This window comes from Schistocerca cancellata, chromosome 12 (assembly GCF_023864275.1).
Source record: "Schistocerca cancellata isolate TAMUIC-IGC-003103 chromosome 12, iqSchCanc2.1, whole genome shotgun sequence".
Classification (NCBI taxonomy): domain Eukaryota; kingdom Metazoa; phylum Arthropoda; class Insecta; order Orthoptera; family Acrididae; genus Schistocerca; species Schistocerca cancellata.
The window spans coordinates 165,838,598-166,117,391 of record NC_064637.1 but is presented as its reverse complement, the minus strand read 5'-3'; the positions used below and the strand labels follow the sequence as shown (position 1 = coordinate 166,117,391).

The following is a 278,794-nucleotide window of genomic DNA, read 5'->3' as shown; positions in this document are numbered from 1 at the left end:
GGTAATACGCAAGACAGAGATTACTGACTAAACATAGTGCATGGGTTAATAAGAGCTGAAAGCTAAGTGCACTGTATGTGATAGAGATTTTTGGAGGGGGGCGGGGATCATAAACAGGTCAGAAAATAAAAGATATAGAAAGCTAAAAGGTTGTGAAAAAAGGAATAGTGACAGATAAGCAATGCTGGCAACAAAGAAATTAAGGGGGGTAGGATGTCAAACGGACCAACTTGGAGCAGGAGAGACATTACAAGACATTTTAATATCCACTGTACTATACTTCTACAAATAAATTCATAAAACTTTGTCAGCATGACCAGGAAGGATTCAGGATTAACACGTGTAGCAGTGGAAGTTCAAAAACATACAAAGTAATTTTTTTTACATGTGAAATTTCATCTTTTTTTCCACTTACTACTGGCTGCATTTGTTGCTATAGTACAGTTTTCTTCATAAGCAAAAAAGACTCTTCAGTGAATTTTGCACAGCATACAAACCATACTTGCAGGTGTATGAAACTCTAGAATTTTTGTAAATTATGAAAAAATGAATGACCTGTTACATTTTAAAATTCTTGTTTAGAAAAAACTCAAATTTTTTATAGTTAACTGTCTCAATTTTTACCACAGTCTTTAATAGATTTAGAAAATTCCCAAGTTTCGTACACCTCTAAGTATGGTTTGTATGCTGTGCATAATTCAGCGCAGAACCTCTCTTACTTATGAAGAAAAGTGTACCTATAGCAACAAATGCAGCCAATAGTAAGTGAAAAAATGATGAAATTTCACATGTAAAAAAAATTATTTTTTTATATTTTTGAACTTCCACTGCTATGAGGGTGAATCCTGAATCCTTCATGGTCATGCTGACAAAGTTTTATGAATTTATTTGTAGAAGTATAGACAGTGGAAATTAAAATGTCCTGTGGTGCCTCTCCTGCTCAAAGTCAGCCTGTTTGACACCCTACCCCTCCTTAAGGTCAGGTGAGTGGCGAGAACAGAGGACGCGTGCTCCATTTGTGTTCTGAGAAACCGATGCCTGCGTGAAGAATCCAGATGGCATGAGTGGTGAAATGGGCACCGAGGTCATGACTGTAATGTTGTAGACTATGCTCTGTGCAGTAGCCACCAGAAAGATCGCGGTAGGCGCACATTGGCACGGCGCGTCACGGCTGGTAGTTGCCGCAAGTAGTGTCCCGTCCACCAGAGGGCACGCTTGAATTCGGATGCGACCTCTGCCGGCATAACAACAACTCCGGCAGCACGGGCCGTGCCCAGTCAGTTAACATCGGGCATGCCTAGGACAAGTCCCGGTCTACACTAAGTGAAGTGTGACGTAAACATGAACAGTGTTGCTACACTCTGCAACAGAATATTGTGTCCAGAATGAGATTTTCACTCTGCAGCGGAGTGTGCACTGATATGAAACTTCCTGGCAGATTAAAACTGTGTGGCCGGAACGAGACTCGAACTCGGGACCTTTGCCTTTCGTGGGCAAGTGCTCTACCAACTGAGCTACCCAAGCACGACTCACACCCCATCCTCACAGCTTTACTTCTGCCAGTACCTCGCCACCTACCTTCCAAACTTTACAGAAGCTCTCCTGCAAACCTTGCAGAACTAGCACTCCTGAAAGAAAGGATATTGCAGAGACATGGTTTAGCCACAGCCTAGGGGATGTTTTCAGAATGAGATTTTCACTCTGCAGCGAAGTGTGCACTGATATGAAACTTTCTGGCAGATTAAAACTGTGTGCCGGACCGAGACTCAAACTCAGGACCTTTGCCTTTCGTGGGCAAGTGCTCTACCAACTGAGCTACCCAAGCATGACTCACGCCCCATCCTCACAGCTTTAATTCTGCCAGTACCTTGCCTCTCGGTTCGGACCTTGATCAAGCGTGACTTCCTTTTAACTGTACGGTATATGTTACATTACATTTAGGAACTTTCGGGTAATTGAACATGTATCAATAATTACAGATTTCTGTAGTTGTATATATACATTTAGCTGTAGCTGTATTGCGTTGATGTACTGGTGGATATTGTGTGGTATGACTCCTGTAGTTGATAGTATAATTGGTATGATGTCAGCTTTATCCTGATGCCACATGCCTTTGACTTCCTCAGCCAGTTGGATGAGTTGGATGTATTTTTCAATTTTTTCTCCTGTTTTCTTCTGTATATTTGTTATATTGGGTATGGATATTTCGATTAGTTGTGTTAATTTCTTCTTTTTATTGGTGAGTATGATGTCAGGTTTGTTATGTGGTGTTCTTTTATCTGTTATAATGGTTCTGTTCCAGTATAATTTGTGTTCACCATTCTCCAGTACATTTTGTGGTGCATACTTGTATGTGGGAACGTTTTGTTTTATTAGTTTATGTTGTATGGCAAGTTGTTGATGTATTATTTTTGCTACATTGTCATGTCACGTACTACGAATGTAGTGCGGGACAATACGTTGAGAATGTGGGTTTTGCGGGAGGCGTGCCAGAGATAAATCCCTGCAGTCATTATTATTATTATTATTATTATTATTATTATTATTGTCATTGTCTTTCATATTTACAAACAAGTTCTGAGAAATATATCCAACTGGAAAGGGGAAGGCAGGTGTGAGATACCAGTTTAAAGATATTTATCTCTTACGGAATGTTCAGACAGGAGATTAAATTCTGTTCTACTAGAAGGTGTGAAGAACTCGGATGTTTCTCCAGTAACCTGTAGAACAGATGGCTCTAGAAAGCACAGCTCTCTGTCCAGCCTGTCGTGACAGATTTCGGAATGGAGTTCACACCTAGTGCTTTGATGCTTTGTAAGGAACCCGGAGGCTGTGGTCACGCATTCTCCATTGTGCAGCTGAGTGACCGCCATCTGTGTGCATGTGCCGGCTTTCGCTGTTTAATTTTGTGGACATGATGGGACATTGAGCTAATTTTCAGTTTTTGTCAAAAATTATTACAGGTGTAATTACAATGAAATCAACACCCTTAGCTGCTTACAGGCACTGACATACGTCAACGGGGACAGATATACTCAGATGGTATCTGTTCTTTCGGACATGTCCGAAAGTATATACACTCCTGGAAATGGAAAAAAGAACACATTGACACCGGTGTGTCAGACCCACCATACTTGCTCCGGACACTGCGAGAGGGCTGTACAAGCAATGATCACACGCACGGCACAGCGGACACACCAGGAACCGCGGTGTTGGCCGTCGAATGGCGCTAGCTGCGCAGCATTTGTGCACCACCGCTGTCAGTGTCAGCCAGTTTGCCGTGGCATACGGAGCTCCATCGCAGTCTTTAACACTGGTAGCATGCCGCGACAGCGTGGACGTGAACCGTATGTGCAGTTGACGGACTTTGAGCGAGGGCGTATAGTGGGCATACGGGAGGCCGGGTGGATGTACCGCCGAATTGCTCAACACGTGGGGCGTGAGGTCTCCACAGTACATCGATGTTGTCGCCAGTGGTCGGCGGAAGGTGCACGTGCCCGTCGACCAGGGACCTGGGGTATCGGCGAGGACCATTCGCAACCGTCTCCATGAAGCTGGGCTACGGTCCCGCACACCGTTAGGCCGTCTTCCGCTCACGCCCCAACATCGTGCAGCCCGCCTCCAGTGGTGTCGCGACAGGCGTGAATGGAGGGACGAATGGAGACATGTTGTCTTCAGCGATGAGAGTCGCTTCTGCCTTGGTGCCAATGATGGTCGTATGCGTGTTTGGCACCGTGCAGGTGAGCGCCACAATCAGGACTGCATACGACCGAGGCACAGAGGGCCAACACCCGGCATCATGTTGTGGGGAGCGATCTCCTACACTGGCCGTACACCACTGGTGATCGTCGAGGGGACACTGAATAGTGCACGGTACATCCAAACCGTCATCGAACCCATCGTTCTACCATTCCTAGACCGGCAAGGGAACTTGCTGTTCCAACAGGACAATGCACGTCTGCATGTATCCCGTGCCACCAAACGTGCTCTAGAAGGTGTAAGTCAACTACGCTGGCCAGCAAGATCTCCGGATCTGTCCCCCATTGAGCATGTTTGGGACTGGATGAAGCGTCGTCTCACGCGGTCTGCACGTCCAGCACGAACGCTGGTCCAACTGAGGCGCCAGGTGGAAATGGCATGGCAAGCCGTTCCACAGGACTACATCCAGCATCTCTACGATCGTCTCCATGGGAGAATAGCAGCCTGCATTGCTGCGAAAGGTGGATATACACTGTACTAGTGCCGACATTGTGCATGCTCTGTTGCCTGTGTCTATGTGCCTGTGGTTCTGTCAGTGTGATCATGTGATGTATCTGACCCCAGGAATGTGTCAATAAAATTTCCCCTTCCTGGGACAATGAATTCACGGTGTTCTTATTTCAATTTCCAGGAGTGTATATAGTTAATTATATATGTAGTTAAGGCTCACCGGCCACTTGACCATCTTCTTCTTCTGTGCGAATGCACAAACAGTACCCAAACTCTTATGGGAATCGGCAACGCGCTGCGAGTAATGAGTATAATGGGCGGGGGCACTACGAATGTAGTGCAGGACAATACGTTGAGAATGTGGGTTTCGCGGGAGGCGTGCCAGAGATAAATTCCTACAGTCGCGCTATCCTCTGTCTGCTCGGTGGCTCAGATGGATAAAGCGTCTGCCATGTAAGCAGGAGATCCCGGGCTCGAGTCCCGGTCGGGGCGCACATTTTCATCTGTCCCTGTTGACGTATGTCAACGCCTGTAAGCAGCCAAGGGTATTCATTTCATTGTAATTTCATTCTAACGAGCTGTATGGTCACCGATGGTATCTATTCTTTCGGTCATGTCTGAAAGAACAGATACCATCTTAGTATATATTACAAGTGTAATAATTCTGCGCATATGGGCCAGTCGTTGGACAATTGCTTCTGAAGAAACCAAAATAGATAAGACTTGATGAAAGCAATTTTTTTGACCCCCCCCCCCTCCCCCTACTCACCCTGTCATTTCCAGGTGTGAAGAGGACAGTGAATTTGTTGTCCTAGATATCCTAGTTAACTATCTTTACTACCTCAAAATTTCCACTTTCTCTCTCTCTCTCTCTCTCTCTCTCTCTCTCTCTCTCTCTCTCTCTCTCTCTCTCTCTCCTTTCTCTCTCCCCCTCCCCCTCTGTTCCTTTTCCCCTAGAATGAAGTGAACAGGGATATGGAAGGAAAGTGTTTCCTGTGGATTATAGAGAGGAAACATAATTTGACAAACATTATATGTAGGCACATATTCCATATTGTGCAAGCCACCGTACAGTGCCTGATGTACCATCACTAATCATTCCCTTTCCAATTCTACTTGCACATGGACTAAGGTAAAGATAATTTAAAATTATTGCCTACTGGTTATGCTTCCAACATCTCAGTTCCACATTTTTTTACAGTACGACAACTTTTGATCACAAAAAGAAACAAATCCTTGTAAATGTGAGCATCTAGTCATAATCACAAATTAATTTGCAATGTAATGTAGAATGACTCATTCCAAATTATTATGATTTATCATGCATAATGATCCATTGAACACAATATTAACTAACACAATTGGCTTCAGATCTACAAATTGCCACTAGCAACCTGTCGTGTCGCGTAGAAACTGTGTCGGAATGTTGGGTGATGGTGTTCTGATCTGCATTGTCTGCACTAAACAACATTTTGCTTACTTGAGTTTTTAAGTCTGAAGATGATCACTTTCAACCAAAGCTAATCATATTATAAATACAGGTGTGACAAATCGAAAAATAAACAGTACACAAAAACTTTTAAATATTGACACAGTTACTGAGTTCTTCAATGACAGATATGTTGACTGTAGCAAAAAGAATTGATTGTGTGTCTCACTGTGGACCTAGTCTCTCCTACTTCTTCACAGTGAGCTTTATACAACATCAGTACGTTTGTTCACACACGGTGTTCCATAAACTCTGTTGTGAAAAAGAGCTTACAGGGATGTGGAACTAATGCAGTTCTGCATTAACAGGCCAAAGCAACCTCTGCAAGCAACTTCTTTAAAGTGTACAGACAACAAATTAGGACTAGCGCCGATCTGTTCAACCCGATAATTACGGTGATCACTTTATTTCTGTATCTTAGGGGGAAAACAACTGCCGTAGAAAAGCTCATTGCTTCTCCTCCTGCTGTTTCGTAAGCAGTTCAGTGGATCTACAGTCTGTTGAAAATACTGGTTCTCTAAACCTTCTCAAAATAGCAGTTTGTGGGAAGATCATCAGCTTCCCTCAAAGGGTTCCCGTCTGAGCTCATAGAGTATTTCCGTAACGTGTTGATGGAACTGACCAGTAATATACTTAGTAGCACATTTGCGAATTGCTACTGTGCCTTCCATTAATCTGAGGTGATGCCAATCCTGAGCGCAGTAGCAGTACTGGGGAATAGGTCACACGAGTGTTCTGTAAATGCTTATAACTGATATGTGCTCATTTCTTGCCTCCTCATTTTTTGACATTATGTTGACATATGTAATCGACATGTCACAGTTGAGCAGTATACTGTCAATAATGTATTCGACCGTTCTACAGGAACGTTTCTCCTTTACGTCCTCATTAACCCTGTGAGACACTTGTCCACTGTGGTTGGCAACTGTTAATGGTCACTTTAGCTGGTCCTGAGGCTACAAAAATGCAGCCAGCCATTCCAGTGGACCACTCCCTACTGGTGCTGTGCTCTGCATGCATTTTCAGCCTCAAGACTGACTGAAAACGCCAGAGGAGGACCATTAACAGCTCTCCAGCAGTGTACACATGCACCAGAGATGAACTCGCATTTATCTACGTGTAAAGCACACTGCCGTTCATTACACCGAACAGAAGCTCTGTCTGAGTCACCTCGAATCCCCCCCGACAATCTACCACTGTCCCGTACGTGACTGTGTCATCGCCAGCCGGCCTCTGACCCTAGTCGACAGTCGGTCTACATTCGCTGTGGATCGGAGCGGCCATATCTGGCACTCCTGACGTCGCCTTTGTCTCTGATTGACACTCCAAATCCAGGACAATTCTCAGTTCTGCAATTTATTTGCTTTGGCACTTTCTTTGGCTTGTGGCTTAGATTTTTACCTGTAACTTTGTTACATGTCACAGTAGTGAAAATATGCTGCTAAGCCAAAACGTTACAATGCCCGCCAAAAGGTGACATTGTGGGCATGTGATGTGTTATAGAAAGTATGTAAGTGCAGCAGAGGTGGATGGGGGATGACCCTAGCAAAAATATGAGCTGGAAATGAGGAAATCCATTGAGATAAGCTACTTTGTCAAAGGACATTATTATTACAGAAAGCTCGTGAACGAGTATCTACTAAAAGAGGTATGGCAGTGAAACTACCACTAGGCACTTTTCGGTTGGACATGCTCAACTCTAAACAGAATGTGGGGTTCGGAAGCTTGTCAGCTCTGTAAAGTAGGATAGATGGTGATCTATGGCATCTCAGTAGGAAGAGCATCTCTGTGGAAAGAGGACTGTGCTGGTCCACACTCTTTATTGCACACTTTCGAATATGGAGCTCTGGCGGCCACCACCCCTGTTTTCACTTGTCGACTCGACGACATTGTCTGTTAAGCTCGCAATGGTCACAGGACCGTACCGATTCGACCGTTGATAAGTGGAAAAATATTGGCTCTTTGGACGAATCACATATTTGCTACACTAGGTTGACGGTCATCTCCACAAAGGTCGACGGTCCTCTCCACAAATGCCCTCGTAGAGTCGAACAGCAGCTCAAAACGTGCAGCACATTGTGGACGCGAGCTAGCTGTAGCAGTATTATGATACGGGAGACATTCTCCTGCACTTGCACGGACCTGTGGTAATGATCAAAGGCGTGGTGACAGCTACAAACCGACGGCACCCCTTTGTGCTCGATTGGTGTCTTCCCAGATGGCAGTCTCAACTTTCGGCAGTATAGTTGTCCACATCTTGGAGCCAGAACTGTGCTGCAGTGGTTGGAGGTGCATTTTAGTGAATATAGTTGATGTCTCGGCGACCAAATTCCCCTGATTTAAATTTTATGGAAACCGTTTGGGTCGCTATCGGGCTTCTTCACCGCATACGCAAATCGGCGGCCCATTATTTATGCAAATTACGTGATCTGTGTGTAGACATCCAATGCTACGTACCTCCACAAACTTACCAACAAAGTTTCAGATGTGTGATACACAAAATCAGTGATGTTTTTCATTCCAAAGACGGACAAGCTAACTATTTAGCAGCTGGTCATAATGTTTTGGTTCATCAGTGTATTGTCTTCATGCTTTGGAACATCCTCACATGACCCAGACTCTGACATAAATGTGACTCCCTTCACAGTGTGTAATAGAAGCTCCTAGTACCAGGATTGTACCAAAAGTAAGGTTCCCACATTTTTTACAAATAAAAACATTGCTTACACTTTTGTTTATTTTTCAATATAGCCTCCATTTTTTTCGACACACTTTTGAAGACTGTGCTCCAGCTTTAAAATTCCTAAGTCGCAGAAGTCTCCTGCGAACCCATTGAGGAAGCGTGTGACCTCTACTCGGACTTCGTCGTTACTCTTGACGCGTTTGTCACCTAAGTGTTCCTTTAGCTCGGGAAAGAGGTGGTGATCGCTAAGGGCTAAGTCCGGGCTGTACGGGGGATGGGGCGTAACAGTCCACCCAGATTTCTCCAAACGCTTCCGTATTTGCCGAGTGATGTGGGGTTGATCATTGTCGTGAAGAAGCACTACTCCCTCCTCGAGTCGTCCTCTTTGGCTATTCTGGATTGCTCACTGGAGTTTGGTCAATGTTTCACAATGTCTGTCTGAGTTTGTCATACCAGGTTGCACGAAATCGATGAGGAGTACCTCCTTCCGATCCCTAAAGACAATCGTCATAACCTTTCCTGCCAACTGTGTTTGTTTGAATGTCTTTGGTGGCGGTGAACCGGAGTGCCACCACTGACGAGATTGTTGTTTTGTTTTGGGGGTGTAATGAAACACCCACGTTTCATCTCCTGTGACGATAGAGTCAAACTACTTCTCCTTTTTGCCTACCCCCTCATGTCGTCGAAGAAACTTGCCAGCACAGTCGAGGCGTTGCTCCTCGTGTCCGTCAGTCAGCATCCGGGGGACCCAGAGCGCGCACACCTTGCGATAACCCGACGTTTCTGTTAAAGTTCTTTCATTTGTGCTGAGGGAAGCTTGAGGAATGCATTCGACAAGTTCACAGACAGTGTTCCTCCGATCTTTGAGCAGCTCACTGTTGATATTCTGGACAATTGCATCCAAAACCGGCAGTCTTCCACTTTGTTCTTCATCGTGAACTTCCGTGCGACCCTCGACAAAAGCCCTGCACCATTTGCGGACGTACTGAACCCTCGTAGAAGAACTAGTAACTAGCACCGTGTTGCCAACTGGAAAAGAATTGTACTTACTGGGTGCTACATCTGCACCCACCCCAACTTGGCCAATTTCATCCAAATAAGGCTACAAATAGAGTCAGAAGTTGGCACTCGTCTCGTGAAAGATTTTTACGGCCAGCTTCCTCACTGCGGACACCTGGACTTGACACAAAATGGGCTGTTGTTATCGTGTCGGAAGAACATTGGCCGAAATGGTTAGACCTCGAACACTGGCAAATGTTACCACTGGCAAGCCTGTGGGGTGCTGCCCGACTAGGACCGAGGCGCTAGAGATGTCACTGTTCCTCACCGACTGTTCCAAAGAATCGACGTGGCATCCGTACGGATCGTCACGCTGGACCGAATTTTGGGATAAATATACTGTACCCTACTACGGACCACCGTTACCGGTGTGCCGCATACGGACTTCCCGAGAATTACCTGTGTTGTGCTGTCAAATTGAAACTGTGGAAATGCTATCTACAGCTCACAACATTGTAATTTTTGTTGCTGTGTAAAAATTACACTGTGTTATTACATGTAGATGCAGGGCAGGATCACAATATATTAGTCCCACATTTCATTTTCATAGCCAGTGCAGACATGACATTTTGAAAGTATTTGCAACCATAGTATTCACCATTTTGAGTCCGGAGCACTTGAATGAGCAACAGGTGGTGAGAAGTTTTGTTCTTATTTGGCTACACAGACTCCTCTTCACCTTTTATCTTCATTACACTGAGGTGTCATAAGTTATGGGATAGTAATATGCATATATACAGATGGTGGTAGTGTCACATATGCAGTGGGATGAAAGGCAGTGCTTTGGCGGAGCTGTCATTTGTACTCAGGTGATTTATGGGAAGAGTTTCTGGTGTGATTATGGCTGAATGACGAATTGAGACTTTGAATGCAGAATGGTAGTTGGAGATAGGTGCGTAGGAAAATCCATTTCTGAAATCATTAGAGAATTCAATATTCCGAGATCTGCAATGTCAAGTGTGTGCCAAGAATACCAAATTTCGGGCATTATTTGTCACCGCAGACAACACAGTGGCCAACGGCCTTCACTTAACGACCGAGGTCAGTGGTGTTTACGTAGAGTCGTCAGCGCTAACAGACGAGTGACACGGGGTGAAATAACTGCAGAAATTGGTGTGGGATGGACAACAGACGCATCCGTTTGGATAGTGTGGTGAAATTTGCCATTAATGGGCAAAGGCAGTAGATGACAGGTGCGGGTGCCTTTGCCGACGAAATGAAATCACCGTCAGCACCTCTCCCGGGCTTGTGACCGTGTCAGTCGAATCCTAGATGACTTTGAAAACTGCGGTCTGGTGAGACGAGTTCGGATTTCGGTGACGGTGTGGTTCAAATGTGGCGCAGCCCTAGCTCGATAATGGCACGAGCTGTGTTTACACGGAAGCCGTTGGGTTCTGTGGTCCAACTGAACCTGTCATTGACTGGAATGGTGATGTTCGGCTACTCGGTAACCGTTTGCAGCTATTTGTGGACTTCGTGTTCCCAGACGACAGTGGTATTTTTACGGATGACAATGAGCCGTGTCACTGGGCCACAATTGTTTGCAATTGGTTTGATGAACATTCTGGACAATTTGAGTGAATGATTTGGCCACCAACTGAACATTTATGGGACATAACGCTTTTGCAATTATGGACGGCTCGACTTGTCGAGTCCGTGCCACACCGAGTTGCTGCACTACGCCAGGCGAAAGGAGGTCTGTCACGATGTCGGGAGGTATCTCACGACTTACTCTCGATATATTTTTTTTTAATTTTTTTTACGAGTATTCAAACACCCTGTAATTATTCTCAGATTTAGTGTCCGGGAAGGGAGGGATGTGCCACATTTACTATTTTCATTTGAGTTATCTTATTAACTTCTATCAATGTAATTCTGTATGTAATTAAAAGAAACTTGTAACAGACGTATGTGCCCTGCCGACAGGCGCTCGCAGGTGGACGTACACGGCACGGACGACCCGGACGGCGCACCCTGCTCTTGCTCGTGAGGCCCGCAAGTGTCGGCAGCCCTGCCTGTACATTTTGTCACATGTCAGTCTGCGTTAATTTATCCTTGTGAAAGTTTCTTTGTGAGTGCCAATAAATTATCTCTGTCTCAAGTTTCTGTTTATTCGAGGCACATAGAAATGTTCATTTTGTGATAGACCAAAGTATTGCCCAAAAGGTCCAGCACTAAAAGTTTATTCTGAAGCAAACTGATTTTTTTTTAACTGAATAATGAAATTATAATTCTTGACAGCCACGTGGGAAGATACATCATTGCACCAACACTGTCTTCTGCTGGCAAGTAGATGAGTAATTATTCTCAGTTTGGCTCGCTCAGCATACACGGCATCGATTTCACCTGCAAATCAGTTGTGATGTACATCCTGCAGAACATCAGGTTACGTGATGTCACATGTTTAGTTCATTTTCTGTGAAATCAACTGAAGGCTGTGTTACACCTCTTTTCTATTGTTGTTGTTGATGGACATAAAAGATAACAGTAAACACAGCAGATGTGATCACTATACTGCATTTGATATCTTATGACAAGTTGGTTACTTCTCAGGTGCCTAGGACTGCACGATATATAAGCAGCTGTTGCACTCCCATCCCAGAAAACTTGCAATTTTTAGTTACTATACAGATGTTTTATTACCACACATTGTGTTTCAGTATTTGCTTCCACTCGAGGTTGGCTCGTTAATTTCTGACCATTTTCGTGACTCACGATAGTGTCAGTTTGGCACTGACAGATGATATTTGCGACATAAGTTCCAGTGCACATTTACGCCTCTGCTCACAACTGATTTGTGCGGTCTCTGTGCAGATTGTGCACGTCAGATCGTCGGCTGATTTTTCATTTCTGGCTTGGGTTGAGAAAGCTTGAAATTTGTTTGTGTGTAGGAAATTAGGTTATGTTTGGATCATTGTGCTGATTTATGTTGGAGGTATTCTGGGGCACCAGACAGCTGCTCGCAACATCAGGGCAGGCAGGGGCTCAGTTTGCAGAACAGTGTGGCATGCTGTGGAGCTCAATCTGTGGTGAAGTTCCACGGTTGTGGGACTTGGTAAAAAGAGAGACCCGTTTACAACACAGAAGTATAATGAGAGTCTGTCCTCGTTACAGGTTGTAAGAAGTTATTGTAGATCAGAAGTTAAACCAATTTGTAATTGGAATAATAAACCCTTATTTGTGAGTCTACCAGTGCCTGCTACTACATAATAGTAGTCATTTCACAGGAAAAGTCTGGTAGAAGGCGAGGTCCCTCTGAAACGAGTAATAATATTACATCGAGGAGGAGAGAACCTTCACACTAGTTATAGGAAGAAAGAACGTATGCAGTTCCTGAAACACAATGTCATTTTGGAATATGCGAACTGTATGGGAACAGTTACAGAGCTGACCAGTACTGTGGTTGCTACGGTTTTACAAGGCGATCGTACAAGTGATGGAAAAAAATTATTCTTCTGGCTGATTGAAGCTTCTGTCTTGAACAGATGTATTCTTTACTCAGTGGACAAAAATGTGTGTGTAGAAAAACTGCTGCAGATTCACCTTTCGGACAGAAGAAATCTAATCAAACAGCTAGTTGGCAAGGTGAGAAATACAAATACAGAGAAAAGAGAAAGAGTATTATTGTCTGACACTGAGGAGAGGCTAAATGGGAAGATGCAGTTTAAAATGCAGAATGGAGAAAAAAAGGACTGCGTGGTTTGCTGCAAACCCAATGAGGAAGAAGAAATTTTCTACTGTGAAACGTGCAAAAGGGAGCCTGGACCTCACCCAAGAGACTGGTTCAAGAAGTACCGTACAGAAACGAGTTGTAAACAACCATAAATGGACACCAATGTCGGTTCAAAAACTAGTGTCAAAGATAATAAAGCTGTTCAAGTGACCTAATATTGCATTTTTTTTTTTTTTTTAACAGTAGCATAACAATCTGTAATGCCTTACACCTATACATGCATCAAATAAATAAGATGTGAGGAGAACAGTGAATAGAAAATTTGGATTGGAAAGGTTAAGAACGGGAAGAGGCACAAAAAGTCTGGGGAGTCAAAAGAGTAACAAATGACAGGATAGGAAAATTTTATCTGCCTACACAACTTCTCTGATATAAACACCTAAGTCTTTAGCAGAGGGTTCACGGAACATACCACACTCGAATAGCATGTGAGGAAAGTGAATATCCAAATATTTGTGCGAGCTCTAATTTCTCTTTGTTTATTAGGATGGTAGTTTCTCTTTGTGTAGATGGGAGTCGACAGAATATTTTTGCATTCAAAAAGGTGTGCCTTAGGAAATGAATTAAAGTGTGAGAACTTGTGTACATAGCTGTAAGCTAATTTCCATAGATCACAACCGTACCACACCTGTCGGCAGGCGAGGACGACATCACAGATGTAGGCTTCATGGTCGGAGAAAGCCAGGGACCAAAGTTCGGCATGTCGAGTGTCGCCAGCAAGGGAAGTGACTGTTGGTCTAGAAATCCTGGGACCCGTGCTTTGATCACCAACTGGACTGCCTTTTCAAAAGCACTGTCATCAAAGTTAATGACTCTCAAACAGAAAACGCCTTTCAGTTCACAGAGAGGGAATTTCTAACTGGAATCCAATGTGCTTTCTTTGTTAAAATCTCACGTTATCTCCTGGGTGATGACAACATCCAAAGACGGTATAATCTGGGTGAAAGAACTTGTTGTCTTTGAAATAAGAACAGTACAGGTTGACTGAGTGTGTATGTAATGGATGTTAAACATATGAAAGATCTTTCAGATGAAGACCGAGAATTCACATATGAGTGAAATGAAAACCTTAAAAACATAATAGACATTTGATTTTCTTCAGCGTTGTTGACAGTATAATTAAAAGTCCACAGCTTGTTGTCTAGTGGCTAGCGTTGCTGCCTCTGTTTCACGGGGTCCTGGATTCGATTACCAGCTGGGTTGGGGATTTTCTCTGCTCGGGGACAGGGTGTTCATGTTGTCCTCATCGTTTCATCATCACGGGGCAAGCCTTGCACACTGCATGTACGTGCCTTCCTCAAGCTGCGACACAGGACAATGGGGACAATATTGTCTCAGCAATGCTGTACCAATTCTTATGCCACGTGTTTGTTGCTCATTTCTCTTGACAATGTTATTAAAACAGCGCTGGTCACTTTTCCCATTTTCTATAACAACACAATATTTCAAATATGTTCATATTTCAAGAATAAAAATTATTCCTTTTGTTTAAAAATGAAAGGTTTTAGCACTGCTGCTATGGCTAGTTACTATTTCAGTTTTCTTACTCGATTATTATTAAAAAATGAAGTATAATGGTTATAACTGAGACCAAACTACTGGTCATTCAGAGCTAAAATACCAGTATCAGTTTCAACTGGTTGGTTTTTCCCATCCCTAATCCGGACCCAGCCATCTACAGAGAAGGCCATGCTGATTCTCATTTGATATGAATGAAACATTATGTTGGAAGACTACACACTTAGGGAAACATGTTCACCAATGTCTTATGCTAATTTGTTGAAAAAATCACCTTTGGGCTGCAGTCAGATCAAATTGATTTGGCTGTCTGACGACAGGCGTCATTTTGCAACATAGTAGCACCTGACCACCGTGCAGTTGTTGCATTTGGCACTGATCTACACTTTGATATTCTTCTAAATCTTCCATACCTGCCATTTCTCATGCAAAGTGATCACGACACGTTTCGACTACTCAGAGAGGCGACAGGAGGAAAGAAATTTTGTTTTGACGCAGAGGTGCACAGGTAGCTGCTTGTGCAAGCACGAGAATTTGTTTCCGGCAGAATTTGTGCTCTTCCTGTTTGTTCCAGAAAGACAGTGTTGAAAAATGGCGTGCATGTACCACTCTTGTTCAGTACATGACATGTGAAAAAGGTATTTAATGTTTTTGTTTGACTCACCCTCATACATAATATGCGGCAAAATATTAGTCAATGACTTGTCTTATTGTGTAATACAGACCAATCTGTTGCCACAACATGTATTTGATGTCCACATTCATTGGATTAACCAACTTGCAAGCAGATTTTCATCTTCCAGCCTAATGTAGACCTCAGATACAACAAGAAATCGGTCTGTCACAGTAACTGAGATTTCGAAGGTGGTCACTGCAGCACTCAGACCAGATACTACAACGCAAGTGAGTCAACTTAATATTTTGTGTTGTATCTCGTAGAGAAATTTTTGAGCTATTCGATATATAATATGACCATGGATCGCGTGTATGCCTAATGGATTTTTTCTAATTGTATAAGGCTATCATTCCCGAAGAAGTGATACCGATAAGTAGGAGGAAAATGTTCAACTGACCCTTCTGATGAAAAGTCTACTAAAAATAAAAGTAATTAAACCGAATGGGGCTATAATTTGGAAAATGAAAGTTATTTTGTGCATTCACTCACGAACAACATTGGACAGAAAGGGATACCACTGACCATGAATCCAAAAGTTACACTAATGAATGAAAACGAAGTAATTAACGGTCAGCAGCCCACTAGGGCAATTTACATCGTGTTTCTTTTTTTTTTTTTTTTTTCCCCACACTAATTTTAAGTGAGTGTGTAATGATAAAGAAAACTGAGAAATCAATCTTACGTTATGTTTGGCATTAAATTTTGAAAAAAGGCAATCGAGTAATGATTTGAAAATACGCAATTAAACTGTATGTTAGTACTGAACTTCGTTACGTTAACAATGACTTTCAGTGACCTCAGCATAACGTCATCAAAGAATTTTAGAAAAAAAGCAAGCACTTTTTACTTTGCCGTTACTTATTTTGCAAATTGGGTTTCATATTATTGTCTGAACAACTGAGCCTTTTTTACTGAATTGAACAGAATTAAATACTAGAATACGTACCAAACCAAACAGCCATGTGCTCCAAGCTATATGTAAAATAAATGAAACTTCCGCATTCTTAATTTGTGCATTACTTTAGATTTGGATTTTTTCCAGTGATTGATTCTCAAACTTGAAAAATGAAATTGCTTTATTTTAGTCATATATTGAAGCTTCTGTTGTATAACAGCTGATTGGAAGTAGACTGAGGCTAAAGTTCTTAAAAGAGAAATTATTCATTAATAAACTGGCTGTAACTATTCAATTTGTTTCTTATGACACTCAGTGAACACATTAGGAAAAAAAAGGAACAAGGATCCTGCTTGGTAACAATGTCTGGGGACAATGAGGACACAATCGCCCTGAGTTTAACTGATTATTATTTAAATAAATCTTATCAATCAAATCACATTCAGTTGTGCTGCTGGGTTAGCCATTAATACTTTCTACCGATGAACAGTCTTACTTCAGTGCTGTGCATACAATGTAACTCGGAGCCGATGATGAAACTGTGTTGCTGGGATTGCTGCTGTTGTTGAAGATGGTAGCATACTGTGGAGTCACGGCTAATTATAGGAACGGGCAATCGTAATTAGTACAGCCTCTTCCACCTGTCCATTGTCCATACTCCTGCTCGAGACATCTGGCCAGCATGCGTACATGATGCCGGCGAAAATGGTACTCTCTGCTGTGAGAGCTTTAACACCACACTTCCGCACACTACAAGCGCAGGAACCCATCTCCCGCTTTCTCCGCACGCTCTGCACAGCAACTCCCTACCCCAAGATTTTACAAAGCACAAGCACTGCAAATAACAATTCCTTTGGCTTTTTCCCAGAGCTTACAAGTTTCACCAGTGATCCTATACTCTATAGTGATCACTGAGTTTCACAGTAAGAAGCAGATAAATACAATGAAACGTTGACAGATTTCTACCTAAATGTACACATACAGTGAAGCAATGCCCTTACTTATTAAAAGAAAGCATTTAAATTACAAATATTTACATACAGTTAAAAAAAAAAAATTATATACCAGTAGCAGGTGCCATGCGTCCTGCATTTTCGGTGTTACAGATTGACATATTATAAAACATTTGGGTTTTTCCAAGTTTCTTCCCTTCAAGAAATAAAGCAAAGGATATATTCTTCTTCCATTTATTTTACTGTTTAATAATAATTACATATTTAGATAGTTTATAAAAATGTTAACAGTAAATAATAAAAGTACAGGTGCAAGTTGAGTATGTTGTACAAACTTACTACTGCGTAAATCTTGTCGCCATCGTCCACTTGCCAAAAGCAGATGGTGTAATGCAGCTTTTGTTGTTCTAGTAGCGCTCCTTGAATGGGTATTCTGGATGTCTCAATCTCCTGGAACACAGATAATGGTCATTCAAAAATAATGTGCTGATGAATCTGACAGTCTACTCAGTGTGAAGGAAAACACTTACTCCGGACCAATGCTATCACCAAACATCCGTCCCTTTGGTCCCATATCGAGAGTGTCCAATTTCTCCATATCCTCTGGTGTCAGTTCAAAATCAAACACCTGAAAGTTTTGTGTGATTTTAAATATGAATGACAAGCACAACTGTAAAGATGAAAGAAGCCAATTATTGTGTAATGTGAAGAAAAGTATTAGGAATGACAGTTACATCAGAAAGAAAGTGGTCAAGGCACCAGACTCATGCAGAGAACCACAGAGTTCAGATTTACATAAATTATTCTAGTTGAATTCTGGGCTGGTTTTCTCAGAAGTTCTGCAATCAGCCCGAGTAAGTGTGCTGTCTGTAATGACCTCGAGAGTACTTTCACTTCCTTTCTGTCACTCACTTGAGAACAGGAGAGAGAACTAAAAAATGTTGATACGGAAAAAAACGAGACTCAAAACTGAGAAGAAAAGGACTGAAACTGAATGTAGATCATGGTCTTATCTTGCTCACTCGTTTGCCAGAGTGGGAGTAACAGTTGAATGTGTGTTCTCGAAGTCATTAACCGGTCTGATTGAGATGGGGTTTGAACGCATAAAAAACCACAATCACAATCAACTTCACTGTATCAGCGGTTGGTTTGAGGTATATTTTTTTTTTTTTTACTCTGGCAGATATCATGTGCTATGTAACATTTGGTAATGAAAGAGACAACCTCAAAATTGGAAACTGTAACAAATAAAAAGTACCAACAGTGGAGGAGAAGGATTATTCAGTGTCTTCCTGAATTTTTCCAGCCACAGATCTTCACAGACATTGTTAATATGAATAAAAAATTGCAAATGATTTCACTTTGAACCAAAAAATGTCAATAACGCAACCAATTTGATCAACTTTGACATTGAAAAGATGAGTGAAATTAGTATTAGTGTCAGTGGTGTTGAGAAACAGATGAAATCATTAAAATTGTACAGAGCTCCAGGCCCCGGTGGAATCCCTATTGGATTCTATACTGAATTTGTGGCTTTGTTTGCACCTCTTCTAACTACGGTCAATTGTAGGTCATTCAAACAATAGTTCAAAGAAAGCACAGATCTCACCCATCTACGGGAAGGGTAGTAAAAGTGAGCCACAAAACTACTAGTATTCTTGACATTGATTTGTTGTTGAGTCTTAGATCATATTCTGAGCTGAAACGTAATGAGGTACCTTTAACTGAATGACCTCGCAATGCCAACCAGCAAGGAATCTCGAAACAACTATAATGCAAAAACCTAACTCACACTTTTCTTATATGACATGAAAGCTTTGGATCAAGGCTGTCAGGTAAATGCAGTATTCTTTGATGTGTTAGAAGCATTTGACTCAGTACCACATCTGCACTTATTGTCAAAAGTACAATCATATCAAACTTGTGACCGGATTGAGGATTTTTTTGGTAGGGAGAACAAATCTCGAATGGAGAGTCATGGTAAGATGTAGAAGTAATTTCAGATGTGCCCCGGGAAGTGTGATTGCACTCCTGCTGTTAATGTTGTATATTAATGACCTGTCAGACAATATTAATAGTAAACACAGGCTTTTTGCAGATCATGCAGTTATACATAATGAAGTACTGACTGAAAGAAGCTGCATAATAGTCTGTCACATTTTGATAAGATTTCAAAGTGGTGCAAAGATTGGCAACTTGCTTTAAATGTTCAGAAATGTAAAATTTTGCACTTTACAAAATGAAAACAAAAAGCATAAAATCCTTTGACTCTAGTATCAATGAGTTGGAATCGACCAGCTCTTACAAATACCTTGGTGTAACAATTTGTAGAAAAAGACTGATCATATAGGCTCAGTTGTGGGTAAAGCATGGGGTTGACTTTGGTTTGTTGGCAGAATACTGGGGACGTGTGATCTGTCTACAAAGGAGAGTGTTTACAAATCATTAGTGCAACCCATTCTACAATATTGCTCGAGTGTGTGGGACCCGTACCAAATAGGACTGACGGGGGATATTGAATGTATAGAGAGGAGGGCAGCACAAATGGTCACAGGGTTGTTTGATCGGTGGGAGAGTGTCACAGACTTACTGGAAGACAGATGTAAAATATCCAGAGAAAGTCTATTGACAAATTTTCAAGAACTGGCTTTAAATGGTTACTCCAGGAATATATTACAACCCCCTACATACTGCCCACTTAGGGATTGTGAAGATAAGATTAGAATAATTACTGCACACACAGTGCATTCAAAAATCATTCTTTCGACGCATTGTACGTGAATGGAACAGAAAGAAACCCTAACGATTGGTAAAGAGAGATGTACCCTCTGCTGTGCACATTATAGTGGTTTGTAGAGTATAGGTATACAAATTTTTTCGGATATTTTGGGCACGAGACGTGTGTCAGCGAAGTTTGTTCCAAAAGTTTTCAATTTTGATCAGAAGAACTGTCGGGCGAGCATCGCTCATCTCTCGAATGGTGTCAGTGATGATCCTGACTTGCTCAAAGGGTCATAACTGGTGACAGAACACGGGTTTACGATTATGACGTTGAAACCGAAGCCCAGTAATCTTAATGGAAGCATCCCGGAGAGACGCCGCCGAAAAAGCACGCCAAGTTCGATCGAATCACTGTACCGTAACACATCACGAATTTTTGCCTCGAGGTTGTACGGTCAATAAGGAGTATTACCTCTATACGTCGTTTGTGAGAAGCAGTACACAAAAAATATCCAGAACAGTTCGTGGTTTTCGAATCACGATGACGCACCTGCTCATTTGTCATTGCTCGTGAGAGATTTTTTGGCCAGAAACAACACGACAATCGTGCCTTGGCACCACAGTCACCAGATTTGGCCACCTGTGACTTTTTTCTGTTCCCAAAACTGAAGAGACATATGAAAGGATGAAGGTTTCAACGATTGAGGAAATGAAAACTGCATCACTTAAAGTACTCTAGGCTGTTCCAAAAAGTGCTTATGAGAAGTGTTTCGAGGATCAGAACAAGTATTGGCACAAGTGTATTGTGTCCGAATGGGATTACTTTCAAGGGGACAACGTGAATATTTTTTCATAATAATATAAAGTCACCTTACTTTTTGAACACACCTCATACATGTAGAATTATTTTTCAGATCTGCTCAAAGATAATTCGGACATACAAATATTTGGGGAAAAAACAACACATGTAATGACATTACTTTTGCCAAAGAACAGTATTATAAGTACAACTGTTAGATTTGTTGTTGCTGTCTTCAGTACAAAGACTGATTTTGTGCAGCTCTCCGTGCGAGTCCATCGTGTGCAGGTTGTCACCCCTGCTACTGCAGCCTACATCCACCTGAACCTGTAAACTGTAGTCGAGACGTGTTCCCCCTCTGCAGTTCTGACACTCCCGTATACCACTCCATCACCAAACTGATACTTACTCGATGCCTTCGGATGTGTTCTATCGATCTAAATCTTCCTTTAGTGAAGTTTTACAATAAATTTCTTTTCTCCCCAGTTGTATTCAGCACCTCTTGAATTAGTTATGTGACCTACCCACAATTTTTTCTCTTTTTTAGAGACTCTTTTCTTGCTATTACCAATCTGCGTTTTATATCCTCGCTACTTTAGCCATTATAATTATTTCTCTCCTTAAATACCTGAATCATTTAAACTACACTCCATTACCATTGTTTTAGTTTTGTTGGTGTTCAGCTTATAACCCCTTTTATAGACACTATCCATTTCGTTCGCTGGTCTTCCGAGTCCTTTACCACCTGTGAGAGAATTGTGTTGTCAGTGGCAAACCTAAAAGTCTTTTTCCTTCTCCGTCTTTTTCTTCTCTTCTTTTTCCAAATTTATTATCAGTTTTCTTTACTACTTGCTCAACATGCAAATTAAATTACATTGGGGATAGGCTAGAATCCTGCCTCTCACCCTTTTCAATTACAGCCTTCCTTCGATGTTCATTTTGTTGTGTGGAATGTGTTACAGTTAAAATTATCAATAGCTTTCTCCAAATATATAAAAACTATAAATATAGGTTTGTCTTTCTTCAACCTATCTTGTAGTTCTAAAATAAGTCGTAGGATCAGTATTGCCTCACGTGCTCCTAAACTTCTCTGGAACCCAAACTGATCTTGTCAGAGGTCAGCTGCTACTAGTGTTCCATTCTTCTGTAAATAATTTGTGTCAGTAGTTTGCAGTCACAAATTATTAAACTGACAATTTGGTAATATTCACACTTGTCATCACCCATCTTCTTTTACAACTGGGATTATTGCTTTCCTCTCAAAAGTGGGACAGTATTTCTCTAGTCGTATATATTACACGGAATATGCCTATTGTCTTCTTTGTTTATCAGCCTCTTTTTTTTCTGCGATCACAGTTATACTAGATTTATTACTGTCTCAAAAGATGGTATCTATTCTTTATCAGGTGGAATAGTTTTTTCAGGGGTGACTCTCGCAAGGATCTCAGTGATTCTGAGAATATGTCATTATACTCCATGTGCCTTGTTTTAACTTGTCTTTCAGTGCACTGACAAATTCTTCTCGTATACTGTAACTACCACCTCATCTTCATCTGCTTCCTCTTCCCTTTCTGTAACACTGCTTTCAAGTTCATTTCTCGTGCATAGCCTGTCCATATGTCTGTTTCTCCTCTCAGCTTTCTCTTCATTGCTTACCTATTTGAGCTCTTGGTACTCACGCAGCTGTTTCTCTTTCCTCCAGAGGTCTCTTTAATTTTCCTGTAAGCAGAATCTCTCGCATAATCTTGTATCTAATTTTTTAAACACGTGTAGTCTATTTTGTCTGCTTCATTGTTTATATTTTGTCCCTTTGATTATGAAATTCAGTATCTTGTGTGTTTCTAACAGATTTCTTTTGGGACTTGTCAATTTGTTTATTTTGTTCTTTGCTGCCTTCACTGTTTGATCTCAGTTATACCCACTTGTAGTCTATTGTATTCCTTGCCACTGTTTAGTCAATCATTGCCTAATGCCCCCTTTGAAACAATCAACAGTCTCTAGTGCTTTCAATTTATCCGTGTCCTGTCTCCATAATTTCAAATCTTTTTGCAATTTCTTGAGTTTTGATCTGCATCTAATAATCAATAAATAATGATAGGAGCCAACAAGGGGCCATGAAAATGTTTAGCATATTAAAATCTGGTTTTGAAATCTGTCTTACAATTATGTAATCCATTGGAAACATCCCTTTGCCTCCAGGTGTTTTTCACATGTCCAGCTTTCTTTCATGATGCTCAAACAGGTTGTTGACAATGATTACATTGTGTTCTGTGAAAAATTGTACCAGGCGGCTTCCCCCTTTCATTCCTCTGTCCGGACCTGTTTTCCTGTTATTTTTCCTTCTCTTTCTTTTCCTACCATCAAATTCCAGTGCCACATCACAATTAAACTTTTGTCTCCCCTAACTATGTGAATAATTCTCTTCAATCTCTTCATCATCTGCAGAGCTAGTAGGCATATAAATTTGTACTATCATGGTTGGTGACGGTTTTGCATCTTTCTTGGATATAATGAAGCATTCACTATGCTATTCATAGTATCTTGTCCATGTCTCTATGTTTTTATTCACTATTAGACATACATCTGTGTCACCCCTGTTTGATTTTGTGTACTTTCCTGACCAGAAATCTTGTTTCTGCTGCCTTTTGCAATTCAGTAATTTCCACTATATCTCACTTAAACCTACGCATTTTTGTTTTATCTCATTTATCCCCGATTAAGGGATGAACATTCCACACTCTGAGCTGTAGAGTGGCAGTGCTGTCTTTCCCAGTAATACCATTCTGAATAGTCCCTGCCTGGAAATCCATATATGGGAGTAGTTTACCTCCAGAGTATGTTACCCAATAGGATTTCACGGTCATTAAGCCATACATTATTGTCGAGTCTGCCCTTTGTGACAAAACCCTTTGTTCTTTGATTAAGTTAACTGTTTATTAAGTCAAAAGTAACTGTTGGTACATACATCCAGCTGTGAGACTAGATAATCAGTGCCTCCATGGAAAAATATTTGTGTTTGTCTACAGAACCACGATTGTGCCCAGGTGCACAGCTGTGGGTAGGCCTACATGTTGTCGAGGTTGTTTCGACTGCGGTGCAGAAGCTTTGCTGCGAAGCCCTTATATGTGCTCCGTACAGTCTCGCACTTTCCCCACGCGATTTCCATATTTTTGGAGTCACCGAGAAAGACATTTTTGACCGTCGATTTGCTTTGGAAAAAGAGGTGGAATCGTGGTTCCGTAGGCAACCGCAAACATTTTCCGTGAAGGCATTGACTGTCACATCTCCCACAGAGACAAATGTATTGACAGTTATGGCGACTGCTGTTGAAATAATAAAGTTTATTTGCTTTGTTTCTATCTGTCTTGTTTTCATTTGACTGCACTTCACATATTTCACAAAAAGAAATTAAATTTAAAAAAAAATAAAGGCAGTAATTGCCAATATCGTGGAAAATCAATGAGTACTGCTCAGTTTTTCAGACACTGAAGTTGTTACTTGTATCACTAATGAAACATATATCTTCCAGCCACTATGTATCGAGATACAAAGGAATTGGACATTAGCTGCCAGTGAGACTGATTTATATGAATGGGGTTGTTGAAAATTTGTGCCAGACTGGAATTCGATCCCAGGTCTCTTGCTTCCTAGGCAGATGTGCTGACCACTACGCCATCTGGACACAGTGGTTACCAGAACTGCACGAACTATCCTAGCGCGCACACAACCGATGTAGTGCCCCTGCTCATTAGCCTCATTACTCGCAGCATCTCGCCGATTCCTGTACGAATTTGAGTTTGGTGCGCATCTGCACTGAAGGGGCCATTGGCCGTCTTTGCTGTAATTATATATATGTGGTGTCTCTTCTTTTGTACGTGTCTGAATGAGGCTAATGAGCAGGGGCCCTACATGAGTAGTGTGTGGTGTAAGTTGAGTATTGGGTCTGACGGTAGGTGCGCTAGTGTAGCCTGTGCGGTTGAGGTGAGAATTGTGTTCAGATAGCGTAGTGGTCAGTGCATATGTCTAGTAATCAGAAGACCCGGGTTCAGATCCTAGTCCGGCACAAATTTTCAACTTTCCCCACTGACATACAGGGTAGTCCATCTGAAGTTTTGGATGAGATTATCTCGAAAACTATAGATCGAGTAAAAATAGTGGGTAAGACAAGTTCGTAAGTTCAAAGTGGGACATCAAATGGCACTACACGTGACCTCCAGCAACTTTTAAATCTTGATGGAAACAGCCATATTTTATTGCAGATTCAGATTATCCATAAAAAAGTAATCAAGTTTTGTCTGAAACATTTTTTTAAACCATTGACAGATGGCACTGAAATCGAGAAAAAAGTAAAGTTGGGGAAGAACTCGGATTTATTTAGAATTATCCATGAAAGATGGATCAAATCAACAAAAAAGGTGCACCAAATCTTTCGTTATGCCAAATTAAGCTGTTTTTGTACAAAATGTACTGTATCCTACTTCTACCGTTACCCAGGAACGACGACATGGACTAGTAGAATGATGTTCCCATGGGATGCTTCATTAGTGAGAGTCCCCTAGCCTCTCACATGTTGGGGTGCTTTATTAGTGTCAGTCCCCTTGCCTGTCGCAATTTGGGGTGCTTAATTAAGAAGGAAATTAGCCATGAAGAAATTGTTCTAAATTATCCCCATTTGCTTCAATGCACGAAGTCAATCGTCTGCGAAAGTTGTCCACAGTTTTGAACAGTACATCCCGTGGTATGGCTGCACGTGCTCTTCGAATGTGTTCCTCCATATTGTTTCGGGTTGTGGGCTGTCTGTCATAAACAATATTTTTTAAATAACCCCACATGAAAATATCACGAGGTGTTAGGTCTGGTGAACGTGGAAGCCACTGAATTGGTCCGCTGCGTCCTATCTGCTGACCAGGATACTGTAAATTTAAAATGTTCCGCACATTTTTAGCATAATGGGAAGCTGCTCTGTCCTATTGGAACCACATTCATTGCCTAATTACTAAATCAACATCTTCCATTAGCTCCAACAAATCATCATGGAGAAGTTGTAAATAATATTCCCCATTAACATTTCGGTAAAAAAAATGCCAGTGTGGATTGACAGGTGACCAATAATGACAATCATGACGATTTAATTTGCCATTGTTTTAGAATGTGGCTTCATCGGTGAACATAACATAACGTATCTAAAAAAATCATTGTCACCTCTTATCATTTCCAAGGTCCATTGGCAGAAATGCACACGTATTTGCATATCTTTCGGCGTTAATGCCTGTGTCAGTGTGATATGATACGCATGATATTTATGTTCCTTAAAAATCCTCAAAACAGTTGATTTTGGTATTCCAGTTTTTCTCTGAATCTCACGACTACTCATTTCAGGTTCCAGTTGAACACAGGCAAGAATGGTAAGGGTGCAAGCATCATTTTCATTGTACTCGTGATGACGAGGTGGACGGTGCATGTATCCATTTCGAGCTCATTGAGTGCAATTTTGAACAATGTTTTTGCTTGGATGTCATCTGTTTGGGAAATGATCCACATACAACTGCATAGCTGCAGCATAATTGTTATGGCATTCACCTAAAATTAGGTGCACCATGTTTCACTAAAGAATAATTTACTTTCATCAGTTGATGTTTACGTTTCACAATCTGAAAGTGAAGTGACGTCGGATCGCATTGCACTGACCTTTATACTGACCCATAGTTTGCTGTATGGCCACAGTAGCGCCACGGTCGGGTGAGTAATGCAATTGTGAAGATTTCCCTAACAAGATTTTAATACAATTCCGCCTCCCTCCATCAAAAACTGTGGCAGGTACGATGCTTTTTGTAAAAAAAAAAAAAAAAAAAAAAAAAAAAAGCTTAATTTGGCGTAATGAAAGAATTGGTGCACATTTTGCATCGATTTTATGCGTCCTTCTCGAATCATTCTAAATAAATTGGAGTTCTTCCCCAATTTTAATTTTTCTCAATTTCAGTGCCCTGTGTCAGTGGTTTAAAAAATGTTTCAGACAAAACTTGATTGCTTTTTTATGGAGAATCCGAATGAGCAATAAAAAATGGGGGTTTCCATTTAAGAGTTGCCCCCCTTGCTCCACCCTAGGTGGCAGGGACTGGGGGTCGCGTGTAGTATCATTTGATGTCCCCCTTCGAGCTTACGAACTTGTCTTACCCACTATTTTTACCCAATATATAGTTTTCGAGATAATCTCATCTGAAACTCCAGATGTAGATCAGTAGATCAGTACCCACTGGCACCTAAAATATCTTTAATTCCATTGAGTCTCAACTAATAAATGGTGTTGTGAACCGTGCCCCTGCACACATACTTACGTCAAAATTCTGCTGGATACGCTCCGGCTTGACACTCTTCGGGATGACGACTATCCTGTGCTGCATGAGGTGGCGCAGCAGCACCTGAGCGGGAGTCTTACCGTGCCGCTGCGCGATGTCCACCACGACGGGGTCCGACATGGGGCTCAGCTGCACGATTCTGCGAGCAGATGAAAGGGAAGACGCTAGAGGAAAGAGTTGCCACACATTCTTCTTTGTACAGCATTTCTGCTGCGAGAATTTGTAGTAACAATCTGACAACATTTTGTCTACATACAAGTTATGAGGCACAAGATCAAAAATGGACAGGAATTACAAAGGGAAAAAAATGACAGTGTGTTAATTCAGCAAACATTGTTGGTCACAGCCAGGTGTTAACATTTTTAGATGGTACAGGGGGTGGACAAGAGTATGGAAACACCACAAACACACACTTTACCGTACCTAATACAGTGCAGGAAAATAGTTGGCATTCAAAACAGCTTCCAGTCATCTTGGGATAGATAAATATGGATCTTGTTGGTTTTCAATGGAATCTTACACCTTTCTTTCTGGAAAATATTGACGATTTGAGGCAGTGATATTGGAAGGGATAGTGGTCATGCATCCTTCTCTCCAAAGTGACCAGCAAAGGCTCAATAATACTGATATCCGGTGACTGCTGTAGCCAGCAGAGATGTGAGAATTCATCCTCGTGCTCACAAAACCAGTGCTTGATGATGTGGACTATGAGGACAGGGACCCTGTCGCCTTCAAACACAGCTTCACCATTTTGGGGGAGGGGGAGGGTGTGACCTTAGTAATCACAGGGCCCACGGAACCACAGAATACCACAATATGGCTGCCCAAATGATCAATAACTCCAGTCGTGTTTCACTCTCGGAATGTAAACTTGGACAGAAGTTGGAAACAGTATGAAATGAGACCCCATCTGACCAAATTACTTTCCTCCATTGGTCCATAGTCAGAGTTTTATGGCCTCAGCACCACGTTTTCCTGTTGACGGGTGTCCAAATCATTGACGAGTTGTTTTTGAATTCCAGCCTGCTTTGTAATCCCTGCTTCTGGAGCTCCGTTTGTGTTGTCAGGTGCTGACAGGGTTCAGGAGGGCGATGTTCAGTTCTGCAGTGTCTTTTACAAGCATTGTCCTCTTATTTTTCAAACTTCCTGGCAGATTAAAACTGTGTGCCGGACCGAGAATCAAACTCGGGAACTTTGCCTTCCGCGAGCAACTGCTGTGCTGTGTGAGATACCCGAGCGCGACTCGTGACCTATCCTCACAGCTTTACTTCCACCAGTACCTCGTCTCCTACCTTCCAGACTTCACAGAAGCTCTCCTGTGCACCTTGCGAGACTAGCACTTCTGGAAGAAAGGATATAGCGATGATACGGCTTACCCACAGCTGTGGGTCATGTCCACGGACACTATTAATTTATTCTATCAACAGTTTGAAAATTTAAGCTATTCCTCAGTACATTTCTCTTGCATCAATTTTATTTTATCACAATTGTTAAATTTACTTAAATTGTTACACAGGCTATTACACTGTTTCAGTATACGAACATATATGCCCGCGTCTGGCCGTCACAGTTTAGGTTTTCCATGATTTCCCTAAATTGCTCCAGGAAAATGCCAGGATGGTTCCTTTGAAAGGGCACGGCCAACTTCCTTCCCCGTCCTTCCCTAATCCGACGAGACCGATGACCTCGCTGTTTGGCCCTTCCCCCAAACAACCCGACCCTACCCGACCCGACCCGTACAGGACTTGAAGGTAAAGTGTTAAAGAAGACCCCTTTAAAGCTCAAAAGATTTTGGAGCACTGTTAAACGCAAAATATTTCCACGATTTTGCAAGGCTCACTGGTAGATAACTGCATAGCGTATGTGCTCGTAATTTGAAAGTCACCAATTCGATTATCTCTGGTAGCAAACTTCTTTTTTCTTTTACGTAAATTATCTATGTATTGTCAACTTTGAATGATAATTAACAAATAGTGCATCATAAGTTTTAGTACAAACAACATCATTTTATTATTAATTACTGATAACATGAAGATAAATTAAAATTTGATAGACATGCAAAATGCCATATTTTTAAATGAAAAAATTGTATACATCAGTAATACCATTCAGTCTCTAGAAATAAAAAATATTATTTTTTTCAGTTTGACGTTTTGTACCGTGAAATTGAATTTTGGGACTCCATTCATTCCTTCCTGTAAAGCCAGCTGTGGTAGTGCCGCTCTGGCACTCGTCGTCTGGTGATAGGCTGCAGTTTGCGCGTCTGAGCAGCACAAGAGATGCTCTGAGCTTAGCTGGGGTGGCACGAGATGGAAGAAGCGATATAGCTGTACCGAGTGACAACAATAACGACACCGTCTAGAGGCCAGTGCCGGACGAGCCCGCGGCGCGTTGTCGGGGCTCGGGATTGACGCGGCAGCTGAGACCGTCCGTATCTTTGGGCCGAGTCTGGACGTGTCTGGCGGGACGGGGAGAAGCGGCTGTGACAACTTCGGCCACTGCCGGAAGTCACGGCATCTGGTGACGTACATTTTGCCGGGCTGTGTCGGCCCCCGTAGGTGGTTCTGTCTGGACTAGTTTTGGGTGCAGTGTGGTGAGCCAGTGTTGTCACTGCGACACACATTTGCAGGCGATAGGAATTGGACGGTGGCCATCAATTTGGCCGGAAGTTAATACGGAATGCCGCGTGTCGACGAGCCCGGCAGACTGTGCAGTCGACAGTTGAGGTGCGGCGTGGCCGAGCTTCCACCTGGACGGTGGACACTTATTTATACAGTGGCCGGAGAAGGTGGCGACCGCAAAGAGGTTTGCGGAGGGCGGTTCTGTTGTCGCTATTGTATAGTAAGGTTCTCAGATTGAGATTATTGTATTGCAGGTACTGTGCACAGTGGAGACACCAGTGAATTTTGTACGTATTTTTTGTACGAAGTGTTCGTTATGAGTTTTCGTAATATATGGCGTGCCTTTGGGGGGCGAGAGTGTGGCTTTTGTAATGTTCCGTATCTTGTTGTTGATTGCATGTTCTACTGTTGTCCACAGTTCTGCCTGTTTGGTGCTTTGTTTAACAATGTGCCACTATTAAAACATTCAGTTGTTCACACACATTTGAATTTGGTTTTGTGTTAAAATTTTGGCCAAGATGTGTGGTGAGAAACACACAGAATTTGAAGAGTGTTACCTGGCCAGTTAATTCTACTGATTTTTAAGACAGTGAAATGAAGTGACTGTCTACAGTTTCTCACCAGTGAGAAAAACCCTGAAACAAAGCTGGCATACCTGAACAAAATAAAAAGTCTTTGTTTGTACTTTAGACAAATACAGATTTGAGAAGGGGGCAGATACTGGGACCCTCGATGTGTCGAAGTCGTCCCGGTCCGTTTACGTGCCACTTTCATTCGTAACTAGTTTGCACCGAGGAGACCGAATAAAAGAACGTGGTAGTTGTGCTTATAATTGAAATATCTGCTTCCGTTGTTGTATGAGCACTGCAGAACCGTATGTTTGTCATCCAAATGCACCAAACAGTTTTTGAGCTTCCCTCTCCCTTCAGAATATCAGGTGACATGCAATCATTCTTCCCTAGCCTGCAGGCTTAAGGCAAACAAAAAATATATTAAAAAAGCTAATTAAACATTTTGATTGAAGACGATCCTCCTTCACATGCCACCAATCACTGACACGTGTGCACATTCAGAAACAAACACGCAGCTACATATTCTAGGACTTTTGAGTATGAATGTTAAGTAGGAACTAAGTGTTTCATTTTCCAGAGAGAGAGAAACATTATGTACTCATCAACTTACTTTAATGTAGCTTTCCAAGGATTTCAGTGTTAGACGGATATTTGAAGAGGTATTAAGTAAGAGTGTGGTTTTCTGCTGCTCTTTTTAATGTTCACGAAGACGAACTTCCCGGTGAAAGCGTAAGAAAAAGATAAGCATAATACTAGGAGGAGAAAGCATAAAGGCAATTAAGTAGGTGGATGATCAAAGAATGTTCACTGAATCAGAGGACGAAATAGAATTTACGGTGGAGAGGATTGTAGAAGTGGGAGAAAAGTATGGAGTGAGGATAAATATAGGAATGAGAATTGGTAAAAAAGAAGGTTCTGTCAAAATATCTATGGCGGGAAATATATCACAACTAGTAAAACCTTTTACATGCTTAGGTAGCAAAAAACGGAAGCCTTCTGAATGAATAAGAAGTAAAATATTTATAGGTAAAAATCAAACAATGGAAAATCCAGGATGGAATGTAACAATATTGTGAAAAGGAAAGTTGCTACTCACCATATAGCAGAGATGGCGAGTCACAGATAGGCACAACAAAAAGACTGTCACAAATATAGCTTTTGGCCAGTGATGCCTCCTTCAAAATTAGCTGACGCACACGTACACACTCGTGCAAATGCAACTTGCACACACGACTGCAGTCTCACACAACTGTGGTCCCAGTTGATTTTTTTATCTAGTTTATTGAATATATATATATCTGCTTGTTTTAGTTGTTCTCAGTTCTGTGATAATCACTGTTGCCACAATTGAATCACGGTCACTGATACCAGTTTCGATGTGGACATCCTCGAAGAAGTCAGGTCTACTTGTCGCCATTAGATCCAGCATCTTTCCATCACAGATGGGGTTCTGAACTATCCCTTTTAGGTAGTTTTCGGAGAAGGCATTTAGCACTTTTTCACAGGACATCTTACCGTGCCCATCACTAACAGTTTTCCCAATTAATTGTCGGACGATTAAAGTCTCCACCAGTGATTGCAGTACAATCGAGGAGCTTACGTGCAAGTGAACTGCGGTTTTCTCTAAAGTTTTCTGTTACATCAGGAGATGATTCTGGTGGGTGACAGAAGGATGCAGTTATCATTTTATGCCCACCCTTGATACTGAGTGTTGCCCAAACAATCTCTGCGTCAGAGAATTTGAGTGAGTTGTCTAGTGTGACAAATACACCACCTCCATTTCCCATTTGCCTATCCTTTTGATATACATTTAAATTTTCTCCAAAAATCTCATTGCTATCAATTTTAGATTTCAGCCAGCTTTCTGTGAGCTTCACTGCTTTTCACGAGTTCTTCAAACACTGCCATTTTGTTGTGAGTGGTTCAGCAGTTTACTGTTAAGATTTTAATACTCTCACCTGTGGGATGCATTTCTTTCGATCTAACACTGATACTTATGGGTTTCCTACAGCTATCATTATCTGGATCGGATGGGGGGTTGCCTAATCTAGAAACCCCTTGTGAACCTCCCACACACTGTCCTGAGTAGCAGCCTCTAATGTGTAGTGCACACCTGACCCGGTTATGGGGACCATGCAGTTGTTAACCCTGTGGTGGAAATCCAGAAAGTAGCACCCTAGCTCATCACAGAACTTTCGAAGTCTCCAGTTCGGACATTCCACTCGACTCAGAACTGTAGGGCCACAAACAGTTCTGGGGACAGTGCTGCAAATTGTGAGTTCCGTTGAAACTCCGTGCTCGAGGCTGGTCTTCTCGACCTTAACCGGTACCGGCTATTAATAGTAAGTTGGTACCTTCCACAGGCTGATGTGATCAGTATTCATATCGATGAGAAGTTTTCCGTCCTGGTCTCTCGGAAAAACAGAGCCGTCCACATCTAGGTGACCTACAGGATGGTGAATGAGGTACAGGTCGACATATTCCAGCTGCAGTGCCTCGAGGGATTTCTTGAGGTACTTCTCCACAGACTCTGCTCTGTTTCCATTGAATGGAAGCTGAAAATAGATACAAATGTGGCTCATTAAAATTGTACTAAATTGTATTTAGCCTACTGAATAATCTGAAGAATAATAAAGGATTGAGAAGTGATTAAAGACAGATCATCCAAAGCTTATGGATAACAATAGTCAGAATTAGTGAAATGACACCATACATTTTTAATCTTGCAAATTTCTGATTGTGAGTGGCTACAAAACTACTACATCAGCAGCTGGACATTGACATTGGTTGTTGCATCACAAATAAACTGTAGAGTAGATTTTCTAAAGAAGAGCAATGCTCCAGAAATTTTGTATTTTGACAGACTTAGAAAGGGAGACTGCTGAGTCTCTGATGCTCAAAGAGGTTTCCTTCTTTTTAGTGAATTTGGCTGCCCTGCATTCGAAGTGTCAGCTGTAGAATCCACTTTCGTTTGTCTCGGTCAGCTGAAAATTCTTGTTGTAGTGTTATGCTGAAATGAGTGTGACTGTTCTGAGTCCTGACAGCTGTGAGTTGAGAAAAATAATCCAGTTTCTTCTTGCAAAGAGAAACTTGCAATTTCAGATTTTTGTAATGCTGTCACAACTGTTTATGGGAGTGGTATGAGGAGTTGCACTAATGTGTACAAGTGATACCGTGCCTTTAAAGATGGCAGAAGGAATGTCAACAGTGAACAGAGAAGTGGGCATTTGTGACTGACGAGAAGGTGAACGGGAGCGAAGAAATGATTTGTGACCACTATTGATTGATTCTGGGCCAGATCGATGCAATGTTTGCAGAAATATCCAGCTCTCATTCACACAAAGTCATTAATGAAACACTTGGTACTTGAAGATTCTGTATGAAGTTGTTAATAGAACAAATTACATATCAACACAAAGTCAGCAGACTCCCTCATGGGTATTTCTCAAGCACTTGACTCTGTTGTGACTGGTGATGAGTGGCCTGTTACACCCCCAAAAGGATGGTGTTGTGGTGACAGCCATCCACACCGTCACCTAAATTCAAAATCTTTGTTTCGACTTGAAAAATCGTGTCTTCTGTCATTTGGACTATAATGAGATTCTCCTTATTGAAGTTTTGCCCCAGGGGGAAAGAAGTAATGCCGCACAGTGCTGTGAAACCCTAAAAATACTGCAGAGGGTGGTACAGAACAAAAGGAGGGGATTTTAACGAAAGCAGTGTGCTTGTCGGATAACATTGCACGTTCCCACACAGCAACATAGCAACTCTCAGATTCCTTCAGTTGGGACTTCATCAAACAGCCCACTCAGAGTGCCGATCTAGCACCTTCAGATTTTCACCTTTACACCTCTCCGAAGTTGTTTACGAGTGGAAAGAGGTTTTCTGTTGATGACGAGGTCCAGAGTACCGTCAAACGGTGGGCCGTACAGGTGGCAGGAGACTTTTTGTCCGAGATATCAAAAAGCTCATTCCTCACTCCACAAAGTGCACCGAGAATGCAGATGACTGCGTTGCACAATGGTGTTTGGTGTTCATTTTTCATAAATATATATGTGGTGTCTGCTCCTAGAGGCATTTTCAAAAGAACAGATACAATTTTAATCCTGCAGCCACTATAAATCGAGACACAAAGGAATTAACTACAATAGCTGCCAATGGACAAGGATTTATGTTGACGGAACAGTTTCAAAATTCGTGCCAGACCGGGATTCGACCCTGGGTCTCCCGCTTACCGGCCAGATGCGGTGACCACAATGCAGTCCGGACACGGAGATCACAACGACCGCACAGGTACCGTAGCTCGCCTCTCGTCTGACCCAGACTCTCAACTTATACCGCACACTACTGATTTAGTGACCCTGCCCATTAACCTCATTACTCTTGCAGGAACTGGTGAGATGCCACGAGTAATGAGGCTAATGAGGAGGTGCATCAGTAGTGTGTGGAACAAGTTGAGAATTTGGGTCTGACAGGAGGTACACTAGGGTAGTCCGTGCGGTTGTGGTTGTGGTGACCACTGTATCCAGACGGCATAGTGGTCACCGCATCTGGCTGCTAAGTGGGAGACTCAGGTTCGAATCCTGGTCTGCCGTGAATTTTCAGCTTTCCTCATTGATACAAATCAGTGCCCACTGGCAGCTAATGTCTTTAATTCCTTTGTGCCTTTTCATAAATATATTGCCTTTTACATTTTTAAACAACTGAGTACTATTAATTTCTGCACATGCCTTGTGTATGAAGCCATTACTACTACTACTACTACTACTAGTAGTAGTAGTAGTAGTAGTAGTAGTAGAAGATCTCTTTTAACAGGATGTTGGATATGCTCTGATTCTAATTTGAGTGTTTAAGGAGACCAAACAGTGAAGGTCATTAGTCTCCTATTCATCCACCACTACCAGAACATAAGCAATGTATCCAATCTGTCTATGTGTAGAGTAAATTCTGTGCACAACTCTGGGAATGTGTTCAGAATGTTTACGTTGTTTGTATCTCAGGTGGAATGTGAAACCAGCCCAGTATTCACTTAGTGGGATGAGGGGAAACCACCTAGAAACCACATCCGAGCTGACTGGTACACCAGCCCACCACCGTTAATCTGCCGGGCACATTCGATCTTGGGCCAGTGTACCTCCCTGTACCAGAAGCATTCGCATTAATGCGTGTAGTATATTGAACGTGTATTGGTATTTAAGAACAATAAAAATAAATTAATTCACATATACTGAAATTTACATACATACAGGTCTAGTATGACAAGGATGGCACAAGTAGTCAGCTGTGGCCTTATAATAGAAACCATCCCATCATTTGCCTGAAATAATTTAGGAAAACCACAGAAAACCTACATCGGGATAGTCGGACGAATATTGGAACTTCGAAACACCCGAATGTAAGGCCACTCTTTATAAAACAGTGCTGCCTCATTCAGTTTATCCCTAGTGAACAATACTATTGCATAAATAAATTATTTAATAATGATAAAAGACTAATGCTACAATGTTCCTTCTTTCTCACTCCTAGTCACTGCACACACTACACACATTGTTTCATAACACTACACACACTGTTTCATAACACTACACACACCAGCAGCTGACTTCTGGACCATTTTGTGTACTGCAATTTCCAATCTGCTAGCCTAAAAACTGATTCAGGATTCCTCTGTAATTTGTGATATGTTGAGCTCGTGAAGAGGGTGTAGTGGTAGTATGGCATATTCTATAGCTTTGTGAATAGGTTTTCCAGAAAAGGAAAAAAAGGAGGAAAAAATTTAGTGTGAAAATGTTAGGTAGACTGCTAGATCTTTTATAGTACATATATTATTTATCTGTGTTAAACTTTTTATCAAATTCCTTTTTAAATAAGTTTGTTTGAGCAATTTCTTTATCCCCTTTGGCAATATATTGTACAGTTTTATTCCCTGGTAGAGAAGTGCTGTTTTAAGTTTTGTGTTTATTTTTTCTTGGTAAATGTAACTTCAGTATAGATTTTGTTTCATGCTTGTAGCCAGAGGTGTTCTTGCAGTAATTACCAGTATTATTTTTGATGTGCTCACCTGACTGGTAAATGTATTCACACAATGCAGTTGAAAACTGCAGGGTTTTGAAGAGATTTTTACAATAAGCTCGACTACTATTTTTGTTTATTATTCTAGTGGCCCTTTTCTACAGTTTGAAAATTGTTTGTATCGTGTGTATTTGATCCCCAGAAAAGAATGTCATAGCTAAGAATGGAGCGTACATACGAATGTTGTGTAATTAGAAGACACCAACCATTAGACACAGGACTCTAAGGATGCTGATGGCATTCTGTTTGCAAGTACGTTTGTGTGTTCACTTCACTTCAACTGAGAATGAGCATTTGTTCCTAGCGTACCAATGAATTTGAGTCATACTTTTGCTTTGGCCATGACTGAGGATACATGGTAGTTTCAGTTAATGTTTCCACACACTGTTACTCCTTGATATTTCTATGGTGGAATTGATTCTAATTGTCACGCATTAATCTTGTGCTCAAAGGCTATTGTGTTTCACTCTTCTGTGAAGTGCATAACTTCACAGGTGTCTGTAGAAAGAACTATTTTCCATCCTTTGTATCAAGTTTGTATTTTGAAACATCTGACTGGATAATGTAATATGTTTCATTGCTTAACACTTACCCATAGATAATTGCATCGCAATAAAAATTAAAACTATTACTATCGTGTGAGGGCATGATACATATTTAAAAAAAAAGAACAGTGATGTTCCTGTGACAGTTCACTGAGGTTTTATTGCAGTACTGGTGGAAACGTAGTCTAATGAAACATTCCAGTAATTTATAGTTTTACTCTGTTCCCGTCGTCCACTTAGCTCAGTGACATTGTTAACGTTACAAACAACCCTTTTCTGACAATGTGAATGGTGTGATTCACTTACCTTGGTCACAATGAAAACATCCTCCCTCTTCAGTCTCCCAGAATCAAACCACTTCTTCAGGGTCTGACCTATCTCTGCCTCATTCCCGTAGGCGTAGGCGGTGTCTATGTGGCGGTAGCCGGCCTCCAGTGCTGCGTCCACAGCCTGACCCACCTCGCCATTCGGTGACTGCAGGAGGAGGGAAAGAAAAAAAAAAACAGCTGACACTGTAGTTATGTACAAAGGCAACACAGAGACATTCTCTGTTGGGATATGTTGTGTCTGGAAGAAGTACAGAAATATGTGAAGGTTGTTGTAGAAAGAGACTGAGCTTCTTACACAGTGCAAGGACCCCTGTAGTGAGTCAGTCAAGGGCAACAGCAGACACTTAGGCCCACATCAGTGAGAGTACTTGCTGCCCACGGTTTGACTTCCTGTACAGAAGCTATTTGTGCCTCTTAGCACCATATCCTATGACTAGTTATGGTTAGTAAGAAGGTTCAGAATGGCCGTGTCAGCCTGAAACCGGTAGCCACTGCAGCAGAAATTGTGTATTAATGCAACTGAGATGGAAAAATTAAAATGAATTTCAATCTGTACGAACCAGGTGCTCCTTCACACTGAGAGTAACAGACGATGAAAGGATTAAATAAGTTTAAAAGAGCTATACAGAAATTTCAGCCTGGATCCTAGCCTAGGAGAAATATCACAGCATTGATCAACTTTAAATTAGCAGTGTCATCTACTCTTACCTGCCACGTTCCCAGGCCAACAATTGGCATCTTGTGGCCATTAAAGAATGTGACGTGTTCCAGTTTGTGTGTCATTTTCTTAGCTTCAGTGATGCAGCAGAATAAAGTAATAAAATAGCACCTAGCAGCTACAAGCTCCCTCTCTGACTGTATAAATAAGCACAGCTCATAGGTAGATAAGAAGACACTTCGTGCTATCTTTATCACACAACTCCACGACTGATAGAGTAGTAACAGAATTACCCTGTGATAAGCTCAGAATCACTAATTTGGAGATAAGCACAATACTGCATAATACAGTTCAGTATTTTTTCTTCATTTCTTTTACACGTTACATTTTGGTGTACCACACTAGAGAGATGGTCATCAGACAGCCTCTGTTTGCAATCATTAAGATTGTGGAAGAAGTATTTATACTGTTTTTCAGCCAAAATTTGGTACATCATAACAAGGGGAAAATGTTCAGAAAAAATATCTCCAAAAATTATTTGTTCTGAGTTCTCGAATAAAGTTTTATTCAATGCATATCAGAATGAAATCCAAAAACTCAAGTCTATGAGTACTAATTCTTTACGGAGGGTATTTGACCGGTATTTTGTGTGCGCACAATATAGATGTGTACAGGACCTTCCTCTGACCAGAGAAGTCTGTACTCTGAAATCCACAATCACAGTACTACAAGTGCTGCTGCAGAACTGAGTTTCATACTCTGGTGCAATAATCTATATAGGTTTCTGGTAAACTGGCAGAAAATTGGAAACCCCAGATATTCGAAATCAAAGTGCAAGAATTCCTCATTAACCACTCCTTCCACAATTTGTCAGAATATCTGGACTTGGGGATGTAAATTCTGCATAACTCTAATGTTTCTAATGTTTGATATTAGCAGATCTCAACTTTTCCAGTATATTTCCATACTTTCATTCAGTTCTGCCCTGTAGCATAATCTTCTGGACTGCAACTAAGGTGAAAAAAAAATTTCAATGTGCAGAATGGTGCAATAAGAATATTGTGTAAATGTGATGACCTAACATCTTGCAGAAGCGTCTTCAGGAATTCATACATGTGCATGCCAATACATACAGCGTATCCCAGGAGGAACGATCATTCGAAGCGAAATAGTCTAGTAAATGTGGGCTCTAAAATGCGTATCTTAGAAGCGATGAGCACTTCTTCATCTCCCATACTGCGAAACAAATCTCTTCTACTGAAAGCTCTTGGCCTCCCATATTTAGAGAGATGGTAGTATGGACCAAAACAAAAAAGGGAAAAAAGTCAAGTAAACATAGGTTCTAAAGTGAATGCCTTAGAGATAGGAGTGCTCATCATCTTCAGTACTGCGAAACAGATCTCTTCTATTTCAAACTCTTTACTTCCCATATTTTGGGAGGTGATAGTATGAAACGAAACAAGAAAAAAATGCCGAGTAACGTAGGCTCTAAAGTGCATACCTTAAGATATGAACTCTTTTTCATCTTCAGTACTGTGAAACATCTCGTCTACTGAACAAGTGCTCATATCTTGAGGTGTAGCAGATTGCTTTGGCTTAAAGTGACTTCTTATACCTTGATTTTTCAATCTTAGAAATGATGTCCATATTTTTGAAAGGGATTTTTTTTAAGTTTAGTAGAAGTTTGACTTCTGTACAGAGAATTTTTGTTTTCTTTGTTGACATAACAGGTGCTAGGGTGAACACAGCATATCTGTGGAACAGGATGGTGGACAGTGCGCTGCAACAAGAAGTTAGTCTGTGCCGGTTACATCTGTCTAGGAAATACACTCTGGTCCGTTGAAAACCCCAGGATTTGGAGACATTGCTATTGACGTCTCTATGAAGAAGTGTCAGCCATTGTTTGACAGACGTGTTGTACAAGAGATGTTGTAAAATGCTAATGCTGTACAACTGGGAGCTGTAAGCAAGTGTAAAATGCAGTGCACACAGTGGTGTCGCCTGCAGATCGAGATCTCGTGCAAAAGTTGGTACCTCACAATGGCTTCACAGTTAAATGCATTCACTGTGAGATGCGTGAATGATTTGGCGATGTCAGTTTAGACATGCCTCGGGGTGTTTTCTTATGCTGCCACAGCCAGATAAGTTATTTATGTCTGAGTGCAGTTCCACTCACACCAGTCTCTCTGTATTCGTCCAGTCTCCATGTAATCGGCAACCAGTTTTAATCATTGCTAATTATGACAGTATCACCATACTGCAGACCCAGCTACATGCTAGTAGGTTGGTTACTCTGTACTTTATCCAGGTAACGGCAGTTGTACTCTGATGTGAAACTATCAGTCTGCAGTGAACAAAGTGCTAATATTATGTCAGTGACAGCATCAAATACACGTCAACTCTGGGGACAACAACTGCTTAGAAAGTTAAGAATTTATCATGTTCAAGTTTTAATAAATGGCTAATATGGTAATCTTTTCATATTTTTGGCTCAAACTAATGTAATAATCCAGAATGAGATTTTCACTCTGCAGCGGAGTGTGTGCTGATATGAAACTTCCTGGCAGATTAAAACTGTGTGCCCGACCGAGACTCAAACTCGGGACCTTTGCCTTTCGCGGGCAAGTGCTCTACCATCTGAGCTACCGAAGCACGACTCACGCCCGGTGCTCACAGCTTGGAAGGTAGGAGACGAGGTACTGGCAGAAGTAAAGCTGTGAGTACCAGGCGTGAGTTTCCATTGTTTTATGACTGATGTTTCTGGCATTTGACTGTACAACTTCTTTATTTTATATTACTATCACTGTATTACTATCACAATTTTGGCCTTAAGCCATTATCAAGAACAACAATGTCATATATAATCAGACTTTATTAAGTGAAGTCATCCTTGAGATTTATTGAAGTGGGAGTCCCAGCACATAGATAAGTACAAAATCAATAAAATGTGTCGTAGACAGGTAGCATACATGTTTTCTGGCCATAAAGCAATTGAGCCCCAGAACATCCGTACTTCCATAGTATATTTTCAGACCGTGTTCACTGTACATGCTGCTCGGTGTCGGTGTCCGTTCCGTTTTATGGCTGGAGTCATATTTCTTACCTGTCTATCATACATTTCATTGACTTTGTGCTTATCTACATGCAATGGAGGAAACAGAGTCTGAAGCTGAGATATCTGGGCCACGGTACTTCTGCAACTGGTTTCAGCTACAAAAAGATGGAATTTATAATCTATGGTGACAAAAAAAAAAACACAAATCCAGACATAGTTATATTGCTTTGTGGTGCCCACACAGATGGATGACTGGATGTGTGTGTCAGCAAGTAATAACATTCGATTGAGAAGATGAGAAGTAGTCAAAATTAAAAGGCAATTATTGCCTTCTGAAAAAAAATTCTCCGGAGTATGCACTTTGTGTCCACAGCAACCGGTAAACAACTCTGAATAACCAGTGCCCGGGGTATTTCTAGCATTGTAGTTGAAATGGTTGAAGAGTAGAGGTTAATTCCCACAACAATACCTGAGAATCATAAGAGAATATTAAGTCTACAATTGAAAAGATCAGTGCTAGTGTGTCAGAGTATGACAGGTGGTTATGGTTGGTTGGTTGTTTCGGGGAAGGAGACCAGACAGCGAGGTCATCGGTCTCATCGGATTAGGGAAGGACGGGAAAGGAAGTCGGCCGTGCCCTTTGAAAGAACCATCCCGGCATTTGCCTGGAGCGATTTAGGGAAATCACGGAAAACCTAAATCAGGATGGCGGGACGCGGGATTGAACCGTAGTCCTCCCGAATGCGAATCCAGTGTCTAACCACTGCGCCATCTCGCTCGGTATACAGGTGGTTATGGTCTGGTTAAATGTTCACTAAGAGACAGCAGGGCTCGCAACGGCAGCATAGGAGGTCACCACTATGTTACACTGGTGTCTCATTATCGGCGCTAGGTTGTGAGATGGACACGAGATGCGTTTGACTTGGACTGAATTTTGTACTAAATGCAGTGTTGTGGCATACAGGTGAGGTAATCCAGCGTGCAGTTGTCTGCTAAAATTTGTTAGTCTTGTGCGGAGTAAGGTCAGTGCTGAAACAGTGGACATTTAGCAGTCGATTTGTTATTGTTTGGTATATGACTGAAGTACCCAAAGTAAGTCACAACGTGTAGAAGGGATATTAAGCATGTTTATGGAGAACATGATTGCAAAATTCAATAAGGCAATCAAATGCTTAAATACAAACATAGGAAATCTTTGAACAGAATTGTCTGCAATGAGTAAAAAAATCTTATAAAGGAATCTAGAGAAGAGAAAAAAGAAGTGCATACTTCTATTTCTAAGCTATAAAATTAGCAGAATTGACTGAACAATACAATCTTGTGGGAAAATAAGTTAACAAAAAATTTTGAACAGTTGATAGAAGTTAATGAATGGGAATTTAAAACAATTTATGAACAAGTCTTAGGCATGCGTGGGAAACTGGATATGTTAGAACAAAATAAGGGTTCAGAGGTGATGGCTATTGAAAAATCTGTTTTTGCTAACTTGGAGGAGAGACTAAATGAAATAATTGGCCAAAGAATACAAGAGAAAGTAGATTTGACTATCAGTACACCATCTCCTGCAGAAAATTTAGGGGTGCTCAAAGAGGATTTTCGGAAAAATTTGAAGGAACTCGAAAAGATGAAAATTGAATAAACGGAAAGAAAGGTAGCAGTTTAATGGTTGGTCAGCAGAATTACGTGGGGAATTACAGAAAGGAAATGAGATAAATTTATTCATACGATTCATGAACTTTAAACCAGATAGGGGTGTGCAGCCCACTTGCTTTCTAACCCTTAAGTACTATGTGCTATCTCTGAGACTGCAAAAGTTCTTTGTCTCGTGATAGTTCACACGCCCCTGCGAAGCGAAATTGTCTCTTCTGTGTACCTTCATATTGGATGGCAAGGTACACGTGCCAGAACTCTTTTATTGTTGCTGCTCTTTGGTTCTTATTCGTGGGCCTCGAGAGGTCTCTCAGAAATACCATAGTGTTTGCGTCATCCCGGTGAATGCTACCGTTTCTCTGTGGCAGCAAAAAGCTGGACCTCACGTGCAATGTATCTTGCATAAGGCAGATGTGGCTGTTCAAAAACATCTCATTGAATCCTCAGATGAAGACTTTGACGGTAGCAATAACGACCCTGATTTCAAGACATTTAATGATCCTGACACTAATGCATTGCAGGAAACTAAAAGTGACGATGATGTGATGGCCAATGATGACAGAGCAATTTACTTCTGTGGTAAGAACAGATGTTTTTGATGGAGAAAATGGCAGCCACCAGCTAATGTAAGAACGAGCCGACACAGCTCCAGTACTGTGACAGACACTGAAATGTTTGTGAGAAAACCTTGCCGTTTTGGAGGTACGGAAACTGTTTTTTGTACAAGATATTCTAGACGAAATCAGTTTTTGGACAAATCTGAAAATATCTAAGCTCAGAGCAAAGTATGCAAATGGTAGCTTATCCTACCTACAATATGTTGATGTCAGTGCACTGAAGGCTCAGCTCAAAGCAAGACTCGTCACTGAAGACAATTCTACTCCAGCTAATGAGATTACAGGCCGAAGACATTTCTGGAGACAACCTGGACAGCACTGAGATAACAGCCTGGCCGTTGCCCACCCGACAACCAGATAACCGGAGTGATGGTGGGTGGGGGGGGGTGGGGGGTGGGGGGGGTGCAATTTCATTTCCCAGCAGGACTCCTTTGGTTGTCGTCTGTGGCACCCTCACAGCACCATGATATATAGATGATATTCCAAGTCAATCTTCATGGCAAACCATCCTGGGCTTACGTTTCAGCAAGGTAATGATCACCCACACACTACAAGAGTTTGTACTGCTCGTCTTCACGCTTTCCGGGCCCTACCTCGGCCGGTAAGGTTGATGGACCTCTCCTCAATTGAGAACGTTTTGAACATTAAGGGAAGTGCCCTCCAATAAGCTTGGGGTTTTGATGATCTGATGTGCCAGTTGGACAGGATTTGGCACTATATCCTTCAGGATGACATCCAATAATTCTGCCAATCAATGCCGAGCCAAATAACTGCTTGCAAAAGGACCGAATGTGGACCGATGCATTGTTGGCTTGCTCAGTTGGTAAAGCTCTTTCTCTCGAATAAATCATTCAATTTTTCTGAATATTTAATCATTTTTTGTTTGTACGTGTACATCACGTATACCAATTTTCTTTACCTTAAGTCTGTGGCCAAAAATGTTTTGCCATCAGAGTACTGGTTTTGGTCTATACTATAATGACCATTGTCAGATCTGTTTTATAAAAACATGTCCTAATATAGTGGAGCCATAGTGGCATCATCAAATTTTAAACACCAAATCAGCAAGAGTCGTGACTCTTATATTAGATCTTTATTAGATTTTATAAAACAGATCTGAAGATGATCATTATAAACCAAAACTGGTAGTCTGATGACAAAAAATTTGTGACCACAGACGTAAAGTGAAGGAAATTTATTCTATATTTGGGTCAATGTTTCATTCGCGACCGTGTTTCAGATTATGAATATACCAATTTTATCACATTTTTTTAACTTTATTTTACTGTACTTTGGCAAGTAAGAGATAAGCCAGCTTCTAGGTATGCACTGTCTAAGAGTAATGCATAAATCTTTAATAATGTGACCTCAGGGTAGAGGAAAGCACGTGAGCCACAGTAGGTGGGTAAGCTAGGCAGCCCAGAAGCAAGTTCTAGCTGTAAAAGCGATTAAGCTACTTTGAAAATAGAAAAATGGTCAAAGAGTAGAAAAATACTTCAGGATGTGCTCAAAAATGCACATCGATATGAATCGGTTATGTGGACCCCGAGGGGACCCTATTCTTTTATGGGGGTAAAAGGAGATAGGGGACTATATTGCTCTAACAATTTACAGTAGTGTCAGAAGTATTTTTCTGCATTAAGTGGTGTTCGACAGTCTCACAATGGCAGGAATTGCTTGTTATTTGAAGGCTTATTCCGAGATAGTAAGGCTGAAAAGTTTACACAGATATTGCAGATCCAAATTTGCGTATTTGGCTAAATGAACGAATGAGGATGTGTGTGCCTGAGCGTCATTGTCTACGTAAGGTGCAGGGAACATATCAGGCGAGGAGCAACAAAGAGTTGCGTGTTGCTGTTGACCGGTAACTCATCAACAGAATGATTCACGGTAATGTAAGTAGTGTCATGCACTTAAGTTATGGTCACTTACAGCATTAGTATAACTGTGAGTAGTTAGTAGATCCTATAAAGTGTCAAAGGCACAAATTTACGAATATACTTCGACATGGTGAAATGCGTGTATCTTGGCTCATTAGGTAACCGTAAGTCAGATTAAGTTCTAGTAATTGGGGATTTTATACAGTTTTGACAAAAGTATTGAATTATATGGTTATATTTGTAAATGGTTGTAGGGGAGGGGCTTTACTTCAATGTAATTATTCCTTTTCACATTTACTATGGGCAGCCTGGATACCTGGATTAATTTTCTATGCTGAAGAATCAGTTTCATGAGTGATCTTGGTGAGCAGTTTGCAGACAGAACCTGGAATGTACTAAATTGATAGTCTTATTTGTATACAGCACACACATTCACAATAATAAACTTAAAAGAGAATCGTATTATCTGAAGAACATTGGAGTGTTAATAGAAGTTTTCCTACCCAGATTACAAGTTAAATTAAAGGACTGATGTAAGCCCATGTACAAATGAGAGTTTGAAACCATGCTAAGATGGCTGAGGATTGTTTAAAACTTAAAGACTAATTTTATTTAAAGTAAGGTGTTGTAGTGTATAACCATATGCTAGCAATGGAACACGAAGAAGAAGAACTGTGGCTTACTGAAGATGTGGATTTAAAAGCAGTTAGCACTGATTTAGTTTATTTGTATAATAAGACTGGCAAACTTGTTCTGTCTAAGTGGGGGACTATGAGGTGTAGCAGATCACTTTGGCTTAAAGCACTGATCTTTCAACTGGACAAATAATGACTGAAGTTTCTAACAGGATTTTTTTTTTTTTTTTTTTTTAGTAGATTTTTGTGCCTTCTGTACATGGAATTTTTGTTTTCTTAGTACATGCCTTTATGCACTGTCAAGTGTACTTTTGCAAAATATAAAGAAATTATTGTTGTGTGTAAATGCTGTGTGTAACCCCAAAGTTAGTGTCCAGTCACTTGCAAATGAGGCGGGAACTGAAACTGAGAGCAGTAACCAAAAAGCATTTGACTCAGTACCACACATATGCTTGTTGTCAAAAGTGCAATCGTATGGGTCACAAAGTTAAATTTGTGACTGGACTGAGGACTTTTCGGTAGGGAGGACGCAGCATGTTATCTCGGATGGAGAGTGACGGACAGATGTGGGAGTAACTTTGGGTGTGCCCGAGGGAAGTCTTTTGAGACACTTGCTGTTCATGTTGTATTTTAGTAACCTTGCGTACAATAATAATAGTAACCTCAGACTTTTTGCAGACGGTGCAATTATCTATACTGAAGTACTGTCTGAAAGAAGCTGCATAAATATTCAGTCAGATCTTGATAAGATTTCAAAGTGGTAAAGAAATTGGCAGTTGTTGTAAATGTTCAGAAATATAAAATTGTGCACTACGCAAAATGGAAAAAAAAGTAAGAACCTGTGCCTATAATATCAACGAGTTACTACTGGACCTAGCCAATTCCTACAAATGCCTGGGTGTAACACTTTGCAGGGGTATGAAATGAAATTGAATGATCACATAGGCTCTGTTGTAGCTAAAGCAACTGGTAGATTTCAGTTTATTGGTAGAATATTGGGGAATTCAGTGAGTCTACAAAGGACATTGCTTACAAATCACTCGTGCAGCTCATTACAGAATATTGCTCAAGTGTGTGGGACCCATATTAGATAGGACTAACTCAGCATATTAACATATACAAAGAACTGCACAAATGGTCACAGGTTTGTTTGATCGTGGGAGTGTGTCAGAGAGATGCTGAAGAAACTGAACTTAGCAGACTATTGAAGATAAACATAAACTGTTCTGAGAATGTACACTGACAAAGTTTCAAGAACGGGCTTTTAATGTTGACACCAGGAATATATAATGGCTCTCTACGTATCGCTCACATTGGGGTTGTGAGGACGAGATTAGATTAATCGTAGAGCAGACAGAGGCATTTAAAAAATCATTCTTCCTGCATCCCGTACAAGAATGGAATAGGAAAAACCCTAATAACTAGTACAATGCGACGTACCCTCTGCTGTGCACTTCACAATAGTTTGCAGAGTGTACATGTAGCTTAAGATGTAGACTTGTTCTGTGCTATGGGGTGAATACAGTGTATCTGTGAAACAGAGGGGCAGATAGAGATATTATAGAGTGTGGTGGCACTTGCTGCAGAGAGCAATTACTCGGTGCCATTACGTCCCACTTAGGAAATACGTGCAGAGCCATTGAATCTCCAGGAGGTGGAGACATTGCTATGGGCATATCTATGAATAAAAATCAAGTTATCGGTTGACAGCCACAATATATCAGAGACATTGTAAAATGCTAACTTGACGTTGCAAGCAATCGTAAAATGCAATTTATATATTACTAACATGTTGAATACGTGTATTGCAAGGAAAAAGAGTTAGAGATCATTTAGCAGTCTTTTAAGCAACTTTTCAGGCTGACACAGCCATCGAAAAGGAAGAAAAGGAGCCTGAAGTCAAGATATCTGGGTCACAGTGCTTCTGCAACTGGTTTCAAGTGCAAGGTGGTAAAATTTATAATCTACAGTGACCATAAAATACACATTCCAATGGACCATTACAGATGTAGTTACAGTGCAATCTCTTAAGGTAAGTGCTCTCTGCAATTTGCAATGACAATACTAGATATGGAAATAATCTCCACATAGAATATGCAACTCTCCTTTATGTTCAGAATGGAGTCTATAACAGCTAGTTAGTTAGTTAGTGAGGTAGTCTATGTGTTCCATGGATAATAAGAGTAACCTCTTGATATGGTACAGAACAAGAGAGTTTCATAATTATAGCACATCATCTCAATGGAAAATATGGATAGCAACCTGCAGAACATTTACATGATTTTTTAAGTTTTTTCATGCAGGCAGTGATTCTTTTCACTAAGACATAAATTCAGTTTCTGTTTGAAATTAATTGTATTATCTGTCAAAGGCTGTATAGCACTGTGTAGGTGATCAAAGATTTTTAACAAACTGCACAAGGTAGTGAAAGTGATGCAAGGCTGCTGTCAGTATTACCAAATGTTTAAAAGAGCAGTCTGCTAGAGGTTCGAGGGTGGACACTACATATTATCCTTATTGCAGGGTTTTGTGTAACACACGCATTTTTCCTCTTATGTCCTTATTTGTTCATGTAAATCTCTTTTCAGTACATATATCATACCCATGATATTGGACAGAAAATCTTTCTGCTTGTTGGCTTTACAACTTTCAAATTTGATTTGATTTGATTTCTTTATCAATCCATGAAACAATTTACATTGTATGGATTTTGTCATTTAATAATAGACAATTTAACAGTTTAAATTTGTTTCTTACACAATAGTTGACAGTGAAATTTTCTTATGATATAATTTACATTTTTCAGTCTTATGTAATTATTATTTCTCCATATTTTAGGTAACCTTTTCTAATTCAAGTACTCCATTACTGTATAGAAACGTGTATTTTGTAAAAATTTGTTTAGTTTTTCTTTGAAGGGGGAGATTGTCTCTATGTCTTTTATGTTTTCGGGTGATTTATTATATAATTTGATGGGATTGTACAGTAGAATCTGTTGCATTTTAACTTTATTTTTTCTATCCAGATGCAAATTATTGCAGTTCCCAGTTTCGTAACCATATACAGAACCTTCGTATTGCTAGTTTACAATGTGTAATCAGCAGTCTAAGAGTAGAAATAGACAGCCTGAAGTCCGAAAATATGGAACCGAAGTCGAAGCAAAACATGAATCCATTGCTTCAAGACAGACAGAGGGACAAAATCTTTCGCCAGAACATGGATACATTGCCGCAAAATGATGCTGATAAATCATCAGAATGGAAGGTAGTACACAACAAGTGTCAAACATTCGGCACTAAAACTTCGTATACAACAAATGTTTCAAGGTTCGAGAATGTAAACAATTTTAATGTACTTTGTTCTACTAATAGTCTCACAGAAAGTGAAAACAATCATAAGAAGAGTGTACCAGTAAACTATTGGAAAAGGGTTAGGTTTGATGTTCCAAAGCCACAACGTTCAGTTAACAGCAATGAAAGTGGCAGTGAGGTGATCCAGTCGCTGTGAGTGAAACATTAACAAATCGTCTTCACATTTTCACAGATAGTCATGGTAGAGGCATGGCTGATATAGTGAAAAGCAGTTTTAATGCTGCCGATGTTTGTGGAATCGTGAAGTCAGGTGCTAAACTTAAAGAAGTTGTAGCGGGGTGTGATCCTGAAAAGGTAAAAAACGAGTGTGTGATCTGCAATGAAGGGAATGATGTCATACAGTCGCTCAGGAAGAAAATATCTGCGCTTCATCAGTCTAAGGTATTTGTTGTGAACGTTCCAAAGAGACATGACTTAAACCCACAATCCTGTTTAAATGAGGCTATCTCACAAATGAACTCTAAGTTAGCAAAGTTGTGTAAGCATTTTAACAATACTTGTGTTGTAGATATAAGCAGTTTTGGACGAGAATTATTTACAAGACACGGTATGCACCTGAACAGATGAGGAAAAAAAGCATTAGGTACCCTCTTAAAAACAAAAAATATTGGAAGAAGTCCACGAATGTACCCCAAAGTTGGAACCAATCACACTTAAATGGCTCCAGCCATCAAGTCAGACTCGGTTCCAAACTCAAATGTTTCAGGAAATTGTTAGAAATGAACGTACTGTGTCTGTAGGTACAGATAATTTTTAGGCAAAAGTTTACATCTGTCTCTAATTCCAAAGAAATGACGATTTTTCACCAAAATGTGGGAGGACTTGGTAATAAAGTAAATGACATTACTGTTCTGTTAGAGGAACCACAAGGAATACAAGATACTGATGTATTATGTTTTAGTAAACATCATGTGAAAGATATTGAAAGGTTACAGCTAAGTGGTTACTGTCAGGCAGCACATTACTCTAGAACCATCATGGAAAAAGGTGGAGTGGTAATTTATGTAAAAAATAACATATCTTACAATGCATTAGATTTAAAGAGCCATTGTATAGAGCAACAAATTGAAGTATGTGGTGTTGAGATTACTGTAAATGACTTCACGGCTGTAGTGTTAGCACTGTATAGATCTCCCTCTGGGAATTTGAATGTATTTCTTAAGCACTTATATTCTTTATTATCCATACTGTACTCAATTTATGTTAATAAGGATGTAGAAGCTAAAAAAATTTCCTTTCTTGAACACCACACCAAAGAAGGATCAATTGAAATGACAGGTATTGTACTCCACAGTAATGATCTTAAGTTACCAAAGCAGAAAGTGATTGGAGTGTATAGGCCACCAAATGCTGATGTAATGCTGTTTATGGATAAACTTAGTAGTGTTGTTGGTCAGACTGATTCTAATGACCTTACTATATTAGTTGACTTTAATATAGATGCAAACTCAAATAGTGTAGTAAACTTGAAACTCAGTGATGTACTGACCTCATACAACCTTGTAAATATAGTGAACTCTGACACCAGAGTGACGGACACATGTTCCACTAGAATAGATTATGCTATAATCAACAAAGATGTTATAGATAAGGTAAATTACAGTAACTTAGATTTTCTTTATTCTGACCACTTCTGTCAGGTGATACAATACAAAAATTCAGTTGTGCCTAAAATAACAAAAATTGTGGTACAGAAACGAATGCTGAATACCTCAAATATTAATGCTCTTAAAGACAAACTAGCGAATGAGAAATGGGATTCTGTGTACCAGGTAAAAGGGTCGAATGAGAAATGGAATGAATTCTACTCAACCCTATTGCACCATTATGAATATAGTTGTCCAGTCAGAGAAATCCAGAAGGTAGTTAAACACTGTCAAAATGGAAGGAATCCTAGACTAAAATTCCCAACAAATCTAATTAGGCTCAGGCAGCAAGTACATGATCTAAGCCAGCTTTATAAAGCTACTACTATGCAGGTTTTCAAGGAAAAATACAATAGGGCCAAGCAAACTTTTAAAACTGAAATTGTCAATCTAAGGAAGCAGATTAACAGCAAAACAATAGAACAGTCTGACAACATAAGCAAAGTGTCTTGGAAGCTGATTGACAAATGCTGAAAAGGTCCCAACAGGATGAACATGGAACCACTCAGCATAAGACATGATGGTAACACTATAAAAAACCCAGATACTATATGTAATATTTTTAATAACTACTACAGTTCTGGTGAACAATCAATGCATATTACAGATTCACAGATAGAGATTCGGTGCCATCACACCCAGTGTACAGAATTTGAATTTGTGGAAGTGAATGAGCAGGTGGTTTACATGCTAAAGAAAAAAATTTCATCTGGATGGGATGGCATATCCAGTGCTATTACTAAAGCATGCTTAAAAGAAATTTCTAAACCTCTTACTCACCTGATTAATTGCAGCATTAGAGAAAACATGTATCCAACGGTTCTAAAAATGAGTGTAGTGAAACCAGTGTATAAAAAGGGAAGTAAGGAAGAAGTCTCCAACTATAGACCAATATAATTAATTCCCACTTTTAGTAAGATATTTGAAAGCATTATCCTTTCTCAGCTAAGTGCCTTTTTCACAAAACATAAACTGCTTGTAGATTCGCATCATGGCTTCAAAAAAGAGCTAAGTACAACCACAGCAGTTACACAGTTCACCCATGAAGTTTACTGTCTGTTGGACCAGAAGATGCAGACTGCAGGTATATTTTTGGACCTGACAAGAGCATTTGATACGGTAAACCATAGGTTACTTCTTAAAAAGCTAACATGTTATAGTATTGGGGATCAAGCCATGAATCTTCTAACCACATACCTGTTGAATCAATAGCAAAGCACTAAATTGTCATACAAACTAGATAATAAAATCATGAACTCCCAGTCCATCAGTGTACTTGTATTACAAGGTGTACCACAGGGCTCAATCCTTGGACCCTTTCTCTTCCTTGTATATATTAACGCCATTGCACAACCCATTAACTCCCATATTGTAAGCTATGCAGATGGCACGTCAATCTTATTCTATGGGAGTGAATCTAATGAGCTAGAATCTCTTGCTACTAGTGGTGTAACAGAAGTAACAAAATACTTCGATGATCAGGGACTCAAGGTGAATGTCACCAAACCTCAACTACTGACATTTAAAGCAGGCAGTTCTCATCACAACAATATAAATAGTGTTGTAATATCTCTGCAACAGAAAATGGTAACTGTAAATTCTTGGGTGTATATGTTGATGAAAATTTGCGGAGGACATACCACATTAATTTCATATGCGGAAAAGTCAGTAGTGCCATATATCTCCTCAGCCAGCTCACGAAGATAGTTCCTAGCCAAGAACTGAAATTAGTATATTATGGAACACTTTACCTCTTTCTCAATTACGAACTGAACTATGGGGCTGTGCAGCTAATGTACATTTAAAAAGACTACTACTACTACAGAAAAGAGCAATAAGACTTATACATGGGATGGGACATAGAGATTCATGTCGTGAAGTGTTTGTGCAGCACAAATATCTGACAATATATTCTCTGTACATCTGCAAAATAGTTGTATTTTTTATAAGTCAACCAACAGAAGCTATCTAGGACAGTGATGTACACGATCACAACACTGAAACAAAGTGTAACTATTTCCGTAACAGAACAATGTTAAAAATGACTGATAGAAATCCATATATCAGTGGTTTGATTTGGTATGGCTTTCATGGCGACAGGAATAAGAAGTGCACGACAAAATTGAGGCCGAGATGTGGATTTCAAAGAAATATGGGCAAATAAATTTGTAGCGCACCCTTTACCTTCCGAAAACAAGTGCAAAAATTCTTCACATAGTGCTTCCAATTGAGAATATGGTACTTGATTGGACACAAAGTGAACTGTGTTAGTGATAGAAAATCCAACTGCCTGAAATGTGTCTGTTCCAAATAAGTTCTCAATACCGGCATCACCAAACACCAAAAATGTAATGGAACGAGCCATTGACTTGTAAGAAGCAGATGCCACAAATTGTTCCGACAGCATAGTGTTCCGTATGTTATAACTGACTAGCTTCTGGGTGACCAGTGTCAATGGCAGCGGAAATTCGTTAACATCACTGCAGTACCGGTGTCGACCTATAGTCGGAGCACTAGGCTAAGAACACTTAAAAAATTAAATTACAGGCCGGTGGTTTGTGGCCCGAGAGCTGATGTCCCAGCTGTTTCCCATTGGGTTCAGATCAGGTGAATTTGGTGGTCGAGATGTCAGTTTCAGTTCACTATCACGTTTTGCAAACCACTAGCACAATTATGGCCTCTTGACGCGGACAGCTATCCCGCTGGAAAATGTAATTGCCTCCGGGGAAGACTAAGAGTGGTGTGCAATAGCGTTTGTGCAGCCCACAGCTGTTGTCCTCCCTTCACTTACTATCACAGGTTACGAGGAAACCCAGGTGAATGTCTCTCACAGCATAACACTGGCCCCACTGGTGGGCATCTGAGGAACGGTTCACATTTTGAGCAGTCATCTGCCCCGACGACAGCATACCTGTACACGAATGTCGACCGGGCGTTACAAGAAATGCGATCTGTCCGACTGGGCATGTGTGTTTGAATTTATCCACAGTCCAATTTTAGTGATCCCGTACACACTGCAATCGTAACTGCCTCGATCACTGGGTCAACACTGGAACACACGGGGGTCATCGGCGTCATACTCTGCAGTCAGATCTGTCACAGATTGCTGTCTGTTCTGCTTTACAAAGCAGGTAGGCCTCTGATTCCACATTCTGTAATGAGGTGTGGACATCCAATGCCTGTACACACTCTCGTGGTTTCACCATCCTTCAACCACTTTCCATAGATGCTGACTACAGTAGCACATGAACAGCTGACCAACTAGGCACTGTGCCACAACACTCTTACCTTTGCCTAAGTCTTTTACTTCTGTGCATTTTCCCCAGTTCCTGCCTGCCTTGTTGCTAGAATAATTTCCCATTCATTTGTGCTCCCCATTTATACATTTTCCTTACCACATCATGTGCCCACAATGCCACAGTCGTTGTGATCGTAATGTTTTGTCTTAACAGTGTATATGTATGTATGTGTTCGTGTGTTTCATATTCAATTATCTGTCCCTTTTTTTACAGCTGAAAAGTGGTAGAAGATATAATAAGCACACTGCAGTATAGACAAATTCTGTTTTTATGTCCATATCCATTGGCTCCCAGCTGATGAAACAATTTTATGCTTGCTGTCTTCTCTACTTAGCAAATATAAATATGACAGAAGACCTGTCTGTAGGAACTTGGTGTTACTTTACAGAGAGATTAACAGATGGTGGAAGGATTAAATAAGTTTAAAAGATCTATATGGGAATTTCAGTCTGGACCCTGGACTAGGAGAAACATTGCAGTATTGATCAGTATTAACCTAGCACTGCCATCCGATCTTACCTGCCACGTTCCCAGGCCGACAATCGGCATCTTCTGGCCATTAAAGAATGTGATGTATTCCAGTTTGTGAGTCATTTTCTTACTCTCTGTGATGTAGCAGAATAAAGCAATAAAATAGCATCTGGCAGCTACGAGCTCCTTTTTTGACTGTAGAAATAAGCACAGCTCACAGCTAGATAAGAAGACACTTCATGCTATCTTTATTACAGTAGTCAAGTGCAGATAGAGTAGCGACATAATTACATTGTGATAAGCTCAGAATCACTAATTTGGAGATACACGCAACATTGTGTAATGCAGTTCTTCTTTTGTTTCTTTTACAAATTACATCTTGATGTACCGTACTAGAGAGATGGTCATCAGACAGCCTTTGTTTGCAAATATGAAGACTGTGACAGAAGTATTTTTACAGAATGAGATTTTCACTCTGCAGCAGTGTGTGCATTGATATGAAACTTCCTGGCATATTAAAACTGTGTGCCGGACCGAGACTCGAACTCGGGACCTTTGCCTAGGCAAAGTTTTTCAGGGAAAATTTGGTACATCATAGCAAGTGAAAAATATTCAGAAAAAATATCTCCAAAAATCCTTTGTTCTTAAATAAAGTCTATATATAATGCATTTCAGAACAAACTCCAAAAACTGAAGCTTTTGAGAAATAATACTTTATAGAGGGTACTCCACCCACATTTCATGTACTCGTAATATTCGTGGCGTGCGGTTTGTTCCACCAACCGTAAAAGTCTGGACTAAATGGCTATGCATTCCTTTTCATAGTTCAGAACTAAGTTTTATACAGTGATGCAAAAGTCTATACAGGTTACTGGTAGAGATCAGGCAGGAAACTGAAAATCCCAGATATTCAAAAGAAAAGTAAAAGATATCCTTATTAGCTGCTCCTTCCTCAATTTGTCAGAATATTTGGAGTCAGGGATGTGAATTCTGCATAAATCTAGTGTTTGAATATAAACAGATCTTAACATTTCCAATATATTTCCATACTTTTACTTAGTTCTGTCCTATGGTATATTCTTGTGGGGCACTGCAGCTATGGTGAAAACTAGTGTTTATTTTGCAGAAGTACAGAATAAGAATATTGTGTAAAGTTGATGAGCAGACATCTTGCAGAAGGCTTTTCAGGGATCTCGTGGTTCTTTCACTTACGTGCCAATACGTCCAAGGAGGAACTGTCTGTACTCGGTGATATCACAACAGGAACAATCATCTGAAGCAAAGAAAGTCTAGTAAACGCGGGCTCTAAAATGCCTAGCTTAAGAGGTATGAACACATCCTCATCTTCTATGATGTGAAGCAAATCTCTTCTAGTGAATGTTCTTTGCTTTCCATGTTTTGAAAGGTGGTAGTATGGACAGAAATAAGAAAAAAATGCAAAGTAACATAGGCTCTAAAGTGCACACCTTAAAAGATATGAGCTCTTGTGCATCTTCAATACTGTGAAACATCTCATCTACTGAACAAGTTATCATACCCTGAGGTGTAACAAATTGCTTTCACTCAAAGTGATGCATTACATCACAATCTTCAAATCCGACGAATAGTGTCTACAATTTTTAAAAGGAATTTTCTTTTCGGTGTAGTAGATATTCACTTTCTGTGCACAGAATTTTTGTTATCTTTTTACACGTGACGCGTGCCAGGGTGAAAGTAGCGTATCTACGAAATGGGACGGCAGACGGTACATTGCGACAGTTGCCGCAGTGAGCGATTACTCGGTGCCGGTAACATCCCGCCTAGGTGACACACTCCGGTCCACAGAACCCCCGGGCTTCGGAGACATTGCCGTTGACGTCTCTGTGAAGAAAAGTCTGTTGTCGGCTGACAGCTCTGATACACGAGAGACATTATAAAAAGTTAATGCTGTGTAACTAGGATTTGTAAGCAACCATAAAGATGCAATGTACACTGAGGTGTTGTCAGCAGAATGAGGTCTCGTGCAAAAGTCGGCATCCCGAGAAAAGACAGTCACTGCCAGTCACATCAACGAGGCACAGACACAGACAGTTGTATTGTGACATGAAACTATCATCCTGCAGTGAACAAAGGTCTAATGTTATAAATGCACCACATACACTTTGTAATGGGATTTGAATACACTTAATGCAAAGAAGAAGAGTTTGAGATCATTGATCAGTGATTGGTCTATTAATTTACTTTTCAAGCTGACTTTGGCATTGCAATATAGGAAACAGAGCCTGAAGCCATGGTACCTGGGCCAAGGCTGTTCTGCAACTGGTTTAAGTACAATAATGTGAAATTTATAACTATAGTGACCATAACATATACAGGCGAATGGACCATTACAGATGTCGCTAGATTGCACTTCGGGTCATTGCACAATCGGATGGGTCTTTATTAGCAAGTAACAACATTTGATTGAGGAGATGAGAAGAAGTCAAACTAAAGGAAATTATTGCCTTGTGAAGAAAATTATCTCCAGAATTTGCAGCTGACTGTTCACAGCAACAAGTCAACAGCTCTGGTTATTTGGTGCTCGAGTTATTACTATCAGCAGCTGAAAAAGAGAATTCGTGAGAAGGCAAACAGTTGAAGAGTAAATATTAATTCCTGCAACAATACCTGAGAATCAGAAGAAAATATTAAGTCTGCAGCTGGAAAGATCGACACTTGCGTGTCAGCGGTCCCGTGTCGATGTGCAGCAGCTGGCTGCGGTCTGGTCGGCTGTTTACTGAGAGGCAGCATCGGCATAACAGTTCACCCACCGTGTCATAGTAGCTTCTTATCAGTCGCCCTATGTGGTGAGATTCTCATGAGCCTTTACTGAGCTTTGTTTGACATTAAAAAAAAAAAGGTCTCATTGCAGTGTTGTGATGTATGGGTGAGATAATCAGGAGTGCAAATAGGCCAATGAAGTTTGTTAGTTTGGTGTGTAGTAAGATCGGATGTGAGACTCTGGGCCATGCAGAATACTTAGCAGTAGATATGTTAATGTTTGGTGTATGACCGGAGTCACCTGAAGTATGTTACCACCTGTAGAAGAGGCATTAAGAGTGTTTGTGGATAGGATGACTGCAAATTTGATAAGGCAATCAAAGGAACAGAATTTTCCACAGAAAATACAAATTTAGAAACATGTATAAAGAAATCTAGAGATGAGAAAAAGGAAATGTGTACTCCCATTCCTAACTTACAAACAACAATAACTGAGTTAGCTGAGGAGCAGTCAGAAATATCTAAACAATGCGATCTCGGGGGAAGCGAAGTTAACGAACAATTACAAGATGTTGATAATGATGTAAAGCACCTGACAGAGGGTAACAAATGGGAATTCAAAACACTCGATCAAAAAATCTTAGACATGCACAAGAAACTGTTTGTGCTGGAACAAAAGAAGGGTTCAGACGTGACAGCTATTGTAGGATCCGTTTTTGTTAACTTGGAGGAGAGAGTAAGTGAGTGAGATAACTGACCAGAAAGTACAGAGAAAGTAGATTTGAGTGTCAGTAGACCCTGTACTGCAGAAGATTTTAGTAAGCACAAAGAGAAATTTCAAAAAAATCTGGGAGGAATTCGAAAAAGTGAAAGAGGAATTAGACAGAAAGAGAGCTAGTGCTGGTAATGGATTGTCATCAGAACTGCATGGGGGTATTACAGAAAGGAAATGGGGTAAATTTATCTGTACGATTCCCAAAGTTTAAACCAAACGGTGATATGCCCGCACTTACTTTTTTAAGTGTATTCCCTAAGTTGCTCCCGAAGTAGGAGGAGGATTAAAAAATGACAGATTTCACACTCACTTATTTAAAAGGTGCATAGCTGAGTGTGCAACAGCACACTTTGAGGCATTTACTTCTCGAGATAATTTCCAGGGGAAATTTGAAAGAATGTATTGGTCTTCAAGAACTCAGGAGAAGCTAACACTTGAACTTCTCAGTCCCAAGTATTACAGCAGTGTGTGTGGGAGTTACAAGAAATACATAAACAGACATCTTACAAGATTCAAATATACTGAAAGTCTGTTTGAGAAAGGGCATCCATTTAAGGATACAAATTGGTTAGGAGGACCCCATTATCAGAAGACCTGTAGCACAACAGGAGTAAGAGGAGATAGGGGGATAATATTGTCGTTACAATTGAGGATTTTGTTGGAAGTATTTTTCTGCATTAAATGGTGTATTCGACAACAGGATGCTGTCGTTATTTGAAGGCTTACACAAAGATAGTAAGGCAGAAGAATTTACCTGGATAGTGCAGCTCCTTGAATTTACATATTTGGCCAAATATATGAACAAGAATGCACATGTGAGAGCTTCATGGTCTATGTAAGGAGCAGGGAACATGAGTATCAGGTAAGGAGCAACAAACAGTTGCATGTCTGGTATGGCCTGTAATTCCTCAATAGAATGATTCGCGGTTTTGTAAGTATTGTCTTACATGTAAGACTTATAAGCTTTCTGCTTAAGTGATGCATGTATCCTGGCTTAGAAGCAGGGATGGACCTGTGTGTGTGTGGGGAGGGGGGGGGGGAGGGGGGCAGCTGTCCCCAGGTAGCAGAATTTGGGGAGGCTGCAAATTTTGGGAGGGTTTTTTTTTTCTCTCTCTTAGGAAGATTCTTAATGTTGCATTAATATTATTATGGCTATCTAGCAAACAGTTCTTTGGAATACATACAGTACTAGTGCCTTTTTGAGTTCTATTACAAATCTACATTATTAGAATGCCAATTTATTGAAAAATCATCCCATAATCCAATCCTGGCTGCACCTATGAAGTGCAATAGTTATTCGAGAAACCACTGTTGTCACACTGCAGCCTTATTGCACTAGATGTCATGCAGTTGGCAGCAATAATTAGAATACTGACTCAAACAGTGTATTAAGCTATCTGTTCTAAAGGTCTGCCCAAAATATTAATACCATTATTAACTTATTGGAACTTCTTACTTGAATGTAAATATTTTAATAACAATGTGCATAAAGTAAGTTAAATTAAACTATTTAATTGTATTTGCAGCAATACAAGAAAACTGCCAGAATTTCGGCTGTCGACTAACGAAAACATTTTCTGGCTTTGTATTCCTTAAATTGGCGATCATCAGCCAAAAAGTGGCTAAGATGTCAACACCAGCTGACAGGGAATAGTTTCACACTAAAGCTCTCAGACATGATGCGCGCGCGGCCTACCCTCTCCTGTCGCCATTTATTGTGTTGCATGACGTATCATTGTTTTCTTTTACACTGTTCTCTGTTGTTCTTCTTTTGTGTATTTAAATTTGTTTATTAACTTATATAGTAATGGATGGTCGAAAATGGGAGTAGTGGGGTGACATATAGAAAAATAACAGAAGAGAAGAAGAAAAAAAAAGTGAGATGTTATCTCAGACACGAAAATTGGATTCCTTTTTCACAAAGCCTGCTGTCAGTAAAGAAAACAAAACATCAGGTAAGATTATATAATATAAATTGAATTTAGGGTATTTTGCGTAATGGACAATGTTGTCAAGGAGACTTTTCTAAAAACAAGCATACCAATTGCAAAATTGTAACTTAATCCCAAACAGAGATCTTCAAATTATTGCTAACGTCTCCAAATCGAAGAATATACAAATATTGTGATTGTGCCAAGTACTGTACCTGTTCCTCTCACACGAGCATCTCGGAACTGGCTACGTGGATCTTGTATAATAAGGGGTATTGCGTGCAAATAAAACTGCCAAAACCTATTATCCCCAAACGGCAACTGTCAGGTGGCTACCACATTTGAACATTTAACACTGGAAATAAAAGCTTCCTGTTGTTGAGGCATGGCCCTCCATTAGTTTTAAAACCTTAGAATTAAGGTGGTGGTCATCAGTCTTGCCTCCATTGTGTAGTCTGGTGCTACAGTTCTTCAGAGTAATGCGTTATTATCTCGGGTTAATGGCATGAAACAATGAACTGTAACCTGAACCTGGTGTGTTAATAGTCAAAAACGTGGGTTCAGTAATAAGGTTGTTTACTGTCAGCTGGTATTGTAATATGTAACTGAGATTAAATACTATATGGGATCAATTATGGTAAATATTCAAAATGCAAACATACCAAAGGGTGGTGTCAACTGCAGATGAAATTAGTGCTTTGATAAAACTGCCTAAGCCAGCTATAAAGAGGATAGAAACTGCTTTATTAACATTTCGTGTTTCATTAAATCTATTAATTTTTTATGAGCTCCTGTACGAAGCGAATTGTTAGATGTAAAAGCAGAGCTGTTTGCTAAAGACTCGAGTTCTCGTTGAACTGTCCCCCTCCCTTGGCCTCTTCCAGCTTTTGCCCCCGAACCCCGACCGATATGCTCCTTCAACGGAGTGCTACAGCCCTGCCGTCCGTAGTACGCGAGGCCCGGCCACTGTACCTGCCGCCACCACCCCGTCACTGCACTCGGCACCATTGTGACACCACCACACCACCGACCTGCCTTGCCAGCTTTGTGGCTATTATTGTAAAGTTGGAGCCCCACTGTATGAAATTATTGTATGCTCTAAAACAAAAAATGACACATACGAATTATCCAAATGGGACAGAAATCAGTAGATGTCTCGTATGTGTACATACAAACAAATGATGATAATTTCAGAAAAATTGGACGATTTATTCGAGAGAAGGAGCTCGACAAGTTGGGTGCATCACTAATGCACCGGTCCATCTCTGGCCCTTACGCGAGCCGTTATTCTGCTCGGCATCGACCGATAGAGTAGTCGGACGTCCTCCTGAGGGATATTGTGCCAAATTATGTCTAACTGGCGCGTCAGATCGTCAGAACCTCGAGACGGTAGGAGGACCCTGCCCGTCATACTCCAAACATTCGCGAGTGGGAAGAGGTCTGACAACCTCGCTGGCCGAGGTAGGGTTCGGCGAGCACGAAGACGAGCAGTAGAAACTCTTGCCGTGTGCAGGCAGACATTATCAAATGGTTCAAATGGCTCTGAGCACTATGGGACTCAACATCTTAGGTCATAAGTCCCCTAGAACTTAGAACTACTTAAACCTAACTAACCTAAGGACATCACACACACCCACGCCCGAGGCAGGATTCGAACCTGCGACCGTAGCAGTCCGGACATTATCTTACGGCTCGCTATCACGAGGTGTAGAATATTGTCGACGTACCTCTGTGCTGTAAGGGTGTCGTGTACAAAGACCGACAGAATGCTTCTACAAAAAGAAATCGTAGCCTGGACTGTCGATCCCGGTTGTAGGGCCGTACGGTGGGTGACAGTCGGGTTGTCGTCTCACCACTGTCCGGGGTGTCGGCAGACACACCTTCGGCAGTCATCGAGACTCACTTCGAAGTAGGACTCGACACTGGAGACATTTCTACTCCTGTCAATGAGATTCCGAGTCTGAAATGTGCCTGGAGATGCCCCAGACAATGGTGGGGCAACACCCACTATATGGTCTGACAATCAGAAGTGATGGCCTGTGGTGCCATTTCTTTTCATATAAGAACCCCTTCAGTTGTCATCCGTGGGAGCCTTACAAGTGCAGCAGTGTGTCAACGATATTCTGTGCCCCGTTTTGTTGCCCTTCATAGCCAACTGTCATGGGCTTACATTTTAGCAAGACGATGCCCACCCCACACAGCTCTGCGAGAGCTGCTATCGCTCGTCTTCGTGCTTGCCAAACTCTACCTCGGCCAGCGAGGTCACCGAATCTCTCCCCAGTTAAGAATGTTTCGAGCATTACGTGCAGGACCCCCCGACCAGCTCAGGATTTTGACAATCGAACACACCGATTGGAACGGTATCCCTCAGAACACCCAACTGCTCTATCAATCGATACCGAGGCAAGTAACTGCTTGCGTAAAGGCCAAAGGTGGACCGACGTATTATTGACTTGCTCAGTTTGTGAATCCTTTTCTCTTGAATAAATCATCCAATTTTTCTGGATTTGCAATCAATGTACATCACACTTACTGATTTTCATCCATTCAGATAATTCCTTTGTGGTGCATCTTTTTATTATTACGGCCCGCCTCCGTAGCGTAGCAGTAGCATTACCGCCTACCATGCAAGGGGCCCGGGTTTGATTCCCAGCAGGGGACTGGGCGTTGTATGTCGTTCATTATCATTTTCATAGTCACTGACTCGCAAGTCGCCGAAGTGGCGTCAGCTAAAAAGGAATTGCAATACGGTGGCCGAACTCCACTGAACTCCCCTGAATGGGACCTCCCGGCCAACAATGCCATACGATCATTTTAATTTATTATTATTATTATTATTATTATTATTATTATTATTATTATTATTAAGTGTATATTCCACATTTCATTGCAACATATATTATACTGTACCGCAACCCAGTTTTGTTTACTAAAATGAACTCAAACTGAACATAATTCACCAAGAGCTGTACCGAGGTGATCCTGTGCCCTTGGCAAAGCTACTAAGGCTGTCTTACCTGTCGCCCCCCCCCCCCCTCACTCCCCTCCAGAAAAACAATCTTTTTGCAATTTGCAGTGTTTCGATGTTTTATGGATATATTTAAGAAATTTTGTAATTTGTAGAACGGGTTTAATATAAATGAACTGTCATTGAAAAGATATTTCTTAAATGAGCTATATGAATGAAGTGATAATACCCATACTGTAAGTGTAGCCACAACAATGGATTGTTGGCCACACTAACCTTCTGTTCCTTAAGAGGGGAATGACTGACTGATCTGGCTTCCTGACATCAACCAACATAGCCTTGCTGTGCTGGTACTGCAAAGGTTGAAAGCAAGGGGGAAACTACAGCCAGGACTTTTTTCTGCTAAGGGTATTCTATTGTACTAAATGGTTAAATGAAGACGGCATCACCTCGGGTAAAATAACGCACGGGGACTAGTTAGGAGGAAGGTGTTACCAGAAAAAACAAAACTGGTATCTACGGGTTGGAGTGTGTTAGATACCTCAACAGTCTGGAGGCAAGCTAGAGAATTTAAAACGGGGAATGGGTAGACTGAAGTTAGATATAGTGGGAGTTAGTAAAGTGCATAAGTAGGAAGAACATGACTTGTGGTCAGGTCAGTACAGGGTTATCAACACAAAATTAGATAGAGATAATGCAGGAGCAGTTCAAATAATGAATTAGGCAACAGCATAACAAATGCATTATTATAGCTGAGATATATATATAAATTTGACAGACAACACATTAGTGCAAGTTTATATACCTACTATCCCTGCAGGTGATGAAGTGATTGACAGGATGTACAATGAGATAAGGAAAATTGTTCAGATAGCTGTGATGGGTGACTGGAATTCAGTAGTATGAAAAAGAAGAGGTGGAAAAATATTAAGAGAACATGGTATGGGGGGAAGGAATGAAAGAGGAAGGTGCTTGATAGAATCCTTTTACAGGCATAATTGAATCATCACCACTACTTGATTTAATAATCGTGTAAGAAAACTATATATGTGGAATCAAGCAATGGAAAATCCAGGATGGAATGTAACAATACCAGAGAAGGAAAGTTGCTACTCACCATATAGCGGAGATGCTGAGTCACGAGAGAGAGAGAGAGAGAGAGAGAGAGAGAGAGAGAGAGAGAGAGCTGAAACCACACCATGATCAGAAAGGCCATTCTCAAAAGGACAAGAATTTATGTTTTTAAACTTATCTTGGTATATAAAAATGTTATCTATCAATGTGGTGCTGTCCTTTACTACCCGAGTAGGAAAATTAATGACAGAAGTTAAATTGAAAGAACCGAGCAAGACTTCCAGGTCATTCTTCCTATTACACTCTTTCAGTGAATCAACATTGAAGCCCCCATAAATAATAATTTGCTTTCCCTTATCTGACAGATAGCACAACAAGGCATCCAAGTTTTCCAGGAATAAATGAAAGTTTCCTGAAGGGGGCCTATATAATGTTCCAATTATAAAAGAGCCCTCCTTCAGTTTAAGTTGACAGGCACATGCTTCTAAATGTTGCTCTAGACAAAACTTTTTTGTATCTAAGCTTTTTACACAGTGATTACTTTTGACATTTATGGTAACTCCTCCTCTCACCTTATTCTCTCTACTCATATGTGCAGCTAGTTTATAACCCCTGATACTTACCTTTTCCATATCAGACAGAATGTGATGCTCAGACAGGCATAGTATATCTATTACATTATCAGATTCAATGTCATCTAAACAAAGCAGGAGCTCATCTACTTTATTCTTCAATCCCGAAATATTTTGGTGAAAAATGGTAACATTAATTTTTTTCTTTACTTTTGTGAGAATCTACTTCTTTCTTTAATCCACAAATATTTTGGTTAAATATGGTAACATTATTATCTACTTTACTGTTGTGAGAATCTTGTGAGTTTTGGACCTCTTCAGCACCTACCTGCCTGAACTTCTCATTGGACACTGACATTAGTCTAAAAAAGAGGTACATCCATGAGTACTAGTGTCCCCCCTTATGGATTTCGTTAACAGCCCTGCCAGTTTACCCTTCCTTTTTCTACTGAGGTGTAGGCCATACCTTGTGAAATACCCCCTATCAATAGCCTCGACAGGAACCAATCCAATGTCTGACAGAGTGGCCACCCTACACAACTGATCCAACTCCATATATACCCTCCTGACAGAGCGGTTCAACTGGGGCTGATCATGCCGCACGAAAGCAGGCACCAGCCCAACATTGGTATGGGTCGTTGCATAGGCTATTTTCACCAGGTCACACTCAATACTGTAGCCCTGATCCCTATCAATACTGTTTCCCACTCCAACCACTATAATCACACGATCCTGCTTTGAGAAACACTTGCACAAGGAATCTATATCCTCTACCACCTGGCTTAGACATGCACTTGGCTTGAAAAAGTTTGTGAGCTGGTATCTGTCACCTAATTTTTCCTGCAAAATCTGGCCCACACCTCCTCCATGGCTGCTACCTAGCAACAGAACTTTCCTCTTACTTTCTACTTTTTTTGAAACAGTTGGTTTCCTAGTGAGATTCTGTTGCATCTTAACTACATCTACTTCTACTGGAGCCTCTTCCTTACTTAACTGTGGTAGCAAGGCAAATCTACTGGTTGTGCCAATTACCTTGTATAGACACCTTTTATTAACCTGACACGTTCCACATCATTACGAAGTTTCATATTCATGATCTATTGAACAAGTACTAACGCAATCTAATCTAGAGCTTAGGGGCTGCTAATGTTTGGGGCATCTAACATGGCGGCGCCGGCTTCAAAACAGTCTGCAGCGCGTAACTCGTAATGCCGTCTCCTCTTAGTTTTACCTACATGCTAAATAGCACAGACTAATGTCTGTGCTAAATACTGTCATGCAAGATGCAAAAATAAATTAATTAAATAAAAGTAACTGTTCGGCTTCAGCTTTGGCCAGAGTAGAAATACTCCTGCGTTTACGAGAGACTTCCACAGGAGTTCCACTTTTTACAAAGAAGTTGACAGTTTGCGGCGGCGGGGTAAACAACTTAGGGAAATGGAGGGGGAAGTATTTCTTCGAAATTGTGACGTATATGATAGGAGACAATCATTTTCCAGCACAGTGAAAAATTGTGCATTGTGGCGAAAAGTATTTGTAGATAGTTGGTAGTTATATCGTGGCATAAGAAAACAGCCGCCAGTGTACAATGATTGAGTTTAACGTAATTGTTGGAGAAGGACGTAAACTAAGTTGACAGTAGTGCTTCACTAGCCCTATGTTGGTGTCTCTAATTTAAAAACCAACACGTCGTACCATAGCCTGAAAATTACAACGCCTGAAAGGTTCGTTGCGAATCCGCAATTAGTTTAAGAATTTTCTAAACCTTCCATATAATTAGCAATTATTGTGTAAATGATCCACAGATCAGGGAATTAAATAAGGGTAACAGGGTTTTCTGTGTTGGGCAGTGTAAACCTAAGTTTTGGATAATCGTATTATATGTTTAAAAAAAAATTCTGTGAAAATTTGGAGATGTCTAACCTTACATTATACTCTTGGGTGACTGTCACCTTGTTTCATGTTTGTGTAGCTAACTTTTGTTTCTCGACTACAGTTTGTAAGAAATAAATTTTTACGACAGTAGCGTGTTTGGATGACAGTAGTCAACACTTTTAAAAAAGGTGACATATAAGCTGCTTAAACTCAGGATCAGAAACGAAAACCGCCTTTAACTTCTAAGTCGTAGAACAGAAATGTATCAAAGAAACGCAGAACTGAGACTTGACAATGAATTGCAAATTTCAATGATCTTCCGACAGCAAAATTAAGCCCAACAAAACAGAAAACTCATTGCCAACCAACATTACGCAAATGCGATTATCCCAAATCTGCACAGGCAAGAAAATTTTATACAGGCCGAACGCGCTCGACACTACAGATTATTGAGCATTATGTTGAAGAGCTCTCTGAATGCAGTGCCACAGCATTCAGGAAATTCACAAGCATGTAGTACTGATAGTTTACGGGCCAGCAGCTACTGACAGCATTAATAAGGTTATGCAATTGTAACTGGAGCATCTTTGCCTGTCTGTGAAGTCAACCTGTAGTGATTCAGACATAGAATCAATAGTTGATGGTTAATATGACCATGAAGTGAAAATGTAAACTGTAAAATACATTTAATAGGGTTGGGTATAGATTATAAAATGAGAGTGTTATAATCCAGAATTCTTAACAGCCAGTGCAATCACAGTGAGAGAAATTGAGAGGAATACAAACGAGAAATTTCTTATGTAGACAGTTTAGGTGGAAAAGGTTGAAGCATTTATGAGCTATGGTGCACTTTGAATTCCCTGCTTTAAACGGATCTGTACAGGGAGCTCAATTGCTGCTTTCAGTTGTTATTATTATAATGGCACTTTCCTGTAGTTTGAAGGCTGTGTCACTGTATATGGGAATCAAAAAATGACTCCATAGCTAAAAATTGAGTGCATATAATATGAAACTGTAAGTGTTGTCTGTTACACACTGACAACAGGATACTAAGGGCATACCATGATGATTACATTTGCATTGATGGTGTATTTGTGTATTCATTCCATTTAAGGGGACAGTCAATATTAATTCCTAAAAGTTTTGTATTTGTTGTACAATCTATGACTTTTCAGTCACATATAATTTTGTAGATTTATTTGACACGTTTAAGCAAAGTAGGGCCTATATGCTAATTTTCTTCTGTATATTGAGTGTAGGTTTATTGCAAGATAACCGATTATAAACTTACTCTATGGTTTCATTTGCTATCTGTGATAGGAGTTTTAGTGTTTTGTGATTTCAGTGTTGCTGTGGTCAGCAAAATGAATTATTTCTCCATCTCTAACATCGTCTGGATAGTCATTGATGTAGGCCTACATAAAAAACAATATTGCTCCTAAGGTGCTACCCAAAGGATCTCATATGTTAATATATCATAAAAATTTTGCTTTATTTGAAGTCTGTGTTGCCTCTGTCCTTTGGACCCTGTTATGCAGATATGAATGGAAAGAATAATTGGCAACTCCTCTTATCCCTAATGATTATAGTTTTTTAAGTGGAATGTTATCAGAGGCCTTTGATAGATTGAAAATTACACCAGTGACACATCCATCGATGTGTAGTGCATGAAGTACCACTTCTGCAAACTGCTGTGGCCAGTTCTGCACTTCTAGATTCAAACTATGCTTCATAGAGGAGGTCATTTATTAGTCTGTCCTTTGTAATGGATTGTATTATTTTTGAGAAGTGGGCTTGTAATTTTCTGTGTCTTCTGCATCACCTTTCTTTAGTAGAGGCACAATACTTGTCTGTTTCAAGTTCTGTGGAAAGTTACGTGAGTTGAAAACACGTACTATGTCAGTTAATGGGGCTTGTATATTACCTATGCATTCTTTAAGTGCATAGAATGGAATCTCATTATGGTTACTGACTTCTTATTTTTAATTTTTGTACTGTTTTCCTAAATTCATTATTGTACTTGCTGTGTAATTTTTTTATTGGAGTAATGTGATTTTAGAAATTTTTGTTGTTGTCTCTCTGCTATTCCTGAAAATATTCATTCACAAAATTTGCTAGCTTGTGTGTTCCAACTGTCAACCTAACTCAGTCTCTTACCTGTAATTTATTGTGATTCTGTGTCTTGTTTTTTCCCAGAATTTAGTTTTTTTGTCATTTGCTGGCTGTTTATGGCAAGCAAGACCTTATTAAATGTTTTAAATCATTTTGAATCTTTAATAACTGTTTTGGAACTCTGGCTCACTATATGATATTGAGATACTCCTTGCTCTGGGGAGTACTTACTCATCCTGCTGTTACTGTATTGACTTGTTTTTTCATCGCTGTCAATGTGGAAATAAGAATAGTCTAAATATTGTATAGAACTTGGAGAATTTGTGTGTGTGTGTGTGTGTGTGTGTGTGTGTGTGTGTGTGTGTGTGTGTGTGTGTGTAAGAACTCTTTTGCAGATTAGCACCGCTGGTGGTGGGAGCTTATCCAAGGCATTGCAGGTTTTACCTTTATTAACTGGCAAAAATGATAAAAGAGCATCAAGGATGGTTTACATGTACAACTCAGTGATCCCTTTCTATGCTTGTAACAACATGATCAATTACTGATACTTTTTGTCACACTTTTTCTGCTGTTGACAAATTTTTCACTGGAAAAAGCCAAAACTATGGAGAATGTTTGAGACTGTTACTGCCTTTGTCCATAAGATTTTATAGGATATGGGTCCTGCCGTTTTGCAAACACACTGTTTTTTCTCTTTACCCAAAATGTTTCAGCACCTCTGTGTCATCATCAATGGGTTTTTGTTTATTGGAAACTACAATCAGTGAAAATATTTTAGGTTATAACTGATTAATAAAGTGAGACCTAAAGGAAGTTTTTGTTTGTTTTGCTTCTTACCATGATTTTACATTACGTGCCTTTGCAGGACCAACTGTATGGTGTCCTGCACTGATAGCTTGGCATCTGCAAACCAAATGATGTAAATGTAAATTTCATCAGCGAGTTAACACATCACTTGGCTTTTAAAACTCACATTTTGTTGTGACAGAACCTTCTTCTTGTAAGTTCCAAGGACACTGCACACAAATATTAGTGTACTTTGTGTAGTTTCTTTCATTATAAACCTCCTTTTACTTCACAAAATGCGGTGATCACTGTGTTGTTTCTTAACGCTATTGACATTCATTTGTTCCCAAGAGAATTGGGTGCTGAATTTGAAGTTTGTTTACTTTTCTCTGCCTTCTGTATGTGGAAGTCATCTTCTGTTGTCAGTTTGCGATATAGGCCGTGGCTGGATTTTAATATTTTCAAATCTGTTGCTACTGTGGCTGGGTGGTGGTTATGGGCTATTAGGTGGTCGGCAAATGTATTAGGGCTGCTGTTACTTTTTAGTGCTCTGAGGTGTTCCTGCATGTTTGTCCTATGTATATTGATTGGCAGGTGTTCACATATTCCTGATATCTTGAATGCACCTGTGTTATGAATTTTTTTCTCTCTTGTATTGTCTGCCATGTATCCTATTTGAAGTTCTTGTTTCTTCAATATGTTGAATATTCTGTGGACAATTTTGGGGGTTACAGAAGCAGCTTATTCCACCCATCTGCTTTGACGCATGACATCATCAATATAATGGAAACAGCTACTTCCAGTGTATACAAAGTGATAACACTGATGGCACTACGTACATGTGCCAACAAACGTGAACAGAAATAAAAAATGCCAACAAATGTGAACAGAAATAAATATGACACAGTAATGTCACACTCCAAAAATGAAATTAAGCTAATGGTACAATCACAGAAAATTGAGGCTTCAGTGTGGGGACAAGCTAAATATGCAACAATAAAAAAACACTGTATCATTCCAAAACAAATAATACCCCGAAATAATTAAATTACAGAATTCCGCTACACCAACAAAACTACAGGAATCGGACATTTCCCTTGACCTATATAGCTCAACTGCAGATAATGCGTGGTATTGTTTGTATGTTGTGTTGATCTGTGTTGTGTAAGTTTTTGTGTGTGTTGTGCTTTTGTTCCTTTTCTGGGGATAATGGAAGCGTCAGATTCCACCCCTCTGCTTTGACCTGTGACGTCACCAATATGGCAGAAACAGCCATTCACAACAACTCCCATACTGCTCCTATGACGTCATCACGTAAACATCACAACAAACACGAAAATAGGTCGAAAAACCACCAAACAGATATTCCTCCAAAAATATAATAAAACTAACGGGACAAGTGGGGGAAATTGGGGGTTTTGGGGTGGGGACAAATTAAATATAAATACACGCCACTACACCAAATGAAAAAAAAAAAAAAAAAAACGCTAAAATAACAAGACCCCCTCAACCTTCCCAAATTCCACTACACAAAAAAAAAAAATCCTCTGGAATTGATCACTTCCCTTGACCTATATAGGTCAACAGCAACTACCGATACCATGCTATAGATCTGAAAACTATCACCACACTTAATACTCCAAAACCCTAAATACACATTCTGAACCCCCCCACCCACCCCCACCCTCGATACCACAGCCCCCCCAACATTCATAAACCAACCAAAGACTTACCCCTCCCAAACTTTCTCTTCCCAAACTGCGACTTACCTATCTCCACAACAACACCAGGCTCACCCAACCTACCCGTGTACTTAATGTAATAATAATAATAATAATAATAATAATAATAATAATAATAAAGATTTTTATTGTCTTTAGGCCATTACAGCAGTTGACAACGTCAAATGAAGTTACAATTTATAATACAGTGTGATAAGGTATTGACTACTGAAATATTTTAGCTTATATTACAATAAATGTACAGTGGGTCATCTGTTGGATTACTGCATTTTACAGTTGAAGAATTCATTGATATCATAGAATGGGTGGGCAATAAACCATTCATGCAGTCTTTCTTTGAATGTATGTTCAGGAAGATCCTGTATGGCATGTGGCAGGTTATTAAATAGTTTGTGCCCTGTGACTTCATAGCTATTTATTGATTTTGATAGTCTGTGGTAAGGCGTGTATATGTGTTTGATGATTCTTGTGTTGTAACAATGTACATTTTCTCTACGTTTCACATCTTGTAGGTTCTTCTTCGTAAAGATTAAGACATTGTATACATAGAGGTTTATTACAGTCATAATTTTTTGTTTGGTAAATAAGGGTTTGCAGTGAGCCTTATGTGAAGAATTTGTAATTATCCTAATGGCTTTCTTCTGCAATAATAGGCTGTCTTGTGTATGACTACAGTTACCCCACAAGATAATGCCATAGGATATTATACTTTGGAAAAATGCAAAATAAGATGATCTGATGTATGTTTCAGGTACACAATTTCTGAGTTGTCTTAATAAATAAATTACTCTAGATAGCTTACTACTAATATAGTTTACATGTTGGCCCCAGGATAACTTTTCGTCTAAATAAACTCCCAGGAATTTAACAGAACTAGGGTCATCAGATAGTGGCTTGTCTCTTAGAGTGAAGATTATCTGCTGAGTTTTATTTTAATTTAGCAGGAAACCATTTGCTCTGAACCAATATGCTGCATTAGTGAGTGTATTTTCAGCACAGGTTTTAAGATCATTAAAATTGTTACTGCTATGAAGAAAAGTCGTATCATCTGCATACAATACAGTGGATCTAATAAACGAGGGGAGGTCATTGATCATTATCAGAAACAGGAAGGGCCCCAGTACAGATCCCTGAGGCACACCTACTTTAACATGTTCTATGTTTGACATTTCCTTACCAACACAAACTACCGTTTACGGTTGTTGAGGTAAGCTTTTAATAGTCTCAGACTGTTTCCTTTGATGCCATAGAATTCTAGTTTCTCTAGTAGTGGCGTGTGCTCAACACAGTCGAAGGCCTTGCTTAGGTCACAGAATGAGACCTGAGCAAAGCCTTTGTTCTCAAAAACTTTGAGGATGTAACTGACTACCGTGTTGATTGCATCAATGGTTGACAGTTTCTTCCTAAACCCATATTGTGTAGCATTAATTATTCCTAGATTCTCAAAGTGAGATGATAATTGTTGGTACATGATGCATTCTATTACCTTGGAGAATGCGGGTACTATTGAAATAGGCCTGTAACTAGATGGAGAGTCTATATCTCCCTTTTTGTATACTGGGACGACCCTAGACAGTTTTAACTCATCAGGAAAATATCCCTCAAGTAAGCACTTGTTTATGCAATGGGTTAAAGGGTACAGAATGCAATCGCACACTTTTTTTAGCAGGTTGCATGATATGCTATATATATCTGAGCTATCAGATGATTTCAGTTGTTTTATGACCCCTTGTACATATCTAGGCGTTACTTCGGAGAAGGTTAGCATGCTTGTATTTAGTGACTGTCTACCCCAATTTTGGGAGAGTAACTCAGATGGACTAATGTCTGGTTTGATAATTGCGTCTCCTATTTCTTTCACTGAATTAATAAAAAACTCATTGAGTGTTTGTGGTGGGATATTAATTTTGTCTTTTTTAGTATCTGTGGCAGCACTGTTAATTACTTTCCAAGCGGTTTTGCATTTATTGGTGGAATTATGTATGCTGTTGGCATTGTAGGTTTTTTTGGCCTGCAGGATGGCTTTTTTGTGTTTATTCCTGCATTCCACATAGGCTGATTTGGCACAGTCAGACTTCATACTATTGTATATGTTGTACAGTAACAAAACTTCTTTCTTTAGATCTGTCAGCTGTTTAGTGTACCATATATTTTGTCTGTTTTGAGATCTGGATTTGTGGCTGCTGTCCATCATTTTGATTTTCTTTATGGGAATACTATAGTTAAATAGGGTCAAGAATGCATTAAAAAATCTATCAAATATTATTTTGGCTGGCAGGTCATTACTTGAAGTGTAATGTCGATCGACACTACAATGGCCAAACCAGTCTCTGTCAGCAAGGGAATTGCGAAATGTGTTAATTTTATCCTCAGTTACGGGTCTGGTAATCACAACTGTTGGGACAGGTCTGTTTGCATTGCTCCTATTGATGGGAATTTTAATTGCATAATTTAGAGATACGGAGTCATGGTCAGAGAATGGGAACACTACAACTTCGCATGTGTTTTCAGTGGTCTTGAAGTTTACAAAGATGTTATCTAAACATGCTTTGTTTCTTGTGGGCCTGTTATTAACATGATGTAAATTGTATTGTCTTAGTAAGTTTTCCAGATCTGCAACACTACCCTTACATTTAGTAACATCAAAATCAGCATTCAAATCACCTCCTATTGCAATATCATAGTGTAGCCATTTAATATTACTTAATTCACTCGCATCTCCATTTTTTCTAAAAATATATTAATGCTTCCCTTTGGAGATCTGTACATGGATACTACTATTAGCTTATGTATTCAGCACACACCTCATGACAATAAGAATGCCAATCAAGCACTGTTCCCACACTCACACCTGCCTCATGCGCACAGATACTGTTAGAGGATTTATAACAAAAATGATATGTCATTAACACAATTTCTCACATGCCCAACATAGATTTCTTGAACCAGGAACCTCACCTAACAGAGCGCCATAAGTTATCCTTAAGACATCTCCACATATAGCCGTCCCTGGTCCAAGACGCCGGAACTTTAGTAAGCCTCATTTCTTCACAACACGCTGAACACTTCACGACTTCAGCCAACAGGTCGAATAGCTGAATAAATTTTATTAGAGACTACGCACTGTCCCCCATCATCATGGACAACCGAAAACTATTGACTTGTCAGTCTTATCTATACCTACCAAAGACATAAACAAAGAAATTTACCAAAATTCACACATGATGAACAGAGAAAAACTACAATAACATCGACATATAAAACCAAAATCATTAACTCACTGAAAAATATTCCGCTGAAAGCACAGTCACCACTGATACCATACACGTGCAATGCTACCATCAAATGAACCCCATACGTCACATACCACGCTACCCATGAACACACCACCAGAGAGCACCACCTATCACATCAAAATGACACCTACAAACACACCACTCTCACAAACTAAACTCCGTGCCGTTGTGATGTCACACACCACAACAGCCTTACGTCACGGGTCAAAGCCAACGGGTGGAATCGGACGCTTCCGTTGACTCCTTTTCTGTTTACAAATTTGTTGGTTTAATTTCTCTGCCATGTGGGACTTGTAACCATTTTTCTTTGCTCTCTGTTTCATTGTGTTTAGCTCCTGTGTATAATTTTGTTTGCTTACAGATGTTTGTTCAGTCTGTGGAGCAGGAATCTTAAGCTTGTTTGTGTGCCACCATTGACAGATTATGAATGGTGGTGCTCATGGATGTCAGTTACCTGAATATTCCGAAATCGTAGGTGGCATTTGTTTTTCATATGGCGAGGTCCAGGAAATTTAGTGTTTTGTCTATTTCTGTTTCTAATGTCAAGTGAATTTTTGGGTGTAAGTTGTTTATTTCCTTGTGTAGCTGTTCTGTACGTGTGTGTGGTTCATCAATTAGGCATATTATGTCATCAGTGTATTGGTACCAGTGTATGACTCTGTATTTTTTTGGTCTTATGTGTGTGAAGATCCTATTCTTTTGTGCCATTATGGTCTTGAATATGGTTGCTACTTCATTAATGTGCGAGACTGCTGTGTTTCTTTGTTGTTTTAGTCTTTTTGATTGTTTTAATCTTATCGATTGTTTCATTTATTGGAACAGAAGTGTACACTGATGCAACATCAAATGATATGAGGCTTGCTGTATCTGGTATGTCTATGTTCTTGATGCTCTCTACTACCTGGATTGAGTTCTCTAGTTTTCTGTTGTTTTTAAAAGTGTTCGTTTTTTAGTAATGTTTGTGTATGTTGGGCTGGGTGGTATTATGGAGTATTTCTGAAGTCTATAACTGGCCTTAAAGGGTATGTTTTTTGTGCACCTTTGGTAGGGATTGGTTTTTTGTGTCTTTCATTTTATCCGGCCTATTGAGAATGTATTCCTAATATTTTCTGGATATTTTTCTGATATCTTGCTGTTGGGTCATTGGTCAGTTTAGTGATGTGGTTTCCTTTGGTGTTTTTTCATTAGAGATTATGTTGGATTTCTGTGTTATTATTATCTGTGTTATCTCTGCAGCAACTAATTCCCTTGTAAAGTTTGCATTAAAATTTGGTCTACCCAGTCTTTCTTTTTCTTTTATAATGTGTTCAGATTCTGTTATGATGTCTTGTATTGTTTTATGTGATGTGTGTGTTAATGTTGTGTTACGGGCTTTTATCCAGCAGGCCTTTTTCTTGTTCTGTAAGATTAATGTCGAGCAAGTTGATGATTCTGTCATGGAATAGCTGTTTTTGGTTGTGGTGACTGTTTCTAGCGGCTGTGCCTCAGCTGTTTAGTTTTTTGTTTTGTTTATTTCGTTCTTCTTGCATTATCTGCTGTATGTGTGCCTTTTCTCTCTCTGTTATTTCGTCAAACTGAGCTGATATTGCAAATTTATTGGCCAATTCTAATGTATTTTGTGAAGTTCATTTTCAAGTAACTGTTTTTTAGTGTGTAGTTCCCTAATTTCATGTTCTAGCCATATAATCTCGGCCTTCCTTTCCGCTTTACTTGGTACAGATGACACGCTATTTACAGAGATTTTTTTTTTTTTTTTAATATAGTCTGAAATTACATTATGGGTTATACAATTTTTATTAAACTTTATGCTGAAGGCTGTTTTCTGCAGTTTCATTAAGGTGCTTATATATTTATTGTAGAGCCTGCTGGGGAATGCCTGGCTGGACCATGAAATATTTATCTTTTGAATCTGCAGCTCTTGTCCCTTCTTTCCGCATTTGCAGTTAAATTGTAGCACATGGGTTCCACCTTTTTTCCAAACACACTGTTTTTTCTTTTGACCAAACATGTTTCAGCACCTCTGTGCCACAACAGTGGGTTTTTGTTTATTAGTAACTGTAAACAGCAAAAATATTTTAGGTTATAACTGATTTAACAAAGTGAGGCCTAAAGAAAGTTTTTGTTTGTTTTGCTTCTTACAGTGATTTTACATTATATGGTTTTGCAGGACCAACTGTATGGTATCCTGCACTGATAGCGTGTCATCTGCAAACCAACTTATGTAAATGTAAGTTTCATCAGCAACTGAACACATCTCTTGACTTTTAAAAAATGTGATTTTGACGTGCCAAAATGCTTTGCCTGTATAATTGTTAATACTCATATTATGATTACTGTTATTATTAATATTATAATCATCATCACTATTAGTGGTGGTAGTAGCAGTAATACAAGTACAGCCAAGATTAACTTTATTAGTTCATAGTCAGTATTATTTACTCATGTTGCCACTATGGGCACTCTAATCATTTTAATACAATTCATCATGTTAAATGCGACATTTTTTTTCTGCAAGCAGATTGGTATTATTCAGGATCCCAATACCCCATATTACCCTCCACTCTTTCGGTTTCAAAACCCTATTATTCAACATAATCTCCAATTGCGATGGCATTACACCATCTTACTGAGAGGGTCTGTATGCCTGCATGGTACTCTACTGGTCGACATTGGAGCCAACGTCTTGATGCATCAATAACCTCCCCATCATGAATGTACCGCTTCCCGCAGAGTCCATCCTTCATTGGGTCAAACGGATGGAAGTTAGGAGATGTGAGATCTAGGCTGTAGGTGAAGAACACTGTGAGCACATACCTGTGTAGTTGCTTTCTTTATAAATGCCTGTTTACTTCGCAAATCTCATTGAACACTTCGTTGTGTTTCCTAACTCCTTCACGCTCATTTGTCCCGAGAGAATATGGTGCTGAATTTGAATGTGTGTGTGTGTGTGTGTGTGTGTGTGTGTGTGTGTGTGTGTGTGTGTGTGTGTGTGTGTTAAGAGTTCCTTTAGCTTTTTGCGTTGTCTTTTCTGTAAAGTTCCTTTTAAGTGTTAAATAATGTGTCTTTACAGAGTGTTTAAATTCATTTAGAACTTTATTCCCTTCTGCTATTTCCTTCTGTATGTGGAAGCCCTCTTCAGTTGTCAGTTTGCGGTATAGGTTGTGGCTGGATTTCAGTATTTTGTATCTGTTTCTATTGTGGCTGGGGTGTGGTAATGGGCTATTAGGTGGTCAGCAAATGTACTGTGGGTGCTGTTACTTTTCAGTGCTCTGAGTTGTTCTGAGTATCTTGTTTTAAAGTTCGTACATATCCGTACTACGTATACTGATTGACAGGTGTTTCATGTGAGTTCATATATATCTGACCTGTTGAATTTATCTGTAGGTATCTTCTGTGTTGTGAGGTTTTCATGTGTTGTATTGCCTGTCCTGTATCCTATTTGAAGTCCCTGTTGTTGAATATCATGTGGACAATTTTGTTATTGTGAGTGATTATGTGCCATTTCGTTTAATGTGTGTGTTTTACATGTGGTCATTGTTTGTATGTTGTGTCGATCTGCATTGTGTATGGTTTTTTGTGTGTGTTGTGTTCTGTTTACAAATTTGTTGGTTTAATTTCTCTATCATGTGGTACTTGTAATCATTTTCCTCTGCTATCTGCTTCATTGTGTTCAGGTCCTGCGTGTAATTCTGTTTGCTTATGAGTGTTCTGTTCAATTTGTGGAGCATGAATCTGAAGCTTGCTATTCAAAAACAACAATTCCATGACAAAATCATCAACCTAACCGACATTAATATCGCCGAATGAGAAAAAAGCCTACTGGAAAAAGAACCACAGTGCAACATTGACACACATGTCTCACATAAAACAATAGAAGATCTCATAGTAGAATATGTTCCTGAACGTATTTTAAAAGAAAAAGAAAGACTGGGTACACCAAATTTTAATGAAAACTTCACAATGGAATTAGTTGCTGCAGAAATAACAAATAATCAAAACAAACAAATCAACCATAATCTGTAATGAAGAAACACCAGAGGAAAACACAGCCAAAAAACTAAAACAAAAATTAAAACAAAACAATCCCATGCTAACAAGGGCAGACAAAGGGAATATCACTGTGATTATGAATGAAAAGGAATTGATAGATAAAACATTAGTGTTTTGAAGTACAACAACATCACCAAACTGACCAGTGACCCAACAGCAAGATATCAGAGAAACAACCAATAAACACTAAAAAACATTAAATATATGTCCTCAATAGCCCAGATAAAATGAAAGACACAATTTCCAAAGGCGCCCACTCAAAAATCCCTACCAAAAGTGCACAAAGAACAGTCATTGACTTCAGAAACACTCCATCATACCACCTACCCCAGAATACACACACGCATTACTAAAGAACATATACATTTTTGAAAACAACAGAAACCTAGAGAACTCAATCCAACTAGTAGAGAGAACCGAGAACATAGAAATACCAGATACAGCAAGCATCATATCATTTGATATCGCACCAGTGTACACTTCCGTTCCAATAACTGAAACAATCGAGGTCACCATAAAGAGACTAAAACAACGAAGAAACACAGCAGTCTCACACATTAAAGAAGTAGCAAACCTATTCAAGACCATAACGGCACAAAAGAATAGGATCTTCACACACATAAGACCAAAAAAATTAGAAAGTCATCTACTGGTACCATTACACTGATGACATAATATGCCTAATTGATGAACCACAAACACATACAGAACAGCTACACAAGGAAATAAACAACTTACACCCAAAAACTCACTTGACATTAGAAACAGAAACAGACAAAACACTAAATTTCCTGGACCTCACCATACGAAAAACAAACACCACCCACGATTTCGGAATATTCGGGAAACCGACATCCGTGCGCACCACTGTTCACAATGTGTCAATGGTGGCACGCAAGCAAGCTTGAGATTCCTGCTCCACAGACCGAACAAACATCCGTAAGCAAACAGAATTACACACAGAATCTAAACACAGCAAAACAGATAGCAGAGGAAAATGATTACAAGTCCCACATGGCAGAGAAAGTAAACCAACAAATTTGTAAACAGAAAAGAAACAAAAGCATAACACACACAAAATCTTACACAACACAGATCAACACAACATACAAACAATGACTGCATGCAAGACACAACATTACAACAACAAAAACACAAACACAAAACAAATTGGTACATGCTCACCTATGATAACAAAATAGTTCACAGAAAATTCAACATATTGAAGAAACAGGGACTTCAAATACAATACAGGAAAACAATACAATACAGAAAAAACTCGGAACACAGGAGACACCCATAGCTAAATTCAACAGATAAGTAATATTTGAACTCACATGAAACACCAGTAGGACAAACATACATGAACTTTAAAGTAAGATACTCAGAACACCTCAGAGCACTAAAAAGTAACAGCACCCATAGTACATTTGCTGACCACCTAATAGCCCATAACCACCACCCAGCCACAGTAGCAACAGATTTGGAAATACTGAAATCCAGCCACAGCCTATACCAAAAACTGACAACAGAAGAGGACTTCCACATACAGAAGGCAATAGGAGAAGGGAATCAAGTTCTAAACAAATTGAAACACTCTGTAAAGGTACATTATTTAACACATTGACCTTTGCAGAAAAGACAACACAAACAGCTAAAGAAACTTAAACACACACACACACACACACACACACACACACACACACACACACACACACACAGAAATGGAGAGAAAAGTAAACAAACTTCAAATTCGGCACCCAATTCTCTTGGGAACAAATGAATGTCAATAGCGTTAAGAAACAACACCACAGTGATCACCGCATTTTGCGAAGAAAAAAGACATTTATAAAGAAAGAAACTACACAAAGTACACTAATATTTATGTGCAGTGTCCTTAGAACTTAAAAGAAGAAGGTTCTGTCACAACAAAATATGAGTTTTAAAAGCCAAGTGGTGTGTTAACTCGCCGATGAAATTTACATTTGCGTTTGGTTTGCAGATGGCAAGCTACCAGTGCAGGACACCATACAGTTGGTCATGCAAATCCAAATAATGTAAAGCCACGGTAAGAAGCAAAACAAACAAAAACTTCCTTTAGGTCTCACTTTATTAATCAGTTATAACCTAAAATATTTTCACTGTTTGCAGTTTCCAATAAACAAAAACCCACTGATGATGGCACAGAGGTGCTGAAACATTTTGGGTAAAAAGAAAAAACAGAGCGTTTGCAAAAAGGCAGAACCCATAGCCAATAATTTAACTGCAAAAGTGGAAAATAAATGACAAGGGCAGCTGATTCAAAAGATGAACATAAGATTTTCATTTATGATTATGTCTTCACATTCTCTGGTATTGAAACTTTGTCCAGATTCTCAGTTAATGTATTTCAAAAGGAGTCTGTGTTTCCACTAGGTGATCGATACACACAAATACTTATATTTAATGCCAATATCTCTTCGTTCTATATCTGATATTTCAGAATATCTTCATCACTGAGTGCCATAACATTGTGTCCGAGTTTAAACTATCTATCTATCTCCTCTTTGACATGATCATCCCCCCCCCCCCCCCCCCAAAGAAAGGAACTTCAAAAGTGCTGTATTTTAATTTTCATTGACTGAATGTTTTGATGAAGGAATGTTAGCTCTGTATTAATTCCAATGATACTTGCCCTTGTGGCTTCTTTCTGATTCTGAATCCCAATAAGCTAGCTGTTTGCTGTGATGGAATTTGTCTTTTGTAAGCTGTTTAGAGAAGTTTATTTCTACACTAATGAGGACTTTTTTAAGCTAGGGCACCTGTTGTCTGTGTTTATTTAAAAAAAGGCCTAGTCCTCCTATGAATGACAACACGTGTAAGCCGCCACACGGGGTAGCCGTGAGGTCTGAGGTGCCTTGCCACAGTTCGCTCAGTTCCCCCTTTTGGAGATTAGAGTCCTCCCTCAGGCACGGGTGTGTGTGTGTGTGTGTGTGTGTGTGTGTGTGTGTGTGTGTGTGTGTGTGTGTGTGTGTGTGTGTGTGTGTGTGTGTGTTGTCCTTAGCGTAAGTTAGTTTAAGTAGTATGTAAGCCTGGAACCGATGCAGTTTGATCCCACAGGACCTTACCACAAATTTCCAATTTAAAATTTCAATGTGTGACCTGATACCCATCCGCTATGCTTTCCCTCAATTAGTTCAGCTGACCTTCCGTTTGCAGCCCTGTTTGGATGTAAGCTCTGCCTTTTGAAGACCCGCCTGTCAGTAGTTCCAGCTGATGCCAGTGCAACATGTCTGAAGTCAGTGATCATAAGCATAGTCTGCAGCCTTGCACTAATACACTTTATGGCCCTATTAAGGCACAGTCGCCTGTAGTACCAGAGCATTTTGACAAAGTGCACATTGATGCCACTATTTCCATTTTCGTACTTCCGTGTCATCTGCCAGCCTTTCTCTATTACTTCTCATTCTTCCTCTGACATCTGATTCCTTCAGTGCTGTTGGCATTCAGTTATTGACATTTTACGAGAACATACTCGGGCAGTGCTTAACACAATTTTTGTAGGCCTAAGACCAAAATTTATAGAAATCCATATGTTTGTTACTATTACTATTGTTATAAGTATTATGTACTAGTCTTGTACTAGTTATATAGTATTGCTAACACATGTAATGCTGCGGATGTCTGGTTAGATATTAGTGAGGGTCTGAGAGCACCAGACTTGCCAGTTGTTCTAAACACATAAGTAAATGAATGGATAAATAAAGGCAAAAGTGCTTCTGTATTTTGCGTATTTTTTTCTAATTGCTATCTTATGGCATTAGCTTATGGGACAGTGCGTGTAAAGTAAATATTATATTTATCCAGCATATGTGAACAGTAAGAACATTATGTAAAGTGGATAATCTCACAACTTACACAAGACTTTATAAGGATGCTGGAATTCTTGCACTCACTCTCAGTACATTTACTCTTTAATGTGTTTTTCTAACATTGAAAATAATAACTCTGATTTTCACAACTGGAATACTACACAAAAATAATTTTACTGTGGATTTTGTCTCCTGGTATAGGGTCCAGAGTGGAGTCATGTATGCTGGTAGTAAGATATTCAACATGCTCCCATCCAACATAAAGCAATAAATAGGGAATAGCAAACAATTAAAAACAAACTCAAATAAATACCTTGGTAGCCACACTTCCTGCAAATAATCTGAATATCGGTAATAGAAAAGTTCTTTTAGAAACATGAAAGATAACAGGGTTCATTGTAAAGTTGCGTAACAAGGATTTCAGTGTTGTAAACATGACTCGGTATTTTTAAATTTAGAGAACTATATTAAAAACTGGTGTAATCACCTAACTATTAAGCTACCAACGCTGGACAAACAGCATCTGTTTAGTCTAATTGAGAGCTGCTCTTGGGGTAGAGCTTTTTTTCTGATTACCTTAACCAAATTTAGCTACCATAATCATGCCTAGCATTAAAAGGGATAGTGACAGTTTGGTGACAATACAATACAAAGCTTAAGTTTCTGATGTTTCTGTGTCTCTAGTTATTGTATGCCTTTACTTGTTTCACATCCATGAATGTTTTTCTTCTTGATGAGATCTACAGAGCAGAATGAAAGAATGAACCGAACACCTGGGTTTGTACCTTCACCGTGACTATAACTGTTAAGCTTTTGTATTTGGAAAATAAGAGCCTGGAAGAGGGATTATGCACTAGCTGAAATGTGAATGTGATTTATTCTTCTAGTAACATACAATTTTCAAATCTTTTGATTTGATGTATTGGAGACATATCAAGATTTACAATAAGGATCATTATTTTAAGAGAAATACAAACATTTACACAATTTTATACATTTCTGAGATACTCTAATGCAAATATATACTACACTATTCAGTATACAAAAACAAAATCCATATTTGCATTGTACAGACTGAAACTGCCCACAATGAATTCTTTAATAGAATAATAGCAATTTTTGAGCAGAAGAGTAAAGAGAAAGATTTCTGGTGAAACAAGCTCTATATTAAATGTGTTATCGCAGTTTATTGTAGTGTAAATTTTTAAACCAATACAGGGTGTACATAAAGTGTGGGAACACTTTCAATTATTTATTGCACAATAACTAAACATTATACAGATGTCATACACATTGCATTTTGAAGAGAAACTTTGACAGCTTTTTTACAAACATTTGGTACGCGAATCACGAGTGACGTGGTAGACAACAATACGGTAATCGAATTCTTGCCATACCCGTCCCAGCATTGTGTCGTCGACTGTAGCAGTCACTTCCTGTACTCTCTCCCAGAGCTCTGCTACATCACGTGGTAGGGGCAGTACATACACCAGATCTTTAATGTGTCCCCACAGAAAAAAGTCACACGGAGTGAGATCTGGTGATCGGGGAGGCCATTTCATGAAACAGCTGTCCCCTTCCGTAGCACGGCTTCGACGTTTGCGACTAGCACTGACTATCGGCAAATTACCAAACTACTCTGTGGCGTTATAGATGAAAAACAACTTTCAGGGTTTCTCTTCAAAATGACATGTATGATATCTGTACAGTGTTTGGCTCTTGTGCAGTAAATAATTATAAGTGCTCCCAGACTTTATGTACACCCTGTATAATCTGGTGTTTGTGTCGGGAGTATAAATTGTCTCTGTGGCGAGTTCTGTAGTTGTGGTCAAAATGGAAAGAGTTTAGTGCAAACTGATTAGTATCGTGTAAACGAGGTATAAAAGGGCAGTGCATCAGTGGAGCTCTCATTTTTACTGGGGCAATACACGTGAAAAGATGTGTGATGTCACACGATGAGATTTAGTAGACTTTGAAGGTGGAATGGTAGTTGGAGCTATACGCATTCCATTTTGGAAATCATCAGGGAAATTCAGTATTCCGCTAACCACAGCGTCGAGAGTGTGCCACGAATACCACATTTCAGCGTTACCTCATACCGCAGACAACGCAGTGAGCAACGGCCTTTACTTAACGACCGAGAGTAACGGTGTTTGCGTCGAGTTGTCAGTGCGGACAGAGAAGTAACACTGTGTGAAATAACTGCAGAAACCAAATTGGGGACATACGACAAATGTATCCATTGGGACGGTTTAGCGGAATTTGGGATTAATGGGCTACGTCAGCATACGACCGACGTGAATGCCTTTGTTAACACCACGGCATCGCCTGCAGTGCCTCAGCTGTGTTTTGACCGTGTCTGTAGGACCCTAGATGACTGGAAAATTGTGGCCTCGTCAAATGAGTCCCGATTTCAATTCGTAAGTGGTGACGGTAGGGTTAGTGTGTGTTGCAGACCCCACAGAGCTGTGGACCCGACTTGTCAACGAGGTGCTGTGGAAGCTGATGGTGGCTCCGTAATGGTGTCGGTTGTTTTTAAATGGATCATTGGCTGGAAATGGCTACGTTTGGCTACTCGGAGACCGTTTGCAGCCGTTCGTGGACTTCACATTCCCAAACCACGATGGAATTTTTGTGGATGAGAATGTGCCGTGTCACTGGGCCCCAATTTTGTTCGCAACCGGTTTGAAGAACTTTCTGGACAATTTGAGTGAATGGTTCGAACACCCAGACCGCGCAACGTGAATGCCATTGGACACTTATGGGACATAACTGACAGGTCTGTTTGCGCACAAAATCCTGCACCGTCAACACTTCCACAATTATGGATGGCTATAGAGCCTGCACGGTTCAGTGTTTCTGCAGGGGACTTTCAATGACTTGTTGACGCCATACCACATCCAGTTGTTGCACTGTGCTGGGCAAAAGCAGGTCCGTGGCACTTCTAGTTCCATAGGACCAAAGTGAGGAGCAAATCTCCAAGGTCATGGAATGTGATAGTACATAAAGTTACAACATAAAAGTCGTAATAGATAAAATAAAATGTTTATGAACTAAAGAAAAAAAAGACAATCCGTAAGTTTATGTAAATGCAATCAACAATATAACACAGGAATCGGCTTAATTTTTCAAGGAACTCCTCAACAGAAAAGAAGTAGTGATCCGAGAGAAAACACTTTAGTTTTGATTTGAAAGTGTGGATTACTGCTAAGGTTTTTGAATCCTTGTGGTAACTTATTGGAAATGGATGTAACAGTATACTGCACACCTTTATGCACAAGAGTCGAGAAAGTGCAATCCAAATGCAGATTGGATTTATGCGTAGTATTAACTGAGTGAAAGTTGCTAATTCTTGGTAATAAGCTGATATAGTTAACAAGAAATGCCAGTAAAGAATATACGAGGGTTGGAACTTAAATAGTGGCAACTATTTATTCACAACCGATACAAAAGAGTTACATGTTTGCACATGTTATTGTGCTTCAAAGTAGTCACCAGCATTGTGTAGAACCCATTGCCAGTGATGTGAAAGGCATAGTGTACCGTTAGCAGAGCCTGTTCTGTTGATGGTGCAAATGCAGCAATCTAAAGTTACGGTGATTCTCGTGTACGACTGTGACGGTGTTGTCCTAATGCATTACGTTCCTCCACGGCAGACAGTCAATGCACAGTATTACTGTTCGTTTTTGGAGCACCACTTGTGACCCAAGATCCTGAACGTCAGCATTTTACTATCTATCTGAACACCTAGAAATTAGAACTGTTCAGTTTCACAAATTGTATACCCATTCTGTGAAATTAAAATGTCAGGTTTTATTGAATTATGTGTCAGAAACTGAGTCTTATTGTGATTTAGCACTAGTTTATTTTCTACAAGCCATGAACGTAAGTCATAAACTGCAGTATTTGAAACAATGCCAATGTTGAACACAACTGTGCCTCAGTCAGACCCCACATCATAGCTATTCTCAACATTGTGTATGATAATGACTGTTTGCTGTCTGTTGTTAAAGTAAGATGTGAACCAATTGTGAGCTACTCCCCGTATTCCATAATTTCTTCGTTTGAATTTGGTATTACATTTTAATGCTACTGTTTGGCCTAAATGATTTGAGAGGTGACAATTTATTACGTCTGTTGAGATGATGTGGTCATATTTTGTGGTAACATGATCAATTGAACTACTATGTGTGTTACCTACTATGGTGGGTACTCATCCAGAAGATCTTAAGCCCCATGAGACAGAATACAATCTGTAAAACATTTGTTTTCCTGACCATCATGTAAAGTGTCGATGTTCAGATCTCCCAGTGTGACAGGATTTACACTTCTACGGCCTGACATTAATTTACTTAAAACTCCATCAAGTGATTTCAGAAAAGCATCAAGTTTTCCACAAGGGGATCTATATACACCTATAACATAGAGAGGAGCAGTACAAAATGTGATTTTAAGAATTGCAATTTCGAAATCTTTGTCAACAAAGAAATTGTTCCCCCATAGCACTTTTCCGTGGTGGTGGTGGTGGTGGTGGTGGTGGTGGTTATGACATGTTCCACATCCACAAGGATCTCCTCAGCACGGTTCTATGGAATGAAAAACTAATCTAATCTAATATAATCATTTAATCTAACTTGCCTTTTCTTCAGTAGATGCCAACAGCACCACCTTTATTGTGTGTTCTGCAGTAGAACGTAGCTAGGTTTTAGCCTTCTAATTCGCAATATTGAATGTTGTTCACTGTTTTCTGGCATTGTATAACTATTACTACACGTGGAGATAGTCCTGTGATAAATGATTCAAAAGCATCTAGTTTGTTTCCTAAATCCTGTACATTATAATGCAAAAATGATAAATTATTCTTGTGTGGACTGATGTCTGCTTGAGGCACATATGAAACACATACACTTGCATCTGGTGTTGCGCTGGTGGAAGGTTTTATTATCTTAAAGAAACATCAGCCTTGTCCTGCTGATGTATTGTTTTACTGACCTGGCATTTCATGGTTGATTCTCTCAAGTATTCATTATTTTTGTCCTTGAGAGGGATTGCCTGTGTAGCACAAAACTGCACATTCAATTTGCTGGTCACTAGTTCTTGGATCCATTTTATAACGTAAGTCCTTCCGTAGTCTGATGAAATGTAAGCAATGGGATGTGTGGAATCTTCTTCCTACACAGCTTATGTCCACAAATGTAACATTTTTGAATTCGTGCCTATATTTAGGATCTGTTAATTTTCGCTTCACTTCTTTATTAACACACGACCAGATTGGCAAGTCATGTCGATGTGGAACAACTCGGCTCACGTAGCCTTCTTTTAAGTGAGATCACTAGGTCTTTCATTTCCTTTTTTACTATGTCATTTGTTCCTGCTAAGAACACAAAAAAGTCGTTATTTGTAGTTGCTGTTTTGATGTCATGGTTCATGGAAGTCATTGCCTGAAAAGCCGGCCGGTGTGGCTGAGTGGTTCTAGGTGCTTCAGTCTAGAACCGCGCGACCGCTACGGTCACAGTTTCGAATCCTACCTAGTGCATGAACGTGTGTGATACCCTTAGGTTAGTTAGGTTTAAGTAGATCTAAGTTCTAGGGGACTGATGACCTCAGATGTTAAGTTCTATATGCTCAGAGCCATTTAAACCATTGCCTGAAATTTTGCACCTGGTTTCACTGTGCTAGTTATTTTGTGACTGCCTCTGGACTGAAATTCGGCTGCTATGTTTCGTCCTTGGCTATCTGCAAACAGGTCTATTTTACACTTTCTTGCTGGTGAATGATAAGTTTTTAGGCGTACTGGTACTTGGATGTTGTGTGGTGGCACTATTTGTTTTGTCTTTTTTGTCCATATTAGTCAGTAACCCAACTTGAGGAACACTTGATTTTGATTCACTATCGGCGACTACTCACAGTGGAACTGTTTTTTTCCCTGTGGTTGAAAGTGACTCTGTCATTCTTTGTTTCTGATGTCCTTTTTCTTTCCATGTGGTTCGAAATAGCTCGTTGAGATATCACAGTCTACAGTTGAAAGCACTTCAAAAGGGTTCTCGTGCACAAATATTGTTTCACTGGTACTTTTACCATTCACACGATTTTGCAGTTCTTGTGTGCTGTTTTTGTAAGTGACTTTAATCCACTTTTCACTAGCAGGCGTGATGCTTTGTGGAACTTGTCGAATATTTGGCTCACTTTTTCCAAGCCGAAAATTCGAGATATTCACTTTCAGAGCACTGATTATAAATTGTAAGCTGGACACACATTTGTTTAACTTCGTAATTTCATCAGTACAATTTGCACACACCTTCATTTTAACGGCAAAATCAACTCTCTTCTCCGCAGAAACATGTTGAACTTTCACGTTGGCCACCATGTTGGACATATTGAACCTACTAACAAACAGCAGTACTTACATTTTGACAGTTACCATTCTTTCCATGTCAAATATTCCGTCCCATATAGCCTTGGCATTTGAGGCAAACGTGTCAGTTCAGATGCAAACTCTTTACATCAGTACACCTCCATTCTCACCTCTGCCTTCACTTGACGTAATTACTCCACCGGCCTAGTTCAAAAGCAGATTTCCCAGACCATCACAGCCATTCCTGATTTTGCAGATCCCTGCAAAAAACAACTTAAGAAGACACCATTTGTGACTCAGTATTATCCCGGTCTTGAATGTATTAACCAGCTTCTTCGACAAGGCTGTGAATTCCTAAAATTGTGCCCTGAAATGAGATCCATTCTGTCCCAATCTATGCAATATCCTTGTCAGACCCTATGCTCCTTTTGCACCCACTTCCTTACCATGTGGCTCCTACCCCTGTTATCGTCCCTTGGAAGACTTGCCCTATGTATCCTCCTACTACCACTATTCTAGCCAAGTAACTGGCATAACGTACATTACCAAAGGAAGAGCCACATATGAAATGACACGTCATATACCAGTTGTCACGTAAGAACTGTTCGGCCTTTTACAATGGCATGACCACCACTCAGTTATCAGTCAGGATTAATGGACATAGGCAGAGGGTGCATACCGGCAACACACAATATCCTGTTGGAGAGCATGCCCTACAATGTGACAGCCTGTTTCCCTACACGCGCTATCTGGTTTCTTCCCCCAGACACCAGTTTCTCAGAAATCTGTAGGTGGGAACTAGCACTACAACATGTCCTCAGTTCTCGCCATCCACCTGGTCTTAATTTACACTAGTTCCATCTGTCTCTGCATTTCTTCATTGTAACTACTCCTTTTTCCACTCCATTTTTAGTTTTCTACTACTTTTGTTTCCTGACCTGTCTAATTGTCACTGCCCCCCCCCCTCCCCCTCTTACCTCTGTTACATACAATGCACTTAGCTTTTGACTCCTTTTTTAACTCGTGCATGATGTTTTAGTAGTGCTCACTGTTTTGCGTATTACCTTGTCTTCCATCTTTAAGCTCTCAGGTTTTCAAATCTTTCCCGTTGCAGTCCCCAACAATCAGTCTTTCCTTCTCATCCCGTCTGGTAAATCTCCCCTGACTTGGGGTTCTGGGTGACTGTTCCATCTGCCAGAAGAAAGGGCCACTGGCTCCAAAAGCTTGCATACACAATACTTTTTATATATGTGTTCTGCTGCTGCTGCTGCTTGGTGAGTAGATTTTTTTATCTATCTAATTGCATCATTTATAGTAAGATGTTTTTGAATTTGTTTTTCTGCAGTATTTTCCAACACTTTAGAGAAGACTGTACAAGAGAGATGGACAGTAATATCCCATATCCTCGGTCATTCCCTTTTTGAATAATGGATCTCAGTACATTTGAAAAATATCATTTCATTTTGAAATTTGCTTTCATCACCTGGTAACTTTATTAGACAGTAAATGACAGCATCATCTGCAAACAATATAAGAGGGCTAGTCAGATTGTCTTCTAAATAATTTTATGTTAGTTGGGAACAGCAGAGGGTCTATAACATTCCCTTGGGGAATGCCAGATATTACTTCTGTTTTACTCAATGACTTACCATCAGTTACTAAGAACTGTGATCTTTCTGACAGGAAATCACAAATCCATTTGCACAATTGAGATGGTACTCCATAGGCATGCAATTTGATTAGAGGTCGCTTGTGAGGAACTGTGCCAAAAGTCTTCCGAAAATCTAAAAATATGGTGTAATTTTGACAGTCCTTGCTAATAGTACTAACTACTTAATGAGATTACTCCTATTTCCTTTCTCGAGTATTTGTGTGACTTGTGCAACTTCCCAGTCTTTAGGCACAGAATTTACAATGGGTGAGCGGTTGTATACGATTGCTAAATGTGAAGTTATTGTATCGGCATACTCTACTTTAGTGGTACTGTCATCAGTATTATCCCAGTTGTTATCATGGAGTGAAGGTATTGATTGTGTCTTTCTGCTGGTACACTTTACATATGACCAGAATCTCTCTGGATTTTCTGCTAGATTTGGAGACTGTGGAAACCGTTAACCGGTAGTGCTGTTTGTTTGTCTTGAACGGTTTAAACAGCACCGCATTTGGAGTTACAGTGCAAGCTTTTATGTTTCAAAAGTGGAGTTATACTACATTCTTGTGAAATTTGTTTTGGTTGTTACAGGTTACAACCATGAGCTCTTCTAGTCTGTCTTCGAGAGCATCAGAGAATGCCAATACGACTTCTGACAGCAGTGTCTCTCCTACGTCTGCTGCAGACAGGGACAATGTATCAGATGTGCCGCTGCTTTCGAACCTCCAACCGAATAACACGAGCCGTTCGGAACGAGACAGTCCGCTACGAGCGGGCAGTAGCACTTCGAAACTGGACAAAAGGGGCACCACTATTGATGACCTCCCAGATGAACTTGTGGTAGAAATCTTCTCATACATGAGCTTCAGTGAAAACATCGAAGTTTTACAGAAGGTGTGCACTCGCTGGAAAATTCTGGCCCAGGATGCTCACTTGTGGCTTAACAAGAAGTACGTTGTCAGGTAAGAACCTACAATTCGGTGTTACTTGCTGAGCAGTAATGAGGATTCGAGAATGAATCTTCCATTCTGCAGCACTGTCTGTGCTATGACATTGAAATTTCCTGGTGGCATTTTTGTATAAAATTTTCTCAGTGTTCTGACCACATAAAATCAGAATAAAAACTAGAATTTTCAAAGATTAACATTGTCATCTTCATCAGGAGATGCCTGTCTGGCAGGAGTGATATCCAAATGGTGTACAAGCTGAGCTCATTGCTGTTCAGGAGACATTGCCCAGAATTCTAACATCTGTTGGCAGTGACATCATCTGGAGTACAGGATTCACATGTGCAAGTGTGGGTGATCAGCAGTAATGTGGTAGTCGGCACCCCCCCCCCCCCCCCTCTCCCTCCCACTCCCTGGGCTGGTATTGAGGTGTGGACAAAGAAGACAGTGTCAGTCTTCAAAAGCTGGAGTTCTAATTCCAATTTGATACTGTCCGAACACTGAGAAGATTTTGGAAGATTAAAAATTTGTGCCGTAGCAGGACCGGGATCCGGAACGTCGCTTTCTGTGAGCGACATTCTTGTCGAATGAACTTCGCTAGCCGCACAAGTCGGGATTTCTCCCCACAACTTTGCTTCTTTCCCAGCTTACGAGTTCACAAAAGTGCCCCGAGTGCTTTGCAGGGACAGCTCTCCCGAAAGAGAAATGGCTTAGCCACAGGCCGGAGAATTGTATCCGGTCTAAAAAGTGAAACAAGAGAGATTCTGTGAAATTTGAAAGTTTTCGGAGATGAGGCACTGGCAGGAGTAAAGCTGTGAGGGTGGGTTGCGAGGCACGCCCGGACAGTCAGAGGCGACAGTAAGGATTCGAACCCCAGTACGGCAGACAGCTTTAATCTAATCTGGCACCGAGTTTCAAAAAACGAAGTTTGTCGTGTTTCTGTCAACTGAATCGATATTTCATCACACTCTATTTGTTGTGACTTAATATTGGTCTTTGAAGCTTAATTGATCGAGTACTTAATGGACTTCACCGGTATAGGCTGCAGGACATTTCAAAACTGTGAACTAATTCGTTACCGAAATAAATTGTTCCGGGTTCTTCCTTTTCTCGAACATCTGAGTTACTCGATTTAGAAGAGAAGAGGCCTTCTGGAAAGATCAATTTCTTCTAATGTAGTCTCTTCGGGTACTCGATATGAAAAAACTTCGTATCACTCACCTTGTGCAAACTTCAGTTAGATTCATTTCGCAATACCAGTTTTACAAAATAAAGTAAGTTCTTCGGGAAGTAGCCCCACTCGGTTCTTTTTCTTTAATAGATCTTACTGAATCGGAGTTAGTTAGTTTCGGTACAGACAAGTGCTTTCACCCCACTTCGTACAATCGAGTGACAGATCTGTACATTTCGATCGACAGACGAATACTGCTTTACCGTGACAGCACACGATAGAGTTTATTTGCCGTAAATATTCATTCGGTGAAGCTTCGGAACTACGGCCGGATAATGTCCACTTCTTGCCACGGTATTTCAGGTGAGGGTTTTGCTCCGAAGATTACTAGTTCACATTGCCACCTTTATGCCAAAAATTGGTGCGGAGATGCACGTGCGAAAGCAGCTGCTGCACAGTCTTCGAATACTGTTCCATTGAGGGTGTGCAGGCGTATGCCAAATGTGAGACTACGTGCTTCGCTCTCTGTCAGAACGTGCACCGATGGAGTTAAAATTGGGATATTAAAATTAATAAAGTGTTATTAATTTTGGTATCCGAATTTTAACTTGTCAAGTGCACAGTCTGGTAGAGAATGTGCAGGTAGTGTCACATTAGGGATGCACGTGCACCTTATACACACAGCAATATTTGGAAAGCACACTAAAATTGACACAGGTCGTTCGTGTAGCAGCTGCCGTCGTGCGTGCGTCATTGTGACAACTTTCGGTATAAAGTTAGGGACGTGAAATAGCAATCTCCGGGGTGAAACACTCGACCGGAGACGGCTTGACGATCGTCAGCTGAAGTATCGCGGCTGGAAGTCGACGTTACCTGGCTGCGATCTTGAAACTTTGTGGAATACATTTTACACTAGGAAAGTTTCGAGGATCACAATAAATATTTATTTTTTATTTGAATTTTGCAATAAAGAATGTAAGATATCTCGATAAAGTGGCTGCCGTCTTCCCGCAGTCACTCACTGTCGTAGAAGGTGGCTGTACCTGACACTGTGAAGATCTGAGTGAAATGAAAAAAAAAAAAAAATGATACCCCGCTGTTGCAATCCCCATCAGGGTATAACTAAAAATTGACACAGAAAGAAAAGTGTGGCCTTTCCTGAGATAAATGAGTTAAAATATCCACAAACAGGTGTATCAGCTCACTGTCAGTCTGATGAAAGCCAGAAAGTATAATGCATGTTGACTAGTACTGATAAGTGTGCCCAGATGCATTTATTGTAGAACTTCAAAACTCCTTTGCCATTCACTGCTATTCTCCCTGCAACTCAAAATGCCACGTGCTCTGGTTTCTAAAAGTTTCCAGTAGCGTCTTATCTTTGTACGCAGTATTTTTATCTTGTGTTTCCAGCCGATGTCAGAAACTGAAAAAATTTTGTGCATACAGAACATATCTGCAGATATCTGAACGTTATCCCTCATGTAGTTGTGGTCTTCGGTCCTGAGACTGGTTTGATGCAGCTCTCCATGCTACTCTATCCTGTGCAAGCTTCTTCATCTCCCAGTACCTACTGCAGCCTACATCATTCTGAATCTGCTTAGTGTATTCATCTCTTGGTCTCCCTCTACGATTTTTACCCTCCACGCTGCCCTCCAATACTAAATTGGTGATCCCTTGATGCCTCAACACGTCCTACCAACCGATCCCTCCTTCTAGTCAAGTTGTGCCACAAGCTCCTCTTCTCCCCAATTCTATTCAGTACCTCCTCATTAGTTATGTGATCTACCCATCTAATCTTCAGCATTCTTCTGTAGCTTCACATTTTGAAAGCTTCTATTCTCTTCTTGTCCAAACTATTTATCGTCCATGTTTCACTTCCATACATGACTACACTCCATACAAATACTTTCATTCAGAAACGACTTTCTGACACTTAAATCAATACTCGATGTTAACAAATTTTTCTTCTTCAGAAACGCTTTCCTTGCCATTGCCAGTCTACATTTAATATCCTCTCTACTTCGACCATCATCAGTTATTTTGCTCCCCAAATAGCAAAACTCCTTTACTACTTTAAGTGTCTCATTTCCTAATGTAATTCCCTCTGCGTCACCCGACTTACTTCGACTACATTCCGTTATTCTCATTTTGCTTTTGTTGATGTTCATCTTATACCCTCCTTTCAAGACACTGTCCATTCCATTCAACTGCTCTTCCAAGTCCTTTGCTGTCTCTGACAGAATTACAATGTCATCGGCGAACCTCGAAGTTTTTGTTTCTTCTCCATGGATTTTAATACCTACTCTGAACTTTTCCTTTGTTTCCTTTATTGCTTGCTCAATATACAGTTTGAATAACATCGGGGATAGGCTACAACCCTGTCTCACTCCCTTCCCCACCACTGCTTCCCTTTCATAGCCCTCGACTCGTATGACTGCCATCTGCTTTCTGTACAAATTGTAAATAGTCTTTCGCTCCCTGTATTTTACCCCTGCCACCTTCAGAAATTGAAAGAGAGTATCCCAATCAACATTGTCAAAAGCTTTCTCTAAGTCTACAAATGCTAGAAACGTAGGTTTGCCTTTCCTAAATCTAGCTTCTAAGATAAGTCGTAGGGTCAGTATTGCCTCATGTGTTCCAACATTTCTACGGAATCCAAACTGATCTTCCCTGAGGTCGGCTTCTACAAGTTTTTCCATTCGTCTGTAAAGAATTCGCGTTAGTATTTTGCAGCTGTGACTTATTAAACTGATAGTTCAGTAATTTTCATATCTGTCAACACCTGCTTTCTTTGGGATTGGAATTATTATATTCTTGAAATCTGAGGGTATTTCGCCTGTCTCATACATCTTGCTCACCAGATGGTAGAATTTTGTCAGGACTGGCTCTCCCAAGGCTCTCAGTAGTTGTAATGGAATGTTATCTACTCCCGGGGCCTTGTTTTGACTCAGGTCATTCAGTGCTCTGTCAAACTCTTCACGCAGTATCATATCTCCCATTTCATCTTTATCTACATCCTCTTCCATTTCCATAATATTGTCCTCAAGTACATCGCCCTTGTATAGACCCTCTATATACTCCTTCCACCTTTCTGCTTTCCCTTTTTTGCTTAGAACTGGGTTTCCATCAAAGCTCTTGATATTCATGCAAGTGGTTCTCCTTTCTCCAAAGGTCTCTTTAATTTTCCTGTAGGCAGTATCTATCTTACCCCTAGTGAGATAAGCCTCTACATCCTTACATTTGTCCTCTAGCCATGCCTACTTAGCCATTTTGCACCTCCTGTTGATCTCATTTTTGAGACGTTAGTATTCCTTTCTGCCTGCTTCATTTACTGCATTTTTAAAATTTTCTCCTTTCATTAATTAAATTCAATATTTCTTCTGTTACCCAAGGGTTTCTACTAGCCCTCGTCTTTTTACCTATTTGATCCTCTGCTGCCTTCACTACTTCATCCCTCAGAGCTACCCATTCTTCCTCTACTGTATTTCTTTCCCCCATTCCTGTCAATTGTTCCCTTATGCTCTCCCTAAAACTCTGTACAATCTCTGGTTCTTTCAGTTTATCCAGGTCCCATCTCCTTAAATTCCCACCTTTTTGCAGTTTCTTCAGTTTTAATCTACAGGTCATAACCAATAGATTGTGGTCAGAGTCCACATCTGCCCCTGGAAATGTCTTACAATTTAAAACCTGGTTCCTAAATCTCTGTCTTACCATTATATAATCTATCTGATACCTTTTAGTATCTCCAGGGTTCTTCCATGTATACAACCTTCTTTCATGATTCTTGAACTAAGTTTTAGCTATGATTAAGTTATGCTGTGCGCAAAATTCTACCAGGCGGCTTCCTCTTTCATTTCTTAGCCCCAATCCATATTCACCTACTATGTTTCCTTCTCTCCCTTTTCCTACTCTCGAATTCCAGTCACCCATGACTATTAAATTTTCGCCTCCCTTCACTACCTGAATAATTTCTTTTATCTCATCATACATTTCATCAATTTCTTCGTCATCTGTAGAGCTAGTTGGCATATAAACTTGTACTACTGTAGTAGGCATGGGCTTCGTGTCTATCTTGGCCACAATAATGAGTTCACTATGCTGTTTGTAGTAGCTTACCCGTACTCCTATTTTTTTATTCATTATTAAACCTACTGCTGCAATACCCCTATTTGATTTTGTATTTATAATCCTGTATTCACCTGATCAAAAGTCTTGTTCCTCCTGCCATCGAACTTCACTAATTCCCACCATATCTAACTTTAACCTATCCATTTCCCTTTTTAAATTTTCTAACCTACCTGCCCAATTAAGGGATCTGACATTCCACACTCCGATCCGTAGAACGCCAGTTTTCTTTCTCCTGATAATTACGTCCTCTTGAGTAGCCCCCGCCCGGAGATCCGAATGGGGGACTATTTTACCTCAGGAATATTTTACCCAAGAGGACGCCATCATCATTGTTTAATCATACAGTAAAGCTGCATGCCCTCGGGAAAAATTATGGCTGTAGTTTCCCCTTGCTTTCAGTTGTTCACAGTACCAGAACAGCAAGGCCATTTTGGTTAGTGTTGCAAGGCCAGATCAGTCAATCATCTAGACTGTTGCCTCTGCAACTACTGAAAAGGCTGCTGCCCCTCTTCAGGAACCACACGTTTGTCTTGCCTCTCAACTGATACCCCTCCGTTGTGGTTGTACCTACGGTACGGCTATCTGTATCGTTGAGGCGCGCAAGCCTCCCCACCAAATGATCTTTAATGATGGTGCGGAGTCATCGTGAACTTCATCCAATTCTATATTGATTTGTATGGCAATCCGACCCTTAAAATGAATATGTTTAATAACAGCCCGAAACTCCATTTTCAATAACAGTCAAGACACTGACTAATTCAGACGGCTGTCAACAATCAACTGTATGATGTAAATTGCTGAAATTCTTTATACGATCCTTAGAATAATCGAGCTTACTGACCACAAAGCCACAACAGAAATGTCCCATTTATTCGTGGAAACTTACCAGACTTGACAAACCGTCCTTGTATTTATAATGTAGAATATTAAATAGAACAGTGATGTAGAGCTTCCAGCAACCCACCAGTTGAGGAGCATGTTATTTGTAGAATGAGATGTTCCACATCCTCAATGTCCACTGACAGACTAAACATTCACAGGTTAAGGTACTTAACAGGTAGGAAACACTCCACTTTCGGTAGGTGTTTGACAGTTTGTGCAGATTGTTGTTGTTGTTGTGGTCTTCAGTCCTGAGACTGGTTTGATGCAGCTCTCCATGCTACTCTATCCTGTGCAAGCTTCTTCATCTCCCAGTACCTACTGCAACCTACGTCCTTCTGAATTTGCTTAGTGTATTCATCTCTTGGTCTCTCTCTACGATTTTTACCCTCCACACTGCCCTCCAATACTAAATTGGTGATCCCTTGATGCCTCAACACATGTCTACCAACCGATCCCTTCTTCTATTCAAGTTGTGCCACAAACTTCTCTTCTCCCCAATCCTATTCAATACTTCCTCATTAGTTATGTGATCTACCCATCTAATCTTCAGCATTCTTCTGTAGCACCACATTTCAAAAGCTTCTATTCTCTTCTTGTCCAAACTATTTACCGTCCATGTTTCACTTCCATACATGGCTACACTCCATACAAATACTTTCAGAAATGACTTCCTGACACTTAAATCTATACTCGATGTTAACAAATTTCTCTTCTTCAGAAACGCTTTCCTTGCCATTGCCAGTCTACATTTTATATCCTCTCTACTTCGACCATCATCAGTTATTTTGCTCCCCAAATAACAAAATTCCTTTACTACTTTAAGTGACTCATTTCCTAATCTAATTCCCTCGGCATCACCCGACTTAATTCGACTACATTCCATTATCCTCATTTTGCTTTTGTTGATGTTCATCTTATACCCTCCTTTCAAGACACTATCCATTCCATTCAACTGCTCTTCCAAGTCCTTTGCTGTGTCTGACAGAATTACAATGTCATTGGCGAATCTCAAAGTTTTAATTTCTTCTCCATGGATTTTAATACCTACTCCGAATTTTTCTTTTGTTTCCTTCACTGCTTGCTCAATATACAGATTGAATAACATCTGGGAGAGACTACAACCCTGTCTCACTCCCTTCCCAACCACAGCTTCCCTTTCATGTCCCTCAACTCTTATAACTGCCATCTGGTTTCTGTACAAATTGTAAATAGTCTTTCGCTCCCTGTATTTTACCCCTGCCACCTTCAGAATTTGAAAGAGCGTATTCCAGTCAACATTGTCAAAAGCTTTCTCCAAGTCTACAAACGCTAGAAACGTAGGTTTGCCTTTTCTTAATCTAGCTTCTAAGATAAGTCGTAGGGTCAGTATTGCCTTAAGTGTTCCAACATTTCTACGGAATCCAAACTGATCTTCCACGAGGTCGGCTTCTACTAGTTTTTCCATTCGTCTGTAAAGAATCCGCATTAGTATTTTGCAGCTGTAACTTATTAAACTGATAGTTTGGTAATTTTCACATTTGTCAACACCTGCTTTCTTTGGGTTTGGAATTATTGTATTCTTCTTGAAGTCTGGGGGTATTTCGCCTGTTTCATACATCTTGCTCACCAGATGGTAGAGTTTCGTCAGGAGTGGCTCTCCCAAGGCTGTCAGTAGTTCTAATGGAATGTTGTCTACTCCCTGGGCCTTGTTTCGACTCAGGTCTTTCAGTGCTCTGTCAAACTCTTCACACAGTATTATATCTCCCATTTCATCTTCATCTACATCCTCCTCCATTTCCATAATATTGTGCAGATTGAAGTTGTACTAATTCTGTGCTGCTGGCAATGAGGACCTGAGACTGAAGCTGGGTGGAGTTGTTTGCCCCGTGGGGCTGCGGGTGGAGGATGTGGAGTGCACACGACCTCCATGTCAACAAAAGTCATTGCCGAAAATACGATTGAGATTCAGATAGTTGTTCACAGTCTCTTGGGAGACACATTTGTGCAAACATCTAGCTGGAATTTTACGCCTGTGTAGTCAGTCAGTTAGAAGAAGTTAGGATTGTATGTTAGAGAAAATATATTGAGTTCAACTTCTCTGGGTGTGTTATCCTGCTAGATAGAGGGTGTGTTATCCTGCTAGATAGAAGAAAGTCTCTTTCAGCATCATCGACACTGCAGATTGAAGATCAGGGGTGAGAAGCTGGTTCGTGGTTCGAAGACACGCGTAGCAGGATCCTTGCAGCATCGATATTGAACAGCGACTGGCAGAAAACGTAAGAGATGCAGATGGACTATTGGACTGTTTCAGTGGCACGTGCCTATCACTCCCAGTGGGAGAATAAGTCACGTAACATTCTGAGGTCTCCTGCTGTTGAACGTCCAGTCCTCTGAAGCAGGTTAGTATCTCAGAAGATACAAGATTTACCACTCCCACTGACCTGCGAATACTCGCTGAAGGCATTCTTTTGTGATGGAGCTACACTTCGTACTTCGACACCGCATCAATGGGTCAGGTTAGTCAGACTGGCCGACGAGCCCCACTGATAGACACTGGAAGCCATTCTTCTGTCGACGCAATGTAACCTATTAGGTGTGGTCCGAGTGGAATGGAGGAAGTTACGACCGGCATTTAATACACGAGCGTCACAGATGTCGGTAAGGCTGTGACTGTGTACATTCACGTATTTGTGCATCTTCCGGTGTAAAACTTAACGCCATCCGATGCTCAGTTCGAGTTCGTGGCAGGTTTACAAGATTTCAGTCCCGTTTCCAACTTTTGTCTTGCTTTCCTGTGGGCTTCAAGAGGACAGTTCTCAAGAATCCTGGATGGTGATGTGGGGAGGGCGTTTAGCTGTCAGCTGTGAGGAGGCTGACGGTTCCTCAGTGAGGTGAGTGCAGTGGAGAGCGGAGTATCGGACACCGTTCTCGCCTTGCGGTGCAGTTGGTCGTCAGCCAGCAGAGCTGGGGAACCACAAGGCAGAGCCGTGTTCAGCTGATAAATCTGCATGTACATCCCATTGTGCCAATTATTAGGGTTTCTTCCTGTCCCATTCATGTATGGAGAGCAGGAAGAATGATTGTTTGATTGCCTCTGTGCATGCTGTGATGAATCTAATGTTGAAAATTTCTCGGGTATTCGGCCAGGTAGCATCTACCAAAAGGCACTGGCAAGTCGACTTCTTGCCATCTTCAGGCATTCTGAAGATCGCAAGAAATCGGCTTGCTGAAATATCGCGCCTTTTGGACGATGCTACCTGGCTGAATACCCGATAAATTTTCAATACTTCTGTATGCCGGGAAAACCTCAGATTCTCGTGGTCCCTGTGTGAGCAATACATTGAGGATTGTAGTATATTCCTAGAATTGTCATTTATAACTGATTCTTAAAACTTTGTTAATAGACTTTCTTGGGATAGTTAACACCTATCTTAAAGAGTCTGCCAGTTCAGTTTCTCCCTTGGGTCAAACAGATCTGTGACCATTCATGCTGCCTTTCTCTGTTTATATTCAATATCCTCCATTAGCCCTATTTGGTATGGGTACCACATACTTAACACAGTATTCTAGAATGTGTTGCGTCAGTGATTTGTATGCAATACCATTTGTAGATTGAGTGCATATCCACAGTATTCTACCAATAAACCAAAGTCTACCACCTGCTTCACCCACGTCTGAGCATATGTGATCATTCCGTGCCATACCTCTACAACGTGTTCCACCCAGGTATTTGTACGAGTTGGAAGATTCCAGCCATGACTCATTGATATTGTAGTCATAGGATATTAGGTATTTTTCATTTTGAGAAGTGCACAATTTTACATATCTGATCATTTAAAGCAAGTTGCCAATCTTTGCACCACTTTGAAATCTTATCAAGAACTGACTGAATATTTATGCAGATTCTTTCAGATAGTACTTTGTTACAGATAACTACAAGGGTAATCCCAAAAGTAAGGTCTCCTATTTTTTTTTTTTATAAGTACATAGACCTGTTTATTTCTACGATGGTTTACATTGGTTTACAGCTTGAACATTTAGCTATTTTTTGACATAATCACCATTTCTGTTGATGCATTTTTGTAGACTCTGTGGCAGTTCTTGTATGCCCATGTCATACCAGCTCACTGCCATGCTGTTCAGAAAGTTATGAACCTCGTTGTCAGAGCTGAATCGTTGGGAAAACAATTAATGCTGACAGGTACTGTGAGAGTCTGAAAAAACTCAAACGGGCAATTCAGAACCAGAGAAGAGTAATGTTGAGCAAGGGCGTACACATTCTCCATGACAACGCTCACCCGTGCATTGCTCTGCAAACCGTTGCTCTCCTGCAACAGTTTCAGTGAAACATGATCAGCGACCCACCCGATAGTCCTGACTTGGTGCCCAGTGACTATCACCTGTTCCCTAGGTTAAAAGAACATTAAAAAAGTGATTCAGCTTTGGTGACGAGATGAAAGAAGAGGTTCATAACTCTCTGAACAGCATGGCGGCGAGCTGGTATGACATGGGCATACAAAAACTGCCACAGCGTCTACAAAAATGCATCAACAGAAATGGTGAGTATGTTGAAAAACAGCTAAATGTTCAAACTGTAAACTGATGTAAATAGAAATAAACAGTCCTAAGTACTTATAAAAAGATAGGAAACCTTACTTTTGGGATTACCTTCGTACATCATCTGCAAAAAATCTCAGGTTACTATTAATATTGTCTGTGAGGTCATTAAAATACGACATGAACAGCAAGGGTCCCAACACACTTCCCTGGGGCACACGTGAAGCTACTTCTACATCTGACGGTGACACACTGTCAGAGATAATGTACTGCATCCTTCACCAGTCACTACTATTACTTGAGACCCCATATGATCGTACTATTGACAATGAGCATCCACTAGAACCTGGTGATGGTAGCCAGGCCTAGGTCTCCCTCCACAACTTTTGTCATCCACAATCCCTTTCATTAGCAAATTGATGATTCTTTGATGTCTCAGTATGTGACTCTGAACTGATCTTTCTTTTAGTGAAGATGTGCTATACATTTCTTTTCTCCCCAATTTGAATGAGTATCTCCTCAATAGTTATTCGATCTATCCATCTGATAACCTTTGTTCTGTAACAGCGCTTTTAAAAAGTGTCTATTATCCTCTTCTCTCTTCTGAATCTCACCCATCCTCCACTTCGATACCAGGCTGCTCCCACAACAAATAAGTGGCTACCTGAGACTTAACATATTTGCTGGCACGTAAGAGACACCGGCGTAAATGACACTCCCCACTTTCTAAGACCTTTGAAAAATTTCTCACCTAATACATCTGCTGTGAAGCAATAATATAACACATGTGCATGTACATCAAATATCTAGGCAATACAGGGTGTTTCAGAAGTGATGCTTAATAATTCACACATGGAAAGCACAGGCCAAAGAGTAACTAAATAGCTACAATAAACATGTGTCTGTAAATCAACCATTTCCGAGGTATTGCATTAATTCGAGTTGGGAACCAACTGTAAACGCCTCTGGATGCCACGGTATTGACGTTAGTCGATTACCTGTTTTTTTTTACGCGAGTGCAAATACTTCTCTTTCCCCCTCCGTGCACTGTGCTGTGCCAGCCTCACAGTCAGTTACGAACATGAAGGCACCGTGGGTAGAGGTTACACCAATCGAGAATATGCTGACATGCACTTCACGTATGGCAAAGTTAATGGCAGTGCCCTTCAGGCTGCAGGAGCTTTTCCTCTCCGGAAGCAGTCAGACAGGTGGTTACATCAGTGCCTTAGAGAAACTGTAAGTTTCACACATCATTTACAAGAAGGTCGACCCGGATCCGTAACACCCGATGTTGGGGAAAGGGTGTTATGCATTGTACATAAACACTCGAGTACTTCGACAAGGAGGATTGCTACCCAAGAGTGTGTCCTGAGTTGTAGGAGTGTGGTGGTGGATTTTACATCGCAGGTACTCTATCCACATCATCTCCAGTGAGCGTAGGTTCTCAACAGTGCAGACTTCCCTCCTTGAAAAATTTCTACCAATGGGTGCAACAACAGTGTACCCTGAATCCCTTGTTTGTAAGCAGTATTTCATTCACGGGTGAGGCTGTATTGACCCGTGATGGTATTTTGAACTAACATAACTGTCACATTTGGGATGATGTCAGTCCTAATGCAACACACACATCACGACATCAGCAGCATTATTTGTTGAACATCTGGACAGGACTTCTCAGAGACTGCATAATTGGACCACATCTTCCTACCACAGAGACTAATCGGGCAGCAGTAGATGCCGTTTCTGAGGACTCGTGGTGATGTCCCACTGAACCAATGCCTGAACGTTGGGTTCATGCATGGCGGTGCTCCAGCACATTTTCATTTATGAGTACGCCAGCTTCTAACTCGGACATATGGTCAACATTGGTTAGGTAGAGGAGGACCTGTGCTGTGGCCTCCAAGGTCTTCAGATTTAAATCCCATGGATTTCTGTATGTGAGATCATGTCAAAAGCCTGGTCTACACTACTGAGGTCAACTCTCTTGAGGAATTACTCTTGCAGATTGAAGCAGCCTTCCGGCATTTGCAGAATTCCCCAGGACTGCCTGAGAGGATTCGCAACTCATTTCAGAGAAGAGTTCAGTGTTGCATTCAGACACATCAATGTTGCATTCAGACACATGGACAACATTTTGAACACCTTCTTTAACGTTTAGATATGCCATGTGTTCCTGACACTGATGAAGTGCAAAGGAAAATGTGTTGTATCTTGACAATGGTTGATTTGTGGACTCGTGTTTATCAGAGCTTTTTAGCTACTTTTGGCCTGTACTTTGCATGCGTGAATGATTGACCATCACTTCTGAAATACCCCGTATAAGTAGTAAAAAGCGTTTGCGTTTTAATTTTTGTTCTCAAATCCGCAAATTTCATCCTCTGAGCTGAAGGAAAAAATACTTCTAGCCACCGTGTCAGAATCTGAATCCTCATACAATAAATTATCCTCTGTACCATCCAGTGCATTACTCATTCGACACTTCTTGAATGATATAATCAATTTTTCAGTTTTTACAGAAAACTGTGAAGTGTTGACCCACTCACAAACTTGAGAAATTCTATGTCTTGTCCTCCTCCAAATCTGTAGGTTGGATCCATCTGCTCCACTCTTCCTCCATAAATTGAAATTTTTCTTCCTACATTGCCTATTTTGGTGAAGGGCCTAATTTGGTGAAGGGTGTTGATAGGTACAACAGTGTATTAGTCAGTCTGTGCAAATTTTGTAGATTAATTCTTCAAAGTACTTGCAATATATTGATCAGTTGCTGTATTTTGTGTGTTGCTAATGTTTAATGTGGAGCAGCTCACCTCAGTCGACTTCTTGCCTTTTGTATCAAAAGGCACTGAAAGAGATTTCTGGCGTTCGATGTATCCGCTGGAATAACACTTCCAGATAGTTTGAACTTGATGTATTGCCTATAATATACAATTCTAGGTGATGACAGATCAACTATATCTGCATGTATTCCAGTTAGATAAGAGAATGTATTCTGACTGTTCATCAAGACAGTAACATTTGGTACAAATAAATGTCATCATATTTGTTCTTTGGCAAGCATTTCTTTGATATTATAGGGGTCACATTCTCTCCACGTCATTCACTTACCGCGCCACAGAGCAGACGACTCTACCTGGCAAGTAGAAGTGCCCTCTGTGGCCCGCATCGCCGGTAGCATGGGATCAGTACAGTTCCGATCGACCCAGACTGTAAAACATCTTCTACGAGTGGTGCGATTTCTACTTACTAACTACCTTAACTCGTGAACATCTTTTGTTGGCCAGTGGGAAATCTTATTCCCAGAGTGAAATGTCACACTTCAGAATCCCTTAAATGGTCTGTTTATACATACATCTAATGGTTGAAGTAAAGTAGTTAGCCATGATGGAATTACAGCTAACTGAGTCTTCTGTTCATTCAGTCTATTTTTAATGTATTGTGTTCTGTGAGAACAAAACTGATCACACACTATTGGGCAGGCGCATTCAGGTCATTCTCTTGTCTGATTGGTATATGTGCAGATGTAGTTGATCTGTCATCATCTAGAACTATATATGTCACTAGACAAAATTTTTTCTATCCAATACCTCATTTCTCCTCCATTTGTCCAGTCTTTATCGTGTACATGGACAAATACTCCTTTTGGCAATTTTGGTCTTTAGGAAGCAGCTTTCTTTTAAAAATCAAAAGTGGTGGCAATTTTGTCCCATTAGTGCAGCAGGATAAAATGATTGTAATGAGTTTTAACAACACTACTTTTTGTGCTGTTGCAATACAGAGTTCTGGTAGAAGGCATATCAAAGTTTACTAGAGTCTTTTCCTTGTTTCCAACTTCTGAAATTCAAACTTTTCTGTTTTTCTCATCTTAATGACATACAGATGAAATTCAACAATTTATACTTTGTACTCAGTTGGCATCTTTTGTGATTAGATTAGATTTAGTTTTTGTTCCATAGACACAAAAATTGAGATGATTCTCGTGGGTATGGAACTTGTCAGAAAGGACAACATGAAAAACATAAAACATTTGAATATAATACTTACTACCCTGATCATATGTCAAGAGATTGCCGAAATAGGTGAATTTCATACAGTAAACTGAAATAGCTAACAACTACTGAATTAATATGCTGTCAGAGTGAAACAATGTTATGCACTTTTAATAAATTTATCATACACAAAATAGCAAATCTTTACTGTTGTGACCAACTCCTGTCAAAACTGAAATCTAACAGCCTTTTTTACTTAAGTTGGCCTAACAGCCTCTGTTAAAATATTCATCTATAGAGTAGAAGGCATTGCCTATCAGTCTTTCAAACTCTTTGAACTGTGCTTTATCTGAAACCCAAGTATTCAATGGCTGCTGGAAATTTTTGAAAATGTATGTTTCTGAATGTTAGACCCCTTTCTGGAGCAAGATAAGTGATTTTAGGTCTTTATGTAGTTCTTATTCCTATAATTGATACTATGTATTGAGCTGTTGGTTGGAAATAGAGGTATATTACTTGCAACAAATTTCATTAAGGATTAAGAAACAGTGGTTAGAATACAAAGATTCTTGAACAGGTTTCTGCATAACATTCTTGATTTACACCACAAGTAAGTCTTATCAAACACTTCTGCACGGTAAAAGCTTTCGCTCGGTTTGAAGAGTTCCCCAGAATATGATCCCGTATGACATAATAGAATGAAAGTAAGCGAAGTATTCAAGTTTTTTTATATTTATATCTCCTACATCTTACGTCATTCTTGCTGCAAATGCAGACTTGTTTAGGCACTTAAGCAGTTCTGTGGTATGCCCTTCCCAACTGAATTTATTATCAAGTTGTAATCCCAGAAATGTAACATTGTCAACCTCTTTAATCTGCATGTCTTTGTATGTTATACACATACTAGAGGGAAATCTCTTACAGATTCTGAACTGCATATAGTGGGTCTTTTCAGAGTTTAATGACAGTAAATTAGCTTTAAACCATTTATTAATGTCAGCGGAAATTTGATTTGCAGCCATTTCTAAATCTCTACTCGACTTGCCGCTTATTGCAATGTTTGTATCATCTGCAAACAAAACAAACTTAGCATCTGACAGTGTAATAGATGAGAGGTCATTAATGTACATAAGAAAAAGCAATGGACCCAAGATGGAACATGTAATTAATTCCCAGTCAGATGAAGACTGATTTTGTACTGCACAGATATTTCGCAATGACACCCTTTGTTTCCTGTTAGATAAGACTCAAACCATTTCACAGCACTGCCAGTGACACCATAATATTCTAATTTACTTAAGAGAATGCTGTGGTTCACACAAGGCTTTTGACGGATCACAGAAAATACCAGTAGCCTCTAATTTATTATACAGTGAATTAATTACATTCTCACTGTTACCATAAACAGCTTTCTCTTTACCAGAATGCGTAAAAAATCCAAACTGTGACTTGGACAATATATTATTTGCAGTCAGATGCTTAAGTAGATGCTTGAACACAACCTTTTCAAATATTTTTGAGAGAGTCAGCAAGAATGAAATTGGTTGATAGTTTGATGATGTATCTCTATCTCCCTTCTTGTAAAGAGGCTTAACTTCAGCATATTTTAGGCAGTTTGGAAATGTTCCGCTTATAAGGGATTGATTACACAAGTAACTTAAGATAGGACTCAACTCGCATGAGCACTCTTTGATTAACTTCGTTGATATGTTATCGCACCCACTAGAATACTTACATTTTAAGGATTTTATGATGGATGCTACTTCTTTGGGAAATGTGAGTGCCATTTCCATTTTGCTGAAGTTATTTTTAAAGAACGGTCTCAGATACTCCATTGCACTGTTCGCTGAACCTGATAACCAGAAATGAAGTGCTTGCTGGAGAGGTTTGCAACACTACATGCACTTGTTACCAAAGTCTCATTTATTTTTAGAGCTATCTGTTCCTCTTCCTTTTTGGCCCCACCTGTCTCTGTCTTAAATATATCCCAGACAGTCTTTATTTTGTTTCCCAATGTACTTTTTCTCATAATAAAGCTGCTTCAATTTCTGGATTACTTGCTTCATATTTTGCAGTATTCTTTGTAATGCATGACAATGATAATATCAGAGCTGTTCATAGATAGTAGATGCAGTCTCCTTTTTGTCCCACATGGCATATTTATTCCTTGTGTAATCCATGGTTTATTTTTTTACTTCTGTGTGATTTGAGTTACATTTAGGGGAAAACAATTTTCAAAAGTGGAGGCAACTTTATTAATGAATGCTTTGTAATTTCCATTTGAGTCAAAAGTATTGTAAACATCCATCCAGTTCATGTCTTTGAGCTGTTTCTTGAATTTCTCAATTTTTGACTTATTTATTACCCTCCTGTACTCAGATTTAATAGATTTTTAATCCTGACAAGTTTCAACATTTCACACAAGATGCTGCAAGTCGTGATCAGATAGCCCATTTACTATTTTTTTTGTGATATGACTGTTTTCCCTAGACTTGTTTATGAAGATATTATCAATAGCGGTCTCAGAGCATGTACATATCCTAGTTGCAAAGTTCACAGTAGGAACTAAATTGAATGATAGGTTACTGACTGCAATAATTGTTCACTGACAGAGCTTTTTAATAAATTCACATTAAAATCACCAGCAACCACTATCTTTTTGTTTTTTTACTGTGAGCTGGGACAACAGAGCTTTCGGATTTTTTATGAGGAGGTTAAAATTTCCTGAAGGTGATCTGTATACATGTACTATAATAAAGGACTTATCATGAAATACTACTTCTGTTGCACAAGCTTCTAAGTGCTGCTCTGAGCAAAATTTATTAATATCAGTATTCTTGAAATCAAAACAATTTCTGACAAATGTGGCAACTCCTCCTTTCTCCATATTTTCTCCACAGAAGTAAGAAGCTAACTTGAATCCCGTAACATTTAACATATCTATACTAGTGGTCACATGATGTTCAGAGAGGCAGATTATATCAACTGGTTTGCTCAACTCTAATTTTTCAACGCAAATAAGCAACTCGTTAAGCTTACCCCTTAGTCCTCTGATATTCTGATGCATTAAGGATATCTGGATGAACCTAATTTTCCTGTCAATTTTTGAGTATCTTTAGTTTCAATCAGAGGCTGTATGCATGAATTGTGTACATTAAAATTTGCTTTCTGGCTGCCTGTTTTATCAATGTGAATGTCATTTTCAGCCTCTCTCTGAACATCTTTTGTATCTACCCTCCCTACTCGAAAAGAACTGCTGTTCTGTCACTTGTAACTCAGTCCTCATACAAAGCCGATACCTAATGATAAATACTGAACACCATAATGTCGATCCAGTAAAGTTGCCAATCCCTCTGTTAGTGTATATCGCTTTCACTTTATCAGTGATAATTTCTCCGCATGCGTATTCTTTAAAATACAAGTATTGAGTTCTGCTTCAAGTTTTGGCCATTTAGCAGTCCCACTTCTTAGGTTATGTTGACTGTGTAGTGCTTTCTTTAAAACATCAACTTGATTATGCCATGTTCCTATTGCTTTTTTGGTTGGAGGTTGCCCGAAATACTTTTCTGCAGCCTTATTTCCATGCGCATTGGCATATGTAATCACTTGAAGCTTAAATGCAATAGTATAGCAATACTGCTTTTCAGCCATAGTTTGCAAATAAAACCACAATATAGGTGCAACACAAGTGGATCTCCACACTAAACACAATAATAACTGAAACTACAACAAACAATATGAAAACTGTTAACAGTGGCACATGTTCATCCGCTGAAGTCTGTACCACTGGAATGCTCAAAGTTCGGAAGCAAGCTAACAGTGAATTGCTTGAAACTGAAACATTGAAATTTTGAAGAATTGGAGTTTATAGGAACCTACCTCAACTTGATACTGACATATAAGATGCATCCAGTTTTTGGGTCTGTCTTTTTAGTTTGGCCATCATTTATCATCTTGCTGCCAAAATACAAAAGCTCATTACTGCTGTAAGTGTCATTTCCTAATCCAACTCCCTCAGCAATGCATACTTTGCCTAAACTACATTTCTTTACCCATGTTTTGCTTTTGTCCATATTTAGATCCCGATGTTCATCTGTATCCTGTAAGCCACTTGACAGTGTGTGACAGTGGGTACTTTGTGCACCATCATCACTTCCTTCCTTCTTCCAGTTGTGAATAACTCACAGGAAGAATGATTTTCAGTAGCCTCTGTATCAGCTCAAATCTTCTTTTTTCCCTTTTGCATCCATTGCATACTTTTCGTGAATTTTCACACGTATTTGGGTGTATTTTTGTGAAATTTTTTGGAGGTAATTCTACGTTATTTGCATAATTTTTCAAATTTTTTCCACCACCGTGGATCCTTGCTCCTTCCATCTGCGTCAGTACAGAAAAGTTTCCTTATCCCTAGCCAGATCCCAGTCCCACATACTGTTCCAGTGTTGTTGCTTGGCTCATGGAATCCCCCCAAATGGCCTTACCATCAAATTACCCATCTCTGGCTGCCACCCGACCTTCCACAGTGACGTCCACCTGTTCAGATTCTGCCAATCCTTAGTCCTCACCTACATAGTCCTGCAAAACCGTATCAGCCTAGCCCAAACCTTCTTGCAGTCCTTCTCTCCATCCACAAAATTCTCCAGCTATGCAATCCCAAATTCCTGTAACAAATAACACACACTGAAACTCTTGCCTTGCAGGAACTTTAGCAGCATGCACAATGCCACCTCAAAAAACTCTCCATCCTGCTCACTTCCTACTCCCACCTCGGAGTACCACCGTCCACCATCTCTACAACCATCTCTGAACCTCCCCCATGTTCCATCGTAGCTGACAAACCCTGTCTTGCTGACCTACTTCACTTACCCCACCCTCAAAAACTCCCCCTTCCCCCACCACCACCACCACACAGAATCCAGAACACAGGCTCGCAACACAGTCGTGAACATTTCTGTGAACCTTTCCCCACAGAAATATCAGTCCTTTCCAAAGGCCTCACTTTTTGCCCCACTCCCAAATTCAGTCATGCAGCACTTGTTAAAGACCTTTCTCCTTCTCCCAGTCCCTACAGTGAAAACAGTTTTTCGCCACCAACCCTACCATTCAGACTCAACCAAAGACCAATATTGAACCCTGCCTAACTCACTTCTCTCTTCCATCCAACTGTGATCCAACCCCACTGCCCCCAGATCACCCTCTGTTAACTTTCCAGAAATTCTTAACCCCAAACCTTGCCTCACCATCATTTTACAAATCCCTCAATGTGCAAACTAACCTTACATACGCAGAAAGAACTGCAGTCCACCATCTAAAAACTGATCCTGACCTTATAATCCTGCATGCGGACGACGACTCCACCACTGTTGTTTTGAACTGCAAGGATTACCTGGCAGAAGGACACCGCCAGCAGTCAGATACTTCCACCGGCAAACCTTGCCACAGTGACCCTATTCCAGAAATCCAGCAGGATCTCCAGTCACTACTCAAATCCGTAGGCTCATCCCAGAACCTCTCCTCGGAGTCCATCTCTCTACTCAACCCCACAACTCCCCCCCCCCACCCCCCACCCCCCGCACTCCTACCTTCTACATTCTTCCTAAAGTCCATAAACCTAACTACCCAGGATGCCCCATTGTGCCTGGTTACTGTGCCCCCACTTAGAGAATCTCTGCCCTTGTAGACCAACATCTTCAGCCTAATACCCAGAACCTACCCTCCCGAATAAAAGATACGATTTCCTGCACCGACTCTCCACAGTTCCTGTCCCTTTACCACACAGAGCCCTGATCGTCACTATTGTTGCCACTTCCTTTTACACTAACATTCCTAATGCCAATGGCCTTACTGCTGTCGAAACCACCTTTCCCAACTTCCGACGGATTCCAAATCGACAACCTTGTTCCTAGTAACTTTGACCAACTATATCCTCATCCACAGTTACTTCTCCTTTGAAGGCATTACCTACTAACAAATCCAGGGCACGGCTACGGGCACCCGCATGGCACCATCCTGTGCCAACTTATTCATTGGCAGTCTAGAGGAAGCCTTCCTAAAAACCCAGAATCCTAAACTCCTCACCTGGTTCAGATTCATTGACAACATATTTATGATCTCGGTTGAGGCTAAGGACATCATATCCACACTCCTCCAGAACCTCAACAACTTCTCCCCCATTTGCTTCACGTGGTTCTACTCAACCCGAGCCACCTTCATAGGTGTTGACCTCCACCTCAAAGATGGCTACATCACTAAGTCTGTCCATATCAAACCTACTAACCACCAGCAATACCTCCACTTCGACAGCTGCCACCCGTTCCGTACCGAGAGGTCCCTTCCGTACACCCTAACCACCCGTGGTCGTCCCTCTCAAAATATACTGAGGGTCTCACTGAAGCCCCTTCACAGACTGTAATTATCCTGCCAACCTTGTACAAAAGCAAAGCTCCTGTGCCTTATCTTTCCAGTCTCCCGCCAAGTCCCACCGTCTGGCCACAGAGGAGCATTCCCTTCTTAACTCAGTACACCCAGGGCTGGAGCAACTGAATTACATTCTCCGTCAGAGCTTCGACTATCTCTTGTCGTGAACTGAAAAGAGAAAAGTCCTGCACATTGTCCTTTGCACCATTCCACAGTGGTATTCCGCCATCCACCAAACCTATACAATATACTTGTCCATCCTTATGCAACCCCTGCTACTAACCCCTTACCTCGTGGCTCATAGCCTTTTAATAGACCTAGATGCAAGATGTGTCCCGTACACCCTCCCACCACCACTTACTCCGGTCCGGTTATGAACGTCACCTATCCCATCAAATGCAGGGCTACCTGTGAAGCCAGTCGTGTGATTTACAAGTAAGCTGCAACCACCGTGCTGCATGCTGTGTAAGTACGACGACCAAATAGCTGTCTGTCCGCACGAATGGCCAGCGACAAACTGTGGCCGAGAAACAAGTGGACCGCCCTATTACTGAACGTGCTGTCGAACCTGACATCCTTCATTTCAGTGACTGCTTCAGTCTGTGCCAGATGGATCCTTCCCACCAACACCAGCTTTTCTGAATTGCGCATGTGGGAACTTTCCCTGCAATACGTCCTACGTTCCCGTAATCCTCCTTGTCATTCCACCATCACACCCAGTCTTTTTACTTCTCTCCTTTTCCACTGCGTCTCCCCCCGCTCCCCCTTTTGCACCTCTCTCCTGCCCACCGTCTAACCTGCAGCACTTCACTGTCTGCTGCCGCCACCATACTATTCCTCCCCCTCCCCGCCCCAGCCTTCTCCTTACCCCCAACCAGTCGCCACTCCCATCATCAACTGGTGCTGCTGCTCGCAGTGTGGTTTCAGTTGCCTGAGACTGCAGCTGTGTTTATGATTTGCACTTTTGTGTGTGTGTGTGTGTGTGTGTGTGTGTGTGTGTGTGTGTGTGTGTGTGTGCGTGCGTGCGCGTGCGTGTGTGTGTGTCGTCTATTGTTGATGAAGGCTTTAATGGCCAAAAGCTTTATTTGTGACACTTTTTTTTGTTGTGCCTATCTGTGACTCAGCACCTCCATTGTATGGTGAGTAGCAACTTTCCTCTTCATAATATTGTTACATTCCATCCTGGATTGCTCATTGTTTGCTCCCTAGAAATAAAGTGGTGATGGCTAATAATTCGTAGTTCGTGTATTTCTGTGCATCACGGACCCAGTGTCCGCAGTAATCCTGACAAATACCAAGGGAGGCCCTCAGCCAAAGATACAAACCTCATAAACGCCTTATATTATCATAAAGAACACTAAAAGGACGTATTGTGTAATGCTATTGGTGAATCTCATCCTGTTGCCTTACAGGATCTTCCCATTCTTCTGTAAATTAATCGTGTTGGTATTTTGCAGTCATGACTTGTTAATCTCATGATTTGGTAATATTCATAACTGTAAATACTTTCTTTGGAATTTGAATCATGTCATTCTTCCTTAAGTCTGAGGGTATTTTGTGTGTCTCAAATACACTCATGCTCATAAATTAAAGATAATTGCAGAATGTTGTGCCACACAATGTGGCACTACACAGAACTGGCACTAATAGCATAGACACATAGGGAACACACACGACACAGATCTGTAAGTGTATGGTATTGGTGATAAGTTGAGAAAACCATCCCGAAACATATGTGCTCCAAAATGCCACTGTTTCCTGCACGTGTACCCCGACATCAGTACGGGATACGATCACCGTGCTCATGTACACAGGCCGCACAATGGGTTGGCATTCTCTGGATCAGGTGGTCGAGCAGCTGCTGGGGTATAGCCTCCCATTCTTGCACCAGTGCCGTAGGGGTTTGAAGATGTGCAGTGATACGTCGACCGAGAGCATCCCAGACGTGCTCGATGGGGTTTAGGTCCGGAGAACAGGCAGGCCACTCCATTCACCTGATATCTTCTGTTTCAAGGTACACCTTCTCGATGGCAGCTCGGTGGGGCCGTGCATTATCACGCTTGGTGCGACCCACTGCACCCCTGAAAAGGCGGACATACTGGTGCAAAATGACGTCCCGCTACACCTGACCTGTTACAGTTCCTCTGTCAAAGACATGCAGGGGTGTAAGTGCACCAGTCATAATCCCACCCCACACCATCAAACCACGAACTCCATACGGGTCCCTTTTGAGGCCATTAAGGGGTTGTTATCTGGTTCCTGGTTCACGCCAGATGAAAACCCGGCGAGAGTCACTGTTCGGACTACACCTGGACTCGTCCGTGAATATAACCTGGGACCACTGTTCCAATTACCGTGTACTGTGTTCTTGACACCAAGCTTTACGGGCTCTCCTGTGACCAGGGGTCAGTGGAATGCACCTTGCAGGTTTCCGGGCGAATAAACTGTGTCTGTTCAGTCGTCTGTAGACTGTGTGTCTGGAGCAAACTGTTCCAGCGGCTGCGGTAAGGTCCCGAGCGAGGCTACCTGCAGTACTCCATGGGCGTCTGCGGGCACTGTTGGTGAGATATCGGTCTTCTCGTGGTGTCGTACACTGTGGATGTCCCATACTGTAGTGCCTGGACATGTTTGCTGTCTGCTGGAATCGTTCCCACGATTGTGAGATCACACTTTGTGGCACACTGAGGGCCCGTGCTACGACCTGCTGTGTTTGACCGTCCTCCGGTCACTCTAGTATTCTACCCGTCATAACGTCATCAATATGTGTTCTTTGAGCCATTTTCGACACACAGTCACCATTAGCACGTCTGAAAACGTCTGCACACTTACTCGCTGCACCGTCCTCTGACACGCACTGACACACCTCTGTGTACGTGGACCGTGCTGCCAGCGCCACCTTGCGATGACCGCAGGTCAACTGCATCACACGGTCGTACCCTGAGGTTATTTAAACCCGAAAACTGCCCATCCGAGTGTTGTTTCACCATGTATCAGCATTATCCTTTATGTATGAGCATGAGTGTATATTACACATCAGGTGGAACAGTTTTCTCTCGGGTTGTCTATACCAGGGCACCGTTTCGATTTAGGTCTTTCCATCCCCTTTGAAACTGTTGTCTCAATTTCATATTTCCTATTTAATCTTCATCTTCTCTTACGATATGGTCTATCAGCCGTTTCACTTATCTCTGAAGGTTTCTTTAGTTTTTCATTGTGTGTGGTTTGTATTTTTACTACAGTCATACATCCTTCCACAATGTTATATTTATCCTGTACCCATCCCTATTTATTATTTTGCACTTCCTGCCCAACTCATATTTTAGGCATTCTTTTCATTGTCTCTGGGTGTCTTCCATGATGCTAGTGCCATCATTACAAGATATACTAGTGCTGCCTGTGGGCGTGTGCAAGGTTGTAGTGGGGACAGTACAGGGCTGCTAGATACAGCACCGCGAGTGCGTTTGTGTGCAGGGGCTAGTGTAGATCGAGACCAGTGCATTTACGGGAATGGAGGATATATTGTTGGGAGAGTTCACATCTGTGAAATTCAGAAAAGTTGTTGTTCGTGGGAAGAATCCGGATGGCACAGGCTGTGAAGCTGCCATTAAAGTGAAGCACGTGCTGTTGGGCTGCATGTTCAGCAACTGAAAGGTTCAGCTCTCTTTCTGGCACAGTCGGTCAGTGGCCATTCGAGTGGACAGACAGCTTGTTAGTTGTTGTTCCCACATAGAACAGGGTACTGTGGTCACAGCTAAGTTTGCAAGTCACATGACTGCTATCACAGGTGGCCCTGCCTTTGATGGTGTAGGAGATGCCAGTGATAAGATGGAGTAAGTGGTAGTGGTAGGATGTATGGTGCCCAACTTACATCTGGGTCTATTACAGGGATATGGGCCATGAGTCACACAATTGGGAGCAGGGGAGGAGTAAGCACAGAGATGGGTATTGCATAGGTTGGTTGGATGGGCTTACTACTACAGTGTGAGGAGTGGGGACGATATTGGCCAAACTGTGGTCAAGAGAAAGCTGAACCACCCAGTTGCCAGACATGCCACCCGACACAGTAAGATTCACTTTAATGACCGCTTCACAGCCTGTGCCACACGGATTCTTCCCAACACCAGCTTTTCTGATTTGTGCTGATGGGATCTCTCCTTACAACATATCCTTAATTCTCGTAACATCAGTGGTGTCGACCTTCACTAGTCCCTGTCATCTGGGGGGGGGGGGGAGGGGGATGGAGAGAGGGAGTGGGTAGGGGAGGGGAAAGAAATGAAATTATCTACAAATCGATTTTTTAGTAGTATGTTAAGAAAATACACAAGCAAAATGTTGTAGAAATAAGGTTTTCTCTTATGCATTTTATCAAATTAAATAACGGCAACATATTGGGAATAAAATAAAATACACTAACATGAATCACATAATGTCCAATATTAAAAACAAGTGAATTGTAGTGGATAAATTGGAAGGAGCTGTAATACAATAAATTATTGCAAACCGTCCACTGTTCATGTTGACGAATGTCAAGCCATATTTCATGTGATATATGAGGGGCGTGATTATAAATCTAAAAATGATTTATAGAAACCACAAGTCTATAATTTGTATGTCAATATTAATAGCATTGTCAGTTATTTGAAGAAAAAATTAGATTGAATGTTGCATCTCAAATGTACTATCATGAAGAGTCGATCCATACCAAGTGGTCGAGCACTGGTTACTTGACCATCTCAAAAAAATTTATATTTGGTGGGTGAATTCCCTCATATTTGGCAGACTCAAAAATTTTTTACTGGTTATCAATTAGTAGCTATTTTTGTTTCACATATTCTTTTGCATTTACAAATATCTGTGGTTTTATAAATTAATCAGTAATGGGTTGCCCCAGACCTTTCAGATAAGAAGCATTTAGTTCTGCACAAAGTGGACTATTAATTAAAAACCATGATCACCTAGTTGAATGTATTCCTTAATATATTTTTAATGGCTCAAAGTTATTGGTTGCAAATTAAAAAAAAAAAAAAGCGCAATTTTTGAACAGTGTTCTTTCAAAGGAGGAGTAATATCTCAGCCTTAATATTTTTTGTGCGACTACACTACACAGTGTAGTTGCTTTCTGTAGAGCATCAATGATGAGAAGCTTGTACTTTAAAAAAATACACTGGTTTAAAAAAAAAGGATTTTTTGAATTTTTTCATTCTTTGGCTTGCAATATACTTGTTAGGGGACCTGATAAAAATATGAAAATTACACACTTAGTAGACTTTTATGATGTCAAACTTCAGTATAAATTTCAACTTTGAGATTCAATGGGAAGTTTATAAAAAAAATTATCAACATGAGTCAAAAATACGTTTATTAATATTTGTGATACCTGCACTAATGGATAAAGTGTACCAGTTACATAATTTATACATATCTGTGATCGCTTTTTTTAATTAGTCAACTAATTACATTATCATGTTCTCACCTTATTTGTTTTTACTTCATTGTTCATTGAGCAACAGAAATTTCTTCACTCAATTTGGGTGTTAGGTCAAAAGTTCAATAAGTTGCAGTTGTAAGTTCCAGAGGGGAGAGCTTCTTCAGTACATTTTTAACAGGCATCCAGACCTGATCCTTTTCAACTTTTTTAAACAAGTTCCTAGGTGCTAGTGGCTGGTAATATGGAACACGCACATCTTTCCTCCAATCACCAATATTACAATCTTCGGCAATCCACCACTGTTCGCCCTTAACACAAGGCACAGTATCCTTATTTTGAAGTATCAGTGGTACAAGTTTTCTGTATTGATGAAGTTCACTATCCGGGCACATTGATGTGAATTCAAACTTGAGCAAGTTGGATAATAATGAAAATATACAAAATAATGACAATATCATGTGCCTTTAATCTTCTAACAAGACATGAGTCTTTCCTCCAAGTCATTGGTGTAGAGTTCATGTATTTCCTCACATTTTACAAAACTATAGGTCATCCCTTTTATTTGTTCTTTACAGAATTTAAACATTTCCTGAGGTCCCAAGATCCAGTTCTCATTGGTCCATTGCAGACTAGCTTTTGTGACAGCTCGCTTTGTTTGTACCCCCAACAGCACACAAGCATTCTTCCCATGGCATGATGCAAAACAGTGCCATTCTGCATCAAGTTCACGGCCTTCTTTGTAAATGAGATGTTAATAATGTTTTCTTTTTTTTTTGTTTTTATATTGGCTTACAACATCATTAGACAAGTATATTAGTTCATTTGTGGAAGGATGGTACTGTTTTATGTAGTTCATTAATTGCGGTTGAAAAGCACGCACAGCTTTAATGTTGTGTTCAAGGCAGTCACTTATGACACAAAAACTGTGACTCTTTCGTTTATCTTGATTATTATAATAGATCACAAACGAATGAACGGTGGCCTGTTTGTTTATCCAGTGATGCCCTTGTACTTCATCTTGAACAACAAACGAATAGTTTTCCGAAAAGTCGCAAGAACTAAACATTCATCAACCTGCCAATGTTTCATTTTTGTGTCTCAGAAATTTACTTACTTTGAGTTTGGTAATAAAATGATGTATTTTCAGAATTTCAGGGTTAGTTATCAACACTTAAAAACACTCATCACAGTTTTGTAATTGTCACCATTTCCATTGTGTCTTGTGTCGCCAATTGTTTGTATCCTGCATTGTCAGGCATATGTAAAAGCAAGCTTGTTTGCCTGGATGGTCTTGATATTTTCCCATGATCATACAATTCTATCTGTCAATGATGTAAACCAGAATTTCCAAAATGTCTTTATAGTCAACTCTGAGATTGGCCCCGTGTATTATCAGCTTTATATTCCGGTGATACAAACAAATGCAAACATTATGGGTGCCAGCTGCCCCTGCAACAATAGACCATTTGGGTCTCAATTTGCAAAATTTCGACCTCCCAACTTTAAAGTCAGGATTTTCTATTTTGAATTTAGTGAGCGGTTCATTTAAATTACACAATGTTAACCTTTTTTTGTCTCTGAGGCTTAGTATCATTTTCTTTATAGAAACCCATTCTTTTTTGTCAGACATCAAACAGCTGTTATTGTCATCTTGATAAAACTTAATAATCTTTTCGACTGTGTTTTCATCTCTGAAATTAGATGTGTTTTTATTTTGTAATGCAGGTAAAAAAAATTGCTGTCTTTTTTACTAACTGCCTTGTTAATTTAACCAAACATTCTGACACATTAAATTCATCACTACCTTTTGCTCAACTCCAGGAATTTGGTAGGAAACTGATAATATTAGCTTTATCCTTTTTGTTTGAAATATGGCATTTAGGGTTTGGCTTTTCTATCAAATCATAATTTTTACAGAGTATTTTTAGAACTCTCATTTGGTTTAGTGCAATCGTCCTTTTGAAATGAAACTTTCAAATTCTTTTTGACAGGAGTTGCTACATTCTCAATTTTTGCATTCATTGCAAAAAGTCTTTTTGCTTTGCTTAGTTTTCTAATTTTATTAGCAGCTATCAACACACCTGGGACTTCACAAGCTAAATCCATTTTTTTTTATTTTATTTTTTTTTTATTTAATTTTATTTTTTTTCAGTTTCTGATGAGTCAGAAAATTCTTTATCTCAACTATTACGATCCCTTTGTTTGTTAATGACAAATATCTTAGAATAACATGTGGGAAATGATGACTTTTCTGGAATTATATTGGCAAAAGGGCTTTTATTTTTAAAATAATGGTCAAATGTTATATCTCTCAGATCTTTTGTTATAGGCTTCTAATGTTTCTTGAAAGGGGCCACAGAAGACTGGCGACAAAGGTGATGAAATTTCTTTAAATAGTAAATTTCATGGTACTTGTAACTTGTGTTAACCTGTGAGTCAATTTGTAAGTAAAAACAACACTTTTTCTCATATGGTGAGCTTCATTAATAAAGATTACAGTGTTAAGCTGCACACTTCAAGAGCACATTGTTAATTTAGTGTGAGTGAACAGACGCTGGTGAAAGTCGGAAGACAACACACAGACTTGTACGGGCTTGTCTGTGAACCTGTGCAGACTTCCGAATACTTTCTGCTAGCCTGCTGAAACCTTCTGCGGAGGATTGTTTCGACAAATAATCATTCATTATTTAATCTCCTGTGTTTTTTGTGTTTAAATTATGCAACTGATATATTTTATTCCTTTGGTCCAGATGTTGCATATATTAAGAAAAGTATTTTTTACTCATATCGGCAATTTTTTTTCCATAACTTCCCTTTGAAATTTATACTGAAGTTTGATACCATAAAAGTCTATTAAGTGTGTAATTTTCAGATTTTTATCTGGTCCCCTAACAAATATATTGCAGGCCAAGGAATGAAACAAATTTCTTGAGGCCACTCACTACACATGAGGGAATTCACCCAGCAAATATCAAATTTTTCTGAGATGGTTGAGCAACCAATTATTTTTTTCCTGGACCAGTTGAAATGGAATGACCCAGAAATATGGTCTGGTGATTGCCAATTTGAACAGTGAGCTGTTCATAATTATTGTGGTGTACCAGCTCTGTCAGGTTCTTGATTTTTTTTTTTTTTTTTTTTTTTTTTACTGAGTACACTACTGTTATTTTTAGATAGTAGCATGTTAGAAAGGCCCCATTTTTACTACATTTTGAAGGTGTTTCTTTTTAGATACCATATGGAAACAGACTGATAGGTCTGAAACAAATTGTGATACACAAAAAGACATGTAGATGAGGCTGAATTTTACACAATGCTTTTGTGTCAGCAGCTGCAGTTATACCAAGTCAACTTAGTGTGAAACTGCTTTCTGAATTAGATTGTGATTCAAACAAATTTGTTGACGGAAATATGCTCGTACTGTGATCGGGTCACCTGAGCCGTACACTGTTTGTAAAGTGAAGAGATCTTAATTCCTCTCTCATACTGTAGTAAACAGACAATGGACACAATTGCACCAATAGTGCTGTATTTGCAGTAACAGGGCTATTTCTGAAAATGCTCTGCTCACGCATTCGATCTTGTGCTCTCCACTCAGGTGGGAAACGAGTGAAGAGGAGGCCATCGCGACATTTGACGCCGTGCCACAGCTACGGACTGTGATAATGGAGAAGGATGTTTCACACAGGGTGTTCGAGGCTCTGTCCAGGAGCTGCCCGCACCTCACCACTCTGCAGACGAGTCCGTGGCAGATGCTGACGTTCGCGGTAAGTGTCCTGTATTTATGCTGTAACACAAATTCGATTCTGTCTGGCTGCCGTGCTCTGAGCACAGATGCCTGCTATGGAGCAAACATCACACCGTACAATGTGTCCAGAAAGTAATGACTAATGAAATTATCTTCTATCTGGTGCTTCTGTAGATCCCAGCTTAAGGTGCCTCCCACATACCTTGACTGATGTGAACTGATCAGTTATATTGTGGGGAAGGGGAGGGGGTCTCCTGGCTTTCCAGTACTTACTAGCTGGGTTATCTTCAAATTTGGGAAGCATCAAGACTGATGTTTCTATTAGCCTCCTTATAGAGTATGGGGGCCAGGTGATGGTGTTGATGTTCACCGTTGAGTTCCGTCCCAAACTCAAAGTAAAGTCCTCTTTTTGATTTCAGCTGGTGAACTTGCAACAGCGTAACAGATTTGACTCTTGTGAGTCATTGTCAGAACTACAAAATGCAGAAAAAACTGAAGTCAAAGTTACTGTTGAATATTACAAAATGAACTCATGCACTGTCCATCTCAGTCTCTTATCATCTGCTTTGCCTGCTTGTGTGTCGTATCTATAAAGTGGAACAGTTGGACACACAGAGGGTACACGACTGTGCTTGGCTTACTTGGGCAGAAAGAACAATTTAAAAATATGTTTGTCTAAAAAAAGCATTAACGAGACCATTGTTTCTCACTTGTTTATTGAACAAGTGGTCTGCAATGTTGCAGTAAGCATTTATCTTAGTTTCGTAAACTACTCAAAATTGTGGCCGGTAGAAATAAAAAATAAAAATGATGATTAGTTATACTTTTTTAAACTTATTTTTTATTGTTCTTTTCAGACTTGTGATCCAAGCAAAATGAGCACCGTCTACAAACACAACTGTTCCACTTTACAAGTGCGGTGCATGAGTAGGTCCAACAGATGATGTCAAGTGAGGGAGACAGGCATTATGTGACTACTTTTGTAAAGAGACACTGGCTATATTATTATTTTTTTCCCTGTCTTCCAGTTTGTATTTGTTTTATATATGACAGTAACATTTGCATTTTATTATTTCTGTATTTTTTAGCTCTGATGACTCATAACAGTAAAAAATCCTGTGTGGTGAGGACAATTGTTAGTAAAATTTTGAATAAGAAAATATTTTCTGAAATAGATCAAGTGTTCCAATTTGCCAGTGTCAAATTATATTGAAATTAAAGTCTTGCAGCGACATAAAAAATGATTTGGCAAGCTTACGAGGACTCGGCCTTGTCAAATTCTCAAGTTACAAGATGGTCAGAGTCATTAAGGAGTGCTAGTAAGATGTGGATGGCGAACCATTCTCTGGAGTCTCCCACCGGCAAAAGTAATGAAAAGTGTCACGATGCTTGTGACTTTTCAAATGTAGACTGTCAGTATTCAGAAAATCACTATACGTGACACACAGTAACACACTCGATGTGCAGGAAGTGTGTGCGTATTTGAGCCTCAGATTGTCGACTGCTGGCTGTGGGAACAACCGTACGGTGTTGGAGGAAAAATTTTGAAATATACATTTTTTTGTCACTTCATTATCAGCAACAAAATGTCGGTGCTAGAGTATGACACCAAGATGAGGAGCTACAGTTTCAAATGTCACATCTCGGTGACTCCTCGCGCCAACACGGTCGGGACGAGTGCGTCAAAAGTGAAAACTGTACGAGTTGCCCTTTTTGACATTATCGGTGAGCTCGACAGGGCACCGATAACCTGAGGACAGAAAGCTAATGCTGCCTACCACGTCGATGCACTAGCGAGGTTAAGGAAAAAGGCCATTTTAACGTGAGGGGACAGCTCCAATACTTGTCAGTAGCACGGCAGCGAGGCTCGGGGCACACCTCTCCCAGTTGTAGCCGAGTGGTGTCGACAATACTGCCCCGTCAGCCCTACTGACGTGCCGTGGCAGACAGATTCCATTTTCCTGTTCCCAAGAATTATGGTCTTACAGGAGCCCCTGCTAAAATTATAGAATTCACTATTTTATTTATTTTAGTAGTTTGAAAATACAATGTTTTTCTTTGCACTGTTTTGAAACCAGTGTTTTTTCAGAAGTAATGAATTACCCTTTTATCATCTGTTTAGCACAGACTATATAGTATACACGAACACTTCTCAAACTTCAGTACTACAAGTGTGTGAACTTGTAGTTTAGTTGCGTTTTGGCATTCTGATGTTCACCCTGTGACGTCACTGCCGAGCATAAAGCATTTAAATCGACCCTTCCGTATTTAAATACTTACTTTTCAAATGTTACAAATTGGTTTCAGATGAAGATTTTTGCTGTCAATTTTTTTAAAAGTTCCAAGGAAGGGCCCCCAGACCCCATCACCAGTTGTCTTGTCCCGATTACTGGTAGCTTCTTTACAAACTTGGCACGTCTGGTAATTGTTCGCAGAAAAATGTAGCGGAGTCAGAAGTGTTTACACAAACCTCACTACGGCTGTGAAGTGGACGAAAGAGAACTATTGCAAGTGAATGTGCTTCTTCTCATTTGCTTACCACAAGGGACAAAAAATTTGGAAGACATCCAAAACTTTTAACTCGGAAACTGATGCTGGATACATACCTTTTTCAGAATGCTGATACACTGGTTTGAATATATTGGTTAAAAGCAGTTTGTCCGAGAACTGTGATACCGATACGAAAAACTGTATACCACTCTGGTGATCATCCTTCAGTTGTCAGATGGTGATGATTCGTACAGATTTCTCAGATGGTGACGATTTGTGCATATAGCACAGGCTGCGAAGCAGTGATTGAAATGAAGGCTGTCATGTTGGGCAATGTGCTCAGCAACAGGGTGATCCAGTTGTTTCTCGGTCACAGCTTGTCGGAGGCCATTTGTGTGGACAGACAGCTTGTTGGTTGTCACACCCATGTAGAGTACGAGGGTGGTTTGAAAAGTTCTCAGAACGGGATAGGAAAAAAGTACTTACATCACTGAAACTTTTTTTATTCTTCAATATAGTTTCCTCGTAGATTAATGTTTCCTTGTAGATTAATACACTTGGTCCAACGATGTTCCAGTGCCTTGATCCCATCTCGAAAATGAGTTTCCTCCAGGCCTACAAAATAGTTGTCAACGCTGGCTATCAGTTCTTCGTTTTAAGTAGATCTTCGTCCCCCAAGAAAAGTTTTCAGCCTTGGGAAGACACGGAAGTCTGATGAAGCCATATCAGGTGAATAAGGTGGGTGTGGCAACAATTCATACCTTAGTGTGTGTAATTTTGCCATAGCGATAGCACGTGTGTGCAGGCATGCGTCGAGAGTCACGGCACCTATCTTGCAGATAATTTTTTCATTTCTAATTCTACAGTTAAAATGTGATATACCCTTTCCGATGACATCTGGCAAACGTTCACAATTTTACACACTTTCAATTGCAATCATCCGTGACCATTTTGTGCACTTTTGCAATGATTTCTGGAGTAGTGACACATCTCAGCTGACCAATGCGGGGATCATCTAAGCTCTCCTGACCAAATTTAAATTCATTTGTCCACTTGGCAGCAGTTGAATATGAAGGAGTGGAGTCCCCCAGTGTATTCTGGAAATCGGCATGAATGGCTTTTGCTTTCATACTTTTCTTTATGAAGTACTGTGACATTCGCCTGCTTTATTTTGCCGTCGATGGTCCTCGGTATCGACGTACTGCATTGGGATACTGGCTGAAAAACGGGGGGTGGAAGTTCAACACTGACTACTATAAAGTATGTAGCCGACAGTTGCACAGTTGCTTTTCATAGTTCTTTACTTTCACTGTTCACAACCCCCGACCAATAATACAGAGTTATACGGCGAGTTCACTATTGTTTACCTTTCGATAAGCCTCATTAATAGTTTGCAGTCAAACATCAGTTACTGCTACAATAGTTTACTGTTGAACATCTACGAGCAGTAAAAACCTAACCACATGTTTCAGTCTTTGTTTTAACACACGGACTATTGGTGTAACAGTGATTTCATGGTTAAGTTGATGCATTGTTGTGACCTAACCAGCTCGGATTTTTCATCTGAAAATTGGTCACTGACTGACTTGAGTCGAGCCCAAAAATCTGGCCTTTATATATTATAACAATAATAGGTACTGAAACTAGATATTGTCCAATGTTAAAGTTACAGAAATTACAATTAAAACATATTCCATTCAGTTAACTTGAATACATGGAAAAATTCTTTCTTTTTAACAGTTGCTTCTGCTACAGGGGTTAAGCCGAATTATTTGTTTAAATGATGAAATTAACAGATATAGTTATACAAACAATACTTTCAACAAACCTGGTAATTACTTAAGGACTAATTAAGGGCTGTCTTTGCTAACATGTTTCGAATAGAGCCAAATAATTGTTTTAAGAATACTATTAGTTGTTCCTCCAAATGTTTGTAATTAGTATGGACTTTATATATTTGTTTATACATCAACAATGGAATTTAAATTACGAAACAATTACTGATTTCACCCTATAATAAAAGTTATTAACTAGGGATAGTCGAAATAAATCAGGAAATTCAATTACATATTTAAAACTAAGCACAAAATTAGATCTGGTGGTATATTCTTTAAGGCTGAGGGCCAACCTTTCTCTTTTATGAAAATACAGATTACACGCACATATGTTAATGGTACTTAGTTAAATTGAAAAAATGAATTTAAGGAGGGAGATGGTAACCAAGAGGGGGAAGTAAAAATATCCCAGCTTGTTTCGTCACAGAACTTAATCACTGTTCGAATCTGGATTCCCTCCCAATATCTTCGCAAATCACTACGCAGAAACAACAACAGAGCCATGTCACCGCCACAGCTCTCTTCCGAGAGCACTGATATGGCACATGTTTACAGGCAACAGTTCAATGAATATCTCGTGAACAACTCATTGCGCTAGCGCTAACCTCTCGTGGTGATTTCGGGAACTTTTCAAATCACCCTCGTAGAATGCAGCACAGTGGTTGATGCTTATCCAGGAGTGTACCTAGGTTGGCAGGAGTTTCCCCCGCCAGGGGCGCAAGAGCGAGGGTGGCGCAAATTCCAAAGGCTGCCGACGATGACGTGACGGAGCGCCGTGCCGCCCTCTGAAAAAATAACGCTTGGAAAAATTTGCTACAGAGCGGAGAAGAGATAGTAAAGGAAGACGCTCTGATGACGAGAATCCTCTTCGTTTTACTGGGAGTCACTTTCCTCATGTCACTTCAAGTGACCAGTCCAAGAAACGCAGGCTATGGTGTAGATGTGCAGTCCGCTCAAAACAGAATGTGCGCTGTGGCCGGTATTATCTTTATAAACTTTTGAAAAATACTACTACTAATACTAATATTTTATTCTTGATTTTTTGGCAGTGCTCAGCTAATATATATTATCCAAGCTGAACCTCCTTACTCCATGAACTTTTTTATCAGAGCATGAGAGCACATAACCTTGCAAACCAGTTTTGACATCTTCATCTTCCTGCAGATGCATAAGGTGCAATTGCAGTCAGATCAAGTTGACGTATTTCTTGTTTAATTGGGCAAGTAAACTTATAATCTATATTCATGGTAAGTAAATATTATTTACTTGTTATATTAGCTTATGGCAACAGTTGCAAAATATTACCTTAACAAAGTACCCAGAAAGTCATATTAGACCTATTTAATAACAATTATCACATACACCTATAAACAAGATTCGTTGTTAATATTATTGGTCTCATTAATTTTGCTATGGTAATTGCCATATCAAATCTTTTTACCTTTTTCTTTTATCTCCGCTGAGTTGACAATTTATTAGCAGACTTGAGGTTTTCAAGGAACATAGATCCTTTTGGCTTAATTGTACTCTCACCAGGTCAGGGCAATTACGACTTGCCCAAACGTTTGCGGGTGAGGATTTTGAAGCCCGAGGCCTTACGAGAGCGACGTAGAACAAGTCGTGCTGAACGCACCGTGTACACTTTCGGCATTACCTGGTTATCGTACTGAGAAATAATTTAGCACTTAAAAGTTCATTGGCAGTGATGACTCGCCTACCTCCCCATCCTGGTCGGTTTTCCAGCAGGTTTCAAAATCAGCATCCACCTTCGTAGTGGTAGATGTTTGTGTTAGCTGGCGAGCGGAAGTAACCCAGACCGGTTATGCACCCCCGTGTTGTCTGTTGCCAATTTGCAGAAGGACTTCGGTACCGACACTAATCCTGTCAACCGTGAGGCTGACTGCCCCCCTCAAAGGCTCGCCGGAGCTGCATTCGCAGTGATACAGCCCTGCAAAACTCAACAGCTACCAGTTCATCTATGGCAGTGTAGCAAGAGGAAGCGCTCGGTCGTACATCAAGGAATATGAGTCGTGTTCTGTAATAGCAATATGTTTCCTGTGCTCGTGCTCATGGTTCATAAGCAGCTATCATTCATTCATGTTTGAATGAAACTCTTATTTTGTTTTATCAGGGTTAAACATTTTCCCCATTTTTCTCGCAGTAGATTCGCACTATTTATGATTTGATGCTTCTTACATAAATCTGCTTAATTTATGGACTGGTTGCTGGTCCCCCCCCTCCTGCAGTAAATTTTTTTTATTTGAAATTTGTAGCAGTAGGTAAAACTACATTATAACACTTTATACATATCAAAATCTGTGGAAAGTCATGCATGTGTCACTATAAGTTTCAATCGACATAGATGTTGCCAAAAGTATCCGTAGGGAAGATACTAAAATTATCAGTCTTGTTGTTAACGAGTACATAAAAAACCAAAGTTTAACTTTTGATTATTCAAAATAATATGAACTCATTCATCTACAATGCCAGTCATCCAATTTTTCTTTCTCACAACTACATTTCATTTACTAAAATTAATAAATATGGACATACTCGTGTTTGATAATTGTAGCACCTTTATTGTTTATTTCAGTAACATGTTTATAACAGATGTACCAGTTGAAATTACACATAAGATTTAATAGTATTGAAGATGAAATCAGTTGTTTTATCCTAAATGTCATCACATTCGATAAATATCAAAGTGACGCTAATTTCATTATAATCTCAGATGAATGTTTTTGATAAAAGCAAGCAGTGTTAAAGAAGCAACTTTGATGTACATGCCAAGTAGAAGAGAGATATTGATAGTATCTCTGAATTTTTTCCACTGTACTACTATCTGCTGTTTTGCCACATGAGGCACGAAGTGTCCCATCATGCATTTCACTGAGACTCTCTGGGTTAATGAAATCAAGCAGAACTTTCTTGCATTGCTCAAAGCGTTTGTATGGAATACAGAACACAGAACGACAACAATAACTTTCTTTAAAATGGAAATAAGGCCTGACATGTGAAATGTTAGATGTTTTTCTCTCTCTTACAGTTTTCCCCCCCTCCAGACTTTGATGATCCCTTCACAATTTTTTCTGTACGTAAAGCTGGTATTATCAGGCGTGAACCAAAGTTTCTGGTCCGTTCACGCAGGTAACAATGAACCATCCAGATTAATAACGGGCATTATTGTGTAAAAAAAAGTGTCAATAGAAGACGTTGAATGCAAAGTCGCCTTTGTATTTTTCACCTTTCATTGAAAGTGAAAGTGTCCTTCTAACACTTATTCCTTTTTTAATATCAGATCTACGTGCATTGTGCATTCAGGGATCACTAAAACTGGCGATACCGCACTAGTCAATTTGCATGTAAAACAAGCTCTGAGCACTTCAGTTTCAGTCATAACTGGTTGCAATATGTTTCTCGATACACATTGTATCTCTCTATGGGAATTTTTTTTTTAAACAAATAGGCCAACTCTAAATTCTCTAGCTCTTACATCGTTAGTACTGTCTACTCTAAACAACATCATGTGCGCAATGTGGTTTCCCTGACAATAAAATTTGTTTGAATTCAAAGAAATATTGAAAAGTCATGCATTTATCGTCACAGCTATTTCTGATATACTTCTACATTGTTTTGCTGCTTTGGTTTTTTACCTTGATATTTGATGACATTCAGACCAAATCAAAGAGTCGATTGATAAGCTTTCTCTATAGCTTACTCCTGTTCTCTTCAGAATTTCAAACATCTTGCACTATTTTACATTGTCGAATGCTGTTTCTAGGTTGACAAATCCTGTGTTTGATTTTTCTTCAGTCTTGCATCCATTATCAGTCGCAGTGTCATGACTGCCTCTCTGGTGCCTTTACCTTCCTTAAAACCAAACTGGTCGTCACCTAACAGATCCTCAATTTTCTTTTCCATTCTTGTATATATTATTCTCATCAGTATCTTTGATGCATGAGATGTTAATCTGATTGTCCGGTAGTTCTCACATCTATCTGCCTTTGCAATCTTCGGAATTGTGTGCATGATGTTTTTCCAAAAGTCTGATGGTACATCGCCAGTCTCATAGACTCTACTCACCTAGTTGAACAGTCGTTTGGTTGCTACTTCTCCCAATGACTTCAGAAATTCCGATGGAATATTACCTATCCCCTCAGCCTTATTTAATTTCAAGTCCTCCAAAGCCCTCTTAAATTCTGCCTCTAATACTGGATCACCTATGTTTTCCGTGTCAACACTCGTCTCTTCTTCTAGCACTCCATCTGACAAGTCTTCCCCCTAATATAGTCCTTCAATGTATTCTTCCCATCTATCTGCCCTCTCCTTTGCACTCAGCAGTGGAATTCCCACTGCATTCTTAGTGTTACCACCGTTGCTTTTAACCTGGCAGTGCACACGCCTGGAAACGGGACACACAAATCTCAGACACGTAGCTGTTCTTTCAGTCCCTTACAGATTACATCGATTTTTAATTACCATCAGATGACTCTTATTGTTATCTTTTATATGTGCCGAGAAGATAGCTTCTTTTAACCAATTTTCAGACATTGTATTAATGTGAAGATTTCTCCGTGGTCTGACAGACCAGCTGAGTTTACTCCCGGGTTAATTTCTCTGAATCTCGTTTTCACTTTTCTATATGCTGAATCAGTCTTACCAACGATCATTACATTTTCAAATTCTTCACATTTTTCCTGCAGCCATTTTGCCTTAGCTTCCCTCCATTTCCTATTTATTTCATTCATAAGTGACTTGTATTTCTGTATTCCTGAATTTCCCTGAATATTTTTATACTTCCTTCTTTCATCGATCAGATGAAGTATTTCCTCTGTTAGCCATGGCTTCTTCGTATTTACCTTTCTTGTTCCTATGTTTATCATCCCAACATCTGTGATTGCTGTTTTTAGAGATGTCCACTCTTCTTGACTTTAACTTCCTAATCTGGTATTCACGATCGCAGTATCCACAGCCTTCACAATCTTCAAACGCGTCTCATCATTCCTCAGAACTTTGGTATCCCACTTAATTCCCAACTGGTTCTTTCGGATGGTTCTCTTAAACTTAAGCGTGCTTTCTCGGCACATATAAAAGATAACAATAAGAGTCATCTGATGGTAATTAAAAATCGATGTAATCTGTAAGGGACTGAAAGAACAGCTACTTGTCTGAAATTTGTGTGTCCTGTTTCCAGGCGCGTGCACTGCCAGGTTAAAAGCAACGGTGGTAACACTAAGAATGCAGTGGGAATTCCACTGTTGAGTGCAAAGGAGAGGGCAGATAGATGGGAAGAATACATTGAAGGACTAAATTGTGATCTGAGTCTATATCAGCTCCTGGGTGCACTCTACAATCTAACATCTGATTTGCGGCAATCTTTTGCATGCACACACATTTGCAGATATCTGTGCAGACAAATCGTAACGTGTGGACCGGCCTTTCCTTGTAAGTGCTAACACACTAAATAAATGCTTTCATGATTTCTTTTAGGTAACTTCCACTGTGTCTCAGCAGCTGAAATTTCGCATGTGGGTTTAAGTGATGCCAACTATAAGTGGCAGAAATCGAGGCAAGTTTCGACATGACAAGTCTGATTATGTCGTCTAGATTCAGCCTGACCTAGGGAAAGTACTTGAGACAGTTGGTGGTACTTGAGCCCAGAGGGTTCTTTTGTGTGTGGCCCATTATAAATTATTCCTATGTTATTGTTATTGTTATGTGTATAGGTTCATTTTATTTTTGTTTATATTTCGTTCCAGGTTAAAACATTTCCTTTCATACAACAAAGAGATGGGACCTAAAAAAACTATCTGGAAGTGCATTTAAAAAACTAAGAAAAGAAAAGGAAAGAACTGCAATTCTCCTTTCAGGAGACTTGAAAAATTGGCTAAAACCCAACAAGGAGGTGGACACACGTAACACTGCAACGGATCAAGATGAGAGTAATGCCGATTTTGAATCTGATGATACGGAAACACATCCACATACAAATGATGACAACCAACCACAACCATCAACTTCCCATCATATAGCTCCACCCGTTTCAGAAAACAACTATGAAGCATACGAATCTTCCACACATAGTTCTTTAGATGAGGAAGGATCAGCAGTTGGTTGTCATGATTTACCTCCACTAGAAGAAGACTGTTCACCAGAAATAGGTGAAATAGTTTTTAATGTTCCAAAAAAATGGCCTAGCTATCCATTGATTACTGATAGTATTTGAATTGTGCTGGTTGAACATGGCCCTCAAATAGTTGACGTATCAACCTTCAAGTTTCCCGTGTCGGATGGAGGTAGACGTTTCGATGGCAAATGGTTTTACAAAAAGCTCACAAATGGCGAACATGTGCGAAGACAATGGTTACTTTATAGCCAGTCGGAAGATTCTCTATTTTGTTTTCCCTGTCTCCTCTTTGGGAAGGATCATCGTGGAAAGTCATCTTCATTTTCAAATTTTAATAAAGGCTTCAACGACTGGAAACACTTAAACCCTCTCATTTACAATCATGAAAACTTGTCCAGCCACAGGTTGTGTTGCATGCAGTGAAAAGATTTGCAAAAGTGACTAAAACAAAAGAAAAGTGTAGATGATGAAATTCAAGAAAGTATTCAGAAGGAGGTAGAGTAGTGGAGGAACATACCGAAAGTAGTCATAGATGTAATTATATTTTGTGCTAAGAATAATCTACCACTTCAAGGAACAGCAAAGTAAGAAATCATTGGCGAGTCAAGTAGTGGAGTTTTTTTAAGCACATGTGAACTAATAAGTCACTATCATCCTAAACTAGCAGAACATATGGCATACATTAAATCAAATAAAATAGCACTCAGTTACTTTTCCCCTAAAGTCCAAAATGAGCTCATAACTTTAATTGGAAGTAACATGAGGCAGAAAATTTTGAATCAAATAAAAAATGGAAAATACTTTTCAGTCATCTTTGACTGCACAGCAGACAGTGCTCACATTGAGCAAATGAGCCAAGTTATTAGATTTGTTGATTTGTCAGTGAGAACTGTCAAGTTAAAGAAAGTTTCATTGACTTTATCAACACTAATGAAAAAAACAGGTGAAAGCATTTCAGTGGACATTCTTAAAAAAGGAGATGGGCTAAGTATTGATAATTGCAGAGGTCAGGCTTATGATAATGGCAGCAATATGGCTGGAAAATATATCGATGTGCAAGCTCAGATCCTCAAACAAAATGATAGTGCGTGATTTGTACCATGTGCTGCGCATAATTTAAACCTTATCAGATCGCATGCTGCTGCTGTTTCATCTCTAATGATTACTTTTTTTGGAACAGTTCAAAAGATTTCTTCAGGGGCTCTACAGGAAGATGTTGAGTAACTTCATCATTACGTTGAAGGGTCATTGTGGCACTAGGTGGACAACCAAACGAAGAGCAGTCACCGCTTTAAAAAGAACACTGAACGAACTGTATGCAAGTGTGGAGGAAATGGCTGATATTAACCAAGACAAATGAAACCTGGATACATCAGTGGGGCTCAAGGACTCATCAAGCAAATCGACTTCAAATTCCTATGTCTTTTGCATCTGTGGGAAAGGATTCTAGTTTCGATTGATAAAATCAATAAGTCATTTCAGCAAGAGACTGTTGCAGTCAACAAGGCTAGCAAAATTATAAAGGGATTGTCAAATACGATTTAGGAAATCCAACATGAAGGTATTGGTCGAGCAATCGATTATGCAACAAAGCAAGCATCGATGATAATTTTAGCGAGAAAAGATGGAAGATCCTAAGCTAACATCTTTCAGGTTCAAACAAACAAATAAATGCATGATGACTGTCACAACTCAAAACAGGAGTTTCAGAGGGAAATAAATTTGGTTTATGATCAAATCCTGACAGAATTCAATAAGAGGTATGAGGCAATGGCTTCAATATCTTCAGAATTTTATTTTCCAATGGGAGAAGCTCTAAAAAAAGAGCCAATTGATGTTTTTCTTAAACATGAATTGGAAATTTTTCGAATGCAAGCTTAAGAACTCATTAACGATGTTGAAAAAGCAACACCACTTGACGTTCTTAAAAAAATTCAAGAGCTTTCTGTAGGAGATATATATCTGAATATCCAAATAGCTCTTAGAGAATTTACTTAACACTTCCTGTGATGGAGGCCTCTTGTGAGCGAAGCTTCAGTGAAATAAAACTCATCAAGAATTATTTAAGATCATCCATGTGACAGGAACATTTGTCAAATTTAGCCATTTTATCGATTGAACATGAATAGGTAGCGAAACTTAACTTAGAGGAATTAATTGATAATTTTGCGAAAATCAAAGGCAGGAAAGTAGCATTTAAGTAGATTAACTGAGCTTAATAACAGCGTTAAGTTAAATTTGATATAGGTGTTCCTAGCAACTCAACATATTTTGAAATAGACTTTGTAAAATATAACAAGTTTTTGTATTTAAATGTGTTTTTCTGTTTCTTAATCCTTCATAACACCTTTGATTCTGGGCTGTAAATTAGTTTTGTTCTGTCTTAAATTTCTGTCAATTAACAATATATTTGCCAAGAAACACCTTCACATTTTCTTGGGACAAGGGAAAATATCAGTCTCTCTGTATTGATAAGGGGGTGCATTCTTTGCTTCCTGGGAGGTTCTTTAGAAGGCGCCATTTTAAATTCTTGCCTGGGATGTCACATACGTAACGTACACCACTGTGCTTAGATTGTAGATAACATGACTGTTTTCACAGGTAGCCGTGCCGGACTGTAGTAGGTGGTGGTGGTGGTGGTGGTGGTGGTGGTGGTGGTGGTGGTGGAAGGATGTATGGGACAGGTCTTGTACCTACGTGTATTCCGGGGTACGAGCCATGAGGTAAGGCGTCGGGTGCAGGGGTTGTGTAGGGATGGACGAGTATATTGTGTAGGTTTGGTGGATAGCGGAATACCACTGTGGGAGGGGTGGGAAGGATAGTGGGTAGGACATTTCTCATTTCAGGGCACGACAAGAGGTAGTCGAAAGCCTGGCGGAGAATGTAATTCAGTTGCTCCAGTCCTGGGTGGTACTGAGTTATGAGGGGAATGCTCCTCTGTGGCCGGACTGTGAGACTTTGGGAGGTGGTGGGAGACTGGAAAGATAAGGCAAGAGAGATTTGCTTTTGTATGAGGTTGGGAGGATAATTATGGTCTCTGAAGGCTTCAGTGAGACCCTCTGTATATTTTGAGAGGAACTGCTCGTCACTGCAGATGCGATGACCACAGGTGGCTAGGCTGTACGGAAGGGACTTCCCGGTATGGAACAGGTGGCAGCTGTCGAAATGGAGGTATTGCTGGTGGCTGGTAGGTTTGGTATGGACAGAGGTACTGATGTAGCCATCTTTGAGGCAGAGGTCTGTATAGAGGAAGGCAGCCTGACGGGTCGAGTAGGACCAGGTAAAGCAAATGGGGGAGCAGGTGTCGAGGTTCCAGAGGAATGTGTATAGGGTGTACTCGTCCTCGATCCAGATAGTGAAGATGTCATCACTGAATCTGAACCAGGTATAGGGTTTGGAATTCTGGGTGTATGGAAAGGATTCCTATAGATGACCCACGAGTAGGTTGGCATAGGTTGGTGCCATGCAGGTGCACAGAGCTGTACCTCGGATTTGTTTGTAGGTAATGCCTTCAAAGGAGAAGTAGTTGTGGGTTGGTCATGGCAAGTAGGAAGGAGGTGGTCGGTTTGGAATCCGATGCGTGTTGGGGAAGGTAGTGTTCAACAGCTGTACTCGGGCATTAGGGATGTTAGTGTAATGTGAGGTGGCATCAATAGTGACGAGCAGGGCTGTGGTAAAGGGACAGGAACTGCGGAGAGTCGGTGCAGGAAATGGTCGGTATCTTTTATGTAGGAGGGTAGGTTCCAGGTAATAGGCTGAAGATGTAAGTCTATGGGAACAGAGATTCTCTCAGTGGGGGCACAGTAAACTTGTCCTGGATGATTGGCTTCATGGACCTTACGAAGCATGTAGAAGGAGTGAGTTCAGGAAATGTTAGGGGTGAGGGGAGAGATGTACTGTGGGAAGAGATCCTGGGATGGGCCTACGGATTTGAGTAGAGACTGGAAATCCTACTGGATCCTGATACATTCTTCCCAACAACAGCAGCTTTTCTGAATTGCGCAGGTCGGACTCTCCCTGCTATATATTCTTCATTCGCATCACCCTACCTTTGTTAGTCATTGTTCTTACCCACCTAGCTGCTTCCCTTTTCCCATTTCAGTACTGTACACCCCTCATTCCACCAATGCACCCAGTTTTTTTTTTTCTTCTCTCCTTTTCCCCTACCCCCACTTCTCCTCTGCCCACTGTCTATCCTCCCGACTGCACTTAACTGCCCCACTGTCCACCTCATCCCTGCACACTCCCTGCAGCACTTTATCGTCCCCCACTCCTACCCTGATATCCCTCCCCCTCCCCGCCCCAGCCTTCTCCACCCAGTTGCGTCTTCCATAACGCCTTGCTGCTCGCAGTCTGACTCCAGCTGCTAGAGACTGTGTGTGTGTGTGTGTGTGTGTGTGTGTGTGTGTGTGTGTGTGTGTGTGTGTGTGTGTGTATATCTCAGCTTCTCTGTTATATGGTGAGTAGCAACAATCCTTTTCATTGTACTGTTACTTTTTAGCAACACGTACACACTGCCCAAAATTAAATTAGTGCACTTTTTTAGAGGTTTCCAATTCACTCAAGATTTATTGTTGCAACGGTGTTCATGGAGTACATTAAGTGATTACTTTCCATATTAAAGGGTAAACACAGACATTTGTGAATTGTGGTTTATTAGTCTCATACCGTACATAATCTAAATCATTTGATTCAGGTACAGGAGACACGTCAAAATTTTTGTAGAGTTTTATCGTATACATACAACACCTGATTTTAACAAATGGTACCATAACAATAATACAATATAAAAATACACATACTATAAAAAACTAACAATTAATTACAACAACTGATTTTAACAAATGGTATCATAATAATAATACAATTTTGTTACACATACCATAAAAGAATAACAATTAATTACCCCTTGCTCAAATTATCATCTCATCCTCTATGAATTCTTCTACTGAATAATAGCATTTCTCCCACAGAATCTGCTGTAGCCTTACTTTTAGACTCTCTGGCTTCATATTAAATATATTTTTGCCCATTAGCTTGTTATATATTGTCATCCCCATATACTGTAGAGTTCGTGCATGTAATTTCAAATGGTGTGTGGGTAACATAAAATTATTTTTATTTCTTGTGTTGTATGTGTGGTTAAAATGATTTTCATCAAATAATTTTTGTCTGGTGTGTATAAAGATTATAATTTCATAAATGTATATGGAGGGAACTGTTAGGATTTGCAGGTTCCGAAATAATGGGCGGCAAGATTCTGTTTGTTGTGCACTACCCATGTATCTTATAATTTTCTTTTGCAGTTTCAGTATTCAAGATACACTACTTGAATTTCCCCAGAAAAAGATACCATACCTAATGACAGATTCGAAGTAACTATGATATGCTATTTTTTGTGTACTCATGTCAGTAGAGTTTGCTAGTATTTGCATTGCAAATGCAAAGCTGCTTAGTTTATTTGATGGGAACTCAATATGTGTACTCCAGTTTAAGTTGTTGTCCACATTTAGTTCTAGGAATTTGACTGTGTTAACTTCTTCCATAGGATGATTGTGATGATGTATTTTAAGTTCCACACATTTCAAATGTTTGGTTTTAAAATGTACCATATTGGTTTTTGCAATGTTCAGTTTCAAGCCATTTAACTGGAACCAGTTTTCTAGGTACCCATTGTGCTCACAATGGAGCTCTGAATTTTTTCTGCATCATCTTCAATTAAAACAGAAGTATCATCCGCAAACAGAACTGACGGGGAATTTATATTTATGGGCAAGTCATTTACATAGAATAGGAACAGGATTGGCCCCAAAATGGAGCCTTGGGCACTCCTTGTGATACTGTACTCAATTTAGAATAATAATTCACTGCATTTGATATAACACTTACCCTTTGCTTTCTGTTGTGCAAGTATGATGTGAGTCATTTCAGAGCTTTGTCCTTAATCCCATATTTGTTTAATTTGTAGGTAAGCAAGTCATGGTTCACAGAGTCAAATGCTTTTGAAAGATCGCAGAAGATACCTGCAACTTTACTCCTCTGATCTAATGATTTGCATATCTTCTCAATAAAGTTATTTACTGCATCCAGTCTGTTTTTTCCTTGTTGGAATCCAAATTGGTTACTTACAATAATATCATTTTTTACGATCAAAATTTTTGATCTGATTTGCAGCTACTTTCTCTAACACTTTTGACAGGATTAGGAGAATAGAAATGGGGCGATAGTTTCCTATATCTTCCCTCGACCCTTGAACAGAGGTCTCACTTCGGCATATTTTAACACATCAGGAAAGCACCCCTGTTCAAAAGATTGGTTGATTATTTCAGCTAGCAGGGGTGCTATTATGTCGTATACTGCTTTAATCACTTTACTTGGTGTCCCATCCCTCCCAGCAGAATTTTTATTTTTTAATGACATTATAACATTTTTCACATCCTTTATTGTGACTTTTTTTTTAAATCTGTGAGATACTCAGCTCTTGGTCGAGTCCAAAGTGATTTACTTTACTCTGATATCCTACTACATCAACTTCTGACTTTGCTACATTTATGAAGAATTCATTTAAACACTCTGATATTTGAGCTGGGTTTACAACAACATTATCATCTACTTTAATCTTAGTTATTTCATTACTACTGACTTTAACACCTAACTCTGATTTGACAACAGACCACACTGCCTTTGTCTTACTATTATGTTGTAAAATAAACTTACTGATTGCCATTTGTTTTGCTGCCTTTACAACTTTTTTGAATATGGCTTTATAATGTTTCACATACACAGCAAAAGTCTGTTTTCGTTATATTTCAGTTCATTATGTATTTGCCTCTTTCTGGCACTAGAAATTTTTATACCCTGAGTTATCCATTTAACCTTCCTAGTCGTTTTGTTACATTTGGTTTTAAGTGGAAAAGTTTCATTAAATATTTCAAGAAAGCTACCAAGAAATTTGTTAAAGTTAGTACTACTTGAGATACTGCTGTCATAAGGCCATTCAACCTCTCTTAACTTACTGCTAAATATAGTTCGGTTTTTTTCATTGAAGTTCCTTTTCATACTGGCATATGCCACTTGGGAAATACCAGATGTACTGATAATGGATTGAACATCATTCGTTAACAGATACTGTAGTGACATAGCTACTAGAGCACTGTCTGTGTTTACCCTTTAATATGGAATGTAACCACATAATGTACTCCATGAGCACCGTTTCAACAATAAATTGGATTAAAACTGACAGTGTCTTTCCAGGTGTACTAATTTTTACCCCAGCAGTGTATAAGCTAGCAAGTGTTCTCGAGACTGAAACGTATTAAGTATGTAGTGTGATCTAGAATCACTAACACTCATATGGAAAGTTCACGTAAAGTTGCATCAAAGCATGTATTGGAAACCTTGAGGAGCGGTCCCATGTCTGTCATTGACATGTAAAATTTAATGTAACTTAATCAATCAATATTTCTTTCTTCTCCTTTGTATTGAGGCAAGATTATCCGTAATAGTTTAAGTTAAATATCTTCCAATATGTGTGCATGTGCGAGTGCCCTTTGGCCCAGTTCAGGTAAACAGTTGTGGCCCTTCCTTTTGTCAAATAAGGTTGGACCCCTATGATTAAATGCTACTCAAAAAAGAGGGGGTGGGGGGAACTTGACAAAGTAAATTCTTCAGGTAATGAAGTTTAGCTTATTTCTTCACACTTCAGTGATAAACATTTACATTCACCTTTTGTGACTGTATTAAATCACAGTTAAAAATTTATAAGTAGCATTGTGTGCATTATGATTTTCCATTTAGGTATGTTATAAACAACGTTTCAGTATGAGAAACAAATTGTAGCTAACCAGTACACCATAATTATTTAGTAAATACTGTATCTTTCACTCACCTTCCCAATTTTTTAGTCTCCCCCTCACCGCTTGTGTTCTCTCTCTCTCTCTCTCTCTCTCTCTCTGTGTGTGTGTGTGTGTGTGTGTGTGTGTGTGTGTGTGTGTGTGTGTGTGGAGGGGGGGGGGATGAGAACAAAATGGTATTATCTCCTTGTGGTCGGACGCCATTGGCTAAATAAGTGCACTGTATGGCACAGTGTTGGTTTGCCTCCAGCAAAGAATACGAAGCCATGTTGCTGTGATCCCTGGTAGTATGACCTGAAACAATCAAAAACCCCTTTCTCATTTGTTTCCAAATTCTAATTTGCAGTAATTCAGCTGTTCTTGACAAAGCAGTCCATGTAATTCTGAACTGTTTTTTCTTCCCTGTGCGATGATTCGATTCCTGAAGCTACGTAGTTTTGATAGACCTGTACTGTGTATACAAGATATACTTTGTTTTTGTTCTTGTACCAGTTTCGTAGATGACTTGCAGCATATTATATGCCCGACTGACATCCACCCCCCTTTGACGCAGGAAGCAGACAACCTGTTCACCAGTTGTAAAGAGATCAGCACGCTGGCCATTTCCGAAAGGGGTCTCCGCGAGGACGTGAGGTTCCTGGAGGCCCTAGCACGACTGACAGACCTGCGAGTGCTGCACCTGTACGCATTTGTAAACCCGAAGATGGCGATACCTCTGCACATTTTGGCTGACGTCTGCCCCCATTTGTGCGACTTGAATTTGGACAGCATTTGCTACCAGATTCGAGATGCCGAGTATTTTGTCAGTTCCCACAGATGCGTGCTGGAGCGCCTGTGTATGAGGTGGACGTCTGTTGAAGGAAGGTTTGTCTAAACTCGTAGCACTCGTCCCGTATCAATCTGCGGCACCTCTGCCGTGTCTTTGCAAACGTTCACTGTAGGTGCAATCTTCTCGCACTGGTGTTTGAGCTCAGTGCCAGACTCACCTGAATCGTTTATGGCTTACAGTTTAACAACTAGCTGCAGAGCTTTATTTAAAAAATTTTCATATTGCCAGTTAAAAGTTAGCAACCTTTTTAAATGTTTGTATAATAATTTATTATGTCACAATCTCTTAGATTTATGAAAAATATTTGTATTACAGGTTTTTCCAAGTGCTTGCCTTCTTCAAACAGTGGAAAGTTCAGATTGAAATATCTACAATATTAGAAAAGGATAGCTTATGTAATGTAAATGGCCTCGTACCAAATCCCCTGATCCTCTGTGGGTATTCGTAGCAGCTAAGGACGGTTGTGATACGGGAGCAGATTGTGTGCACCTCGGCCTGTGTTTGTACAGAAAGGTGCGTGCACCGTAACGAGGTCGGCAGTGAGCAATCGTGTGATGCACGCCGTTCACTTGCTGTACCGGGCTGTATGTATGCTTTGGCACTCCCGAGTCTTCGGTGTCACGGGTTGCTCAGAATAAAAGCGCTACCGACGGTGTCGACGGAGACCCGATAGAAATGAATCACTTTTATGTTAAAAAAGAACTTTGATATACAGCTTAAGGGTCATATGTAATGTATCAAATGTGTTAATGTTTAGTTAAACTACTGAACAATGGAAAATCCAGGATGAAATAACAACAATATTACAAAAAGAGTGGATTATTACTCACCATAGTGCAGAGATGCTGAGTTGCAGACAGGCACAGCAAAAAGGATACTAAAATGGTAAGCTTTTGACCAAAAGGCCTTCTGCTGAATTCAACAATATGGACACACATAGTTACGCAGACACAACTCTCACACACGTGACAACTGTGTCCGGCTGCCGAGGCCAGCCCGGCACAGTTGTAGCGGTCGGTGGGAAGTGGCACGTGCTGAAGGAGAGAGGATGACAGATGGAGGAAAGGGAAACTGTTGGGTGGAGAGTGTGGGGACTGTGGGTTACTTGAGACTGAAGCCAGAATAAGTACAGGAACATAGGATGTGTTGTATGCATTTACCCCATCTGCACGGTTCAGAGATGCTGCTGGTGGTTGGGAGGATACAGATGGCTCGGGTTGTGAAGCTGTCATTGAAATTGAGCACGTTATTCTCAGCTGCATGTTGTGCCACTGGGTGGTCAACTTTGTTCACGACAACAGTTGTCGTAGTGACATAAAAGTCTGTACAGTGTTTGCAGCAGAGTTGCTAGATACATGGTTGACATCACAGGTGGCCAAGCCTCTGATGGGGTAGAATAAACCCATGACGTGACTGGAATAGGAAGTGCTTTGTGCGTGGATTGGGCAGGTCTTGCACCTTGGTCTGCCACAGGCCAAAGGGTTGGCAGTGGGAATGGCTGGGGTGTGGACTAGGGTTCTTTGGGCCTGTGTGAGAATATGGCACGGGAAATCTGTTTGTCGACTAGGTTTGGGGGAGGTGGTGGTGGTGGTGGTGGGGGGGGGGGAATTCCCTGTGTGTGAAGGCCTTTGTGAGGCCTTCATCATACTGGCTGAGCCAGTACTTGTCACTGGAGATAGTTCCTCCACAGGTGGCTAGGCTATATGGAATGGATTTTTTGGTGTGGAAGGGAAGACAGCTGCCGAAATGCAAGTAATGTTGGTAGTTTTCATGTGGACAAGGATGTAGGTGGAGCCATCAGAGAGGAAGAGGTCAATGTCTAGGAAGGTGGCACAGTGGGTTGAGGAGGATCAGGTGAAGTGGGTGAGAGAGATGAAGTTGAGGTTGTAAAGGAATGAGGATAGAGTGTCTTGGCTGTGAGTGCAGATCATGAAGATATCCACGAACCTAAGCCAGACTGGAGTTTGGGAATTTTGGGAGGTTTCCTCTAGATGGCTCATAAGCAGGTTGGCATATGAGGGTGCTATGCAGGTGCCCACAGCTGTGCTGCAGATTTGTTTGTATACCTTCCCCTCAAAGGAAAAGTAGTTGTGGGGCAGGATATAGTTGGTAAGATTTGTAAGGAATGAAGTGGTGTGTTTGGAATCTGAAAGATGTTGGTAGAAGTAATGTTTGATAGTGGCAAGGCTGTGGGCATGAGGGTTGTTGGTATATAGGGAGGTGGCATCAACAGTGATGAGTAGGGATCCAGAAGGTAAAGGGGTGGGGATGATGGAAACTTGATGGAGGAAGTGGTCAGTATCTTTGTGGAGTGTAAGTTTCAGGCAGTGGGTTGGAGGTGACAGTCAACTAGAATGAAAGTTCTTTCAGAGAGAACACATCAGTCAACTACAATGGGGCCAACAGAGTGGTTGGGGTTGTGGATTTTGGGAAGCATGTGGAAAGTGAGTATGCGGGGTGTCGTTGGAGTGAGGAGGGAGATGTACGGCGTAGGTGATGATATGGTGGCTGTGTTTTATCCCCACTATCTTCAGAACAGTAAACAGTATACTCCATGAAAAAATGTCTAAAGCCTTCTCTGAATGTATAAACACTAAAGCACAAATTTGTTTCTGTTCAATTAATTTTCTAATGCTCACATGCCACATTTGACTGTTGCAGAAAGGTGAATTCGATAGAGTTGGGTCTCAGTGTTTAGCCGTACACCTCGTCAGTCCGTATTTTTTATGATCTTTCCGAGGCTTTTGATTGTGTGGATTATGACACACTCCTAAAAATACTAAAGTTTTATGGAATTGGTGGCACAGCTGGTTTTAATCATACTTAACAAACAGAATGCAAAAGGTTGTGATGAATAATTCGGACAAATTTGGAAAGGTAGAAAATTTTAGTGACTGGGGAAAAATCACAAAGGGAGTTTCAGAGGGTTCAATTTTATGTCCGCTTAACATTCGACAGTCAAAACTGGTATTTTTTGCAGATGATACTAATAATAAATCACATTAGAGAGAGCGCAACAGAAGAGTTGGCAAATGATATTTCCCAAAGAATTATGAAGTGGTTCTCTGAAAATAGACTCTACCTAAATAGGTAGAAAAACACACCGCATACAGTTCTGTACAACAAATAGTCATACCAGCAATTGATGCAGCCCATGAGCAGGAGTCAGTAAATAGGGTAGGATGCTGTAAATGTTGAGGTTTATGTACTGATGAAAACTTTAACTGGAAGAACCATATTTCTGAGCTGCTCAGACAACTAAGTTCAGCTACTTTTACTCTTCGTATACCGTAATTGCTAATCTTGGAAACAAACATATGAACCTCCTGACATATTTTGCGTATTACCACTCAATAGTGTGACACGGAATAATTTTCTGCGGGTAACACATTTGAAAAGAAAGTTACGGTTGTACAAAAGCGAGTAGTACGATTAATATGTGATGTTTACCCACAAATGTCATGTAGATATCTCTTCAAGCAACCAGGCATTTTAACTGCACTGTCACAACATATATGTTCACTAATGACATTCGGCCTAAATAATCCATCACAACTTCTGAAGGTAAACTTGTAAGAGCAAAATTACAGTTTAATCTTAGTTCAATTAAACACCAATAAAATGAACGTACATTATTTGAAATATATCACTGTTTAATTAAATAATAATAAAATGAACTCCTATTAGACTGCTCTGTTACCATGTACAAGTGTTACTCCACATTATCACCCACTCTAAACATCAAACAGTGCAATTGCATCAGATCCCTGCCAACCACTTATTTGATTACTAATTATCTCGCAGATAACTGCCTCAGCGTGAGATTGTGCTGCTAGTTTGGAATCTGGATCATTGTCTTGGGGTCAGATCATAATTTTTTTCTCACCAAGCTCTCTCTTTTTTTTTTTTAGTGCTGCTGCTCACTTGGCAGTATGACAGCACTACTTATCACCGAAGCATTGGTGATCCCACCAGTATGGGCACACAATTGTAAACCAACAGTGGAATAGTACAAGGCAATGTTTTTCGTCATTGGCGTACTTTGTACATAGGCACACCCACTTGAGGATTAAATATAATTTAAAATCATTTCTACTGATAACTCCTTCTATTCCATTGATGAATTTTTACTTAAAAACTGGTAACCAGTTTTAAAAAAAAAGTGTAATTGCACGGGGATGATTAAAAATAATAATGTCTTCATTAATGTTAACAATACCTGTGTATATGCTGTATATATATCCACATCATTTTGATGAAAGAATCATTCAGATGATGTATGAAACAGACTGACTGACTAAAGCCATGCTTTGCTCTGCTCTGCAGGAGTATTGCCCCGCTGCTGCCCACTTGTGCCGAGACGCTGCAGCAACTCGAGCTGATCTGCTACGAGAATGTGAGCCTCGAGGAGGCTGCAGAAGCATTCACCGCCCTGGGGCAACTCCACAACCTGAGGCAGCTCCTCCTCATTGTCACCGACTGGGATGTCCGACACTTGGTTCCTGCAGTGTTTGAGTGAGTTTCACCAGATTAAGCATCACACTTTCTTTTCAATGTGGCACCTCTCCTTGTCCACACTTGCACAGTGATCATTACAGAAAATCTGTTAGCGTGATCACAGTATACCGTGACGTCGTCGTGTTGTATTGTAAGGTGCCACGTATACCTTTACTAAATGTATACATGTATGTCGTTGTCGTCTCTTCTTTCTCTCGTCGATATCAGAGTGTGAGAAATGTTTATGTTTGTGTTTACCTATTTGTTGTTGACAACACACAATTACACACCCATGGTAGACCTGATTCCAGAATAGTATAAAGATAGTGGGTGTCGATGCAGCGTTACTTAAGTGTGATTTTATTCTTCACTTAATCTTTCAGATTCTAAGAGCCAGCTACTCTTAATCAGGCCCAAAACTCAACTTGTAACGAGAGCACTTACAACGAGTCTGTCACAATATTAATAATACGTAAGGCTCTACACCACTATAAGAAAATATCACTGTTCATGAAATACCAAAATATACGAATAAACTTCTTTATATTTTTCCTTTTATTCAATCAAATGTTTATTTCACACCTACAAATCATTCACACCTCGATGTAAAGTGCAAATGTGTGCATGAAAAATAGTACACTGTTTCTGCTGATAACCACATATATGAGCTTTTGGGTTGCTAGGCTACTTCGATCAACAGGATTTATATTGGATTTTGAAATTGATCTTTCTATCCAAACTTACGTCCTCCACAATGGCCCATCAACAGTGGGATAACCATAAAATATTCTACTCTTTTGCAATAATTAACAATTCGCGTAAATTGTATTCTCGTGAGTTTAAAGCAAACCGTCAGCAGTGCAAAAGAGGCCTTGATACTGCGCCACACTAGCGACGCTTACTAACCTGTCACAAAATTGACCCGCATACATTTTCAATCAATTCCAAGGCCATAATTCGCCCGCATACATCTTCAATTAATTCGAAGGTCATAAAACGGCCCCACGCGATTGTGTGCAATTGAACTTTGTCAAATCAATTATTTCTCAAATCGTAATCACTGATCCTGAGACTGACCATTCATAAACGCACAATTAACACTTCCCTAAGAGTAAAAGAATGATGTCACGTCATGTACATAGTTATTAAAATATTATTCCAAATGACCTCAAACATTTATCGTCATTATATTTTAATGGTAATCAGAAAAAATATGATTTATTATCAGAAAATAAAACATAACAGATCGCAAATCGCACGTAATTAAATGACAGCTTTGCATAGCGTCGGGACTTAATCAGCAAAACTATATAAAGAAATGCCCAAAATCTCAATTTCTCCATACCAACAGACAGGTACAAATACGATATTCAAGACCTCATAGATCAATCCCAACCTGTAATGTTATAATAGGATACAGACTGGTGGTGATGTCTGTGCGTCTGGGATCGACTGACCATTAACATGGTCCTCTCTATTAGTGTTCTAAGACATTGAGGGACATTCCGCACTAGTGTTCCATCCTTCTTTCTGTGTTTATGTCACAAACACTGATATATTGCAATTTCAGACAAGCCAAAAAGCATATTAGAACTGTGAGTAGTCACTAATGATCATACTCGAAATGAAACACATTGGGAAAAATTCCTTTCTGCTCCTGGATACAAAGTTGAGATGGGGTCAACACAGAGAAAAACAAATCAAGAAACTTGGTTCATCATGTTACGCCCGTAGAAGTATCTGTCATGTGTTGACCTTAATACAAGTGTGTTGGCTATTGTGTATGTTTTAACTCTTGCCTTGTGTGGCAGTGAACCTGAAACTAATTAAGTGTTAGGTCAGCAAAAGCAATCCATAATAATATTATGTAAAGTAACCAAAGAAGCCTTATTCAGGTTCTTGAAGTATTTATATTCATTTCTCAATTCACTTACTCCTTAACGGTTTTTCTTGCTTGCGATAAAATTTGATTTCAGCTGACTCGTGATTTTCAGTCACATATTACGAGACATAAAAATTATTTTTGTGTAGACTTTTCCTCCGCCTTCAGGGTTTACAATGGAGTCGTGTTCTTTTGCAGTGTGATATTCAGCAAGCTCTCATCTATCTTAAAGCAATAATTTGGAAATCCTTGTCAATTTGAAAGAAAATTAATAGCACACCTCATTATCTACTCTTGCTACAAATTAACTGAATTCAGACACTGAAAGGGTGTGTTATCTATGTGATAAGTATAAGTGTTCGTTTTGAAGCTGCAAAACAAGTAGCAAAGTACTGTAAACATGTCTGTTGTTACAGAGATCTTCACAGAATAAAATTGGCAATAGCAAAGGTAATTGCAGGAGTACCCCAAAGGAATGTCATAGGGACATTGTTGTTTACAGTATATATGAGATGTGGCTATAAAATAACAGGACTATTGCTTCAAACATTTTATTTCAACAACATACATAAATAGTGATTGCTGCTCGCAATATATCCCCTCCTTTATCCCTATAATGCTCAATGTGAATTTTCTGCTGATGTGAACAGTGCTTGAGGTCTTCCTCTGTGTGCTCCTCACTGACTCTTTTTAGATTAGAGTAGATTAATTATTCATTCCACAGACTCATAAAAGAGGGAATACTCCTGGGTGTGGAACATGTCAGATAAACACATTACAAAAAACTTGAGTTTCATTAATTTTAATGACCCTCAGTCAATAAACAGTAAAATTATGTACATGAATTAAATTTAAAATTCTAATATTTACAGGTTTAATACTTACATCTGCTTTCATTAAATCCATCATTCAGACATTTGCTAGTTTCTTGGCTATTACAACCAAGTGTTGTCAAAAATTAAAGTAAATTATTCATTTCAGTGATCCTCAGTTAAGAACAGATTATGTACAAGATTTAAAATGAAACTTCCACTATTTGCAGACTTAAGACTTACATCTGCTTTCCATACATCCATCATTCACACAGTAGGTAGTTACAACCAAGTATTGTCAAAAATTAAAGTATAATAAATTTTCATTAAAATGGTCTACTGCACTTGTTGAGAAACTCATGGATGGAATAGAAGGAGTTGGCCAACAAAAATTCTTTTAAATTGTGCCTTAATGGTTGCTGGTAACTTATTGAAAATATGCGTTGCTGAATACTGGACTCCTTTCTGGGCAAGAGTAAGTGATTTTAAATCTTTATGTATACTGTTCTTATTCCTAGTATTGATACTGTGTACTAAGCAGTTAGTTGGACAAAGAGATGTGTTATTTACAACAAACTTCATTAAGGAAAAAATATACTGAGAAGCTGTGGGTAATATGCCCAATTCTTTGAATAGGTTTCGACGTGATGTTCTTGGATGTACATTACTCTTATTATGCGCTTCTGTACTCTAAACATTTTTTCTCTGTTTGTGGAGTTACTCCAAAATATGATACCATATGACATAATGGAGTGAAAATAAGGAAAATATGCCAGTTTTTTTATATTTATATCTCCTACGTCTAACATCATTTGCATTGTAAACACAGACTTGTTTAGGTGCTTTAGCAGTTTGTTAGTGTGTTGCTCCCAACTGAATTTATTATCAAGTTTTAATCCCAAGAATTTTACACTCTCAGCTTTTCCTATTTCCATGTCATCATATTTTATACACACACCAGAAGGAAATCTCTTGGAAGTTCTGAACTGCATATAGTGGGTCTTTTCAAAGTTTAATGACAGTGAATTGGCTATGAACCACATATTAATGTCAGTAAAAATTTGATTAGCTGCCCTTTCTAAATTTGTATTTGATTTACTATTTATTGCAATATTTGTGTCATCTGAAAATAAGACAAACTTGGCATCTAATAATGTAACAGATGACAGTTCATTACTATACACAAGAAACAGTAGTGGACCTAGTATGGAACCTCGGGGAACACCACATGTAATTTCTTCCCAGTCAGATGATGTCTGATTTCCTACTGCTGAAGTGTTACGTAATGACACCCTTTTTTCTATTAGTAAGATATGACTGAAACCACTTTGCAGCACTACCAGTGATGCCATAATATTTTAATTTACTTAAAAGAATGCTGTGATTCACACAGTCAAATGCCTTTGACAGGTCACAGAATATGCCAGTTGCCTCTAATTTGTTGTCCAATGAATTAACAACATTTTCGCTGTAAGTTTAAATAGCTTTCTCAATATCAGAACCCTTAAGAAACCCAAACTGTGACTTTGACAGTATGTTATTTTCACTAAGGTGCTTGAGTAGACACTTGAACATTACCTTTCAAAGATTTTTGAAAAAGCTGGCAAAAGTGAGATCTGTCAGTAATTTGACGGCATTTCTTTGTCCCCTGTCTTGTGGAGAGGTATAAGTCAGCATATTTAAGCCAGTTCAGGAATGTTCCTGTGACAAGTGATTGATTACACAAATAACTTAAGATAGGACTAAGCTCACATGAAGAGTCTTTTATTAACTTTGTTGATATGTTATCATAACTACTAGAATGTTTTGATTTCAAGGACTTTATGATGGATTCTATTTCTTTGGGTGAAGTAAGTGTCAATTCCATTTTGCTTGTGTGCACTGGTCTCAGATACTCCATTGCATTATTTACTGAACCTGGCAACCCCATGCTATAAGTAACAGAGACAAAATACTTGTTTAAATGGTTTGCAACACGTGCGTTTGTTACCAGGGCTTCATTTATTTTTAGAACTATTTGTTCCTCCTCATTTGTGGTCCTACCTGTCTCTGACTTAACTATATCCCATATTGTTTTTATTTTATTGCTGGATGTATTTATCTTCTTCTCATAATGCAGGTGTTTAGATTTCTGGATAACCTTCTTCAATATTTTGCAGTAATGTTTGTAATGAGCTATAATGCTAGTATCAAAGGTGTCCCTACGTATCAGTTAGTTTCCTTTTTGTCTCACGTGATATCTTCATCCCTCGTGTGATCCATGGTTTCTTATTAGACTTCTGCTTAATTTGAGTTACCTTCAGGAGAAAACAATTTTCAAATAAGGTGCTAACTTTATTAATGAATGTTTTGTATTTTCCATTTGTGTCTTGGATGCTGTAAACATCCATCCAATTAATTACTTTGAGCAATCTCCTAAATTTCTCAGTTTTTGACTGTTTTCTTGGCCTTCTGTACTCAGTTCTGATAGATGTTTTACACTGACAATTTTCAAAATTTAATGTTAGTTGTTGCATGTCAAGGTCAGATAGCCCATTTACTACTGGTTTTGTAATGTGGCTTAGTTGCCTAGAATTGTCTATAAAAAATTTTATCAATGGCAATCTTAGAACATTTGTATACCTTATTTGGGAAGGTTACAGTAGAAATTAAATTGAATGACAATGTAACAGATTTCAGTAACTGTTCACTGACAGTGTTTTTTGGGACATCTATATTAAAATCACTAGCAACCATTGGTTCTTTGTTCTTTAATTTTAGATTAGATAATAAATCTTCAAGACTGTTTACAAACAGGTTGAAATTTCCTGAAGGTGCTTTGTATATGGCTACTATTATAAAGGACCCATTATGAAATTCTATCTCTGTTGCACATGCTTCTAAGTGCTGCTCTAAGCAAAATTTATTAATGTCAGTATTCTTAAATTTGAAACTGTTTTTAACAAATGTGGCAACTCCTCCTTTCTCCATCTTTTGTCTACAGAAGTAGGAGGCTAACTTAAATTCTGTAAGGTTTAACATATCTATACCAGTGGTCACATGATGTTCAGAGAAGCAGATTATATCAACTGGGTTCGATGACTCTAATTCATCAGTGCACATAAGTAGTTCATTAATTTTACTTCTAAGCCCTCTAATATTTTTATGCACTGAAGATAGTTGGTGTTTCACATTTACCGAGATGAAATTGGGTGGAAATAAAATTTCTGCTGATTGCTGCAAATTTTTAACCAACAGCTGTTTTCGCTGATCCAATGTGCCAGGATTATGCTGTTTGATTTCTTTATCAAACTGAAGGTTTGTTTCAATCTTTACTTCTCTCAGAACTTGACTTCATTCTGTCCTACCTATCCTAAAAAAGGTGCTGCTCCAACAACTATTCCACTCATGGCAGTGCCTCCCCTCTTACATTTCCTGCCCAGCCAGTTTACCCTTCCCTTTCCTGTTGAGGTGTAGGCCATGTCTAGTATAATCCCAGCTACTGAGAGAATCAACAGGAACCAAACCAATATGTGACCCCACACCCGACCCAAGCTACCATTCCAATTCCAAATTAACTCTCCCGGCAGAAGAGTTTAAATGAGGTCGGTCATGGCGTCTCAGAACAGACACAAAGTCAACACTGATATGTCTCGTTGCTGATGCAATCTTTGCCAGGTCACACTCTATATTGTACCCAGGATCTCTGTCAATACTATTGCCTGGCCCACCCAGAATAACCACGGTATCTTCCTTGGTAAAATTTTTTCAGATTGAATCTAAATCCTCTGTCACCTGACCCAGACCAGCACCTGATTTAAAAAAAAAAAAATTGTGGCCTGGTATTCTGATCCTAACTGGTCCTGCAAAAGTTGGCCTACACCTCTGGCATGTGAACCACCTAACAACAAAACTTTCTTTCTCTTTGCTGACTTCCCTACATTCTTATTCAATTTTCTACTGAAAGTTCGTTGTGCCCTCTCTACACCTACTCCTGTCTGAGGCTCATCAGCTTCTAACTGAAGCAACAGGTCAAACTTATTCTTCACATTCACCACAAAGCTGTCTGACAAAGTTCTAGGTCTGTTACTCCTGTTACCTGTTGCCACTTCCCACCTCTCTTTACCCTTCTCCCTCCTTAACCTGTTCAGATCTTCCCTAGCTTGCTCTAACTGTGCCTGAAGGGCAGCAATTTTCCCTCCTGTTCCACTATTTTCCTATCTCTACTGCATATCCTACAGAACCACTGATGAGTCTGATCCACTTCCCCATTTCCCACGCTGCTACAGTCACCCCAATGGAAAAAACTACTGCACCCATCACACCAAACCCGGAGCTAACAATTCTACGGCACGTCAGGCACTTTTCATCTTATTTTAACAAGAAGTAGTCAAATTAAATTACAAGAAAACACATTTACGAAAGATTAGGTCTAGTCTCAATCATATGTAAACACACTTACTTTAGTGACAATAAGTTAGATTACTGAAAAGAAGAAGGAAAACATGTTTACAAAAATTAGGCCTAGTCGCAACTGTCTGTAAACAAAGCTACATACTCGTGCCGCTTTTTAGTTCACTGCTTCAACGGACTGAAATATTGTTTCTTTTAATGCAGATTCGACCTCAGGGAATAGATAAAACTCATGTGGTGCTATGTTAGGTGAATAAGGCGGATAGTCTAACACTGAAATGCTGTACTTCACTAAAAAGCTCTTAACAGACAAATTGTTACGAACTGGTATGTTGTCTTAATGCAGAACCCGTGACTTGTTCGTCCACAGTTTGAGTCCTTTTTTTTTTCTTCTTCTTCCCTCACAGAGTTGAGCAAGAACCTCAGTGTGGCAATGTTGATTAATAATTGTACCTATTGGCACCCAGTGAAGAGAGACACAATTTCACGAATATCAGAAAAACAATCATAATTGCTTTTAATCTCGATTTGCTCTTTCGAGCTTTTCTCACTCTTGTGAAGTTGGGCCCTTCCATTGCATGAATTGGCACATAGTTTCTGGATCATAAGTGAACAATAAAGATTCATTACATATTATAAATCTTTCCCAGAAATTAAGATCATTTTTGGCACTAGTTTCACACCCACCTTTCTTGTGTTAGGCAAAATTTTCCTTCCACATTCTTTGTCAATTCCTACAGTTTCAGCAATCTATCAAATACTCAACTGACAGCCAGATTGAATTGGGTACCTACTTTTTCGATACTTATAACCATTTTCGATGTCGGAGGGCGTCCCCAAGTGTCAGTCACCTTCTTAGCAGTCTCGGAAATGCATGAACCACACATAAACTCACATTCGCTGTACACTTCTTTTAGTAAATGATAGGTTTAAGTAGCAGTTTTTCTACCTTTCATTTGAAACTTTGTGACAGTTTATTGCTCTATTATTTCACTTATCATTCTTTTGGCAAAACAGAATAACAGCTCCTACAGAAATCTGCTACTGTGGGATCACACTGTCGGTGACAGATGACTGGAAACGGCAGCTGACTACTGTAAAATATTCGTGAGTAGCCATCTGGAATGGCCTAAAGTGGAATGGTGGCATAAAACAAATTTTACGATAGACAGGTGTCAGGCTGACATTCGTCGGGAATTGCAAAACACTCGTTAAACCGATCTCGAGTATTGCTCATCAGTCTGGGACCCTTAGAGGTCGGATTAGCAGAAGGAGAAGATCCGACAGAGGGTGGTTCGTTTCATCACGGGATCATTTATTAGGTACGAGAGCATCACGGAGATGTTACCTGTTGAAACTCTGACAGTAGGTAACTGTTTTCTCTGAGGAATTCCAGTGTAAGCGAGTAAATACAAAGCTATCAGTAGAAGAGAAACATATGTTTTTAATGAAATAAAGCTGTGTGGTTCCAGAGACCTTTCCAAGTCTCAGACATATACAATGTACGTATGCCGACTGAAGTGACGAATGAAAAATTGTACAGATTTGAACCCGGTTCTGCTGCTCACCAGACAGATGCACTCTGTGGCACAGCATCTTACACATCTGGCACGTCTCGCCCCTCAGTCCAAATTCCTATTCGTGCCTCAGCCCACCAGGTCTTACCCCTAAACTCAAACAGCACTGCAGAGGCTCTCCAACAACATTGGAATAGCATCTCAGCATTGAACGAAATGGGGATCCTGCCTAAAACTCTGGCATTTGGACTGAGGAGGGAGGCGAGCTAGGGTAGTGCGTGGAGTTGTGCCGGGGTGGTGTGGTGTAGTGCTTAGTACATCTCCCTCCTGAGCAGGGGACCTGGGTTCGGTACAAATTTTCGTATGTCATTTCAGTCTGCATGTATACATCATAGATGTTTGAGACTTGAAAAGATCACTGGAACCGTATAGTTTAATTTGATTAAAAGCAACTATCCTTCTCTTTCTAATGGTGTCTGTTATTGTTTATATGTCTTTATAAATCTCTCTAGTTGGCCTCTTCAACCAAATTCCTTTCCGAAACACAGTTCCATTTATTTTCCTCGGAATTTTTCTTTCCTGCTTTTCAGTCTCTCTGATCTTAGTATGACCACGAATCACTGTAGTTTCTGCAGCATAAAGTGCTTCTGGTAGGATTACTGTGTTGTAATGCCTTAGTTTCGCATTGACAGAAATAGATTTCTTATTATAGTGATTCCAAGTGAGCTTATATGCTTTTTGTAATCTGGAGATTCTATCTTTATTGGCTATTGAGTTCAGTCCTGATGGTTGGATTATCTCTCCCAGATATCTGAAGTGGGCAACTTGTGTCACTTTCCCGTATTGACTAGTAATGGGGAGATTATCTACAGGTTTGTTTTCCATATACTGTGTTTTCTCGTAGGAGATGTAGCCCAGTTTTCTGTGAGATTTCTTGTAGTTTTTCCAATGCAAGTTTGGCTTCCCCTCTATTGTTCATTAGAATGGGAACATCGTCCACGAAAGTCAGACACTTCACCCTAATTCTATACTCTTTTTTAATCCCGAGCTGAATTCCTTTCATTTCCTTTTCCCTGTGGCGGGTTTTTACAGTACAGGAATCACATTTTTCTCAAAAAAGGAGTTTGTTTCCTCACAAGGGCTGGTAACAGTGACAAGTTGCAGGAATCTTTTACGTAAAGAATCCAATAGGACCACAGTTGCTGCGGAGATGTCTACAGTATCAGGTGTCGGCTGTTCACTCACCGTAGATGAAATATGCCTTCTGTAGTTGCAATTGGTCTGAGCTTGTGTTCTGTCTCTGAAGACCTTGATGTCAATGTGACATTAAACCCTAGTTTTCCTTACTTCCTTTTTTATCTCCCAAAGACTGATACCTTCCTTTCAGATGAGCCAAAAAAGGCACAGTAGAACTGTGAGTAGTCATTAACGATCATATTCTAAATGTAAAACACCGTGCAAAATTCCTGAGTGTCCAGCTGGATAACAAGTCAAGATGGAGCGAACATACAGCTAAACTAATCGAGAAGCTTGCAAGGAACCTCTCGAGTGCAAAGTCACAAGTTCAATCTTAAGTAAGGCTCATCAGAAACTGTTGTGTTAACACACACGACAGGAAAAATATTAGCTGCTAATGACTCACGAGACGGAGACGACAGGAAATGTGTGTGCAGAAGGCGTAGATTAGATTAGATTATTAGATTAGATTTACTTTCATTCCAATTGATCCGTAGTGAGGAGGTCCTCCAGGATGTGGAACATGTCAGAAAAACAACAATACATGACAAATATTTACAACTAAAACAAATAAGCTAATGTACCATTCCACAGGTCCCAAGTGGAATGATCGTCATATTTTAATGAACACTAAGAGTCATTTTACAAATACTAATGCACTGAATTTAAAATAAAAAAGTTTTTTATTTATTTATAAGGTAATAAACATGTAATACAACTACTGAAATACTTATTTACAATGAACACATTACTGCACTGAAATGGTGCAGAAGTTAGATTATACTTACACACAACCACACACACACACACACACACACACACACACACACACAAATTTTCAGTGAACACATTACTGCACTGAAATTGTGCAGAAGTTATGTTGTACTTATATACAAATCAGTTGGTTTTACTAAGAAATTCATCTATGGAGTAGAAGGAGTTGGCCACCAATAAATCCTTTAGGCTTCTCTTAAACTGAATTTCATTGGTTATTAAGCTTTTTATGGCTGCTGGCAAGTTATTGAAAATGTGTGTTCCTGAATAATGCACACCTTTTTGTACAAGACTAAGTGACTTTAAATCCTTGTGAAGATTATTCTTATTTCTAGTATTGATTCCATGAATTGAGCTGTTGGTTTGAAAAAGTGATATATTTTTAATGACAAATTTCATTAAGGAATAAATATATTGGGAAGCTGTAGTTAGTATCCCTAGTTCCCTAAACAGGCTTCTGCAGGATGTTCTTGAGTTCACACCACATATAATTCTTACTGCACGTTTTTGTGCCCGGAAAACTTTAGCTTGGCTTGATGAATTACCCCAAAAAATAATCCCATATGACATTATGGAATAAAAGTAAGCATAGTATGCCAGCTTTTTCATTTTTATATCCCCTATGTCTGACAAAATTCGCATTGCAAACAGAGATTTGTTAAGACGCTTCAGCAGTTCTGTGGTGTGCTCCTCCCAGTTGAATTTATTATCAAGCTGTAATCCCAAGAATTTAACACTGTCCACTTCTTCTATCTTCTTGTCATCATATGTTAGACATATACTCTTGGGACACCCCTTACAAGTTCTGAACTGCATGTAGTGTGTTTTTTCAAAGTTTAGTGACAAAGAATTGGCTAGGAACCAGTGATTAATGTCCACAAATATTTTATTGGCTGATCTTTCTAAGACTACACTTGATTTGCTATTTATTGCAATGTTTGTATCATCGGCAAACAAAACAAACTTGGCATCTGGTAATGTTACTGATGAAAGGTCATTGATATACACAAGGAAAAGTAAGGGCCCCAAAATGGAACCTTGTGGGACCCCACATGTAATTAACTCCCAGTTGGATGATGCCTGATAGCTTGATACATGTCTCTTTCCTAATAACACCCTTTGTTTCCTGCCAGAGATATAAGATTTGAACCATTTTGCAGCATTTCCTGTTACACTATAATATTCTAGTTTACTTAAAAGGATATTGTGATTTACACAGTCAAATGCCTTTGACAGATCACAAAATATACCAGTTGCCTGCAATTTTTTGTCTAATGAATTAAGTACATTTTCACTGTAAGTGTAGATAGCCTTCTCAATATCAGAACCTTTTAGAAATCCAAACTGTGACTTTGACAGTATGTTATTTGAGATAAGATGGTTATAAAGACGACTGTACATTACTTTTTCGAAAATTTTTGAGAATGCTGGCAACAGTGAAATTGGACGGAAATTTGATGCTATTTCTTTATCTCCCTTCTTAAACAGTGGCTTAACTTCAGCATATTTCAGCCATTCAGGAAATATTCCACTGATAAACGACTGGTTACACAGATAGCTTAATATGTTACTTAGCTCAGAATCACATTCTTTAATTAACTTTGTTGATATTTCATCATACCCACTAGATGTTTTTGATTTTAAAGATTTTATGATGGACATTATTTCTGTTGGGGTAGTGAGGGTCAAATTCATATTATGGAAGTTACTTGAAATGTCTGGTCTAAGGTAATCCATAGCAGCATCTACCGAACCTGACAACCCCATCTTTTCAGTAACAGTTATAAAATGTTTGTTAAAAAGTTCTGCAACACTATACACATCTGTCACCAATGCATCATTTACTCTTAATGCTATTGGTTCCTCTTCATGTCTGGTTCTACCGGTCTCCTCCTTCACTATATCCCATATTGTCTTTATTTTGTTATCTGATATGACTATCTTTTCCTTGTAATATATTTGCTTTGACATCCGTATTACAGTCTTTAATATTTTGCAGTATTTCTTATAATGTGCTATAGCATCAACATTGGAAATGTTTCGGATTGTTAGATACAGTTTTCTTTTGGTTTTACAAGATACCCCTATTCCTCGAGTAATCCATGGCTTCTTTGTAGACTTTGCTCTAACCTTGGTAAGTTTTGGGGGAAAGCAGTGTTCGAATAAGGTAAGCACTTTATTAGCAAAAATGTTATATTTTTCATTCATGCCATGAGCACTGTAAACATCAGTCCAGTGAATGTCTCTGAGGAGTGTCCTAAAATAATCAATTTTTGGCTTACTGATTACCCTTTTGAGCTCAGATTTAACAGATTTTATATCCTGTTCAGTATTAACATTTAACAGAAGGAACTGCATGTCATGGTCTGAGAGGCCATTGACTATTGGTTTTGTAATATAATTTTGTTCATTTGACTTTTCTATAAAGATATTATCAATGGCTGTTTGTGAGCAAGTGGCTATCCTAGTGGGGAACTTTACTGTGGGAATTAAGTTGAATGATAGTGTTACTAACTCAAATAAGTTCTTATTGGGAGAGTCTTTAAGGAAATCTACATTGAAATCACCAGCAACCACTATTTCTTTGTTTTTGGTTGTTAAATGGGCCAGTACAGCTTCAAGGTGGTTTACAAACAGATTAAAGTTACCTGCAGGTGCTCGATATATACTTAATATTATGAAAGATTTTTTGTGAAAATCTAATTCTGTTGCACATGCTTCCATATGCTGTTCTAGGCAAAATTTATGAATGTCTATGTTCTTAAATTTATGACAGTTCCTGATGAATGTGGCAACTCCTCCTTTCTCCATTTCTGATCTACAAAAGTGAGATGCTAACCTAAACCCTGTAACACTTAAAAGTTCTATACCAGTGGTCACATGATGTTCGGAGAGGCAGATTATGTCAGCTGGGTTTGAAGACTCTAATTCATCTATGCAGATGAATATCTGGGAGTATGCGTGCGGAACGATTTGAAGTGGAATGATCATATAAAATTAATTGTTGGTAAGGCGGGTACCAGGTTGAGATTCATTGGGAGAGTCCTTAGAAAATGTAGTCCATCAACAAAGGAGGTGGCTTACAAAACACTCGTTCGACCTATACTTGAGTATTGCTCATCAGTGTGGGATCCGTACCAGATCGGGTTGACGGAGGAGATAGAGAAGATCCAAAGAAGAGCAGCGCGTTTCGTCACAGGGTTATTTGGTAACCGTGATAGCGTTACGGAGATGTTTAACAAACTCAAGTGGCAGACTCTGCAAGAGAGGCGCTCTGCATCGCGGTGTAGCTTGCTCGCCAGGTTTCGAGAGGGTGCGTTTCTGGATGAGGTATCGAATATATTGCTTCCCCCTACTTATACCTCCCGAGGAGATCACGAATGTAAAATTAGAGAGATTAGAGCGCGCACAGAGGCTTTCAGACAGTCGTTCTTCCCGCGAACCATACGCGACTGGAACAGGAAAGGGAGATAATGACAGTGGCACGTAAAGTGCCCTCCGCCACACACCGTTGGGTGGCTTGCGGAGTATAAATGTAGATGTAGATGTAGATGTAGATGTAGTTAATTCATTAATTTTATTTCTCAGTCCTCGAATATTTTGATGCAATAAAGATAGCTGACATTTCACATTGACTGAGTTAAAATTGGGTGGAGTTAAAATATCTGTTGACAGTTGAAAATTCTTAACCAATGGCTGTTTATGTTGATGTAATAAGCTGGAATTATGTTTTTTGATTTCTTTCTCAAACTGAAGGTTTGTCTCAGTTCTAACCTCTCTTAAAATTTGTTTTCTTTCTGTCCTCCCTACCCTAAAAAAGGGTCTTTTCTGAATCCTATAACCACTGGTATTTTACCACTCGTGACAGTGCCTCCCCCCTTTAACTTTCCTGCTATTTCCCCAGCCAATTTAGAGGTCAATTAGAGGTCAGCCTTCTATGGGACGTTGTTGACATTTGAGAAATGTTCAAAACAAACCATTAACTTGCACCGTGAACACCTGAATGAAAAATGGTGTGCCACAGTGATCACAAAAGTTCACACTGTCAAGATTAAAGGTGAACTCCATGGGAGCCACAAACTATGCAGAAGATTCAGCATATAGAATCATATTGGTGAAACAGGCAGGGACTGGTGGCATGTGATGGCACAATCAGATTTTGGCACAAACATCTACAAAATCTCAGACAGAAGAATTATTTGATGATGATATGTTAGAGGTAAACCAAGTGATAGAATGTAAGAGGACGACATGTATGAAGTGTCCTGGAGAAAAAAACAAAAAAAAAAAAAAGGAAAATGATGCATAAGTGCACCAAATGTGGTCAGCCAATTTGTCTGGAATGTAGTAGGAAGATGTGCGTTGAGTGTGCAAAAATGCTGCAAATTAATATTTTCAGTTCATTTGATTATTACTTTTGTTTACTGTTTTAATTTATTCTTATGACTCTGATAACTGATATCAAGGCTTGTACTAAATGACGACACATACTCATTATGTTGCATGTTCATTTTGAATAACGTAATCAATGAAATCTTTAGAAGTGCTTAACAGTATTTTACCTGCTTGTAACACGAAATAGTTGACTATTCGCTTAATTTTTGCCAGTTAATGTGAAGTTACACTACAAAAAAATATTAAGAGGTCTGCATGACCGCACGTATCTAGTTATCCACAATTAAGAGGTATTTCAGGTTAAGGGTTACGGATCTTGGAATTTTTACATTCGCTTCCCAGTACATGTACTTCTTAATGCTTATTTATTGCTGTGATAACATATTCAGCAAGCTTTTGTCTAACATAAAGTGACAAATTACTGTCCTACCAATTCAGAAGAAAATTAAAAAAAAAAAAACACCAGGGTCTTGGGAACTGACCAAAGCCAGAAAAACCAGAGAAAAGAGAGCTAGTGAATGGAATAGAAAAGAGGGAGAGAGATTGGAAGCAGAAGTATCCTCCACCACAAACCACGAGGTGTCTCGTGGAGTACATACGTTAACATTCAAGTATTGTGTTTAGTGGCACCACGGTATATGAGGATTATTCGTAAAGTAAGGTCTGATTTCTTATAAAATATAAAACAACTCAGATTTTTTCAGAAGTCTGTTTTTATTTAATTCTGTACATTTTTTCTACGTATTTGTTTAAACATTTGTCATAATGTTCTAAAAGCTTTTGTATCCCTAAGTCACAGATATCTGCCGGCTGTGGGGATAACCAGTCTTTAACTGCTTCTTCCACCTTGTCATCTGTTGCAAAGTGTTTGCCATCGAAAAACTCCTTTAGGTAGCAGAACGAATGACAATCACTCGACACCAAGTCTGGACAGTTGGCAATCTGTTCCAATCTGAAAGATTTGATATGATTTTGGGTGCGATTGACAGAATGGGCTCTGCCAGTGTCACGGAGTAACGAAAGTCCAGACATTAGTAGACCTTGTCACTATTCAGTACCGCACACTGAATTTTAGACACGATAGCACAATAAGCAATTGCATTTATTGTTCTCTCTTGATGCATAAACTCAACTGATGAGACTCAGTGTCTGCCCCAAAACACAGTCGATATAACCTCGTGGGTTGAGATTGTGCCCCCGGCCTCGCTATTCTGTACACTACGCCGAAGTTTCGTCAGGGTTGCGCAGTAAGTGGCTGCGTGTATTGTTGCTGTTGGTGCATAAACTTGACTAAGAAGACCTATTACTATACCAAAACGTGGGTGCTGTAACTTAGTTGAGATTCTGTGCTCGCCCTCGACTGACTGGTGATGTCAGGTGATGCTATTCCGTTGACACAATTAGACTGTTGTGTGAGAAAACCCAGGTCTGTAACAGTGTTCTCTAAAAATTAATCACCTTCCTTATAATATCAGTCCTAAAAACAATAGCACAAGCCATTCTTTCCAATTTGTGTGACTCAGTAAGCAGCTTGGGGATCCAACGCGTACACAATTTACGAAATTCCAACTTTTCAGAGGTAATTTTCTGCAGAGTGGTTTTACACACATTCAGATATTCCAGTGCTAAAGTTGAAATTGTGAACTGCCTATCAACACAATATTTTTGTCCAAATATTCTGAGATCACTGACGGTTGGCCTGCTTACAGTTCGTCACTGCCATTTCCCCACCCGTCCTCGAAAGATCTCACCCACTCGTACACTTTGCTGTCACCTGTCACATTGGGGTCATTTGCCTCACTTATCTGTCAGTGTGTTTCCATTGCTGCAACATTCCTAGCTGTCAAAGACTGAATCACTGTCCTTTCACAGTCGGTAGGCTGATCATTGGTTTTAAACATTTTGAACTGACAGTGTAACAACACACTGCAACAGTACCAATGTAAATGGTGCTGTTTGAGAAGCAAGGTGATCAGGAAGTTGATGCGCATGCCCATTTCAGTGTTTGCGTGACTGTAGATTAGCTATGGCGACTCGGACCGTACTTTTGAAATAATCTTCGTATGTGCACCTATTCCGTGATTTTTGAACACACATCCTGTTAATTTGTCCCTTCTTCTTATCAGTGTTTTTGATACGAGCCATTCCCCTCCTACTCTGCGAAGGAACTCCTCATTTCTTATTGTCGACACTCTTTAATAACATTACATATCAATTGATCCGATCCTCTTCCTTTCCAGTAAAGTAAGAATTGCGTTAAATCTTAATTTCTCCATTTTCAGACACATAGTACATAGGTTCTGCTACTTAGGGAGATCTGCAGAACACACTGAATGAAAGTTCGTATGACTGCTGAGAGCCACATATGTAGTGAAAAAAATGCTATTTAATGTCCTAAAATTTTAATTATTATCCAAGAAGATACACTGACAGATAAACCACAGTGTATCAGGAGGTATGAGTACCTTATCATCACAGAAAAATGAATCATTTATTGTCTGCCTCAGTAACTGCACAAACATAATAACAGATTGCCAAGTGAAGGGGGTGCAGGTTCAATTCCTGGCTGGGTTGGAGATCTCTGCTCAGGGACACTGGATGTTTTGTTGTCCTTATGCTTATGTTGCCATAAAAAATTACCATTTTACATACCTGGAGGCACAAGATACCAACACTACAGGCGTGTCTTGTAGCGTGTGCCACCGGAGTTGTTTGGGAATCTCTGTAACAGTCTAGCATGCACTGTACAAAGAGGGAACTGGCTGCCCTTTGCTGGATCTTTTCTACTTGCTCTCTTAATAGTGCCTGCTAAAGGCCACAGGCTCATAAGCAGTATGTGAAGATCAGTCAAATGAGTGTTTCTAAGATACAATTTCATGGATTCCCCCCCCCCCCCCTCCCCCCCCCCCCCCCCTTCCGTGGAATTTTAGCCTGGCATCCTCTTTTCATAGAACAAATTTTGTACACTCACTCTATTTTATGTCATTTCAGATGGTTACCTCCAAACATTTCATTGGTGACTTATTCACTGATTTAACAGCAATAGCATAATCAAACATCAATGAGTGTCTCCATATATTAATGTATAACATGTTACATTTACTTACCCTCAGCATTGACTTCCAGTCCCTTTTCCTGTGTTTTGCTACAATGCTCTGGCATTACAACCTTCCTGTAGACGAGAGTACTGCCCGAGAAAAGCCTCACGGAGCTTCTGACATTATCTGATGATGATTAGATCATTTATTTGTATTGTATTCTTTGTAATAAGTATAGTTCACAACTATTTACCACGTCTTCAGGAATGGAGGATTGCCAAAACTGCAGCAGCTTCAGCTCGGTTGCATCGTGGTGGACGAGACGATGCGCGGCGTGGTGGAGCACTGCCCAGAGCTGCGGGAACTCGAATTGCACAGTTGCGAGGGACATACGGATGCTCTTTTTGACACACTCCGCTGGCTCAAAAAGCTGGAAACGTAAGTGGGCAACGTGGTAGTATATTTCTCCTACAGCAGATGACACCTCTCTCTTAATAGTACATCAACTTCTACGAGCTAGGTGAAATGCAGAACATACACGACATCTCTACAGAAGGAACTCCCCCCACGGGATCACAGCTCATTCGAGCGTGGCGCACACGGGGCCCCAAGCTATTGAAGTTCTTTCTTCCTTGTGGACTGCATTCCCTTCCCCGTGCCCCTCCCTCCCTGTCCTCTCTTCTTCCCCTCTCTCGGTGTCCTTGCATATGTCTACATCTACAGGTGTGCTCTGAAAGCCTCCATTCGGTGCACAGCAGGGGGTACGCTGTACCACTACATTTCTCTTAGATTTCACTTGCAGCAAGAGTGAGGGAAAAAGACTGTCTATGTGCTTCCGTATGAGCCCTAATCCCTCTGATCGTACTTTTGTGTGTAAGTTGATGGCAGTAGAATGGTTCTGGTCAGCCTCAAATGCTGATTCTCTAAATTTTCTCAATAGTGCTGCTCTCAGAAAGAATGTCGCCTTCCCTCCAGTGATTACTATTTTAGTTCCTGAAACACCTCCATAACTCTTGCACGTTATTTGAACCTAATGGTAACAATTATAGCTGCCTGCCTCTAAATTGCTTCAATGTCTTCCTTTAATCTGACACTGTGCAGATCCCAGACACTCGAACAGTACTCAACAGTGGGTCACACTTGTGTCCTGTATGCAATCTCATTTACACTTTCCTAAAATTCTCCCAATAGACCGAAGTCAACCATTCACCTTCCCTACTATACGCCTCATACTCATCCCATTTCATACTGCTTTGCAGTGTTACACCTGGATATATAATCGACATGACTGTGCAAAGCAACATGTTCTCAAATATTATCTTTTTTTCATCTACATTAACTTACATTTTTCTACATTTAGAGCTAGTTGAATTTGTGACAACTATAAATTTTGTCAAAGTCATATTGTATCCTCCTGCAGTCACTCAACGATGCCACCTCCCCGTACACGGCAGCATTGTCAGCAGACTGCTGCTTACTCTGTTCACCAAATCATTGATGTACAGGATGATTATAATTAAAGTTAAACTTTCAAACCGCTGTAGAAATAACACCACCGGTCGGAATGGTGTCAAATTGCAATGGATTATTATCAGAGACAGGGAGAAATGTTTGGCAGAAGAAAAATAAATAGTTACAAAATGTTGCAATAGATGGCACTGTAAGCATCATAGTTTAATAGTGGTTGACTGCAAATGACAAATGAATCGTACAACAAACATTTAAACAAACTGTACTACTCATTATGCATGGGTGTACAGGTGTGATACTGTTAGTTATGTAAGCCCATCATCACATTGGATGGAAAAATCTGTTTTTAATTGCCCTGAGGCCAAAAACTGCATAAAAAAAGCATCAATCCTATTGCTTTTTAATTGTCCTGAGGCCAAAAACTGCATAAAAAGCATCAGTCCTATTGGTTTTTAATTGTCCTGAGACCAAAAACCGTTTGACTTGTACAAAACATGTTCAGTATGCTGTCCGCCATTTTCTGCAACAAGTTGAAATCGAGAAACGGCACGTTCCACAACTGATCGAAGCATTTCCGAAGTCACGTTCAGAATGTGTGGCGCAGTGTGTGCTTCAGTGCAGCTAAGTTTGCAATTGGAACACTGAACACAACATCTTTTAGACAACTCCACTGCCAGAAGTCACACGTATTAAGATCAGGTGATCGGGACGGCGAGGCTGTGGGAAAATGACAGCTGATAATTCTAGCATTTCCGAAATAGTGCTTCGGCAGCTGTTTAACTGGATTTGCAATGTGCGGAGGTTCACCATCTTGCATGGAAATGATCCGATCCACACTGTTGGAGAGCTGGAATGATGTGGTTGCGCAAAAGACACTCTTAGTGCCTACCAGTGACGGTACAGGTAACAGGACCGGAAGCACCTGTCTCTTCAAAAAATATGGCCCTGTGATAAATGATGCCGCACACTCGCAGCACACAGTGACCTTTTCAGGATGAAGTGGTACTGATTGATTTCCGTGTGGGTTTTCAGTTGCCCATATTCAACAATTCCGCGTATTGGCATATCCTGTCAGATGAAAATCTGTCCACAAAATCTTTCATGGCCAACCATTGTCCACTTCCATGCGAGCAAGAAATTCTAAAGCAAAGGTCTCTCTTGCTGGCAGGCCAACAGAAACCAACTCGTGCACATAGGTAATTATCAATGGGCAGCAAAGAAGGACGTTTCGTAGAATTTTACGCACAGTGCTCATGGGTATGTCCGATGTTTGGGCAATTCTCTTTGCACTACATGTTTGCACACTACCACTCGTCTCTTCCTGCATTGCTGCGGCCACTGATGTTGAATCAGTTTGTTTTCTCCCTCTATCAGGTTGCAAACCAATAGAGCCTGTCTTTTCAATTTCTGAATCATTCTATCCAGATTCGTCGGACCGACGCCTTTTTCAAACCCTTCAGTGTCCGGAAATTCTGCAGAGCAACGTGTGCACAGTCATCATCATTCTTGTAATACAGCTTTACGAGCAGAGCGCGATCCCGCATTGAGACAGTCACGGTGAACATCGCAGACACGAAAGGAGGAAAAGCCGTGTACCTGGTGTGTTTATATCGACTTAAGTGGGCTGTGCGCATGACAGGTGTATACAGTGCCATCTATTTATCAGTTTTCACAATATTTTCTTTTTCTTCTGCCATACGTTTTCCCCCTTCTCCGATAATCTTCCTTTGCAATTTGACGTCATTCTGTCTGGTGGTGTTATTTCTACAGCATTTTGAATATTTAATTGCAATAACCGTATGTATAAAAAACAGTAGCATTTCAGTCACACTTTCCTGTGGCATTCCTGACAATGCCCTTGTTTCCGAACACTTGCCATCGTGGACAACATATTGGGTTCTGTTACTGAGCCAATCACGTACCTGAGAACATATCCCATATGGTCGTACCGTCATTAACAGTTACCAGTGTGGCACTGTATCAGATGCTTTACAGAAATTTGGGAATATAGAATCCACCTGTTGCCTTTCATCCCTAGTTCGCAGGGCATCGTGTGAGAAAATGGCAAGCTGAGTTTCACAGCAGTGTCGGCCCAGCTATCCTCCTGGTCAGGATTACGTTTTATCGGTGTGACACGAAGCAGTACATCTCACCAAACCGTGAGGTGTTTTCAGTGCTTCCATTTCGGGCAAGTGTTCCTGCTGTATGATGGGCCCTCTGTGCGGTCGATGTGGATGCCCACTCTGTGAGGAGAGGTCCTGTGTTCTGGTAACTATGTGCATTGGTTGTCACAACTTCCACACTGTATGCTCACCAGATTGCCCAGTTTATAAGGAAAAGAAGATGCAGAAGTATGAGTTCCTCTATTATTTATCCTACACTGAGGCTCTTCACAAATATGACCATCTTTCCATCTAACTTTGCTTCTTTTAGCTCCTTTCCCCTTCCTCTTTATCCCAGTTCCACCCCACCCCCTCCTGCTCCTGCCACCTCCTAATCCCAGTTCTCCCCCTTCCCTGCAGTTCCCGTGCCCACCCCTCTGGGTGCTACTCCCCCTACCTAGTCAGAGACGTGTCCTCCTTCTAAGGTGTTTATCAGTGATGGGTTCCAATACCAGGATCCCTCCCCTTACATCTCCCAGACCAAAGGCCTGTTGGCACACATCAACCACTTAACCCACAGTCTGTGCACCCCTAGGTCGTCTGCTCTGTACCAGTTCCAGATTTCGCTGAAACCTGCTCTCTCTCCAGACACTGCCCTCCTTGACCTGAGGAGGAGGAGAAGAAACATAAGTACCAGGACAAGACACTTCCTGTGCCCCCAAAGGTGGTAACTCCCTCCTCGCAACCTGAGACTGACATCTTGTTTATGGATGTCACCCCATCCTCGGTGACAGATGGTGACCTGGCGGTGTGACTTGATGTAGCCCTTTCGCCTCCTATTTGGGTCTGCATTCTGTGCAGTGGAATTGTAACAGGTATTCCCCTCACTTTCCAGAACTGATATCCTTTACTTCCTTTTACTCTGCAGCTTGTGTTGTTGTACAGGACTCTCATTTTACTGATGCTCACTCACCGTCCCTTCATAGGTTCCATGTTTTCTGACGGAACCTGGTTGGCCCTTTGAGGGCTTCAGGTGGTGTTTGCACCTTTGTAAGGATGTTGTTAGTACACAGATCTCCATCTTTGTACCACATTGGAAGCAGTTGTCTGCGTCCATTTGGACTTTGTGGTCACGGATTACAGTCTCTATCTCCCTCCTGACAGGCCACCTACGTCTGTTGCTCTAACTGCCCTCCTTCAGCAACTCTCATCTTCCTTCCTCCTCTTTGGGGATTTTGTGCCCATCACTTCTTGTGGGGAACTGCTTTACTGCTTTTTGTCTAGTTGGGGTCTCCTTATAGACCAGATTCTTGTAGACCACGACCTGTGCCTTCTTCATGACAGTTCACCTACCCACATTAGAGCTGCTTGTGGCACTTTCTTTTGCTCACTTCTCCTGTCATTACACTAGTCACCACACAATGACCTGTGTGATAACAACCAATTTCAGTCAATTCTCTCATTCCCTTCCTGCCACCTGATGGCCAGGTTATCCTGCAGGGCTTTCCATTGTGCCAATTAACCTCCCAGGTCATGTTTACCCTCTCTCTGTTAGGTTGTATTGAAGAAGTCATCTGTGACATGTTCAGTACGATTACTCGCTGCCATTGAGGCTTGCAATGCCTGAAGTGGCACCTGTCCTCTGAAGGTCCCATTACATTTAATACCTTCAAGGCAAAGCCCATTTGTTACTCAAATAGAGCAAGCAGTTTTGTCGAGAACACTTTCTCTCCTCCCTAAATTCTTCAGTGGCTCATCGGCCCTGTCAGATCCTCAAATCTCGGAACCTGTTGTCTTCTTATCAGTACAGCTTTTAGGAGGGACACTCCACAATTGATCATCAGTTTTGGTTGGAGGCTGCAAAAAAGCAGGCCTTTCCTCACCATCACCATCTTGTTGCAGTTTTCTCCAATCTTTGTAAGGCATTTGATGCGGCGTTACGCCTTCACATCTTACTTACTTACACGAGGTATAAAAGGGCCATGCCATGGTGAAATTGTCATTGGTACTCACGTGATTCATGTGGAAAGGCATTTTTATTTACCAGTTCCTGTCCCACTGGTCTGGTGGTTTTGCGTTTGGGTCAGCACCGTCGTCAGCTCTCTGCTCTCCCAGGAGAATGACGCTCTACAGATTTCCGTATTAAGTGCCCTTCTTTTTCGCGTGTCATTATCAATGGACTCTTGGCCCGTGACAGACCATTATTCGTCCCTGCTATCTGTGTGGATAAGTTCCGTATCTGGGTTAGTTCGCACTCGGCAGCCTCTACAGAGCGATAGCTCGAGGATGCCGTTTGGTGCACTGTTGTGTGGACTCCCTCACGTGGGTTTCAATTCTCTCCTCTTCAATTTTGAGTGGTGCATTTCAGCCACAGTCCATCCAATCCGGAGCTGTGCCTCGATAACTGTCATCTGACGGTGGTCACCCAGATCCATTTATTGGGTTTTGTTCTTTACAACGAGCATACTTGGTTGTCCCATATCTCCCTTCTGGAAATGGCTGTTTCCGTAAACTTGTGGGACCCAGTAGTTCCCTCCCCACCGTACTCTCTAAGAACTAGCGACAGCAGTTAAATATAAGCCAATAGGCGATCATTACCACCAGCACATTCCTGTGTGAAATATGCTGAGGTTACAAAAGTCACGGGATAGTGACATGCACATATACAGATGGCAATAGTGTCGTGCACAAAGCATAAAAGAGCAGTGCTGTGGCAGAGATGTCATTTGTACTGAGGTGATTTATGGCCAGACAGTCGGAAGTAATAGATGTTGAAAGTGGAATCGTAGTTGGAGCTAGTTGCAGGGGACATTTTGTTTTGGAAATTGTTAGGGAATTCAGTATTTGGAGTCAATAATGTGCTGAAAATACCAAATTTCAGGCTTTACCTCTCACCGTGGACAACGCACTGGCTGGCGGCTTTCACTTAACGACAGAGAGCAGTGGTGTTTGCATATTATTGTCAGTGGTAACAGACAAACAACATTGCATGAAATAATTGCAGAAATCAGTGTGGGATGTATGACGAACATATTCGTTCGGACCGTACGGCAAAATCGTGCTTTAATGGACTGTGGCAGCAGACGTCGAGAGACGAGTGCATTTGCTAACAGCAAAACATCACCTGCAGCAACCCTCATGGGCTCGTGACCATATTGGTTGGATCCTAGATGACAGGAAAACCTTGGCCTGGTCAAATGCATCCCGATTTCAGTTGATAGGAGCTGATGGTAGGGATTGAGTGTGGTGCAAACCCCACAAAGCCGTGGACAGGAGTTGTCAATAAGACATTGTGCAAGCTGTTGATGGCTCCATAATGGAATGGGTTAGGTCCTCTGGTCCAACTGAACTGATCACTGACTGGAAGTAGTTACGTTTGGCTACTTGGAGAACTTCATGTTCTCAAATAACAATAGAATTTTTTAGGATGACAGTGCATCATGTCACAGGTCACGGCTACCCAGGTTGCCCGACATAAATCCCATGGAACATAATCGAGAGGCCAGTTCATCCTGCGTAGGCAACGCTTACACATTCACAGGCTATACAAGCAGCACTGATCATTATTTCAACAATTTGTTGAGCCCATGCCATGTCATGTCATGTCATGTCATGTCATGTCATGTCATGTCATGTCATGTCATGTCATGTCATGTCATGTCATGTCATGTCGCTGCACTGCACCAGGCCAAAATAGATCCAACACGATATTAGGAGGTATCCCATAACATTTGTCATCTCATCTCAGTGCATGCACTTCATTTAAGATGTAAGGTTGTTGAAGAGGCTGGACCACCTCGAGCAATAGGGTCCACTCTCAGCCGATCCTCATTACAGTCTGTCTCCAGCAAGGGAACCGCGTAAACTTCTCTCGGCCTGTGACATCCGTAGTTAAAATATTTTCACTAAATCCGACAGTCACTAACATTTATATTCACTTGCAGCAACTCTTGTGTGAATTTTAAAATGTAACTTTCTTGTCCTAACAATATTGTTACTGATGGACTATTTTGTTCCCTTCCCCCCTCCTTCTCCTTCAGGGACACGGACAATTCCAGTATTCCAGTCTGCTGTTTCCAACGAGTGTGTCTGCATCTTACTTCACCAGTAGTACTCCAAAGTCAACGTTTTTGAACATTCGAGGTGCTTCTTTTGCCCCTCTCTGGGATAACACTGTCACTGATTTTTAGCCTCCTCACTTCTCCCACGGCCACTCTGTATCTCCGTATGTAACCTCACACTTTCCTGAATTCTACTGCTGTTGTTGTTGTGGTCTTCAGTCCTGAGACTGGTTTGATGCAGCTCTCCGTGCTACTCTATCCTGTGCAAGCTTCTTCATCTCCCAGTACCTACTGCAACCTACATCTTTCTGAATCTGCTTAGTGTATTCATCTCTTGGTCTCCCCCTACGATTTTTACCCTCCACACTGCCCTCCAATACTAAATTGGTGATCCCTTGATGCCTCAGAACATGTCCTACCAACCGATCCCTTCTTCTGGTCAAGTTGTGCCACAAACTTCTCTTCTTGCCAATCCTATTCAATACTTCCTCATTAGTTATGTGATGTACCCATCTAATCTTCAGCATTCTTCTGTAGCACCACATTTCAAAAGCTTCTATTCTCTTCTTGTCCAAACTATTTACCATCCATGTTTCGCTTCCATACATGGCTACACTCCATACAAATACTTTCAGAAATGACTTCCTGACACTTAAACCGATACTCGATGTTAACAAATTTCTCTTCTTCAGAAACGCTTTCCTTGCCATTGCCAGTCTACATTTTATATCCTCTCTACTTCGACCATCATCAGTTATTTTGCTACTTTAATTGTCTCATTTCCTAATCTAATACCCTCAACATCACCCGACCTAATTCGACTACATTCCATTATCCTCGTTTTGCTTTTGTTGATGTTCATCTTATATCCTCCCTTCAAGACACTATCCATTCCGTTCAACTGCTCTTCCAAGTCCTTTGCTGTCTCTGACAGAATTACAATGTCATCGGCGAACCTCAACGTTTTTATTTCTTCTCCATGGATTTTAATACCTACTCCAAATTTTTCTTTTGTTTCCTTTACTGCTTGCTCAATATAAAGATTGAATAGCATCGGGGAGAGGCTACAACCCTGTCTTACTTCCTTCCCAACCACTGCTTCTCTTTCATGCCCCTCGACTCTTATAACTGCCATCTGGTTTCTATACAAATTGTAAATAGCCTTTCGCTCCCTGTATTTTACCCCTGCCACCTTTAGAATTTGAAAGAGAGTATTCCAGTCAACATTGTCAGAAGCTTTCTCTAAGTCTACAAATGCTAGGAACGTAGGTTTGCCTTTCCTTAATCTTTCTTCTAAGATAAGTCGTAAGGTCAGTATCGCCTCACGTGTTCCAGTATTTCTACGGAATCCAAACTGATCTTCCCCGAGGTCAGCTTCTACTAGTTTTTCCATTCGTCTGTAAAGAATTCGTGTTAGTATTTTGCAGCTGTGGCTTATTAAACTGATTGTTCGATAATTTTCACATCTGTCCACACCTGCTTTCTTTGGGATTGGAATTATTATATTCTTCTTGAAGTCTGAGGGTATTTCGCCTGTTTCATACATCTTGCTCACCAGATGGTAGAATTTTGTCAGGACTGCCTCTCCCAAGGCCTTCAGTAGTTCCAATGGAATGTTGTCTACTCCGGGGGCCTTGTTTCGACTCAGGTCTTTCAGTGCTCTGTCAAACTCTTCACGCAGTATCGTATCTCCCATTTCATCTTCATCTACATCCTCTTCCATTTCCATAATATTGTCCTCAAGTGCATCGCCCTTGTATAGACCCTCTATATACTCCTTCCACCTTTCTGCTTCCCCTTCTTTGCTTAGAACTGGGTTTCCATCTGAGCTCTTGATATTCATACAAGTGGTTCTCTTATCTCCAAAGGTCTCTTTAATTTTCCTGTAGGCAGTATCTATCTTACCCCTAGTGAGATAAGCCTCCACATCCTTACATTTGTCCTCTAGCCATGCCTGCGTAGCCATTTTGCATTTCCTGTCGATCTCATTTTTGAGACATTTGTATTCCTTTTTGCCTGCTTCACTTACTGCATTTTTATATTTTCTCCTTTCAGCAATTAAATTCAATATTTCCTCTGTTACCCAAGGATTTCTACTAGCCCTCTTCTTTTTACCTACTTGATCCTCTGCTGCCTTCACTACTTCATCCCTCAAAGCTACCCATTCTTTTTCTACTGTATTTCTTTCCCCCATTCCTGTCAATTGTTCCCTTATGCTCTCCCTGAAACTCTCTACAACCTCTGGTTCTTTCAGTTTATCCAGGTCTCATCTCCTTAAATTCCCACCTTTTTGCAGTTTCTTCAGTTTTAATCTACAGGTCATAACCAATAAATTGTGGTCAGAGTCCACATCTGCCCCTGGAAATGTCTTACAATTTAAAACCTGGTTCCTAAATCTCTGTCTTACCATTATATAATCTATCTGATACCTTTTAGTATCTCCAGGGTTCTTCCATGTATACAGCCTTCTATCATGATTCTTAAACCAAGTGTTAGCTATGATTAAGTTGTGCTCTGTGCAAAATTCTACCAGGCGGCTTCCTCTTTCATTTCTTAGCCCCAATCCATATTCACCTACTACGTTTCCTTCTCTCCCTTTTCCTACACTCGAATTCCAGTCACCCATGACTATTAAATTTTCGTCTCCCTTCACTGTCTGAATAATTTCTTTTATTTCATCCTACATTTCTTCAATTTCTTCGTCATCTGCAGAGCTAGTTGGCATATAAACTTGTACTATTGTAGTAGGTGTGGGCTTCGTATCTATCTTGGCCACAATAATGCGTTCACTATGCTGTTTGTAGTAGCTTACCCGCATTCCTATTTTCCTATTCATTATTAAACCTACTCCTGCATTACCCCTATTTGACTTTGTGTTTATAACCCTGTAGTCACCTGACCAGAAGTCTTGTTCCTCCTGCCATCGAACTTCACTAATTCCCACCATATCTAACTTTAACCAATCCATTTCCCTTTTTAAATTTTCTAACCTACCTGCCCGATTAAGGGATCTGACATTCCACGCTCCGATCCGTAGAACGCCAGTTTTCTTTCTCCTGATAACGACATCCTCTTGAATAGTCCCCACCCGGAGATCCGAATGGGGGACTATTTTACCTCCGGAATATTTTACCCAAGAGGACGCCATCATCATTTAATCATACAGTAAAGCTGCATGCCCTTGGGAAAAATTACAGCCGTAGTTTCCCCTTGCTTTCAGCCGTTCGCAGTACCAGCACAGCAAGGCCGTTTTGGTTATTGTTACAAGGCCAGATCAGTCAATCATCCAGACTGTTGCCCTTGCAACTACTGAAAAGGCTGCTGCCCCTCTTCAGGAACCACACGTTTGTCTGGCCTCTCAACAGATACCCCTCTGTTGTGGTTGTACCTACGGTACGGCTATCTGTATCGCTGAGGCACACAAGCCTCCCCACCAACGGCAAGGTCCATGGTTCATGGGGGGGATTCTACTGCTACACTCGATTAAAAATTCCGTACAATTTTAACCAAATTTTGAATTTAGATATAGATTGCATCAAGAAATTGCAAAATTCCATGCTACTTATTTTACTGCTTATTATTACAATAGATTACACTTGCCCTCAACTTAAGACAGTTATTCTCAACCTGTGGGGTGCACCTTCTAAGGGGGCACGATAACACTAAATGGGGAGCACAAGGTATCGAAAAGAAAAGAATATGGATTCGTAAATTTACTGAAAGAAAAGAAAAACAAAATACATTCCTAGACAACATAAGATTAAAATTTACATTTACGCTGATGTTGTTTGCATGTATAAATAGGACTTTGAGTACTGTACAAAGCATTTAATTATCAACTTTTCAGTACTAATTGACTCAATATGTCTGACATGTGCCTCTTGTAGTATTTTAGAACATGTTTTGTGCTCAAATGTAATAAGTTACCTTGAACAGAATGACCTCTTCCATTATGATAAACCAGATTCCAAAAATATTATTGGTTTTCATATGCAACAACTGAAATGCCATGGATCAGTACTATCAGGTGGACACCATATGTCTCGACTTTTTTTTTTTAGAGAACCGTTCGACTAGGTACCACATTGATGCTTATTAACAAAAGTGTGATCATATGGGATACTGAACAAAATATGTGATTCGTTTGCGGTTTTCTTGCTAGGGAAGAAGTAGTATGTTATCTTGGATGGGGATTCGTCATCAGGTTTCTGTGACCTGGCACACATTATTAACAGCAAACTAAGATTTTTGCAGATAATCCAGTTATCCATAATGAAAGAAAGCCTGAAAAGTTGTGCAGATATGTAGGGGAATCTTGGTAGGTTTTAAAAGTGGTGGAAGGTTGTCATTCACAGTGTGCCACAAGGTTCTGTGTTCAGATGTGTACTCTGCATGACCTATGGGATGAATAACTTGCCAAGTAGTACGATGTGTAAGTCCACTGTGCAGGCGACATGACATTTGTTACAGCTGGAAAGTATTTGAGAGGCAGTAAGCAGCAATCTGGGGATCATCTCAGAACAGCCATAATTTGGATTGGTAATAATGAAAAATGAGAGATTCTCTCTTCAGTGGACGTAACTAGCAGTGGTGGCTCGCATATAGACACTGAGACTGCAGCACTCCATATTTCCACTTGATATTATCGGTAACATTTAATAGGATGATTCCTTTTTCCTTTCATTCATTCTTTCTTTCTTTATACTTGTGCAATATACTATGTGTGGTCAGAAAGTAACAGAAATTTCTTAAAAAAATTGTTGGCATGGCACACGTGTTCCTGATTTATGTTTGCTTTTTCAGCTGTTTTGAATATTTTGTTTATTGTTGACATATGAAAAGGTTATATGAATTTTTGAGTGCTCGGTGAATTTTTACTTTCGAAAAAAGATAGATCAAATAATCTGCATTAAATTTTGCTACAAAAATGAAAGAAAATGCAGCACTACATTCAGAATGATGAGTGTGGCTTTTGATGAAACTACTGTGAGTAAGATAAGAGTTTACGAACAGCATAAATATTTCAAAGAGGGTCAAGAGGACCTTGAACATGACAACCACCCTGGATGTACAACACATCAGTTATTGTTGACAGTTTGGAAGTGGTCAAGAAAATCGTTTTGGAAAATCATCAAACCACCACGAGAAAGGTTGTTGCTGATGTCGCCATGTTCTTTCACTCGTGCCGAGCAATTTTTGCAGATTTTTAGGGTACGAACCTTGTAGCAGCAAAGTTCGTTCCAAAATTGTTGAATGTCGCGTGGATATCACTCAGGAATTCCTGAACGAAGTCAGCAATGATCCAGAACTTCTAATGAAGGTTATAGCGGGTGATGGAATGTGGATATATGGGTATGGTGTTGAAATCGAAGCCCAATTGTCCCAATGGAAACTGCCTGAAGAGCAAAGACTGAATAAGATTTTTCTCGCCATTTTCTTTGATTACAGTAAGATAGTGTATCGTGAGTTCCTGCCTTCTGGTCGTACGGTCTGTAATGAATACTATCCGAATGTTATGTGCCATTTGCGTGGAATGGTCCGAAGAAAAGGACCACAGTTAGTTGTTGGCAATTCGTGCAGACTGACAGCCTGTTGGTTATCATGCCCACATAGAATGCAGCACACTGGTTGCAGCTTAGCTTGTAGATCACATGACCTGTTTCACAGGTAGCCCTGCCTTTGATGGGCTAGGTAATGTTTGTGACCGGATTGGAGTAGGGGGTGGTGGAAGGATGTACGGGACATGTCTTGCATATAGGTTTATTACAGGGATATGACCCATGAGGTAAGGGGTTGGGGGCAAGGGTTGTTTAGGAATGGACGAGTATATTGTATAGGTTCGGTGGATGGCAGAATACCGCTCTGGGAGGGTGGGAATCATAATGGGCAGGACGTTTCTTATTTCAGGGCATGATGAGAGGTAGTTGAAACACTGGTAGACAATTTGTAGTGTAGTTGCTCCAGTCCTGGGTGGTACTGAGTTATGAGGGGAATGCTGCACTGCAGCCGAACAGTGAGACTTAAAGAGATGGTTGGTAACTGAAATGTTAAGACACAGGAGATTTGTTTTTGTACAACGTTGGGAGGATAATTACGGTCTCAGTAAGACCCTTGGCATATTTCGAGAGTGACCACTCGTCACTGCAGATGTGACGGCCATGACTATCCTGTTCATAATATTGTTACATCCCTTTTATGGTGTGTGTGTGTGTGTGTGTGTGTGTGTGTGTGTGTGTGTGAGAGAGAGAGAGAGAGAGAGAGGGTGGGGGGGGGGGGGGGGGGAAGATGGATTGTAAATAAGTGAAATATTGCTGCTTTAACACTATGCTATTCGATTTATGAATGACTTGAGCGACTGACAGTAGTGTGATGTTTACATTATCCAAATATATTTATAAATCTTACTTAAATTCCTGCTCAAATATTTAATATTACCAGTCTTAAAAGAAGACACTTTTACTGTTTTCAGATTAAAAATTAATTCTTGTACATGTCTTGGTGGAAAAAGCATGTCATACATTGCTAAGCTGACTACATTACACACCTTGGAGTTCACCTACACTAAATTTGGAAAGTTAAAACCCGGTGTGGACTGCATCCTCGAAATGTCAGGGCTGCGCCGGCTTTACCTCCACGAGTGTATCTGCTGGGCCATACCATTTGACAAGTTTCCTGGCAGACTGGTGAACCTCAGGTAATACTAGATTCATAGTAGTGTAGTAATCTACGTGGCAGGAGTGTGTCTGTGTGAGAGAGATGCAAATGTAATGTTAATCATGTGTATTGAGCGGAGGCTATTCAGAGAGTAACCTCTGCTTTCAACGCAACAGTTGCTCCGCAGACTCGGACATTATGCCACTGCGTGTCATTCAGTATGAGTACAGAACTGATCATTTCGCCAAGTGTGAAACCCACTCTGTGATACATTATTAGTGGCAAAAATTTGTTGACATTCGTCACAAAGTTTGCTCCTTATACTGACCAAATGTGAAGCGTACAGGGATTGCTTGTCGTTGGCTCCAAAGATTCTTTCTGAGAATGACAAAAAGTCAACATTGAATGCTTCTCGAGGAGAAGCCCTTCTGAGTGGAATTGCGACCAGTGACGAGATCTTTCTGATGTTAATGTGCAAACTAAATAGCAGACAGTAGTGTGTGGTCATACTGCCTATCCTAACAAGCCGTAAAAAATCACTCTGAACTGTTGACTGGAGAGGTTTAGGATACCAGCTTTTGGGACCTTAATGTACTCCTGTTTGTTGGTTTTATGCTATGTAGAGGACAGTTAATTCTTGAGTATAGTGTAAGGTTTTAAGATAATGTAGAATAATCATTCAAAATGAGCAATGTGGTGTCTCGACTACTGGGGTTCCATTTGTGACAGTCCTCAGCACCATTCTGTCTGCCAAACACGAGATTTGTCGTGTCAGTTTGAATGGGACATTTTTGAATGCGTGCCCTACAGCCTAGACTGCGCTCGTACCAGTTTCCATCTTTTTGTACAGATGAGAAAGAGACTCGGCTACTATGAAGAACTTCACCTAGTTGCAATCTTAGATAGCAGAATTTAATACTGATGGAATTTGTCAACTTGTTAAAGAGGTGTGATAAATACATAAATCGGGATGGTGATTGTGTAGAGAAGCAACATGCAGTTTGAAACACTCTCAATTAATATGATGTCAATTGTTATTAACCAAAATAACAGCCTAGCTCCAATTTAGATGTGACCGTGGCCTAATAGATGTATGCTAATTGGATTTAGCTGCTTTAGCAGTCATTTTTAATCAGGATGTGGCTGCTACAACAATGTTCACACAATGATAAAGGGTTTGCAATAACCAATGATAAAATATTTTGCATTGTTTGACATACATATTCTGTTTAGACACAATATGAGGCACACCACTGTTGTCTCACACTTCTAGTTACGGTTAATCTCACCACAAGTCAGAATTCCCAAAATGTGCCCAGCCTGGTTGATGTGAACATGAATCTACGGCACTGAAAAAACATTTGTAAAGCCAGGAATATCAGATCTCAAGAATTGGTGGTGGGGATTCACTCACGAGGGGACCTTCTGGGAGGTGCATCGTGTTATGAGCTCCCACTTCGCCTGCTTATAGTGTGTGTGGGCACCTATCACACCCTGAAACTGTAGGTGCCAATGTGGCGTCCTTTTTGAAATATTGCCTGTGAAAGTTTGGGCAGCTCTTTATATACAGAAAAGTTTTCATTAGTGTGTCAAGTGAGCGAGTAGCTGAGTGGCAAGCGAGCGAGACTCCTGTCCAGACGACCCAGGTTCGAGACCTGTCTATGCTACTTTTGTTCCACTTTTTTTTTTTCTCTCTCTCTCCAAATGCCTGTTTTCTTGATTAAGTATAAATTTAAAGTCCGCAAGGAACTGATTGAAAAGAATTACAAGCCTCTATAAATCAAAATTACACATTGAATGTCAAATTTTGTTTTAATCTCTTGCATTTTTTCTTACATAGTGCAAGCATTTTTTTAAACTCAGTACAAAAATGTTAATTACCAACCTCAATAGCTAGTTATATCTCAGAAGCATCATCCTTTTCTTTTGATGAGTAATCTTCTATTTATTACCGTCATTACAATATAAATATGTACAAACAGGATAATGTGTGTGGAAAAAAAAAATGATAGTTTTCAACCATTAGCTCCTAAAATATGTCGTATAACTCTTCACTCTCATAAAAACTCCACTACATATACCTCTCTAAAACTCAAACAGTGAATGATATCAACTATGGTCCTTCCACATCTATTAATCCTCCTTAATTACCTTAAGCAATACACAAACATGCCTCTATTCTCCATAACTTCTCTTCTCTTCTCATCATATGAAACATCCCTACACTTCATATTATTTATATATGAGAGTATCTCTCCATGTACATGCTATTTAACACGTTTCCTATTTGTCTCAACCTGTGGTTCGTGAATGCCAGGGTATTCACAGAATACTTCAAGAGGTTTGCCAATTTCTTTTCCAAAATGGCAGGTTTCAAGTTTGGGTCCTGTGCTCTGTCATAACGATTATTATTATTATTACAAAATTGAATTAAACCTATAATGCCCCTTGTTACATATGTGCAACACTGGGAATTAATCACATTATTTCCAAACTAAATTAATATTTACTTCGAATGCCTCATTTACAGTTATGTAGCAACATTTTGAATGTATTCGATTTCGCTACAATGGAAATTTAGTCTCGTAGCTTCCTTGTGTTCTAACAATATTAAAAGCAGCACTGCAACCTCACTAATGAACAGTTACATGTCAGTCAGGCCTTCTTCTTCCCTGGTTGCAAATGTAGTAAGGTGCCAGTTATGTATACTTTACATTTAACAAGCCAAGAGGAAATAAGGCACCTAAATGAAATATTGTCTTCTGCAGTCTATTCTTCACCAAAGGTTGAGATCATGTTTTCACGACAAGCTGGGATGAAACATTCCCAATTACGATAGCGTTGGTTGTTATTAACCAAAATAATAGCCTAGCTTTAATTTTGATGTGGCAGGTAAATGCTAATCAGATTTAGCTGCTTCAGGAGTCGTTTCTAATTAGGGTGTGGCTACTCAGCAATGTTCACACAGTGATAAAGTGTTTGCAATAACCAGTGCCAAAATATTTCACATTGTTTGACTTACAAATTCTGTTTAGACACAATATGAGGCAGACACTACTTTTGTCTCACACTGTTAGTTACGCTTAACCTCGTCACGGGTCAGAATTCTTGGAATTACATCACATGCTGTAACAAGTTACCACACACAATCCTCACTGCAACCCAAAATGTGGCTGGCACGGTTAACATGAACGGAAATATATTGCACACTGAGAAGACCTTAATAAAAATACTTGTGGGGAATATCACGTGTCACAGATCAGTAATGTAACAGCGGTGGGGATTCACTCTACTGGCATCAGACTTGACTTACTGTCTCTTCATTCATTAGCGCCAGTGGCACTTGTGAATTTATTTTGCCTACCATCAACCTGTGTGAGGCAAAAATGTGTTCATTGATAGGTAAGTGACTGCAGACCCCTTACAAGTTTTCAGATGATTCTAATAAATGTGCTGTAACTATTCCATTATTTTATTTATGTCATAATGGAAGTTTCATTTCTGATAGTTCTGTTTTATTCAGGACAATGCACTCCTGAGTAGTACATAAGTTTCCTGCCTCATATTGTCCACAGAGCAAATAAAATTTTTGTACGAACAAGTATAAACCTGCCTGTCTCTCTCTCTCTCTCTCTCTCTCTCTCTCTCTCTCTCTCTCTCTCTTTCTGTGTGTGTGTGTGTGTGTGTGTGTGTGTGTGTGTGTGTGGGAGGCTGAGGGGATTATACATAGAACAAAAATTTAACTTAACACCTTGTGATACCTGTCATCCACTTGTGCTGTTGTACAGAGAGCTGGAAATTGGTTACTGTGACGGAGACCAAGACGTCCTGGACAGAATTACTGCCCAGATGCCAGACCTGAGGGTGGACGGCAGCCTTGGCGCACTTTTCACAGATCAGGAGGATGACGACTAGTCACACCATTATCAGTGTCTACACACACTCAGTACCTGGAGCTGGGCAGCTGTGGGGCCAGCACAGAGCAAGAAGCTGCATTTGTATTCCACAGGTCTTGACTTCAGAATTCGGCCAGTGCCTCCATATCTTTACTGTTCTCTGCTTCAGTAGGGCATTGGATGTCCTAAATAAGAAAATGGTAAACAATGGTCAGTGTGACAACAGTGAAGAAAGCTTCAAAATTACTAAAAAAAAAACTGCGTCTAATCCAGTAATTTTAACATTTTATTGTGATAACAAATCCATATTTGACATTCACAAATATTTGTTCCGTAAATGATATCCTGTCTAACTGATAGTGTAATAACTTTCTCTCTTCTTTGAAATAATAGCATCTGTGTATTTGTATAAATGCAGCATCTTTACATTCGAAATTCTTTACGCGATTATAAAATGTGCTGGAGCATGCAGAATGTATATACGAACATAAACATGTTTACTCATACATTCTAAACCATGGAAACCAGTGGAAACAACAAGTTATTTTTTTTTATTTGTATTAATTTTGTAAACTTACAATCACAATGTGTCACTTTGTAATATTGTGACTGAGGGCTTGTGTGCCTGAGCAATACAGATAGCTTTACTGTAGGTTCAACTACAATGAAGGGGTATCAGTTGAGAGGTCAGACAAACATGTGGTTCCTGAAGAGGGGCAACAATCTGGATTATTGACTGATCTGGCCCTGTAACATGAACCAAAACGGCCTTGCTGTGCGGGTACTGCGAACGGCTGAAAGCAAGGGGAAACTACAGCCATAATTTTTCCTGGGATCTCTGGGCAGGGACTACTCAGGAGGACATTGTTGTCAGGAGAAACAAAACTGGCATCCTACACATCGAAGTGTGGAATGTCACATCCTTTAATTGGAAAGGTAAGTTAGAAAATTTAAAAAGGTAAATGGCTAGGTTAAAGTTAGATATAGTGGAAATTAGTGAAGTTCGGTGGAAGGAGGAACAGGACTTCTGCTCAGGTGAATGCAGGGGTATAAATATAAAATCAAAATGGGGTAAGGCATGGGTAGGTTTAATAATGAGTAAAAAAATAGGAACATGGATAAGCTACTGTGAACAGCACAGTGGATGCATTATTGTAGCCAAGATAGACACAAAGCCAACACCCACCACAGTAATACAAGTTTACATGCCAACTAGCTCTGCATATGAGGGGAAGATTGAGGAAATGTATGATGAGATAACAGAAATTAATCAGATACTTAAGGGAGCTGAAAATTTAATAGTCACGGGGGGACTGGAATTTGATAGTATTAAAAGGAAGAGAAGTAGGTGAATGTGGAATGAGAGTGAGGAATGCAACTGGTAGAATTTTGCACAGAGCACAACTTAATCATAGTTAACATTTGGTTAAAGAACGTTGTTTATGTGGAAAAGGCCTGGAGGCACCGGGAGGTTTCATATTGATTGTTAGACAGATATTCAGGAACCAGATTTTAAATTGTAAGACATTTTCGGGGGCAGATGTGGTCTCTGACCACTATCTACTGGTTATGAACTGCAGATTAAAACTGAAAGAACTGCAAAAAGGCAGGAATTTAAGAAGATGGGACCTGGATAAACTGAAAGAACCAGAGGTTGTAAAGAGTTTCAGAGAAAGCATTACAGAATGATTGACAAGGATGGGGGAAAGAAATACAGTAGAAGAAGAATAGGTAGCTTTAAGGAATGAAATAGTGAAGGCAGCAGAGGATCAAGTAGGTAAAAAGATAAGGGCTAGTAGAAATCCTTGGGTAACAGAAGAAATATTGAATTTAATTGATGAAAGGAGAAAATATAAAAATGCAGTAAGTGAAGCAGGAAAAAAGGAATACAAACGTCTCAAAAAGGAGATCGACAGGAAGTGCAAAATGGCTAGAGAACAAATGTAAGGATGTAGAGGCTTATCTCACTAGGGGTAAGATAGATACTGCCTACAGGAAACTTAAAGAGACCTTTGGAGAAAAGAGAACCACTCGTATGAATATCAAGAGCTCAGATGGAAACCCAGTTCCAAGCAAAGAAGGGAAAGCAGAAAGGTGGAAGGAGTATATAGAGGGTCTATACAAGGGCGATGTACTTGAGGACAATATTATGGAAATGGAAGAGGATGAAGATGAAATGGGAGATGCGATACTGCATGAAGAGTTTGACAGAGCACTGAAAGACCTGAGTCGAAACAAGGCCCCAGGAGTAGACAACATTCCATTAGAACTACTGACGGCCTTGGGAGAGCCAGTACTGACAAAACTCTACCATCTGGTGAGCAAAATGTATGAGACAGGCCAAATACCCTCAGACTTCAAGAAGAGTATAATAATTCCAATCCCAAAGAAAGCAGGTGTTGACAGATGTGAAAATTACCGAACTATCAGTTTAATAAGTCACAGCTGCAAAATACTAACGCGAATTCTTTACAGACGAGTGGAAAAACTGGTAGAAGCCGACCTCCGCGAAGATCAGTTTGGATTCCATAGAAATGTTGGAACACGTGAGGCAATACTGACCCTACGACCTATCTTAGAAGAAAGATTAAGGAAAGGCAAACCTATGTTTCTAGCATTTGTAGATTTAGGGAAAGGAAAGATTTTGACACTGTTGACTGGAATACTCTCTTTCAAATTCTGAATGTGGCAGGGGTAAAATACAGGGAGCGAAAGGCTATTTACAATTTGTACAGAAAGTAGACGGCAGTTATAAGAGTCGAGGGGGCACGAAATGGAAGGGAGTGAGACAGGGTTGCTGCCTATCCTCGATGTTATTCAATCTGTATATTGAGCAAGCAGTCAAGGAAACAAGAGAAATCCAGGGAGAAGAAATAACAACATTGAGATTTGCCAATGACATTGTAATTCTGTAAGTAATGGCAAAGGGCTTGGAGGAGCAGTTGGACAGTATCTTGAAAGGAGGGTAACGGAATGTAGTGGGATTAAATCAGGTGATGGCGAGGGAACTAGGTTAGGAAATTATGCAATATGTAGTAAATGAGTTTTGCCATTTGGGAAGCAAAATAACTGCCAATGGTCGAAGTAGGGAGAATATAAAGTATAGCTTGATAATGGCAAGAAAAGTGGTTTTGAGGAAGAGCAATTTGTTAACATTGATTATAGATTTAAGTGTCAGGAAGTCTCTTCTAAAAGTATTTGTATTGAGTGTAGCCATGTATGGAAGCGAAACGTGGACAATAACCAGTTTGGACAAGAAGATAATGGAACCTTTTGAAATGTGGTGCTACAGAAGAATTCTGAAGATTAGATGGGTAGATCATGTAACTAATGAGGAGGTACTGAATAGAATTTGGGGGGGGGGGGGGAGGAAGAGAAAGTTGTGGTACATCTGACTAAAAGAAAGGATCAGTTGGGAGGACATGTTCTGAGGCATCAACTGCAGTTCTGGCACCTAATTAAATTTGATTACACTCCTCTACCTTGTTTTCCTTTAACAGATGTCCACATTACGATCTCTCTTGAAGACGCTGTCAATTCCACTCAACTAACTTCCCCACTCCTATGTCATCTTGTACAGAATTAAAATGTTTTCAGCAAGCTAGATGTCTTACTCATGTAAACACAGTTACACCACATACCATCAGTATGAGTGGATTTGAAGAAGCACAAGCAGGGTGTCAACTTCCAGGCAGAACTCCTCCACCTGGCTGCTTCTGAACTCTTCAGAGCAGCGGCTCCTGCCAGTACCCTCACTCATTGCTTTGGTCTCTCTATGTCTTTAGTGTCTTATCATTCCACCCAATTTCTCTTTACATTCCGGATTCTATCTATTTACATTTTTTTTGCGAGTGTAAGTAAAACATTATTTAAACTTTCTAAAGTGTGGTAATACTTGTAGCTTCCTAATTTTCCAACAAAGGGCTCCATAATACGAAAGAAAAAACGGTACATTATCCAAAATTCAGTGGATTTTATGCACATTACGTTAAAAGAAGTGAAATTAGGAAGTTCAATATTACACTGAAAACCATACCCTTAACAGGATGGGACATATACACCTATGTGGAGATCCTTGCAGCATCTATTGTGTCATTAGGGATGCATATGGCACCCCTGTGAAAGATTGCATATATCCTCTGTGAAAGATTCCATATGTCGGGAGCCTGCTATTACAATGAAAAGTTCAAGGTTGCCGTTATGGCCAAAGTTCCGAATTAATTGTAGGAAACAAGAGGAGGACATGTCGTCATATCAGGTGCCAGCAGTTGAGGGAGAAAGTCTCTCTGCACCAATCCTCGGTTGCCTGCATAAGCCTTTCGTACATTTCTATCGATCGAGGTTCGGCACTTACACTTGTCAGACTATCTCTCTGTCAGCAATCCTTACCACTTCATCGTGCACCAGGTTGTGAGATGAGCTCTCAACAAGCAGCAGGCTTCAATCATATAAATGAATTCAGAATAGAAATTTATATTTCAGAATATTATCCCACTTTGCCAGTTTTGACAAATTAATTTGTCATTTTTAGAAGCCTACAAAATTATAATTTAAATATTGTCTTTACATTTATGTAAAGTATAAGAAATATTGAAGACAATTTCATTAAATACAAGAAATTCCATTCAAATTAAATAAAAGAATTTATAATACTTTTGAGAATCATTCTAAAGTTCAACTACTTCACTTTCACTGGTCACCTCTATCACCATTGTGAAGAACTTGCTAAAGGGAACTGCCTCATTGGACTTTGAAGTGTTACATGCTGTGTATACAGATGACATTTCACACTTATTTGTGTAGGACAAGGGAAGATGGTAGTGACAGAATAATGTTAAGTATAACATATGCTGTGCACAGGTGTTCATTTTGGTATGTGCAGACATTAAATGGGAAGTGTGTAATACGAGAAAATTGCTAGGTGTGCCAGCAGCTACATAAAACCCTAAACTGACAAGATAAACACTTCATTTGGCTCCCAGAGTACGGGACACGGAGCATTGAAACAACGATTCGTTAAGGAAAAAAAAAAAGCGAAAGGCAATATCAGAACAATTCACTAAATCTGAATACAGACCATACTCGTGTAATTGTGGTATAAGTATTACAGCAATTTCAGTTATTTATGTGTCAAGTAAACAATTTCACATGAATAAAAGAATGTTTTTTCTCTGGCGGTTTGAAGGAGAAGACTTGCTTGGCGGGTTCGGAGAAGAAGATTTCGAACCGTAACATCGCTAGGGATGCAGTAGTATCTGAGCAACACTGCAGGGGTGCTGCTGTATGACACAGTGCAGTCCCTCTATCGCTGTGTTTGAGATATCGGCTGTGCCAGGCAGTACAAATCATTTTGGTACAGGTGGTTGCAGTGGCTATACGATGTAGAGTGCAGTTCATTGGAAAAGGTGAGCTGTTCAGAAAACCTTTTTGACAGTGACACAGTGTTTCAGTTTTACCGCGTTTAAGAAAAATGTGCAGTAACGATTTATTAGAATAATAGAGGGTACATAATAGAGAACATTTCCATTATATGCCTGTCATTACTAGAAAAATGGCCGCAGAGACTCCAGAATGGTTTAAAGGTTTATTACGAAAAAGTCTGACGAAGTCCAAGATTAATGAACTGTCTGTCGAGGTAGAAAATATGAAAGAGGAGTTAAAATTAGAGGTAAAAGAACATGTCAAACAGGAAATAGTTAATGTGGCTTCTAACATTGCAAACACTTTGGCCCAATTGTTTCAGGAGTTGAAGGATAAGACAATAACCAATGCGATTTAGTTCACAAGGAAGTAAAAGAATTAGATAGCAAAATAGGTCAGTAAATAAGCGTGTATTTGTTTCAGAATAATGCAAAGAATTTAGAGAAATTATGAACACAACTAAAACTAATTTGGAGGAGTGATTAAATGAATTTGTAAATTCTACCATACGAGAGAAAATACTATCATACTACTAATGCTCTTTCTTGGAAAGGTGCTGAAGAACACAAAAAAAGAATGAATGAGTCTATGGGAGAGTACTAAGCAGGAAATCCTTAAGAAGGCAAGCATAAATAACATTGGGTTATGGAGCAGTTACAGTTTGGAAGTAATATTAATTTATCAAAGCAATTTCCAAAATTCAAACCTGATGGAGAAGTCCACCCCACCTATTTTCTACATCTTTACCAAAAACCTGGAAAGATAGCAAAACATAGGTTTTGCCTTGAGTTTTGATAGGTGATGCAGCAGTAAGGGGAAGATTAGTATGTGATTTTCATCATAGCTCGAATTTAAGGAAGAAAAGGAGCAAATTTTTTTTAGTCTGCAGGGAACCACTTAAAGTTCAGAATATATAACATCCAAAAGCAGTATATCCAATAGACTCTGATACAGAGCAAGATGAAGGATTATACAATATAGATTTGATTAAAAGATTTTAGGCCCCAGGAGAGTTCACGCCCTTCGCAAATTTGCTGGATTGATGGCCACCAGCCATCTGACTTAAACTGTTTCTGTATTTCTATCTTAATTTTCTCGTAGATAGTTTCTATCCTCTTTGACTATTCTATTATATTAATATTATACTTTCTTCCAGAAATAGAACTATTAAAACAAAAAGACCCAAACACTTGTACACATACCATCTCGTGTTTATTCAATAGTAACTGCTTCGGCACATTTATGAAGATAGCCACAAGTCAAGTTATTAAACTTAACTATTAATCAACATTTCTAGGAAAATTCTATAGAGGTACGGTTTATATGTAGTACACGAAAAGCCAACCAAGAATAAGAATGTTTTTAACTCTTATTTATCATGTGATGATAACAATAGAAAGTGGAGGAAGTTCTAGCACTATGACATTTGCATAAAAATGCTTTAAATCACAAGATCTTTGGATGAGCTATATGAAGATAGTAAGCTAAATATTCTGGAATTTAGAATAAGAAGCTCTTTGTTTTGTACGTTTTTAAACATAAAGAACAAATAATAGAACTGCTGGATTCATATTTAATTATTTTTATGGAAGGTTAATCATATCATCACTATCAATCATGGATCGAATAATAGACCAATCACAGAAATTATACTGATTGTTGATGATGACTTAGGTGAAAATACTTGCCTATTCCATTGCATTTCATAGATGTTTGTTAGGATCAGATTTTGGTTGTCTGAGATGGAGAAGCTGTGGCAAGTCCATGCTGGAGGGAATGCCTAACAATTTCTCTCTCCTGTGCCTTGGTGAAGTACCTTAGCAGATGAGGTTCCTGGGGTAGGGGTGGTAAGGGAATCCATGTATATGGTACTTTCTTCTTTGATCCTAACATACTTGTCTCTCTATTTCCTTTTCTTACTTCTCCATTAGCACTACCAAATCTGTCTTCTCTCTGTCCATATGCAAAGTTGCTATTGCAGGAACTCTTCTTCTTCTTTTTTTTTTTTTTTTTTACAGTCTATATTAGCAGAATTTACAAACTACAACAGTAGGATTGCACCATCGCCTATTTCACATAGGATGACGACAATAGACAAACAGGATCCCCCCCAGTGTTAAGTGAGTGACATGTCAGTCTTGCCACACATTGTAGGGGAGAAGAGACTAGGTAGGAGATGGAAGGCAAAACAAACTGATGGTGTACTAAGATGTGTGGCCAAATAAGAAGCAAGATCTGAAAGAGTTAACAAGAGAATGAGAAAATTTTTATAACTGGTATTCAACAAGGAATAGGTCCATGAGGAATAAAGTTTTTATTAAGAGGAGATGAAGTACTAACATTATCCTAGTGCACTCGCAAGAAATATCCAGAATAAAATCTTTTGTATTGGCTAAATCTAGTAATTATAAGAAAGTAAAGGATCAGCTACATTTATCTGTAAGTACAAGCAAGATACATAAGTGTATGTAGTGATGTTACATGTATCATGAACAAGAGAGAAAAAAAGGAGTTAAGATATTTTGATAGAGAGCAATCATGTAGTGTCTGCAGTAAGCAATTGTAGGAGAAACATATAGTTCAGTGAGAAAAGATACAAAAAGGGGACTAGTAGCTGTGTTTACTGATGTTCAGATGGGGCATACCCAAATAGTGGGTGAGTTGTAGAAGAGGAAAAGGGTAGGCAGATCCGTAGGAGGAATGGCCTTTACCTCGGTCATGTGAATGACCTGTATCATTTAATACAGGTATGAGAGACGTAAGGTTAGATGGACCCTTAAAAGGGATGGTGTATACCTTGGTCAAGTCAATCCAGTGAGGGGACGACGTTTTTTTTTTTTTAACGAAATAAGGGTACACCCACATCTATAATGGTATAGAAGTTTGAGATGGTGACTGCTCTTAGAAGGAATGTAAGTGCAGTGAATACAGAATTATGAAGCTGTATAATGACTGTTGTTCATGGTATGAAAGTTTTCCTCCAGTCCAGTTCAACAATGAAATAGACTTACAGTAGAGATGAAAATGGTTGCAGCAAGAATGTTCCATACTTGTGGAATAGAGCCTGTATTGGGATTTGACGCTAGAGACAGAAAAGTAGGCATATACCTGACAAACAAGCAACTCCTCAGGTAGTAATAATGTGAGAAACAGTATAAGTTAACTATATAAATATACAAGAAACACTCTAGAGTATACTGGCTTGAAAGCAATGCATTGTTAAATAAATAGAAACCACAAGTAAGTTGAAGTAGTTATATAAGTTGGATCACAATACACATGTATATTACACTGATATTTTGCTATTCAGAAAGACTGGACAAATCCTTGCATCGCACAGGATGTAAATTAGATAAGATGGAGATACACAAAGTAGACTAACAGTGTTTCACTTGCTGTGGGCGGGGCCTTCAACTTCCTTAATTTTAATAATGAACAGCCTCAGTTGCACCATGTACCTAGGTTTCAGTCGGGATAACCCAACCTTCTTCAGAATAACAGTAATTGTTTTTGTCCATAGTGGACATTGTCAAGCTAAAACTACAAATCCATAAATTATCGTCAGACTGTAAAAACTTACCTGAAACTGCCTCGGCCCCACTTCGCGACCGCAATGCGGCAGCCACAAGTGCTGTACTGCAGTGCATACAGTTTACAAAGACTACAAAATGAACCTTAGAGAAGCATTTGAAATATATAAATACTCCCACCCTAAATTCAAAAGATTTGTTGAACGAGCAACTTGCATTACAAGAGTAAAAACTATTTTGATTGCATAGAATCTCTATAAAATGTGAAAAGTGAGCAACTTACTCCTTGTGTATATGAGAACCATGCCCACCTCACCTCCCCCTCCCAAATGTATTATATATAACTTACATATACACCTTAGATCTTAGTTGTATGTTTCTTGCAGCTGGTACAACAGCCTGACATGAATACAGATGAGATGAGATTCAATTACTGTACATTATCCACATGTCAGTCTGTGTCTATAATAATCACATACAATATGTACACTTTTGGGCATATCACGCTATTATACTTCTGCAGAGAAGGTATTGACATCTGCTAAACCAATGCAAAATAAGCTTCTATGAGACACTTCTTATACTTTATGTAAATGTACGGTCTGAAGAATTATAATACCTCAAATTTTTAATCTTGAGAAATTAATTTGTTGAAACTGGTGAAGTAAAGTAAAAATATATTTGCAAGTAATGACGTAATTGTATTCTGAAATATGTACTATAGTTGCTAAAAAGTAACAGCTATGAATAGCATAAGACATTTCTAATTAATCGTCCCCACTCGCTCCAAACAGAACATCACCTGCACTGTGTTCCGTACGCCCCATCGAGGACAACCTTCAGGGATGTGGAACGAGTTGAAGTATACATTAACGCTCCCATTCCTGATGTCCAGGTGGAGCTTCAAGGAATCCTCAGAACCTTAGGCCCCCTACAAAACATTTCACCTGACTCCATCAACCTCCTGACCCCACCTACACTCCGCACCCCTACCTTCTTCCTAAAATTCACAAACCCAATAATCCCGGCCGCCCCATTGTAGCTGGTTACCAAGCCCCCACAGAACGTATCTCTGCCTACATAGATCAACACATTCAACCCATTACATGCAGTCTCCCATCCTTCATTAAAGGGAACAGCCATGGGTACCAGGATGGCCCCCTCGTACGCCAACCTATTCATGGGTCGCTTAGAGGAAGCCTTCTTGGTTACCCAGGCCTGCCAACCCAAAGTATGGTGCAGATTTATTGATGACATCTTCATGATCTGGACTCACAGTGAAGAAGAATTCCAGAATTTCCTCTCCAACCTCAACTCCTTTGGTTCCATCAGATTCACCTGGTCCTACTCTAAATCCCATGCCACTTCCCTTGATGTTGACCTCCATCTGTCCAATGGCCAGCTTCACATGTCCGTCCACATCAAACCCACCAACAAGCAACAGTGCCTCCATTATGACAGCTGCCACCCATTCCACATCAAACGGTCCCTTCCCTACAGCCTAGGTCATCATGGCAAACGAATCTGCTCCAGTCCGGAATCCCTGAACCATTACACCAACAACCTGAAAACAGCTTTCGCATCCCGCAACTACCCTCCCGACCTGGTACAGAAGCAAATAACCAGAGCCACTTCCTCATCCCCTCAAACCTAGAACCTCCCACAGAAGAACCACAAAAGTGCCCCCTTTGTGACAGGATACTTTCCGGGACTGGATCAGACTCTGAATGTGGCTCTCCAGCAGGGATACAGGCCAACAGCAAATTAGAACAGCATGCCACCCTCCACCTTAAAAAACTATCCAATCTCCTGGTTTCCCACATCCGGAAAGGCAACTCACTCACCCTTGACAACCTTTCCAGCAAACCTCAACCTCCTCTCATTGCACACAAACCCAGTCTCTCCCATCTACTCAATCTCCCACTACCAGCTCCACTCCCTCCAAAACCTCAAAATTCCAATCAACACAATCTGGAACCACAACACCCCAATTCAGTAGTTAACCTTTCCTCCAAACCTCTCTCCCAATCTGAAACCTCTGTCCTATCCAAAGGCCCCACTCCCAGATTTAACCAAACAGCCCTCGTCAAAGATTTACTGTCCTACACCTGTACTCTCTGCTGGAAATATCACTTTGCCACGAAGAAAAATGATCCTAATCCTACTCCTAACGATCCAACTCCCCAAGACACTATCCAAATTGAACCCTGCCTGGAACAGTTCCGTCCTCCGTCACAGCGGGACCCACCTCCTCTTCCTCAAAACCAACCTCTCCTAACCTTCCAGGAATTTCTGACTTCCAGCCTTGCCTCTCAATCCTTCTCAAAAAACCTTAATCCTACTCCCAACATCACCACTGCTGAAGCCCAGGCTATCCGTGATCTGAAGGCTGACCAATCCGTCGTCATTCTTTCGGCGGACAAGGGTTCCACGACTGTGGTACTTGATCCTCGGGAGTATGTGGCTGAGGGACTGCGTCAGCTTTCAGACAACACTACTTACAAAGTTTGTCAAGGTAATCCCATTCCTGATGTCCAGGCGGAGCTTCAAGGAATCCTCAGAACCTTAGGCCCCCTACAAAACCTTTCACCTGACTCCATCAACCTCCTGACACCACCAACACCCCGCACCCCTACCTTCTTCCTAAAATTCACAAACCCAATCATCCCGGCCGTCCCATTGTAGCTGGTTACCAAGCCCCCACAGAACGTATCTCTGCCTACATAGATCAACACATTCAACCCATTACATGCAGTCTCCCATCCTTCATCAAAGACACCAACCACTTTCTCGAACGCCTGGAATCCCTACCCCCGGAAACCATCCTTGTAACCATTGATGCCACTTGCTTATACACAAATATTCCGCATGTCCAGGGCCTCGCTGTGATGGAGCACTTCCTTTCACGCTGATCACCTGCCATCCTACCTAAAACCTCTTTCCTCATTACCTTAGCCAGCTTCATCCTGACCCACAACTTCTTCATTTTTGAAGGCCAGACCTACCAACAATTAAAGGGAACAGCCGTGGGTACCAGGATGGCCCCCTCGTACGCCAACCTATTCATGGGTCGCTTAGAGGAAGCCTTCTTGGTTACCCAGGCCTGCCAACCCAAAGTTTGGTACAGATTTATTGATGACATTTTCATGATCTGGACTCACAGTGAAGAGGAACTCCAGAATTTCCTCTCCAACCTCAACTCCTTTGGTTCCATCAGATTCACCTGGTCCTACTCTAAATCCCATGCCACTTTCCTTGACGTTGACCTCCACCTGTCCAATGGCCAGCTTCACACGTCCGTCCACATCAAATCCACCAACAAGCAACAGTACCTCCATTATGACAGCTGCCACCCATTCCACATCAAACGGTCCCTTCCCTACAACCTAGGTCTTCGTGGCAAACGTATCTGCTCCAGTCCGGAATCCTTGAACCATTACACCAACAACCTGAAAACAGCTTTCGCATCCCGTAACTACCCTCCCGACCTGGTACAGAAGCAAATAACCAGAGCCACTTCCTCATCTCGTCAAACCCAGAACCTCCCACAGAAGAACCCCAAAAGTGCCCCACTTGTGACAGGATACTTTCCGGGACTGGATCAGACTCTGAATGTGGCTCTCCAGCAGGGATACGACTTCCTCAAATCCTGCCCTGAAATGAGATCCATCCTTCATGAAATCCTCCCCACTCCACCTAGAGTGTCTTTCCGCCGTCCACCTAATCTTCGTAACCTCTTAGTTCATCCCTATGAAATCCCCAAACCACATTCCCTACCCTTGACCACCTCTGGTGTAAAATCTGTCCCATGCACCCTCCCACCACCACCTACTCCAGTCCTGTAACCCGGAAGGCGTACACGATCAAAGGCAGAGCCACGTGTGAAAGCACCCATGTGATTTACCAACTGACCTGCCTACACTGTGAAGCCTTCTATGTGGGAATGACCAGCAACAAACTGTCCATTCGCATGAATGGACACAGGCAGACAGTGTTTGTTGGTAATGAGGATCACCCTGTGGCTAAACATGCCTTGGTGCACGGCCAGCACATCTTGGCGCAGTGTTACGCCGTCCGGGTTATCTGGATACTTCCCACTAACACCAACCTATCCGAACTCCGGAGATGGGAACTTGCTCTTCAATATATCCTCTCTTCCCATTATGCACCAGGCCTCAATCTCCGCTAATTTCAAGTTGCCGCCACTCATACGTCACCTTTGCCTCTGTATATGTCAGTATATGTGTGGATGGATATGTGTGTGTGTGTGCGAGTGTATACCCGTCCTTTTTTCCCCCTAATGTAAGTCTTTCCGCTCCCGGGATTGGAATGACTTCAAAACCCAAATCCTTTCGTCTTTCCCTCTCCTTCCCTCTTTCCTGACGAGGCAACCGTCGGTTGCGAAAGCTGGAATGCTGAGATGGAAGGAATTAACATAAATTAAGGGCAGGTGAGTGGTGAGAACTGAGAACATGTCGCAGTGCTACTTCCCACCTGCACAGTTCAGAGTTCTCAGGCAGGGCATAGCTGATTTCCTTGAAACCTGTCGAGTTTGTGCTCCAACTCCAATGACCTCAATGTAAACATAACATTAAACCCTTACCTGCGTTCTGCCTCAGCTAATTGTAATTAGATTAAAAATGACAAATGGAAGAGTACAGGAACCATAGTACGATTACCTGATTTGCATACCCTGTTTGTTGACTTTGTGGACTGAAATCTTGATGCTGAAAAACTTAAGTCCAAACTATCTTTTGAACTGATGAAACAAGAACTATAGCTTCTTCACAAAACATTATATTTTAACTGAATAAGATGGCAGCAAATACTTCTCGTAATACATTTCTCTGATAAACAGTAACAGTCTTTCCACTTCACAGGCTAGTGACATGATGAATTCTACTACTGCCCTCGTGATGTCATCCTTTCACTTTCCACGAGCTTCGGCATTCTCTGTGGCACTGCATGCCTCCGAGAAGGGACTCACCTCTGTGGAGCAGCTGCTGACGAGCGGTGGTAAACAGCTGTCAGACACAACCCGTCTTACAGAAATGCAGCGTCCAGTTTCATGCACATATAAACGAATCTGTGGACAATATGTACATTTGCATTTATTACACATTTAGTGCAATTTCTATGTGAAAATGACAATCATCATTCATCAGTAATAGATTCAGTTAGTAGCTTCCTTCCTTCCACATACAATGAGTGTTAATACTATGCTACCACTTGTCTTGCAGCTTATTGTTATTTTAGTTTGTTGTGTGTTCTATTGGTCCTAACAGCATTAGATTTGCTAGAATACAGAATGTGTCAGTGTGACTACAGTATTTACAATCGTGAATTGTTTTTATAAATTATGCAATAATGTGTTCAGAAGGGTACAATTTGGTAGATTCGTGATAGTCCTCGTATCAGCTAATCGGCCATTACAGTATGTGAAAATAAATAAAGTAAGTATTTGTAATAAGACATCAAAATTAATATTTATGCATTCACTGCAACACCTTTGTACCATAAAGTGGGCTTACTTTGTGCCACTTTTGGATAGTTTTTCCAACAAAATCTTGTAATGTATAGTAACTTTGTCCTACCAGATCAACCTCATGCCTATAACAAGAGACCACCGTATCATGTCGACTGTGCAAATGAATACTCCGTATGGACCTGCACGTGCATCCCTACAGAGTGTCTGTTGTTCGTGTATTAAAACCGGCAGTTGCTCCTCAGCGCTTCCAGTTTTGAGAGTCGCTGAAATAACAATGACTGGCTTGGACGTGGATCTGATCTTTATGTCTGACGAAGTCTTGTTCCGCCTGAGTGGCTATGTCTACGGTATTCACAGAATCACAGGAGGTTCTGGTCAGTGGAAAATCTGCACGACTTCCACGAAACACCACGGTACGGTCAGAATGTTGGGGGTTTGGTGTGTGGCATCTGCACACCGCTTTGTTGGTCCCATCTTCTTTCATTAGATGCTTACATTGGCAACATTTTGAAACCAGGTGAGCAGCATTAAAGGAGAAGGAAAAGACCTACAGCTCATTCCAACAGGTTGGAGCAAGTCCCTGTACAGCCAGCCGAATCTGGCAGCATATTTACTCAATCTTCACACCTGACAAGAGTTGTTAACAGAGGTCAGTCTGGCCACCCAAGTCACCTGATCTGTCAGCATACGATTTCTTTGTGTGGTGAGCTCTCAGGTCTAGGGTGTATTGCAACAACCCTCATAGTCTTCAAGAACTGCAGCAAAACATTTCGGGTGAGATAGCAGCAGTCCAGCTTTGATCCGCCTTCAGCAACTTGCTGACCCAAGCTCAAAAGTGCCATGAGATGAATGGTGGTCACTTTCAACATCTGCTATAGTCATGTGAGTACTGTATTTCCTTTCCTCTGCTGTGATTATTTGTACCCTAGAACTTATTTCTCCAGTCCACTTTTATTTGCTCCTCCCTGTATAACCATTATCTTACAACAGAATAACACATTGAGGCTATGTTAACCTCTTTCAAAATTTTTGTATTACCTTATAGGGCCACAGTAAACCAACATTCATGTGATTTTTTGTATTAAAAGGACGAAAATAATTAAGATTCAGGGTAGACTAAAGTTTTTATTTTTTGCTGTTGTGGTCTTTAGTCCAGAGACTGGTTTGATGCAGCTCCCCATCCTGTGCAAACTTCTCGGTCTCGCTCTGCGACTTTTACTCTCCACACTGCCCTCGATGCCTCAGAACATGTCCTACCAACCGATTTCTTCTTCCAGTCAACTTGCGCCAAAAATTCCTCTTCTCTCCTATTCTGTTCAGTACCCCCTCATTAGTTATGTGATCTACCCATCCAATCCTCAGCATTCTTCTGTAGCACCTCATTTCAAAAGCTTCTATTCTCTTCTTGTCTAAACTGTTTGTCGTCCATGTTTCACTTTCATACATGGCTACACTCCATACAAATACTTTCTGACACTTAAATCTATTCTCAATGTTAACAAATTTCTCTTCCTCAGAAACGCATTTCTTGCCATTTTATATCCTCTCTACTTTGGCCATCATCAGTTATTTTGCTCCCCAAATAGCAAAACTCATCTATTACTTTCAGTGTCTCATTTCCTAATCTAATTCCCTCAGCATCACCCGACATAACTGTTCTACATTCCATTATCCTTGTTTTGCTTTTGTTGATGTTCATCTTATATCCTCCTTTCAAGACACTGTCCATTCCGTTCAACTGCTCTTCCAAGTCCTTTGCTGTCTCTGACAGAATTACAATGTCATCGGCAAACCTCAAAGTTTTTATTTCTTCTCCATGGATTTTAATTCCTACCCAAATTTTTTCTTATGTTTCTTTTACTGCTTGCTCAATATATACATTGAATAACATCAGGAATAGGCTACAACCCTCCCTCCCCAACCACTGTTTCCTTTAATGCCCCTTAACTCCTTTAACTGATTTCTGTATAAATTGTAAATAGCCTTTCCCTCCCTATATGTGACACCTCCCCCTTCAGAATTTTGAAAGATGGTTGGTTGGTTCGTTCAAAAGAGAGGGAGGGGGGGAGGGACAAAAGTATGAGGTCATCAGTCCCTTGTACTTAAGCCCTTCAGAATTTTGAAAGATGGTTGGTTGGTTGGATCAAAAGAGGGCGGGGGGGAAGGGACCAAAGTATGAGGTCATCAGTCCCTTGTACTGAAGGAAACAATGCCACAAAGGTGAGAATAAGACTTACAACACAAAATGGAATGAAACAAAATGTCGTGAATAAATCACGAATAGGCGTATGTTAAGCTGTCTGTGACGTTACGGTCCTGTAACATAGCAGTAGGAGCCGCTGTTATAGGGATTAAGGTGCTTTGACAGATGGAAAGAAGAGCTGGCGCGGCGCAGCACAGCACGTGATAATAGGAAACTTCCACTCACAGCGGCTACGTGACAGACTCGGGGATCGGAAGGCAGACAGAGCAATGGTAGTTTCCCCGGGCAGGAGACTATATACACGACAGCTTAACAGTCTGTCAGGGATTCCGATAGTATTCTGCCTCCGACGTCATCGCTGCGCTACTCCGCCTCAGGGGGCGAGACTTAAAGACTCTCGCGACATTCAGTTGCACAGAGTAGTAGTTACATGTTAGTAACACCTCCCACAGTTCAGTTCAGATGTCAGTGCCTCGTAAGCTCGAGTAATGTTTACTCCAACACTCTTCTTCAGAAGCTTATTTACAATCACACCGAGTTCCCTGGTTTAAAGTTATTCTACTTCAGAACTACGAGTTGGACGAGCCCACTGCCACTCAGCCAGATTAGTGTCTAGCCCCCTCTTCCTGATCCGCTCGCAGGAAACAAATCAGACATGACATAAAAATTTGGTGCCAGGTGTAGGGTTTGGGCATCATTTGCAACGTTTGGACAAGATTTGGTGTAGGTTTGCCGACCATTAAGTTACGGCCCATAAAATTGAGGAGTAGGTGTGAAGTTTGCTATTTCAGATAAAGCTCAGCCCGAAGTTGAGACTGACTGACGGCTTAGTCATGGCAGACATTCAGAGGCAAGGCACACAGAAGAAGACGGGACGGGCTAAGGAGGCCCGCCAATCGAGCGAATTGGACCAGGCCCCTGCATCGCATGTCGACTACGGGCGTGAGGGCACGCCATTCCATCCTCTCCACCCACGGAAGAAGACGACATCGGAGGCCGTGGTAGTGCACCAGTAGCAGCTACATCGCCAAGAAGACAGACTTGTGGGTCCGCCGCAGTAATCGACAAAATGTTTCTGATAGTCAGGCACCTCCAAAGCAATAAATGAACATCAGTGAGTCTACTAAATTGCTATCGCATCCTTTTGTTGGAAATAAGGCAGAATTAAATGAATTTTTGGACAACTGTGGCAGTGCTTTCGACTTGGTAGCACCAGCGCAGCACGATGTTTTGTTGAAATTTGTAAAAGCACGTATAGTTGGGGCTGCTAGAAGCAAATTGCTAGTGCGAAATCTAACTGCCACTTGGCCTTCAGTCAGTTGTCTTAGTAGAAAGTTACGCTAGACTATTACGCTTGCAAAATGTTCACGAGCAGACAGGAACCGTAGACCAATGAGGTTTGCGAATATATGCACCTCAGCACCAGTTCCGCGAGGCAATAGGGGCGATGACAGAATCAGAGCGGGCAGCCTTGCGTTAGTGTTAAAATTAGGTCATACAAGGCTTATATGACACCAATATTAAAGACAATAGTAAGGGCTAGAGGAGAGTCAATAACGCTCTCCGAAGCAGTAGATATTGCATCAACAGAAGAAAGCGCTATCGCATCTAAACGAAAGAAACCGATGGAAAGGAGAGCTCAGAAAATAGAATCTCATAAAATTCAAAAGTGTTTTAATTGTGCAAAACTGAGGCACATAGCAAAGAAGTGTTCTGATGATAAGAGGGTGCACAGAACCAGTGCAGATGGAACTGCGAAAAGAAGAAAAGGACGACAAAGAACGTTTTGCAGAAAGAAGGTAAGGTCTATGGGGAACATTACGACACAATGGCAAATATTGTGCTTTTTACGTGTAATCAAAAAGGTCATTTCACTCAATACTGTAAGAATTTACTCTTAATGCGAAAGAAATATGGGGTCAAGGGAAACTAAGAGGAGGCGCTTTGAGGCAATCACATTGCGACCTATCGGGCGAGATATTTAAGGTAGACTGCACTAACAGGAATGAGTATATCACGGTAAGATGTGAAAAGGGCATATGGAATCCAATGAGGCTTTTGATAGATAGTGGGGCACAAATAAGTCTATTGAAAAAGAACAGTGTGATCCTGCTCAGAGTACTGGAATTAAAGGTACTAGTAATGATGCTGTTAAAACAGAAGGCGCCTTAGAAATTGAGTTACAGGTTGAAAAAGACGGAATTGTAAGACATAAATTCCATGTAATAGGGGCAGAATTGGATCTGCCATTAGACGGACTTTTTGGCAGAGATTTTCTTGCAGAGCATAAGGCAGTTATAGATTATGGTACAAGAGACGTTATGATTTGTGGAAAAGTTGCGAACGGCACAAGAGTCGTCTCGAGTACTAGTCGTTAATAGAGCTTTAGGAAGCGCTACTAGGAACGTGAAGAGTACTGAGGGTGCTAGCGACATGGAGACACCATGAAATGTTTAACCGTTTATGGTCGGAACCGTGGAACGAGGTCAAGATGTGTCAAAGGAAGGAGTGAGTACTTCGACGGCGGTAGGAGCCGCGTATGACAAAAACGTTAGAAAGTAGTCTATGGCGGTAAGAGCCGCACTTAAGAAAAATGTTAGTAAGAGGCTGATGAGTCCCTCAAAGGAATGGTTTAATCGTTGCTGCCTAGAAGGAGATGATTTTCCAAAGGCAAGAAATGAAAATTGTAATGATTCAGTTTCGATAAAATCCGAGTTAGTAAAGGTAGAACCTGACAAAAGGTCTAAACGCAGTTCAGCAAAGGTGCTGCAGAATTAGAAAACTGTTATGATAGTAAACCTACCGTGAGACGTGAAGGAAGTACAGTGAAACAAAAGTGTATGTTAATTGTAGGCCCTAGAGAAGAAAAGATTGTAAAAGTACGAGTAAGTTTATGGGATGTATCGGAAGTGATAATTCCAACACAAGAATTACAGTCAGGTATAATTGTACCCAATGCAGTAGTTGCTGTAGGGGAAAGTAAGTGTATAATAAGTGTCTTAAATACTAATGAAAATAAAGTTGAATTAGAGGATCCTGTACTGTTAACCGAGGAGCTACCTCTGGTCGAAGAAGCGACAGTAAGACAGGTACAAAAAGCAAATTCAGATAAGAAATCCAGAGCCAGTAAATTAAAAGACGTGCTGCGTGTAAATCACGTAAATAGTGAAGAGAAGAAAGCTACAATAGAAATATGTCTAGCTTACAATGATGTGTTCCAATTGTGGGAGATAAGTTAACCTATACAGAGGCTGTTAAACATAAAATTCCGCTAATTCCAGGAGCCAAGAGAAATGAAGTTAACATGAGGCCTTATCGAATACCACAGGCACAGAAGGATTACAGGCCGAAATTGATAACATGTTACAAGATGACATTGTAGTACCCAGTAATAGTGCCTGGTGTTCACCTTTAATATTAGTGCCCAAACAGATGGACGCCAGTGGAAAGCAAAAATATTGTGTAGTGGCGGACTAAAGACGATTAAATGAAGTGACAGTTAATAATGTATATCCTTTACGAAGGATAGATGATATTTTAGATGGATTGTGTAGGGCAAAGTATTTTCCCACTCTGGATCCAGCCAAGGGCTATTATCAAATGTTATTATATGAACGAGATCAAGAAAAGACAGCTTTTAGCACTCCCTCCGGACATTATGAGTATAAAAGGATGCCTATGGTATTGAAAACAGCTCCAAATGCTTTTAAAAAGTTAATGAATATGGTCTTAATGGGACTTCAGGGTGAGAAAGTATTCATTTATTTGGACAATGTGATAATTTTTCAGTTCCTAATTGTTGTTGTTGTTGTGGTCTTCAGTTCTGAGACTGGTTTGATGCAGCTCTCCATGCTACTCTATCCTGTGCAAGCTTCTTCATCTCCCAGTATCTACTGCAACCTACATCCTTCTGAATCTGCTTAGTGTATTCATCTCTTGGTCTGCCTCTACGATTTTTACCCTCCACACTGCCCTCCAATGCTAAATTTGTGATCCCTTGATGCCTCAAAACATGTACTACCAACCGATCTCTTCTTCTAGTCAAGTTGTGCCACAAACTTCTCTTCTCCCCAATCCTATTCAATACCTCCTCATTAGTTACGTGATCTACCCACTTTATCTTCAGCATTCTTCTGTAGCACCACATTTCGAAAGCTTCTATTCTCTTCCTGTCCAAACTATTTATTGTCCATGTTTCACTTCCATACATGGCTACACTCCATACAAATACTTTCAGAAATGACTTCCTGACACTTAAATCTATACTCGATGTTAACAAATTCCTCTTCTTGAGAAACGCTTTCCTTGCCATTGCCAGTCTACATTTTATATCCTCTCTACTTCGACCATCATCGGTTATTTTACTCCCTAAATAGCAAAACTCCTTTACTACTTTAAGTGTCTCATTTCCTAATCTAATTCCCTCAGCATCACCCGACTTAATTTGACTACATTCCATTATCCTCGTTTTGCTTTTGTTGATGTTCATCTTATATCCTCCTTTCAAGACACTGTCCATTCCGTTATCTGCTCTTCCAAGTTCTTTGCTGTCTCTGACAGAATTACAATGTCATCGGCGAACCTCAACGTTTTTATTTCTTCTCCATGAATTTTAATACCTACTCCGAATTTTTCTTTTGTTTCCTTTACTGCTTGCTCAATATACAGATTGAATAACATCGGGGAGAGGCTACAACCCTGTCTTACTCCTTTCCCAACCACTGCTTCCCTTTCATGCCCCTCGACTCTTATAACTGCCATCTGGTTTCTGTACAAACTGTAAATAGCCTTTCGCTCCCTGTATTTTACCCCTGCCACCTTCAGAATTTGAAAGAGAGTATTCCAGTCAACATTGTCAAAAGCTTTCTCTAAGTCTACAAATGCTAGAAACGTAGGTTTGCCTTTTCTTAATCTTTCTTCTAAGATAAGTCGTAAGGTCAGTATTGCCTCACGTGTTCCAATATTTCTACGGAATCCAAACTGATCTTCCCCGAGGTCGGCTTCTACCAGTTTTTCCATTCGTCTGTAAAGAATTCGCGTTAGTATTTTGCAGCTGTGACTTATTAAACTGATAGTTCGGTAATTTTCACATCTGTCAACACCTGCTTTCTTTGGGATTAGAATTATTATATTCTTCTTGAAGTCTGAGGGTATTTCTCCTGTCTCATACATCGTGCTCACCAGATGGTAGAGTTTTGTCATGACTGGCTCTCCCGAGGCCATCAGTAGTTCAAATGGAATGTTGTCTACTCCCGGGGCCTTGTTTCGACTCAGGTCTCTCAGTGCTCTGTCAAACTCTTCACGCAGTATCTTATCTCCCATTTCGTCTTCATCTACATCCTCTTCCATTTCCATAATATTGTCCTCAAGTACATCGCCCTTGTATAAACCCTCTATATACTCCTTCCACCTTTCTGCCTTCCCTTCTGAGCTCTTGATATTCATACAAGTGGTTCTCTTCTCTCCAAAGGTCTCTTTAATTTTCCTGTAGGCAGTATCTATCTTACCCCTAGTGAGACAAGCCTCTACATCCTTACATTTGTCCTCTAGCCATCCCTGCTTAGCCATTTTGCACTTCCTGTCGATATCATTTTTGAGACGTTTGTATTCCTTTTTGCCTGCTTCATTTACTGCATTTTTATATTTTCTCCTTTCATCAATTAAATTCAATATTTCTTCTGTTACCCAAGGATTTCTATTAGCCCTCGTCTTTTTACCTACTTGATCCTCTGCTGCCTTCACTACTTCATCCCTCAGAGCTACCCATTCTTCTTCTACTGTATTTCTTTCCCCCATTCCTGTCAATTGTTCCCTTATGCTCTTCCTGAAACTCTCTACAACCTCTGGTTCTTTCAGTTTATCCAGGTCCCATCTCCTTAAATTCCCACCTTTTTGCAGTTTCTTCAGTTTTAATCTACAGGTCATAACCAATAAATTGTGGTCAGAGTCCACATCTGCCCCTGGAAATGTCTTACAATTTAAAACCTGGTTCCTAAATCTCTGTCTTACCATTATATAATCTATCTGATACCTTTTAGTATCTCCAGGGTTCTTCCAGGTATACAACCTTCTTTTATGATTCTTGAACCAAGTGTTGGCTATGATTAAGTTATGCTCTGTGCAAAATTCTACAAGGCGGCTTCCTCTTTCATTCCTTCCCTCCAATCCATATTCACCTACTATGTTTCCTTCTCTCCCTTTTCCTACTGACGAATTCCAGTCACCCATGACTATTAAATTTTCGTCTCCCTTCACTACCTGAATAATTTCTTTTATCTCGTCATACATTTCATCTATTTCTTCATCATCTGCAGAGGTAGTTGGCATATAAACTTGTACTACTGTAGTAGGCATGGGCTTTGTGTCTATCTTGGCCACAATAATGCGTTCACTATGCTGTTTGTAGTAGCTAACCCGCACTCCTATTTTTTTATTCATTATTAAACCTACTCCTGCATTACCCCTATTTGATTTTGTATTTATAACCCTGTAATCACCTGACCAAAAGTCTTGTTCCTCCTGCCACCGAACTTCACTAATTCCCACTATATCTAACTTTAACCTATCCATTTCCCTTTTTAAATTTTCTAACCTACCTGCCCGATTAAGGGATCTGACATTCCACGCTCCGATCCGTAGAACGCCAGTTTTCTTTCTCCTGATAACGACGTCCTCCTGAGTAGTCCCCGCCCGGAGATCCGAATGGGGGACTATTTTACCTCCGGAATATTTTACCCAAGAGGACGCCATCATCATTTAATCATACAGTAGAGCTGCATGTCCTCGGGAAAAATTACGGCTGTAGTTTCCCCTTGCTTTCAGCCGTTCGCAGTACCAGCACAGCAAGGCCGTTTTGGTTAATGTTACAAGGCCAGATCAGTCAATCATCCAGACTGCTGCCCCTGGAACTACTGAAAAGGCTGCTGCCCCTCTTCAGGAACCACACGTTTGTCTGGCCTCTCAACAGATACCCCTCCGTTGTGGTTGCACCTACGGTACGGCCATCTGTATCGCTGAGGCATGCAAGCCTCCCCACCAACGGCAAGGTCCGTGGTTCATGGGGGGGGGAGTTCCTAATTAGAAGAACATAATCGCAGACTAGAAGAGGCGTTTCTGAGACACTCAGATGGTATAATCTGAAATTGCTGATAGACAAATGCGAATTCCTGCGAAAAGAAGTTACATTTCTATGAAGCTGTGCAACAGTATCCACAGCCAGCGAACACAACTCAGTTGAAAGCGTCCCTTGGGTTAGGTGGCTATTATCAGCGAATTTTGGACAATTATAGTAATTGGTGGTCTCTTAGTAGTGTTCTCGCTTTCGAGCACGGGGTCCCGGATTCGATTCCCCGCGCGGTCAGGGATTTTCACCTGCCTCCAGATGACTGGGTGTTGTGTCATCTTCATCATTCATCCACCTCCACTAGGACCTTGCCTAGTACAGCGGTGCGGGTCTCCCGCATCATTCCACTACGCTCAGTAAAGGAGTATGGGACTTCATTTATTTATTATAGTAAGGTAGCAAAGCTGTTGTACGAATTGTTGAAAATGGGAACTATCTATAAGTGGGGGAAATGGGCAAGAAGAGGCGTTTCAACAGCTAAAAGAAAAACTGTTGAATGCCCCTATTTTACAGTACCCTGATTTTAGTAAGGACTTTGTCATAACAGACGTGAGTCAGACCTCGGTTGGAGCAGTCTTATCACAAGGAATGTTAGGAAGTGATTTAACTATTGCATATGCATCGAGAACTTTGAATAAAGCTGAGAAAAATTATAGTACAATCAAAAGGGAAATGTTGGGCAGTCAAACATTTTCGACCATATTTGTTTGGATGTAAGTTCACTGTCTATACGGATCATAACCACTATTGTGGGTAAGTTGTGTATCAGATCCTTGATCGCGATTGTTAAAATTTAGGCTCAAACTCGAAGAGTATGACTATTACATTGTATACAAAAGTGGCAAAAGAAACCTGGTAGCAGATGCGCTATCACGAATACGAAACATTGAGGCAAGTCAGAATGTAGAAACGAATGTAAACGAACAGGAAGTAAATGATAGTGTCGAGTCAGGAGAAGCCATAGATGAAAGTAAAGCCCAAGAGCAATTAAAAAGTCTAACCCCAGAAGAGAAATTGAAAATTCGTAAGCAGTATCATGACTCACCAATTAGGGGACATCAAGGAATTGGTAGGACGTATGAAAGAATTAAACGATATTGTACATGGGATGGTATGAAAGCGGTATATTCGCAAGTGTGAAAACTGCCGAAGAAATAAGCTAACACAAAGTAAAACTAAGATGCATATGGAAATAGCATGGATCCCGGAACACGTATTTGAGCGTTATGATGTTGACATAGTTGCCCCCCCACACTAACGGATCAAGGCCGTAAGTACATACTTACGTTCCAAGGTGCATTAGCAAAATTTCTAGTAGCGGAGCCCATTGAACAACAAGATGCAGAAGCGGTTGCTAGAGAAAATTATTTTAAGAGACGGCATACCATCGATATTATTAAGTGACATGGGAAACAATTTTATGAGTGAAATTATGCGAAGAGAGTGTAGATTATTACATATAGGAAATATCCACACTACTACTTGCCATCCGCAAGCTAATGGAGCATTAGAACACATCGGACTTTGACTGAGACACTATATAAATAAAAATCAAATGAATTGGGACACTTGGGTTCCATATGCAGTTTGTATTTAACACTTTTCTGCATAGTGCCACAGGTTATTCCCCACATCAGCTGTTCTTTGCAAGAAGATGCAACGTTCGAGGTGTATTACAGAAAAGGCCCAAAGATGTAATTTACAATGATTATGTTATTACACTGAAAGAAAGGTTACGAAATATGCATCAGAGCACACAAGAGTTAACGGCACAAACAAAGGTTAAAAATAAAGGGTAGGGTACTATGACAAAACACAAAATCCACGGAAGTTTGAGATAGGAGACGAGGTGCTTGTATTGGATGAAAGCGTATGAAGGAGTCGCTCGAAGAAGTTAGATAGTCAATGGCAAGGACCATATCTTGTAACTGAAGTAAAAGGTCCTAATGTACTAATTCAGTTAAGAAGGAACAAGTACCTAAAATTTCATGCAAATGGATTAAAAGAGTTCTTTTAAATTGCAGGAAAATGGCAACATTCATGAAGATAGGATTGGTAATCCTAATTACGGGATCTGCATCAGTAAGGATAGAACTCTATCTACAGGTTACCGAATTCCAGTTGTCCCCAGGTTTATATCATGACAACGAAAGTACGGTCAGTTTATATAGCATTACCCGGAGTATCATAAGCTACTTTAATCTAGCAGAGTTAAAACAAAAATTTGAGTCCACTGAAAACTTAGCAGCAAGGGAAGTAGAGTTTTGCCAGCAAAAAAACTCTTACAATTTAATATGAGCACAACAGAGTGCAAAACAGGCGCTACAATAGCATGTACATAACATAACAAACTCACAAGATCTAATACGGCAATTAGCACGTCACGTGCACAGGATTAGAAAACGTGGAATTTTAAACTTCGCTGGTGAAATAAGCAAAGTACTTTTTGGAACACAAGATGAAGATGACGCATCTTATTTTAAAAGCAAGATCAACCTGCTTGAAGGAGAACAGAAGGAATTACTTACGTTGTCAAAAGAACAGGTAACTGTTGTTAAGAATGTTACATAGTTTCAGCCATACTGTAAACTCAATAGTGCGAAATGAAAAGATAATTACGCAAGGGATATTGAAACTGAATCAGCAGGTGTTGAATTCTCATACTGCAACAGATTGACAATTAAGAAAAACTGCTATTTCACTGGCACTAAATGAGCAATCACTGGCACTAAATGAGCAACTTATATGGTTGATATCAATATTAAATGAACTAGAGCGAGAGTATGATTTATCGATAACACCTATTGTCAATGCTCAGAAGGGACTATCAGAATCACATTTAATAAACCCTATACCAGTTGTAAAATATCTTCAACTTAAGATAAGCAATTCCCAGTCGTTCTAACTGAAGACACGGGGTACCAGTTAAAAAAATGGTTCAAATGGCTCTGAGCACTATGGGACTTAACATCTTAGGTCATCAGTCCCCTAGAACTAGAACTACTTGAACCTAACTAACCTAAGAACATCACACACATCCATGCCCGAGGCAGGATTCGAACCTGCGGTCGCTCGGCTCCAGACTGTAGCGCCTAGAACCGCACGGCCACCACGGCCGGCGGTACCAGTTAAGGAATTTGATTGATTTAGATGTATTTGTTGCTGGTAATATATTAAATTGCGTACTAAACATCCCATTAGTCGACAACAGTGTGTCATACATATACAAACTCTGGCCATTACCAGACGTTTGTGAAGGTAGAATGCTTCAACTGATAAGTAAAATTCCTGCTGATTGTATTCGAAAGTATGTGATACTGAACGAAAGTGTATGGACACAAATTAGAGCAAATGAATGGCTTTTTGTAGAACCTAAGGATGAGGTATTCACAGTATTATGTAACGAGCAAACGCCGTCAGGCATAATTATACGAGGAACCGGTAAACTGAAATTTTTGAGCAAGTGTAAAGGCTATGAGACTCAGATATTAATCCAATCTGAGCTTTGAAGAGCCCAAAATGCTGTCTATTCTCAGCTGCTTGGTGCATATCAAGGAAAGCCAACAGCCATAAGCTGTGAGATTCTGTACGTATCCGTAACACATATAAAAGACAGAAAACGCAGAACAGTCATACACACACACACACACACACACACACACACACACACACACACACACACACACACACACACACACACACACACATATATATATATATATACACTCCTGGAAATGGAAAAAAGAACACATTGACACCGGTGTGTCAGACCCACCATACTTGCTCCGGACACTGCGAGAGGGCTGTACAAGCAATGATAACACGCACGGCACAGCGGACACACCAGGAACCGCGGTGTTGGCCGTCGAATGGCGCTAGCTGTGCAGCATTTGTGCACCGCCGCCGTTCAGTGTCAGCCAGTTTGCCGTGGCATACGGAGCTCCATCGCAGTCTTTAACACTGGTAGCATGCCGCGACAGCGTGGACGTGAACCGTATGTGCAGTTGACGGACTTTGAGCGAGGGCGTATAGTGGGCATGCGGGAGGCCGGGTGGACGTACCGCCGAATTGCTCAACACGTGGGGCGTGAGGTCTCCACAGTACATCGATGTTGTCGCCAGTGGTCGGCGGAAGGTGCACGTGCCCGTCGACCTGGGACCGGACCGCAGCGACGCACGGATGCACGCCAAGACCGTAGGATCCTACGCAGTGCCGTAGGGGACCGCACCGCCACTTCCCAGCAAATTAGGGACACTGTTGCTCCTGGGGTATCGGCGAGGACCATTCGCAACCGTCTCCATGAAGCTGGGCTACGGTCCCGCACACCGTTAGGCCGTCTTCCGCTCACGCCCCAACATCGTGCAGCCCGCCTCCAGTGGTGTCGCGACAGGCGTGAATGGAGGGACGAATGGAGACGTGTCGTCTTCAGCGATGAGAGTCGCTTCTGCCTTGGTGCCAATGATGGTCGTATGCGTGTTTGGCGCCGTGCAGGTGAGCGCCACAATCAGGACTGCATACGACCGAGGCACACAGGGCCAACACCCGGCATCATGGTGTGGGGAGCGATCTCCTACACTGGCCGTACACCACTGGTGATGGTCGAGGGGACACTGAATAGTGCACGGTACATCCAAACCGTCATCGAACCCATCGTTCTACCATTCCTAGACCGGCAAGGGAACTTGCTGTTCCAACAGGACAATGCACGTCCGCATGTATCCCGTGCCACCCAACGTGCTCTAGAAGGTGTAAGTCAACTACCCTGGCTAGCAAGATCTCCGGATCTGTCCCCCATTGAGCATGTTTGGGACTGGATGAAGCGTCGTCTCACGCGGTCTGCACGTCCAGCACGAACGCTGGTCCAACTGAGGCGCCAGGTGGAAATGGCATGGCAAGCCGTTCCACAGGACTACATCCAGCATCTCTACGATCGTCTCCATGGGAGAATAGCAGCCTGCATTGCTGCGAAAGGTGGATATACACTGTACTAGTGCCGACATTGTGCATGCTCTGTTGCCTGTGTCTATGTGCCTGTGGTTCTGTCAGTGTGATCATGTGATGTATCTGACCCCAGGAATGTGTCAATAAAGTTTCCCCTTCCTGGGACAATGAATTCACGGTTTTCTTATTTCAATTTCCAGGAGTGTATATCACAACTTGGGCTGGATCTGTTACTTCATCAAGCGCAACAGAAAAAGCAACAAACCTTTTATCCTTACTTATTAGCTGCCTGTGCACATCACCACATCACCGCCTCCTCTGTTATGCCAGCCCCGCCTGGATATGTGCGCCGCCCCCCCCCCCCAAATTCTATAAGTCCCTCCAGATCCTTGAGCGTCATACACTCCTCCTCGCCTTCCATATACGCCTCCCGTCCCCCACGCGGATCCACTATGACCTCATTCCTTTCCCCCATCTGCTCCTATTCCTCGAACATATCCGCATACTCTACACCTCCCGCCGCCTTGCTCCTCTCCACTCCCATCCCCGCCCCCTGTCCCGTCTTCACTGTTGTGTCCCCCCTACCCTCCATCTCTACACCCTTCATCTCCTTTCAGAAGGTGGCTTCCATCAACTCCTCCTCACAGATGATGCCCTCTCTCCTTCCATTTATCCCTCCTATCAACTCCGATTCTCACCCTCCCTCCTTTCCTCCGTCCTTTTCCTGGGCTCCCTCTCCCCCCCCCTTCCATCCTTTCTTCCCCACCTACCCTCTCTCTGCCCCCCTTCTCTCCCATGAGTCTTTTTGCATTTCACTCCTCTGCCTTTTCCCATTCCCTCTCGCGTCTGGCCTGCCCCTCCCTCCCCCCCCCCCCTTTATGAGTCCTCTACCTCCTTCGGTTCCCCCCCCCCTTTCGTTTTTCCTCTCCTCCCTCCTTGTTTTCCCCCTCATCTGTCCAGGTGCCCCCCCCCCCCCCCCCCTCTGCCCTTGGCTATGGTGTGTCATCTTTGTGCCGACATTTTAGTGCAGTGTTTACAGTGAGTGTTCAGTGTTGTGTGTCTTTTCTGAAGTGTTGTGAACGGAAATCATACTGTCGCTGGGTGTGAGTTTATATCTCTTGCGAACAGAAACCAGACTGTCGCCAAGTTTTTTAGTTGTCTGTCTACTAACTTACCTGTCTGCTTCCTGTGTCTTAGTAGCATTGCCAACCCTTTGTTTTATGTTTTAACTTTCCACAATTTTCCGCCGTTTTACAATTTAAGTCACCGTTTTATTGCCCGCTTTTATTGTTTCTTATCTTCTTCTTATGTTTTAAAAAGTCTGTAGGCTGCAGAGCAGCGTACTAAGCTGCTGCCAGACCGCCCTCTAAGGGGGAATCGAAATTCAATAAAGCAAAGAAAAAAAAGATCACCGGCCATAGCACTGATACGTCTTGTCACTGTTTGTTTGGATAGACTGATTTCTTGAAACCTGCTAACGTTCGTGGGACACACAAGTTCTGCAGCATCAGACACCCTTTCACAAACTCCCCTTCGGAAAAGGGTTTCCAAGATTGTGCAATTCTTAATACGATTTTAAAACTTGCTCGCAGTGAAGATTTAGTGTGGTTGTCATTCTGGAAAATTGAAAACAGTGCATTGTACAGCGTACAGTAAAACAGACATAAATGTAACACAAGAAACTAAGAGTTCAGGAAGTGTCATTTACTTTCACGTACAGTAAAATCGAGTTGATGTGTCTCATCCATTTTCTTAGGGACATTTAATTTTGCTTGCCATTCTTCACTGTTGAGTACACTACACTCGTCTCTGTGATATGTATTGTAGTGTCTTTCAATTAAAAACTTACGCTGGCCGCCTATTATTCGCGGCACAGCAAACACGGCGAGTTTTCGCCAACGGCTACCAAAAAAAAAAAAAAAAAAAAAAAAAATTGCAGTTCCCACTCATTTTTAAACGACTGAGGACATAGACCTCCTGTTCTTTGCTTTTTCACACTACCTGCCATTTCTCAGTACTTCTCTGTTAAGGTTACGGTCACCAGGGGTAAACGAGACTGGGTATGTCACGCTCTTCACTGGAGGTGAATAACAGATGTCGCTGTGGCTAGCTGTCGCACACGTGCAGCACTTCCGCACGTCTGCACACTGTGCAGCCTTTGGACGGCCCTGGTATAGACACACAGTTAATACTTGATACAGGGTCCGCGACTAATTTAATGTCCTGCCAGTGCAAAACTGTTAAGTACAAACCGCTACAGACAGCAAAACCGACGCAGTACACACAAAGTTCTTATCACCGTGAACATCGAACAATTCTCTGTGCAGTGTAATTTTTTAATAGTAGACAAACTCATAGTCAACTGCTTGATAGGTATGGACACATTTAGAACCTACAAAACTCAGACAGACATAGGTAATGGTAAGTGCCCGATTACCACACCCGACAGATATGACACAGTAAACTCAGAACCCCATGTCACTGTACAGTATTCACATCCCACCGTGTATTTTGTCAACAAATGTGATAACGTACACGAGACCGACACTGAAGTTAACCAGGAATTAGTAGAACGAATCAAATATTCTACATGCTACACAACGACAAGAGCTTTCTGACCTACTTTTTAAATATGCAAATATTTTTAATACGAATCCGGGAGTAATCAAAGATTATGAACATAAACTAATGTCTATAATTGATTTCTATTAATCCCTTTATTTATGTAATCTTTCTTCTTTCTATATTTGTGTGTGTGTGTGTGTGTGTGTGTGTGTGTGTGTGTGTGTGTGTGTGTGTGTGTGTGTGTGTGTGTGTGTGTGTGTCTGCATATTGCGAGAGTTAAAATAGGGGTAATGGAGTATACTCGAATTACATCAAGCGTTTCTGAGGAAATGAAAAAGGAACTAGGAGTAGAATTTTAATTTTTGAGCAGTAAAGTAACAGACGGTCGCTGAAGTAGAAAGGATACGAAGAGATAACTGGCAGCAACAAGCTACACTTTTTAAAAAGGAAAAAAAAAAGATGGTATCGCATATCAATTTAAATGTTAGGAAGTCTTTCCTGAAAACATGTTTCTGGAAGGAAGCTTTTTAGACAGGAGTCACCTATTAACAATATGCAGTAGTCTGTGGTATATCTCACCTACAGTTTCTACGTGACTGAAAAACTCTTCTTAAATGCCTTAAATGTGGTTTCGACACCTCCAAACAGAGCCATGCCAAGTAAGTGCAGAGACAGAGGGTTGTGGGGGGGGGGGGGGGGGGGGGGGGAGAGTGGCCTAAGGCTTCAACATTTTTGTCGATTTCTGAGGTTCTGGAGGGAGACGAGGAGGCCGGCAAGAGTTGCAGAGGATGCGGTACGTGATTTACTTATCCTTCCAGCCGGTGCTTTTGTTGCTCCAAGTTTCGGTTAATACGACGTACTTTGTAAATTAAACAGACTTTCTGTGACTGATTAACAATGTTACAAGAGCTGTCAGTCGTTGCGCCCGTCACTATCCACGCCATACGATTCTGCTTATGTATGGCATATCGCTTGCGTACACGGTAAAGTGAAAAGTCTCTAAGATAATTTGGCTCAATACTCCCTCCTTTTTGAAAATGCCCCTTCTAAAGTTCATGATCAACTCAAAACTGAGAAGATCGGTAGGTAACTGAAAGCTGACCACTTTCCACCATAACATATGGAGTCCGCAGACATGTATTTTCCAAGAAATCGAGGGAAGGGTCTTTTGCGACTGTCGCATATGTACCCATAAAAGATAAACGCTGTTCACCGAATACACTCCCCGGCGACGGTTCCCAAATTTCCCTGGAAATCCCGAATTTTGGCGGTTTTTTTCCGCCAGACTCCGTGTGCCGTATTATTTCGAATCCATCCCGTATTTTTCTAACTTTTGCAATGGCAGATAAAACAATTTATTTCAGCTCTGGTCCTGTGTCGAGATAGTACACCGGCAACAGCGCTCTAGTTACGCGTCTGCCCTGCCGGCCGGAGACCCGCAAACTGGACGCAGGACGACGTAACCTGCTGTTGGACTGTACTGGGCTAGAGGGCGTGGCCGTTGTTCTGGTCAGAGGCAGGGAAGACTCTGGTTAGTGAAACTGAGCAAAGAACGAATGACAGATATTCTGGTAGGGGCGGGGAGAAAATTTCCCCGTGGTACTTGGATTGGGTAATTTAGCGGCGTGTCGAGGCGCAGTAGGCTGGCTGAGTTTTCATCAACCAAGTGGGGTTGGCGTCCGAGCAGCCCTCTGAAGACGAACCGAGCCATACTGGAGGACGTGGGTGCCCACAGCGTACTCTCCGTGGAGTAACCATGGGAAAAACTGTTCTAAGTAACAGTTATTTTTCGGTGTTTGTGCTGCCTTGTTTATAACAGGTCATTTTCTAACATTTTACTAATATCCACGTAAAGAAGCAATATATAAATTCGGCACAGAAGTGGTACTAACATGTCTGGGATTGAAATAATTTTTTTATAAACAAAAGCGAGTAATTTTTATTCGTAAGACTTCCATTGCTTGAGTTGTCATAAGAACAATGGGAGCAGAGCAGAAGGTGTACGCCAGACTTGTCATTTGTAGCACAAAAATATTTGTCGTTGGCACGAAGTTTTGTGGCTTTTCAAGCATTTTTATCACTTTTGAGTGACATCGTATCTGAAAGGAGCCTGCTTACAGAACGACTGTAGAGTAAGATGGGTTATTCGTAAAAAATCGTGTGTTCCACTGAACACGCTTGTGCTGACCACGGGTAGCCGTGCCTTTCTGGACCTGGACACTTATGCCTCGGTGGCGCCCCTTGAAGGTGTCACGAACACCCTCGACAATACACGCATACTATAACGTATACGCTGAAGGCATGTGGAGGCTGTACATCTAACAATGAGATCTTAAAGTTGAGCTCAGTGTGGTCAGACATACTGAATGATGTATTTGAAGTTATGAGTTACTGATAATTCGATGTGTATTCACAACTGAACAATTGAAGACGCGTTCATCTTTCAGCAGCTGGAAAAATAAGACACTCGCTGTTACAGCATCAACAAGCTGCCTGGAGAGAGAGTAGAATAAGATAAGGCGCACTGCCGCGGTATGGAGTAGTCGGACCACGAGAACAAAACAAAAGGCGACGGTATTGGATGAAGAGCAGTATAAGGAAACTTAGAAGAGAGAGAGAGAGAGAGAGAGAGAGAGAGAGAGAGAGAGAGAGAGAGAGAGAGAGAGAGAGACCGCACAACAAATACTGGCCAATGGATTAATTCATTTGTGAAATGTTAAATACTGCTAAGTGATTGTTCCTGGTGAATACTGTATTTCGATTACTACGTAATTTGGCCATTTGAATTTCTTGAAAGAATATTTTTACTTCTGTTACAAAAAAGATCAATTGTATATCAATTCATATTGTGCAGTAATTGAACATACCTGCCTACAATACGGGTTTTTTATTCACAAATGCCGGCAGGAGTGGCCGTGCGGTTCTAGGCGCTACAGTCTGGAACCCGGGACCGCTACGGTCGCAGGTTCGAATCCTGCCTCGGGCATGGATGTGTGTGATGTCCTTATGTTAGTTAGGTGTAAGTAGTTCTAAGTTCTAGGGGACTGATGACCTCAGAAGCTGAGTCCCATAGTGCTCATAGCCATTTCATTCACAATAGTTGAAGAAAAAGAGTGCTCCAAATTTTACACGAAAGCTTATCACTTGTCTTTCATTTCTGCAAAACAGAAAAACAACAGCAATAGGTTAAAAACTGAACAATTGATTCAGTGTTTATAATAAAAATAGAAACCAGCTGATATGCTGCCTGTATCTATTTGCAGCCCCTGGAACTGGACAACATGAACTATAGCTCCGATCTCAAAGGTCATCTCTCATACTGTCTATCCGTAATGCCTTGATTACAACAGGATTTTTAACAGATTAAAAAAAAAATTACAATCAGTTGGAGAACACTGGTAATTTAATGTAGTGTTCAACTCCTCATTACTTTTCTCGAAAAAGACTACATTTTCATTTCTTTGCCTGCCTCGTCCGATATTTTTGTTTTAGGTATAATGCAAAAGTCAGAGACAAAACCTTTCAACCTTTTTTCTGTCTATACATTAATAGCCACAAAAAGCACACTTATTTCAGAAACCAGATATTTCGAGCGTTTTGAACTGTCTGGTATACCCGCAAACCGGTTGTTTTAGCGATAAACGCTATAAATGAGGAATCCACTAAAACAAAACTTATTAGCGTACATGTGGACTCTGCCGCTGTCCGACGTAAACACAGAGAGACGGAGGTGTACACAACACAACATTTCCCCCCCCCCCCCCCCAGACTCTGCCGCTGTAAACAGAGAGAGAGACACAGACACAGCGGGAAGCGCCGCGACCACCGGCTCCAAGCCACACACGGCCGGGGTCCTCCGTGGTCTAGTGGTCAGAGGGTCTGAACGTTCCGGCGCCTCGGCTGGGGCGAATAGCCCCAGCCGGGCCGGGATTCTATCCCCGGCCGGCGCTGGAATTTTCAGATTTCTCTACCCTGGCCTCCACCTCCGCCCGGGCATGTGGAGCATGCCGGGAACCCCGTGGGGTCCGTGCTTCGGATCCCACGTGGAGCCCACTCACAGACTACGAACAACACCAGATTATGCTGCCGCTGACACTAACCGTTATTATTACTTCCAGATTTTTCTTATTCCTTTCTGTGTAGGCATATATATATCATTGTTGCACTCCTTCATTTGTAACATAGTGCAGTGACATACTTTACAGAAATCAGATTCTATTCATTTTTCTTTTCTCGAACACTTCGTATATTTTCACGATATTTTTTTCCAAAAGTAATTCACTGTTAGAAAATGAAATTGGCTTTCCTTGTGGTTTTTAGTGTGCTGAATGGCATTACCATAAAAAATTTTATTTTAACAAATTGTACTTTTTCATCGATCTGACAAATACAAATTTCATATGCTGTTATGCTGTGTCACGAACACGAATTATCTCTCTGTTAAAAGAAATGGATGATATCCACAAAGACAGTGTAAAATGCTTTTTTTTTGGCACCTAAGTGATATTCTTCAGCTTCCATAACGAACATGATTTTTTTTCTTAAATTATCTCATTGTAAAAAGAAATGGATGATATTCTTCAGGTTTTTAGTATTTTGAATGATAACTATATAACATTATGGTTTCATGCACCTTTTGTTTACAATTAACACTCATCATTAAAAAATGATTTTATCAGCGATTTTACTAACACGCCTATACATATGGTGTACTACTAGTTCTTACAGATATATGCCTGGAGGATATAATCCGTAACTTTTCACCACTCCGCTAGTAGATGTCTCTACTGTAGACACGTACCCAGCAGTCGTCCGTAGTGCAGGCCTCCGCTGCCAGAGGGCTCTGGCGAGGACAGCCCCCTAGTAGAGTCTGCTGCTTCACTCCTCAACGTCTGAGCCAGTCAGCGTGACCGAAAAACTTCAGACTGCACAAAACGCGTAACAGCGATACCGAAGAAAGCGAATATTATCGAATCATCAGGTAAACGTGTACGCTCTTGTAAAACAGTGATGCGAATTGTCTACAGCAGGCTGTTCCAACCGAGCTCCAGGGAGCCGGAGCACTCCGGAGCGCTCACGGCGGCAGCTCGGAGCCCGCGTGGAGGGGGAAAGCGAACTCACTGCCCCCTGGCCGCATGCAGCCGCAACTGACGCAATAATCCGTGTTCAATGACAGCTATGATTAGCCGCGGGAGCCCTGTACCTCTATTGGAGGATACCTTTCTATTCATTGAGAGGGATGGTCGTCCGCAGTGTCTTGTATGTCATAAAGTAATTAATTCTGCGAAGAGGTACAATATACAACGACATTATACACGTCTTCACGCAGCGCACTACGATCAGGTAGAAGGCGTTGCACGCAGAGAACTGGTGGCCAGGCTTAAGAACGACATACCAGGAGACGTTAAGTTTAAAAACGGTTTCGTAAAACGGAGGGTATCAAAACATGCAACATAGTTCGTGATCTGTAATGCGTTTATAATTTTCAGGTGAATGAGAGCGGAGAAAACACTACTGAGTCTGCAATTCGAGCAAGCTGCAGGGTGGCTCACATCATTGCGACGAGTGGCAAGCCGTTTTCGGTGGGACCACTCGTAAAATCGTGCATGGTAGCCGTTGCAGAATGTTTGTTTCCAAGGGAGGTGCAGGCAATTGAAGGGGTTTGCCTGTCGAAGCAAACAATGTCTCGTCGAATCCTAGACATGGCAGCGGATTTAGAGACACAGCTCAGGAAAAAGGCGGAGAGCTTTGTTGCATTTTCGCTAGTGCTTGACGAAAGCACCGACATATCGGACTGTGCTCAGCTTGCAGTTTTTGTGCGTGGAGCTGCAAGCAACTGAAGAACTCTTGGATGTGGTACCACTCGATTACACCGCAACAGGACGTGACATTTTTGAAGCTGTTTGTGAATCAGTGGACAATATGAATTTGCCGTGGGATAAGCTCCATTCTGTAGCGACAGACGGTGCACCACAAACGATCGGGTGTCACCAAGGTTATGCTTCTCGTTTGAAAAATAAACTCAGGGACGAATTCGGGAAAGACATTTTGACTCTTCATTGTTTTATTCACCAAGAGGCACTGTGCGCTGAAACAATAGAGCTAGGTGGCGTAATGAAAGATGTCGTGAAGTGTGTGAATTTTGTGCGGCGTCACGGTATGAATCATCGCCAATTCAAAGGATTCCTGAAAGATATGGAAGCGGAGTATGGGGATATACCTTACCACAGTACAGTTCGTTGGCTGAGTCGGGGAAAATTTCTTGATGTTTTCTTTGCCATTCGTGAGGAAATAACCCTTTTTCTCGAAATGAAAGGGGAAGAAATGCGTTTTCTGAAAGATATAAAATGGATATCAGAGCTGGCGTTCCTAGCTGACATAACTATGCATCTAAATAATGTAAATCTGTCATTGCAGGGCAAAGGGCAGCTAATAGTTGACATGCACGACCAGATCAAAGCGTTCATGCAAAAGTTACGTTTATTTGAGAGGCATATGAATAATGGACATTTAACGTTCTTCAGTCGTCTTGCTTCTTTAAAACTACCTGAAGGTACTACTTTCGGCGATTACCAAGCAAAGTTAAAGCAGCTCATCACGTTGTTTGAAACACGATTCCGAGACATCACTAGTTTTGAAATGGAACTTAAGGTGTTCAGCATTCCTTTTTCAGTTTCCCCCAATGACTTGTCATCATCCTTCATTTGGAGATTATTGATTAGCAAAATTCAACTTTGTTGAAAGACAGGTGCTACAACACGTTGGATTTGTCATGATGGTATCGTTCATTACAGCAAAAAAACATTTCCCAAGCTTCACAACAATGCTGCTCAGATCATGGGCATGTTTGGATCTACGTATTGTTGTGAGCAGCTTTTCTCAGCAATGAAAAGAGTAAAAAGTAAGGAACGATCGTTTCTTCAGGATGCAACAATGAAGGCCATCCTCCGCATTACCGCTGTGAACACTTTGACGCCTGATATTTTCGATCTTGTAATGAAAGAAAAGTCAAGCTACAGAGGCCCAATAAATTTAGTATGCAATTTCTTATAAAACAGTTGTTTCTTATTTATTTCCTGAACATCGTATTTCCTGGTGTAGCATGTCACCACGTCTTAGGAGCTAAAAGTATGAGGTTGTCGATCTTGTAAGACGCAACTGCCTCAGCCTGCCGTGCCACCTGCCGGCGTGCGGGCCCACTTGAATGGTCACAGCGAGCGACACGGCTCCCTGGAGCAGGGAGCGCTCCGCGGCTCACAACGGAGCCGACGAGCTGGAACAGCCTGGTCTACAGGGTTTCCATCACCAGTTTCAAAATGTTGTACAAAGATAACCACTGATCAGAGTGACGTCAAATTTGAACAGTACATTCTGACCCAGGGAGAAACGTAATGGAACAAAAAAACAAAAAAATTAACCAAAATTTTACCAGTTGATGGGGCTGGTTGCAGATAAATAGCAATACGATGGCTATGGTGTCAGTTACACATTACTGTTCACTGTGCAAGATTGCACATGTTCGGCGTCAACAGTTGTGGAGCTGTTAGTTGGGTAATCCGATCCGCCGTGGCAAGGTCGTAATACAGCGGATGGAAAAAATTGTGCTTTAATTGAAGTTAAAAACCCAATAAGAATTGAAGGCATCTGTATTTAATCGTCCTGCTGCCAAATTGGCATAAAAAGCAAGTTGTCCATAAACCGAAAAACATCAAAATGGCATTAGTTTTTAATTGTAGTGATACTGGCGCAAGACATGTTCAGTACGCTGTCCACCGTTTTCTGCTAAACAGCGTGTTCCACAACACATCGGAGTGCCTCGGGAGTGGCGTTGCGCAAAGCACGCCTTCAGTTCAGTTAAGCTGAAGCAGGAAGCAATTTTTGATCACGGGTGACTTTCTATGCGTAGCAATGAAGGCTGCTACGTAGGATGTACTGCACCGTGCTCCCAGTGTCGGGCAGTTAGTTATCTGTGCACTGCAACAGACGTCGGAACGGCTGTTGTCCTCGCTATCTCTCACATTGCACCAGAGGAAACTGTCTTTTAGAATATTGTAATCGATTTCTCCAGCCCCACAGCACACATCGGGCAATTTCCTTTTTCCATACCTTCGAGTGTGCGGCACTGTAATTTCTGTCGCGAGAATAAATTAGGGCGGCAATACCCGTCTTGAAGATAGTGCAGGGTGACAGTTATTGAGACATACGAAATAAAATCGTCGTATCTCCTGAACGGTTTGCGTTAGGACGTTCAAACTGCACGGTTGGCCGCAGCGCATGATGGTAATTAATATGTGTGTGTGTGTATGGCTTCGTTTAGCGACGAAGCCCACTTTCATTTGGATGGGTTCTCCAATAAGCAGAATTAGTGCATTTGGGGGACTGAGAATCCGCATTACGCGATCGAGAAGACTTGCCATGGTTCGCGCGGCTCCCCCGTCGGAGGTTTCAGACCTTGCGCGCGCGCGTATGTGTGTGTGTGTGTGTGTGTGTGTGTGTGTGTGTGTGTGTTTTCTCCTTAGCGTAAGTTAGAGTTAGATTAAGTAGCGTGTATGCCTAGAGACCGATGACATCAGCAGTTTGGTCCCACAGAAACTTACCACAAATTAAAAAAAAATATCTTCATCCTCAACGGGTGACTGTGTGGTGTGCATTGTCGAGTCACGGAATAATCGGCGCGATATTCCTTGATGTCACGGTTACTGCCGAACGGTAGTTGAAGGTTTTGGGATTTCATCCCCTTCATCCAAAGTGACCCTAATTTCGACAAGATGTGGTTCATACAAGGCTCAGCTCGACCCCATCGAAGCAGGAGAGTGTTTGATGTCCTGGAGGAGCACTTTGGGGACCGCATTCTGGCTCTGGGATACCCAGAAGCCACTGGCTTGGGCACTGACTGGCCGCCATACTCTCCGGATCTGAGCACGTGCGGCTTCTCTTTGTGGCGCTATACTAAAGACAAGGTGTACAATAATAACCCCAAAATCGTAGCTGAGCTGAAAACAGCCATTTAGGAGACCATGCGATGTTCCGACACTCCAGCAGGTAATGCAAAATTTCGCTATTCCTCTGCGCCACATCAACGCCAGTGATGGCAGCATACCGAACACGTCATAACCTAAATCTGAATATCCGCAATTCGCTCGACGAAAGATCCGTACCCGAAGACTGGAAAGTTGCACAAGTCACACCAATATTCAAGAATGGTAGAAGGAATAATCCACTTAATTACAGCCCTAAACATTAACGTCGATAAGCAGCTGGATTGTGGAACATATACTGTGTTCGAACACTACGAATTACGTCGAAGAAAACGGTCTATTGACACACAGTCAACACGGGTTTAGAAAACATCGTTCTTGTGAAACACAACAAGCTCTTTGTAAACATGAAGTGTTGAGTGCTATTGACAAGGGATTTCAGATCGATTCCGTATTTCTGGATTTTCGGAAGGCTTCACCTCGGCATTGTCCACGGCTGGTGACATTCTTAATCACGCAAAAGCGTAACATTTAACTAAAAATGAAATTTAAACTTTTATGCGCACTTCATCACATTTAAAAACTAATGAAAACTAAAGCAGAGTTTAAGACTGTAACTAATATTTGTATAAAACTTTACTTAACAATTTCTTTCTCCTCCCGTAAATTTAAGTTTCAGTTTTACAATTTTTGTGTTGTTACGTGTAACGACACGTACGTATAACATTTTTTAATTAAGCGTAAAGATTTCTGTGTTACATAATAAAACTTTCCTTTGTAAACACTCTAAACCTCACCAGTTCACGTACACGGCGTTTCATGTAGCGCATTCCCAGTACGCCTACACACGGACGAGCTCCAAGTCTTATGAATGGGAGAATGATGGGAACCGCACGTGCGTTGGTAGGGTGAGGGACTGGCTTTCTCGGTACTGGTCGCTCGAGGTCAGTGCTCATCCAGATTCCAGGCGATGTACCGGCAGCGTGCACGCAGGCGTTGTTCCAGGCGGCTGGTTCATTATGGCGACTGCTCGCGTTCGCCCCCAGTAAGTTTTCTTTGCTACATCGGTCCGCGGAGTCGGTCGAGGTTGAGATTGAGATTGAGATTTTTTGCGGTGTTAGTCGGACGCAGTATAGAAGTGTGGCGGGCTGCCTCCTCGTGCACTTGAGATCAATATAGCGCAGGGGAGTCAGTTTAGTTTTTCGTGTTAGGAGGAGGCGGGAACCTTCAGTGTTGTTTAAATTCGTTTGCCGAAAGAATCATGTGGGTGTTACTTATGCCATCGTTCACTTGGTTTCTTTTTCTACACGTGATTTACTTTGTGCACTGTGCTTCTGGGTGAACTTTCAAGAACACTTTCGTGAATCAAACGCCAGGCTTAACGGCTCTAATTTGTTAGGCGCCAGCTGTACCCAGCAATGCTTTAGGCTCAGTCGCCTTAAGTGGAAAATAAAAACGGGAGAAGTCATGCGTTCGATATAGTCCTAATCTCCTCTTTTCCCCCGTTCTTCGTCCATGTCCTCGTTCTGCCGCCCCACCCCTCTCTCTCCATCTCCTCCTACCCGTTTTCTATGCCAACTTTCTTCCACCCCTTATCTCATATCTCTCATATATATCTCTCATATCTCATCTCATCTCAACTCATCTCTCTCTCTCTCTCTCTCTCTCTCTCTCTCTCTCTCTCTGACCTTGATCCTCAATTATTGTTATTGCAAATTCAGACTCTATAGCAATATTCTAATTATAAACTAATAAGCCGAAAATACAACTTTCGTGTTCGCTAACACCGTTTTACCGTACATTTTATTATTTTTCCATATTATTGTATTAATATAAGTTTTCGCACTAAATATAGTTTTAAAAAGGGCAAAGAAACACGTGCATATAGCAACAGAATGTTGTATCAATGCAATCGGTCAAGAAGTTTCGGACGTACACGGTTTCTAAGAAACGAACATCTACATTTTTATTTATACCGATGATAAAATTGCCTTCAAGAGGATGCTTTCACATCTGTGCCGAATGTGTAGATCTTTGTGATTGAGCACACGACCCTCCATGTCTCGTTCTGTCAATAACGTGATCCGTGCTGACTCGTGACGTTTGTGGACACTATTTCCGCTTTAAGGAGACGTAATGTTAGTACATTATTCGTGTCGGAAGTTTGCCGATGACGACGACGAGAAGCTCCCTTCCTCTTTCTTTTAGTAAAATGTCAACTTTCAATTATTTAAGATTATTAGATTCTCCCCCCCCCCCCCCAATTGTTCGCGCAGACATTTCATCTCCGGTGTTCATGAAACGCAGTTACCTCGTAAGAGAAATATACTTGAAAGCACTAAGTTCATTTCATTACCTCATCGGCAGTCCGAAGCATAGCTAGTCAGTTACCCGTTGTATATTTCTGTAATGGGGCACAAAGAGCCAATTTTAATTAATGTTCTGTTTGGCTCCAAACGGCTTGGCATTCAGTGGGAAACAGAAAATAAGAGGGGGTGCCTGCTCACACTCCTACAGAGCTGCGATACTCTGTAAATTGTCCCCGTTCTGAATACGTACTGTTTGGCCCGACCATCAGTATATAATTTAAAAAAAAAAAACACAGGTACACGCACAGCAGAGCAAGCTCCTGGAACTGCCTTTCCGCATTTCAATACCTCTTATTTGCAAAACACTTTTGGAACAAGGAGATCATTTCCTCTATCTAGGAAGCAAACTATCAACTGACTGTTCATCTGAGAAGGACGTGGAGAACAGGATTCGTGTTGCCCGCGCCTCACACGTCGGGTCTTCCTGTATAGCTGCTGTTTGTAGCCTGAACGCCGTGTCGCCCCGATCTTGAAAAAACTGAAACACCTCAGTGATCAGAAGTTCAGATACATTACGAACTTCAAATGAGAGAACTTGGTACCAACTACAGCCGATTCTGAGAAGGCGAACATATGCAGTATAGAAGGCTCCGCTACTGGTTATCAGATGGGTCGGGCACGTCCAGCGTATGTGGGGGATCAACAGAGTTCTTCGGAGAATTTTTAGAGTGAGGCGTGCACAGGCAGAAGGACCAGCTCGAGGGCAATCTAAAGAGGCTAAACGTTGGCCGAGTAACTGGTAACTGGGGCACCGATGCTGTTTTACGTTTTGAATGGGAACGGTGGAAAATCAGAAAAAGAGAAACGCCAGAGGTGCTGTGGGTCCGCAGGTTTCATGCCAGGATTGATTTGCTATGCCGCCAGAGGCTCCTCCACACCTGAATTGCGATTGATTAAAGGAAATACGGCAGAAAAACAAAAACTCGTATACGATTATCAGTCTACGACGAAGTACTGGTCTGTCTCAATAAGTTGGTTCGTTTCACTCGCGTGTTCCGCCTACCGCGCCTGTAAGCCGTGTACCCGCCGAGCCCTGCAGGCTAACACGGCTGCCTAAGCGCCCCTGCCCCGCGCAGGTCGAACACCTGTCGCGCCATTCGACTTGTCAGCGTGTGCTTTGAGCCTGGCGTTGGAGGTAACTGCGTGAACGTTTGTTTACAAGCTACAGAAAACGAGAAACAACATTTCCGACAACTTATACTGTTTCACTATCGTAAGGGGAGAACCACCTCGCAATGCTGGCAGAAGAAGATCTGTGTTGACTACGGGAACGATGCAGCAAACGCTCGAGCACGTCAAAAGTGGTTTAGTCTATTTCGGGCTGGGAATTTCACCCCAACAGACAAACCGCGATCTGGACGGCGAACGGTTACGGGCGTGGAACGGCTGAATGATACGACAAGCAACAATCCGCAAGTGACAACGTGGGTGTTGGCATCGGCGGTCGTGATACCATAGCCGGGGAACTGAAGAAGCTGGGTTACGGTAACATTTGCAATGTGTGCGTCCATCACGAACCGAGTGAAGCGAATTTGATTCAGCGGGTGTCCATCTGTGATTTCTTGTTGAGACACAATCAGAATGATTCTTTTCTGGAATGGCTGGTAACTGGCGATGAGAAATGGATCGCGTACAACAATACTTGGAAGAGTAAATAATGGCGCAAGAGGGCAGCCCCAACTATCGCTTCCTAGAAGAGGCCATCATCCGAGAAAGATTGTGCTATGCATCTGGTGGGATTGGAAAGTCGTCCTGTATTACGAACTTCTTGCAAACGAGACTATCACTTTCGAGTCACAGTGGCCAGCCAGTGTGGCCGTGCGGTTCTAGGCGCTTCAGTCTGGAACCACCTGACCGCTATGGTCGCAGGTTCGAATCCTGCCTCGGGCTAGGATGTGTGTGATGTCCTTAGGTTAGTTAGAACTAGTTAAACCTAAGTTCTAGGGGACTTATGACCACAGATGTTAAGTCCCATAGTGCTCAAAGCCATTTGAACCATTTGAGTCACAGTCCTCTCGATGCAGCCTTTGATGAGAATCGACCAGATCTGGGATACGGTGTCGTCTTTCACTACGACAAAGTCAGACCTCATACCTCTACGGTGACGTGTCAAAAAACGTTGCATTCTTTTGAGTGGGTGTGGCAGTATTCACCAGACATTGCCCCCCAGACGGAGCGAACACACTTCCCCCTAGACCCCGCCACTCTGTCGCTGTCCGACGCTAACACAGAGAAAGACAGGCGGCCAGACAGTGGGAAGCGCCTCGACCACCGGTTCCACAGCCACGCACGGCCGGGGTCCTCGGTGGTCCAGTGGTCAGAGGGAGTGGAACGTTCCAGCACCTCCGCTGGAATTTTCAGATTTCTCTGCGCTGGCCTCCACCTCCGTCCGGGCATGTAGAGCTTGCCTGGAGCCCCCGAGGTGTTCGTGTTACGGGTCCCACGTGGAGCTCACACTCCATCCGCAAACCACCGCTCGATTATGCTAACACTGATCACTATTATGTTTTCGGGTTTTTCTTGTTCCTTTCTATGTCTAAATTTATATTTCATTTTTGTACTCCTAGATTTATAATATAGTATTGCGAGATATTTTACGAAAAAAAAGACTATATAAACTTTCTTTTCTAGAGTACATCTTTGTATATTTTCAGGACACTTTTTCCTTAAAGTAACTCACTGTAAAACGAAATGCACTATATTGTGCTAATCATATAAGTAGTTTTCCTTTATTTCGTGAAGTACCTCACTATACGTAAATTTGTAATCCTACATTTCTGATACAAGTATCCTGAAAATACACTCCTGGAAATTGAAATAAGAACATCGTGAATTCATTGTCCCAGGAAGGGGAAACTTTATTGACACATTCCTGGGGTCAGATACATCACATGATCACACTGACAGAACCACAGGCACATAGACACAGGCAACAGAGCATGCACAATGTCGGCACTAGTACAGTGTATATCCACCTTTCGCAGCAATGCAGGCTGCTATTCTCCCATGGAGACGATCGTAGAGATGCTGGATGTAGTCCTGTGGAACGGCTTGCCATGCCATTTCCACCTGGCGCCTCAGTTGGACCAGCGTTCGTGCTGGACGTGCAGACCGCGTGAGACGACGCTTCATCCAGTCCCAAACATGCTCAATGGGGGACAGATCCAGAGATCTTGCTGGCCAGGGTAGTTGACTTACACCTTCTAGAGCACGTTGGGTGGCACGGGATACATGCGGACGTGCATTGTCCTGTTGGAACAGCAAGTTCCCTTGCCGGTCTAGGATTGGTAGAACGATGGGTTCGATGACGGTTTGGATGTACCGTGCACTATTCAGTGTCCCCTCGACGATCACCAGTGGTGTACGGCCAGTGTAGGAGATCGCTGCCCACACCATGATGCCGGGTGTTGGCCCTGTGTGCCTCGGTCGTATGCAGTCCTGATTGTGGCGCTCACCTGCACGGCGCCAAACACGCATACGACCATCATTGGCACCAAGGCAGAAGCGACTCTCATCGCTGAAGACGACACGTCTCCATTCGTCCCTCCATTCACGCCTGTCGCGGCACCACTGGAGGCGGGCTGCACGATGTTGGGGCGTGAGCGGAAGACGGCCTAACGGTGTGCGGGACCGTAGCCCAGCTTCATGGAGACGGTTGCGAATGGTCCTCGCCGATACCCCAGGAGCAAAAGTGTCCCTAATTTGCTGGGAAGCGGCGGTGCGGTCCCCTACGGCACTGCGTAGGGTCCTACGGTCTTGGCGTGCATCCGTGCGTCGCTGCGGTCCGGTCCCAGGTCGACGGGCACGTGCACCTTCCGCCGACCACTGGCGACAACATCGATGTACTGTGGAGACCTCACGCCCCACGTGTTGAGCAATTCGGCGGTACGTCCACCCGGCCTCCCGCATGCCCACTATACGCCCTCGCTCAAAGTCCGTCAACTGCACATACGGTTCACGTCCACGCTGTCGCGGCATGCTACCAGTGTTAAAGACTGCGATGGAGCTCCGTATGCCACGGCAAACTGGCTGACACTGACGGCGGCGGTGCACAAATGCTGCGCAGCTAGCGCCATTCGACGGCCAACACCGCGGTTCCTGGTGTGTCCGCTGTGCCGTGCGTGTGATCATTGCTTGTACAGCCCTCTCGCAGTGTCCGGAGCAAGTATGGTGGGTCTGACACACCGGTGTCAATGTGTTCTTTTTTCCATTTCCAGGAGTGTATTATGATACATCTTCTACGAAAGGCAATGGCACCTATTTTTTTTCTTAAAATGTCTCAATGTAAGAACGAAATAGAAATCATGATATCTCTAGGATTATAACAATGAAAACATTTTATTACTGTGTATTTTAGTCTGCTGAATGACAACATGTCGAACATCGTTAAAAAATTTATTTTTCACGACTTCACTAATACGTATTTCGTATACTGTTCCTTCTAGATTTAAGAACACTATCTTTCTTAAATTATTTATGTATGAACAGCAAATTCCTGATGTCACGCAGAACAACAATAGAAAAAGTCTTGATACGTAAATGGCTTATTCTTGTGATTTTTATTGTGTTCACTGGTAATACGGTGAAATATATCGTTTAACACATCATTTGTTGTCCCCGTTAACACTACATATATAAAGAAATTAATTTCTTAGCGATTTTACTAAAAGGCTTATGAATTTCATATGGCAGTAGTTGTGCTGGTTCGACAATTATGTTGAAACGATCAGAATAAGATCTTTGACTTCTCTCCCCAAAAGAATCACGAGACGTTGGAGAATGTTTGAAGCATTTTTGCAGAACATTAGCTAATCTATAGTAAGTGAAACTGAACAACATGAAATGCGTATGACGCTGAAGTTACTATACTGTTTTAAAATTCTAAAATCGAGAATACAATGCCATTATTTTGATACTTTACAAAGTAAAAATAGCCCCGTTCCTCTACAACGCAAACGAAAATGAACCACCGCTCCGTACTCTCGTTACGGAAACATAAACAACCTGTTACGCTTAAATTCACTGCCGTAAGTCCACCTTAAATGCACCGAAACGCGCGTAAAACTGATTTATTAATATTAATTTACAAATGAGGCATGTTGAATGTAGCACACTGTAACATGTAAAGTAAGCAAAAATATGGTAAGTGACACACAGAGCAGTGATGGCACAGACGTGGCTGCCGCAGTGCGGGCCTCCCCCGGCAGAGTCTGCTGTTCCACCCACTCAGCAAGATGAGTCGCAATACACCTGTGATTTGAGTTGCATATTACACCACGCGTGACGCACCAATTCGGCAGTCAACAGCTGTGGCACTGTTCGTTACGTGAGACCATCCACGACGCCAAGCTCATACCACATAGTTGTCAAATATGCAACGGGACAAGGCTGCCGTGGAGAACCCACTGCCGAATGCAGGTATGCCGCAGGTGAAGACATACTCGTGCGTCGCATTCCGTTCACACCCAGTGATTGAAGTATGCCATTCGATTTAAAGCGGCTACAGTTTCCAGTGCGGCTTGCATTCGCTAAAAGTGTCGACAGGGCACAGAACCCATCACTTTGTGTGGCAGATTTTAAACTTCCCGGGCACTGCAGTTGGTTGTGTACGTAGAACAAACAATACATCAAATCCACGAGCACTCTGGAAAACAGACTAAAGAGCAGAGAGAACGAACAGAAACAGTTTACATAGTGAATTTTCACTCTGCAGCAGAGCGATGTTCCTAGCAGTTTAACACTGTGTTTTGCACAGGCAATTGGTACAGAGCTTGCAAGAAGAAGACAAAGGTTCGAGTCCCCCAGATCCGCACACAGTTTTAATGTGCTACGTAGTTTCGACAGCTTTCTTTGCCGGTGGCATTTAAAACTGTCAGAGATACCAACGGAAACGGAAAATTAGCTGAAGAGAACCGGTAAATCTTGAAATATTGTATGAATAATAAAGGTAACAAGATGAACATAATTTAACCGCAGAAATACCAAGAAATTTTTCATAAACAAGGGGGAGGATAGAGGGGCTTACTTTATACAGAGCCTAAAAAATTAAGAAACAAAATTCGTTAAATCGTTTTGAATTATATAAACAACATAATATTTAAATTGTTACTGATACGCGAAAGTGACATCTGATACTGAGATTTAAATCTTTGGGTTAAGTTCAAGGGAAAATGTAAAACATGAATGGAACGAGAATTCATTAAAAGCAATAAATATTTCTTTCGGAGTCTTAAAATATAAAATAACTGACTAGATTACGATACTTTTTAAAGATAGACACAGACTAACCTCCTCACACCCCTTGGTATTGCGAGAATTAATATAGGGGTAATGGAGTATACTCGAATTAAGTCAAGCGTTTCTGAGGAAATGAAATTACGGAATAAGGAACTAGAAGTAGAATTTTGGTATTTGAGCACTAAAGTAACAGACAGTGGCCGAAGTAGAAAGGATACGAAGAGATAATTGGCAGTAACAAGCAAAACTTTTAAAAAAGGGAATAAAAAAATTGTTAGCATCGCATTTCAATTTAAGTGTTAGGAAGTCTTTTCTGGAAGGAAGCATTTTAGACAGGAGTCACCTACGGACAATAAACAGTATTCTGTGGTCTATCTCACCTACAGTTTCTATGTGACTGAAAAACTCTTCTCCATTCTTTTCAAAATGCCTTACACGTGGTTTCGACATCTCCAAACAGAGCCATGCCAAGTAAGTGCACAGACTGGCTCCCATCTAGGGCGCAGAGACAGGGGGTGGTATGGGGGGTGGGAGTGGCTAAGGCTTCAACATTTTTGTCGATTTCTGAGTTTCTGGAGGGAGAGGAGGAAGCCGGCAACAGAGTTGCAGAGAATGCGGTACGTGATTTATCTATCCTTCCAGCCGGTGCTTTTGTTGCTCCAACTTTCAGTTGGTACGACGTACTTTGTGAATAAAACAGAATTCGAGAGCAGACTTTCTGCATCTAACAATGGAAAAGCCTCACACACGCCATGCGAGTCTGCTCATGTATGAGAGATCGCTTGCGTACACCGTAAAGTCTCTAAGATATTTTGGCTCAATACTCCCTCATTTTTGAAAATACCGTTTCTAAAGTTCATGACGCACAGTCGACTCAAAACTGAGAAGATCTGTAGGTAACTGAAAGCTGACCACTTTCCACCATAACATATGGAGTCCGCAGACATGTATTTTCCAAGAAATCGAGGGAAGGGTCTTTTGCGACTGTCGCATATGTATCCATAAAAGTTAAACGCTGTTCACCGAATACACTCCCCGGCGACGGTTCCCAAATTTCCCTGGAAATCCCGAATTTTGGCGGTTTTTTTCCGCCAGACTCCGTGTGCCGTATTATTTCGAATCCATCCCGTATTTTTCTAACTTTTGCAATGGCAGATAAAACAATTTATTTCAGCTCTGGTCCTGTGTCGAGATAGTACACCGGCAACAGCGCTCTAGTTACGCGTCTGCCCTGCCGGCCGGAGACCCGCAGACTGGACGCAGGACGACGTAACCTGCTGTTGGACTGTACTGGGCTAGAGGGCGTGGCCGTTGTTCTGGTCAGAGGCAGGGAAGACTCTGGTTAGTGAAACTGAGCAAAGAACGAATGACAGATATTCTGGTAGGGGCGGGGAGAAAATTTCACCGTGGTACTTGGATTGGGTAATTTAGCGGCGTGTCGAGGCGCAGTAGGCTGGCTGAGTTTTCATCAACCAAGTAGGGGTGGCGTCCGAGCAGCCCTCTGAAGACGAACCGAGCCATACTGGAGGACGTGGGTGCCCACAGCGTACTCTCCGTGGAGTAACCATGGGAAATACTGTTCTAAGTAACAGTTATTTTTCGGTGTTTGTGCTGCCTTGTTTGTAACAGGTCATTTTCTAACATTTTACTAATATCCACGTAAAGAAGCAATATATAAATTCGGCACAGAAGTGGTGCTAACATGTCTGGGATTGAAATAATTTATTTATAAACAAAAGCGAGTAATTTTTATTCGTAAGACTTCCATTGCTTGAGTTGTCATAAGAACAATAGGAGCAGAGCAGAAGGTGTACGCCAGACTTGTCATTTGTAGCACAAAAATATTTATCGTTGGCACGAAGTTTTGTGGCTTTTCAAGCATTTTTATCACTTTTGAGTGACATCGTATCTGAAAGGAGCCTGCTTACAGAACGACTGTAGAGTAAGATGGGTTATTCGTAAAAAATCGTGTGTTCCACTGAACACGCTTGTGCTGACCACGGGTAGCCGTGCCTTTCTGGACGTGGACACTTATGCCTCGGTGGCGCCCCTTGAAGGTGTCACGAACACCCTCGACAATACACGCATACTATAACGTATACGCTGAAGGCATGTGGAGGCTGTACATCTAACAATGAGATCTTAAAGTTGAGGAGGAGGAGATTAGTGTTTAACGTCCCGTCGACAACGAGGTCATTAGAGACGGAGCGCAAGCTCGTTGTTGGGAAGGATGGGGAAGGAAATCGGCCGTGCCCTTTCAAAGGAACCATCCCGGCATTTGCCTGTAGCGATTTAGGGAAATCACGGAAAACCTAAATCAGGATGGTCGGAGACGGGATTGAACCGTCGTCCTCCCGAATGCGAGTCCAGTGTGCTAACCACTGCGCCACCTCGCTCGGTATCTTAAAGTTGAGTTCAGTGTGGTCAGACATACTGAATGATGTATTTGAAGTTATGAGTTACTGATAATTCGATGTGTATTCACAACTGAACAATTGAAGACGCGTACATCATTCAGCAGCTGGAAAAATAAGACACTCGCTGTTACAGCATCAACAAGCTGCCTGGAGAGAGAGAAGAATAAGATAAGGCGCACGGCCGCGGTATGGAGTAGTCGGACCACGAGAACAAAACATAAGGCGACGTTATTCGATGAAGAGCAGTATAAGGAAACTTAGAAGAGAGAGAGAGAGAGAGAGAGAGAGAGAGAGAGAGAGAGAGAGAGAGACCGCACAACAAATACTGGCCAATGGATTAATTCATTTGTGAAATGTCAAATACTGCTAAGTGATTGTTCCTGGTGAATACTGTATTTCGATTACTACCTAATTTGGCCATTTGAATTTCTTGAAAGAACATTTTTACTTCTGTTACAAAAAAGATCAATTGTATATCAATTCATATTATGCAGTAATTGAACATACCTGCCTACAATACGGGTTTTTTATTCACAAATGCCGGCAGGAGTGGCCGTGCGGTTCTAGGCGCTACAGTCTGGAACCCGGGACCGCTACGGTCGCAGGTTCGAATCCTGCCTCGGGCATGGATGTGTGTGATGTCCTTATGTTAGTTAGGTGTAAGTAGTTCTAAGTTCTAGGGGACTGATGACCTCAGAAGCTGAGTCCCATAGTGCTCATAGCCATTTCATTCACAATAGTTGAAGAAAACGAGTGTTCCAAATTTTACACGAAAGCTTATCACTTGTCTGTCATTTCTGCAAAACAGAAAAACAACAGCAATCGGTTAAAAACTGAACAATTGATTCAGTGTTTATAATAAAAATAGAAACCAGCTGATATGCTGCCTGTATCTATTTGCAGCCCCTGGAACTGGACAACATGAACTATAGCTCCGATCTCAAAGGTCATCTCTCATACTGTCTATCCGTATTGCCTTGATTACAACAGGATTTTTAACAGATTAAAAAAAAAATTACAAGCAGTTGGAGAACACTGGTAATTTAATGTAGTGTTCACCTCCTCATTACTTTTCTCGAAAAAGACTACATTTTCATTTCTTTGCCTGCCTCGTCCGATATTTTTGTTTTAGGTATAATGCAAAAGTCAGAGACAAAACCTTTCAACCTTTTTTCTGTCTATACATTAATAGCCACAAAAAGCACACTTATTTCAGAAACCAGATATTTCGAGCGTTTTGAACAGTCTGGTATACCCGCAAACCGGTTGTTTTAGCGATAAACGCTATAAATGAGGAATCCACTAAAACAAAACTTAATAGCGTACATGTGGACTCTGCCGTTGTCCGACGTAAACACAGAGAGACGGAGGTGTACACAACACAACATTTCCCCCCCAGACAGAGAGAGAGAGAGAGAGAGAGAGAGAGAGAGACACATACACAGCGGGAAGCGCCACGACCACCGGCTCCAAGCCACACACGGCCGGGATCCTCGGTGGTCTAGTGGTCAGAGGGTCTGAACGTTCCGGCGCCTCGGCTGGGGCTATTCGCCCCAGCCGGGCCGGGGTTCTATCCCCTGCCGGCGCTGGAATTTTCAGATTTCTCTACCCTGGCCTCCACCTCCGCCCGGGCATGTGGAGCATGCCGGGAACCCCGTGGGGTCTGTGCTTCGGATCCCACGTGGAGCCCACTCACAGACTACGAACAACACCAGATTATGCTGCCGCTGACACTAACCGTTATTATTACTTCCAGATTTTTCTTATTCCTTTCTGTGTAGGCATATATATATCATTGTTGCACTCCTTCATTTGTAACATAGTGCAGTGACATACTTTACAGAAATCAGATTCTATTCATTTTTCTTTTCTCGAACACTTCGTATATTTTCACGATATTTTTTTCTAAAAGTAATTCACTGTTTGAAAATGAAATTGGCTTTCCTTGTGGTTTTTAGTGTGCTGAATGGCATTACCATAAAAAAATTTTATTTTAACAAATTGTACTTTTTCATCGATCTGACAAATACAAATTTCATATGCTGTTATGCTGTGTCACGAACACGAATTATCTCTCTGTTAAAAGAAATGGATGATATCCACAAAGACAGTGTAAAATGCTTTTTTTTTTTGGCACCTAAGTGATATTCTTCAGCTTCCATAACGAACATGATTTTTTTTCTTAAATTATCTCATTGTAAAAAGAAATGGATGATATTCTTCAGGTTTTTAGTATTTTGAATGATAACTATATAACATTATGGTTTCATGCACCTTTTGTTTACAATTAACACTCATCATTAAAAAATGATTTTATCAGCGATTTTACTAACACGCCTATACATATGGTGTACTACTAGTTCTTACAGATATATGCCTGGAGGATATAATCCGTAACTTTTCACCACTCCGCTAGTAGATGTCTCTACTGTAGACCCGTACCCAGCAGTCGTCCGTAGTGCAGGCCTCCGCTGCCAGAGGGCTCTGGCTAGGGCTGCCCCCTAGTAGAATCTGCTGCTTCACTCCTCAACGTCTGAGCCAGTCAGCGTGACCGAAAAACTTCAGACTGCACAAAACGCGTAACAGCGATACCGAAGAAAGCGAATATTATCGAATCATCAGGTAAACGAGTACGCTCTTGTAAAACAGTGACGCGAATTGTCTACAGCAGGCTGTTCCAACCGAGCTCCAGGGAGCCGGAGCACTCCGGAGCGCTCACGGCGGCAGCTCGGAGCCCGCGTGGAGGGGGAAAGCGAACTCACTGCCCCCTGGCCGCATGCAGCCGCAACTGACGCAATAATCCGTGTTCAATGACAGCTATGATTAGCCGCGGGAGCCCTGTACCTCTATTGGAGGATACCTTTCTATTCATTGAGAGGGATGGTCGTCCGCAGTGTCTTGTATGTCATAAAGTAATTAATTCTGCGAAGAGGTACAATATACAACGACATTATACACGTCTTCACGCAGCGCACTACGATCAGGTAGAAGGCGTTGCACGCAGAGAACTGGTGGCCAGGCTTAAGAACGACATACCAGGAGACGTTAAGTTTAAAAACGGTTTCGTAAAACGGAGGGTATCAAAACATGCAACATAGTTCGTGATCTGTAATGCGTTTATAATTTTCAGGTGAATGAGAGCGGAGAAAACACTACTGAGTCTGCAATTCGGGCAAGCTGCAGGTTGGCTCACATCATTGCGACGAGTGGCAAGCCGTTTTCGGTGGGACCACTCGTAAAATCGTGCATGGTAGCCGTTGCAGAATGTTTGTTTCCAAGGGAGGTGCAGGCAATTGAAGGGGTTTGCCTGTCGAAGCAAACAATGTCTCGTCGAATCCTAGACATGGCAGCGGATTTAGAGACACAGCTCAGGAAAAAGGCGGAGAGCTTTGTTGCATTTTCGCTAGTGCTTGACGAAAGCACCGACATATCGGACTGTGCTCAGCTTGCAGTTTTTGTGCGTGGAGCTGCAAGCAACTGAAGAACTCTTGGATGTGGTACCACTCGATTACACCGCAACAGGACGTGACATTTTTGAAGCTGTTTGTGAATCAGTGGACAATATGAATTTGCCGTGGGATAAGCTCCATTCTGTAGCGACAGACGGTGCACCACAAACGATCGGGTGTCACCAAGGTAATGCTTCTCGTTTGAAAAATAAACTCAGGGACGAATTCGGGAAAGACATTTTGACTCTTCATTGTTTTATTCACCAAGAGGCACTGTGCGCTGAAACAATAGAGCTAGGTGGCGTAATGAAAGATGTCGTGAGGTGTGTGAATTTTGTGCGGCGTCACGGTATGAATCATCGCCAATTCAAAGGATTCCTGAAAGATATGGAAGCGGAGTATGGGGATATACCTTACCACAGTACAGTTCGTTGGCTGAGTCGGGGAAAATTTCTTGATGTTTTCTTTGCCATTCGTGAGCAAATAACCCTTTTTCTCGAAATGAAAGGGGAAGAAATGCGTTTTCTGAAAGATATAAAATGGATATCAGAGCTGGCGTTCCTAGCTGACATAACTATGCATCTAAATAATGTAAATCTGTCATTGCAGGGCAAAGGGCAGCTAATAGTTGACATGCACGACCAGATCAAAGCGTTCATGCAAAAGTTACGTTTATTTGAGAGGCATATGAATAATGGACATTTAACGTTCTTCAATCGTCTTGCTTCTTTAAAACTACCTGAAGGTACTACTTTCGGCGATTACCAAGCAAAGTTAAAGCAGCTCATCACGTCGTTTGAAACACGATTCCGAGACATCACTAGTTTTGAAATGGAACTTAAGGTGTTCAGCATTCCTTTTTCAGTTTCCCCCAATGACTTGTCATCATCCTTCATTTGGAGATTATTGATTAGCAAAATTCAACTTTGTTGAAAGACAGGTGCTACAACACGTAGGATTTGTCATGATGGTATCGCTCATTACAGCAAAAAAACATTTCCCAAGCTTCACAACAATGCTGCTCAGATCATGGGCATGTTTGGATCTACGTATTGTTGTGAGCAGCTTTTCTCAGCAATGAAAAGAGTAAAAAGTAAGGAACGATCGTTTCTTCAGGATGCAACAATGAAGGCCATCCTCCGCATTACCGCTGTGAACACTTTGACGCCTGATATTTTCGATCTTGTAATGAAAATAAAAGTCAAGCTACAGAGGCCCAATAAATTTAGTATGCAATTTCTTATAAAACAGTTGTTTCTTATTTATTTCCTGAACATCGTATTTCCTGGTGTAGCATGTCACCACGTCTTAGGAGCTAAAAGTATGATGTTGTCGATCTTGTAAGGCGCAACTGGCACATCAAAACGCTTGCCTTGCCGCCTGCCTCAGCCTGCCGTGCCACCTGCCGGCGTGCGGGCCTACTTGAATGGTCACAGCGAGCGACACGGCTCCCTGGAGCAGGGAGCGCTCCGCGGCTCACAACGGAGCCGACGAGCTGGAACAGCCTGGTCTACAGGGTTTCCATCACCAGTTTCAAAATGTTGTACAAAGATAACCACTGATCAGAGTGACGTCAAATTTGAACAGTACATTCTGACCCAGGGAGAAACGTAATGGAACAAAAAAACAAAAAATTAACCAAAATTTTACCAGTTGATGGGGCTGGTTGCAGATAAATAGCAATACGATGGCTATGGTGTCAGTTACACATTACTGTTCACTGTGCAAGATTGCACATGTTCGGCGTCAACAGTTGTGGAGCTGTTAGTTGGGTAATCCGATCCGCCGTGGCAAGGTCGTAATACAGTGGATGGAAAAAATTGTGCTTTAATTGAAGTTAAAAACCCAATAAGAATTGAAGGCATCTGTATTTAATCGTCCTGCTGCCAAATTGGCATAAAAAGCAAGTTGTCCATAAACCGCAAAACATCAAAATGGCATTAGTTTTTAATTGTAGTGATACTGGCGCAAGACATGTTCAGTACGCTGTCCACCGTTTTCTGCTAAACAGCGTGTTCCACAACACATCGGAGTGCCTCGGGAGCGGCGTTGCGCAAAGCACGCCTTCAGTTCAGTTAAGCTGAAGCAGGAAGCAATTTTTGATCACGGGTGACTTTCTATGCGTAGCAATGAAGGCTGCTACGTAGGATGTACTGCACCGTGCTCCCAGTGTCGGGCAGTTATCTCTGCACTGCAACAGACGTCGGAACGGCTGTTGTCCTCGCTATCTCTCACATTGCACCAGAGGAAACTGTCTTTTAGAATATTGTAATCGATTTCTCCAGCCCCACAGCACACATCGGGCAATTTCCTTTTTCCATACCTTCGAGTGTGCGGCACTGTAATTTCTGTCGCGAGAATAAATTAGGGCGGCAATACCCGTCTTGAAGATAGTGCAGGGTGACAGTTATTGAGACATACGAAATAAAATCGTCGTATCTCCTGAACGGTTTGCGTTAGGACGTTCAAACTGCACGGTTGGCCGCAGCGCATGATGGTAATTAATATGTGTGTGTGTGTATGGCTTCGTTTAGCGACGAAGCCCACTTTCATTTGGATGGGTTCTCCAATAAGCAGAATTAGTGCATTTGGGGGACTGAGAATCCGCATTACGCGATCGAGAAGACTTGCCATGGTTCGCGCGGCTCCCCCGTCGGAGGTTTCAGACCTTGCGCGCGCGCGTATGTGTGTGTGTGTGTGTGTGTGTGTGTGTGTGTGTGTGTGTTTTCTCCTTAGCGTAAGTTAGAGTTAGATTAAGTAGCGTGTATGCCTAGAGACCGATGACATCAGCAGTTTGGTCCCACAGAAACTTACCACAAATTAAAAAAAAATATCTTCATCCTCAACATTTTCTTTGCTACATCGGTCCGCGGAGTCGGTCGAGGTTGAGATTGAGATTTTTTGCGGTGTTAGTCGGACGCAGTATAGAAGTGTGGCGGGCTGCCTCCTCGTGCACTTGAGATCAATATAGCGCAGGGGAGTCAGTTTAGTTTTTCGTGTTAGGAGGAAGCGGGAACCTTCAGTGTTGTTTAAATTCGTTTGCCGAAAGAATCATGTGGGTGTTACTTATGCCATCGTTCACTTGGTTTCTTTTTCTACACGTGATTTACTTTGTGCACTGTGCTTCTGGGTGAACTTTCAAGAACACTTTCGTGAATCAAACGCCAGGCTTAACGGCTCTAATTTGTTAGGCGCCAGCTGTACCCAGCAATGCTTTAGGCTCAGTCGCCTTAAGTGGAAAATAAAAACGGGAGAAGTCACGCGTTCGATATAGTCCTAATCTCCTCTTTTCCCCCGTTCTTCGTCCATGTCCTCGTTCTGCCGCCCCACCCCTCTCTCTCCATCTCCTCCTCCCCGTTTTCTATGCCAATTTTCTTCCACCCCTTATCTCATATCTCTCATATATATCTCTCATATCTCATCTCATCTCATCTCATCTCATCTCTCTCTCTCTCTCTCTCTCTCTCTCTCTCTCTCTCTCTCTGACCTTGATCCTCAATTATTGTTATTGCAAATTCAGACTCTATAGCAATATTCTAATTATAAACTAATAAGCCGAAAATACAACTTTCGTGTTCGCTAACACCGTTTTACCGTACATTTTATTATTTTTCCATATTATTGTATTAATATAAATTTTCGCACTAAATATAGTTTTAAAAAGGGCAAAGAAACACGTGCATATAGCAACAGAATGTTGTATCAATGCAATCGGTCAAGAAGTTTCGGACGTACACGGTTTCTAAGAAACGAACATCTACATTTTTATTTATACCGATGATAAAATTGCCTTCAAGAGGATGCTTTCACATCTGGGCTGAATGTGTAGATCTTTGAGCACACGACCATCCATGTCTCGTTCTGTCAATAACGTGATCCGTGCTGACTGGTGACGTTTGTGGACACTATTTCCGCTTAAGGAGACGTTTGTGGACACTATTTCCGCTTTAAGGAGACGTAATGTTAGTACATTATTCGTGTCGGAAGTTTGCCGATGACGACGACGAGAAGCTCCCTTCTTCTTTCTTTTAGTAAAGTGTCAACTTTCAATGATTTAAGATTATTAGATTCCCCCCCCCCCACCCCCACAATTGTTCGCGCAGACATTTCATCTCCGGTGTTCATGAAACGCAGTTATCTCGTAAGAGAAATATACTTGAAAGCACTAAGTTCATTTCATTACCTCATCGGCAGATCCGAAGCATAGCTAGTCAGTTACACGTTGTATATTTCTGTAATGGGGCACAAAGAGCCAATTTTAATTAATGTTTTGTTTGGCTTCAAACGGCTTGGTATTCAGTGGGAAACAGAAAACAAGAGGGGGTGCTTGCTCACACTCCCACAGAGCTGCGATAGTCTGTAAATTGTCCCCGTTCTGAATACGTACTGTTTGGCCCGACCATCAGTATATAATTAAAAAAAAGAAAACTACAGGTACACGCACAGCAGAGCAAGCTCCTGGAACTGCCTTTCCACATTTCAATACCTCTTATTTGCAAAACACTTTTGGAACAAGGAGATCATTTCCTCTATCTAGGAAGCAAATTATCAACCATCGGAGAAGGACGTGGAGAACAGGATTCGTGTTGCCCGCGCCTCACACGTCGGGTCCTCCTGCGCCACTGCGCAGCTGCTGTTTGTAGCCTGAACGCCGTGTCGCTGCGATCTTGAAAAAACTGAAACACCTCAGTGATCAGAAGTCCAGATACATTACGAACTTCAAATGAGAGAACTTGGTACCAACTACAGCCGATTCTAAGAAGGCGAACATATGCAGTATAGAAGGCTCCGGTACTGGTTATCAGATGGGTCGGGCACGTCCAGTGTATGTGGTGGATCAACAGAGTTCTTCGGAGAATTTTTAGAGTGAGGCGTGCACAGGCAGAAGGACCAGCTCGAGGGCAATCTAAAGAGGCTAAACGTTGACCGAGTAGCTGGTAACTGGGGCACCGATGCTGTTTTACGTTTTGAATGGGAACGGTGGAAAAGCAGAAAAAGAGAAACGTCAGAGGTGCTGTGGGTCCGCAGGTTTCATGCCAGGATTGATTTGCTATGCCACCAGAGGCACCTCCACACCTGAATTGCGATTGATTAAAGGAAATGCGGCAGATAAATAAAAACTCGTATACGACTATCAGTCTACGACGAAGTACTGGTCTGTCTCAATAAGTTGGTTCGTTTCACTCGCGTGTTCCGCCTACCGCGCCTGTAAGCCGTGTCCCCGCCGAGCCCTGCAGGCTAACACGGCTGCCTGTGCGCCCCTGCCCCGCGCAGGTCGAACACCTGTCGCGCCATTCGACTTGTCAGCGTGTGCTTTGAGCCTGGCGTTGGAGGTAACGGCGTGAATGTGTGTTTACAAGCTACAGAAAACGAGAAACAACATTTCCGACAACTTATACTGTTTCACTATCGTAAGGGGAGAACCACCTCGCAATGCCGGCAGAAGATCTGTGTTGAATACGGGGACGATCCTATTTCTCATGTTCCTGTTTTAAAAAATCGTTTGCTATCACACATTCGTGAAAAATTAATTACTACACCTGAACACGACACAGAATATTTTCTATCCATTTTAGATTCAATCGACCTAATGTATCAAGAGAAAGTATTAACAAATAGTGCGTCAGACAGCCAAACACCACAACAACGTAACTTGAATGGTCAATGAAAAAAGCCAGATACGAACACACAAACATACATATTTCATTGTTGCACTCCTTCATTTGTAATATAGTGCAGTGAGATATTATACAGAAACTCGAACACTTCGTACATTTTCACGATATTTTTTCCTAAAAGTAACTCACTTTTAATGCGAAATGAACGATATTACAACAATCGAAAGAACTATTAGAAAATGAAACTTGGTTTTCCTGTGGTTTTTAGTGTGTTGAATGGCATTACCATAAAAACGATGTACCACATTTTTCTTACAGTTCATTCTCCATACTTTATTTTAACAAATTGTACTTTTTTCAACGGTCTGAGAAATACAAATTTCATATGCTGTGATGCTGTCCCACGAACACGAATTATCTCTCTGTCAAAAGAAATGGATGATATCCACAGAGACATTGTGAAATGCTTTTTTTTTTTTGCACCTAAGTGATATTCTTCAGCTTATTACTATTTTGAATGATGTTATAAAAATATTGTTTCATTCATCTTTTGTTTACAGTTAACACTGAACATTAAAAAATGATTGTATCAGCGATTTAACTAACACGCTTATACAATTACATACTACTAGTTCTTATAGATATATGCCTGGAGGAAATAATCCGTAACGAATGGTGGTGTGCCATAATCCACCAATTACACGAGACAGGGGATGAAACTGTAACTATAGAAGGATTTCAGTGCTGCCAGTTATTTACAAAACTCTGTCAAAAATCATACTTAAAAAACGCAAAGCACAAATGGACGATTTAACTGATGAATATCAAGAGGGCTACTATGACAAGCACTTTGGCTCTTCTTTGTACCAGGGAACCTTTTGGATCCGACAAAATTATATTACCACCTCTACACATTACCTAAGTTGGGCTGAATCTAACAATATAAGGAACAGGTATGATGGAAGTCTATTATTGTTATAAAACTGAAGTCACACTGCAAATATATATAGTTGTCTTTTCTGTTTCAATTTTAGAACCCACAATACAGTGCATCTGTTTTGATACTGTACAATGTAAAAATAGCACAAACGAAAATGAATAAACGCTTCGTACCCTCGGTATGAAAACATAAATAACTGCTGCTACTACTAAATTCAGTGCCACACGATCGTCTCAAATGCGTGGAAGCGTGGATAAAACTGGTTTATTAACATTAATTTACAAGTAATGGATGTTGAATGTAACAAGCTGTGTACACTGTAACATGTTAAGTACGCAAAAATATGGTAATTGACACACAAAGCAGTGGTGACACAGTCGTATAAATTAAATCTCTCACTTTTCGCCACTCCGCTAGTAGATGTCTCTACCAGTCAGCCGCCCGCAGTGCAGGGCTTCGCTGCCAGAGGGCTCTGGCGAGGACTGCCCCCTGGTAGAGTCTGCTGCTTCAGTCCTCAGCGTCTGATTGTGAGCCAGTCAGCGTGACCGGAAAGCACCAGACTACACGAAAAGCGTAATAATCGCGGTACAAAGGACAGCTGCCGCCGACTGGTGTGAGTATTGTCAGTTTAACTTGTCGCGGTTGCAAAATAAGACGCGACGCAAAATAGGAGCCTGAAACGACTAGCAGAACGCTATCTGAGGGACGTTCAGTTTGGAACGGACACGCAAGACCGTACAAATAACAAGTGAAATTGAAAAAAAGACAAACTCACATTTATGGACGAAGAAAACACCTTTGACAAATGTGATCAGGATAGACAGTTTGATTTTAATATGTTATCACAGATGAAATAGACGACAGTGGTCATCTAGAATTTGAAGAGAAAGGAGACAGCAGTTGCGTAGCCTATCCGCGAGGCTATTCACCATAGAACAAGCAATGTACGAGAACTTCGGAAGACGAAATAGAGATTAGTGAGAAGGAATAAAAACTGTTTCCGATGCGACTTTTCACACTCCAGCAGAGCGATCTTGACTGATTAAAATTGTGTCAATGGCAGGCAAGTAGTAGAGTCTTTGCCAGCGAGAAACAAAGGTGCTGTACACAATTTAAATCTGCCAGGAAGTTTCAAAAGTTTTGTTGACCGGTGGCATTGTAATGCTGGCAGACATAGCAACGGACATGGAAGATCAGCTGAAGGGACTCGATTAGTCTTGAAATAATGTAGTAAACGTTATAAGATGGACATGGACTAACTCTAGCAATACCATGACGCGCATTACCAATGGCGTGGGGAGGAGGGCACTTTATACCACCCTAAAAAAGCGAAATTCGTTAACTGGTGTTGACTTACATTAACAGATTAATTTTTAAACCGTTACTGACGTGTAAGTAGCGTCCAGAACATGAAAATACCTTTTAGCACACTCTTGACTTTGATTCTCAACATCCTTTTTAAAGAAATACTGTAAGGTCCTGGAGCCCGCCCGATTGGCCGTGCGGTCTGACGCACGGCTTTCCTGGCGGGAAGGAGCGCCTGGTCCCCGCCACGAATCCGCCCGGCGGATTTGTGACGAGGTCCGGTGAACCGGCCAGTCTGTGGAAGGTTTTTAGGCGGTTTTCCATCTGCCTCGCTGAATGCGGGCTGGTTCCCCTTATTCCGCCTCAGTTACACTACGTCGGCAATTGCTGCGCAAACAAGTTCTCCACGTACGCGTACACCACGATTACTCTACCACGCAAACATAGGGGTTACACTCGTCTGGTGTGAGACGTTCCCTGTGGGGCCCACCGGGGGCCGAACCGCACAATAACCCTGGGTTCGGTGTGGGGCGGCGGAGGGGTGAAGTGGACTGCGGTAGTCGTCGTGGGTTGCGGACCACTGCAGCTGCGGCGGGGCGGAGTCTCTCAGTCGTTTCTAGGTCCCCGGCTAACATACAAGGTCCTGGAATGACATTGTTTGAGCCAACTGACACCTTCTATTACGACAAATTTTCGGGTTAAGTTTACCTCAAAAATATAATATATACTCGTATATGGAACCTGGTAGGAGAATTCATTAAAAGCTATAATTTTTTTTCAAAATTTTAAAATATAAAGTAAGTAAGTTGATTACAATATTTGCAGGAACTGGGCATGAAGTACGCTTTCTTCCCCCCCCCCCCCTTCCCTCTCTCCCGCCTCCCTTGGGTATTGAGAGGGTTAAAATGAAACAGGGGTAATGGAGCACAGTCGAATTAAGTCAAGCGTTTTTGAGCGAATTAAATTAGGAAATAAACTAAGAGTAGGGTTTTGGCATTTGAATAGCAAATTAATTGACTGTGGGGAAAGTGGAAAGCAAGAAAAACCTAGAAAAAAGAAAACAAAACGTTGACATTGTCCGTGGATTTAAGTGTTAGGGAGTCGTTCCTGAGGATATTTGTCTGGAAGGGAGTGTTCTGGAAGGGAGTGTTCTGGAAGGGAGTGTTCTGGATGGGAGTGACATGGTGACGATAAAAAGTAGTCTGTGGTTCGTCTCAACCGCAATTTCTGGGCGACTGAAAAAGACTCCCTTGTCCCCAAAACGCCTTAATCGTGATTTCGTCTTCTCCAAACAGGGCCGTGACGAGTGCACGGAGACACTGGCTCCCACCGAGGCACAGAGGGAAGAGGCAGGGCTAGGGCTTCAAATTTTTGCCGATTTCTGTCGAGGACTGGAGTGAAGAACCCGGCAAAAGAGGTGAAGGGGATGCCGTGTGTAATTCGATTTTGCTTCCCGCGAATACTATTGTTGCTCCCAAGTTTCGGTTAGTTGGGTGTTCTGTGTAAATAAGACCTCCTGTGACTGATGACTGCTAGTGTTACAAGAGTTGCCAGTTGCTGCGCCCGCTCTATTCATCTAAAAGCCTCACACACGGCCAAACGATTCTGTTCGTATTTGGCAGATCGCCTGTGTAGAACCTAAAAGGAAAAATTTCTAAAAAATTTTGGCTCACCATCTCCCTCGTTTTCGAGAAAACGACTCCTGAAGTTCGTGACACGCAATGGACTAAAAATTGAGGGGATCGATAGGTAACTGAAAACTGAGCATTTTTCATCATCACATATGGAGTCTGCACACGCATATTTCCCTAGAAATCGAGAAAAGGATCTTTTGTGATTGTCGCATATGTACCCATAAAAGGTAAACGCTGTTCACCGGAAACACTCCCTGACATAGCGAGAAAGGCATTTGGCTCGGGAGCGGAGAGCCTGTGTTCGATTCCCAAATGCATTCTATAATTATTTTTTCGTTTTTTGTGTTTCGTAGATCATCCGGTGAGAACGATTTCTTACACGATCACTTTACTGTCTGTCTGTCTTTAAGATTGTTCAAAACTCCGTCTTTTGAAAGATACGGCCATTTATGGCACATAGTTTGGTATCCCGCCAGGGTCGATGTAAGTAACAGACAGAAATTGTCGAAATTCTCCATTCTTGAGATGCATAATGTATATACACACACAAAAAATTCGCAACACGAAAAATTTATTAATGTAGAGTAATCAAATTTCGGGAACACATTTGTCTAGGTAACATTTTAAATGGTTAACGTAAGCGCGAAATCAGCGACTGAGGAAGTGAAATGCTGTATATTAATAACTAGTGTAACCGCCAGAATGTTAAAAGCGCGCATGCAATGTGTTGTACGTGTGAGGGATGTCAGTTTGTGGGACGGAGCTCCACGCCTGGTGGGCCAGCGCACGGCCGGTTAACGACGGCTGCAGATGACGCTGGAGCTGGAGCTGTCGGCCGAGGGTGTCGAGCAGGCCGAGGCGACGTGTCGGCACTCTGCACACAATGTGGGTTACAGCAGCGGCATGTGGGCAAGCGTTATCCTGTCGGTGAAACACCTCCCGGAGTGCTCCTACTGCCATACAAAACCGCACGCCAGACCGTAGCGCCACGTGTAGATCCAGTGTGCCTAGCACGCAGACAGGTCGGCTGCAAACCCTCAACTGGCATCCACCTAACCGACAAACGACCGAGGCGGAAGCACCTGCCGTGGGGAAACACCACACGCCTCCACCCTGCCCTTCAACGAGCCCTCGCTCGACACGACACGAGTCGCAAACGGCGGTGCTCTGGGGTCACTGTACTGCACGCTAAAGGACGACTGGCTCGGGTCTGTCTTGTAGTAACCAATTTGCAACACTTTGTCGAGTCACTGTGGCGTCAACTGCAGATGAAATTTGTGCTGCAGATGCAGTGCGACGCGCCAGAGCCACGTCGACGTCCGGAGCCCGGTCTCCTCGTGGCCACAGCCGCCAGCAATCACCTACAGTGGCTACGTTCTTTCTGCCGTTTCGCAAAAGGTACGTCCAGCTTCTCGCAGCACTGTTACACGAGCCCGTTCAAACTCAGGTGTCGATAATGGCCTCTTTGTCGCCTTAACCGCATTCTTGACTAACCTCAACTCACCACGTCCAACCCCAATGGTAAATGACGCTCACGACCGTTATAGAGAGTGTATTTATAGGACGCCTGATATTTGAACAGACATCTTGCAGATGTAGAAACACGACTACAAACTTTCGTTTACGTCGCTAAACTACTCCTTGGGTTTGCGATCTTTTTCCATCAGTGTACCTAATTAAGTTTTCTACAGAATCCTCGGTGCTCAAGTGCTAATGGCACTTTTATTTTAATACCACGGCGGTCCGTTCCGCACGCGGAAGTAGACGCTGAGAGGAACCACTGCAGTGGGAGGGAGGGAGGGAGGGAGGGAGGGAGGGAGGGAGGGAGCAGCTGAGCAGAGCCGCGGGCAAGGCCGGCTGCAGGTGATGTGGGCCGTCTGCAAGCAGTCTCACAGAGAGTGCGAGCAGGGCGTAGCGGGCCAGTACAAAGGAGGCCAGCGCGAACGGCCACAGGCTCGTTTGAGTGACCACGGTAACAGCGAGTCGTGCCAGGAGACTATCTTCACACCTTGTGGAGTGGTGTGACAAATGGTGGGCTTCGAGTACCTGCTGAACCTTGCGAAACTGTACTCACAGTGCATTTGCCATCAACCGCCTGATGGTGTTTTCTGTCAGTTCATTAGGTCCCTTTTCAGAAACATCTGTGTGCCGTTTGTTATTTATATAATCGGACGTTCTGAAAAAATGGATAAACTTAGCGTCCTCTGACAATGCAATGTCTGTATATAGGAATCAGCAGAGGACTCAAAACTGAACCCTGAGGTACACTATGTGTGACTGCTTTAAGTTCTGAGTGCCTACTGCCATGTGATCAACACGGAAATTAAACACACTGTTTTCTGTCATATGTATAACATAAAAACTGTCCGCCCACTGTCTCCACTGTTCCATAACATTCCGTCTTCTAGACTTGGCAACTTCTCACCCGAGACTCCATTTCTACAACCTTTGTTTACGATGACCAGATACAAATGGCGGAGGACATCTGATACGTGAATACAGTATAATATTAAATTATGAAAAAATACATATTAAGGCGTTGTCAACCAAATACCTAGGAATTACAATTACGAATCACTTTAAGTGGGAGGAGCCCACAGAAAATGTAGTGGAGGAGACGAACCGTGAGTGCAGGTTATTGGGAAAACACTCAGAAGGTGCAACGTGCCTGCTACGAAGACTGCCCGCACTACGCTTGTCTTTCTTGTTCTCGAGTACTGAGGTTACCCGAACTGGATAGACTGCCACGAAAACAAAGGCGTTTTTCGTTGCAGCGAGATCCTTTTAAGAAATTTCAATGGCCGACTTTCTCCTCCAAATGCGAACACGTTTTGACGACTGCCGCCTAGAGAGGGAGAAGTGGCCATAGAGATAAAATAAGGTAAACCAGAGTTCGCGCAAAAAGATTTAAGCATTTATTTTTTTCCAGGTAGTGTTTGGGAGTGGAACGACAGATAAACGGTACGAAAGTGGTTCTATGAACGCAGTGAGAAATAAATGTGTATTGTTGATGTACATACTTGGATAGTACAGAATGGGGAAGAATGAGACTGGTGCAGTGTGATAACTGTGCCACACGATCACACGCTGCGCTGTAAAGCAGAGTTCCGGACTCGCGCTGCGCAGTCGCCAGGCCGGAGAACCACGACCAGTCCACTCCTCCTCTGCTCTGAGATTATATACACTCCTGGAAATTGAAATAAGAACACCGTGAATTCATTGTCCCAGGAAGGGGAAACTTTATTGACACATTCGTGGGGTCAGATACATCACATGATCACACTGACAGAACCACAGGCACATAGACACAGGCAACAGAGCATGCACAATGTCGCAGCAATGCAGGCTGCTATTCTCCCATGGAGACGATCGTAGAGATGCTGGATGTAGTCCTGTGGAACGGCTTGCCATGCCATTTCCACCTGGCGCCTCAGTTGGACCAGCGTTCGTGCTGGACGTGCAGACCGCGTGAGACGACGCTTCATCCAGTCCCAAACATGCTCAATGAGGGACAGATCCGGAGATCTTGCTGGCCAGGGTAGTTGACTTACACCTTCTAGAGCACGTTGGGTGGCACGGGATACATGCGGACGTGCATTGTCCTGTTGGAACAGCAAGTTCCCTTGCCGGTCTAGGAATGGTAGAACGATGGGTTCGATGACGGTTTGGATGTACCGTGCACTATTCAGTGTCCCCTCGACGATCACCAGTGGTGTACGGCCAGTGTAGGAGATCGCTCCCCACACCATGATGCCGGGTGTTGGCCCTGTGTGCCTCGGTCGTATGCAGTCCTGATTGTGGCGCTCACCTGCACGGCGCCAAACACGCATACGACCATCATTGGCACCGAGGCAGAAGCGACTCTCGTCGCTGAAGACGACACGTCTCCATTCGTCCCTCCATTCACGCCTGTCGCGACACCACTGGAGGCGGGCTGCACGATGTTGGGGCGTGAGCGGAAGACGGCCTAACGGTGTGCGGGACCGTGGCCCAGCTTCATGGAGACGGTTGCGAATGGTCCTCGCCGATACCCCAGGAGCAACAGTGTCCCTAATTTGCTGGGAAGTGGCGGTGCGGTCCCCTACGGCACTGCGTAGGATCCTACGGTCTTTGCGTGCATCCGTGCGTCGCTGCGGTCCGGTCCCAGGTCGACGGGCACGTGCACCTTCCGCCGACCACTGGCGACAACATCGATGTACTGTGGAGACCTCACGCCCCACGTGTTGAGCAATTCGGCGGTACGTCCACCCGGCCTCCCGCATGCCCACTATACGCCCTCGCTCAAAGTCCGTCAACTGCACATACGGTTCACGTCCACGCTGTCGCGGCATGCTACCAGTGTTAAAGACTGCGATGGAGCTCCGTATGCCACGGCAAACTGGCTGACACTGACGGCGGCGGTGCACAAATGCTGCGCAGCTAGCGCCATTCGACGGCCAACGCCGCGGTTCCTGGTGTGTCCGCTGTGCCGTGCGTGTGATCATTGCTTGTACAGCCCTCTCGCAGTGTCCGGAGCAAGTATGGTGGGTCTGACACACCGGTGTCAATGTGTTCTTTTTTCCATTTCCAGGAGTGTATATTTGAATTTCAACGACACTCGGGTTCATTTCGGAAAAGGTAGGGACCCTGCTTGGCAATGCAATTGGGACAATGAGCAACAAAGGTTCATGCTAACTTGCTCTAATTTTGTGATTTGAACAGTTTTAAAAGCTGAGGTCTGCCATACAGTTCTAAAACTTTACGTGCTTGCACTCTTCCTTGTTGGTTGATTGAAGGTTTGAAGCCGTCGATCGAGGAGGTGGCGACAGTCACTCATTGTCGGCCGTCGCTGTTGCAGAAGCTGGATGTTGGCGCGCCTTCTTCTCGACACGGTCACCAGACGAAACGGGCTCTTGATGTGCGCTAGCTAATGTTTCCCGTCCGCGACACCATGTCAGAAACTATCACCGCAAGTCGAGCGCAATTACATGCTGCCAAACCCCGAAAGCGCGGCAACTCGCGGGGGCTTCACACAACACACCTGCTCCACTCGCTACTCCAGCCAGACTCCCTCTCTCTGCCCGCGCTCCACGCGACAGAGTTAACACTACCAAAGATCCTACACACTTTGATTCTTCACACGACCTATCGATGTAATCGTTCGATAGCAGTTTTCCCTAGGCAAGACCCAGCGTAAAAATACAAATAATATTTACGAAACAAACCAATTATACATCGACATAAATGCATAAATAAATATATATATATATATACAAATAGTAAAACAATTACAATATACGAAGACACAGAAATGTTATATATTCAGGTAACAAAAATAAGGAAAACAAATTTATAGTACAATAAATGGAAATAGGAGGATATGCATTTCCGGCGTTACAGGGTCATCAGTCTCATCGGACTAGGGAAGGACGGGGGAGGAAGTCGGCCGTGCCATTTCCGAGGAACCATCCCGCCATTTGCCTGGAGCGATTTAGGGATATCACGGAAAACCTAAATCAGGATGGCCGGACGCGGGATTGGACCGTCGTCCTCCCGAATGCGAGTCCAGTGTGCTAACCACTGCGCCACTTCACTCGGTCATCACTGATACACTTCACACTTGCTACACCTGTAGTAGGCCGTGAAAACAACATAATGTGCTAGTAGTAAGCTGCACTACTCTGGCAGTTCCGAGAAAATAGCGCGGGGGGTAGTTTTACGCGTCTGTTGTGTAACCGACGTATCTGTGCCCGGCGTTAGAGTGCGTGGTTGACAACTGGTTAGCGTTCGACAGACGCGTATGAGGTGACGCTTCGACTCCCGCTGAAACCTTAATTTTCTGTACTCTAAGTGTAGTGTAAGTGTACATTCTGTGACATTCACAAAATTAAGCCTCTGCAGCTCCAAGTGTCGAGGCGCAAAGCGGCTCCGGGCCCCTTACCGGACTGCACGTATAAGGGATTCAGAAAATCACGACAGGCATACATTTTTAGGGAAGCGCTACGCGTTCCTTCGTTTACTTGTCGATAGTCATAAATACGCTTTTCGTGATAATTACATTTAATTAAAATCGTAAGTTGTCGAGTAATTGAAATTCACTAAAAGTTCGTGCAAACAGAGGTGCTTTTGAATTATAATTTAAATTGTCTTCTAAATTAAACAATACGACCAGTGATGAAAGAAATGAAGATTAAAATTGAGTTTAGGCGGGAGCCGGACGGTCGCCCCACACACTTTCGTCTTACGCAGGTCGAACACAAACCACTTGACCACCACGAACTTAACGTCCGGCACCTGAGCACACATACTTCCGTTACATAATAGACGCGCAAATCTTCTCTCGCCACTTTCTCGGCATTGCCACAGTCCACCTTATTACTTTGACATTACGTTGTTTTAGTGGTCTGCTAAATGTGCACAGAGTGTGAAGTAAACCGCTGATGCCAATCGTGGGCCGGCCTTCCCAGACCGGGGTCGGCTGCTGGCTGGCGCTGCACACGCCTCAGGGCGGAGCTCCACCACCGGCCGGTCAGTCGCTGCGAAGCCAGCACGACTGCCGCCTCGCGGTGTGCGAACAGCCTGCCCTGTGCGATCACGGATCAGCGCCTCTGCGCACGCCTCGTCAGCCAAATGTTGGCTTTATTTAGTAAGGCCCGAAACTTGGCGACGGCGTCACCGCAGTGTCGAATATTGTGACGACAAAGTGAGCTACTGCCGGGTTCTCAGGGATACTGACGGTCCGCCTACGTAGACCCTTCGTACGCCGGTTTTACTTCCTCTGATAACAAGGCTAGCAAGATGTTAAGACAAATATGGCTCAGCGACGGGACAATTGCGCAATAAATCAAGTATTAATTCGTTCACAAACTCGTTCTGCTGAAACTGATAGCCGCCACGCTGTAGCCTGAGGCGCTTCACAAAGTAGTGAGTGTGTGTGTGTGTGTGTGTGTGTGTGTGTGTGTGTGTGTGTGTGTGTGTGTGTGTCAGCACTGCGACAACGGCTCCGCCGCCAGCGCTCCTACTGCAGAAACTGAATTGAACGTTTTCGTTAACAGAGTACATAAAATATAGACAGATACTGACGAGCCACATTACGTCTATATGCGGTAAATTTCAAATGCAGACCAACTGCTTTGAACAGTACAAGCTAAAGTATATCGATTTATCGGTGACTGTCATGTACCGCAACTACTGTTTTATGTTAAGCAGACTGTAAATAGGGCAACTGAGCTGTGAGTTTGTTCACCTGAATTTGTATAAAATCTTTGTCTTGGGACTTAGAACTCATTTCAGGAAGCAATCAGATTTATTTCCGAGGGAAAAGAATGGGCTGTTCAATTAAATATCCGTTCCGTATATCGGGTTGCACGAGCATTAGGCAATCGTCGATTGACGTTTCACCTGAGTCGAACAACTTCTTGATCGCTAAGGAACTGCAGTGTGTGAGCACGTAGACAGACAGTTAATCAGTCCCAGCCTCGTCAGGTGACAGAAGCGGCACAACACGTAGGACACAGAAATCTAACATGGAGAGGACGACACAAGTAATGTTAAGTGAAGGCGTGAGACACTAATTTATGAAAAATTTTCTTTTCAGACATTATAGGGACCTGACAACTACTGGCGAACACGTTGAAGCTCGTCGAGATACAGTAAGGAATCCTGACGACACGGACATTTACTTATCGCTACATTCACGCGCGTATCTCAAATACAGTGCGCTCTACTCAAGGCTGGCACAGCCCCACATGACTTCACTCCGATGCGCACAAGGATATATCGCCAAATAAACGTTCACTTCACCACGACCGGTTACTGCACCTCGTCCCGAACGTGCCGATATATTTATCAGTATTACTATGACAGTTTTCCCAAGAAACGTGACTGCTTAAAGTCTTTTTCTTATATTTTTATATGTTATGACGAATATGTCATAGTGCGTAAGCTTAGGGACTGATGACCTCAGCAGTTAAGTCCCATAAGATTTCACACACATTTGAAGATTTTTGTAAATTCACAAGGCTTATTAAAATTATCTAGATTTCTTCAATCAGGTTTGACTCGATTTTTGAGCTGGTGCCCAGCGACTGTACAAACAAACCTGTAGAGAATGTCACCAATCAGTTGCAATTTTTGTTTTTATTTCCCAGATCTACATAGATTTCGGGCACTGTGTGGCTATTCTCAATGCTTTGAGTTATGTTTACATCTATACCGTCATGCTGAACGTAACTGTCAACATGACGATTTAGATGCAAGCACATACTGAAAGCTTTGAGGCTGGCCACTCAGTGGCCGAAACCTAGGTACATCTGAAAAGTAAGAACAAAAACTGCGATTATCGCTGACATTTCCTACAGATTTGTTTAAATAAAATTCCACAAACGTTTGGTAAAAAAAAAAAAAAAATAAACACGAGGTGGGGGGGGGGGGGGGGGGGGGCGGCAATTTGGCAGTTCGCACTGGGCGGCACTTAAGCTTGCGCCGGCCCTGTCTGCACATTTCCATGCAGAGGGCAAGTTGCCGGTCTGAATAATTCGATGGAAGAACGCCGTGATGGGGCGAATGGCTGTTTGAGGAAGCTGAAGTATAGCGTTTTCCAGCTGGTAACACCCACCGGCTTTCCTCTGGTTTAGCTGCTTTAGCTGCCTCTACTTCCTCCTCTGTGAACTCTTCGACGTCTGCTACTGCTTCCCCCTCGAAAAAGACTGGGAGCCGCTGCTGCACTAGACCTATGTGCTCCTCGTCAATGGGGTCCTCTGCAGGTGTGAAGTTTTCCGCAGAGACATCAGCCAGGGCACTGGCCTCTGCGTCAGGCTCGCACATCACTTCACCCCCGAACTGTAGGGGAGGGATGCTTTGACCTTTCCTTAAAAGTACTTCGTCATTTGCCATGCTGACCCACAGTTTATTTGCAGGCTAGCTATTTTCCCTTCCCATTCCCTATTTCGGTGTCCCTCCACCGCCACTTTCAGTCTGTGCTGGGCCTGTTGAGGAGGCGCTTAGTGGCTAGACTTCTAGTCACCTGCCATTCACGGAATACTTTATTTTTGTGGGCTATGGCGTCTAATAATTCTGGGGAAAGCTGGCAGGAGAAGTCTTTCATTTTTTGTGGGCCTCTTGGGGGGGATGCATTTTCTACAGCCTGTACAGTTTCTGCATTAAATCTTCTGATGCCTCATCAGTACCTACGTCTGTGGGGTCTGGGATGTCACTGAGTGTGCCTTGCAGGGCCGGCCGAAGTGGCCGTGCGGTTCTAGGCGCTGCAGTCTGGAACCGCGGGACCGCTACGGTCGCAGGTTCGAATCCTGCCTCGGGCACGGGTGTGTGTGATGTCCTTAGGTTAGTTAGGTTTAACTAGTTCTAAGTTCTAGGGGGCTAATGACCTCAGAAGTTGAGTCCCATAGTGCTCAGAGCCATTTTTTGCCTTGCAGGCTCCCTCCAAACTGCTCCCAGTTGACTTTCCCTGGCGGCCTACGGTGGTTGTGCAGTAGCTCACCTTTGACCTCCAGGTGATTCGACGAGAGCGCGTTGTGCGGTTGGCCACTCCCTTCAGCCTTTGGCAGGTCGTGCGGCCCCAGGGCGACTGCGTTGTGTCGGCGGACGTCCACTTGCACTGCTCACTCGGCACGCTCGGCATCGAGGCCACCCGCAATAAAGAATGGACAACAATGCCGCAAAGTTTACCTGGTGGTCGGTAGGCAGCTACGAACGTGGTTTCGTCTGACGGTGTTTTTACTAAGACTGCTGCGGCTTCGACTGTGCGAAGTCGAGGCAGTTGCGCAACACGGTGCTGAATGCAGTTTTTAATGTATACAGCAGTGCCTCCTCCGCGGGTTAGCCTATCTGTGCGGTGGCACGTGTAATTTGCCGCGCGTACGTATATGTTACGCTTGAGTTTTGTTTCCGAAACTAGGCATATATCGATTGCCTCGTCTCGAAGAAACTGCCCGAATTCCCCACCTCGGGTGCGTATGCCGTTTGCGTTCTAGGCGCAAACTGTTAAACAATTGACGGTGCTATTCGTTGGTCGTTATTAGTTCCTGGGTGTTGTTGGGCCTCGTTAGCCGTCGTAAGTGCAGTTACTAGGAGCTGCGGTAATGATTTCACCAGTTCAGCTACCGATGTCGTCAGGATGCGCATCTCGCGGAGTTCTTCGGCGACGCTTCCCGAGGTGTTGTTCGCAACATGTGAGTGCTTCGTGGCCGTAACCGTTTCGTTCTGGCTCGTGTTCGCCGTGCTCACCGATGCGGTGGCCCGCTCGCTTAAAGGCTTCCCGCGGCAGAGTGTGCGTCGTTTCGCGGACTGGTGATGCTACTGTAGGTCACGCCAGTTCCCACTTTTCTAGTGGGTTTGTTGTTAATCCTAGCCGGTATGTTGTTCTTAAACTGTTTGGCTTCGGCCTTCTTAAAAACCGCGCACCCCCTGTAGCTTGCAACGTGGGCAAGCCCACAGTTGCAGCCCTTTGGTATGTTCGTATTTGGTGTGGGGCAGCCTCTGCTTCGGTGCTCTCCAGCGCATTTCACACACCTCGGCGGCATCGTGCAGTATCTTGCAACGCGGTTTAACCCTCCACAGGAGTAGCATTGTGCCCTGCGCCATTTCCCGCGGAACTTCTCGACCTGTACGTTAGTGATGTTCGCAACCCTGGTTACTTGGAATATCTTCCTGTTTTCGATGTTATCTACTAGGACGACCGTGAACAGTGGCGTTTGCCGATTTGTCCTCGGCGTCTTCACGCAGGATACCGCCCTAATTCCGTATCCTAGGTCCTCAAGTTCTTCCTTCAGATCGTCAGGATCCATCTGGAAGGGAAGTCCAAATTAGCGTAAGGAAAGCCAAACGTTCGACGAAATCTAAAGTAAAATTCTGTCTACCGACTTGAGAGAAAAGTCCAGGATGTTTTTGCTTTATGTTAAATCAATAAATAGATAAAAGCCATCTCTCCAGACATTCTCTGACTGTAGTACCATCGAAATGGGGGATGACAGAAAGAAGACTGAAATACCTAACGTCTCGTTCCAAAAATGTTTCACTGAGGAAAATTGCCCCCTTAAACCGCCAAAGTTCATAATGACAGGAATCCAAACAAGTGATTGTGGGATAGAGAAAGTGACATCGCTCCACAGAATGAAGCCCACTGAACCTGACAGGATACGAACTCGATTCTATACAGAACACGAGAAATTGCTTGCCCCTCTTCTAACAGCAGGGTAGCGTATGATTGCAGGACCGAAGTGTTAGTAATTGTTGAAAAAAAAAGCGCAGGTAATTACCGTTTTCAAGAAGTGTCGTCCAACAGACAAGCAATACTACACCCCTATATCTCTGACTTTGGTCTGTTGTAGAAACTGGGAACATGTTTTATGCTCGAGTATTACATTTCTGGAAACTGACGATCTCATTTATAAGAACCAACACGGGTTCCAAACACAACGATCGTGTGAAACGCCCGCTCTTGTTTGTCCACGACACCCAGAAAACACTAGACATTCAGTTGTCCAGGCAGATGCTGTGTTCCTCGACTTGTGGAAGGCGTTCGATACAGGGCCACACTGCTACCTAATGAGGGTACGAAACGTCAGACCGACCGTGTGAATGGACTGAAGAGGTTCTTGCAAACAGAGTACAGCGTGTCATTCTCAATGGAGAGAAGTCTTCAGATGTAAAAGTGGGTTTGGGCGTATCCCAAGCAGGTATTATAGCTTTATTACATTTCACGCTATATACGAGTGCCACGGCAGATAACGTCTGAAGTTCCACGAGGCCTTTCGTGGATGATGCTCTTTTATGCAGAGAAGTCGCGAAACTAGAAAATTGCAGCGAAATGCAGGAAGACCGGCAGCAGATAGACGCTCGCTACAGCGGGCGGCAGTTGACTCTCAGTACGAGCGAGTGTAACTTACGGCATATAAACAGCCATTATTGTATGATTTACAACTGCAGAACAATCACTAGAAGCACTTACTTCCATAAAATATCTCCGAGTATGCATGCGGAGCGACAGGAAGTGAAACGACCAGATAGAGTGAACCGTGGGTAACTGTGATGCCAGACTGAGCTTCATTGGAAGAATCCTCAGGAAATGTGTCAACAGAGGAGGCAGGTCACAAAGCACTCGTTCGACCAACTCCAACACTGCTCCTCAGTCTGGGATCTGTACCAGATAGGACTGATAGAGGATATACGAACAAGAGCAGCACATTTTGTTACAGGTTCATTTAGTATGCGTGAATGCGTGACAGATATGCCCAACCAAACCCACTGCCAGGTGCTGAAAGAGCTGCTTCTGCATCACAGTGTGTTTTACAATTATTAACTTCCGAGACCGTACATTCCCTGAAGAGTGAACAAGCATGCCGATTCCTTCTACATATATCTTGCGAAAAGACCGTGAAGATGAACTCAGATTCGAGCCCGCACAGAGACTTAGCAGCATTCGTGTTTTGCGTGAACCACTCGCGTGTGGAACAGGTAAAGGGAGAGGTGACACTGGTGCACAAAGTACCTTCCGCCACCCAACCACGTGGCCCACAGAGTACAGATGTAGATATTGATGTAAACGTGAATGATACGTGCTATTCGAGGATGGAACTGTACAGAGAGAGTCTGCAAGAGGTTTTTCAAGGTCTTGCATACGACTTGCAGAGTAGTCGTATAGACATATGTCTCCACCAAGTCATCCATCACTCGAAATAAAAAAAATGTCGTACTGTGAATATGTATGTATGGAGAACAGCTCTCATCCACCCTATCCACAAGAAAGGTTTGAAGACAGACCCCAACAATTACAGAGGAATATCACTGCTGGATATAACGTACAAGATTCTTTCTAAAGTCCTTTTGAACAGGGCAGAGCCGCAATTGGATCCGAAAATCGGGGAATACCAGGGAGGTTTTAGAAAGGGTAGATCATGTTCGGAACAAATACTAAACCTCAAAAACATTATGGCATACCAAAAATCAAGGGCAAAGACATACGTAATCTCCTTCATTGATTTCAAAAAAGCATATGATTCGATTGATAGAGAATCTCTGTTATCAGTTCTGGAAGAAATGGGTTTAGATAAGAAAACAACTAATATTATAAAAGCGACCCTTACAAATACATTTTCGAAAGTTAAATTTATGGGCGAACTATCAGAACCCTTTGAAATAAAAACGGGAGTGCGACAGGGCGATGGGCTCTCACCGTTGCTGTTCAATTGTGCGCTTAAGAAAGTAGTCAGGGAATGGAACACAAATATTAAGAGTGGTATAAGACTGGGTTGCAAAAAGAAGAACCTTAAAGTAAATTGCATTGCTTTTGCAGATGATATGGCCCTGTTTGCTGAAAGAATAGAAGAAGCACGGGAGCAAATCCTTGAACTAAAGAAACAAGCAGCTAAAATTGGTCTTCACATCTCCTCTGAAAAAACTAAGATATTGACAAACATCAAGCACTCATGTAAATACCTCAAAGTTCAAGAACAGAAGATTGAAATAGTAAAAGAATTCAAATATCTCGGAGAATGGATTACTTGGAATGCTGGGGAAAGCAAAGCAATGGAATCCAGAAAAAATAAACTTGAATTGGCCTTCCAACTAACAAAAAATACATACAACAAAAAATCCCTTTCATGGGGGTCCAAAATTACACATTACAAGACAGTGATTAAGCCAGAAGCACTGTATGCAGCAGAAACACTTAACATGAATTTCAAAGGCCAAATGGAGAAACTTGAGGTAAAGGAAAGAAAAATCTTAAGAAAAATCATTGGGCCAAAATTTCAAGACAATAAGATTATATACATCAAAAATGAAACTCTCTACAAGAAAATTGAAAAACTTTCAGATTCTATGCGAAAAAGGAGAATAAATTTTTATGGTCATCTTCTCAGAATGAATTCCAACAGATTAACTAAACAAATCTTTGACTTCTTCCGTAACCGAAAAACGAAGCCCAACTGGTTTAAAGGAACTGAGAAAGACCTAGTGGAATTAAATATTTCAGAAAGTTCACTTATTGATCGAACTGCTAAATTAATTACTAAAGATGAAAACATAAGGTTCCAAGACAAATCCACACAAAAGTCCAAATCCTTCATCTCGGAAGAAGAGAAGAGAAGAAGATCAGAAAGAATGAAGAAATACTGGGCCCTAAGAAAGGAACAACGCACAAAGAAATGATTGTTCCAGCGTACCCCAAAGAGGGTGAAACGAAAGAAGAAGAAGAATATGTATGGAAGGACTTAACGGCACGAAGAAAGTTTCGACATCGTAGCTCGCCTATTTCGAGGTGATAATGAAACCTTTATCACTACGCGAAGGAGAATTCCCGTGCAGCCGGAAGCAAATGAGACAGGTGTACAGGAGTTCCGAATTGCCAGCGCTCGCAGAGAGGACGGCTGGTGACGGCCAGAGCGGACAGGTAGGGAGGCCAGGTATTGTAGAGAGAGGGTGTGCAGCCCAACCGACGACTCTACCCTGAGCGAGCCTCTGATTTATTCCCCGTACCTAGTCTAATTGTTCTGCGTCTAGATATACGCAGGCTGTTTAACACTTTCTGTTCCAACAATATAAAAAAATTAATTTTGGACAAAACTGACATTTATCATCACAGTAAGCAGAGAATACAAAAAGAACTTTGCAAAAAGTAAACAATCAATCATTTTAAGGATGTGGTTTCAATCTGGAACACAATTTTAAAATTTTTCATAAAATTAACGTTTACTTTCATAGTACACAACAAATACAAGAAGAAATCGGCAGAACGTAAATAATCAATTGTTTTAAAGTTGTGATTTCACTTTGGAACCACCGGAACATCAAGTTTTCAGTCACCCACCATTTCACGAGATATATTTGAAAGCAATTTCGCATATTTCCTAGACACAATCCCACATCTTGATACTTACATTAACTCGTAATGCCTACAACAAATTATATTCCTAAATTACCAGCAAAACTGGGCTTAAAATTTAATAACTTTATATAAAAAGTACATACTGGCCCAGTCCTTTCAGTTCGAAACCACTTATAAAAGCAGTAGTACAAACTCAAATTTAAGCTACAATAACATTACATATAAATACTTTAGGATAAAGGAGACCACTTCCTGAAAAGCAGAAGCACTGAGCTGTCAATTGGCCCACACACAAGAAAGCAAACCGCTAACTTTCAGAGTTATCCTTGGACGGGCTACAGTAAACGACAAACACACACACACACACACACACACACACACACACACACACACACACACACACAACACACACACGCACTCTGTCTTTCTCTCTCTCTCTCTCTCCCCCCCCCCCCCCCCCCTCTCTCTCTCCTGTGGCCACGGGATTTTATGTTTGAATGTCTGTGTGGTTGTGTATGTGTGAATGTGTGTACTTTTGCTATAAACAGAGTTAGTGCTCAAAAGTTAATGTGAATGCTCTTTTCTCTTATGTCATTTCTGTGCTCCACATATCAATCCACTACAGGCGAGTTCTTTTCCTTATTTTACTTATTACTCCAGCCAGAAATTTCCTGCTTAGGGCTGCTCAGGCCTTACTGCCCTGAGACTGTGTGTGTGTGTGTGTGTGTGTGTGTGTGTGTGTGTGTGTGTGTTTCTTTTGAATGATGACTTTTTAGTCTGAAAGCCAAAAGTTGAGCAGTCTTTTCTTTTTGTCCGTTTGTGAGTCAGCACCTCATCTACGTAGTGAGTAGCAATTTATCCTTTCCATATTGTTGCTATCCCAACGTGGACTTTCCACCGTTAGATTGAGCCTCTGTGTTCTTATTTTACAGAAATTATGAGGTTCGTCTGGAAAATGGGCGTAGTCAGAGCTCATGTTTCTTATCATAAATCAAACAATGAAAGATCCAGGATGGAATTTTATGACAATATCGTGGTCCAGCTTTCCCACAAGAGTAGATGGTACAGATATCCAAGTACAAGATATGTTACTGTTTTTGTTATGTCATATACATACGATTATACTTCTTTCACATATACGAACCACTGTTTAATGACATTTGAAGCAATTTATGACCTGCAGTAGGAAGGTCCTCCATCTTATTTCTTATGAAAAATTACGATTCTGTACAGATAAATTTCGCGCATTTGTGCTCCCGTTCAGTCATCCGAATAATTTTAAATCTGTGAAAGTAAAGATCCAGTCTCCTACTTGTCGGCGACCTCAGTACTCGGCCCGGCCCACAGTCTCCGGTGGACCAGCTGTGTGATCAATGTATTAGGCACAACTCTATTTACTTGACAGTAGTTGTCAAATGTACTCTGAGCGACAGACTCGTACTTTGTCTGTTTCGTGTGATATGTCAATGTTCGGTGAGAATGGAAGTACTCTTGACATCTGTGTCGAACTGGATTGTACAAAGTTAAGTAAGTCGTCTTATCTATGTCGTAATGACGTGAACTAATGTTTTGCGCATTATAGTATCCGTAAGGCCTCCACCCAAAGCAAAGTAAAGAACACACCGTTCCACTGACAAGTGTATTTTCTTCCAGTACGACATAATGATTTTAATTCATCGAGATACACTTTAGGAGAAAAGCTATTGCTGCCAGATGTGGCCAAACGGTATAAGATCTGCACAATAATAGCAGTCAATCGCACCGATTCTCATATTTTTTTCCCGTTTCACAAGAGAACGAAAGCTGTACAAAATTTATATATTTTACTTTAAATGAAATTCATTTTTTTGAGTATTAGGAATTAGCTAACACGACCGTCTCAACAAAATAGGAAACCCTGCGTGAACACTACTGCACTCGTGGGGTGGGCAGACTGACACGGCTGTTGTGCGGTTCAACATTTACGAGCTCCTGTGACGTCGGAAATATCTGCCTAATACTTTTCGTTACTTTTTCATCTTCACATTCCCTAAAAATGTGGTAATATACTATGCGAGAAAAAAACACAGAAAAAGAAACAAAAAATATACAGTCTGCATCGAAGATCAAATACGTGTCATCAAAGTTTGTAGGCACATATGCTAATCGACATTTTTGCCTCGTTCACAATAAAATTTATTTTATTTTAAATAACAATACATAAATTTCTTGACAGATTCAATTCTCTCGCCAAAGAGCAAAGAATGTGGCATTAATTGCTGCTGCAGTCCAAGTGTGTAGCTGTCGACTGTAACACGAACGCAAACGTAAGAACAACGGTAAAGGTACAGGAACTGTGGAGACTCGGCGGAGGAAACGGTCGGTGTCTTTTACTCAGGTGGGTAGGCTACGACTGAGGAGCTGACGGTGTCGGTCCACGAGAGCAGAGATTCTCTCATCGGGGGCACAGTAGCCGAACACGACGGGGTGTCTCGGACGGTCAGGTTTACGGAGTAAGAGAGGCCCTAAAAGGCAGGAGTGCGAGGAGGGGTAGGGGTGACGAGCAGAGGCTGGAAATCCTGTCGTATTTCTGGAACAGGGTCACTGTAGCAGGGTTTGTAGGTCGACGAATCTGACAGCTGGCAGTCATTAACTGCAGTGGTCGAGCACTCGTAACAGGGAGGAGTATAAAGTCGGGATCATTTTTTAGGTGGCAGATTGCGGTTCTTTCCGCAGATGTAAGGTCGATTTCCACCGCGAGGGATTTAGGGAAGGGTGGTGAGGCAAGGTTTAAGTGACGGCAAATCGCGTTCGGAGAGAGGAATTAACTGAATCGGGAAGGGTTCGATATTGATTTTGATTTAAGTCCGGCTCGTAGGGTCAGTGGCGAAAGTTTCTCCTCTGCGAGCCTGGGCGAAGGAAAGAAGATATTTAACGAGGCTGGCACAGCTGAGGCAACAGATAAGGCCTCGAAAAGGACTGATACCTCTGTGGGATTCAGGCTCTTGTAGGACAAGTTCATGACTGTTTTTCAGATCTGTTTAGATTCTGGATTCTATATGGTGGTGGGAGAGAATTGCTGAGGGTGAGGGGGAGATTTGGAGGCTTTTGTATAAGTGGTGTGTAGTGGCAGACCAAGGTGGTGAGTTTTTTGAGATAGCATCCGGCCACAAAGGAGCACTCCCCCCATGACTCGGTACCATCCGGGACTGCAGTAACTGAATCGTAGTCTACAACTGGGTTTCGACTGTCTCTCATTGTATCACAAAATGGCGAGTATCCTGCCCACTAATCTCCCCATCTCTCATATCCACATCTGCATCGATACTCAGCAAACTATTGCGAAATGCACGTCAGAGGGTACGTCCTATTGTACCAGTTATTAGCGTTTCTTCCCATTCCGTCCACATATGAAATGCAGGAATAAAGACTGACTGAATGCCCTGTGCAGGCTGTAATTATTCTTACTTTGTCCTCACGATTCCTATGTGAGTGATATGTAGGAGGCTGAAGTATATTCTTAGAATCATCATTTAAAGCCAGTTCTTGAAACACTAGACTGTCTCAGCTAGCTTACGTTTATCTTCAAGAGTCTGCCAGTTCAGTTTTTTCAGCAGCTCCTATGGGTCAAAGAAACCTGTTACAATCTGTACTGCCATTCTCTGTATATGTTCGATATCCTCCACTAGTCCTATTTGGTACGGGTCCCCCATCCTCGAGCAATATTCTACAATTGGTTGCACGAGTGATTTTTAAGCAATCTCCTTTGTAGACTGATTGCACATCCCAAGTATTCTACCAATAAGCCCAAGTCTGCCACCTGCTTTACCACAACTGAGCCTATACGATCATTCCACTTCATTTCCCTGTAAAGTACTGGATTCAGATATTTGCACGAGTTGATCGATTCCAACTGGATCTCATTGATATGACAGTCATTGTATCTACTTTTTTTCATTTTGAGAAGTGCAGAATTTTACATTTCTGAACATTTAAAGCAAGTTAACAATCATTGCACACTCTGAAATCTGGTAAGATCTAAGTGAATATTTCTGCAACTTCTTTCAGACAACACTTCATTATAGACAACTGCATTATCTTTGGAAAGTCTGAGGCTACTACTAATATTGTCCAAAAAGTCACTGACCCCAACACGAACAGCAAACAATGCAACACACTTCTCTGGGCCACACCCGAAATTACTTCTAAATTTGTCGACGTCTCTCTACCCGAGAGAACTTGCTGCACCCTTCCTACCAAATATCCTCAACCCAGTTACAAATTTTGTACAATATACTGTATGATTGTACTTTTGATAATAAACATAGAGGTGGTATTGAGTCAAATGCTTTTCTAAAGTCAACAGTACTGCATCTATCTGACTGCCTCTATCCAAGGCTTTCAATAACTTGCATCATATGAGAAAAGTGCAAGCTGCATTTCACACAGTCAATGAAATTGGAATTCATGCTGGTTGGCATCATGGAGGTCATTCTGTTCAGTATATCTCATTATCTTTGAACTCTATAAGAAAGCCATGTCAAGGATACTGGACTGTAGTTTATTGATTGCTTTTACCACCCTTCTTGTAAATGAGTGTGACCTATGCTTTTTTCCAACAACTGGACACGGGTTTTTGTTCGAAGGTGCTACGGTAGAGTACAGTTAAAAGATAACAATAGTATTTTCCAAAGAAAATAGTTATGCCTACTCACACCAGTAAATACAGATACATGTTTACAATACATTACTCCTTGTCACGAATCTATATAAGGAATTCAACTACTTGTCATGTAGCTACAAGAACTTATCCATCTCCGTACCTAGATACTCAGATAATTTACAGAAAAAGTAGGTAATCAGCTCTCTTTCAATTTCCTTCTGAAGCAGTTGGGGTTCCTAATTTCTTGTTTTGTCACCTGTAGGATTCAGTTGAATACTTGTACAGCAGAACCTCAAGTCCATTCTTAACACTAAACAAGAAGAGGATGTCGACGTGTAAACTATTTTTTCTGTCTCATTTTATCACTGCACAAATCACAATTCAGCTGAAACTATCTCTCTCTGCAACAAACATCATTAAGGAGAAAATATTTTAGGAAATGAATGGAAGAAATTAGAAATCCTTAAAGCGTGAACTCCCAAGTTTTCTCAACACAACTGAATACAGGTGTACATATCGTATCTCCATTTTCTCACAACAAAAAAAATTGAAAAAATTGTGGAAAAATTGAAATAAAAAGCTCGGCTGAACACTTGGAAGTGCACTATTATCCTAATTTGCAAAATATACTAATTGCACACTTCTCCTGAATCACCTGTGTTGCTTGCATTAATCCAGAAGATAATTCCATAAGAGAAGAGGGAGTAAAGATATGCCAAATAGGCCAATACACTTGTCTTCAAAGTCAACACAATGAAATATGCTTCTAAAGGAATAACATTTCAAACTGAGCTTTTCGATTATTTTATCCGTATGTTTACTCCATTTTAGCTTGCTATCCTGCTGGACCCTAAGGAATTTTACACACCGTGCTTTGTTTAGTGTATGACAATTAATGTACATTTGTGGTGATAATTAGTCATTATTGTTAGTTTGAAACTGCATGATATGAGTGTTTGAGAGATTAAGATTCTTAACTGATAGCTGTGAACAGCACATGGTCTCTTCACTATCATCTGATCTCTCTCTCCTGTCTCCCTCAATCAGTATGCTCGTTCATCGATACTTTACTGTGGCAGAAATACAAATATTGTGGTGTCTGATATGGACATAATTAAACAAAGGAAAATCTGGGGTTAAATAATGACAAAATTACGAAAGGGATAGATCGCTACTCACCATATACTGGAGATGTTAGTTGCAGTCAGGCACACCAAAAGACATACACAAGTAAGCATTTCTCTAGAAGGGCTTCTTCTGAAAGAAAGAAAAAAAAACTTTAATTTCTGACTGGTGTGAGGTCATTATTTGTGGCATACTAACTATTTATAGGTACAGAAATGAGAGGAGATCTGATCTTACTCAACGAACCAATACTACGATCACACAAAGTGGTCTGATAAACCACACAAAACCAAAATAAAGATAACAAGATGGCATTTGAACCTCATGCCTTCTTCCTCAAAGAAGAGCCTAGTATCTTAGGTGTTGAGCCACAACATCAGTTTTGCTACTATGCTTCCCAGTACTGTACAACACGCTTTATGTGGTCATCATTTGTCCAGATCTCCAAAATCCACTTTTTCACTAAAAATAAAAGATGGTTTACTTTGTTCTGGTCTTCAGTCTGAAAAGCTGCAGCTCTCCACAAGATTGTATCCTGTGTATGTCTTTTAATCTCTGCACAACTACTCAAACCAACATCCTTTTCAATCTGCTTACTGTTCCCAAGACCTGGTCCAGCTCTACAATTTTTATCCTCACACTCTCTTCTCACCATTATCAAATTAACTATTCATAGAAGTCGCGGGTTGTGCACTATTAACCTATTTATTCTTTCAGTCAAGTTGCTTTGTACAACTCTTTTCTATAGAATCAATAGAATAGATCTTCGTTAGTAATGATCTAAGCATCTAATTTTCTACATTCTTCTTGCCTGTTCAGTGTACTGTCTAAATTTATGACTGATTTTTACATTAACACATTTTAAGCACAGTAGCATGTATAACATATATAATGAGAATTTAATCTGACATCAAATAAAAATAAAAATTGCCATGTCCTGCTGCAAGCTTCCCTTCTAGCTACAGGACACACACAGTGCCTAAGAGACATCGACACAAATTTCTCGAAACCTTCCATCTGGATAATACAGAAAAAAAGACGATACATATTTTCTTAGAATCATTAAAGCAGCATGGAAAAATAGATACAGAGCACAAACAGATACAGAGCTCAAGTTAAATAACATTCTTAGTGGCATTATGTCAACTTGTACTATGTAATATTAAAATTTTACAATTTATTTATTTAAAAATTCATCTAGACAGTAAAAAGCTTTTTCCAGCAAAAACATTTTTAGTGCTCTCTTAAACTTTCTCTTGTTATGAATCTCTGTCTTTATTTCAGGAGGAGGATCACTGAAGAGTTCCTTAGTGGACACCCTCTTGCGCCAAGCTCAAATTTCTGTGCTCGCTGTGTGCGTCATTCTTCCTCCGTGTGTTATGCTCGTAATAATTACTGTTTGGTTGGAGTATCTCTATATTTTTAGATAAAAAGCACATGAGAGAAAAAATATATTGGCACGTAATTGTGTATATTTCACATTTTCGAAAGCTATTTCTACACGAGTCTCTTGGGCGCAATCCACATATAACTCTTAAAGCTCGCTTCTTTGCAATGAACACTTTCCTTGCTAACGGCTGGTTGCCCCAAAAAATAATGCCGTATTCAACGAGTGAGTGAAAATGGCCATAGTATGCCACGTTTGCAGTGTTAGGTTCAACACATGTAGTGACAACCCGTAAAGCATACGCAGCAGAGCTAAGCCTCTTACAGAGATCTACAATATGCAAAGACCAGTTCATTTTCTTGTCAATGTGCACTATAAGAAATTTTTTTGTTTCTATTCTTTCTAGTGGCTAATTGCCACATGTCACCCTTATCTCTCTCTCTGTTTTTGTATTTGTACAGAACTCAATAACGCTGGTCTTCCTGGAATTTAATGAGAGACCATTCACCTTGAACCAGTTAACCACATCTGTGAGTATGTGATTAATGGATTCCTCAAGATTATTATCTGTTCTACTGCTCACAAAAATTGTGGTATCGTCAGCAAATAATGTAAATTTACACAGCAGGCTTGTACATGATGGTACATCATTTACAAAAATCTGGAATAATAGTGGACCAAGAATTGAGCCCTGAGGCACTCCACATGTAATGCAAATCCATTCAGGATGTGAGGAAACATCACATACTCCCCCTGAGCTATTCAAGACAATTTTTTTGTTTTCTGTCTTGGAGATACGACTGTAGCCAATTGCCAGCAACACCACTTATTCCTACTAATATTGCTTTTTGCAAGAGAATCTGGTGATCAACACAGTCAAGCCCTTAAGAAAAATCACAGAAGACACCAAGTCTCATTAAGGGTTTCTAGGACTTAATTTGCAAGTGCATAGATAGCGTCTCCTGTTGAACGGCCCTTTTGAAAGCCAAATCGGCTCTTGCTGAGAACTTCGTTCCTCATGCGATGATCAGTAATTCTTACATGTATTAGCTTTTCTAGAATTTTAGAATAAGCTGTCAGCAAAGAGATAGGTCGATAGTTAGTTAATTCAGTTTTATTGCCCTTTTTGTACAGGGGCTTCACAATGACACACTTAAGTCTACTGGGAACAACACCTTTCTCAAGGGAAGCATTGAAAATATGACAAAGAATGTCCCTTATCCATACACAAGAATATTTCAATAAATTACTAGAAATATTATCAACCCCTGCAGAATCCTAACTTTTTAGAGACATGATGATTTTTTGAATTTCATTTACAGTGACAGGATTAAGATGCATTTCTGGAATTGTGTTTGAATACACATCTTGACAAAGAGTTACGGCTTCTTCGACACTAGGCTTGCAACCAGTCGGTTGAGTTCCTGATAGGAAGCATTTATTAAAAACCTCAGTCGCACGTTTGGCGTTATCTACTGGGCTACCTTCATATCTGATTTTATTAACATCATCTCTGCTTGTTGTATCTCTTCCTGTTTTCTTTTTTTACAATGCTCCAAATTGTTTTTATTTTATTATTAGAATTATCTATATTTTTCTCATAATAAAGGGCTTTTGATTTCTGTATTGAGCCATGTCACCCACGCCACAACACCCACTATTTAGATGAGAACTCAGATTTTGTGTATTCCATTATAATTAATTTCATGAACTCCTGCAACGTTTTGTTGCTTTCTATACATTGCACTGGTAATAACTGCAAAAAGTTTGCTCCAATGCATTACTTCAAAGTAAACTGTGAAAATTTGAAAATTGGCTGCAGTTTTTAAATGGAAACAAGTAGGCTGACAATTTTTTTCCGTGAATATCCTTTCTCACATGGAGTTTACAAATAATGGAATAAGTGATTATATAGAGCTTTTAATTTTAATTTTATTTTTTTGTTAAATTTAAAAACAACAGGACGCTTCCCTGGCTCTAAGAATCATTGAAAAAATTATAAAGTGATCTATAAGCAGTAATGTTTCATCACGAAAGAAGTCAGCTTTGAAAATAAATGGCACAAAAAAAGGGGGAAGGGGCGAGGAGAAGTGAATTTGAGAGCACTTCTGTTAGCCACTGGCTTACCCACAATACCATCGAGAGAAATATTGTTAACTACCCAATAAATATTAACAGCGCAAGTGAGGATAAAATACGCAAATGGAACAAAATTTGTAGTATAAAACAAAACTACAAGCTATAAAACGTACTCAAACATTACACAACATACGAACACTAACTTTGTTACGATGGTAACTTCAGTGTCACAGCTGAATTAATTCAGTGCAATGGTATCTAGAATTTTGTTCATAGTATTTACCATTTTTTGTACGTCAACAGTTTGTCTTTACTACACAAAATGCTGATGCTCCAATCTGCATTTATGTTCATTTGAAACCACACATGTCGACTGCACGCTTTAATGATTCACAATTAACATTATTTTGTATGGGGACCACTCACCTATCACCAAAACTACACACTATTTGCTCAGGTAATAGTCGATCGGTCGGTTTAAAAAAGGGGGGAAGGGACCAAACTACGAGGTCATCGGTCCCTCGTTCCTAATAAAACAATGCCACAAGTGCGAGAATAAAACAGACGAGACGTATAACACAAAACGGGAAACGAGAAAAAACCACAAGAACGAATGAAAGGCAATGAGCACTAAAAGGAACAAAGGAGGACAAGAAAACAACAGAGAGATGCTAGAAAAAGGAGAGAGCAAAGCAAGAAATCAGACTGCAGTGGCTGGCCGACCACAAGAGTAAAAAGGAAAAGCCAGCCATTCTGCAACACATTAAAACCTCCACTGAGGGACGAAGGACACGCGCTAAAACTTAGATCAAATGATAAAACCCACCCTCACGAATAAAACGTAAAACTAAATCAGCCGACGAGGCGTCGTCAGATAAAACTAGAGGCAACGAGACCGGTAAAGCGAGATTTCAGCGCTGGGCAGTCAAAGTGGGAGAGTGCACCAGAACACTGGGTGCCACACCGACACTGGGGCGGGTCTTCACGGTGCAAGAGGCAGCCGTGGGGCGCCCAGGCGTGGCCAATGTGGAGCCCGCACAGGACAACCGATTTCCTGCCAGAGGCCCGCACCGAAGACTTCCGCACATTCGTAGTCTCCTTAATGACACGCAGTTTGTTGTGCGTACTGTTATGCCGTTCGGCCTCCCGAAGCCAAAAAACCCTGTGGCAGAAGTCAGATCACAAGTGAGGTTCAGAGACGCCCATCTCCAGAAGCGGTTTCCGCGTAGCCCGTTCGGCCAGCCCGTCGGCAAGTTCACTGCCCGGGATGCCGACGTGACCCGGTGTCCACACCGAATTACGGGACCGGTCCGCGGCAGAGACGGACTCCCGCACGGACTCCACCGGAAGGTGGCGAGCGTAGCACAGGCCGATAGCTCGTAGGCTGCTCGAGGGGCCACTGCACGGAACAAACCATTCCCCGGGGCACGGACGGATATACTGAAGTGCACGAGATGTGGCCACCGGCTCTGCAGTGAATACACTGCAGCCGACAGGCGAGGAATGCCGTTCGGTACGGCCTACGTGGACACAGGCGAAGCCGACATTACTGTCAGCCGTCGAGCCGTCGCTGTTAACCACTTCAGAGTCTAAAAATAGGTGAACATGAAACAAAATCAAAGTTGAGTTCTCCGAATTCTTGGGTCTGCATATAGGCAGCAAACTTAATTCACACTACCATATTCGAGATCTGTGCAGGAGGTTTAGCTCAGCAACATTTGGCTTCAGAATCATATCAGACAGTAGGGAAATGACCACAATAAAAACAGCATCCTTTGGCTATTTCCATCAACTTGTGGCCTATGGTAGTCTGCCTACTTTGCTGAATGGTAATGTGCTTGCCTCCCATACAACAGTCCCAGGTTCGATTCCCAGCCAGGTTGGAGATTTTCTCCACTCGTGCACTGGGTGTTGTGTTGTCCTCATCATCATTTCATCCTCATCATTGGCACACGAGTCGCCCAATGTGATGTAAACTGAAACAAGACTCCCACTTGGCAGCCGAACTTCTCCGGATGGGGCCTCCTGGCCAGCAATGCCATACCATCATTTCATGGCCTACAGTGTAATATGCTGGAGAAAAAACATACAGCAAGAAAAGTGTTCCGTGCACAGAAGCAAACCATAGGAGTTATGTGTGGAGCCATGGCACTCGTGCAGAAATCTATTCAGAGATCTTCAAATCTTTACAACTGCTCAATATATTTTTCTCTGATGTGCTTTTTTTTTCAAGAAACAACAAGTTATTTAAAACCAATAGTTTTTACCATGATTATAACATCAGAAGAAAATAATAATGAGCATGATGCAGAAAGCGGTTTTATTACAGTGACACCCAGATTTTTAATGCCCTTCCACCAATAATTAAAGAACTGGTTGGAAACATACCCAAGTTTAAAGAAAAGCTAAGACAGTTCCTTCTAGAGGCACCTTATTATAGTACAGAGAAATTTCTATGCCAAAATGCATAATACCTCCAGAGTATGCATAAATCTACTTTTGCGGCCTTTATGGCATAACCATCATTCTTTGTCTACCTACAGTGTGATTTAAAACTGAAATGTATGCATAACTGTATATTCATCCAGAAATAAATTATAATAACTCACACATAAGTTTATATGTTAGCTTATTTGTTCCTGTTATGGTATGTAGATGATAACAACAATGTACTATTTATAAAGTAGGCCTGCACATTTGCCACATTTCAAGAAAATCTGAGATCGTGAGGTTTAGACCATGTGTTCGGTGCTGATTTGGCGTTGAATAACCCCTTTACATTGAAATTGTGTCTATCCTAGCAGAGATTTCTGAAATTCTTACAGTTTTTGTACCAAGCAGCACACCCATCAGTGAAATATTCAGCAGAAGCAAGGGGAATTAGCAGGAAATTCACACTTTCGGAAACTCAGTGCAGAGGAATAATACAACAACTGTTTGCATGTAACTGTTTGACTATTTTGTAATATATAAAAACAGGGTGAAGAGCGCAGCTACCATTGCTCCAATGGTACCCGTGTACTTCATCTTAAACAACAAAACTGAGATTTTCACTGAAATCCCCTAAAATTAGCACTTACTTTCTTCAAATATCGTACCCTCATTTTTAGGAATTTCAACGTGTTTTAAATTTATGCTCATCACTATTAATGATTACTTCCCAAACAATTTTTGTTTTCTTCACTGTTGTGATTTCAAATGGGCTCCTTGCTACAAACTGTTTGGGATGATTTATTTATTGAGAGTGACATGAAAAATACCGCACTTCTAATGGCTGTGCTCACCTGTTCAGGTATGTTTCCAGCCTGCAGAACATTACCTAGCTTGTAGCACCACGCACCACTCGCTAGTTATCCTCACCTGTTCCTCCTCACAAGGGAACCTCCCCATCGTACCCCCCTCAGATTTAGTTATAAGTTGGCACAGTGGATAGGCCTTGAAAGACGGAACACAGATCAATCGAGAAAACAGGAAGAAGTTGTGTGGAACTATGAAAAAATAAGCAAAATATACAAACTGAGTAGTCCGTGCGCAACATAGGCAACATCAAGGATACTCTGAGCCCAGGAGCGCCGTGGTCCCGTGGTTAGCGTGAGCAGCTGTGGAACAAGAGGTCCTAGGTTCAAGTCTTCCCTCGAGTGAAAAGCTTACGTTCTTTATTTTCGTAAAGTTATGATCTGTCCGTTCGTTCATTGACGTTTCTGTTCACTGTAATAAGTTTAGTGTCTGTTTTGCGACCACACTGCAAAACCTTGTGATTAGTAGACGAAAGGACGTGGCTCTCCAATGGGAACCGAAAACATTTGATCGCAAGGTCGTAGGTCAACCGATTCCTCCACAGGAAAACACGTCCGATATATTCTACACGACACAGGTGACGGCATGTGCGTCACACGACAGGAATATGTTGTCGACCCACCTAACTTGTACACTTGGCGAATTGGTTTTAGCTTGCCCGATTTAGGTTTTCTTGTGGATGTGATAATCACTCCCAAAAAAGTGATGAAAACATAAGACTGTGTCACATAAACTGCAACAACTGAATGCAACAGTTTCACAGTCGCACAGTTTTCCCTGTGCTCTGTCAAAACATATGTTTTTAACGTTTCAAATTTTTGCGTGTGTAGACCGTCAAATCCTGCATATGTCCAAGCAAATCTGAACACGTCCTGGAATTTTGGAGAGCGAAGTTGATTACGTGTGAGTGCCTGAACTTTGATAATTGTCTGAAAATAAAAAATTAAACTTTTCACTCGAGGGAAGACTTGAACCGAGATCTTCTTTCTCCGCAGTTGCTCACGCTACTCACGGGACCACGTCACTCCTGAGCTGACATTTGTCCTTGATGCTGCCTATGTTGCGCACGGAATACTCAGATTGTATATTTTGCTTATTTTTTTCATAGTTCCACACAACTTCTTCCTGTTTTCTCGACTGATCTGTGTTGAGTTTTTCAAGGCCTATCCACTGTGCCAACTTATAACTAAATCTGAGGGGGGTGCGATGGGGAGGTTCCCTTGTCAGTGATAATTTCGCTGTACGCAAAGGGCAATGAAGATCCTATTTATATCATATTGGTAGCTTGATAATTCCACAAATAAACTGATGTTCCCTAAAGTAAATACTTACATCTGTAACAACATAAGCCTAAAAGGAATTTTCTAAGAGGCCTCGCTGATAAGGTATATTTTCCAGTTTTCATTTGAATTCGCTATGTCAGATCCCTCAATCGGGCAGGTAGGTTAGAAAATTTAAAAAGGGAAATGGATAGGTTAAAGTTAGATATAGTGGGAATTAGTGAAGTTCGGTGGCACGAGGAACAAGACTTTTGGTCAGGTGAATACAGGGTTATAAATACAAAATCAAATAGGGGTAATGCAGGAGTAGGTTTAATAATGAATAAAAAAATAGGAGTGTGCGTAAGCTACTACAAACAGCATAGTAAACGCATTATTGTGGCCAAGATAGACACGAATCCCACACCTACTACAGCAGTACAAGTTTATATGCCAACTAGCTCTGCAGATGACAAAGAAATCGAAGAAATGTATGATGAGATAAAAGAAATTATTCAGGTAGTGAAGGGATATGAAAATTTAATAGTCATGGGTGACTGGAATTCAAGAGTAGGAAAAGGGAGAGAAGGAAACATAGTAGGTGAATATGGATTGGGGCTAAGAAATGAAAGAGGAAGCTGCCTGGTAGAATTTTGTGCAGAGCATAACTTAATCATAGCTAACACTTGGTTTAAGAATCATGAAAGAAGGTTGTATACATGGAAGATCATTGGAGATACTAATAGGTATCAGATAGATTATATAATGGTAAGACAGAGATTTAGGAACCAGGTTTTAAATTGTAAGACATTTCCAGGGGCAGGTGTGGACTCTGACCACAATCTATTGGTTATGAACTGTAGATTAAAACTGAAGAAACTGCAAAAAGGTGGGAATTTAAGGAGATGGGACCTGGATAAACTGAAAGAACCAGAGGTTGTACAGAGTTTCAGGGAGAGCATAAGGGAACAATTGACAGGAATGGGGGAAAGAAATACAGTAGAAGACGAATGGGTAGCTTTGAGGAATGAAGTAGTGAAGGCAGCAGAGGATCAAGTAGGTAAAAAGACGAGGGCTAGTAGAAATCCTTTGGTAAGAGGAGAAATATTGAATTTAATTGATGAAAGGAGAAAATATAAAAATGCAGTAAGTGAAGCAGGAAAAAAGGAATACAAACGTCTCAAAAATGATATCGACGGGAAGTGCAAAATGGCTAAGCAGAGATGGCTGGAGGACAAATGTAAGGATGTAGAGGCTTATATCACTAGGGGTAATATAGATACTGCCTACAGGAAAATTAAAGAGATCTTTGCAGAAAGGAGAACCACTTGCATGAATATCAACAGCTTTGATGGAAACCCAGTTCTAAGCAAAGGAGGGAAAGCAGAAAGTATATAGAGGGTCTATACAAGGGCGATGTACTTGAGGACAATATTATGGAAATGGAAGAGGATGTAGATGAAGATGAAATGGGAGACAGAGCACTGAAAGACCTGAGTCAAAACAAAGCCCCCGGAGTAGACAACATTCCATTAGAACTATTAGCAGCCTTGGGAGAGCCAGTGCTGACAAAACTCTACCATCTGATGAGCAAGATGTATGAGACAGGCGAAATACCCTCAGACTTCAAGAAGAATATAATAATTCCAATCCCAAAGAAAGCAGGTGTTGACAGATGTGAAAATTACCGAACTATCAGTTTAATAAGTCACAGCTGCAAAATACTAACGCGAATTCTTTACAGACGTATGGAAAAACTGATAGAAGCCGATCTTGGGGAAGATCAATTTGGATTCCACAGAAACACTGGAACACGTGAGGCAATACTGACCCTACGACTTATCTTAGAAGAAAGATTAAGGAAAGGAAAACCTATGTTTCTAGCATTTGTAGACTTAGAGAAAGCTTATGACAATGTTGATTGGAATACTCTCTTTCAAATTATGTAGGAGGCAGAGGTAAAATACAGGGAGCGAAAGGCTATTTACAATTTGTACAGAAACCAGATGGCAGTTATAAGAGTCGAGGGACATGAAAGGGAAGTAGTGGTTGGGAAGGGAGTGAGATAGGGTTGTAGCCTCTCTCAGATGTTATTCAATCCGTATATTGAGCAAGCAGTAAAGGAAACAAAAGAAAATTTCGGAGTAGGTATTAAAATCCATGGCGAAGAAACAAAAACTTTAAGGTTCGCAGATGACATTGTAATTCTGTCAGAGACAGCAAAGGACTTGGAAGAGCAGTTGAACGGAATGGACAGTGTCTTGAAAGGAGGGTATAAGATGAACATCAACAAAAGCAAAACGAGGATAATGGAATGTAGTCGAATTAATTCAGGTGATGCTGAGGGAATTAGATTAGGAAATGAGACACTTGAAGTAGTAAAGGAGTTTTGCTATTTGGGGACCAAAATAACTGATGATGGTCGAAGTAGAGAGGATATAAAATGTAGACTGGCAATGGCAAGGAAAGCGTTTCTGAAGAAGAGAAATTTGTTAACATCGAGTATAGATTTAAGTGTCAGGAAGTCATTTCTGAAAGTATATGTATGGAGTGTAGCCGTGTATGGAAGTGAAACATGGACGATAAATAGTTTGGACGAGAATAGAAGCTTTCGAAATGTGGTGCTACAGAAGAATGCTGAAGATTAGATGGGTAGATCACATAACTAATGAGGAGGTACTGAATAGAATTGGGGAGAAGAGGAGCTTGTAGCTCAACTTGAGTAGAAGAAGGGATCGGTTGGTAGGACATGTTCTGAGACATCGAGGGATCACCAATTTAGTATTGGAGGGCAGCATGGAGGGTAAAAATCGTAGAGGGAGACCAAGAGTTGAATACACTAAGCAGATTCAGAAGGATGTAGGCTGCAGTAGGTACTCTGAGATGAAGAAGCTTGCACAGTATAGAGTAGCATGGAGAGCTGCATCAAACCAGTCTCAGGACTGAAGACCACAACAACAACATTATTTTTCTTAATCCAATTTACCCAACACTCTCCCTGCTCGCTTCTGCGAATAAAAAGTTATTTACTTTCGTTGTAACGAACCGTCTACTTTTTCTTATACCATTGCAGACAGTAAGACTTTTCCTTTTTCTTTGTTTCATCGTGTTTTGTTAACAGAATATATATTATGCAATTGCCTAAAATTGGTAATTTCGTATTCGGGCCTAATGTCACCAGAGTTAATTGTTCAGGAGATAATTTTCTAATGGCTAATAAAGACACTGTGGTTCAATTACATGGAAATATTCCTGAGATCTGATCATTTATGCAGCTACACGAAGGGCTGATTTCATTGTGACATACGCGTGTCCCTCCTCCTTGTCTGTGGAGCATTTACATTGCCAGTAATACAGTTTGTATACAACATTTGAGTTGTATAATAATTACAGGTTTGTTGTTACATTACAGTTTTTTCCTTACTCTTTTGTTGTTATGCGAGAAACAACTTTTTGTAGCATAAATTTCGTGATGTTAAATTAAATTTTGTTTCTACTTACGATTTGTAACTCTATTAGTGCATATATGCCGTCCTGGAGTTGTACTTAGATGATCCGCATGCACAGGATTCATATTTCCGGCGTTTGAAGAATACATTTCGGCTAACACCCGACTTCCACTGATCACTGTGTTTTGGTTTGGTTTGTTTACAGTGCCAACTGTCAATCGTCGCTCTGTGTTTTTCGTTCACTGCCGCCTCAGTTGAGGGGGCTATGACGTCACGTACTTCAACTTTTATTTGCGAGTGAGACTTTCGTCGCGCGCCATTTGAAGTGACATCATTACAAAGTTGTTAGCGTTATTTCAAGACAGCGGCAAATTTCAGAAGTACGACCTGCTTGTAATGGGATAAAACGTTTTTGAAGGAAAAGTATTTGACGTAAGACTGCACGTTTTGACCGAGATGCATCTAAGATTTTTGTTTTGTTTCATATAAAACTGACAGTATTAATCCGAGTAAAATTTTTGACCAACAGTTTTAAAGGTTTATTATCAAATGTGTGCTCACGTTTTATTACAGATTGCAGTATTAGAGAATATCGTCAACAACTACTATTTAATCATAATAAATAAGTGTATATTTTTTTAATAAACGCCGTACAATTGACTCAAGAAAACGTCAAGGTATATACAACAACCAATTTCACGTTAATTACTTAACGAAGTGTTACATTCGGCAGGGGAAGTGCCCAATACGTAACTTCAGCCACTGTAGCTGCTACCTGAGTGAGAGTTGTGAGCTGTTTTAAAAGTTTACTCAGTCTGAAATTTGTTTATTGTGAAGTTTGAGTTATGGAATGCTGCAGAACAAGAAGAAGAAAAGTGATGTACGTAACCACAACACCAGAAGGGAAAGTGACCTATATTACCCGTTGTTCAATTTGCAGCAATAAAACTATTTTATCATTTGCGCAATCACACAAAAATGACTGACATGTAGCGAAGCAAGTGTTACATCTAACACAGCGACTAGTTCTACTCTCTATGCATCTAATTTCAATTAGTTCTCCTGGACAACTCCTTCTATTCCATTGATGAATTTTTACTTGAAAACAGAGCCACTAAAATA

The 278,794-nt window shown here is 41.2% G+C and overlaps 2 protein-coding genes and 1 long non-coding RNA gene across 5 annotated transcripts; 1 reads left to right on the top strand and 2 right to left on the bottom strand.

Moving 5' to 3' along the window:
- Positions 1–17,511: 17,511 nt before the first annotated feature.
- On the bottom strand, positions 17,512–38,161 carry LOC126109556 (aldo-keto reductase family 1 member B1-like). The gene is made up of 6 exons (XM_049914571.1): positions 37,939–38,161; positions 37,208–37,375; positions 32,639–32,839; positions 27,071–27,298; positions 17,746–17,843; positions 17,512–17,665 (listed from the first exon to the last, which is right to left on the bottom strand). The coding sequence occupies exons 1-6, from the start codon at positions 38,011–38,013 to the stop codon at positions 17,623–17,625; spliced, it is 813 nt and encodes a 270-aa protein (XP_049770528.1). The 5' UTR covers positions 38,014–38,161; the 3' UTR covers positions 17,512–17,622.
- A 27,802-nt stretch (positions 38,162–65,963) lies between these two features.
- LOC126109597 (uncharacterized) lies at positions 65,964–181,805 on the top strand. Of its 3 annotated transcripts, XM_049914638.1 has the most exons (9): positions 65,965–66,295; positions 76,550–76,609; positions 90,881–91,251; positions 121,383–121,551; positions 140,391–140,701; positions 144,993–145,181; positions 163,474–163,647; positions 177,312–177,536; positions 181,285–181,805. In XM_049914638.1, exons 3-9 carry the CDS (start codon positions 90,890–90,892, stop codon positions 181,409–181,411), a joined length of 1,557 nt encoding a protein of 518 aa, XP_049770595.1. In that variant the 5' UTR covers positions 65,965–66,295; positions 76,550–76,609; positions 90,881–90,889; the 3' UTR covers positions 181,412–181,805. The 3 variants fall into 3 exon arrangements, with proteins under 3 accessions (XP_049770596.1, XP_049770595.1, XP_049770594.1); XM_049914637.1 differs by lacking the exon at positions 76,550–76,609 and having other exon boundaries at positions 65,966–66,295; XM_049914639.1 differs by lacking the exons at positions 76,550–76,609; positions 163,474–163,647 and having other exon boundaries at positions 65,964–66,295.
- Positions 181,806–195,312: 13,507 nt separating this feature from the next.
- Positions 195,313–277,904, bottom strand: LOC126109598 (uncharacterized). Its single transcript, XR_007523693.1, has 3 exons — positions 277,725–277,904; positions 266,256–266,333; positions 195,313–195,429 (listed from the first exon to the last, which is right to left on the bottom strand). It is a non-coding gene; the product is annotated as an uncharacterized LOC126109598 (long non-coding RNA).
- Positions 277,905–278,794: the final 890 nt, after the last annotated feature.

Excerpts from the sequence above, each read along its gene's own strand:
- LOC126109556 (XM_049914571.1), bottom strand. The coding sequence starts at position 38,013 with ATGACACACAAACTGGAACACGTCACATTCTTTAATGGCCACAAGATG. Across the intron at positions 37,376-37,938 it reads TTGGCCTGGGAACGTGGCAG|TCACCGAATGGCGAGGTGGG; the intron begins GTAAGAGTAGAT and ends CTCCTCCTGCAG. Across the intron at positions 32,840-37,207 it reads ATGTTTTCATTGTGACCAAG|CTTCCATTCAATGGAAACAG; the intron begins GTAAGTGAATCA and ends ATCTATTTTCAG.
- LOC126109597 (XM_049914638.1), top strand. The coding sequence starts at position 90,890 with ATGAGCTCTTCTAGTCTGTCTTCGAGAGCATCAGAGAATGCCAATACG. Across the intron at positions 121,552-140,390 it reads GGCAGATGCTGACGTTCGCG|GAAGCAGACAACCTGTTCAC; the intron begins GTAAGTGTCCTG and ends CCTTTGACGCAG. Across the intron at positions 163,648-177,311 it reads TGGCTCAAAAAGCTGGAAAC|ATTAAAAATTAATTCTTGTA; the intron begins GTAAGTGGGCAA and ends TACTGTTTTCAG.